This window comes from Sciurus carolinensis, chromosome 2 (assembly GCF_902686445.1).
Source record: "Sciurus carolinensis chromosome 2, mSciCar1.2, whole genome shotgun sequence".
NCBI classification, from domain to species: Eukaryota; Metazoa; Chordata; class Mammalia; order Rodentia; family Sciuridae; genus Sciurus; species Sciurus carolinensis.
The window spans coordinates 17,124,926-17,368,718 of record NC_062214.1 but is presented as its reverse complement, the minus strand read 5'-3'; the positions used below and the strand labels follow the sequence as shown (position 1 = coordinate 17,368,718).

Sequence of the window (243,793 nt, the reverse complement as noted above, 5' to 3'; positions counted from 1 at the left end):
GTGAGGACATGCCCCCTATAAATTTAAAGCTATTTTCTGTTCCTACAGTGTGGAGGGCAGCCTGTCCCCACCCTGACTTCCGTTGGTCAGTTAATGACTCTGGAATCAGTCCCAAGTGCTCAAAACCCAGCTCTCTCACCGACCAGGTAGATGACTGGGCAAGTTGTTTAGCCTCTCCGAGCCTCAGCTCTCCCATACATATGGCAGTAACATCAAAGAGTCATTGTGGGGGGTGGATGGGGAAGACAGCCATAAAGTCCTTTGAACAAAACCCATGCACAGAAAGTGCTTAGTCAATATGCACAGTCACCATAGAGAATATAAAATACCTGGTTTTCATTTGAGTTCCAGAAAGCCTTGATTTCTCTCTTTCCATCCAGTGGGGCCGGTATTCCTCCCTCATTGGCTATTCAACAGCAGTAAAAAGACTTGAAATAGAACAGGCGGTGTTAAGCATTTGACATTAATCATTTCAATCAACACCACCAACAACCCATTAGGTGCCAATTATAAAGATCCCCATTTAGGAAACAAGCTTGGAAGGAGGTAGGGGTATTGTTCCCTCTTCTCCTGGGCAGCTGTCTCTGCACAGCCTCTGCTCCCCCTTCCTTCTCCTCATCCTAGCTTCTCTTTGCCCTCCTGGGCTTGGGGTAGGGCTGAGCCAGAACTTAACCCGTCGAGGCTGTTTGAGCAGCACCAACCTGTCAAGCCATCCTGATTCCATTTCCATACTGACATCATGGAATATCTTGGTAGGACCCAGTGCCCAACTGACCCTTCCCTCATTTCCCATCTCATCCCACAGGTACCTTGTGAACATGGCGGCCACTGCAGCATGAGTTCCTTGAGCTTAGGGATTGGGTTACAGGAGCAGTGAAGACAGAGCGAGAACCATAATCCTATCACTGGGCTGGGTGAGTTCCAGTCTGACCTAAGAAGTAAATCTGTGGTTTCCAGACCAGGCAGATGAACAATGATTTTTGCAAGAAACCATTTTAATGTGTAACTGAATCAAGCATAAAGTTTTCCAGAGGGCGTTAACACTTTTTTAAGTGATCTGTTTTTCCCAGTGCCAGATTTTCTAACTGCAATTTCTTCACTCGATTCTGGTCTCTGAGGTAGAGAAGTCCAACTGGTGTCAAAAAGCTGGAACTGGGTGCTGTCTCCTTCACTTAATGTGACCATGGGGTCTAGCTCCTGCGCTCTGTGGCAGACGAGAGCCTTGGCAGCCTCCGTTAGCTCTTGCTAGGCAGATTAGATGCAGTCTTCCTCTACCCAGCTCTCAGGATGCCATGAAGACAAAATGAGGCCACTTATGGCAAACACACAAAACCCTCGACCAGTGTACTAGCCCAACTGCCGCTATTCTGCCCTCACACAAGTAGGCAGGATGTACTGTGACAGGGCTTAAGGTAAAGAACAAAACCAAGATTCTTCACTGCTTTGTCTAGGAAGGCTCCCTAAGTCTTAGAGATCTGCTGCCTGTACTAATACTTTACCTGGTAAGTGGTAGCAGAGGACCGTAAGGCTTTACTGCAACAATGCCCCATCCATCTTTCAGGTCATTTGTGTACCCATCTGTTGGTACCTGGTAGGGACCCAAAACGGTGAGGCCTGGGTAAGCATCTTGCTCAGTCTTAACAAGGCTTCAGCGCTTTCCAGCACTGCCTCCCACAACACTTCTGGGGCCGAGGAGCCATGCTTCCCAAAGCTAAGGACCACAAATTCTCAAAGTCCTGAGAATTTCAGTTACTGAGGTGTTCCTGTGTCATAGGGACCTGCTCCAACCCACGGAAGTGTAGTTCCCTCAGAAGTCCCAGGTGTGGGCTGAAGGGTTACTTCTGGTATGGGGTTTAAGGAAGTACCATTGGCAGGGTATCAGCTGGGCGCTTCCAGACCTGGGTCTGGAGCAGGAAGCTGTGCTGCCAACTTCCTTCCATGGCATGTTCTAACCTGGTGCTTGGGTAGTCCAAAAGAGGTCAGGCCAGCCCCCAAGAATGGACAGTCAGCAAGCCCTCAATAGGGTAGCCAGCATGAACTAGGCACCCAGGAAAGATTGTTCAAGTGCATATGATTCATCCATAAAATGCCCAGGCAGCAAGAGACACCCGAGTGTCATTGAACTTCTCAAATACAAATTTGACTTTTAAACTTTTTTTTTTTTAAATCCAGGATCAAGACCACAGATAATTTATTGTGTAAGACATGGGGTGAAGAATGATCAAGGAAAGTTATGGCTGCGAGTGACATGGAATTAGATGAAAAGGCTCAAGTTTGCTGAAGAGTTTAAATTTGGCTTTTGCTCTTTGAAACGTCAAAGTAATCATAAGAAGCACTTACGCCTTACAGAGCAAATAATCCACAGAGTGTCAGTTTCATTTTGCAAACAGGGTCACAACAGCAGTCAAACAGAAGCCTAAACACCCGAGAGTTAACATACAGGTTTGATAAGCTACAAGAAGGGATAGCGCATGCCGTGGTGAGTTCTTACTTCAGATCCACGTGGACCCTGGGACCTACTGGAGGTTTAAGTGGAACCTGGGGAAAGCAGCTTTCCATACAAAACAACAACAACACGAGGACAACAAAGAGAACCAGACTCTGCTGGGTGTCTATAATACTCATTTGCAGTAAGGCTTTCAAGATACAGGAATTTTTATAGCATTTGTATTTTAAGGATTTAGGGCAAATACATTTTTTTTCTACTTGATAAAAAGAAAATTAGTACTTAAAAGGTTCAAAAATATATTGATTGAGTGATTTCTTTTTACATAAATAAATTATATTGATTTTTAGGATTTAACAGCTGAAAAAACCCTTTCTGCTTCCACTGGAGGCAAAACTGAACAAAATGTTAGTTAAATAGAGCAGCATTTCTAAGAAATCTGTTGTCAGCATTATAGACCATCTACACTACAAGAATGCCATTAAATAGGATTTATTCAATTATCAGATTCTTTCTTCTTATAGGATCAGTTATAGTACTTCTAGTTTATATCTCTGATTCATAAAACTGGGACTCCACTTTTTGAAAATACATCTGATTCATTTTTTTCAGTCACGATTTAACAGACTTCTTTGAGATGCTCATTTTAACATTTACATAATTTATAATCCAAATGTATAAAAGACAATGACAAAAGCATCATAAATAAATAATGCGAACTGAAATAGTTATGCCAAACTTTTGGACCTTCTGATAAATTAGCAAAACTGTAAGAGCAACAGTAAAAAAATACAGTAAATTGTGACAACAAAAAGTGAAACTGGTACTAGTAACACTTGCAGTATTTTCGTGACCCTGTGCCCCCAGAGTGCTGAGCGGCGAGCTGTCCATGGAGAGGAGCCCATGGGGGGACGTGGCATGAGTGGGAAGGTGAACAAAAGCTGGAAGTGCTGCTGGGCGGGCTCTTCCCTGCTCAGTTCCTAGACACGGGGCAGCTGCGGAAGGAGCAGCAGTCCTGGCTGACTGATCATTTGGAATCTGGGTCCAACTGTCAGATATAAACAGAGTAGAGAAACAATGGAGAGGGGGAAAACCTTTTCACAGTTGTAGCGTAACAGGTGGTACATGTGTTCTGACAACCTTAAATAACCCTGACAGACCCTAACAAGTGTTGAGCAACCACCTTCCTGCAGGCCCTGGAAAGCCTTGTTCTTGGTGAAGGAAACAAAACTCCACTAGGATTCTTTAAACACAGGCAAATTAGTGGCTCCAGACGTTCTTGGGAGCCTGAGGGGAGAGCAGGGTGCGAATCGTGTGCTGTGCAGCAGCGAGTGGCATGTGGAGTGAGCACCCTGCCCTGCCCTGCTGCTGCTGGCAGTGACTCAGGTATCTGAAGCTTTCTCAGATTCATCTTTCAACTGCAGAGAGCAGGGCAGTATGTATATGTAAAATCACGCCTGATCAGCCAGTATTTCTTCTTGCTGCAGGTATCCGAGAAATAATGAAGGGGGAAATTATTACTAGTAAGGTTTTTGTTTTTTTAATAAAGAAATCAATGTGTGCAATTTTAGCCATTAGTTATACAGTTTGGACTATACTACTCAGTAATCATGATAAAACAGGGACACATTTTAACTAAAAAATATGCACTGGCACTTCCTTTTTCTGTGCTTTTTGGTTTCCTTGTTACATTCTTCCTATTTGACCTACCTCATGGACAAGAGAGCTCCTCTGTTCTTCAGCCCTTCAATGGTAAATCCCTAGACAGCTTTCTTTTTCATTTTCTTCCTAAGTGGGAAACTTGGACAAGAAGGGGATAGGGCGTGTCACCAGTACTGTATTAACTATGCTTGCTGGAATGAACAACTGGATAACAGAATGAGAATCGTGCCTCCTAGACTAGGTAGACAACACTTATCTAACGAAGTGGCAAGACCCTGCAACTATTAACATCTGTTACCATAGTTTTCATACAGGAAATTAGGTAGGTCATATTACTTATGGAAACACAGGTTCTTATGAAGGTGAAGTGAGGGAAGTAACAAACCTTTATGGGATAAGAAACTTACAAGTCACAATAATTTCTTAAATGAAAAAGTTCTAATTGGTGTCGTTGCTGGAGTCTTTCAGTCCCCCTTCCCCAGCCTGTGCCATGTGTTCTCTCTCTGGGGGCAAAGGGGCACTGGACTCAGTGTAGTTCTGATCACTGCCTGGCTCCCTTTCGCACCCAGGAGCAGGCTCTGGGTTAGGGTTCGGGGTGTCCCCTTTTGTTTTCTTCTTCTTTCTCTTCTGGTTCTCTAGACCGACCATTTCAGAGTGTCTGGCCTGCTGCATGGCTGGCAAAGCCATGCCCATGCCAGGGGAGAGAAACATGGATGGGTAAACAAGTCCAGGAGACACTCCTGGGATGAGAAATGGGTTAAAAGCCACAGGACTACTAGCAGTTATTGTGGGTTCAGACTGATCAGAAAACGGACTAGGACCAGGCTTGTCTTCAGCTACCATGTCAGTTTTTACATCATGGCTGCTTGGCTTGTCCTCTGCAGTCTTTTCAGTGGCTGATGTGCCACTTTTCGTTGTGCTTGAGAGAGACGCTGGAGCAGGGGACGTGCAGGCAGTCGCCATAGGTGAGTTGAGGAGTCCTCCAACACCAAACATCTGGGGCACTGCGGCCATTCCCGGCAGCATCATGGGCAGCATGCTCAGGGTGCTCTTGACCTCTTCACCTGTAGGCATGGTGGCAAAGCCAGCTGGGAAGCCCACCAGCCCTGTGAGGGGGATGCCTGGCATATTCCTCACATTCTGCAATCCCACCAGGTCCATCCCGGCAATAAGCCCGTTCATGAACAGTGGCCCCATTCCAGAGGGAGAGTCTGCCACAATGGCGGGAGCTTTCAGGAGTTCACTCCGAGGCCGTCTCCCCCTCCTGCGGGGGCCTGCATCCCGGAGAACAGGCTCAGCCAGGGTGTGGTTGAATTTGTTTTCTGGAAGAAACCCCTGTAAAAGAAAAAAGAAACATCAGGTGCTGATGGTCACTAGATGGCAGGTAAGTGGCTGGAGGTGATGACTGGGCTCTGCAGTGGCCTAGCTTGTCCCCCTATCCATGAAAGGCTCCCGGTGAGAGGAGTGTCTCTTGCCCGTGCTGATAGCACGTGGTGGTTTGGGGACAACCAGGGTGCCTGCCACTGCCAGCATTTCCAACACTCACTGTGAGAAGCTGGCAGAGGTGGGAGCCGCAGACCAGCACTGAAGACAACCTGAGTCTCACGGAGAGACCCTCATGGCTGGGACCCCTTCACCAGATGCAACATTCCCCTTCCTCATGACACAGGAAGGTTTATATTGAGCAACAAAGCAGAGTACGTAAGACAGGGTTTAGAAGCCAGCAGACCTGAGGTTAAGTGCTGACTGCAACCCATTGGCTGTGGGGTTCAAGACAGGTCAGTTAACCTGACAGTTTTAATGAAAAAGGACATTGATCCCTATCTGGGTTTAACACATCACCTGGCCTACAGGAAGCAGCGTTTGCTTGGGACATTATTTACTAATTTTGTGTGTGCTCCACTCTCCTCTGGATCCTGAGCTTCTGGAAGGCATGAGTGTAGGCAACAAGGAGGCGTACACATGGGTTGAAGAAATGAAGGAACTCTGAAACACTGGGAGGGAATGCCATCCAACTTAGTGATGTTCTGGTTTCCCTAAGAGAGAACACTTATTTTTCGTTGTCTTTGAAGGTTTATTCCTTGACTTTATTAATAAGCAAGGAGCTCTGGGGTCTGCATTTCTGCTCATAAGGGCTGGCAATGTTGTGTGGCATTGCACACCTGGACCCTTCCCATCAGGAGGATCATGCCATACAGAATCACAGGGAAGCAGACTGCCTTAACAGTGGCAGTGAGCAGGAGGCAGCATGGTGACGGGAGAGCTTGAGCTGCAGCCCCACACCACCTTCACCTGAGAAGGTGGCTCAGGAGCTCTGTGGGGCAGCTGGGAACCTGCTCCCTGGAGCACACAGTTTGGCTGGGGAGAGGTAATTAGATAAACCATTGCAATTACGATGAGTCTATCTCTGAACTTAACAGATGCTGTGACGACACACCTTTCTCTACTGCCCTCCATCTCTCACTGCGCTCAGATTTACCATGCTATGTGTGCTCACAGGACTAAAAACGGTGACTTACAGTTGTGTTTTTGAGAAGTCTTGGTCTTTGCTCATACAGTGGAGCATAAAGAGACAGTGCCTCGTAAGGCAGCCACCCCTTCCCAGCCAGACTGAAGTGCAGTGACACAGCCAGGTGTCTCCCTCCTCAGGTCTCATCATGAAGCCAGTGTTACTTTACCACCTTCCTCGATTCCAGCAATGGTGGGTGAGGTTGTTCAGAGTGGCCGTGATGGGTTTTGACACCGGATCTGTACTGGGGACATGGGTCACCCTCAGGCTAGAATGCAGACTTTGAAGAGCCTTGCAAGGTAAGACAGACTTACTTGGCCACAGTGCCACAGTGCCAACCTCCTCCTCTCTCCTTTATTTTTTGGTACCAGGGATTGAACCCAGGGGAACTTAACCACTGTGTCACATCCCAGTCCGTTTTATTTTTTATTTTGAGACAGGGCCTCACTAAGCTGCTTAGGTCCTCGCTAAGTTGCTGAGGCTGGTTTGAACTTGTGATCCTCCTGCCTCAGCCTCCTGAGCAGCTGGGATTCCAGGTGTGTGCCACTATGCCCAGCTGAGCTCACCTATCTCTATGAACTGCATCTGGTGCCTTCTTAGAACTCTCCTGTGTGCAAGTGACTTCCCTTTTCAAAAGTCTGAAGTGAGTATGGATCTGGCCAGCCCACCAACCTCATATTGCTGAGAATCAGGCAGGGACCTGGCCCACACACTTGGGGCAAGATAGGAGGTGCAGGTCCTCCGAAGAGACACCAGAAAGATGAGAAAAAAATCCCATTTTTAGGGTCTGGAGTCCTAGAACACATGGAGACAGAAGTCAGGAAAGATGAGGTAGCCAAGGGCTGAGATCAAGAGAAGTTAAAAAATCTATTTACTATGTTCCTAAGGACTGACTTAATGTACTTCAGTTCAGCTCGGCACTTCATTAGTTTCATTGACTCTCTTCTTCCAAAACTATTAGAGAGGTAAAATTCTCGGAAAACTTAGCAGAGGTTAAGTGAAGTCAGTCAACTGTAGAAAGTTAAGGGTCATATGTTTTCTCTAATAGAGAGGAAAAAGGAAAAACAAAGGTGGGGTGGATCTCCTAAAAATCAAAGGGAGATCAGTGGAGGAAAGGGACTAAGAGGTGGGAGGCCGGGAGGAGAGGGGAGTGCTGGAGAGTGAATACTGGCCAAACTGTATTGTTACACTGTGTGCATGTACAAGTGGGTGAGGACAGATTCCATCAGTATGTTCAACTGTAATGCAACAATAAAAAATGTGTCGGGGGGAAGAAGGCAGTGTTTTGCTTTAGGGCAGTTGAAGGATTTGCTGGTGACACTGGTTTTGGGTCTCAGAGACCTATGAGGACAAGTGGTGGAGAGCTCTGAAAGGAGGGGACACATCCATTGCCCCAGCAGTGAGTGGTCAGTGCAGGGAATCTGGCATGGGGTGGCTCAGGAGGGGGTGGTGGTAAGAGGAAGAGCAGCAGGAGGAATGCCAGCTGCCACAAAAGAAGTATCTGCCGTGTGTCAGGCACTCGTCCAAGGCTCCACATCACCTCAACGAACCACCACATAGGCTAGAGTCAGTCCTATTAGCATGGTGGCTTCTCAGAGGGCTTAGACTCGTGCGTGAAAATGTGTATATCTGAATATTTCCAAGTCCCCAGTTATTTTTGAAGTCCTACATATGTCCTTCAATTTGCTACAGAATATTCAGAAAAAACCAGTTCATCACAGACAAAAGTTTCATGATGGCAATTTTGAGGGGAAAACTTTTCTCAAAAAGGCTTGGGCAAGGTGTGGTGGCACACACCTTTTTAATCCAAGCGACTTGAGAGGCTGAGGCAAGAGGGTCGCTATGTTCGAGGTCAGCCTTAGCAACTTAGCAAGGCCCTAAGCAACTTTGTGAGACCTTGTCTGAAAATAAAAAATAAAAAGGGCTGCAGATGTATTCAGTGGTAAAGCACCTCTGGTTTCAATCCCCAGTAGTGAAAAAAAAAGAGCCTTGGTATGGCAGAGCTGGAACAAACCGCTCAGTCCTGTCTGTTTTTCCTTTCCTTTCACAGAGGGGCAAGGACTGGTCTGGGCACAGCTGGTTAGGGACAGAGGAGGCCAGTGCCCACTATGCCATGCCACATCCCTTGTATTCCCAACATGACCAGTTGCCTGCAATGTCCTATGCTGGACAAGTGCCTGCTTTGGCTCTGGGGACAATCACTAGGAAGAAAGTCCTGGCTGGTTCTTGTTTCTAAAGAGACAGAGTTCCTAAGAGCCAGGCATGGTGGTACACAGCTCCCAGTGACTTGGGAGGCTGGGCAGAAGGATCGTAAGTTGAGGCCAGCTTTAGCAATTTAGGGAGGCCCAAAGCAACTTAGCAGGACCCTGTCTCAAAATAAAAAAAAGGGCTGGGGATGTGGCTCAGTGGTCAAGTACCCCTGGGTTCAATTCCCAATACAAAAACTAACAAACCAAAAAGGAGACAGTAATCTGTTGGATGGGGCCAGGTTAAAAGGATGATTTCCCACCAGTCTGTCTTGCACTCAACGATGCAAACCACCTTGTTCTGACCCAGCCACTCTATGTACATCACAGAATCTTGGGCCTTGCTGGCACATGACCTCTGCCAGGGACGCTGGTCAGGGTAAGCACAACCCATCTCTACCCTTCTCTGAGGCTCTTTCCTGTGGCCCACCAACACCTGAGAGCTGGGGAATATCTTTTCCCTTCTCCCCGACACATGTTCCCATTCTCTGCTCATAACTCTCCACTGGGAAGGACATGGTCAATCTCGGAAATCTTTGTTAGGGAGGAAATTAAGCCCAGGGACTTGAGGAATAACACTCCACCTTATTTTCAAACAATTGCTGTAATAGGATCTTTACAATGACAGGGTACCTAGGATGATTCATCTCATTTAAAACCAGCCAATGCCCCGCAGGACCTCTGGCCTCCCAGGTTCTGTCCCTTAGTGCATGGAGCACTCCTCATGAAACATCCTTTCCCTTCTCAGAAATGAGAGCTTGCTATGAAGTCACAGCACTGGTCTTCTTTTCCTGTTAGGCCTGGAGAGCAGTAGCAGAGGCTCAGGGTCAGAGAACTCTTCAGTCACAGCACAGCAAGAGCTGTGCTGGCAGAGGAAGGTGGTGCTCACCACTTCCGGTGCAGGGAGCGTCACTCTAGCCAGCCAGCTGCTGCCCACCCTAGGTAGGTGCTCCTCCCAGCAGCTTGGCGACCACACACAGCGGGCAAATCGGGCTTTGGCAGTTCTCCCTACGGGTAATTACACCTCCTTCCTCTTCCAGGGGAAGCCTGGAGAGGGCAGACAGAGCAAAGAGGAGGAGAGTGTAGGGTTCAAGCTACACTGAAGGCAGAGTGGCTTTCCCAGGTGATGGCACAAGCATTCCGGCCCCCAGACATGCTCTTTAATATCTGGCAGCATCTATTCCAGCTCTAAAACTCTGGGGTAGATATAAGAGAAGGGTGGTGACCAAAGCTTCCTTGTTTTTCCCAGGAAGGTGGGTAGGTTCATCCAACAAATACTGAGTTAAGAGAGACCTAACAACCAAACGCAATGTGTGGCTCCTCCTTAAAAATCCTACAACCAAACCAAACCAAACCAGAACAGAAAAACTGGCTCTAAAATACATTTTTTGAATAACTGGAAAAATCTGAGTATAGATATCAGATCTATATTAATATTCACATTTGATAACGGCAATAATTATGTAGGAAAATGTTCTCAGGCAATGCATACCAAATTATTTGGGAGTGTCAGATGTCTCAAAAACCCCAAAAAACTATATATACATGAAATACATATATATGTACAATTGACATAAGAACTATATAAAGCATGAGTGTATATACACATAGTTAATGAGCATCCACTAGGTACTGGGCACTGGCCTTCCATGCAGTGTGTGTAATGCCAAGTCTGAGAACTTCATCCAGCCACACAGCAGGAAAGGGTATTATGAGCTCAAAGGAAGTAAGGCAATTCCTTATGGAATTCTAATGTAATCCTAGAAAAAGTAGTAGAGTTTCCTTATGGCCTCACCATTTGCATCCTCCCCAAATTCAAATGTTGAAATTCTACCCTCAAAGGTGAGGAGAGGAGAGGTGAGGACTCTGGGATAACTCACAGGGGCCAAGCCATGTTCATGGGATTAGTGTTCTCCTAAGAAACCTCACAAGTGCTCCATGTGAGAACATAGCAAGATGTCTACATGTGAGAACTGAGCCCTCACCAGACACTGAATCTGCAGGCATCTTGACTTTGGACTTCCCAGCCTTCAGAACTTTGAGAAATTTCTGTTGTTTATAAGTCTTTTGTTACAGCAGCCTGAATAGACTGAGTTTCATGCCCTGGACAGTTTGGATCCCAGGAGGAGCTGTGGGAGACACATGACCCACCTGGAGTCAAGATGAGCATGTGGCCCTGCTCCTGCTGGGAAGGCTGAGCAGAACAGAGATCAGGAGGACAAGTGCTTCCTATTCCTGCCTTAGTGCACAGAAACGGCCTCTGAGCAAGGAATGTGCATATTTATTAATAAAGAAGCGAAAGGCCATCTCTGGAAAGAGGCTGGCTTGCAAGAACAGTTTAGAAATGGGTTTTCTGAGCTGAAGATGGTGGTACACTCCTGTAATCCCAGTGGCTCAGGAGGCTGAGGGAGGAGGATCACAAATTCAAAGTCAGTATTAGCAACTTAGCAATTTAGTTAGACTCTGTCTCAAAATAAAAAACAAAAAGGGTTAGGGATGTGGTTCAGTGGTTAAGTTCCCCTGGGTTCAATCCCTGGTACCACAAAACAAAACAAAACAAAAAACAAAAAGAAACGGGGCTTCCTGGCAATAGTGCCTACAGAGGAGGAATGAACACTAATTTCCAGGGAATATGAGTTAAACCACTAGATATGCAGAGAGTAATGAGAAAGCCAAAAGGGAAACCACATGGCTTTTATGACACGTGTGTAAACCAAAAGCTGAGGAACCACAAGAAGACAAGGACTGGAGGTTTTCACCTGATGACTTCACTGAGACACTTGCTGTTTGCTGAAACACAAAAGGAAGGGTGAGGAAAGATGGATGGGAAAGAATGGATCAACTTTAGACAAGAGTAGCCTAAGAAAAGGCTGGTGAAGACATTTTTTAAGAATAAAGAGGGGAAAGGATGGCTTTTCCAATGTGTCAAATTTAGGGGACTGAGTCCAGGTCTCCCTCCAAGTGTCTGTGGTAGAGGATGCAGATGAGTGAGAACAATTGTCTGTGGAGCTGCTGGGAGAGTGACAAAATGAGTGACAAATTTCCTTGGAACATTAAGTAACAACTCCTCTACACAAGGAGGAAATGACTAGGATGGGTGGTCTTTTTGCGGCCTAAAATAAGAAATTGCACTTAGGAATCCCACCAAGAAGGGAACCATCCTCAGGGAAGTTGCAGCTGGCAGGAGTGCTGGAGAGAGTGTTCAGGAGAACTTGAGTTCAAGGAACAGCACATCCCCCAGGGGACTGAAGCTCCTGTTTGGGCAGGATGCACTTTGAGGAGGTTAAAAGCTCAATGATGTGCAATTTGTCCACGCTCAACATGTTTTCAATTGAAGTATTACTACTGCCCCCTAGAGGTTATGACTTTTCTTTTCTAAATCTGTACTCATCTGTAAATTGAAACAAACTCAGATTCCTTGTACACCAAGTACTCTGCAGATGGCCCTGAAGTCCCTTCCAGTCTCATGACTGTAGTAGGAAAGGGCAGGGCTTGGAACCAGTTGTTTTTCCCTGTCAGTGGGGGTGCTCTAGGAGGAAGTATCTTAAATGGTAGTCAAAAATGTACATGAAAAATTAAAATTTCCATCATGACATTTGTTAAAACACTGGAAAAAGACTGCTGTGGGGCGGGCATTAAGGTTTCTTTTCTCTTATAACTCAAAAAATAGAAAAAAAAAATGAAGCTTTGGAATTATTTAACAGTTGTTTAAGAGGTAAAGGTTAAAAACAAATGACTATGGGGAGTCACACTGCTACTCAAAAATGCCCTAGGGACCACTTAGCACTGGTCATCAGTTTTCTGTGCTGGCCTCTTGTCCTCTGGAAAAATGTTGCCCAACTATCCACTTCCAGCTGGGGTTTTGCCTCAAGTATGCAAAGCAGGGCTCGACCAGGGCATTCTCCCCACACCCACCCCATGACCTCTTCCTACCCTCAGTCCTGGCTCCTTAGGGACAGCAGGAACCCTCTCTTCTCCACTCAGAGAGCTGATGTCTAATTTTCCAGGTTCTTTACAGCGTGGCCTCCTCTGCTTCGGTTTGTCTGAAAAATTCTAAGAGGCAATTGAGACCAGTATTACAAAACACTGTGCAAGTCTGACGAGGGCAGTGCTTTTCAGTTGGTTCTGCTATTTTCCCACTGATGGCCCTCTGCATAGGACCCCACCACAGCCCTCACTGAGGCTTTCTTTTCTTGAAGGACCAGCAGTCCTGTAGCCAGCTGGAAACAGGCTGTGCAGGCCCTGGGCCCTCCAGAGTAGAGTGCCTGAGCTGACCACTAGCTTCCCAGGGCACTGGTGAATCCCTAGCCTTGGGATCTGTCCCTGCCCACTGCTACCTGCCTGCTGCCTTTGTCTGTCTCTGGCGATTGTACACCTGTGAATTGTTTTCTTTTCCTGTGTGCTCTCTACTATTCATCTTATTAGTCTTCCAGATGTACCCAGGACAAAGACAGTGTGTGTGTGTGTGGGGGGGGGTAAATGAGCAAGTAAGAAAAGAGAAATCAAGACAAAAAATATCAGTGCTCAGGAGCCCTCCTAAAGATTCCTAACCAGGACTTGGAATATAAGCAGCAAAGTGATCTGAAGGAAAGCTCCCAAAGCAGCAAATGTAAACTCAGGACAGACCCCCCCACAAAAAGGGAAAAAGTTATAATGTATTAACTTGGAAAATTTTCATCAAGTGGTAGTTTATGCAACCTCAAGACTTCTCTGTGAGCATGTGATATTATGTGGTTGATTTTGGGGTTGAACTTTGAACTTTGAACTTTGACAAGTTCTATCCTGTTAATTTTGCACGTTGACTTCTTGGCATAGTATTCTGACATGGACCCCAATTTCTGTTACTGAAGGATTTTACCAAATTTAAACATAAAAAACCCCAAAATGAACTGTAATATGATGTTTCTGAGTCAACACAGATTTCTCCCCAATAGCATGTATTGATCAAAATTGGCCCCAAGTCATCAGGAAGTTAACAACAGTCTTGGGCAGCACCAGCAAACACTTACTGCCCCAAAGCCAGGCATGTCTAAGGAGTAGTCAGCCTGCTGCCGCAGCCAGTCAAGCAGACTCTTGCTGGGAACAGCTTTCTCAGTCTGGTTGTTGGTGGTAGCTGCTGGCTCGGGGGCTGAGGTGACAGGTCCGGGCCCTTCAGGGTGTGTGGTGCTCAGGGTGGCCTGCCCTGGGTCTTCATGGACTTCCTGAAGGAAAACACAAGCATGTGTAGTTGATTATGACAGAATCAACTGAAATTTAAACACACAAGGTGTTCTTTGAACCTTACTATTTCTACCCCCTACTTTCATGGCTGGGAGCTTGCATTAGAATCCCACACACCCTACTGACCATTGCTCTGACACAAGCAGGTGCTCCTTCCACCTGAATGTCCTTCTTCCCCTCTGTCTATTTGGCAAATTTTAACTCCATCCTGACGGCTCTGATTTAGTCTACTCCTCTGTCACCTTCACTGACTATCCCAAGCAATGCTGGCTGTGCTATTTTTATAGCACTTTCTCCATGTAACAGAAAATGCCACACTGAAATTTGCTCACATATTTTCCTTTATAGTCTGAGGGTCTGTCTTCTTCATGTCTGTATACCAATGCCTATAATAGGGTCTACTAAAAAATACAGTATCAGTGCTAAATAGGAGGCTGCATTAACAAGTTTAAAAATAAATACTCTGAGGCTTAAGAAAACATGTTAAAAATTATTTTTATTAGTTATTCCACCGGAATTCTATGAGTATTATAGAGAAATCATGACTTTGTACTTGTAAAAAAGGTAACCTCTTGCCAGGCAAGGTGATGCATGCTTGTAATCCCTGCTACTCAGGAGGCTGAGGCAGGAGAATCACAAATTTGAGGACAGCCTTAGCAACTCAGTGAGACCTTGTCTCAAAATAAAAATAAAAAGGGCTGGGAATGTAGCTCAATGGCAGAGAACCTCTGGGTTTGATCTCCAGAACAAATGTAACCTCTTAAAATTAGTTTGTAGAACTGGGTAGAGAAAGGGTTTGCCACTTTAGCTTCCCAAATTATATAGGAAGTCTAAGGGGAAGACATACTCTAAATAGCTTAGCCTGGACGTAAAGCTCTCAGAATCTAAAAAACAAGGCCTTTGGTTTGTTTTCCTGCTCTGCCACTTGGCAGTTGGATAATTTTGGGCAAATTATTTAATGCTTTTAAGATTTAGTTTCTTCATCTATAAAACACCTATCTCCACAGTACTGTAAGCATCAAACAGGACCCTGAAAAACTCTGAACACAATACCTGGCATACTCAATAAATACTGGCCATTATTTTTTCTTTCAAAATTAGAATGAATGTGATTCTAATATGTTTACATGAAATGTGTTTTAGGGCTCAAAATTCAATAAATGAGAAAACTCAAAATACAACTTTGAGAATTAAGCAAAGTCCAAAGGAGATTTCTCTTGGCCAGGACAATTTCTTACTTCTCCTTGTTTACAACGATCTCCTTTGAGTTTAGAATGTATTATCTTTATCCTCACAGCAAACTCTTCTAAGTAGTTTTATAGAGGAGCAAAACGAGGCTGAGCAGTGTGCCTGTTGTCTCCTGATGTCACGTAGTAGAGCCTGGCCTAACATTCAGCCAGTCTTGACTCCTGTTCCTGCTCCACACCTCGGTTCCCAGGGGGCCCTCACTCCCGGAGGAAATGCTGCAAGCTCATCCCTGTTGTCTCGCTTTGCTCACTCAACTGCCAGAAGCTCTTCTGAAATACTGGAGGAATGGGTTTCTTCTGTTTGAAATGACAAGACTTCCTGGCTCAGTTTTCCCGGTTACACATGGATTAGCACATTAATGGATTAGCATTTATTTCTACAAGAGGTAGAGTGAATCTTATAACAAGAGTGATTAAGAAGGACAACTGAAGTGGGAATGAGAGATCCATAAACCAAAACACTTGGTTTCTGAGAAAGGGTTTGTTTCCTTGTCCAGAAAGGTCAACATTTTACTCAATCGACCTACCAAGATTTCCTGCCTGAAGTGTTTGCTCCTTCAAAAAGATGAGGTCCATCCCACCTTCTGCATGTTTCCGTCTCCCTCTCCGCCTCCGTGTGGCAGCATCGTCTCTTCTAAGCTTCCATTGATGATCTGTCCAGTCACTGGGTGGATCAGGCCAGCTTGTAGAATCCCAGACAAGTCCATGCCAAGGGCTCCTTGAAGTGAACCGATAGCCCCAATCTTAGGGGTGCTGGCACTCACTGGAAAGGGGGATGTGGCTCCTGGGACCCCTCTGATGAGCAGGAGAGATCTATAGCTGACTCCCCATGCCAGCATTGAGGACGATGGGGGGGTGGCCCGTGGGTTGCAGAGAACTGTTCTAGGCTCCGAGCCTTAGCATCCCTCTCCAACTCAAACTCATAGGGACGTCTGTGCTTTTGTTCCTCTTTTGTGAATACTGGAGCTAAGAAGCTCTCCTGTGAACACACACATGGCAAAGAGGTTTGAATGCCACTTTTGAGGCCAAGTGTCAGCTCCTCTTCCAGATCTGATTTCTAGGCTTATTTCCAGACATCTTCTTTAAAGTTCTCTGAACGTAAGCCTCCTCACCACTTCAGTACCAAAGCACCTAGATCGCTTGCTAAAATGCAGATTCTATTTCACTGGGCTGAGCCTGAGAGTCTGCATTTTTGAAACAGGTTTCCAGATGCTGCCAAAGCTGGTCCATGCACTACACTTAACAGCTGCAAGATTATAATGGAGGGATTCGCAGCCTTAGCTCAACATCAAAATCATTTGGGAAGTTAAAAAACAAACAAACAAACAAAAACGCCCCAAACCAAAAATTAAAACAACAACAAAAACCAAACAATTCCACCCTAATACCCAGGTCATGTCTCAGACCAATGACATCAGAATCAGTGGCTTTCAAGGTCCGCAGCAAATTCCAATGTGTAGTAAAGAGTGAGAATCAGTGTGCTAACAATTCCCTCAAACCCCCATCAGCATCTACAGAAACGTGCACTCCTGCTTTGATTCCTAACTTCTGTCAGTTCCTATTGGTCTCAGTTTTCCAAGGGTTGAACCACCCATCTCTTCATGCTTCCTTCTCCTTACGTACTTACAAGTTACCAAATCATCCTTGCCAAGTTTGTTCCTTTCTTTGTACCCATTCTGCGTGTAACCTACAGTCTAGAACCTTCTCATTGCATCAGTTCCCCTCCAAGGCCCCCAGCTGAGGCACTCCTCTTTCCTACCAGCACCCACCCTGCCAACCAAACTGAGCTGCAAAACCCTGCTTTCAGTATATTCCTTTGCTCCAAAACTTTTAATAGCTCTCCACAGCCTCTGGGTTAAAGTTCAATACATTCATTTCTAATGGCTTGACAAAACCCACCAACCATTCAGTAAATATTTGTTGAATGAAAGACTCAACTGAGAAATGGAATGGTGCCACCATTCTTTGTTTTATGGTCAAAGTTTTCCTTATAGCCTCACCTTCTGGATCTGGGCTGCCAACGCTGCCCCATTGCTGAAACTGTGTTCTGCCACCTCTGGCTCTGAGAGGCCATTTCGAGAACCAGCACTGCTAGTTAAGACAGGGGTGGGCAGTGTACCCGAGGGCTCGTACTGCTGGCTGGAGGGCCATTTCCCCTTTAACACCACATGGCAGATGTTATCCAGGCGGTTAATTATCACACGATCCTGGGAAAAAAGATAACAGCTTTGAAGAATAAGCACAAAGTCTCTTGAGATCAGGGGTCAAGTTTTCTTGCAGAAGGAGCTGGTTAGAAAAGAGCACTCAAATGTACTCACTTTATAAGCCTTACATTTCATAGTCCAGACAATGAAGATTAAATATACAGTGCTATAAACATGAGGACAATTTGGCACTTTTAGCTTTTAGTTTAGTCAAGGGCATACATCTTCAACATTTAAGTGTTAAGTGGTACATATATTTTAAAGATACTGAACATTTATCTTGATTTTTTTTTCATGGAAATATTTTACAGGAATTAAAGCTGAGAATGCCTTTGACGTGAGTAATGCAGCTCTGGCAGATACCTTTGGCCACTCTGAGAAGGAATAAAGGGTTTTTTCCTGCAGTAGCTGAGCAATGGTAGGAGCTCGGGTCTCCTGGGGGTCTTCCCCAAGGTCCCTGTGATGCCTGATGCCGAGCTCTTGCTTTCCTCTTCAGAGTACTTTCCTGGGTAGTCTGGACAGGGAGATTTAAAAAAAAAAAAAACCTAATTAGGTGCTTGGGAGATAACAATGATCTGAGTGATCAGGACATCCAGGTTTGTCTTTCATTTTTTTAAATTAGCTCATTCTGTGCTTATTATTATTTTTTAATGTATATATTTTTTAGTTGTAGATGGACACATAACTTTATTTTCTTATTTTTATGTGGTGCTGAGTATCGAACCTAGTGCCCCACACTGCTAGGTGAGCGGTCTACCACTGAGCCACAACCCCAGGCTTGTGCTAACTTATTTTAAATTAAGCATTAATTACCACATCTTCTATTTCCAAGAGAACCCCAAGCTAGTGAAACTATAAAGGCAAATCCTGCTTTAGGACGAGTGCAAGCTGTATATCAAGGATGCACTGAAACTGACAACGGAAGAGAGAAGGGAGATTTCTCTGTATTCCTAACAGGAGATGATTGGCTGCACTTCTCACTGTACAGTGGACAAGAGGAACATTTTAATACACATTTGAAGGGACAGTCTATGAAGTATAAAATGTAACATAGCAAGAGTGTAATATCAAAGAGAAAGAATGAAGAATCATGAAACTTACAACAAAGGTAAAGGAGACCTGATTCATGTCAAAAATGATGCAAAGAAACCTGGAATGTTTCAATTACTCATTGAGGGGGAAATAAAAAGAAATGCAGCTAATTCCTTTCAAGCTTAAGAAAACTGTTTAAAGTTAATCAGCAATGTGAAATGGATTTTCAAAGATCCACTTACCAGTAATGACAGGGATATGAACAGATGGCAGTGAAATGCCCAGGGCAGAAAAAGCTGTGGTCTCTTTTCTTGGTGAAATGACAAGGGATGTCTACCCTTAAAAATGGTGAGACTTCAATTGTGGCTACAGGTCTCCTAGGTAGCCACAGAGATCTTACATCAACAGCCTTGCCAGGCCTGGTGGACTTCAGGGTAAGCAAGCCATACTGGTCGGGGCCCTCAGGGTTCTTAAAGAGTCTCATGAGAAAGCAGAGTAACAATAAAGGAACAGCTGAATTACAAACTGTGATTAAGTGAACAAGGTGCTTGACCGACTAAGAGGGAAGGACTCCCAAATAGGATGGTACAGAGGAAACACCAGAGAGGCAAGGAGGCAATGAGGGAAGGTTACTCTGGACATGACAAGGAACTAAAAGACAACGAATGCTTGTGGGGATGAAAATCATCTAGGCTGTCCTGAGTTCCATAAGTCTTGAGAGAAAAACTGGATTTTATTATGGACTCAATGAAAGCACAACTGAGGTTTTAAGCAGAGGAGCCATGAAAACTGGGGGTGCCTTGAAGGTGCACCAGCCAGAGTTACTGCTTCTTCACAATGGCAGATTTCTGGTCTCCAGAGAGGGCTAATCTTTTGCACAATGTATCCCACACCTCCTGTGTGTAGAGATCCCCTCCAAAGGTCTGCAAAAGACTTGCAGCAGCATTGGGTGAAGGGGACCAATAGGGCACCCACACTTGTGTGCGATGATTATCCAGTATCAGAGTGTGTACAAGGTCATGGCTCCTCTACCCTGACTTAGGTGACACCAAAGAAGAAGGAAAGAACTTTTCTCCTCTAAATCACATTTACCCTGTGCTCATATGATGATCTGAGTTTGCAAAACTGATTATTTGGTGATATTTTTCCCACCATGTGGATTTTATAACTGGACACATGGTAGTGATACTTGGAGGCCTAGGGCAAGGGGAAAGCCTCGGTATGGTCCTCACTGGCTCCTGGCATGGTGGGGTCATGATACTATCAGTCTGTTTCCTCAGTTCAGTTCAGTCCACATTCTAACTAGTGTGACTTTTTTTTTTTTTTTTTTTTTTGTGTGGTGCTGGGGATTGAACCCAGGGCCTTATGCATGTGAGGGAAGCAATCTACCAACCTGAGTCATGTTCCCAGCCCATGTGTGTGACTTTTGATGTGGGTTCTCTCCCAACATAGACACGGATCACAGTGAACAAAACCAAAAGAGGGAGTTTAAAGCTCCCTACCATTATATTTATATTCACGTGAAACATAAGGAATCTCAGTCACCTAGATTTTCTTAACATTTTGAATTCCTTCTAACTTGAACCTTATCTAAGATTTCCCTATTGAAGAAGGTCAAATTTATTTATTTATTTGGTTACTTGTAACTGCTATTTTGTTGTTACAAAAGGAATCTTAAGAAAAATGCACTGACATTACACCAAGTTCTGGCAATGACATGAATAAATGCTACTTTCTATGCTCACTTTAATAAAGATCAACTTTATTTGTATTTTTGGAGTTCCTGCAAATTAGTTGCAGGCCTCTGAGGTCCCAAAGCTGTTCTACTTTAACCAGCTTGAAGTGCCTGATCTAGTGCAGGAACAAACAACTTCTCCTTAGCAGTGGACTTTGCATCTATGCATAAAAAGCACACGAGACCCTGCCCAGATCACACGGTGGCTATGATGACCTATGATCATCCTGTATTCTGGGATGACCACAGTTGCTACTCTGTAATTTTCAGACCAAGGCCTATGATCTTTGGTTTCAAGCATGTGGTGAGGAGAGGTAAGTCCATTTCAGAAGTTGTAAAACGAGTGACCCTATCCTGCACTCCCTTCCTGTCACGTAAGGACTGGTTTATTCAATACACTAAAAAAATCTTACATACTATACCTTGACTATGGCAGGTCCCATCTCGATCATAATCATCTTTATTCTCAAAATCCATGTCTTCGGACTTGGGCTCACTCCCTTCAGGAGTATACGTGGAGAACTTTTTTTCCCCTCTGCCCTTTCTTTCCAAGGTTCTTTTAAAAGTTCATGTCTCACTTTAAATGGCTCTGATGGAACAGTAGTGGGCTCACCTTCCACTGCAGTGATACGGCTTTGCTTCTGTATAGGTCTGGGTTATAAACCCTGGGTTTCTCCACTTCCAAATTCATCACTCCCAAGGCCATGTGCCACCTCTCCATGTGTTTGCAGTGGCACTGACAAGCTGCTGGAGGAAAGGCCCTCTGTGGTCCAGGAGTCTGGCTTATTGCCTCCAGGCTTCCTTTCTTGGCTTCATCCAGATGGAAGTCTTGGCTCTTTTCCCTTGAGATATTTGCAGCAGGCTCAGTGAGCTGCGAAACCTCTGATCTGTCTCTTGTGCCTGCTGCCACTGCTAAGGTTTCTTCCTCATTTTCCTCCTCTTCCTCCTCTTCATCACTCTGGTTCTGATTCAGAATTAATTTACTTTCTAACTTTTGTTTTCAATAAATCAATCAATTGTTGATCAGATGAGAGGTTTCTTTGGAGTCACAGACACTAAGACTGCACATATCTACCAAACCCACTTTCATTTCCTGCATCTAGGACAGGGGAAGCTAAGCATTGGCTTCTAGCTGCCCTAGCTTTCAGGTCTCTGCCCTGTCTCATTTACGGCAGGGCTCTCCTTCCTTTGAAATAGATACTACAAATGTTTTTTCATTTTAATGTTCATCTGAGCTACTCCTTCTTCTAAGCTACTCCTAAGACAGGAGCCTGAAGTTATTGCTGTCTCATGGCCACCAGGCTGGCAGCTCCCATCTCTGCTTGCCGAGATAACAATGGCATCTTTTCTAGATTCTGTATTGGTACTTTGACTCTCTTGAAAAGAGCCTGGCTCGGATGAGCACCTTCTTACCATACATCATATTATCCAAGGACTCAGGCAGCAGACTTTCTTCATGGTTGATGGAAATGACATCTTGAATTTTAGAAATAAGTTTTCACAAGTCATGTCAGGTAAGCTGCCCCCAGGCAGAACAAGATGATCATCTCTGTTTCTACTTTTACCAGATCTCAGGTTCACTTTCAAGGGACTCTGAAGTCCTACTCATTTGAGTATAGGTAAGAGATTCATATAGTTTGGAGTTGGCCTGGTAAAGGCAACAGAGACTTCCTGGTGCCTGGGTGTCAGTTCTTTTATGCTGGGCATAGTTTCTATAGGCATCTAGGAAGGACAGCTGGGGGTCATTCATGATGTAATAGTCAGTGCGGTTTGAGCCCGTGTTTGGCAGTGCGATGAGCAGGTTCTCGATCATGCTTTCCACACTCCCACCAGACTGGAAGGTAGAGGCTGGGCCTACAGAGCGAAGGCGCTCGTGCAGCTGAGGACATCTGAGCACCTGCTCACGAACTTTCCGTAACAGTTCAATGCGGTACAGAGTTCTAGCAGCCCGCTCCTCTGTGATGGGTTCAACATAGATGGTGGCATCAGGGGACCTGAAGAGGAAGGGAAATGCAGAGCCTATCACTTAAGTGTGGTTTTAGATACTCACCTTCCCCCTGAGCCTCTGCATCTTGGCCTTATATTGCCTGACTCCTCAGCATTGCAGTTTTAGGTATGTGGGACCCTGCTAAAGTGGGTAGCTAAAAAGGGAATGGACAAGAACAGACCGAGTGAGGGTGAAAGAAAGAAAACATCAGTTCTATAAATATCAGCTGCCCTTTAATTAACATACACATCTACCCTCGATATAAGGTCCTTCATCTGTGTATCTAATTCGCACAAAAATCCTACAATATGTCATTATCATCCTGTTTTAAGGGTGATGAAATAAGCTACCACTGCTCAAGGTGGCAGAATCAGAATTCAAATCCAGGTCTTGTCAGTATGACTCCATGGTCTTTCCAAAACACCTAGTTCCTAGGTCTGAATGAAACACTTTAACCATGCCACATGTTAGGCGAAGGCAGGATGTCTGTGCACGCCTGTCAGCAGCCGTAACCCAAGTTGGATAGGCTCAAAATGACAGCCACTTACTTTCTGCGAGTCAATACATGAGAAAACATTTAAAATTATTAAGATTTAATTTAAGGATGGTCTAAAGTTCAGAATAGGATAAATCTTGATGTGACTTAAAAAAAACCTATACTTTAGAAAAAGTAGTTAATGGTAATCTCAATATTTCTGTGAGGTTTTAATCTGAGTTTCAAACTTTCACTGGAGTTACTTCATTTGGGGAGAGTTATTTACTGAGGGTGTATGCAACTGAAAAATAGGAATTTCTAAGAACTTACTTGTCTTTACCTGAATTCCTCAGGTAGACTACTTCCACAGTTACATCTAAAGTGACCATGCAACACCATTTGACCCAGCTATCCCACTCCTTGGCCTATACCCAAAGGACTTTAAAAGCAGCATACTACAGAGATCAGCCACCATCAATGTTCATTGCTGCTCCAATTCCACCATAGCCAGATTGTGGAACCAACCTAGATGTCCTTCGGTTGATGAATGGATAAAGAAACTGTGGCATATTTATACAATGGAATAGTACTCCGCAATGAAGAATGATAAAATTATGGCATGTGTAGGCAAATGGTCGAAATTGGAGAATATCATGCTAAGTGAGATAAGCCAATCTCAAAAACTAAAGGACGAATGATCTCGCTGATAAGCGGATGAGGACATATAATGGGGGGTGGGACGGGCTAGCATTAGGTTTAGGGTTAGGTTTAGAGTTAGGCTAAGGAGAGCAGTAAGAATGAAGGAAAGAAGGACTGTGTAGAGGGAAAAGAGGGGTGGGAGGGGTGGGGAGGGTGGGGGGGAGGGGAAAATATAATAAACATCATTACCCTATGTAAACGTAACAAAAAAAAAAAAAAAAAAAAAAAAAAAGATGATGAAAAAATAAATAAATAAATAAATAAAGTGACCATAGCAGTTTGACACCAGCATGTTCTTTCCCCATCTCATCTGACAACATTATGACAAAACGTTTTCCTCACCACCATCTTTCCACGTGGGCAGACGACAGACATTCCGGCACATGGCCACAAAACTATAAAAATAGTGTTCCAGGTTCTCATCTGACTTCTTGTCCAAACGGGAAATGATGCGGAACTGGGTCCAATCGAAGGTTTTCTTTTCTTGATCATAAACAACGCCAAAGGAAGATACTGTTCTATAGAAATCTGCTTGCTCTCTCCTAGTCCACCTTGAGATTTAATCAGAGGGGGAGATTGAACTGTTTTCCCCGCTCAAAAAAGCCAACACACTACTTATTGAGCACATACTATAAAAGCTCATGAATCAAGGAAGCAGGTGGACTGGTTTGTCCATTTTTATTTAAGTTAAATTGAGAAGTTTTGTAACAACAGACTCCCAAAGAAGGAACTACTTTCAAATCTTCAGCTCTTTCTTCTGGTATTTACATCCTATTTCAAAGTCATGTGTGTAGACTTTGTTATCTCAAGTCATTAATTTTAGGAATTAACTCTATTTGTAAGAAATTAAATTTAAAAAATATTTTATATGCTTAGATATCTTGTCTTTCCTTCTCCCTATGATCACACAGAATCAGAGAATTCTTAGGGCTCCTTCGGACCAATTAAGGTTGACCTCTCCATCTTACAACTGACAGCTAGGGTGGAAAAGGGAAGTGCTACCTCAGTGCAGCACTGCTCCCCATAGCTTTCCTGGTGTGTAGGTGGATTGTCCATGTCAATCATCTTCTCTGGGGCACAAGGATCCTCATCCTATAGAATGATACTACTGACTTAGGGAACAGGTAATTACATGCTACCACATCATCATGAGGAGGCATGGTGCTCAGCCAGGAGCAGGGTGGGGAGTGTGGGGCAGTGGAAGAGTGAGGAACAGGGAAGGTGCTCTGGTTCTTTTCTCTGCAGCTATGGTAGGTGGGAGAAATATTTTGCCTGAAGTTTCATAAAGTCAGGAGCACAAGAGAATAATTGGATTTGCTATGTGGTGTCCCTTTACTTCACTGGATGCTTCCTCAAGGGGACAGAGATATAAAGACTCAAAGAACTACAGTTCTGACTTGTTCACTCTTAGCCTGTGCTGGCCTAGCCTCCTGTAGCCTTTTCTTGTGTGTGTGTGGTATTTGGGGATTGAATGCAGGGGTGCTCTACCACAGCCCTTTTTATTTTATTTTTATTTTGAGACAGGGTCTGGCAAAGTTTTCCAGGGCTGGCCTTGAACTTTGGATCGTCCCACTTCAGCCTCCCAAGTTGCTGGATTACAGTATGTGCCACCATGTCCAGTGTTACTGCAACAACTTTTTTTAGCTTAATTCTCAGATGAGCAAGTAATTACTGGCAATTTATACTTTCCTGTTGGGCTTGCATTTTAAGACATTTATGCTCTCTAAGTTTGATAAAGACTTGAAGCTATACTAGACACCTTCAATACACACTTTTCCTTTAGTTGCTAAAACTACTAAAGGATTTGAAATGTTTGATTAAAACCACATCCCCAGGGAATGGGGAAGAGTGTCAAGCTGGAAAGTCACAAAAGTCTGGGAATTGTAACAAAGGGTGTCCCAATCTCCTCAGACTCCTCAGTCACCATGACAATACCATCACTGTTAAAGTTGTATTTAATGAATTCTGGAGACAATCTGATGTTACAAGAGAACACAAAAACACTTGCCCTCCAGCTATTAGCTTCACCTTTTGCTACCCTTACCCAGTGAACAGTTCTGTATGCCTTTACCTCTTCTGGGCTTCCTTGTTGATGAGGTCCATTTCTGAGGTTCTCCTGAACATTTCCTCCTGAACCCAGTATCCTTGGTTACCTGGTCCCAGGATTTCAGGTCGGCAGAGTTCCTTGCGGTTGCAGCGCTGGTACACAGTGACCAGACGCCGGAGACGAGCTGTGAGAGCAGATGGAACTGGCCAGGGCGATTTGTCTGGGTCGGAGCCATCCTGGGCTTCAAACATCAGTGAGGACATTAGTATTTACAAACAGAGCTAAAACAAGTGGGACTGTTTAGTTTAGATAAAAATAAAGCTGACTCAGCAATTTAATCAAAGTAATTGCTGTTTTAATAATCAGCCTAGGAGCTTGGTATAGTGGGAAGGGCTGCAATTTTGCTTCAGACACAGCTTTAGTTTGTGGTTGGTTGTTATCTCTCAAACACGCATGTTCCTTTCTGTGGGGGGCAGAATTTGAGGACCTGGTTCTACAGCACAGGAATGAGCCCTGTCCCCTTCTCCATATAGAACTATTGGTTTCTGTGTAGTTGGTCCTTCCAACTACCAAAGCCTCTGGTCAGTCTGAATTCAGAAAACATAAAAATAAACAACTACAAAACCAAACCTCTATCCTTTAAGAAAAATAGTCAATGAATTCCTTTTACCCCAGACTCCATCCTAACTTAAGACATCATTCATCTTACTTCAGCAGTTCAATGCTATGTAAAGGAAGCCAGAGCTATGTGTAATTCCAGTTAAGTTTAAAAGGGGTCAGTATATGTGGTTTTTTAGTGTTTTCTTAAAAATTAGTGTTTTCATTACATATAAACTTCAGGATAACTATCAAACTGGGACCTTACTTTTCTTTGCCTTTAGAAGGACAGAGTCTCACCTGCCCGGCTGTCATCCTTCTTTTCGCCAAATATGCCATCGCCTCCATCACTGGAACTTTCCTAGGGATAAATGAAGACATTCCATCAGCAACACTGCAGATCAGAGAAACCACCTCAGAGAGGCCCTGTATGACAGGAACAAGCATGCACAAGAGATATGCCTGCCTGTGAACATCTCAAAGACCAAGATGGTAATTGATCAGTACAGCTTGCATATGCACAGTTTAAAAAGAGTCAGCAGTTTATTTGAAATAAGTTTTTTCTTCCCCTTGGAATGATTCTTGTCATAGAGACTCAGCTTAAGGAATGATGAACTGGCATAATTTTAAAAGCATTATTTTAGCTGTGAATATAAATATTTGCTTTACTTAAAATTTAATACTATAATTTCACAGAGGATGTGCTTGCATTTTTGTTTTTTGCTGTGAAAAAGTGTCATGCTCATGTTCATTATGGTTAGCTCACTTCACAGTAACAGATACTATTTTCATAAAACATGACTGTTCCAGACATGAGACCTGATGGCGCAAAACCCTAGGAATTTAAATTAAAATCACAATTTGAAGCTCCAAGTGAATTTGGAGTAAGATCACAGGCACAGAGCTTGTCCAAGTTGGTGCATTTGTCAAGTTGGCACTAATGGGTTCCTTCCTGAGCTCTGTCTTGGTTTTAGGCATGGAACTTGAAAAACTCCTTATATATGGTACATGTGGGAGCTTGGGGATGGGAAGAAAGATCACACTGTTTTTAACTGAACTCTATTTATAACACTGAAAACGTTTTCTGACTACCATCTTTTGACCTGAATAAAGGCATAGAGTGACATGAGAAGTCAAGAATCTGCACAGGGTCAGAGAGGATAAGAGTAACAAACTGCAGCCTTCATTAATTTTGTGTGGCCCTCAAGTTAAGAATGGTTCTTACATTTTTAAAAGGGTACGGAAAGGGAATAATATGTGACAGAGATAATTTGTGGCTCCCTAGCCCAAGATATTTAGTATCTAGTCCTTCAATGAAAGGGTCTGATGCCCCTGGAATGGGAGACCAGTATTTGATGAAATAGGAAAGGACAGATATGTAACTGTCAATAGTTAAAATTCAAAACACCCTCTCTCTTGGGATCCTAATAGCATGGAAGGATCCAAGAAAGAAAACTCTGAGAAGATAAAAAGGAATGAGCCCATTTCCTTTTCCTTTTTTTTTTTTTTTTTTCTTTTTCTTTTTTTATGTTACTGAGACTTGAACCTAGGGGCATTTTACTACTAAGTCATAAACCCAGCCCTTTTTTATTTGGAGACAGGTTCTCAGCTAAATTGCTGAGGTTGGCCTTGAACTTGCCATTCTCCTTGCTGTCTCAGCCTCCTGAGAATGGCAACAGCTACTGATACTAATAAAAACTGTTAAGCATTGTGTAAAAACCTTAAGACAACTTATTTCATTTAGTTATCTGAACTGTCTCATGAGGTAGGAACTATTACTGTCCTAATTTTACAGATACAAAAGACAAACTCTAGAAAAGTTCAGTAACTTGCCTAAAGGTCATATGGCTAACAAGTGGCAGAGCTGAGATTTAAATACAGGCAGTCTAATTTTGACAGTCAACACTTTCAACCTCCAAATTATCTAAAAAAAGGGCAATAAGAGAGGAAAATGTATTCTGGAGAGTAAAAACACAGAACCAGGGAGCACTAGTTAATCTTCTTTCTCTAGGCCAGAATTGTCTCCTGCCATCTAAAGTCAACGAAGAGTAGAAACCTCAGGATGATCTACTGTACCATCTTTATTTTATTTTATTTTTAAAATATTTTTGTAGTTGTCAATGAACCTTTATTTTACTTATTTATACATGGTGCTGAGAATTGAACCCAGTGCCTCACACATGCTAGGCAAGTGCTCTACCACTGAGCCACAACCCCAGCCCTACTGTAACATCTTGAAGGGGTACTTAAATGTACCATCTCATCCTGTCCCACTATTTAGATAGTTAAACAAAAACAAAACTAACTTACTATGCCTTATAAATATTCCTATCAGGGAGAACCTTTCTGGATATCCCCAGAGTATTTGTGATGATCCTTTCAATGCTGAAATTTACAAGTATAGATGCTTCCAACTGAGAAGTGTTTTACAACCTACAAAACAGAAGTAGTGGGCCTGGGAATGAGCATGCTTCTTATCACACCATACTGGTGGTTGATGTGGGCATCATCATATCCCAACCCACGGCTGCAGGCTCCCAGGCTTGTGAGAGGCAGTTATACAGGGCATGCAAGTTTTCCTCCCAGTCAATCCATTTTCTATTGGTGCATAGTTAGTAGACATGAATAGCTTTAGGCAAAACTCTCAGGTAGAGAAAGCTTCTGGCACTAGCAAGTGCCCTTTTCTGTATCCCATTCTCTCTTGGAGGTATTTCCTCTTTTGAAAAAATAACAGAATGAAGAAGCCTTAGCTTATCAATAGCTCAAATGAAAAATGTAAGAATTTTAGTTAGAACGAGTATATGACCCACTAGACTAGCAACAGTCCTGGGTCACAGGAAGCCAATAGGCTCTTGGCACACAGAAGGCCCTTGTATCTCAACTACAAGTGTACATTTAGAACCTCAATTTCTGCTTACTGACTCACTCAGGAAGAAATGTTCATCTCAGAAGTATGAGCCAATCATTTCAGACTGAGGGGCCCCAGAGAGTGCCAACAACAAAGGACACTAATTGGTTATGACATGCAATTTCTCCATCCTGGGAACACATGTGGTTTGGAATCCAATAGCCCACTGCTCTCTGGTCTTGGGCAAATGGCTTTGATCTTTCTCAAGCTCATTTTTTCTTTTGCAAAATGGAGACAACAATGTTACCTTCTAGGGTGATTATAGGTCACAAATGAGTACAAATATGTCAAGGATTTAACCAAATGCTGACACAAAGCAAATGCCCATCAAATGGGAGCTGGGACTGAGGAAATATTGATAAACTGTCCAGCTACCAGACCATCACTTAGTAGTTCTCTTAACTTGAGTATGTGCTCTAAGGAAAGCTTCATAATATGGTAAAATTGCAGCAATAACAACAAAGGCCTACCGAGCCCAGGTAAGTGGTTAGATCCTGTACTGAGTTTTTTTTTATTTCTTCATTGTAATAATCCATTTTAGACAGGAGGAAAGTTGTGGGAATGATTTAACACCCAAAAAACAAACAAACGAACAAACAAACACACCCAATCAATAAATGGGCTAAGGAACTGAACAGACACTTCACAGGAGAAGATATACAATCGATCCAACAAATATATGAAAAAATGTTCAATGTCTCCAGCAACTAGAGAAATGCAAATCAAAACTGCACTAAGATTTCATCTGACTCCAATGAGAATGGCAATTATCAAGAGTACAAGCAACAACGCTGGCGAGGATGTGGGGAAAAAGGTACACTCATACATTGCTAGTTGGACTGCAAATTGGTACAACCACTCTGGAAAGCAGTACTGAGATTCCTCAGAAAACTTGGAATGGAATTATCATTTGTCCCAGTTATTCCACTCCTGGGTATACCCCCAAAGGACTTAAATCAGCATACTACAGTGATGAGGTCACATCAATGTTTATAGTACTCAATTCACAATAGCTGAGCTATGGCACTAACCTAGGTGTCCTTGAACAGATGAATGGATAAAGAAAATGTGGGGTGTGTGTGTGTGTGTATCCCCCCAAAAACTCACATATATATATATATGACAGAAGATTATTCAAGCTTCAAAAAAGAATGAAATGATGGCATTTGCTGGTAAATGGATGGAGCTGGAGAATATCATGCTAAGCGAAGTAAGCCAAACCCCCAAAACCAAAGGCTGAATGTTTTCTCTGATATGTGTATGCTAATTCATAATAAGGTAGGGGCGTGGACAGGGAAGAATAGAGTTACTTTATATTAGGTAGAGAGGAGTGAAGGGAGGGGAAGGGGTACAGGGATAGGAAGGATAGTGGAGTGAAAGACATTATTACCTCATGTACAAATATGATTGCATGACCGATGTGATCCTACAGTATGTACAATCAGAAAAATGAGAAATTACACTCCATTTATGTATGATCTATCAAAATGTATAAATGCATTCTACTGTCATGTGCAACTAATTAGAACAAATTAAAAAAAAAAAGATTTTGTCTACAATTCTGGACTCCAGACCATTCCAAAACCAAATAAACTTAAGACTAATTGGTTCACTGAATCCAGGTGAACCTGTAATCTTGCAGCTAGTAACTGCTTACTGATCAAAAGTGCTACTGGCATTAAAAGAGAAAGGGTAGGAAAAGGAGTAGACTCGATCAACTCAGAAGTCCCTCCCAAGCCTGAAAACACTATTTTTCTAAATGCCACATTTTAAGAGGATAACTACAGTGTGCTCTGGAAGATACCAGAGTAGCAAGGGGTCTGGAAATGATATGAAGAAATACAGAGGAACTGGGGATATTCCATCTGAAAAGAAATTTAGAGACTAACAATAGTAGCTGATCTCAAGAATGTAAAAACCTATCAGAGAGTAAAGAAGAATTTTGTTCCTTTTAGTACCAGAAAGATAGAACCCATGGAACCAAATGGGAAGCAGACTCCTGGTTCAGTATAAGGCAGTGTTATCCACCAATGCAAGGGGCCTCCTTAGAAGGTGGCATGTTCCTTTTTTATTCCAGCACTGACTTGGAACGACCCTGACAGTGATGTTATAGTGGGAATGGCATGTGAGAGACCACTCAGGCATGTGTTGGGGTTCCTTTAAATGCTAAGACACCACCATACTAATGAATGGTCCCTTTCTATGCCCAGGTCTGTTGACCCAGTTGAGAGACCGTTGTGGTTTGGATATGAGGTATCCCCCCAAAAGCTCACATATGAGACAATGCAAGAAGGCTCAGAGAATAATCAGTGAATTAATTCCCTGATAGGGATTAACTGAGTGGTAACTGAAGCAGTAGGGAGAGGCTGAAGGAGGTGGAAATTAGGCTTGGCTATATATTTTGTATTGGAGAGCACAATCTCTCTTTCTCTGCTTCCTGATCAAAATGTGAGCTGCTTCCATCTGCCACACTCTTCCACCATGATGTTCTGGCTCACCCCAAGACCCATGGAATGGAACCAGGCCTTCTATGGACTAAGTCCTCTGAAACCAAGTACTCTTAAATAAACTTTTCTCCCCTAAAATTCTTCTGGTTGGGTTCTTTAGTCACAGCAGCAAAACAGCTAACTAAAACAGGTTCTTTACACATTACTTTGTGTACTGAGGAGAAAACAACTAACCAGGGTCTGCAGTGCAGACTGGTATAGGGCGAGAGGGTGGAGCAGCAGACCTGGTTCAGACATAGGCCATTCCTCTACATGTGCTGTTTTAGCACATACACTGGAAATCAAACTGAACCTGTTTATGATCTGTCCACCTTAAAAACTGGGAGAAGCCACTCCCAATTCCAACTGCTTTTGCTCAGGTTTTAAGGATTTGAGGAGTAAAAGAATTAATATGTGCATTGGCAGAGCTTGGAATTTAACTGTCAAGACCGAACCCAACTTCCTTCAGGTCTACAGTCTGAGACACCATGCTGATTCACTTCAACCTACTGTTCTCAAATCTTGGGGATAGAGGGAAACATGTCCTTGGAAGACAATTATTTTCCATTTATGCCTAGCCCCTTATTATTACTGTTATAGGAACCAAAACTGATAGAAGTCAAAGTAAATATTATACATTCTGCGAGCTAGAATCAATAGAATGGAGTAGAATAGAATAGAAAGACTTGATAGCGCTAGGGTAATAATCAGAAATCACCTGGGTACAGTGCTATACTAACCTAGGGGACCCAGAATTCCATGGAATTCTAACTGATACATTTATTCTACACCACTTCTCTATAATACTGCTTAAAGTCAGAGAAGATTTGGTTAAGTGATGCTGGGACCCAGGTGAGGTTTCAAACTGCTTATACAAAGTTCCAGAAACTCATTTCAAAAATGCAATGAAGACATCCTCTGGGATATGCACATTTTCCTATTCCCTAACTACAACTAAACACCCCAGACGCTATACATAAAACAAATAAAAGTAAGTGCTAGTGGGAAAGAAGTGAATCATATGAAACAGAGACTATATGTTAACCTGTGAAATAGTTGATAACAATTGTATATGCTAGGTGGGCTTGAAATATTTAAGTTGAGAAACTAGTTAATGGGATAGTAAACAGCTTTTTGTTTGTTTGTTTGTTTTTTGTGGTACTGGGGATTGAACCCAGGGCCTTGTGCATGCGAGGCAGGCACTCTACCAACTGAGCCATATCCCCAGCCCAGTAAACAGCTTTTTAAAAAATCGTATCTAATAAAACCCAGGAAAAGATACATTTCTTCAAAATATTGTTAACTGTAAAACAATTCAAAGAATTTTTGTTGTTTTCTTGATTTTTTATATCTTTTTGTAACATTATGCAGACTGCTTAATCACCGTTAATTTTTCAGTGTGCTCTATAAAGAAACACAATTTTTAACCAATAACAACAAACAAATAAAGAAAACTGAAGAGCGAAGACAAGGAAGCAAGGCAAACTAGGAACCTTAGGACTCAAGGAACAATATGGGTGAATTCCCTGGGTTTTTTCCTCTTTTGCCTCATCTATCTCAGCTTTGGAGGTGGAGAAACTAGCTATGAGGAAATGCCAGAAGTCCCTATAAAAGCTTGTTTTCTCTAGCAAAGGATCAGGAAAAGAGGAGGTTAGAGACAAAAACAAAAACAAACAAACAAAAAAAAAAACCCCAAACCAAAACAAACAAACAAACATGCTAGGACAAAAATGGCTTTATTCCAGCTCAACAACACAGAAAAAACTGGCTCACCCCACCTAGCCAGCAAAGGCTGAGCAGGGAGCCTAGACATCTACCTTCTCCAGGTGTCAACAGGGTACCCGATTCCCCTGCGGGGTGGTGCTAGAAAAAGTGAAGTAGAGAGCCAGGACCTTCATTCCTGACAGGTAATAAGTGATATTCCTGTCACTTCCACGGTGTCAGCAAAGATTAATATGGGTATTAACAGGTATTAAAGGGAATGAGCCTGGAATCTGAAGGCCTACCCAACCTCCCAGAAACAAGGTGGCCCTTGTTCTTGTGCTGGAGTTGTCACAGGAAGTCCACTAAAATAAGAGTTCAAATAATATCTAGAGTCTTATAAAATAATACCCGAAAACGTCCAGGTTTTAGGAAAAATCACATCAAGAACCAGAAAGATCTCGAATTGAAGGAAAAAAAGATAATCAATAGATCCCAACACAGAAAGAACAGAATGTTAATTATCCAACTTAAGAATTTAAGGGCTGGGGAGATAGCTCAGCTGGTAGAGTGCTTGCCTTGCAAGCACAAGGCCCTGAGTTTGATCCCCAGTACTGCAAAAAACAAAAAAAAAAAAGAATTTAAAAGTCATTAATAAACAATTCTGAACATATTTCTTGTTAAACAAGTTTTTGTAAAGAAACAAAAATCCAAAACCAAAGGGAAATTTTAGGTCTGAAAACTATAGTGGAAGAAAAATGACACATACATAAAAAAAATTCTCAGCACACAGGTTCAACAGCAGAATGGAAGGGAATGAAGTAATCAATAAATTTGAAGATATAATAATAGAAAGTACTCAATGTGCACAACAGAAAGATAAAGAGCCCTAATCAAACAAGCAAAAATAACCCTACAGCTAGTATTATATTTAATGATGTAAGATTGACTATCTTCTTTTTAATACCAGGAAGGAGGCAAAGATGTCTGTTCCACCACTCTCACCAAACACTCAACTACAAATTTTAGCCAGTGCAGCAAGGTAAGAAAAGGGAATATAAAATACACAGATCAGAAAGGAAGAAAAACTGTTCTTATTTGCAGATGACATGGTGTTGATAAAGAAAATACCAAGAAACCTAAGGAAAAAGTTCCTAGAACTGGTAATTGGGTCCAACATGGTTGTAGGATACAAGATAAACATACAGTAACAATTGCATTTCTGTATACTAGCAATGAGCGTATGGACACTGAAATTAAAAACACAATGGCATTTACAATTATTCCAAAGAAAATGAAATACTGGGATATAATCTAAAACATGTACAGGACTTGCAAGTTGAAAACTACAAAATGTTAATGAAAGAAAAAAAAATGAACCTTGATCTAATTCTTACATGAGAATTAACTTAAAACAGATCATTGATATAAGTAAATAACTTTTAGGAAAAAACAATAAAATCTTCAAGATGTACAGGTAGGCAGGAGTTCTTGATCCATAAAACAAAAATTGATAAGCTGCTTTCATAAAATTAAAAACTTTGCTTTGTGAAAGACAATGTAAACAGGCTAAAATGGCAACCAAAGGGTGAGAGAAAACATCTCTAAGTCATCTACCTGAAAAAAGACTAGTATCTGAAAGCTATAAAGGACTCACTCAAATATTAACTTAAAACATACAATGAAATTAGAATATGGGCAAAGGCTATCAAGAAACATTTTACTGTAGAGGACAAAGATGTCAATTAAGCACATTAAATAATAGTCAACATCTTAGCCACAGGGTAATACAAATTAAAACCACAAGATATCACTATTCACCAATCAGAATGGCTCAAGTAAAAAATAGTCACAACACCAAATGCTGATGAGGACAGAGAATGTGGAGTAAGCAAATCACTTATCCATTGTCAGTAGGAATATAAAATGGTATAGCAACTCTAAGAAAACAGTTTGGCAGTTTCTTAAAAAAAATTTAAACATACCAATTATACTCTTTGGCATTTATCACAGAGAAATGAAAATGTATAAAGGTCTTATTCTGAATAGTCAAAAACTGGAAATCACTCAAATGGCCTTAAATGGATGAGTGATAAAACAAACTGTCCTTCATCCACATCATGGAATGGTACTCCAAAATGAAGAAATGACCATATAGTTGATATAGATAACATCCCGGGTAAATCTTCAGGGAATTATATTGAGTGAAAAAAGTCAATTTCCAAAGTTTACATACTGTATGATCCCATTTACAGAACATTCTTAAAATGCCAAAATTATAGAAATGGAGAACAGATTACGATTGCCAGGGACTATAAAGAGGTGAAAGTGGCAAAGAAGCAGATGCAGTTATAAGATAGCAAACATGATGATCTTTGGGGTCATGAAATGTCCTGTACCTTGATTCTATCAAGGTTAATATTCTGTTTGTGGTAATCATACTATGATTTGTAAAATGCTACTATGCTGCGGGGAGGACTGCATAAAGGAATACAGAATCTTTTTATATTTTACAACTGCATCTAAAAGCTACAGCTACCTGAAAATAAAAAGTTAAATTAGAATAAAAATTCAATGCAACCTGTATGTTTGAAGTTTCCATAATAAAATCAGGGGGGAAATATAATGCAGCAGTAGCACCAATGCCACTGAGTCCCCAGACAAGGGTTCTCTTTGGTATGAAAGTGTGTGAATGAACAACACAGCACATCTGACTCACCGTTTGTTTCTGAAGGCCATCTAATTTGTCCTCGGCATTGTCTTCTTTATCCGTGCTGCCTCTAAATAAAAGCAGAGGAGTTATTTTGCTGCTAGGATGCTTGCAAAAGAACCCCCTACTCCAAATCACTGACTAGAGGGAATATTAGTAGATTCCCTTCCTTCACAGGCACTTAAAATCTTATGTTTCCCCCTTCTTCTTAAAACAATTCAAGAGACACTGGGAATAAAAGAAACTCATTAAATTGTGTCATCACTTCTACAAGCATGGACTTCCATTCAGCTGAGAATGTGGCCTGAGGTTCTGGCCTCATGATCTACTCAGGCAAGTTCGCAGGCAGGCCATTCGATGACACTATCAGAATAAAGGTAAGAACTGCCCATCAAGAGCTGCCTGCATATATGGCTTTGGTAAAAGAGCAGGTTCTAGACAGAAAGCTGTGCTAAAAGACTGAGGCCTGATGCACCAAGCCCAGATCACAGTGGGCTGTATCTGCCCACAGATGACTCACATCTGGCAGCTTCTTGGGCAGCTTTTCTCTACCACTGAAAAGGAAGGGCATTTTGCCTTCTGTCCTTAGATGCATTTGGCCAGATTAGCTGCCTAATGTCTTTTCTCTTGTGAACATAAATATTGTTGATGCCTGTTTTTCATCATTCTTTTCAAAACTGACTTTGAAATATTCGTGTCCCAAATATGCTTATCCTTGCTGCTCAGGTCCTAGAGGCAGGAGAATCTCCTACTTTCAATGCTTAACTACAGAGAGAGTAGACATCCCACAAAAAGGTAAGCTTTATGTCACATTCAGGTACCTCACCCAGGTGGTGTTTTCCCTGAATTGGTGAATCTAACATCAAGATCACTAGTCTTGGGCCTTTGTTAACATCTCCCAGTATGCATCTTTAGTATTTGTCCACAGGAAATGAATGCCTTTGGGAAAAGAACATCATGACAGCTAATGTGGTCCCCAAGCATTACGTTAAAGACAGAAAATTCATGTTACTCTTTTCTTGCTTGAAGCTGGTTAGGGGCTCTGGGCAGTGTAATTTTCTCATGGTCAGGCCTGACCATAGTCCTTGGCAATGTGGTATGTGCTACTTTGGGGGAGAAGTTTGGGCCAAAGGCTTACCAAACACAAGCTAAGAGATAAGCTACATTTCCTAAACATTTGTGTATTTTGGAGAACTGTTGATTTTAGCTATTATGTTAGCTTTCCCAAGAACTTATGGCTGTTGGTGTTATGCCTTCAGTAGATAAAACTCAAGCAAAGTAGATTTTTGCACATAACCCAGGACAGGCTGAAATGCCACAGCCATCAAGCAGTGGGTCTTAAATCTACCTTACTTATGGACCATGCAATTCTTAAATAATACTAGAATTTCAAGGTCAGGAAGCCTTTACTTGCTTGCCTCTTCTTAGTTTTATGTCAGTTATGAGATGTCTAAATTCCTCATTGAGAATCCTCTGACTAGATAAGAAGTAAGCCTGGTTAACGAGTTGGGACAGGATGGCAGGCAGCTTGAGGAACCCATGAAGGACAGGAATTGGTAATTGGTTACAAAATGTTTGGAAGTTAAAGAACAGGTCTGAGGCATAGTAGGGTGGATCCACAGCAGTGATTTGGGAAGGTAATGGCATTGTAGCAAGGTTTACAGGAGATGCTAGACACTGAGGAAAAGATAGGAAGGGTACTGGATTATGTGGAAGAGGTTACAGGTTGGTGGCATGGCATCTCACACCAGGGTCAGTCTACGTGCCTTCTTACCTTTCAGGAATGTCTGAGTTAACATCTGTAACGCCCTGTTCTGCAGAAAGGGACTTCTCATCTGGCATTCCAACTTTCTCCAGAAAGCAAAGCGCTGGGTCTGCTCTCATGGCATTGTATCTCTCATAACCTATTTAAGTAATGAAAAACGTCAGAAGTCATGTTGGAACACACCAAATCTGCCATGGGCCCTAGACAGTCACTTTGTTTCCCTTATTAAGTAACAAAACAAAACAAAACAAAACAAAACAAAACAACAAACAACAAAAAAATACTGCTTTAGGATTAATGGGCTCCTATGAGACTTCCTAATAGGGAAAGATTCTGGAGCCAAAGCTGACACCCCTAAGCAGGGCCTCACCAAATCCAAGAGCTTATGGAAACACTGTGTGTCTATGAACAGATGCAGGATCCAGATACAATTCTCACCTGTCTGCTGCTTTCAAACAGCAGAGGGAATCAGACAAATTGGCTTTACAACCTCTTCCTCATATCCCTCAGCTCTGGATACCTTGTTATGTCTTAAATGGGCCTTGTGCTCTTACAGTCCAATTCTATTCCATGTGTTAGAAAGGTAAGTTGAACAAAATGGCAGACACAAGGGCTGAAATATAAAGAGGACTACTATGATTGCTTATTGGGTTAAAAGAAATCTATTACCTTGGTATTCACAGACTCAGTATGGAATTCTAATTCCCATTGGCTAGGGCTTTGGAATCTCTCCTCACCAAAACCCCAAAGTCATAGATGGAGTACTTGGACCCAGAAGAGAGACCTCAAAAGGGATGTGAAACAATGAAAACACACACACACACACACACTTTCAAGTTCATAAAATCCAAGCATGAGAAGGTATTGTTGTTGTATTGAATCTAATGTAATCTTAAAATGAGATAGAATTTGGCTATGTAAAATACCCAAATCTACTGTCATACCAAACTATCTTGGAGGAAATTCCTTAAGATCTTAAAATCCTTGTGATGATTCTCCTTGCAAACAAAGTCAATCTTTAGTTCTATACCATGCATATTGCACGTAATGGAAGAGCTGAATGTAAATAAGAATCAGCCTGGTTGTTAAGGATAGACCTGATTTTACTTAGTTGAGTATTTCATTTTTATCTTGGTTTTGCTGTCATAGCACTGTTGATGCAGTTGTAGCCTACATCAGTAGGCAGCACCTGGTACTTTATCTCCAAGAAGATGCAGGTACTTGACCTTTTAATCCAACCTGACTTTCCCACCATTTCCCTGACAGGTACTGCCCACTGAGGCATATGGCATGAGAAACTACAGTGCTCTTCTTTATTCACTTACTCCTTAGGGCCCTTATTTGATCACTGTAAATCTGCCTCCTGAGATCATGGGCCTCACAGGCACAGAATCTCTGTTTTGCTTATTATATATATCCAGTATCCAGCACAGGGCCAAACACTGCACATACTCAACAAATACCTGACTGGATGAGTCAGTTCTGCTCAGATTCCTTCTGTTCTAATCATCATGGTAAGAAGAACCATTCTCACCCCATCTCTGTGTTCTGCTTCAGCTGACATCAAAACAAAAATTTCCCCAGTTCTCTTGCTGTCTTAAGAAGTTTCCTGCCACTGCCTCGACTTGACTCTCCTCCATGAAAAGAGGAGTGAAGATGAGATGGTGAAGGTTGTTCTCTACTGTCCTTATCACTGAGGGAGGTTAGCTGTCCTTGAGTGTCCCACCTCCATGCACTTGTGCTTGATATGGCAAGAAGTGGGCTGGGACCCTCCGTGTGCCCCTGGGTAAGTTCCGACTTCGTAGACTTTCTCTTGTCATGTGTGGGTCTGACATCTAGAGACATAGTCTGTACTTCTATTTCTTAATTAGCTGTGAAGCTACAGGTTCCCTACAAAGCCCTAATGACAGTCCTGAAAAAGAGATTAGCAGTGGCTATAATGGCAAAACAAAGATAAGCAACAAAATGACACGTCTTTGAGGGGGTGGAGGCTGTTATCTCTTTTTCCTTAGTAGATAAGTTCTTCTCTCAGAATGTGGACAGAAATACTAAATTTGTATCTTGAGGAACTTTTTCATAAATCCAGGTTGTCAGAGAAGGTACAGCAGTCAATTGATGAAAGAGAGAGCTGGCAGGAGCATCCATTCAGCCTAGGTTTGCTACAGGGCCTTCTTGCTGCAGGCTAAGGCCTTGACCAAAGATTTGGCCAGTTCTCCTGGGGCTGGCCTGCAGGAGGAACCAAGGTTATATCCTCAATTAAGCATGGTTGTTGGAGCTGGCTCTCTGGGGTGGACTAAAAGATTCCCCAAACCCCAGTCTATAAACAGCTGTTTCTTATTAAAGAAAATGGCTGCAACACTACAGCACACACTTAACCAAGGAATGGAGTTGAGGCAGAAGAGGTTTCCTGATACATGATCCCTGAAAAGTGAACTGTCTTTAACAGGTGGCTGAACTGAAGAGCAAATTCTTAAAATGCTGCCAGAGTGAAGAGAGGGTTACTAACTCCAGTTTCTGTCAGCTGTCCAGAAACTTTGCTCACTCCTCTTTAAACTCTAGGTTAACTTAAAAAAAAAGATTCTCCACGCCATCTTCTAAGCTTAGATTTTTAAATTAATAGGGCAAAAGATACTAAAAACATGTAAGTTATGTTTAATGATCTTAGAATTTTGCATATACATGAAAAGATAAAACCTTTAATTTTCCCCTCATTTGTTTATTTCTTCACTCAAGAATCATTTGGAATCAGAGCTGAGAGTGGTGGCACACACCCGAAACTCAGGAGGCTGAGGCAGGAGGATCACAAGTTCAAGGCAGCCTCAGCAAATAAGCAAGACCCTCTCCCAAAATGAAAAAAATACAAAAGGCTGAAGATGTTGTTCACTCCCCAGTGCCAAAAAAAAAAAAAAAGTGAATGAGGGGGGGCAGTCCTATCCTCACCCCAAATGCAAACAGGCAGGTGAGGAAGATAAACTCCAAACGAGTACTTTTTGGCCACAGTAACCCTTCTGTAGTTTCTCAATAACATAATGTTCACAGTACTGACACGCATCACACATTTATTAAGACTCCAGGAGGGTAAGGCTCTACTTTCTTTTTTTTGGCATGTGGGGGAGGAGGGGTAGTGGGGATTGAACCCAGGGGTGCCGCTTTACCACTGAGCCACATCCCCAGTCCTTTCTACTGTTTATTTTGAGACAGGGTCCAAGTTGCTAAGGCTTGTCTTGAATGTGTGATCTTTCTGTCTCAGCTTCCCAAGTCACTGGGATTATAGCTATGTGACACCATACCATGGTAGGTTCAACTTTTCAGAAGGGATAAGTAACAGGACTATGGAGTTTTGCAGGAATATGGGAAGCTTGGTCAAAGACTGCCTGAATCATCTTTCCTGGGGAGTGATCCAGAAGGAAACATATTCACTAAAATACACACCATGCTTGAATACGCCAATGAGAAGGGACTTATCAGCCTCAGCATCCCACCAATCCACTGGGATCTCCATGTAGTCGATGTCGGGCAGAGGCACATCGAGCTCCCTGTGGAAGAAGGAGCATAGGCTCAAAGTTCCTTCAACACAGATGAAAACAACACAAAAGTTACCGGTCCAACCCTGGTATGAAGCCACACTCCTAGCTGTATGCTGAGATGCTGCAATAGTAACAAAGAGGAAGATTCAGAGGTGGTGGGTCAATGTTTCTTAACCAGATTCTTGGCATCAGATTCACCAGTGGAGTTATTTAAGTATTTGTGCTTCAATTCCAGGCTCCACCTTAGACTACGGACATAGAGTCCTGAAGCACTGCCTAGAGAACCCACCTTCAGCTGGCCCTGGGATCTGTATGTTTAAGGAAGTTCTGATGTGCCTCTGAGAACCACAGTAAACGTCAGTGATACACTGGACATCTGAAGGCAAAATTCCTCCAAATGGCTGAATTCATACATGACTGAATACTTAAGAGTGCCTAAACTGTCTTGGTTCAACATGTTGCTTCAACACATAAGGATCTCAGGTACTACTTGAGAACAAGATAATCTGCACTGATACAATAAGGGAATAAGGGCCGTTCAGAGGATTAGTGCCATGATAGGTGGCACTTTCTAGGAAAGGTCTGTTAACTGTTGTGTCAAAACTGATCATAGATTGAACTACTCCTTGCCAAAAGAATCAAAGTAACTTGCCCCAGGGTGCAGACATGCAGAGAGTCAGCAGGCCTGTTCCATCAGTCCCTCTGGGAGCTTCTATGTTCTTAATGTGCACATGGATCCTTAGCTCACTGTCTTCATTCATCTGAGTTCTTGCTCTCTGAAGGTTTTGGGATTTGTGAGGGGGAATATTTACCTGAATGACTCCTCCTGCCTGTAGCATCTGAAAATTGTTCTTCCATCAGGCTCTTACTGTGACACAAGCCCAACAGCCCCTGCCAAGTTCAATTCTCTCTGTGAGGCTAAGTGTTCCCTGGCTTTCAGTTTTCCAGAAACCCTATGCTCTGCCTGCATAGTGCATGAGCTGAACTTTCTGGGATAACTGTTGTTCATGTGTTAGGGCAACGGCTCCATGCCAAGGCATTAAACCTGGACAGGGCAAGTGACGGAATGAGAAAGCAGAGGAAAGGAAAGCAAAGAATGGGCAACAGACTCACCCTATCCATCTTCTACTGAGCTAACACCCATTACTTCTTACATGTCTAAGAAAGCATGACAGGTGATGAGTAAATTCAGATTACTTCTGCCAGGTAACACTTAATATAAACTCTCAGGTTGAATTTGTCTGCATTTATATGACTTAACTTGAACCTCTTTACTAAAACATACAACCTCCCTATCCCCTGCTGGAAATTATTTTGATGACCCAGAAGGCACATCAAGTAATAGCAGTCACTGTGAGGACTGGTTCTGATTATAAGTTGCCTGCTGGGTAGAGCTGACTATGCTCCTCTCTCCTTTAGTGCTCTAATGACTTAAAGCCATTGGCACTGCCCAATGGAAAGAAAGAGAAAGAAAGCATGGCCCCATGTTATCATAAAGTCCAAATGACAGCACTTTCGGTGTTTTCTCTGGGTATGACCAGTGTGTATAGGTCTAGGGCAAACTGCTGCTCTGGGGAAGATGAAGGAGGCTGTCTGGTGATTCCCACCTATACATTATAATTTTTTGATAGTTTTATCAAGTGGCAGCTGAGAGTTTTCTGGTCTCATTCCCTGAAATCTTGGGAGATTTCCAAAGGATTGTATAGTTTTGAAAAATATTAATTTACAAAACTAAAATGCAGAAATCAAACAGGTCACAAAATGTAATAATATGATTAGTAAATAAAGGAGAAATATTCAAATGCCTAAGAGTACTAAGGTCAAAATAGGATTCTGAGTAGAAGTTCTAGTTTATACCTGGAAGATCAAGCCTTTTTAAGTAACACTCATTTTTGCAAAAATTACTTAAGGTAGAGAAATTATCCCCCACCCCCACCCCATACTGGGGATTGAACCCAGGGATGCTCTACCACTGAGTGACATCCCCATCCCCTTTGATTTATTTTGAGACAGAGTCTCACTAAATTATCAAGGTTGGCCTTGAACTTCTGATCCTCCTGTCTCAGCCTCCTTAGTTGCTGGGGTTACAGGTGTGAGCTACTACGTCTGGTAAGAAATGACCCCCCCCCCCTTTTTTTTTTTTTGGTCGTGCTGGGAATTGAACTCCAAGTGAGTTATATCTCCACCCCCAAGAAATGACTGTTTTAAAGGCAATTTTACAGTACTATTTGGGAGGAGAAACAGGGACTAAAACCCCACCAAAAGCTGTGTTTCTAAAAGCCCACTTTCTCCCTTTTTGTATTTGTAGATAACTTGACCAAGTTGTCCTTCTCTACCTGCCTGTTTACCTACCACCTGGGCAACTGATCTTGGGTAGGTTGGGAACATGGGCCTCCTGAAGCACAGGTCAGTCCATGAACAGGCACTTTACCTTGGTTCTTCAACACTGAGAGCTAAGGTTGATTTTGTTTACCTGGCAGAAGTTCCCTCAAATGCTTTATCAGCTGCTTCTCCCAGTATTTCAGCTTTTAGGTAGTACAGCATCCGTACTCGCAAAAGGACCCTAGGAAAGATGAGAACAGCAATGTAAACACATTAGAATCATGACTGACTGTGAACCATACCCTACATCCCAAATTAACAGTGAAATATGGGCATTCCCACGTAGTCAGTGAGTATGAAGTGATATACCAGGAAGCACCAGAAAAATAAGGTACCATGTGCCAATGGCAGATATCAATAAGAGCATCCTCACCCTACCCAAGAAAGCAACCACCCCCTCAGTCATCTGTTGGAATGCCCCGAGAGCCACAGAGGTGACCAGAGACAGACAGCACTCCCCTTGATCTTTCAGAGTACTCAGCCCTTCCACATGGCCACAGTGACTTTGGGGCAGAGTTGGCTTCTGAGGCTAGTTACCAGTTTACCACTTACTGAAGCTGAGTAATGTGAGCCCTGCTGAAGAGCAGTGCTTTCAAACAGTTTTAGTTGCATATAGCGAAATGAATAAAGGGCAGGCATCTCTTTTTCACAGCAATACATCTTCTCTCCTGATTCTGCAGAGGCAGCAACTGGGCTCCACAGTCGTCCACCAGACAAAGCAATTAAACAAGTATCTGCTAGGCAATTACTCTGTGTCCTGTATCGTGCTGGGTGCTCTGAGGTATATACCAAAGTAAACAATTCGACCTCATTCTTAGGGAGCCTACAGTAGTCTAGTTGTGAAATGAGACCAACCATGAAGAATTAGAGCACAGAAGATGACAGTGGGGGCCCAGGCTAAATATGCGTGTGTGATCCAGGTTGAGAGTGTGGATGCAGGCGAGGCCACCACTGAAGAGCTGCTTGTGATCAAGGCTAAGCAGCAAAGAGGTCTGGAAGGGTACTTAGGTCAGTTTTCTCACTACCAGTCAGAGGGAAGGCTGGCCACTGGAAATAAAAGCCTGAGTACATTTATAGTACTTACACAGGAACTGGCCGCCACATAACGTGTCTAAAAGAAGGAATCACAAGCAGCATGTACAATACAATATCATTTTAAGGAAGACGAAAGGAGGCTGCATATCTGTATATGCTGGTATGGGCACAGAATGTCTGTGGAAAAACCTCTGGAGAGGGCAACTGGAAAACTGGAGGTGGGAGGAAAACTCACTTTTGACAGAATTTAAAAAGTCTATTCGAAACATGTTAATAATGAGGGGTTGAGTCCTCTAAAAAAGTATAATTTCTGTTAGTACTGGGGGAAAGTGCCACTGTGAACTTGAGTTATGGGTGGAGACATACCGAGTTAGAACTTTTAGAATGGAAAGAACCCTCATGTCTCTGTTATATTAATTTTAACTCAGCTGCCAGTCAACTAAATAATTTTGATATTTTTCCCCCACCTAAAGCTCAGAGAATAAGAACTCTCTAATTCAGAACCACAACTGATTCTTACACCTCACCAGTAGGAACAATTTCTTATTTGGAACTGGAGCAGAATGTCAGTTTTGTGGTTTAGTGCCCTAGTGCCCCAAGACTAAACTACACAAGAACAGAGTTTTACTATGCCCCACTGTTTGTTGCTGTGGGTACCCCGCCCCAGCTGTAAGCCTATGGATACAAAGGACACTATCTCAAGTGCATGCCTATCAAGTAACTGGAGGCCATGAGAGCAACACCAAATTGGAAGAAGCAACCCAGTATAGGGTGCTGAGAGCATTGACCAGTGAGGCCAGTGTTCTGTTCCTGCTAATGACAAGCTCAGTCCCTGAGGTCACTTTACTGGCTTTGAGAGTCAGATCAGAAAAATCCTCCAGGGTTCACAATGCCTTGGGCCAGAGAAGAGATTTGGTTAAAGAAGTTAGGAAGTTATAAAATGAAATGAATTCTGACTCAGCTTGGACCACAGCTCCCCTATTAGGTCTTTCCAAACCTTGTGTAAATAAAGTAAATAGCACAGGAGCATGAAGTGGTATCCCCATGAGGTTCCAAGGAGCCTAGACCATCTGGACAAGGCTTCCTTAAGGGATGGAAAGGGGCACACTCACTTATTGCAGTGCTGTTTGAGGTGTTTCTTGTAGCCATCATCATGCAAGACCACCTCAGGGTTGCAGGTGGCTAGCCAGTCTGCATTCTTTAGTTCGGGGAGCAGTAACTGGTTCTTTGTCTTCTTCCCTTTCCTCCCTCTGGGGACAGGGGCTGACAACCCTGAAATAGACAGACAGTGTAGAGCATGTGGATGAGCCGAGGGAGCTTCAACATAGGAATTAAATCAGAGATGGGTGGGGGCTGCAAAGAGACAACCAGATCATGCATGGTGGGCCCTGGATGATAGGTCCACTTCTTAGTCCATAGGAATGTGAGGTGCTGCACCTGTTTCCTTACTCAGTCAACTCCAGGACCCTTTAGTAGGTCAGTAAGATTTACTGAGTACCCTGTGAGAACCGAGGAAGTAGAATGTAACCTGTGTCCTGTGGGCCCTTACAATTTAGCAGAGGGAAAGGAAGATTTGATTTGAAACCTAAAGGAGAACTTTGGTTAAGCACTGGAAAGAAGCTCCACACAGGAAAGGCAAGACAAGGTGGAAGACAGAGAATGGTGAAATTCAAAAGGTGAGCTACAGAACACAATGTGTGAGTCCCCACTCAGGGAAGGAACCCTAGGAGACTCAGGTTAGTGGGCAGGACTGCATGTGGGAAATTGCAAGAGGTCCCAGTTGTTCTCAAACAGAATAACAGGTGACATTAGATGATCCCAAGGGATAAATGAGAGCATCACCATCCTTTCCCATACATAACATTCCAAAATGTATCCAAGATGGAAAAGCGCCCCCAAGCACAGCAACATGGACCACACAGGAGAGGGAACAAAAGTGTGCAGGAGCTTGTGCTTCTTGGGCACGGCTCTTCCACCTCTCACCTGAGTGGTTCTGGAGGGTCTGGGCCTGCCCATCTTTGGTAGGGGTGATTAGTTCCCAAATGAAACTCTTGATCTTCTCATCCCCTTTATAATGCTTGACACAGTATACCAGCAGGGCCCGGCAAATCATCTCCATGTCCTTCTCATTCAGGTGCCACTTGAATCGTCCGTGAGTTAGGATGTCCTTCCACCGGCCCCAGCTGATGGTGGAAATACAGAAGGGCGTTGGACAGGGAAGGACCACCCATGCACAATTCACCTAGCAGTACAAACAAGAACCACAAGGGCTTCTCCTCCTCTTTCGGGTCTACTAATCACTTGGAGGGCCTTGTCCTGAAAGGCCTTTGAGGACTGCATGACTGCAGTACACCAAATGTCACTAAGGTGACATGGGCATTGGACAAGGAGAGTTCCATATGTCTACTAGACAACAATTTCGGGAGCAGGGAGTAAGTTTGGAATTTAAACTGTGTCCAGCTGCAGTATTCAAAAGCAATAGTGAGCTCACAGAAACTGAACCTCCTACTTCTACTAAAACCAGAGCCCTGCAGAAATCATGTCTTGACTGTAACATCTGTTGTATGGACTCGTTATATATCCTTGAGGGAAAAAAGCAGGAAATCAGTACAAGGCAGAAAATTAGTACCAGAGATTTGTTGTGACAAGCATGAGAAAACGATGGCACCTCTACACTATGGCTGCAGAGCACACGGAGACTGAGGGGGATTCTGAGCAGTTAAGACTAACTCTTGTTCCAGTAGACCCCATTAATCATATAACAAGAGGGGACTGGAGAGACACATTGGACAAATCCCAGGGACTAAAACAGGGGAAAAAACACCAGCACCACCCCAACAAGCAGAGCCAATACCTACCCAAAGATAAGCAGGTTCTTCTCTACTCGGAAGCATTCAGCTCGTAGGTAGCGCCTGGTTTTGTCATTGAGGCGCCTGGATCGCGTGGGCCTTTCGTCTGAGTCGCTGTCTAACTCTGAAAACTCCATGAGCTCATCTTCCTCAAATGAGTTGTAGTGTTTGGTCTGCTTTCTCACACGAGGTCGGTCAATCACTAAGCTTTCCTGAAAATGGAGAGGACTGTTGGGGAGCCGGCTCTCTTCTCTGCTTCTATCACAATGCCTAAACATAGCCGCTGTCCTGCTGCCATTACTCAGGGCACAGGTGAAAACGAACCCCCTCATCCTGTATCATCTTCTAGCAAGAAATGCTCTTCACAGCACACCTGCTGTGAACACAGGATAAGCAGAGGCAATTCTCTGGGACTTGCTCAAGTTGGCATGTTCCCTGGGGGGCCCCAGTGCTGTCGGTCACCATCTGCTGTTTCTGCCATCATTTTAATGGGGGTATAGGCAGGTGTGGCTTCCCAGTGCCCAGAGGGGCAGTCTGATCTTGCCAACAAAGACTGGAGTGGTGAGGCCCAGCTGTTCTGCCCAGCGTGCAGAGTGCAGTCTGTGCTCTAGAGACAGGACAGGTCAGAGAATTCCATCTGCTCAGCAACTTTCTGAAGACAAACACATCCTGCTGCTTCATTATCTGCCTCCTCTCTACTATCTATTAACCGTTTGTCCTCTGCCAAAAGATAAAATTCTTAGCTCAGAAATCTCACTCATTCTGGTGGCTCCCATTGCTTCTTTAATTTCATCGTTTCAGGCTCCTTATCCCTCTTCCCCCTGTGCCTCTTTCTAAGGCTGTAGCCCAGACAGCCAGTTTCCAAGCCTCTTTGCTTCAGCGCCCTTGTGTGCCCCCTTGGAAGGCTCCCACTGCTTTCTGCTGCCTACAGGGCAGGAGTTCTTCCTTTCCCTCTCTTTCCCACCACCTGCAGAGTGGCTTCTGGGTTGCGACACTGGGAAAACACTTAAGCAGATTACTAAAGGGGACTCAGAATTTTCTTCTTAAATGAGGAAAAACATTTTTATTTGGAGAAAAGAGGTTGGATTATGTAAATTTTGGTGGTCCTATAGAAAAACAGTTATTACTGGGTGTTAGTTATTGACTTAGCGGGACATAAGCAGGGATTGTTCTCTGGGTTTGTGGGTCCATGTGAGTTTAACACTCACCTGAGGAGACAGGTGGAAATGATGCATACTCATCCTGAAATGAGGTGATAGGGTCAGAGATGGAAGAAAGGAGACTAACACTGTATGGAGACCTCAGTTGGCCAGGCACTGGTACCAGTTATGTTCACAAATGTGACCTTGCATCCACCGTGTGGGCTTTACCACCTCCTTTTCTCACTTGTTGTAGTGAGGGCAAGTACCTCACCCAAAGGCACATGCTGGGTCCATTCCAAAGCCCATCTCTTTTCCGTCTCACATATAGAGACTGAGGTTGAACTTGACCTGTTTGGTCAGTGCCTGCTCTGTCTATCTTTGTCTAACTTCCTGGATGCTCAGCAGATTTTATGTACCATTAGATCACTGTAAAGTTATATAACAGTTAACATTTACCAAGTGCAGTCCATGTGCCAGGCACATTTCAAATGTGTGACAAATAACATCTCATTTAAGAACCAAGACTCCAGAGCAAATAATGACTTGAGTTGTGTAGGAATTTACTGTCATGAGATAGTAGTGAAATGTTCATTGGAATAAAAAAAAAAAAAAAAAAAAAATTCTGTACCTTTTCATTCTTTGCTTCAGTGTCTAGTTCAGCTATTTTAGCCCATTTCTGCCAAAAGTTAGGATCATCTAAGGAAATGTCTGTTCTGTTTCCTGAAGCCACAAAGCTAGCCTGTGAAGGAGACAAAGAGTCAATAAACTGCTTGAACACACAACTAACTAATAAAACAGTTATATTATTTCAAATGCACCAGAAATTTAAATATATTACTTATCTGCATCAAGACCAAAACCCCTAACATTGCTTCTAAAATGAATGTGAAATTCTCAAGGATATTTCTTTTTCTTTTATTTCAAAGACTGTATGAGGAAACTATAATTTTAACCTAGAAGGTCATTTTTTTGAAGCTTAACCATGGAAGCAGGAGGATAAACCCTAGAAGGCAATAGCAATATTCTTCTTGGTGTCTAGTTCCCTACAAAAAGGTTAATTACCTAAGCATTTTCTAGATTTAGCTTTTCTTTCAGTCCAATAGTTACCACATATCTGCTTTAGAAAAGGCACTAGGCTAGAGTATGAGGTATAGAGATGAGCAATAGGTTAGCCATATTTTCCCTACTGTACACAAAACTTCCTACTGAAAAAGTCCTACATGAGTCATCAAACAGGAGATCAAATCAACAGATTCTGTGGTCAGGGCATTGCAAGTGATCTGCCAAGTTCTAAACCTAGTGACCTCAATTACATTGGAAGGAGGTCTAAGACTAGAAACCAGGAAATGTAAGTAAAATCTCTTTCTCATGAAATGAACAAAACATTTTCAGAATGGATTGTTCAATGGCAGTCTACTCTTTCACAATGACTGAGTGATCTACAAGGGAATAAAGGTGACCACAGGTTCTAGAGCAATCCTTGTGAAGAAAGGAAAGAATAAAGTGCAGGCTAGTGTCTACCTGCCTTTTATCAGCTCTCAAAGGCTCAGAGCATCTTCCTTCTGCAGCACAGCCTTTCCCTATTCAGATTTCCTATATGTACCGACATTTTCAGGGAGTCACACAGACTAGCTCCATATAGTCAAGAAAATTTCAAGGGTTTGCATTTAAAGAAAGAGAAGACTTGCTAATGAGGGGTGAAGAATAAACAACTTTCTTTCTCCCCCATCCCCAACAACGACTGTGGAGAGAAGGTCCTGTACCTTGGCAAAAGTGGACCCTTTCCCCTCAGACTGGATGGTGATCGTATGGGTTCTCCTCTGAAGAATCTGGTCTATGTCTTCTTCACAAAATTTGGAGCCTTCATCTTCCTCATCCATCAAAGCTCCATAAGCACCTTTCCGGAGCAAGTCCTCCACCTCCATTTTTGAGAGCTGCTGCACCTGAACAGGTCACCAAAGGCTACTCACAAAGTGGAAAATGCATAGGAAAAATAGCCTCACATCTGGCCTTTGTGAGTCAGTGTGCAGTTCCTCCACTAATAGCACAATAAGAAGAACAAAGGACAGGGACAACAAACTTCACAAAATGAAAATCCAGATAAAGGTACTCTGGATTTTCTCTGGGGAGGGCAGGCAGACCTCTGGAATAAAATCCAGCAGATGATCCAAGGGCCCTAACATTCTTCAGGATGTTGGTTACCATCAAATGTCACAGGCCATTAAAACTATCCACCACTGAAGGGGATATATTTGACATCTTTTTTCAATATTTTAGTTTGAGTTCTATCTTTAAAAACCTCCAGATGTACCAAACAAACTGGAGAATAATGATTTATTCATTATTAAATAAATACATCAGTATTGGAAATGATGTCATTTCTTAAAAAAAAAAAAAAAAAAAAAAAAAAAAAAGGGATCCCAAGCCAAGTGTGATCTTCTTAACTGCTTGTTAAAAATAGGAAATGGGGTTCAAAACACCCTTCCCTGGTTCTAATTAAGAATCTGGTTCTCTTTATATAAATCACAAGAGGGAATTCCGTGGCTCCCAAGATGGGTTACTTGAAGTATTACACTTAGCAACATATGTATAGCTAAGAGGATACAGAACATCTGGACTATAGACAACTTATTTAGATGGTTTTAATTCCCAATCTTTGATGCCCTAAGCCTACTGATTAAGGAGATATTCTGCTTTCTTTGCCTATATTTGAAAACAATTTAAGAATCTTAGCTGTAATCTTTATCCCCTCCATCAAGGGAGAAAAAACAGATTTTAACAGCCATATTTCAAGCTGCTAGTTTATTCAGTCATTATTCACTGATTATCATGCACTGAACATCTTTAATATGCCATGCACTGTTAGGGGCCATAGGGGCTACAGACAACACTCTTCCCATTAGACCATCAAGAAGCTCAGTCTAGGGTATGAGATAAAACATGGTAATGAATACATACTTACACAGTAAAGAATGTTAAGCTCCACCAGCTCCTAATGGGCACGACAAAAACTCCTTACTGAAACATTATTGTATGCTGGGCAACTACTACGTAACTGTGCCTACAGATTTCTCTAAACCATTCAGAAAATGCAGAGACCTGACTAGAAAAACCCAGAGAGGCTAGGGCTGCATGATAAGTGCTCAACACTCCAGAGCATGTCCATTGTACTCACTCCATTGGTGCTGCCCTTTCTGTTGATATCCTGAAGTACAGCCTTGTCTAGGCCCAGCTTTAGGCTGGCCTTATCAAACATTTCCCGCTCATAGGAGTTCCGAGTGATGAGGCGATACACCTTGACGGCTTTGCTTTGGCCTATGCGGTGACATCGGGCCTGAGCCTGAGGAGGAGAAGGGTCATACATATCACATCACCCTGTGTGTGTGGAATAGCCGCAGTCAGGGAATAGGAAGTGCTTACATCCCACGTGAGTGGGGGGGGCTCCTGCAGATATATGTCATGGGAAATCACCCAAATGTCAGCTGCCACCTTTGTGGTCACTCATTTCTTCACCAATTGCTTACTGACTACTATGTGCCAGGGATAAAGCAGTGCAGGAAGCCCTGGTGTCCCACCCTCCTCAGTTTGTGCAGGCACCTTGTGAGATGGCACTCATTCCCAGGATGCTGTCCTGCCCTCTGGGAGATACCTCAGAGCTGGTAGCACTACTTCTCTACTTTTAAATTTTATTATACAAAACTTCAAATATAAACAAAAATATAAGAAGTCTAATGACCTCTTATGGCAATCTTGCTTCATCTACCACACTCCTATCCTCCAACATTGTTAGGAGGTGAGTCATAGGCATCATTGTGTTTCATTCTTACATATTTCAATATGTGTCTCTAAAGATAAAGACTCTTGTAAAACTCATTATATTACTATTGTTACATTAAAAAAATTAGTATCAACTATCTAGTCAGTGTTCCAACTTCCCCGCTTATTTCATAATTTTTCAGTTTGTTTGCTTATTTGGATGAGGAACCAAATAAGACACATACCTTCCAGTCAGTTGATGTTTTCAGTCTTTCTATCTTAGATATGCTCTGCCTTCAATCACTCTTTTTTTCAAATCTAATTTTCTGTTAAATGAACTAGGTATCTGCCCTATGTTGTTCCATGCCTGACATCTTGCCAACTGCGTTCTTGCTCTGCCCCCATCTATGTCCTCTAAACTGGGATGTATACCTTGAGACATGATCCAAGATAAGATATGTTTGGCAAGGTATTTCACATATAGGTTTTCAATTTCCATCTATAGAGGCCCTGTTATCTGCTTGTCTGCTTTTGAATTGAAGATCACTGCCTAGATCCATTCCTTTATTTGGGGTAACAATTCCCCTTATCAATTTCTTATGAACAGTAGGACCAGAGCAGACGTCCTACAACAGCTTATTCTTCCTCTCTCTGGCCAGGCTTCAGGGAAAGTGGCTAAGAAACAACCTAGCCATAGTCAAGAAAATGAAAATGGTACTTAGAGACAACAATCTGAATGCTCTAGGGATACACAGTGCACAGGTTTGACAACTGTTTCTAGGCCTATTCAGCAGGCAAATAAAGAAAGCTCTAGTGTGTATGTGCAGTATATACAGATCTGTGCATATGTAAGAAATATACTATGAGGTCATGATATTTTTAGTTTAAAAACTTCATTAAGGGCTGAAGAGGCAGCTCAGTAACAGAACACTTGCCCAGCATGTGGAGGCCCTGCGTTTGATCTCTAGTACTACAAAAGCAACAAAATGAAAAAAAAAAATTCATCAACCTTACACTGGTATTTCTTCTCCATCATAATGAAAAGTTCAACCACACCAGTATCATCATCCATTTCATTTCTCTCTTATCTATTTACCCATCTATCATAGTCTCAGGAAAACAATACCATTATAACCAACCAAAAATATAATTACTGAGAACAATGTAATATTTTTGTCTCCTCAGCCACTTAAGGTTATAAACTGTACTGAGTATGTACAGTCAGATCAAAACGTTTTCAACATGCACTTGAAAATAGTTTGTTTATTTATTTTTTTAGGGGTAGTGTCAGTAGTCCTGAAACTACTTTCTGGGTAATCTAGGATTCTGAAAATGAGTAAATAATCTAGGGATAACAGAAATAAGGGTTTTCATTGTTGAAGAGAAAAGTTACAATTATGGAAAGAGAGAAAGCTAGAATAAACTCTATAGTTAGAATGGATGGGAGGAATCAAGTATTAACACACAGTAAGGTGTGTGTGCATACATGCACAGATACAGAAACAGATGTGGATATATGTACACATGTGCATTTATATAATATACAAATGAATGTGTGTTGCAAATATGCATATTTATATTCTGTTTGTGGGTGTATCCTAGTAATATCCACTGTATCCACTGAGAATGTGTAGAAGCAATGTTATCCCAAAAACAATGAATATATTTAACTCCCATATCTTGTTTTTTAAATATCATTCTTAAGACAGAGCCAAGGCATGTTAGAGAAAATCTATAGGTAAGAGTGAAGTGGAAAAACATTGAGCCTCAAACACATCACTGTGCCTGATAGAAGGAAGTACTCAAGGCATGATAAACACCTTCAAAGTAACATTTGAAACTTGAAGACTTCGACTGGCTGAGTCTTGGACTATATGAACATCAAAATAAAGACAGTAGTAGACTGTAACCCACTGAATAAAAAAGAACCTATGAGATTACCCTGACATAAATAAATGGGAGGAAAGAGGAAAATTCTTCCTTATTCAAGAATGTCAAGTAACAGATACACTAATAAATGATAGAAAACTGCTACTTTGTAACCATCATAGAGATGACTGATTCAGGCAGAGATAATCAATGGAAGATAAAACCATTAGGTGAACTATAATGAAAAACAGGTATAGTCTTAATGTATTCCCCTAAAACTACTTCTAAATTTCAAAGAGAAAAATAGAAACTTTATAGTGGACAAATCTAAGGGATCAAAGTCAACATCATAAGACAAATGAACTATGATATATATTGAGAAGGATGTATCAATTTGGTGGTTGTAACAAACCTGAATTCAACCTTGAGGAAATAAGACAACCCAAATTAGGGGCAAAATAACCTGCTATCACTCTACAAAAACTTGAAAGCAAAAAGAAAGATCAAGGAACTGATCTAGCTTTAAAAGACACTGAACAGATGACAACTAAAGGTAATGGGTGATCCTGGCTGGATCCTGGTCTGGGAGAATGATAGCTACAAAATAAATGAAATGAAATAATAAATTTGAATATGAACTACAGAGTAGAGAACAGTATTCTTATTTTTTAATTTTGAGAACTGAACTGTGATTATACAAGAGAAGGCCCTTGCACCTTGGAAACATACACTATGTAGCAGATAGAAGGATTCAATGCCACTTACTCTCAAACAGTTCAGGGAAAAAAATGTTGTGTGTTCACCTACATGCTCAGAGAGAGGGAGAAAGGGTGATAAACACACACACAAGCAAAGGAGTGAAAAAGTGTGTTTGGTTTGAATATGAGGTGTCCCCAAAAGCTCAAATGTTCAGAAGCGAAACGATCAGGAGAGCTGTAATCTAATCAGTAGATTGGTTCATTTGATAGAATAATAATTTGAAAGGAGTACCTGGGTGCTAACTTAGGCAGATGGGGTGTAAGTGGAGGAAACGGTCACTGGGGGCTCGCCCTTGGGGATTCTCTCTCATTCCCCTGGCTCCTCCTCCTCCTCTCTTTCTGCTTCCTGGTTGCCATGGACTGAGCACCTTTCCTCCATCACTCCCTTCTGCCATGACGTTCTGCCTCACCTCCAGCGCAGAGCAGTGGGGCCCACGTCAATGGGTTGAACCTCTGAAACTGTGAGCCAAGATAAACTTTCCTCCTCTAAGCTGTTCTTGGTTCTTATCAGGTATTCTGGTCATGGCAATGAAAAGCTAACACAGAGGGTAAAAATATTAAAGTAATTTGGGACAAAATGCGAATACAGTTGGGTCAATCTGGATAAAGCATATCAGAGTTATAATAGGCATGGTGGTGCACGCCTATAATCCCAGCAACCTATAAGGCTGAGGCATGAGTGTGGCAAGTTTGAGGTCAGCCTCAGCAACTCAGCAAGACTCTGTTTAAGTAAAAAAATTAAAAAGCTGGGGAAGTAACTCAGTGGTAAAGTGCTCCTGAGTTCAATCCCCAGTACTGCCAAAAGAAAAAAAAAAAGAAAAAAGAAAAAGAATATCAGTGATAAAACAATTACATAAAAATGAAAACATAGAAAAAAAATTACATATATGGCATAATTCCAAAATGGTGTTTGACTAATGGTAATTTTCTATTTCCATCATTCCTTTTGCATTTATTATTGGGAATTCTACTGAAAAAAAGTTATCTTTTGTCTCCCATTTATTCACCTCAGTATTTTATTTGTTATGTTGCATTGTAGTTGATCTGGAATGTCCCCCAAAGTTTCGTGTGATGAAGTCTTGGTTCCCAGTTGGTGTGCTTTTAGGAGGTGGGGCCTAGTTGGGGGAATAGGTTTTGGGGGGTGTGCCTGTGGAGGGTACATAGGGGTCTTGGTCAACCATACCTCTCCCTTTTTGTTTCCCAGACACCACAAACTGAGCTTGATTGTTTGACCATATTCTCTGTCACATGCTTGGCCTCACCACAGGTCCAAAGCAATGGGGTGACGCAATCATGGACTGAAACCTTTGAAACCATGAGTAAAAATAAATCTTTCCTAATTTTAAGTTGGTTATCTCAGGTACTTTATCACAGTGATGGAAAGTTGACTAAGACATGATGTCTACTTGATACACAGATTCGATCGTTTCATTTTGTTTAAAAAAAAAATTTTTTTTTTTTTTTTTTTTGCAGTACTATGGATTAAATCTAATTGCACTCTACCAGTGAGCTATATCCTAGCCCTTTTGATTTTGAGATAGGGTCTTGCTAAATCATGCAGACTGACCTTGAACTGCAATCCTCCTGCCTCAGCCTCCCAAGTCTCTGGGATTACTGGTGCTACCTTGCTTTTGAATTTTCAGGAATTCACTTTCCAAATCAGGAGTGGTGGTGCATGCCTGTAATTCTATTAACTCAGAAGGCTAAGGCAGAAGATTGGCAATTTTGAGGATTGCCTCAGCAATTTAGCAATACCCTGCCTCAAAATAAAACTGAAAACAAACAAATAAATAAATAAATGGGCTGGGAATGTAGCTCAATGATAAAATGCCCCTGGGTTAATCTCCAGACCAAAAAAGACTTTCCCACCATTAATTTAGCCACAAAGAAGGGGGTAGGGAAGAAAATTACTAAACTAAGCAACTTTGGAAGATGATATTTTGATTATATACTGTGATACTAAAGACCAAAAAACCTACTATTGATTGATACTATACTCTAGTAAATTTATTTTCCATAAAATATTAACAATTCTGAGACTATTAAACAGTAGTCTGTGTATATACTAGAATTAAGAGAATAAATACACTGTTAAGATAATGAGATTCAGGCTTCTCTCTGCCAGAGAAAAGTTACAATAAGGAAGAGAAGGCTATAATGAACCCTGATGACGAAAATCAGAAATTTCACTGTGGATGGATAACTTCGGTATGAATGAGGAGGTACGCTATGTGTGCCAGTGTTGATACACATACTTTCTAGTTCCATTTATACAAAGGGTCACTATCTCCAGTACAGGTATCTCATAGTCAGATCTTGATTTCTAAATGCCATTCTCAGATAAAAAAAAGGAGGTATCCTTGAAGGAATGGTCAATTTCAAAGATATGTCTGGAAAAATGCAACATGAATCTGAGTATCTTATGTGTTGAAAGTAAGGAGGTGCTCAAAAAAATTATAGCACGTCCAATAGACAAAGAGTCAAACTGAAGGGGTACCCAAAGGCTAAATCTAAACATCTTGAAAACAAAACCAAAAATGAGAGTAATGGACTATACAATAAAATAGCTGGGTGTGGTGGGGCACAGTGGCAGAAACTCAGGAGGCTCACACTTGGAGGATCCCAAGTTCCAGACCAGATCCCTAAGCAACTGGTAAGACCCTGTCTCAAAAGAAAACAATTAAAAGGGGTAGTCTGATGGTAAAGCACCCCAGGGTTCAATTCCCAGTACCAATAAAAAAGCTGGGTGCGGTGGTGTATACCTATAGTCCTGATTACTAAGGACACTGAGGCAAGAGGAAAACTTGAGACCAAAAGTTCAAGGCCAGTCTGGACAAATACCATAGTAATAATTACTGAAGGCAAGCACCTGGAAAGCCATATATAGTAGAATGAAATTAGACCCTTATTTCTCACCCTGCAGGAAAGTCAACTCAAAGTGGATCAAAAACCTAGGCATTTATTAGATCAGAGACCCTGTACCTACTAGAAGAAAATATAGGCCCAACTCTTCATCACGTTGGCTTAGAAACCATCTCAACAGGACTCCTAAAGCACAAGAAATAAAATCAAGCATCAAAAAATAGGATGGTGTCAAATGAAAAAGTTTCTTCACAACAAAGGAAACAATCAAGAATGAGAAGAGAGAGCCTAGAGAATGGGAGAAAAGTTCTGCCTAGAACATTAATCTCTACGATATATAAAGAACTCAAAAAACTTAATGCCAAAAAACCAAATAACCCAATTGATAAATGGGCAAAGGAACAGAACAGGCACTTGGCAAAAGAAATACAAATGATCAACCAATATATGAAAAAATGTTCAACATTTCTAGCAATTAGAGAAATGCAAATAAAAGCTACCCTGAGATTCCATATCACTCTAATCAGAATGGCAATTATCAAGAATACAGGCAATAATAAATGTTGGCAAGGATGTGAGGATAAAGGTACACTCACACATTGCTGGTGGGACTGCAAATTGGTGCAACCACTCTGGAAAGCTGAATGGAGATTCCTCAGAAAACTTGGAATGGAACCACCATTTGACCCAGTTATTCTACTCCTCAGTATACACCCAAAGGACTTAAGATCAGCATACTACAGTGATGCAGCCACATCAGTGTTTATAGCAGTTCACTTCATAATAGCTAAGCTATGGAACTAACCTAAGTGTTCTTCAACAGATGAATGGATAAAGAAAACGTGGTGTATATATACACAATGGAATATTGCTCAGTCATAAAGAATGATAAATTTTGGCAGTTGCTGGAAAATGGATGGAACTGGATTCTATCATGCTAAGTGAAATAAGCCCATTCCCCAAAACAAAGGTCAAATGTTCTCTTTGAATATGCAGAAGCTACATACAACAAGGCAGGAAGAAGGAAGAATAGACATTCAACAGATTAGACAAAGGAAAATGAAGGGAATGGGATGATGGGAATAGAAAAAACAGTAGAATGAATCGGACATAACTTTCCTATGCTCATATATGTATAAGTGACCAGTGAAACGTCATATTATGTACAACCACAAGAATGGGATCCTAATTAGAGTAAGTTATACTTCAAATATGTATAATACGTCAAAATACACTCTACTGTCATGTGCATCTAAAAGAACAAATTTTAAAAATATTTCCTGGGCTGGGGTTTTGGCTTAGTGGAGGACTTGCCTAGCATGTGTGAGGCACTGGGTTCAATCCTCAGCACCACATAAAAATAAATAAAATATGAGAGATTATACTCCATTTATGTACGATCTATCAAAATGTATAAATGCATTCTACTGTCATGTACAACTGATAAGAACAAAAAAATAAAAAATATTTAAATTAACAAAATATTTTAACGGGGTATTTATAGCATTTATGAAGTTTTATCATTTGCACAACCAGAGTCTATGGGATTATGTTATGGGTATTAGCGTACTTCCTAGGAAACTGAAAATACATAATTATGAAATTCCAAAAATAAATAAATAAATAAAAATAAAGGTATGTACATCTACAATGAAAAAAAATTTTTTAATTTCCTGATTCCAATAATTACACTATGGTTGTATAACATTAAAAGAAGCTGAATTATTGAAAAAAAGGGTATAGTGGAACTCTGCAATGTTTTTGCAACTTATAAAAATGTTTAAAAATTTTTGCATTATAATGATGTGAAATATTTAAAATGGTTACAAAGTCAAATACACAAAAAGGCATGGTTAGAAAACTGGCTTCTACCTCTGTCACTTCCACCTGGTTCCTGGCTCCCTCTATATGTAACCACTTAAAAAATTTTTTTTATAATGGAGCACTTGTGCATAGACCTGCAAGTTCTTAACTTTCTTTTACCAAACAAAAAGTAAACTCCACAGGTATAATTCTCCAAGATCAGGTATAAATATACTATCAAGAAACAGGTGGTGCTAGCAATTAAGATCCCAGCATAGGAAGTGACAAAGGGGACAAGTCCCTCTCTTTCCTTGGAGCAGTGTGACAGGTTCCTAGAGTCCTGTTCCTGGTGACTGATCATGGAATGGGCTCTTTTCTTCAGGCTGGACTCCGTTCTCCCTTCTTAAATCTGTGCCTGCAGTAGCTGCATTATAGTAGGACAACTGCAGCCATGCTTTCTGAGTTCTGCCTTCAGGGACCTTAGCCACAGGTAGGTCATGGAACCCCACCACTGTTACCTTAGCTTGCCAGAGAACAAGGAAACAGAAGTATCATGAATCAATCGAAGAGGAAGGTACTTGTGGTCTGTGAAGGGGGCATGATCCCTGCTACTCTCAAGAGGCCTGTCTCTGCCTTCAGGATTAACAGCAGGACTGGCTTCCTCCCAAGAAGAAAGCCTGTCACTGGCAGGCTTGCTAAGGCTGCCAACAGATCTGTGGGTAAGTTTAACCTAGGGATGAAGGGGTGTGTGAGCAGGAGTTTTAAGAAGGTTAATTCTGGCTGTGGGTCAAGCAGCCTTCAGAACTTACTGAAGCTGATGCTATGATCCTCCACTGCATTCTTGTGTGTATTTCTTAACTGGTTCAGATCTAGGCATGGGAGAGGGATATGATATGTTGAATTCCTCAGACTCTAGCAAGACAAAGGAAATATTACATGATATTTGATGTCCTTGTTATAGGAAGACACAGATTAAAAAAAAAAAAAAAATCTCTAGCAAGCTTAAAACTCCAATTCTACCCAGCAAAAGGATCAAAGACTACATGTACGTTTGCTAACAATAAGGAAAAAGCATCAGAGAAAGTAAGGTTGTTTTCTGACTCAACTGATTTTTCAGAATGGACCTCTGCTCTCCAGCCATGAAGCTAGTCTGTCTGTAGGCCTGCCTCAGGGGCTCCTATAATTTGGATTTGGAATGCGCCCCAAAGGAACGTATGTTAAAGGCTTGGCCCTCAGCTTGGTGCTACTACAATGTGGTGGAACTTTTAAGAGGAAGGGCCTTTTGGGAGAGGTAGGTCTTGACAGCATACTCTTGAAGGGAATATTAGAACTCTAGTCCCTTTCTGTTTCTCCCTTTGCTTCTCAGCTACTAGAAGGTGAGCAGGTTGCTCCACCATGTGCTTCCATCATGATGTGTTGCGTTGGTCACAGGCCCAAAACAACAAGGTCAAATGATCATGGATTGGGACCTATGAAACAAGCCAAAATAAATCTTTCCTCTTTTCAAGTCAATTATCTCAGATATTTTGTTGCAGCAACCAGAAAACTGACTAACATAAGGACTTAGGTCCACTTTGGCTGAGCCCACCCTCCTTAATCAGGCTGGCGTTTTACTTTCAAGTTCTGCGGCGGTTCTCCTGCAGTCAGTCAGGAAACATGGGTTGTCCTCACACTGATCCTGCTCCCTTATGTGTCCTGACTGGGGACAAACATGGACTGCCCCCAGTCTTGCCAGGCTATGTGAGACCACAATGAGAACTCACATTTCAATTTTTCCTTATTCAATTATACATTTTTATTTAAAAAAATATTTTTAGCTATAGATGGACACAATATACTTTATTTTTTATGTGGCACTGAGAATTGAACCCAGTATCTCACACATGCTAGGTAGGCAAGGGCTCTACCACTGTGCTACAACCCAAGTCCTTCATTTAGACATTTTTAACTGGTACTTTGTTTTTTAAAAAGTATTTTTAGTGTAGATGTACATGATATCTATTTTTTTTAATGTGGTGCTGAGAATCAAAACCAGCGCCTCATAGTGCTAGACAAGCCCTCTACAACTGAGACACAACCCCAGTCCATAATTGGTACTTTATAGATATACATAAAGGTGGAATTCAATGTGATATATTTATACATGCACATAGCATAAATTCATTCTGCATTTCCTCCCCTTTCGAGTCTCTTCTCCCTCTCCCTCAATCTCCTCCTACTTCTACTCCACTGATCTTTCCTCTGTCTTTAAATCCGCCCCCTACATCTTTCCCCCCTTACTTTGCTGTAACTTTTGCATGAGAAAAAACATTTGACTCTGGATTTTCTGCATCTGGCTTATTTCATTTAGCATGATGTTCTCCAGTTCCATACATTTACCAGCAAATGCCATTAATTTTATTCTTTACGGCTAAGTAAAACTCCATTGTGTTTATGTGTGTACAACATTTTCCTAACCCATTCATCTATTAATGGCACCTGGGCTGGTTCCATAACTTGGTTATTTTGAGTTGTGCTGCTCACAAACATTGATGTGGCTGTATGACTATAGTATGCCAATTTTAGATCTATTGGATAAATACTGAGGAATGGGATAGCTGGGTCTTATGGTGGTTCTATTCCTAGTTTTTGAGGAATCTCCATAGTGCTTTCCAGAGTGGTTAAACTAATTTGATGTCCCACAATGTCTGAAGGAGAATTCATATTTTCTATCATCTGAACTAAGACCTGTGCTGCAATTCCACTAGGATAGAGGTAAGACCCTGAAACAGTGGAATTCTCTTTTCCATTGTCTTGATGTTTGTATCAGGTGGTATGACCTTAACTCATTCCCAGATAAATATCTTATAACTAAATTCACTTTCTAAGGGCAACAATCTTAAAGAACTATAGATGATGAAAGCTTTCAATCATTTATTAAAAAATTAGAGTGTGTGAATATGTATAAATGATTAATATGACCTACCTAGCAAGAACAGTAGGAAGGGGAAGGGTCCAGTTAAGTTTTCAGTTAGAGTTAGGATCTCATTTCACAAGAAAAAATATTCCCTCTGAGTTTTTAACCTTAATGGAATAACCAAGAAAACGGAAACCAGTGAATCAGTAACAGAGAAGTCAGTCGAGAAGACCAAGAGTCAAAAATTCTAACTCTAATTCTGATCTGGGCTGCCTTTATCATTGACTCACTCATTAAGCTTTTGCTATGCTCTGGGGTACAAGCTAACACCCTGGATCATCTGCAATGCTGGTCTTTGTTTCCTCATTCAAACTGAGCGTTAGGGGAAGTTCAGAAACTGACTCAGCACAACTAAAAAACCCCACACTATCCAATTTCAATTTGGATTTCATTGCTATCCCTTAATTCATCTCTTGCCAGTTCCCCAGCAGTGCATATTAGAAAGCTATTTCAAAGCTTCTCCCTTCTCCCTAAACCCCCATTTTGGGGAACTGGGTCACATACTCTTCTGGTTGCTACACATACAAATCGATCAATCAATCAATCAATCACCTCAGATGACTTCCTATTCTCCATCATTTTGGGACATTCTCTCTTTTTCTGTTTCTTGGCATAACATCTATTCAAGTAGTAATGTTTACACTGCATGGCAATTCTAAAATGTTTTGTATCTGGCCTTATGCCTCCAATTTCCTTCTTTAATATCCCTTCAGGCATGTCCAGCAAACATGGCTTTGAATTCATACCATCATTCTCCTTGTACTGTGCCTCATAGTCAGAGAGGCTTGCAAAAGAACACAGTTTTATTGCTGTCAGGGACTTAAAATAATTTGTTTGGGAGTTGGTGAATATCTGCAAAATGCCTGATAGTAAATACTTCAGGTCGGTGAGCTATGAGGTCTCTGTTGCAAGTATTCAATTCCACCATTATAACAGGAAACCAACCATAGATAACACATACAGGAATGGTTGTGGTTGTATTTCAATAAAACCATTTTAAAAATCGGTGGTAGACAAAAAGGCGATACTTTTTCACCCCCTAATCTATATCACTATCCTATATAGTTTCTTGAAAGTGAGTTGATCAAATAGTATCCTTTGCTTATTATTTGAGTATATGAAACTCCTTTAAAAACTGGTTATTCATTACATTTAGTACTTCATCTTTAATCCAAACATCCCTTTACCAGAAGAATGAACTGATGGTTAGCTATTCATAACCACTGATTTTCTCTGAAGATGAATCCTAAACATAGCACCACACATTTTGCTTTATGATTTACTTGATATTTTCCCTGAGTTTTAGCCAGCTGTCACCAATTTAATAATTTAAAAAACTGTTTTTCAATTAGTAGACTACCTTCTTAAAACAATTATTTGGGAACTCACTAAAAGAAAAGGCAAAGCAGAATGACTCTGTGGATGTGAGCAGCTAGGGAAGATGCCCAGTGATGTCTTTCCTGCATCCCATTCTTTGCAGTATCCCTCAGAGTACCTCTTGAATCAATGTGAAGCAGCAGCCTCCAAATTTCTTTGGATAACTCACCCAGTCTATGAAAAAGGCTTTGAGCCACCCTCACAAATCCAAGTATTAGTAAACACTCCAAGATATAACATATATTTAGGATGAAGTTCATCATTAACAATGATGGATATAAATCTATATTTATACTTTAAATAGTCTTCTTGACAAGTTAGAATCATTTTGGGTTGACTCACTGCCCAATCTGGTTAGAATGCCATTGTATTTAATTCAAAACAGGTTTGATGAAGAATTCCAGACTTCATCATTTTCTTGTTTCTTTATGCTTACTTTTCAAACAGTAGTTTACTTTTCTATCAAAGACACATATCATTTAGTTTGGTTAAAAACAGTGAATAGAATCTGCAAAGCCTTTTAACTGGGTTATGCTGCAATATATGGAGAGCAAGTGAACTAATGAGGGTGTCTGTCATGCCTGCCACACCGTGGAACTTTCCCACCTCTTTGGGTTAACTTGTTTACTGTATATGACCATCTAACAAGCAAACTGAGAGAAAATGTCAGATATCTTTATGTCAGAAAATAAAAATAGCATCTCTGTTCTACATTTGGAGACTACCATGAAACATTTGATTTAAAGTAAAAGGACATATCACTCTAATTAGCGGGAAGAGTCATTTACTTTTCATAGGGTTTCATGCCCTGACCAAGGCTCGGGCCAGCACCTCAGCCTGGAGCATGGCAGACAATCTATAGCTGAGCCAGATTCTCTCATGATGTTGAGATTCGGGGCAGCTAAGGTAAAGAGCATTCATCCTAATGTTACCTGCAAGTCATTTTGTGGGTTCCAGTCAGAATCAAATATGATGCAAGTATCAGCAGCTGTGAGATTGATCCCCAGGCCTCCCGCTCTGGTGCACAGAAGAAAGACAAAGCGGTCTGAGTCTGGCTTACAGAACCGGTCGATGGCTGCCTGGCGTAGATTTCCCCGTACTCGCCCATCAATTCGCTCATACGTGTATCTGAAGGGACCCAAACGAATGAAAAGCCCAGGTGTTAATCATAACTTCAATGCAGAACAGCAAACAATGCAGGAAGCTACTGCCTGGCAGCCTTAAGTCTTCTAAATTTGGACCAAATGACAGCAGTCTAGAAGGAATCCCACCCCCCCATATGAAGCAGGGCAGACACATAAACTGCATTGGAAAATGTGCCCCCCGCCCAATAAAGAAAATCTGAAACAAAACAAAAATCCAGCCATACACTAAGGAGTACTTGAAGAATTATAAACCTAAAATATTGATCCCCAACAAGTTGCCCATGCAACTTATTTTCCAGTTTATATCTGTAGTAAAGTTAATCATGAGACCAGAAAAAACAAAAGCCCCAACTATCAACTCTCAGTAGTGCTCCTAACAAGGACCCAGAGTTCACATCAGTTTCCAGGCGCTTAGGATAAGTGAAAACGCTAAGACTCTACTTCCAGGCCATCCTTTCGTGCATGGGTTGGTCAATTCTTTCAAAGACACATATCATTTAGTTTGGTTAAAAACAGGGAATAGAATCTGCAAAGCCTTTTAACTGGGTTATGCTGCAATATATGGAGAGCAAGTGAACTAATGAGGGTGTCTGTCATGCCTGTCACACTGTGGAACTTTCCCACCTCTTTGGGTTAACTTGTTTACTGTATATGACCATCTAACAAGCAAACTGAGAGAAAATGTCAGATATCTTTATGTCAGAAAATAAACTGGTCTACCAGTTTCTCAAAGCTTTAGAAGAACCTGCAAAGCCTCCAAATTTACAACTAAAATCAACGTCTTCTAGGCAATATATTTAGGCAAGTAAGATAAATCACAGGAAAGATTTCTGAGGGTGTGCTGGGGACAGGGAGGCTGGAGAATATTTAGTGGAAAATAAAGTGAGAGTAAAACTGAATAGCAGGAAAAAGGCATTTACCTGTGTGGATAGTTAAGGAATGAGGTGGATAGTATGGTGGGGTTAAGGGTAAGAGGAAGGAGAACAGGAAATGAAACTGTTATGGGGAGAGAGTGCTACTGTCCATACAGAGAGAAAACACAGAAGAAACATTTATGGGGAAGACTGAAATTAACACAGAAGTAAGATTCAGCAGCAATCTTACTCTTTCCTACCGTATTCTTCTTAAAATTATTTTCTTATTTACTCTACTGACAACAAATGAATTAAAAAGGGGTGTTACTCAGGGCCCAATTTTGATCTATAAACAAAAACTCACCAGTCAAGTAGAACCAATAGGAACCTTGTGAGAAGAAGACCAAGTCATCCTAAATCCAACAACAGCCAAGACCAGAAATCTTGACAAAATCTAATCTGTAGCCCAGAATTTGTAAAAACAGATCTCTAGAACTTAGCTAAGCAACTGGTAAGAGGAAAAGAACAAGACATTCTATGGGAAGATGATTGTGTGAGGGTGGTTTTAGAAAATTTTATCTGGTAAAATAAGCCTGACATCCTTGAAAGAAAGAAAAGCCCTGGAAAGAAAGCAGCCAAGGAAATACACATAAAAAACCTGACCACAGCAACCCTACTGGGTCACTTCTTGCTCTGCAGGAGTTCTCTTTCTTTTCTTCTCACTTAAATCTTACTTTTTTATGCTCAAAACGAAAACAAAAACAAAACAAAAAAAAAAGGGCAAAAACAAAACCCAAAAACCAAAAAACAAACCTGACCAACCCAGATATTAATGACAGACACATATGAAGCAAAGAAACAAGTCTGAAAACTGCCAGAAATCTACAAAGCTGCAGACATCTGTCGAAGTATGACCATGAATGTTTTTCTTTATTTCTTCTTTTAAAATTAACATATACTCAAGAGCAATATTATAAGGGACCTATAATAGCAAATGAAAGGACTATCATGAAGGCGAACCAAAAAGATTTTTGTGTCATAAGATGAAAGCCAAGGGCCAGATTTCTGCATTGTACAGATGTCATCTGTAGCAACCACAATAATAGCAGCAGCAAGTTCTTTAGCATCTGCTCTGCTGCACACCTGCACATCCTTGATATGTACCATCACACTTAATCTCACTATAATCCTATGAGGAGGCTTCTGTTATCATCTCCATTTTATACTTGAGGAAACTTAAAAACAACACAAAATGAAAAAACATAAAAAAAAAATAAAAGCAAAGTGCCTCCCTCAGTCACCTCACTGACAACTGAGTCAAAGCCAGATGCATTTGACTGATGGCTTTCAAATGGTACCCTAAATTTCACTGCCGTAGGACAGAAATGTTTTCTTAAAAACTTAGAAGAGAAATTAAAGACAAATAGGGGACACTACTAGAGTTTGGAAACTTGTAACTCTAACACAAGGTGGAGGCAGAAACTATACCTAGGTATCAAAATGTCTTTGATAAATCAATGATCTGAGGATCTATAATAGTTCACCCACAGAAATTTGGCCAGGTAATTATATAGCAGAAGTAGCAAAGGATTCAGAGAGAGAAGACAGGGTTGAGATTCAATTAAATGACAGCCACCACCCCTGCACCTACACACGTGAATGACGCTGCAGGAACAGAGGACTCAGTTCTCCATGACCAAGACACCCTGGTCATCAGGGAGTAGCTATTGGACCAATGAATCAAAGTGAGGCTGGGAAATGGCACAGCCTTTGGGGAAGGAGAAATCAATAAATAGTGATGATGTAGTTCAGCCATCACCAAGGGAAAAAAAATTCCCATAAAATTAGATAAGTGTTTTGCCAGCTATGATATAACAAGAATTTAAAGAAATGAAGCTTGTACAGGATGACTGGAATAATAATTTTCATTTCCATCAGTTGTTGTGTTTTGAGGGAGTGCTCTCAAAGAACATAAAACTAAAAATGGAATTATTTGAGTTCTTTTAAATCTCTCCTCACTTCTAAGTCAGATCCTCTGGCTGTGCCCTCATTTCTGTGTTAGAGTCTGGCATGAAATTAAACGGGAACAAAACCAAACTGTCAGCTGGAGATGCAAAGAGGCCCAAGAACAAAGAAAACCTTGAGGGCTAATAAGTCTGAAAGAAAAATCAGACACCATAAAATTTTCCACATCAAATTTCAGCATAGCAATTAATCCTCTGCAACAACTGTATTTTGAATGAGATCCCTAGGAGTTGAAGTGGCTCATCAAATTCTGAGTCATTGTCAAACCTCAACAAGAAGCAGGTGGCACTTGAAAAACCTGTGTAACTGGCCAGGGGGTAGGGATTGGGAGATGGGAGTGACACATTTTTGGCATAAGAAATGTTGACCTCAGAAGGACTAAGGGGAAATGAACAATTCTCTTGTTTCCTAGTAATAACCAGATGGAAAACAGAGGGAAGGAAGGGATAGGGATGGAAAGGGAGGGGAGAAAAGGGGAGGGGAAGAGAAGAGGCGGGTAGGGGAAGAATTGCATTCACCACAAACATACAATATGCTTAGGATTAAATTCAGTAAGAAATATATAGAATTTGTAACAAAACACTAGAAGCTATGGTGTTTTGTTCACCACTATGTAATCAACAAATGTTCTAGCACAAGGAACACACATAATATTTATTAAATCAACTGTGTATATGAAAGATTTAAGTGACTAGCATGTTCAAGTTTTTTTTTTGTTTGTTTTTTTGGTACCGGGGACTGAACTCGGGCACTCAACCACTGAGTCACATCCCCAGCCCTATTTTGTATGTTAGAGACAGGGTCTCACCAAGTTGCTTAGTGCCTTGCTGTTGCTGAGGCTAGCTTTGAACTCATGATCCTTCTGCCTCAACCTCCCAAGTCACTGGGATTATAGGCATGAGCCACCAGGTCCAGTGACAAGTTCCACAATTTTACAAAGATGTCAATCCTATCCTGCTTAATAAAAGTTAATAACAATTCTATCATATGTCTCTAGAGATATGTAAATGTGTATATATGTATACATACATATTTTTCTGGAGTTAGGGGTGGAAACAGATATAGGTTTAAAGAATAATTCTGAAGTTCATCTGGAATAATATAGGAGCAAAATGATAAAAGTATTGATCAAAAGAACAGAAAGGTTAGACACAAAGCCAGTGTATACATGTCTCAGTATATTTTATGAATAGATAGCATTTTATATGAATGGAGGAAAATGATGAACTTTTTTAGTAAATAAAAAATCAGAGGGCTGGGGATATAGCTCAGTTGGTAGAGTGCCTGCCTCGCAAGCACAATCCCCAGTACTGAAAAAAAAAAAAAAAAAAAAAAAAAAAAAATCAGAAATCAGACTTATCAGAAAGAAACTTCAATTAATGTTATTTACCAAAACAAAGAAAAAAGAAGACTAAAATGAAAAAAGAAAATCAAAGAAAGCATCATGAATCAACATGAACATTTAATTTGTTTATCTTGTTTAGTAAAAGGCATAACACTCTCCCCCAAATGATCTACAAACAGAACAGAAATGGTAACATTCTGGAAGCTGGAAACATGCCAAGCGGTATCTGATCTGAAGGAAGCAGAATCCCAGGCAAGACCTAGTCTAATGTAAAGCTGCATAATGTCCAAAGGTATGAGACATTGGTAGCACTGGGTGTAACTAAAGTGAGGATGCATAGAGTCTAACAACAGGGACACTGGTGGAGTATGTGGAGTAAGTCTCTGGTTGACTTCAGATTCATGCTAGCTCAGGCTGAACTGAGGTAGGAGCTGCAACCTACCAGAGTTGTTGAAAAAGTTTGCATTTTGAACATAACCTAGTTAACTCTCTCCAAATAAAAACCATCAATATCTTCAGAGTAATATAACAGAATCCTAAATCTGTAAAACATAGTATTTACAATGCTAGGGGAAAAAAAACCCCTCAAAATTATGTAACACATGAAAGAAAAGGTAAATGTGACCCAGTCTTCAGAAAAAAGTTAATAGATGCCAAACCTTCAATGCTGTAATTCAGACAAGAACTTATAATTATGCTCAACAAAAGAATGTAAGTAATGAATGAAAATAGGAAACCCGAGCAAAAAAACAAAACACTAGTAAACAAATAATCAAACACAAATCTTAGAACTAAAAAACAAACAAATCAAAAAACAAAACAAAACAACCAAAAAAACTCTAAAATTAAGCAATGGGTTGGTTTAATTAAGCATGACGGAGATGACAGAGAAGTCAATGAACCTGAAGACAGGTAAGTCACAACAAAAGACAGATATAAAAGATTAAAATACTAAAAGAAGAGAACTTAGGGACCTTTGTACAATATCTAAGGTCAAATACCCAGGTATTTGGGAGTCTCACAAAGAAATAAGAGAATGGGGCAAAAAGAAATTGAAGAAATAATGAACAAAAGTACCCCAAACGCGATGAAAAATATTCATTTAGCAACCAGGAAGCTTAGTGAACCCTAAGCAGTATGCATTCCAGATATCACAAACTGCTGAAAACCAAAAATTAAGAGAAAATCTTGGAAGTAGCCGGGGTAAATCAACACATCATAAACAGGAACAAAGACTTGAATGACTGCAGAACTCAGAAACCATCATGAGTTCATTAAAACCCAAGGAAATGGGTCTGGGGATATAGCTCAGTTGGTAGAGTGCTTGCCTCAAGTGCACAAGGCCATGGGTTCAATCCCCACAACAACAACAACAAAAACAAACCCAAGGAACTTAGGTAGAAAAGATAAGTACCCAGAATGATGAGGTGCATCATTGTAAAATGTCACAGGACAGAGGTCAAAAGGAATACATAAAAGCTTCTAAAACAAACAAACAAACAAAACAACTTTACATACATAGACCAGGAATATGAAAGGCCTCAGAATTTGTCAACAGCAACTCTGGAGTGAGTGTAGAAACACCTTCAAAATCCTGTGGGAAAAGAATTTCTAACCTATAATCTTAAATCCAGTCAAAGTACTATTTAAGAATGAGGGTAGACTAAAAACATTTTCAGACAACGTCTTAAAATTCACCTATCATTTACCCTTCCTCAGAAGTTCCTAGAAGAGGTGCTCCAACAAGGAATCCACCAAAGGAGATCTGAGTCAAAAGGGGAGGAAAGAAACTCATCAGCAGGATCCCAGAAGACATATTAGTTGACTGTTGTGCACTTAATGGGAAAAGTAACACGCCAGGGTGGAGGAGGTCAGGAGGACCTAGAAGTTAAGGCACTGAGAAGACTGGCGAGTCAGAACATAAAAAAAGGAGATTTAGCCAACCAGATCAGTTTGCAACTGAATTATAATCATATGAAAAGAAGTAATCAAGTAAAAAGATAATTTTGAACTTCAAAGAATAAAAACTGTACAAGCGAAAAAAGTAAACATATACTACTACATAGTTATATTTTAACCTAAGTGCCAATAAACCCAGAATACAAACCTAACCCCAAACATTACATGGCATACTAAGAAGATAGGGCAGAAGCTGCATACACCATGGTTATGAAGGGCAATGAAAGTCTAAATATTCATCTTCCATTATGAGAACAGGTAATTCCTAAAACTGGAAAATTATCAAGGAATTACAACTAATAATATTATTTAAATTAAGCTATATGCTAGGGAAACAACATAAGGAAGAAAGTAATTGTTTATGGAGTGTGGAAAACTGGGGGAAATGGAGAGTAAATTAGAACATTCACTTTTTCATAACTAATAAAATGATCTGGCTCTTCAAATCATGTGCGTATATAACTTTGATGAGAATAAAAACTAAGCTAAAAAGGAAAAGTAAAGATAATGATGAAAGCCAGAAGAACCCTTGCTGGATGAAGCTGGGGTGAGGACACCATAAAAGAACAAAAAGAAAATGGCTGAAAGGTAGGGGGAACTTTAAAAATAAACAAAACCCCACACTCGTAAACAAAATCGAAAGGCAAAAATAAAACTGGGAGGGTGTTTGTATATTGGTACTGGGGACTGAACATGGGAACCTTCCACTTCTGAGCTACATTCCCAATCCTCCTTTTTTTGAGACAGCGTTGCTAAGTTGCCCAGGCTGGCCCTGAACTTGAGATCCTCCTGCCTCAGTCTTCCCAACATATTCTTAATAATTCTCATGGATTAATAAATTTTAAAAAATCAAAGAGCAATAGGAAATAACAGAATGAATCAAACAACATTACCCTATGTAAATTTATGATTACACAAATGGTATGCCTTTACGCCATGTACAAACAGAGAAACAACATGTATCCCATTTGTTTACAATAAAAAAAAAAAATTGACAAAAAAAAAAAAGAGCAATAGGAAGTAATGGAACAACATGAATAAGCAATCCATAAAAAAGAAATATAAATAGGTAATATGAACAATATTCATTTTCATTAAGTAATCAGAAATACAAATTAGAGATCATAATTCTGACTTACTGAATTAGTACAGATTAAGGGTATTGATCAGAATATAGGAAAAAAGGGTTCTTGGACTTGAAAGCATATGAATAAAACACTCTCACTACAGGATGCTCTGGAAATATATATATCAATCATTTAAAAAAATGTACATCAGAATTTACCTTAGGGACTTAACTGGAAATAATTATGATAATAAAGGGATATTCATTCACAAAACCCCTTAAAATGCTGAAAAATTGGAAATGGTGGGAACAGAGTATCATGTTGATCATCAAAATTTTGTTGCAGAAAAAATTCTTAATATATTAAATAAAAAACGTGAGTTATAGCTGGATATGGTGGTATATACTTGTAATTCCAGTGATTTGGGAGGCAGGAGAATTGCAAAGTTCAAGGCCAACCTGGAAAACTAAGTGAGAACTTATCTCTAAATAAAAAAATAAAAAGGGCTGGGGTACAGCTCCATGGTACATTGGCCCTGGGTTCAATGCCTAGAAAAACAAAAAAAAGTAGAATATGAAGTAGGATATAGAGTAGTATCCCAGTTCAAACAAATAAACATACATGTGAACAACAACAACAAAAAGATGAATAGGATAAACTCCCAAGCATAAACAGGGACTTCTCTAAGTGGTGGTATTACATGTCACCATATTTTCAAGAGAATCTATTTAATACTGAATCTGAACAATAAATTGCAATAAATGGTAAGGGGAAAAACAGCATAAAAGAGAGCCAAATGAAGACTTCCATACTTACCAAAAGTCTGTTAATTACACTATTATTTTTGGGATTCTTAAAAAACCTAAAAACTAACAGCTGTACATATTTTGAAGAGTAAGATATTTATAACAAGCAAGTGCTTTGGCAATGGGCTCCTAATCTATGGTGAATTTATAAATTACAAAACTGCTTTGTCCATTTAATTTATTCAAAGTAGCCTCATCTAAGGAAAAAAAAAAATCTCAGTAATTCTTTAAAATATGTCTCTACGTTGGAGCTCTGAGAAATTCTTTTATAGGCTTAACAGACTTTAAAGAATTTTGTACATAATATTAAGTGTTAACATGCTCATAAAAATTGTCATTTTCTTTAATACTTTTCCTATAAAGTACATGTAATCCATGAGCGCAAACAGAATCTTAAAGGGTAAGAACACTGGTTAAGGCACCTGAGATTTGCTTTGATTTTATTATTTGAAAACAAATATTTCTTTTAAACTTAGCAATGCCTAAGCTACTAGTTTCTATAATCTTGAAAAGTGTTTTATCATTAAAAGTACATTTGTGGGCTGGGGATATAGCTCAGTTGGTAGAGTGTTTGCCTCGCAAGCATGAGGCCCTGGGTTCAATCTCCAGTACCACAAAAAAAAAAAAGTACATTTGTAAAAACCCATTTGTCATCTTCAGATGACTGATGTATCACAGTGACTGAAAATCTAAGGTATCATATGTGATTTAACAAATGTGTTTCCCACACAGACCTCAAATCATCAGGATAATAACATGGGCATTTCACCTGCATGAGTAATGAAATTCAGGTTCACAAAATTACAAACAAAAAATGAAGTGGGAGGCCACATCCAGTGTATTATAAAACCTTAGAGAGCTTGCTAAGAAAGGACATAAAAGTCTTTCTGAGTTGTCAGGTTATGCATTTTCAGAAACGTGATGCAGTGATACCTTATGGGATGCATTTCATTATTAGCAGCAAGAAAAATGTAAATACATTATTTTCTTAATCTCTTCTAATGCTATTTCAATTGTTTATTCCAATTAATGTGAACATAATCATATAGGATTTTTCTTAAGCAAAACAAGGATTCCATTTTATAGGCTATGAAATTTACTCCAGTTAAACTTGAATATACTTGGTCATAAGATTAACTTTGAATTTTGATCAGTCTTTAAGAGGAGATTCCTTTTCTCCAATTTTGAATGCCTGAATGGATCAGAAAGAAACCAAGGAAAAGGAGCTGCCCACAGTACTGGATGCAGAGCTTTGATGCAGGCTCACCTCCTTTGGATGAGATAATCTTCCAGGATATCCAGGCAGCGTACCATCTGAGAGAAGATGAGGACTTTGTGGCCACCAGCAATTAGCTTAGGGAGCAGTTTATCAATCAGTACCAGCTTCCCTGCTGCCTGAATCATGGCCTGTAGCTGAAAATCAGGGGCATCAGGGCTGTGGGTTTTTCGGAAATCTTCTAGAATTTTTTCCTCTGCCCCTGAAAATGAATGGAACAAAATAATTCTTTGAACAAAATGTAAGGGTAAAAGCTGCTCTCTGTTTTACAAATCCTGGAAAAAGTGAAATGGATTCTTAATAGATCCTGGACCAACAGTTCAGTGAGGAGATGCTGGGTGTGTTCCTGGAGTATACCTCTGGCAGAAAGCTCACTGTTGGTAGGAGGGTCAATGAGGGAACTTTGCTTTCCAGGGAATTTTTACGAAGTAGACAGAACTGAGATGTTAAGTCCTAAACTGATCCACATAGGTAAAGAAATTGTCCCAGAATTTTGACAAGAAAAAGCCTTCATGCCTCTTGTCATCATAAGAATTGCTATAAGAGAATCCAAGTCACACTTTGATTTAAAAATTTCTAAAAAAGTTTCATTATAAAAATACCTCTCCAAATCTTATCTAACTAGTAAAATGTTAAATTTATCTGCACAGTTTAAATCTCATTGCAGCATTATCTATTCAGCAAAGTTACAATTTCCCATCCCCAAGTGGAAAACGTGGGCTAGCTTGTGAGTAAATAAGGGCAACAAACAGCTGAGTGATGTGCACCTTCTGCAAGGCAGAGCATGAATGGCAGAGGTAGAGAGCTCGTAAGAAGGAAGTTTCAAACTTGGTTCTGTGTATTTATTAGCAAGTCTCCTTAGGCAAATCCATCAACTTCTCTTAACTTCAGTTTTATACTGTGTAAAAAGGTGAGAGTATGTGTGTAGCAGTATATAATGAGAATGCAATACATAAGATCTTTGATTATCATTGGTTTCTGGCAGAGGTTTCTGCCTGTTCTGAGTTATTACCTACTGGTTCAACTTACCATTGATCAGGTAGGGATGGTTACAGCACTTTCTCAGCTCCATCATAGTGTTGATAAGATTGGGCATGTTGTGCTGATTTGCTCCCTTGGTCAAGAAGGAAAAGTTTTTCTCCAGGATGGCACGGTAGTACTTTTTCTGGATATTGGTAAGTTCTACTTCAATGATTGTCTCTTGTTTGGGAGCAAGGTTCTTTTCCACATCATCTTTCAGGCGCCGAAGCATCATTGGCTTTAGGATAGACTGCAGTTTCTTTACCTGTTTAGGGAAATAAGTTCTATTTACCTGCTCCAATCCTGACTGATTACTGGGGGTATTCCAACCTTTACTATCATCTCTTGAATATCTAAATCACAGAACTGTGGTAACAGACTAAAAGAAAGATCATGATTCCAAAAGGGGGAGTTTATAATAGTACTAGAAGGAAAAAAGGAATCTAGCTTTAATTCACAAATTACCAAGAACCTATGACAATCTCAAAAGATAAAAAGGGAAAAAGAAGACGGTACCTATTTGCTAGGATGGAGAAAACAAACCTATCTCTCACTTTCTAACACACACACGTACAGCAATTAACTAAAGAATATTTTAAATCTTGTTAGGAGGAACAAATGATATATCTCAAAGTGAAGACTTAGATGTTAAAAGAACATAGTAAGTTGAGGCAATCTGGAAATGGAGTCCGTCTAGGTCTTTTAAACAACACCATCAGCATATGTGTTTGGGGGTACCAGTATAAGGAATTAATGTTGTATAGTGACAGCTCCCATTCCCTCTGGCAGTTGTTACATTAGTGACATTTCAAGCTTGATATGTTCTTTGCTATGATCTATTTTAATCCTGACAGTCTAGGACTGGACAAAGATCTCCACTCACATGAATGCACCAGCAAGGTGACTTGTTCCCTTTCCCAGGAAGACAACTGGGGTGGGGAGTAAGGGATTCAAAGTACCTGAGTTACCCTGGGGCTAAAATGTGGTACCTGAAAGATTAAGCCTAATGGGAAAATAAAGGAAAATGAAAATGTAAAAGATCAAGTTTCAAGTCAGAAAAGGCTGTTCAAATATTATAAAAGGGGTGGAATCTGTTGTGGCAATGCTTCTTGAAGTCACTAGGAGAGTTACTGGAGCAGGTTTTAGACAACAATGAATATGCTTTACTTTGGAAACAGATGCTTTCTACAAATTTCATTCACTGTCTTTTAAAATAGAGATATCTCATAGAAGCAAAGGGTAGAATGCTGATTACTAGAGACTGGGGTGGGGCATGGGGCCCGGGCAGATGTTGATCAAAAGACAGAAAACTTCAGTTACGTGGAAGAAATGAGCTCAAGACATCTACTGTACAACATGGCAACTAGAGTTAATAACAATGTTTTCTTGAAGACTGCTATAAGAGCAGATTTTGAGTATTCTTACCACAAAAAATAAGGAGGTGAAGCAATGCATATACCAGCTCTGTTTAGCCATCTATCACATATACATATCTCAAAACACAATATATAATTCTTTTTATCAATTAAATATAAATAAATTGTAAATTTAAAAAAAAATTTGATGCCATTTTTATGGTTTTCTTCTAACTAACCCCAATCTTAAACCTGGCTCTCTTATGAGACCTTGATTTTAATAACCAAGGGTACTTAGGAGTCTAATCCCCCAAAATGGATAAGGAATTACTTTGTAAAAAAGTCCAAAGAGAAAAGACAGAGCTAGCTAACTGTTAAAGAAAGGAACAAATGTCAATCTGTCACATGCTGGGTTCAGCTTTTGCCTTTCACTTGGTTCATACCTTGAATCATTTAGAGTATACTATATGCCAGACACTGTGCTGGTCAATACAACAAACACAACTTTGGAGAAGATGTGGGCCTTGTCCTCAAGGAGATCATTGTCTAGGAAGAAGAAAAAATGCATACCACAAATTAAGTGCAATGGGAGAAGAGGATGCATTTCTAATGGTCCAAAAATGGAGAGAGGGTTTCTGAAGGATCAACAGACAGTGAAAATGTAGAGGAGGGGAATTATGTTTGATTATTCACTGTTCTCAAACTCTGACTTGCATCACAAATAGAAAGAAACAGTTGGAACTACAGAGAGTATTCTTGACATCTATTAGTGAAATTTCCAAACCTTTTCAGTTCCCCAATTCTTTGCCCCAACCCACTTTCACATCATTGCTAGATTAATTTAGCAGAGTTAATTATGTCATTCCTACAATAAAAGACTTGCATGCTTCTCTATTATTTACAGACTCTTCAATCTGTCTTTCAAGATCTTCCCACAATAAAACTGTACACCCCTTCCCAATTCACCTCCCCTGTTTTCAGTTCAACCAGGTAATTCTTCACTACTTAGACTATGTTGGGCTTTTTTTCCTATGCAAAGTAGTCACCACCTTTTCTCTCTCCACCTGTACAAAACCTACCTATCCCTCAAAATGCATTCATAAAAAGTTCTCAACTCTATTATTTGTTCCTCTTATGGCACTTAAGCTTGTCTGATTTATTTCTAAAATCCCTAACAGAGATTTCTACTCATAGTAGGTAGATGTTTATTAATGTTGGTTTTTTGGAATTAGTTTTAAGTACAATAAACTGGATTTAGGACTAGACCTTCGAAAATAGGAAACTCAGTTGATCCAGATAAAAGTGGACTACTCTAACTATGCGACTGTCTTCTTTCCCTCACTACATGCGTATTGGGTTGTAATCAAGAAGGCAGGCCTGGGAACATGCTGTTGATTATGTAGGAAGGATGAAAGGACAAGGCAAGCAGAAGAAAAGCATCACACTCCTGAAGTCAGACTATGAGCAAAACCACTGAATGCACAAGGGAGCTCAAGGAAGCAGAAGGCCTGATATGCTACTGTAAGATACTTTGGATGCTGACTCATTTATCCTTTGTAATAAGAATTGCTAATAATCAGGTAGTCTTCCCCAATATAAACAAATACAGAAAATAAAGGAGGCAATGCTCATTTTACCAGAGATGCAAGAACATGCTACATCCTGTCCCCATAATGACTTGCTCTTTCCTTGATATGAAGGTAACTCTCACATTATCTCCTCAATCCTTTCACCCCCTCTTACCTGTTCCTCTGTCTTCAGATCTCCAAACTCCTCCAAGAAAGCAGTCTCTGAAGGAAACTGTGATGGCTCCAAAAAATTTAGCAAACTGAAGAGCTCTTCCACAGAGTTCTGCAAAGGTGTTCCAGTGAGCAGTACTTTATGTTCCTACACAAATTAAAAGCACATGATAAAAAGTGTTTGAGTTATCCAAAAAGTACATTTAATGGGGAAAACTAAGCCAGGGCATTGTGTGCTCAAATATGGGGTAATTCTATTCAGTCTTGATGAAAAGACAGACTGTCAACACTTCACAGGGGCAGTCATAACTACCTTTCCTTTCACATCACTGATTCTAGGAGCAATTTCATTTTAACTTAAGCAGACATTCATTCATTCATTCATTCATTCATTCACTTACTGAGTGCCTAACCCATCACATACTGACACTGTTCTAATACATTAATGCTAAGAGGTCATCATGTTTAGTACCAGTTTATTCAGGACCCAGAAACAAATCAAAACAGCTTACATTTTCAGGTCCCAAATTTTGTGCTACTTAAAATCCCTCTTGGATTCAATTTGTGGGCAAAGAACAATGTACATACAAGTAAGCAACGTGGCTGAGGAAAGCTTCCTTCACCTCAAATAGAAGAAATCTGTACTTGTTTATATAAAAAGCTGGTTAACTCTCACCAGAGCCATGAGCTTTAGCCCCTCCAGAAGTTTGCAGTTCCTATTCTTCAATCTGTGGGCCTCATCAATTATCACACAGCTCCAGTGAATCTTCTTCAGCTCTGGGCAATCTGCCAGGATCATCTCAAATGTTGTGATGACAACGTGGAACTTGAAGACTCCTGAGAGGGGGTTTCCCTGAGGAAGACACAACCGAAGGCAGAGCTTTATACCATGGCTACAGAACTGTGCTAATGGGTTGCTGGCTGAATTAGAGAAAGGAGCACTATTACATGCTAAGGCCTAGGTGGGAAGTCAACACACAAGGCTTTCCTCTTGTGAGAAAACTGAAGACTGCAATAGAAAATGTAAGAATGAATCCACTATTTAGGAAAGAGAGACTTCACATCAATGAAACAAGGGGAGGCAGCAAGTATTGTCACAAAGGTGGCAAGGATGAGCTATGCAGAAGGCACCAGGGAGCCTATCATTTACTAATTGCCATGATAAGGAAAGCAGATGGGGTTGATTCACACATCTCCAGGCAGAACTTGGTCTACACCATGTACAGCTTGAATTCAACGAAACCCTCTGCCACTTCTCAGATTTAAGTAGTTTCATCCTATAACTCAGGTTCTAGCATAGATTCAAATCATAATTCTGATTCAGTCAGGGCAAGTGCTATTGGATTAGGACACACCTTGGTCTTTCAGCCTTTCTTGGTGTTGGCATCACATTTCAAAAGCAGAGCTGCATGATGTTAAGAGCACATGAGAAATTTCTCCCAAGTGTCTCTTTTTATCTATGGAACCCCTGGGGAGGACAAATGGCTTTCTTGATTGGAGTCATTTACTTTTTACTTTGCTTAACTATAAAAATCAGTGCTGAAGACATACATATAACCATGCTCAACAAACTCATTATATGTAACAAACCTTTTTTTTTTTTTTAATTTTATTGTAAACAAATGGGATACATGTTGTTTCTCTGTTTGTACATGGCGTAAAGGCATACCATTTGTGTACTCATAAATTTACAGAGTAATGCTGTTTGATTCATTTTGTTATTTTTTCCCTTCCCCCCACCCCTCCCACCCCTCTTTTCCCTCTATACAGTCCTTCCTTCCTCCATTCTTGCCCCCCTCCCTAACCCTAACTCTAACCCTAACACTAACCCCTCCCACCCCCCATTATGTGTCATCATCCACTTATTAGCGATATCATTCGTCCTTTGGTTTTTTGAGATTGGCTTATCTCACTTAGCATGATATTCTCCAATTTCATCCATTTGCCTGCAAATGCCATAATTTTATCATTCTTTATGGCTGAGTAATATTCCATTGTATATATATACCACAGTTTCTTTATCCATTCATCAATTGAAGGACATCTAGGTTGGTTCCACAATCTGGCTATTGTGAACTGAGCAGCTATGAACATTGATGTGGCTGTATCTCTGTAATATGCTGATTTTAAGTCCTTTGGGTATAGGCCAAGGAGTGGGATAGCTGGGTCAAATGGTGGATCCATTCCAAGTTTTCTAAGGAGTCTCCACACTGCTTTCCAGAGTGGCTGCACTAATTTGCAGCCCCACCAGCAATGTATGAGTGTACCTTTCTCCCCACATCCTCGCCAACACCTGTTGTTGCTTGTATTCTTGATAATAGCCATTCTAATTGGGGTGAGATGGAATCTTAGGGTGGTTTTGATTTGCATTTCTCTTATTATTAGAGATGTTAAACATTTTTCCATGTTTGTTGATTGCTTGTAGATCTTCTTCTGTGAAGTGTCTATTCATTTCCTTAGCCCATTTGTCGATTGGATTATTTGCATTCTTGGTGTAGAGTTTTTTGAGTTCTTTATAGATTCTGGAGATTACTGCTCTATCTGAAGTATGATTGGCAAAGATTTTCTCCCACTCTGTAGGCTCTTTCTTTGCATTGCTGATAGTTTCCTTTGCTGAGAGAAAGCTTTTTAGTTTGAATCTATCCCAGTTATTGATTCTTGCTTTTATTTCTTGTGCTATGGGAGTCCTGTTGAGGAAGTCTGGTCCTAAGCCGACATGTTGAAGCTCTGGACCTACTTTTTCTTCTATAAGATGCACGGTCTCTGGTCTGATTCCGAGGTCCTTAATTCATTTTGAGTTTAGTTTCGTGCATGGTGAGAGATATGGGTTTAGTTTCATTCTGTTGCATATGGATTTCCAATTCTTCCAGCACCATTTGTTGAAGAGGCTATCTTTTCTCCATTGCATATTTTTGGCCCCTTTGTCTAGTATGAGAAAATTGTATTTATTTGGGTTTAACAAATCTTTTTTTTTAAAGTTGTCAATGGATCTTTTATTTTACTTATTTATATGTGGTGCTAAGTATCAAACCCAGGGCTTCACACAAGCCAGGCAAGCACTCTACCACTGAGCCACAACTCCAGTCCCACCAAAACTTTTAAAAAGTTCTGTTGTGCATTTAACAATACGAAATCTGTTTTCTCTTTTTCTTTGTCCAGTGTGCTCACCTCCTCTCCAAACTACCTGGCTGGAAATCTATCCACTGTATGCTAATTCTTCTCATTTCCTTCACTGAGCATATAACAATACAGATAAAATCTACATATAAAAGCAACTTCATAAGCCAACACTGAAAGCCTAAAAAAGATCTTTGAGGTACCTCAGAGGAACAAGAAAGCATGCCCTCTAATTCTATGGTCCGCCCCCCCCCCCCCACCTCCGCCAGTGCTGGGGATTGAACCTAGGGCTTTGTGTTTGCAAGGCAAACCTCTATCATAAGTTTTATCATAAATTAAACTATAAGGGAGGAGCAAGAAATCAGCTTCAAATCAGCTTACTCTATAGAGTAAGTCAAGAGTTATCCCAAGTTCAGGACCCTGAAACTCCTGAAGACAAGTGGTAGAAAGGATGTTCTGAACCCAGGCAGTACCTGGGGCTCGGTGATTTGTGTGAGACTCACCTGTGCATCTCTGTACACCATTTCATACTGCTGGATCATCTGCCTGCTGATCTGGCTGCCATGGTACACAATGGCATTCATCTCTGTCCACGTCCGGAACTCTCGCTCCCAGTTAGTGATGGTGGAGAGAGGGGCAATGATGAGAAAAGGGCCGTGGATTCCTCTAAGAAATATTTCTGAAAGGAATGTGATGGACTGGATGGTTTTCCCTAGGCCCATCTCATCAGCCAAAATACAGTTTTTTCTGCAGAGGGGAAGAAATAAAGGTAATGCATTATCAATACAGGAGCGTTGTTAGAGGTTGGTAATAACAAAAACAAACAAACAAAAATGCTTGATAAGTACACCTTGACCTGTATGGTCATTAGTGAAGGCCTTGTTTTCATTTTACAGAGATGAAACTTAGGCTGATTTTTATTATTCTTCATACCCTCCCTATTCCAAAATGGAACTATGCCAACTTGGGAAAAAATACTGAAGTATGTCTATTAAAATACAAACTAAAATTACTAAAAATTAAAAGAATATTAAGACAAGGAGAAACAAATGCTTTAAACCTAAGCCAGTTTTTGTAACTAAAAAACTTCCTAAAAGTCAAAATAAAAATAAAAATATGATGTTATGTGGTTCTCATCATCTATCACTTGTATGTTGTCAAAGGACAAAATTTTAAACCATGTGATAAATGTCTTAGAATAAAAATGTTGGTTTCTTCTAGTGATCCAGAATCACAGACCAGAGCTATGTGGCCCTGGAAGGGGTCTGGCCATCATCTGGTCTCACTCCTTCACTGTTCAGATGGGCAACCCAAGACCTGGTTGGGTAAATTATGCTCTGGTTTTCACACCTTAAGTAAGTGGCAGAGACTATGCTACACACAGGTGTCCAGAATCCTATCAAGGTGGGTTTTGCATTACAATACAATCTTAAAAATCACTACTATGTGGTATAATCTAGAATGTTTAGAAAATCTCAATCCACCTTTCTGAAATTTCATCTGGTTAACCAGATAATGACAAGAACTAGAACACCAAAAATTCAAAATGAACTGCTATAGCACAAGTCTAGTACATCTGTGGCGCACAAGTAAGTTCCAGAGTGTGGGCTAGAATTCAGATCCATTCTCTTTCAGAGCCTTTTATTGGGGGTAAGGGAGACTAAAGAGTTAAAGATAGAAAACAGTTTTATAAAATATTTTGTATTTTATTTCACCTAGGTTGTTCCCCCCCAATAAGGCACAAAGTTAGTGATATCTAAACATTATTTCTCTCTTTTTTTGGTGCTGGGGATTCAATCCAGTGCTGCTTAAACACTGAGCCACATCCCCAGTCCTTTTTTATATTTTATTTAGAGACAGGATCTCACTGACTTGCTTAAGGTCTTGCTAAATTGCTGAGGCTGGCTTTAAACTCATGATCCTCCTGCCTCAGTCTCCCTAGCTGCTAGGATTATAGTTGTATGCCTTCACGCTCAGTCTCATTTCTCCTTTTGATTGGAGAAACACCTAAAATAAAAGCAAAGTCAGCCTTGAACAATCCTAAATGGAGGCTGTACTGCTCTCTCACCATTCTGCTACTGCCAGTTTTCCAGGCTAAGGCAACAGTATACCTCCACGACAAACATCTGGGCTGGTTCTACCCCTCACCTGTTATACCAATTAAAAAGAAGCCAGTTCATTCCCTCAAGCTGGTATTCCCGAAGTTGGTTACTGTTCTTATATTCGCGAGACTTCTCAAGTTTCTGCCAGGAGTCTGAAGCAGGCCGTTCCTAGGGAGGAAGCAAGAAGTACAGTTAGAGGAAGATGGTAAGAGCATAATAAAATTACTGGCAAGGTGTAAATCTCAAATACTGTCCTAAGGCTGGTTTCAAACTATAGTTGTTATTTTTTGAGTAATAAGAAGCTCCTATATATTCTAGATTTTATCAGATTAAGAACACTTCTATAAATTTGCAAGTAATTAAGAAGAGAAATGGACCCTCCTAAAATCTTGGTAAGTGCCATACTACTATACTTAGACTCCTGGATATCATTTCCATCTGTACTTTAATTTCCCTGCAAGCTAACATTAGTCAGGTTTTTCAGTTTCTATAAAAAGTAACTGTTTTTGTAATTCTTTGCGCCAGGATTGGTACTTTGTGTATCAGCTTAGGAAAGTACAGTGGGTCAAATACTGTGTTGGTTAGTTTCTAAAGCCAACACATTAGGCAAAAAAATCAAAATAGCAAATTCCTTAAATTCCCCTTAAACAAAATAGAGACAGTCATACTATTTTATTTTTCCAAATGAAACAATGGTTTCTAAAAATAATCTATCTTTTCTATATCAATATGAGATTATACATTAAGTTCCAAGAGTGTCATGGCGTTGTATCAGAATTCTTCATTTCTGTTGGTTTGTGTATTACATTCTTTAATTACTCTAGTTATATATCTGATGGGGAATTATTTTTCAAAAAATCTTTGCTCTTCTTATTTACTATTTTGTGTAATTTTAGAATCAATTTATTAAACTTTTTCAACTTTTGTTGGAATTTCATTTAGATTACAATGAACTTATTAATTTGGGGAAAATTTAAATCTTTATGATTCAGCTTTTCTAGCCACAAATTTTGTTTGTTTTTGCTTAGTCATGGTTTGCTTATAGACAAATTGAGTTCCCAAACTGAAACTTTAAGATCTTAAACCAAGCCACTTACACATGAGATTTAAAAAAAAAAAAAAATCCTCAATTATTTAACTCATGTTTGGATTTAAGAGTACGCTATTCATGGCCTTTCAGAAAAATACGTATTACAACTTAATTTTATTACTTCAGGTGTGGTTAGACAAGCACCTTGTAATGGAACTCTGTTGAATATTATCAACACACAGTTACAGGTGTTTTTAGAAACAAAGGAGGAAAAGACACATTATGCCAATCTAAAAAAACAAATATTTTTTAAAGCAAAAGCTTCTGAGTAAAGATATTCCTATAAGTTCTTATGCTCTGTTCCCTTAAATTACCTTCTTCTTAGCCTATGAGAACTGTTCAGCCTTCAGCCTGGATCTCTGAAGTCGAAGCAACCCAGTTCACTGGAAGCTTTTTTGACCTTAGAGACTCAAGTACCTGGCTGGCTCTCAGTCCTGTAGCTACCAAGACAGAGTTTCACTGTGGATTTCTACTTCACTGCCTTGGAAGTACTCTCATGTAAAGGAATTACTTTCTGATCTAGCCACTGCTCTGGGTTTTTCCTCTTTCAGGTTTTTAAAATACTGAATCAAGACTGGAAAGGTTATCTATAAACTTCAAAATCCAGAATAAGATCCCTAAAGTAAAAGTCATTCAGGTATAGTACCAATCAGAACTCATCCTTTTCCTAACATATAAAAAGATAGCTTTGATTATATCTTTTGCTACAATTTCAGTTTGGAATTTTTCAGATAAAATTTCAAAATATACATTTTCAATGAAAACAAATAAATTGGAAAAAAAAAAAAGGCAAGTATAAAGGATACTATGGCTCATTAAGAGATGGGGAGGACAGAAGTCTCACAACTGCAAAGTAAAACAAAGAAAATGTGAAATCACCCCAAAATACCCTAGTATTCTTTTTCCTGCCAAATGCACACAGGCTGAGAAACCAAGTGGAAGTGAAGCTGGGAGGACAGGTAAGAATTCTAATTCCTTCCAGATGATAACATATTATGGTTAGAATGAACTTCTCTTTCTCTCAGCTCCCACCCTGGTTGGCTTCTGCATTGTGCTGCACATCCCAATCATCCTGGTGTTGTCCATGTACAAACCTATGGTTCTTTCATCAGACTGAGCTGCTGGTGGGCGGGGCCCATACCTTGTTTCTTAGATCTCATAGAAGATACATTTATGAAGGTACTTAATTAATGACTGACAAATTAAATTTAAAATGGACAACAGTATATTTAGGAGAGAGTTAAAAGAGAAATTTAATAATCATGTGGACAAACACCATAAAACTATGTAAGTTTCTAATCACAATTCTGCACCTTAACAAGTCTCTTTACACCTTTCATATACCAAAAAACCTAAAACAAAACACTGCTCCTGAATGGATTCTAATAGAGATCTAAGTTCAATGCTGAGGTCTATTCTTGAATCCCAATGCCAGTAATGTACAAGCAACAAATAACACTAATAAGGAACCGTATGAGATTTTCATGTGAAAATGGTGATGTTTTTAAACAGAAATTGATCATTTCAGTCTACAGTACCTTTAACAACTGATTCTCTTTCCTAATTATCTTAACAAGGCTTTGATTCCGATTCTTCCCCCTTTTAATGATTGATACTCTCTATATACAAATAATCCAGAATCAGAAAAACAAACCAATTGAATAAACCTATATCAAAACTCTATGTTCTCTCTGTGAGGCCCCAGGGATCTACAGATAAAGGACTATTCTTCCTCTTAAGAATTATTCCAGTTGAGTAAAGGAAAAGGATGAAAACAAAGAAAAGAGACCAATGATGAAGTAAGAGATAACTGGACTCAGGAAAGACACTATCTGCTGAGCTGCTTCTGCATGCCGGGTACTTCTTATACATTCCATCTTCCTGACTACATATGACCAGCTATGCACCAAGAAATCTAAACCATGTTCAAGCTTTTTAAATGTCACACACAACAAAACAGAGCCCAGACCTAAAGTTGACCAGGGTGCAGGCTGATTTAGGCAGGAAAATACCCTAAGGACTGCAGATCATTGGGGGGGGGATGACAAAAGTGAGATGGCACAGAAATGGCTTAAGAGCATAGCCAAATGGGTCTCACAACCAGATAAAATTACATGTTATAAGAGGTGCCGCACAGAGATATAGATACATTACCACGTGCTTAATTTCAGGGAGAATTTGAAGAGACTCAAATTCTTTAACTTTTGCAGGATCCACGTCTTCCTCCAGTTCCCAAGTGCTTTCTTCGTATGGCAGGGAGCACCACTTCACCAGGTAATGTGTCACCTCCTGATGGGAAGTGGGAGAAAAACAGGGTTCTTCCTATTAAAGGAGTCAATCACACTTTGCCACCCTACAGGATGACACATGAATAAAATTAAAACAAAAGCTAAACGTTAACAAGCGACATACATAGAAGGATGGGATATGCTTTAGAAGAGGCAAATGGCAACACACCCACCTCCCCTGTCTCTGCATCCTTGGTGTGGGCCACTTCCAAGATGCGATCCACTTCTACATAGTCTGGGTTGAACAAGTCTTCATCAGGCTAACAAACAGAGAGCAGTTAAGAAATGCACTTCCCTTCTTTCACATCTAACATCCAGGCTTTTAAGTGGTCCCTATCATAGGTTCTATCATAATCCTAGACAGAAAGGGATTTGTCTCTTTGGATGGAAGACAATTTAGGGGCTAACTACTTTTCTTGTATAATCAATGCAGGGATACTTTCTACAGCATCCCTGGCAAATCCACCCTCAAATGCAATTGTTCCTGTAAGAAATTTACTACCCTTTAAGACCTAATCCATTGCCAAAACAGCTTTATTTCTACCTATTTTTTAAATTATAACCTAACTTCCTTTCTCCTACTGCCACTCATTGGTATGAACTACTTCCTCTATAGCAGTGGTAAGTAACCTGATTCTATCCTGAGTTGGCTCTTCAACAATCTCCTCTCTATCTGGGTTAAACAAACAAACAAAAACCAGTTTGTTTAACTGTTCTTCATATGTTATGTTTCTGGACCTCTGATATAAGTACTTCTATAAACACTGCCTTTTATTATCTACAAGAGCTGAGACATGGAAACACTCTTAGTGTTTGTATCCACAGAATGGATAAAGAAAGTGTGATTTATATATACTATTCAGACTTAAAAAGAAGATCATGTCATTTACAACAACATGGTTAAATATGGAGGATATTATGCTACATGAAATAAGTCAGAATCAGGAAGACAAATACTGCATAATCTCATCATATGTGGAATATAAAATAATTGAACTCATAGAAGCAGAGAACAGAATGGTGGTTGCTAGTGGTAGAAGGAAGGAGCAGGTGGGGAGATGTTGGTCAAAGGGTACAAATTTCTGTTATGTAAAGGAATATCTTGGAGATCCAATATACAACACTGTGGCAACAGTTAAAAATACTACACTGTGTACTTAAAATTTGCCAGGAGGGTAGATTTTAAGTGTTGTCACCTAAAAAATAAAAACATAAACAAAAACAGAAAGGAATAAGAAAAGGCTAGTGGGCAGACAGGCAATGAGGTAAGGTGACAAGATATGGTAAGCAGCTTGACTATGGTGATTATCTCACAATGTATATGTTTATCAAAACACCAAATTGTATACCTTAAATATACAAAAAATTTTGTCAATAATACCTCAATAAAGTTGAAAAACAATAGCACTGTGTCACTTAATTGTAGGTATTCTATAAAGCTGATACTATTAGGAGTCACGTTTCACACATGAGGATACTAAGTTTGAAGGTGATTGTGCACATGGCCTAAGGCCACCCAGCTTGTGAGAGAGAGAGAGAGAGAGAGAGAGAGAGAGAGAGAGAGAGAGAGAGAGGGGTGGGGAAGGGGCGGGAGGCGCCCCAGCAGTCCCACTCCATCAGGCAGTCCACTTCTCACCTTTTTGCTCACTCAGCTATGCTCCTATCCCCCAACCACCACTAGAGTCTTCCTGCAGCTGCCCTTGGGTTTTGCCAAGTCCCTCACTGAAGTCCTGGTATCCGAATGATCCAAGGACTGAAAAAAAGGTGCTGGGATTTTGAATCAGAAGGCTCCTACCTCTATGGCATGTGAGAGCTCACAGTGTCTTGAGCTGGGTCTCCCTCACATCTGCCTTGGCTACTTCATAAAGCAGTGAAAAATTATGGGCATGAAGACACTCTTTAAAACTGTTATTATTTATATCACAAGAATATTATTTATTGAAGTTACTAATAAAAATGTGCACTAGGTCAAGATCAAAAACAGTGTTACAATAACAAGAGGAGGGGAAGAAAGCAAAAAGGTACTGGGGATGAGATTGATCAAATTATATCATACTCACGTAAGATTATGACATAATGAATCCTACTATTATGTATAATTATAATGTACCAATAAAATAAAGTAAATGATAAAAAAACAGTGTTATAGGAACTACTCCCCACTATTACCTTCCTTATTTGCATAATATACTCCAATCTTCTCGAAAGCTCTTCCTTCCCACCAGAATATGAAATCCTGTTATTTCTACAGAACTTTACAGTTCCCTCTCTGTCTTAACCTAGGGAAGATCACTCCCTTTGGAATATATCAGAAAATAGACATCCAAGGCTGTGTAGGCTGTATTAAGGAGTTTGGTCTTTATATCAAGAAAATGGGGAGTGCTGAAGAGTCTGAAACAGGGGAATGGTGTAAGGCAAACTTTCCTCCCTTACCTGGGTCAGTCAAGTAACTACTGAGCACCGACTCCATGTCCAGTACCAGTGACAGAAATAAGATCTGTCTGTCTCTCAGAGCTTAAAATGGAAGAACTGGAAATGTAAACAAACTACTACAATACAAATATTTGCTGAAATACAGATGTGATTAAAATGTTCCGAGAAATATGGAGAATATCTAATGGGGTTTCAAGAATGGTTCTTCTACGACATGGAAGGTGTCTTCATATTGGTAAAGGGGTCTATTCAATAAGATGTAACGATTATAAATATTTATGCTCCAAATGTCAGTACACTCACCTAAATTAAACAAATAAACAACAAACAAAAAAAATACTACTCAAGGGTTGGGGATATAGCTGTTAGTAACGAGCTTGCCTCACATGCACAAGGTTCTCGGTTCAAACCCCAGCACTACAAACAAACAAACAAAAAAAACCCCACAAAAACAAACAAACAAAAAACCAAAACACTACTACTCATCATAAAGTCCCAGATAGACTCCAAAATAATACTAGTGATTTCAATATACCTCTTTCACCAAAGGACAGGTCATTCAAACATAAACTAGTAAAAACTCTTCAGACCTGAAAAAAACACTATCAATAAAATGGACCTAAGAGACATAAATAAAATACTTCAACCACTGACAATGGAATTCCTTTTCTTTTCAACTGCACACAGAACCCTCTCCAAAGTAGACAACATTTTAGGACACAAAGTAGCAAATATAGAAAAAAAAATTGAGACCGCTCCTTGCATCTTATCAGATCATAATGGAATGAAATTGGAAATCAATAACATTGATTTTTAACATCCATTTTAACACATGCAAATAATATACTTTTGAATGAGGAATAAGTCATAGAAGAAATCGGGGGGGGGGGGGGGGTACGACATTCTTAGAAACAAACAAGAACCGAGCTGACCGTACAGCTGGCAGTGCATGCCTGCAATCTCGGAGACCTGAGAGGCTGAGGTAGGAGGAACCCAAAGTTCTAGGCTAGTCTTGGCAATTTAGTGAGGCCCAAAGCAACAGTTAAGACCCTGTCTCAAAATTAAAAACAAAAAGGACTAGGGATGTGGCTCAGTGGTTCAATTCCTGGTACAAAATTTAAAAAATTAAAAATTAAAAAGGGCTGAGGATATAGCTTAGTGGTAAAGCATCCCTGGGTTCAGCCCTGACTCAAAAAAAAAAAAAAAAAAAAAGAAAAAACAAGAAAAAAAAAAAAAAAAGCCCACAAAAACAAAAAAATAAACAAAAATAAACAAGAATGGAGATACTACATATCAAAATTGTTAGCACACTATGAAGGCAGTTCTAAGGAGAAAGTTTAAATGTAGTGCCCACATTTAAAAGAAAAAAACAAGAAAACGGATCCCACGTAAGTCATCTAATGTTATATCTCAAGACCCTTGAAAAGCAAGAACAAACTAAAAACCAGTAGGTAGAAAATAATTAAAATTAGAGATGAAATTAAGAATTAAAAAATACAAAGGATAAATGGAACAAAGAGCTGGTTCTTTGAAAAGATAAACAAGATTGATAAACCCTTAGCCACACTAACCAAAGAGTAAGAAGAGTCAAATCGACAAAATTAGAGATGAAAAAGGAGATATGACCACGTACATTGCTGAAATCCAGAGTTCATTAAGAACTCTTGAAAATTTACATTACTATATAAAGGAAAATCTAGAAGACACTGATAGATCTATGACTTACCCAAATTGAACCAAGAGGATTCGGAAAACCGAAACAGATCAATATTAAGCGTCAAGATTGAAACAGTAAAACAAAGCCTCCCAACAAAGAAAAGCCTGGGACCAGATGGATTTGCAGTCAAGTGCTTCTAGATACCTAAAGAATTATATTATTCCATGAAAAAGAATGGGAGGGAACACACCCAAAATTCATTCTACAAAGCCAGTACCTCCCTGATACCAAAATAAGGTAAGGACATACCAAGGGAAAAAAAACTACAGACCAATATCCCAGATGAACACGGATGCAATATTTTTTTCTTTTTTGGTATTAGGGACTGAATCCTGGGGACACTTAACCACTAAGCCACATACTGAGCCTTTTTATTTTTTATTTTGAGACAGGGTCTCACTAAGTTGCTTAAGGTCCTGGCTAAGTTGCTGGGATTACACGTGTGTGCCGCCAGGTCCAGTAGAAATTCTTAATAAAACATTAGCAGTCACATTCAGAAGCACATTAAGATTTAAGAAAAGGAAATTAAAAAGATTAAAAATAGAAAAATAAATCAAATTTCTTCTGTTGAAGACAAGTTGCTATACTTAGAAGATCCAAAATACTCCATAAGATTTCTAGAGCTAAAATTCGGCAAAGTTGCAGGACACAAGATCAACATTTCAAAAAATCACCAGCTTTCTTATACTCTAATAATGAATCTGCCAAGAACGAAATCAGGAAAACAATTCCATTCATGATAGCCTCAAAAAAAAAAAAATCACAATACTTGGGAATAAATCTAACCAGAAGTAAAAAATCTCCATAGTGAAAACTATAGAACACTGAAAACAGAAATTGAAGACGACCTTAGAAGATGGAAAGACCTACCAGATTGTTAGGTAGAATTAGTATCATCAAAATGGCCATATACCAAAATGATGTACAGATTCAATGCAATCCCCATCAAAACATGAATGCCATTCTTCATGGAACTAGAAAAATCCAGTCCTAAAATTCATATGGAAGAATAAAAGATTGAGAATAGCCAAAGCAACAATGACTAATAAGAGTGATGCTGTTGGCATCAAAATACCTGATCTTATATTATACTACAGAGCTGTAGTAACAAAACCAGCAAGGTACTCTTATGAAGACCAATGGAATAGAACAGAAAGACACAGAGACAAATCCACAAAGATACAATCATCTGAACCTTGACAAAGGTACCAAAACCAAACATTGCGGAAAAGATAGATTTTTTTGTTTTTTTTAAACAAACGGTGCTTGGAAAACAGGATATCCATATGCAGAAGAATGAAATTAGATCACTATCTTTCACCCTGCACAAAAATCAACTCAAAGTGGATCAAAGACCTAGGAATTAGACCAAAAACACTGCAACTGGTAAAGAAAATATGGGATCAACACTCCACCATATTAACACAGGCACTGACTTCCTTAATAAGACTCCTACAGCTCAAGGGAATAAAAAAAAAAAAAAACAAGAATCAGTAAGTGGGATGGCTTCAAATTAAGTTTCTCCACAACAATTAACAGCATGAAGAGTAAACATACAGAATGGGAGAAAATCTTTGCAAGCTACTCTTCTGACAAGAGATTAATATCCAAATTATATATACAACTCAAAAAATTTAACATCAAAAACCAAATAAACCAATCAATAAATGGACAAACCAAACATTTCTCAAAAGATGAAACACAAATGAACAACAAATTTAAAAAAAATTTTCAATATCCTTAGCAATTACAGAAAGGCAAATCAAAACTACAATGAGCTTTTATCTCACTCTAGTTAGAATGGCAACCATCAAGAACACAAACAACAAAGCAGGCAAGGATGTTGGGAAAAGGGTACACTTATACATTGTTGGTGGGACTGCAGTATGGAGAGTTCTCAAAAAACTAGGAATGGAACCATCATAAGACCCAGTTACACCACTCCTCATTATTTATCCAATAGAACTAAAATTAACATACCACAGTGATACAGCCACATCAATGTTTATAGCAGTGTAACTCAAAATAGTCAAGTTATGGACTCAAACCAGGTGCTGTCAATAGATGAACAGATTAAGAAGTTTTACTCAGCTGGTAAATGGATGGAAGTGGCAAATGTTCAACTAAGTAAAATAAGATTCAGATAAGAAATTTTAAAAGAAGGGAAGAGATCTCAAGAAAATAGAAGGGAGAATAGTGGAGTAGAACAAGCAGATCAGGAGGAAGGAGGAGAGGAGGGAAAGGGAATGAGACTGACCAAATAATGTAATGTGCACGTAGTACGAATATGGCATAACGAATCCCACTATTACATATAATTACAATGTACCAATAATAATAAAGGCAAACATGGAGAAGGCTGGGGCCAAATTTTAAGGTTAAATAGGAAGGATCCCAAATTGGGATAAGGAGAATGATTACTGACATTACCCTAAAGTAATTGAGCACTTGAGGAAAGTGTGAATAATGAGTTAGGCAAGAGTGAGGAGCAACCTATTGTAACTTGACAGCATCTGAGTGTACTTAGGGTTTAGTACTGTGATTTTACATGTTAAGAATGATTTTTACTACTTCTTTTCTTCAAAAGTTATCTATATGAAAGTGAAAATTACATACTAAAAAAAGGAGAAGAAAATTACCAAGATCCCATCAACCAGAGAAAATGCCAATTTTCATGTATATATAGTCAACACATTTTCTATTTCCTATGCATTATTATGGTGCTTCTATTCTCCTGCACATCTGAAATGGCACTATGTCATTTACTATAGGGACCTGATATTTCCCACTCACAACAGTTTATAACAGTTAAGTATATTTCCACATCACTAGTATTTTTCCTTCAATATTACTTTTAACTGACATACAGTATTCCATTCTATAGGGTGCATAAATTAACAAATGCCTATTGTCTAACATTGTTTGTTTTCAAATTTTCACAGCAACCCTTTACCATAGCTAAAACTTTGTGCAAAGACTTGATAATTTCCTTAAAATAAATGACAGAATTACAATTTCTGGGACAAAGGATATGCCAAAGGACAAGCAGATTTTGGGATAACTGAGGGCTCTCGTCACACTGCTCTTCTGATAGCGCATATATATATGTGTTTACATACACATATACACCCCACACACACACACGCATACATGTGCATGTATATGTACGTATGCTCCCATACAGGGTTGAACCATAGTGTCCCTTACAACCTTAAATGTCTCTTAAAACCTTCAAATGTTTGATAAGCAAAAACTAGAAGATCTCCATTTTAATCTGCCTTTCTTTGATAACTGGTGAAATCTGTTACATCTTTGTGTAGTAACCAATTTTTCCTTCTTTCTGAATTCCATGCTAATGTGTGCACTTTTCCTACTTGGAGTTTTGTATTATTCTTATTGAGTTATAAGAGAATTCCTTTCATTAAAGCTATCTGCCACATGTACATATGTATATAATGTGTGTGTGTGTGTGTGTGTGTGTGTGAATATAAATAGAAAAGATCTTCCACTGGATAAGAAGAATGTATGCCATGTAAGTATGTGCATTTATATAATTAGGAAAAACATATGCACATAATGTAAATCCATATTTCCTAATTATTAACTTAGGATATCATTAGCGCATTAATAGGTATAAGTTTAATTTTAATTAATAGGTTTGTTTCATCTTCAAATCCATCAGTCTTTTCTCTTGTTAAGAATAATATTTAGAAACTCCCAAATTTATATAAATATAGTCATTTATTTTCTACAAATTTTGGCTTTGTTTTTGTTTTTACATTCAAACTTTAAGTCTTTTTGGAATGTCCTTTTTATAGAGATGGGACAGGGATGAAAAATTTTTGTGGGCATATCCCTCTCACTCTATTTATTGGTATTCAGAGCAAGATGCATGTTCTTATGAGTTGTCAGTTTATAAAGTCTGATCCTCATACCTTGGTAGGTAATTTGTTTCCTTTGGCTTAAATCTAGACTAGTTTGCTACAAACCAGCACACACTCATCAATTTGACCTTAGCAACAGACTGCAACTTGGACTTAGAAACTTAAACCTAGTATTTAATGTTAATAAAAGCGAAGTCAAATGAGTCAGTAAATATTGCTTCACCTCTGTGAAAATGTGCTTCATCTGGGCTTGCTTATTCCTAAATCGCTTGATCTTCTGTGCGATGCGAGGATCCTTTTCCAGCTCTTCCATTGTGGCCCATTTACAATGTAAGTAGGAACTATCCAAAGACATACAAATTATGAGACAAGCACTCAGCTAGCAAAAGACAAGCTTTAAGGTTTCAATAATCAGAGTGACCGTCTCTCACAAAAGCAGCAGGGCGGTCTGTTGCAAAACTGCTGGAGACTATGTTTAGAAAAGTCTTGCCCTGAAGGGCAACAACAGAAAATCATACAAAATGGTGTAATTCCAAATAAGAGAGCTCTCTGTGGCTTCTAAAGAAACTGGCTCAGAGCAGGAGGGGTAGATATGGTCAAGCTATCAAATACACATTAGTGGAAGTGGATAGGTAGCTGAGGGGGGAAAATTGCAAGAAGGAAAAAGAATATATGCTGTAGGACAGTGGTTTCCCACCCTGGGTGCCCATCAGAATTTTCCCAAGAACCTTGTAAAAATTACCAATCTCTGGGGCCCACTCAGATTCAATCAACTGGTCCTGGGTGGAACAAGGGCTTTAGTAATATTAAAAAGTTCTCCAAGTGATTCTACTGCAGTCAAAGTTGAGCATTTCTCAACTCAAAGTGAACTTGAGTGAGCCAAGATCTATGGATCATGCCTTCAGGGTCAATTTCTAATAATGTAAGATAATAAAGTGTCAAGAAAAGGGAAGTTTTATTTATATTAAATCCAAATACACATAACATACTAAATAGACGTACAAATTTCTATACTTAACGTAGAACAGCTCTAGGTCGAATGGAGGTTCTCCTGGGTGAACCTGTAATCAACAGCAGGCAGTTAGCCCAGATCCCAGGCAGATTGTGTGAGAAAAAAAAAAAAAAAACAAACCATACATCAACACCTCTGCCCAGTTTTAGTAAAGATTTCTTGAGGATATTTTCATTTTTCCCAGGTCCTTCCTGACAAGCTAATATTCTGGTTTTCCAAAGACTGAACAAAAACAAAACAAAAGGAAACAAAAAAACAAAACAAACAAAAAACCAAAACCAAAAACACCTTCCTGGGTGCCCTTCCAGGTTACAGGTCTGACAGCATTTAGCTAATAAACCCAAGCTGGCCCAGGACTCTGAAAAACGTTGAAACAGTGGTAAGGAAGTTTACTTTCTTTCTTTTGTTAGTTTTAGATGGACATAATACTTTTATTTTATTTATTTATTTTTATGTGGCATTGAGGATCAAACCCAGTGCCTCACACACGCCAGGTGTACGCTCTAACACTGAGCCACAACCCCAGCTCAGGAAGTTTCCTTTCTTAAATACTGTAAGTAAAGATCAATCTATGCTCTCACTGGCACCAATGTACTCTCTCACTCAGATTTTCTCAGGGGGATTCCTACAATGGCGCTGAGATGCTTAAGGAAAAACACTCATCATATTTCCATTAGGAATATTTTTCTCTCTCTTCTTTTTGGTCCCTGGTGGCTTAATGGGCTATAAAAACTAAGGATAAATAATACCTTTTGCTAGGTTTATAACAGAGAAAATTATCAGTTTGAGTCATTCTAGATACTTAAGAATTTTATGTACTAAAATCCTCCGTGGGGGTAAAAATAAGTGTTGACCAGCCAGACAACACTCTTGCCAAGCTCTCACTCCAGCTAAGAATAATCATTTTAGGTTCTCTAGTCGAGTATCTCTTCACAAAGGGTATAATCTATTCCAGTGATATGAAAACTAGAAACATGAGTCACCAACCTCCTGGACAGTCTTAGATGCCAGGATCTTCTCAATGATGTTTGCATCATCTTCTGGAGGCTCCTGGAGACAGAGATTAAAAAGGAAGTAAGTTACGGGAACTAAAGTCCAAGAGAATAAGTCTCTAAGATGCATGGGTTGAGTGCCCTTTATCTGAAACTCTTGGGGCCAGAAGTGCTTCAGATTTCATAGTTTGTCAGATTTTGGAGTATTTTCATTGATTACCAGTTGAGTATTGCTAATACAAAAATCTGAAATTCAAAACTTCTTGAGCATCATGTTGGTGCTCCAAATTTTTCAATTTCAGACTATTTTGGACTAAGGTTGCTCAATTTGTACTAAAACAGGGACTACTTCATTCAAAAATCCTCCTTTGAGTACTGAAGCCTCCCTCCCATCAGTCCACAGAGTGACTGAAAGATGGCACACATTTAGATAAGCTAGAATTTAATGACGTAGGTTATAACCTCTGGGAACCACCCCATCAAATGACCAGAGAAGTCACTCTAATTTTCAGACTCAATTGCAGATCCGCCTTTAGCATCACTAAAATTGGTCCTGGGATATCCCTTCTCTGCAAAGCTTTTTAGATGCTGCTGCATAAAACTTTCAGAGATCTAAAGCAGAAAACAATCTGGAGGCTTTAGATCGGAAGGTCTGGACTCTAACACCTACCAGCTATTGACTTTGGGCAAGTCAACAGATATCACTTAAGTTTCCAAATAGTAGTAGAAAAAATACCTCACTGGGTTACAGGGAGGATAAAATGGTATATGAGAACATATTTTGAACAGTAGCACTATGCAAAAAGAAAGCATAATAATGCTCTATTACACTGTACTATCTTCCCTCTCTGTACCTCGAAATGGTTTGTTGTTTTACTGACCCTCTTGACTGCAAATCCCAAATGAAAACAAACTCCTTCCTCCTTCCTTCCTTCCCTGGAAACACATCAAACTTTCTAGGCTACTAATCTCTTTCTACAGAGTATGTATACATGTATGTATATATGTATAAATATATGTATTTATTTGCAGTACTGTAGATTGCACCCAGGGGCTCTCTCCCACTGAGCTACATTACATGTCCTTTTAAACAATTTTTGACACAGGGTCTCCAAGTTGCTGAGGTTGTCCTTGAACTTGTGCTTCTCTTGCCTCAGTCATGAGTTGCTGAAATTATAGGTGTGTGCCACCACACCTGTACAGATTATTTATGATAAAAAAAAAAAAAACTGCAGCAAAAATGACAAACTTAAAAGGATGCACTGAGTCAGATATTCTTATGTTTAACCCTCTTTCTATGATTTTGAGTAGATTTCTATGTACTATGACCTTTCCCACTATCACAATATGAGACTTTAAACAGTGCATGGAAAGAACACTCACCACAACCACCCCAACTGCTAAATTCACTATTCTAGGTTCCTGGTTGGAACATTCTTCCAGAAGGATAATTTGTGCTGAGTACCACCTGCAGCTACTCATTCCAAGGTTCAACCAACCTAAAGCCATACCACTATCAGAAAATATTTTAGCTCTTAAGATCCCAAATTAAGTTTTCCACAGAAAAGTGACAGTAGTTAAAGGAGGGAAGAGGGAGAAGGAAGGGGATATGGCAGCAAAGATTAATAGAAATCAGTAAGCACACACTAGCAGATGCTTTCAAAGGTTACAAATATTTACTACACTCCTTCAGACACATGCCATTGTGCTAGGGGCCATAACAAAGTTAATCCAAAACGACAAAAGTTGTTTCTTGCTGCTCGTCAAGAAGGCAACTGATGGGTTGGGGTTGTGGCTCAGTGGTAGAGCACTTGCCTAGAAAGTGTGAGACACTGGGTTTGATCCTCACCACCACATAAAAACAAAAATAAATAAAGGTATTGTGTCCATCTACAACTAAAAAAATAGAAAGACCATAAAAATTAAGAAAAAAAAAAAGCAGCAAATGAACTATACTTACAACAGCAGAGACTGGAATATAGACTAAGCTTCTGTTTTTCTGATTAAATTTCTATTCTGTTTGACCCTAAGCACAGGTGAGGAAAGGAGGGGGGCTGTTTATTGCTCATTGCCTATTTTGACCCTTTACAATATAAATCTTCTGAGGGTGGGATCCTTATTTGTTGAATGCTAAATAAGAAAAAGAAATGAGAGATAGAAGGAAATACAATGAGGAAATACAGCTCTGTATCAAACTCTCCGGGGCCACAGATGATGACTATTATTCTTGATCTACACCACTTAATTAAAAAGTAATCTTCTCTGTAAGCACAGAATACCATGTTTGATGGTAATTTGCACAGGGCCAAAGTTAGGTGTACTTTCATGAGTGGCAAGGACCACCATCACAGCCCTTACAGGCAAAAAATTCTGACTATACTAAGTGAACAGTCAGCAAAGGAACAAGTGCTAAGTTAAGAGATTAGCTAATTCCTTCCCAGCTTCTTAATTCATTTCCTTTCTAAATTTCCACTCTGCATTATTTATTAAGCACATTTTATGGCTGTGCACCAGTCTTAGAAAAACAAAAGACTATACACACACATGAACATAGTCTTCATCATCAAAGAATTATTAGAGATACTAACATAATGGTTAGTTACTGAGGTTTTACCACAAATAAATCTCAAGTATCTATTTTTGATGAATTTCAACATACATACACACTAATATAACTTGCACCCAGACCAAGTTATATAACCTTTCCAACATTCTGGAAGATGCTGTGACCTACTGGAAGCAACTATGAGACTTCTACCATTAACAGATTCATTTTGCCTATTATTAGACTTCATGTAGATGAAATCATATAGAATGCTATTCATTCTTTCTTAATACTGTGCAAGTGTTGTTACATAAATACACCACTATCTATTTTACTACTGAAGAATATTTGTGTTGCTTCCAATTTTTATATTATGCATAAAGTTCACAGAAATTGTATGTCTCTTGGAAGAAAAATATGCTCACTTATCTTGGTTACAGACCTAAGAGCAGAAATACCGGGTTATGTAGTAGGTATATATTTAGTTTTAACAGATGTTGCTGTATTTTCCCCCAAAGTGAATTTAACAATTTTTATATCCACAAGCGACATTTGAGAGTTCCTGGGGATATCAATCTTTCACATGTTAGCCATTCTAGTGGATATGAAGTATTTTCTCTTTAACTCACATTTCCCTGTAAATGAGGATCCTCGCTGAGTACCTTGTCATAAGATTATTAGCCACTGGACATCCTCTTCTGTGAACCTCCTATCCAAGCTATTTGCCTACTTTGTAGATTGTCCTTTTTTTATTTATATATAGTTTTAAAATATATGTTATATAAGAGTCCTCTGTTAGATATATAGATTACAAACATATTCTACCAGTTTATGGTTTATCTTTTCAATCTCAAGTTTGTCTTGATAAAAACAAGTTTTACATAATCCACTTTATCAATCTTTTGTCTCATGAGTAATATTTTTTGTGTCCAGTTTGATAAATCTTTGTTGGTACTATGGCCATTATGCCACATATCTAATCTTTTAAATCTTCTAGTAGTTACATTATAAAAGTAGAAACAAACAGATGCAACTGATTTTAACAGTATATTTAAACCAACAAACCCAAAATATCATTTCAACATGTAATCAAAATAAAAATTAAGGAAAAATTTTAAATTCTTTTTCTCATACTACACCTTCAAGATATAGCATATACTTTACGTGTGCAGCACACCTCAATTTGATTAGCCACATTTCAGGTAGTCAATGGCCACACATGACTGGTAGTGTCCACACTGTATAATATAGCTCTACTTTGTTTCATTAGTAAATTTGTCTTTTCTCACAACAATGCTACACTGTCTTTAAGTCTATTTTTCCTTCTTTTTCTCTTTTAATTGTGGATTTAACCAGGCGCATTTTACCACTGAGCCACATCGCCATCGTCCTCCCCCCCACCCCCTCTCTCTCTTTTTGAGACAGTGTCTCACTAAGTGGCTGAGGGCCTTGCTAAGTTGCTAAGGCTGGCCTCAAACTTGTAATCCTCCTGTCTTAGCCTCCTGAGTTGTTTATTTATTTTTTTTGTATCTTCATTTGCATTTATTTAACACAGTTCTTAAAACATTTGAGTGAAACTGTACCTCCTTTGGTAAGCAAAGGACCTGAAAATAATATTTAAAAAATGAACAGGCAGTCTTCAGTTTATCCATGACACAGGTGTAGTGTTCCCTTCTCTTATCCCACACTCTGAAGCACCCAGTTTTTTCATAGTCTAAAAACCAGAACAAGAGTACATTTGTTGTGGAATGTATTGTCACTTGCTGATAACTAGTTCAAATACCATTATCCCCTTATAACAGCTTTAAGAAACAGCCTTAAGGAATACAATGTGTAACTCTTTCTTATTCTCTGCTATGATACAGATTACATAAAGGCTGACAAATCCACATTGATAAGCATTAAGCATTTGCTGTCTTGAAAGATTATTAGTTCTAACACTAGCAGTACAGAGTTACAGAGCATATTTTTTAACATTTAGTTGCAGGTATATTAAATATGGTTTATGTTTCATGGATTGAAGGAAAATGGGCAGTGTTGTCTTCAAATTTACTACTGACAAATTCAAATAGTTCTAAGCATTGATATGTTAGAAAGAAAAGTAAAAATCAAATTGTTTATTGTTGCTTTTTGCCATTTGGTAGCATTTTACACACAGGCTTCGATCTTCAGAATACCCTGGATTCAGTAGAAAACCTTTTAAATTAAGTTCTGTACAACAGAAACTTCTCAGCAGTCAAAATTTAGACTGTAAAAAAATACATGTAAAACACACTTTTCTGAAAACACTTAACTTTGAACAAAGCATGGAACTACACAAATGTGGAATGAAAACAGCATTTCGACTCCACCAAAAGCAGTCATCATAAAAGGTATAAAAGTCACCTAACTTCACTAGGCACTGTTCACTTTTTAAACATAAGACAATAAAAAATATTGTCCACAAACAATATCCCAGCTCTATGGCAGGTTTCAGAAAGTCTTCAACTTCATGCTTTAATGGCGACAAGGTGAGTAGGATGGAGATCTGGATCGTGACCTGTATCCTACAAAACTGTAGGGAGAAGGTGACCACCTTCTGTAACCTGATCCCTGTCTTGAGCAGCTCTCCATTCACCACCTCCTCCGCCTCCTCCTCTGTATGATCTGCTGTAGTAGTCCTGATCATCACAGCCTCGATCACATCCTCTGTCATAATAATCCCCACAGCGTGAGCTGCCATAGGTTAGTCTCCCCATGTAAATGTAAACTCCTGGTGGTGGAGTATGTGGTCTTTTTGTTACAGAGAAATCAACTCTAATTCTACATCCATCAAGCTCCATTCCACTGGCACATTCTTTAGCTTCCTTGGTATCATCTACATTTTCAAAATATACAAAGGCAAATCCTCTTGAACGCCTAGACTGCTGGTCACATACAATAGACACATCAGCAATGGGGCCATATTTAGAGAACACTTCTCTCAGATCTCTTTCTGTGGTATATAAGCTCAACTCAAACACTCCAAGACAACAACTGGGGTCAGGATTTGCCCGACTGCCAGCATGGTGCCTTCGAGGAGACATGGGAGCATGACTGTGGCTGTGACATCTGTGACAATCTCGACTGTAAGACCTGCTACCGGAATGGGAACGGGACCTTGTATAATGCCTCCTAGAACTTCTTCTGGATCTAGACCTAGATTCAGATCTGGACCTGGACTTTGATCTGGAACACCTGGAATCTTCCTTGGAGCAAGACCTTGCAGGGATATGCCTTGCAGATTTCCCCAATCCGTGAGCACTTCCACTTCTGGAAGCAGAACCGGATTTCCGTAGTTCTGCTCGCCCCTGTCGCTCATGACTCCTGGCTGACATCGCTGCTCACTGTTGCTGCTTCAATCGAAGCTTCCAATCTCTTGCACCTTCTCTCTAGAGGCTTCACCACAGCCTCGCAGGATGCATGGGTTGCTGAGCCGCTCAGAGCGGAAACACCCGCACCACCTCCGCATAGGCTCCCTGAGTTGTTTTATTACAGGCATATGCCACTGTGCCTGGCTGTCTTTATTCTTATAGATGGATTACAAAGTCTTGTTTAGAGTATGTCTTCCAACTTTGTTGTTTTTTCAAGATCGCCTTAGGGAATTCTAGGTCGTCAGCATTTCTACATACATCTTCACCCACAAAACTGCCCTGCTTGGACTCTGACTGGGATTGAATTATACATATCTTAACACTATTGAAAAATAATATATATGTATGTATGTATTCTCCCTTGTTTAGATCTTTAATTTCTCTCAGTACTGTGTTCCAGTATAGAGGGCTTGCAAGTCTTTTGAGTTATTCCAGGATATGTGATACTTTGATACCATTACACATGGAATTTTTTAACTATTCTTTCCTCATTTCATATTGCTAGTTCATAGAAAAAGATTTTTTTGTGTATGATTTTTATATATAGCAACTTAGCTAAATCCACATTAATTCTAGTGGTTTATAGATTTTGTTGAAATTTTCATAAACACAGTCATGTTATTTATAAATGACAATTTTATACCTTCCTTTCTAATCTTTAAACTCCTTATTTCTTTTTTTTTCTTATTGTCATGGTCATATCATCCAGTATACTTCTGAATATAAATGATGATGGTGGAATCTTTTCTTATTCCCAAATTCAAATTCCCAATTTTCCTCCAATGGCTTTTAAGATTTTTTTTCAGCCTCTGATTTATACGGTGCAAGATATGCCTAAGTAAATGAACAGACACTTCACAGAATAAGACCTACAAGCAATCAACAAACATATGGAAAAATGTTCACCATCTTTAGTAATAAGAGAATGCAAATCAAAACTACACTAAGATTCCATCTCACCCCAATTAGAATGGCGATTATCAAGAATACAAGCAACAATAGGTGTTGGCGAGGATATGGGGAAAAAGGTACACTCATACATTGCTGGTGGGGTTGCAAATTAGTGCAGCCACTCTGGAAAGCAGTGTGGAGATTCCTTAGAAAACTTGAAGGAAACTACCATTTGACCAGCTATCCCACTCCTTGGCCTATACCCAAAGGACTTACAATCAGCATACTGCAGAGATACAGCCACATCAATGTTCACTGCTGCTCAATTCACCATAGCCAGATTTGTGGAACCAACCTAGATGCCCTTCAGTTGATGAATGGATAAAGAAACTGTGGCATATATATACAATGGAATATTACTCAGCCATAAAGAATGATAAAATTAGGGCATTTGCAGGCAAATGGATGAAATTGGAGAATATCATGCTAAGTGAGATAAGCCAATCTCAAAAAACCAAAGGAAGAATGATCTCGCTGATAAGTGGATGATGATACATAATGAGGCGTGGGAGGGGTTAGTTTTAGGGTTAGAGTTAGGGTTAGGGAGGGGGGCAAGAATGGGGGAAGGAAGGACTGTATAGAGGGAAAAGAGGGATGGGAGGGGTGGGGGGAAGGGAAAAAATAACAGATGAATCAACCAACATTACCCTATGTAAATTTATGATTATACAAATGGTATGCCTTTACTCTATGTACAAACAGAGAAACAACATGTATCCCATTTGTTTACAATAAAAAAAAAAAAAAAAAAAAAAAGATATGCCTAAGGGCAGTTTTCTTTTTTTTTTTCTTGGTGTTTTTCCTACACAGGGGTTGCCTTATTTAAGTGTATTGGTTGACATCTTCTATAGGATTGCCCAATGTTGGTCATCAATTCTATCTTCAAATGATGCTCTGCTCCCATCTCCTCTATGCCTAGGACTTCAGTCAGAAATATATTAGACCTTTCTACTGCATCCCACTCGTCTCATGTTTTGCTCTTTTCTGCCCTTCTTTTTCTCTATGTGCTTCGGTTTAGAAATTTTGCATAATTTGTCTTCATATTCACCAATCTTATTTCTCCTCTATCTAATCTGGTTTTAAACTTATCCACTGGGTTCTGAATATTATAACTGCATTTTTCAGTTCTTGGCAGTTGATTTGGTTCTCTTTACAGATTCAATTCTCTACTGGAAGTCTGCATTTGAAAATGTATCATCTTCATCTTTTCCTTATTTTAACATATTATTTTATTTATCATTTTATCACAGTTTTTAAGTTCTTTTCTGCTAACATCAACACTGGGCTCATCTGGGATCTGCTTATACTACATGCTTATTCTCTAGATTTTTAGTCACATTTTTCAGGCTCTTGTCTAGCAACATTTTAATGCAAGTTGGACACCGAGGATAAAAAGTTCCAAGTAACAGTTCCTATCACAAATGTTTTTTATTTTCTCGTAGAAAAGCAGGGGAAGGGGTAGTTTCCTAGTAGGTTGATTGGGTCAGGGCTGGGTTATTGTGTTAAATTTCCAGCTCCGGAACACAAATGTCTGAGGTTACTGAATTGAAAGGCTGGCAGATCTTAATTCTCTTGAGCCCCTGAAACATAACCTATGGAGGTTTTTTTTTTGGTTTTGGGTATTGGGGATTGAACACAGGGATGCTTTACTACTAGGCCACATCCTTAGCCCTTTTATTGAGATAGGGTTTCTAAGCTGCTGAGGGCCTCACTTAGTTGCTGAGGCTGGCCTCGAACTTGGGAACTTCCTGCCTCAGTTTCCTGAGTTGCTGGGATTACAGGCACCGCCACTATGCTGGGTACCCTATTGAGATTTTGAATAGCACTTTATTCTCTAACCCCAAGGAGGTTAAAAGTATGACAACCATTGAAAGGGAGAGTGGATTTTGGTGGTAGGCTGTCCCTCTAGTGGAGTTTTTTTCACCTGAGTATTGTGGACTATGAGATTTCAATTTGTTTTTTGCTGAGCTCCCAGTTTCCTGGGCTATCCTAAATTCAGCAAAAGTCCCTGGAGAGAAATCCCTTTGCTTTGGGGATTTCTTAGTTTCCAATCATTTCACCAACTTTTGTTGGGGCCAGTGGGTTTCTTTTCAAACTGGAACAGTCTCTCTGCCTGGGCCCAGCCTGATTCTCAGTCTGTTCCCAGAACTGGGAAATGTCTTCACAGAAAACAACAGCCAGCTATTGTCAGCTCCCCTGGGAATGGTACCTTGCTGTCTGGAATTACAATTCACTGAATTCTTGATACTTTCACAGCTATTAGATGTCTTTTTTTTTTTTTTTAATTCATTTTTATTGTAAACAAATGGGATACATGTTGTTTCTGTTTGTACAAGGAGTAACAGCATACCATTTGCATAATCATATATTTACATAGGGTATGATGTTTGATTCATTTGTTATTGCTTCCCTCCCACCACTCTTTTCCCTTATACAGTCCCTCCTTCCTCGATTTCCTTGTCCCCTCTTGCCCCGCATTTATGGTCATCATCCGCTTATCAGTGGGATCATTCTTCCTTTGGTTTTTGAGATTGGATTATCTCACTTAGGATATACTCCAATTTCATCCATTTGCCTGCAAATGCCATAATTTTAGTATTCTTTATAGCTGAGTAATATTCCATTCTATATATATACCACAGTTTCTTTATCCATTCATCAATTGAAGGACATCTAGGTTGGTTCCACAGTCTGGCTATTGTGAATTGAGCAGCTATGAACATTGATGTGGCTGCATCTCTGTAGTATGCTGATTTTAAGTCCTTTGGGTATAGGCTGAGGAGTGGGATAGCTGGTTCAAATGGTAGGTCCATTCCAAGTTTTCTAAGGAATCTCCACACTGCTTTCCAGAGTGGCTGCACTAATTTGCAACCCCACCAGCAATGTATGAGTGTACCTTTTTCCCCACATACTCTCCAACACCTATTGTTGCTTGTATTCTTGATAATCACCATTCTAATTGGGGTGAGATGGAATCTTAGTGTAGTTTTGATTTGCATTTCTCTTATTACTAAAGATGGTGAACATTTTTTCATGTTTCTTGATTGCTTGTAGATCTTCTTCTGTGAAGCATCTGTTCATATCCTTAGTCCATTTGTTGATTGGATTATTTGTATTCTTTGTGTAGAGTTTTTTGAGTTCTTTATATATTCTGGAAATTAGTGCTCTATCTGAAGTATGAGTGGCAAACATATTCTCCCACTCTGGAGGCTCTCTCTTCACATTGCTGATAGTTTCCTTTGCTGAGAGAAAGCTATTTAGTTTGAATCTATCCCAGTTATTGATTCTTGTTTTTATTTCTTGTGCTATGGGAGTCCTGTTAAGGAAGTCTGATCCTAAGCCAACAAGCTGAAGATTTGGACCTACTTTTTCTTCCATAAGATGCAGGGTCTCTGTCTGATTTCAAGATCCTTGATCCACTGTGAGTTGATTTTTGTGCAGGGTGAGAGATAGGGGTTTAGTTTTATTCTGTTGCATATGGATTTCCAGTTTTCCAAGCACCATTTGTGAAGAGGGTATCTTTTCTCCATTGCATATTTTTGGCACCTTTGTCTAGTATTAGAAATTGCATTTCTTGGCTTTTGTGTCATGTCCTCTATTCTGTACCACTGATCTTCCTGTCTATTTTGGTGCCAATACCATGCCGTTTCTGTTACTATTGCTTTGTAGTATAGTTGAAGTTCTGGTATAGCGATACCCCCTGTTTCATTCTTCCTGCTAAGGACTGCTTTAGCTATTCTGGGTTTCTTATTCTTCCAGATGAATTTCATGATTGCTTGCTCTATTTCTGTAAGTACATCATTGGGATTTTAATTGGAATTGCATTGAATCTGTATAGCACTGTATGGCCATTTTTGACAATATTATTTTCTGCCCTATCCAGGAACATGGGAGATCTTTCCATCTTCTAAGGTCTTCCTCAATTTCTTCCTTCAATGTTTTGTAGTTTTCATTGTAGAGGATCTTTTACCTCTTTGGTAGATTGATTCCAAGTATTTTATTTTTTTTGAGGATATTGCAAAAGGAGTTGTTTTTCTCATTTCCCTTTCAGCTGTTTCGTCACTTGCATATAAAAATGCTTTAGATTAATGCGTGTTGATTTTATAGCCTGCTATTTTGCTGAATTCACTGATGAGGTCGAGAGTTTTCTGGAGGAGTTTTGTGGATCCTCTAAATATAGAATCATTTCATCAGCAAATAGTGACAACCTTAAGTTTCTCTTTCCTATTCGTATCCCTTTAATTTCTTTAGTCTGCTTAATTGCTCTGGCTCGAGTTTCAAGGACAATGTTGAATAGCAGTATGTGAAAGAGGACATCCCTGTCTTGTTCCTGTTTTTAAAGGGAATGGTATCTACTTTTTCTCCATAAGAATGATGTTGGCCATGGGCTTAGCATAAATAGCCTTTACAATGTTCAGGTATGTTCCTACTATGCCTATTTTTTCTAGTGTTTTGAGCATGAAGGGTGTTTGTATTTTGTCGAACACTTTTTCTGCATCAATTGAAATAACCATATGATTCTTATCCTTAAGTCTATTGGACATGATGGATTACGTTTATTGATTTACGGATGTTAAACCATCCTTGCGTTCCAGGGATGAACCCCACTTGATCGTGGTGCACGATTTTCTTAATATGTTTTTGAACGGTTTGCCAATATTTTGTTAAGGATATTTGCATCTATACTCATCAAGGATATTGGTCTAAAATTTTCTCTCCTTGATGAGTCCTTGCCTGGTTTGGGTATGAGGGTGATATTAGCTTCATAGAATGAGTTTGGTAGGGTACCCTCCTTTTCTATTTCCTGGAATACTTTGAGAAGTATTGGAATGAGTTCTTCTGTTGAAGGTCTTGTAGAAATTGCTGAGGATCCATCTGGTCCTGGGCTTTTCTTGGATGGGAGTTTTTTTTTTTTTTTTTTGTAGTGCTGGGGATTAAACCCAGGCTAAGCACCTCTACCAACTGAGCTTCTATCCCCAGCCCCGGATGGTAGGTTTTTTTAATGGCTTCTTCTATTTCATTGCTTGATATTGACCTGTTTAAATTGTGTATGTCCTCCTGGTTCAGTTTGGGAAGAGCATACGTCTCTAGAAATTTGTCAATGTCTTCGGTAGCTTCTATTTTTTTGGAATACAGATTTCAAAGTAGCTTCTCATTATGTTCTGTATCTCAGTGGTGTCTGTCATGATATTTCTGTTTTCATCACGAATTTTAGTAATTTGAATTTTCTCTCTCCTTCTCTTTGTTAGTGTGGCTAAGGGTTTGTCTATTTTGTTTACTTTTTCAAAGAACCAACTTTTTGTTTTGTCAATTTTTTGAATTGTTTCTTTTGTTTCAATTTCATTGATTTCAGCTCTGATTTTAATTACTTCCTGTCTTCTACTACTTTTGCTATTATTCTCTTCTTCTTTTTCTAGGGATTTGAGCTGTAATGTTAGGTCATTTAGTTGTTGACTTTTCATTCTTTTCTGGAATGCGCTCCATGCAATAAATGTTCCTCTTAGTACTGCTTTCTTAGTGTCCCAGAGATTTTGATATGCTGTATCGTTGTTCTCATTGACCTCTGAGAATTTTCTTATCTCCTCCCTGATGTTTTCTGTTATCCATGTTTCATTCAATAGCATATTATTTAGTCTCCGGGTGTTGGAGTAATTTCTGTTTTTTATTTTGTCATTGATTTCTACTCTCCGTCCATTATGATCTGATAGAACACAAGGCAGTATCTCTATTTTTTTGCATTTCCTAAGGGCTGCTTTGTGGCATAACATATGGTCTGTTTTTGAGAAGGTTCCATGTGCTGCTGAGAAGAAAGTGAATCCACTTGTTGATGGAGGAATATTCTATGTATGTCTATTAAGTCTAGGTTATTGATTGTGTTATTGAGTTCTATGTTTCCTTGGTTGTTTTTTTTTGGGGAAGAACTATCTAGTGGTGACAGCAGTATGTTAAAGTCACCCAGAATTATTGTGTTGTGGTCTATGTGATTCCTGAAATTGAGAAGGATTTGTTTGATGTACAGGAATGCACCATTGTTTGGGGCATAAATATTTACTATCGTTATGTCTTCCTGATTTATGGTTCCCTTAAGCAGTATGAAATGTCCTTCTTTATCCCTTGACTAACTTTGGCTTGAAGTCTACTTTATCCGATATAAGGAGGGAACCCCCTCGTTTTTACTGAGTCCATGTGCATGGTAGGTTTTTTCCCATCCTTTCACCTTAGTGTGTGGATGTCTTCTTCTATGAGATGAGTCTCTTGCAGGCAGCATAGTGTTGGGTCTTTCTTTTTTAAAACATTCTGCCAGTCTATGTCTTTTGATTGATGAGCTTAGGCCATTAACGTTCAGGGTTATTATTGAGATATGATGTATATTCCCAGTCATTTAGCTTATTTTTGACTTTTAAGTTGGCTTGTTTTCTCCTTTGAGTGGTTTTTCTCTAAGGTAGTTCCTCCCTTTGCTGACCTCCATTGTTGTTTTTCATTTCCTCCTCATGGAATATTTTTGTTGAGAACATTCTGTAGCACAGGCTTTCTATTTGTAAATTCTTTTAACTTTTGTTTATCATGGAAGGATTTTATTTCATCTTCAAATCTGAAGGTTAGTTTTTGCTGGGTATAGGATTCTTGGTTGGTAACCCATGTTCTTTCAGAGCTTGAAATATGTTGTTCCAGGCCTTTCTAGCTTTTAAGAGTCTGGGTTGAGAAGTCGGCTGCTATCGTATGGTCTCCCCCTCTATGTAATTTGATGCTTTTCTCTCGCGGCCTTCAAAATCCTATCTTTATTTTGAATGTTAGGCATTTTTCATTATAATGTGCCTTGGTGTGGATCTGTTGTGATTTTGTGCATTGGTGTTCTGTAAGCCTCTGTATTTGATTTTCCATTTCATTCTTCAGGTTTGGGAAATTTTCTGATATTATTTCCTTGAATAGGTTGTTTTATTCCTTTGGTTTGTATCTCTGTGCCTTCCTCAATCCCAATAATTCTTAAATTTGGTCTTTTCATGACATCCCATAGTTCTTGGAGATTCTGTTCATGATTTCTTACCATCTTCTGTTTGGGCAACTTTATTTTCAAGATTAAATATTTTGTCTTCATTGTCTGAGGTTCTGTCTTCTAAGGGGTATAGTTTTTTGGTGATGCTTTCCATTGAGTTTTTAATTTGGTTTACTGTTTCCTTCATTTCAAGAATTTCCGTTTGGTTTTTTTTTTGAGAATCTCTATCTCTTTGTTGAAATGATCTTTTGCTTCCTGCAGGTGCTCTTTCAGCTTATTGGTATTATCATTCATTGCCTGCATTTGCTCTCTTATCTCATCCTTTGCTTCATGAATCATCTTAATCATGTATAATCTGAAGTGCTTTTATGACATTTCTTCTAAGGTACTGTCATTGGATTCTATTAATATAGAATCTAGATTTGTTTGGATCATTTTTCTTCCCTTGTTTTTTCATGTTGTTCATGTATCTTCCCCTCTTGCAGTGCAGATCTGGGGTATTGCAGATTTCCCCTATAGTCTTATAGTGGCCCTATAGGTTTCCAAAACCTTTCTTTAAGGGGAGATCAATATTAGCAGTGCCCAATTCACACACTATGCAATCCTAGACCAAATAGCCCTATGAGGACAGTAAACAAAATCGTCATACTAAACAGAATGAGTTCAAATATTATCTTCAGTAAAACAAAACAGATTTGCAATAAGGTCTGCAATTTCAAATGGAGGACAAAGAGGATGCAGAGGGATGTAGAATGTGGCTGTTAATGGGATAAGAAAAGAATATACAGAAGTTCTAAATAATAGAAAGGGTGAGAGTGTAATCAAAAGAATTGGATGTTAGCATGCAAAAAAGGGAGAAAGGACTCTGAGGGAACAGGTAAACAAAGGAAAAGAGAGCAAGAAAAGTAAAGAAATAAAACTTAAATTTTTTTCAATAAGGAGAAAAAAGAAATCTATAGTATAACAGTCATATAGTAACCTCCCAGTCTTTAGTAGCCTGCTGAAGGAGAGGTGCCTGACAATGATCTTCTAGCCTCCAGCAGGCGTCTCAGGATGGGATTTGCCCACCTAAAGATCAGAGCTACCTTTTCCAGGATTATCCAAGATGGCCGCATCTGGCTTCAAAATGTGTTGGCAAATGGGCAGCTGCAGCTCAAGGTGTGGCCGTGGTTAGCAGGAGGTCCTGGAGGCAGGATGCTGTTGGTCAGTCAGGTGTCCTGGGGGTCGGGTGTGTTTGGTGTGGTTGTGGGATCCTGGAGACCGGGTACAATCAGTCGGTCTGGGGTCCCGGTGATAGGGCGCAGTCAGTTGGTCTGGGGGTCCTGGCGGCAGGGAGCAGTCAGCCAATGTGAGGGCCCCAGAGGCAGGAGTGGTCGGTCAGGCTGAGGGATCCGGAGATGGGGCTCAGTCAGTCTGGCCAGGGGTCCTATGGGGCCTGGCTGTTGTCTCAAAATGGCAGCAGCCACATGTAATCAACCTGCAGGTACTGTCACAGTGAACTTCCAGGCAACAGCAGGCAGCTGGTACTCCACTGGCGGTCGGCGATCAGTTTGCTGACTGTTGTTGGACGATGGGGAGGTGAACCTCATGCGTTGGGTGATGGACAGATGTAAGGCAGGCGATGGACAGGTGAGAGGCAGGGAAATGGTGGATGATAGACACCTGACAGTGAGCAATCTGCACTCAAATAGGCGTCGATATGCTGGCAGACTGCAGGTGATCACAGCAGACAAATGGGGTAAACAGGAGGGGATCGATAAGCAGCAAAAACTGCCTCACCAAGAAACACATATCCTCTGCTTGAAACCGGAGTTTCGGAGCTACAAGGAACGCAGCCTCCCTCTAGTCCGCCATCTTGGATCTAGATGTCTTTAAAAATAAATTTTTGCAACCTAACCCCCTCAACATTGTAGGTGAGTGTTGGCCTATCTCAACCTTATAGGTAGGAGAAATCTTATAGTAACTTATCACTGGAGTTGCTTGGAGCCTAGTTTTTGGGGTTCTTCTCTTTTTCTGTCTATACTCATTCTCTTGCTGATCTCATCTAGTCTCATGGCTCCATTGCGATGTCTGACAAATTTAAACATCTAGCTCAGAACCTCCCCCTCTGACAATAGATTCTTAATTGTAATCTAATTGTCACTTGCTATCTCCACCTGATTAAATTTAAAATATCCCCAAACTAAACTCCTAGCCTGGTCTTCTAGCCAACACTCCTGCTCCCCATCCCTGACCCCACATAGTCCTCTCTCACCTGAGTTAAGCAAACTCTATCTTTTAGGTACTCAAACCAAAAATCCCGATGTAACCCATTTCTCTTTTTTCTCCATACACCACATGTGATTGGTCAAGAAATTTTTTTTTGTTTGTTTCCACCTTTAAAATATGTCCAGAAACCAGTCCATTTCTCATCCTCTCCACTGCTTCTACCCTGGCCAATACCACCTTCATGTCTCACCCAGATTATTCCCAAGAGCCTACTAACTGGCCTCCCTGCTTTTATTCTCATCCCACAAGACGTTTCAAAAAAACATCCAGAATTACATCCAGTATTTCACTCCTCTACTTTTACTGCTTAAAAGGCTTCTCTTTAACTCAGAGTAAAACCAAAGACTTTCCAATGGTCTTTAAAACCTGCAGGATCTACATCACCCTCCCACCTCATCTGCCACCTCGCAAGGCTCCTTGTCTGTTCTTCATACATAGTAAACATGCTTTTCTCTCAGGGACTTGGCATAGGTTGTTCCCTCTGTCTCCCAAATTGCTGGAACTACAGATATGTGATACCACCTGGACAAATATTCTATTCTTACCTACCACAAAGAACAGATAAGAGATGGCTTCTCGTAGTAGGATTTTGATTGCTCCTTGGTGTGTTTACTAGAACCAAATCTAAGAAAATATTAATGCATGGATAAGAAAGAACAGATCTTTATTCTGAGTATTAAAAGGATATAAGACTTAAAACATTCTTCACTACAGAAAATTTTCAAGTAAAAATTAAGGAGTCTGAAATAAAATTTAAATTTATCTTTTAGCACATTTTAAGAATGGGGGGTTCAGCACTAGAGTTAAAGAACTGGTGTGTCTTTTTAAAACAACAGCTTAACAAACAGTGATAAAGCAAACACTCAGGCTGTAACCCCTGCCCAGGTCAAGAAACAAGAGAAGTACCCTAGGTGTGCTCTCGCCCTCAAGCCCCCTTTCCCACTTCGCTTCCACCTCAACTTGCAGAGTTCTCATTTACCTGGTCTCCTTTATAGTTTTGCTATGCATATAGGCATCTCTGAAAAATATACTTTTGTCTCTCTTCTGTTGCTAGTTTTATATGAATGGAAAATTTTAAGAATTAAAAATTAGCTGTGATCATCAAAACACTGAAAACAGGTTTCTATTCCATCTTAATAAAAGGAAAAGGGAATAGCGCTTCCCAAATACACACCAAAGTAGGCAGGAAACTGGAAAATCAAGATTTATTTTTCCTAGACAGCAATTGTGCATAAGCATGATCATATGTGTATAAACACTCAGTGTACACAGATACACACAGATATAAACTAAATCTTCCTGCCAAACACTCTTCCATCACCACCATCTGTTCTTAACTGCTTGGAATTTTCTCAAATTATCCTTCAAGGAAGACCATTTTAATTCATTTACTTGTATGTCAGAGATTCATATAATTGAAAAATTTTATTCTTAGTGTGCGGGGGGGAAATCACAAAAACTTAACCCTATTCATCCCAAACCTCAACTAACCACTCATTTACTTTTATTTAGCAAACTATTAGGAGGGGTCCAGTAAGCAAACCACTTTTTAGATCAACAAACATTACAGCTTGCCATGGAAGGTTCAAAAGTGGCCTTGAGCTTGGTGCACTATATCAAAGATTTCACACTCACCTAGGGAAAACACAATAAACATTTGTCTTAGAAATGCCCCAGGGTAGCAGGGAAGTGGCCAACTCTTGTAATCCCAGAAGCTCCCAGCAGCTCAAAAGGTTGAGGCAGGAGGATCGAAAGTTCAAAGCCAACCTGGTTGCATCCATTTGCATTCCCACCCGCAATGTATGAGTGTACCTTTTCCCCTACAACCTCGCCAACATTCATTATTGTTCGTATTCTTGATCATTGCCATTCTGACTGGAGTGAGATGAAATCTTAGAGTAGTTTTGATTTTCATTGCTGTAACTGCTAAAGATGTTGAACATTTTTCCTTATATTTGTTGATTGTATTTCTTCTTCTGTGAAGTGTCTATTCAGTTCCTAAGTCCATTTATTGACTGGGTTGTTTGATTTTTTGGTGTTGTTTTTGGAGTTCTTTATATATCCTGGAGATTAATGCTGTATCTGAGGTGCATGTGGTAAAGATTTTCTTCCATTTTGCAGGCTCTCTCTTCACATTATTGATTGTTTCCTTTGCTAAGAAGAAGCTTTTTAGTTTGAATCTGTCCCATTTACTGAGTCTTGATTTGACTTCTTGCACTTTAGGAGTCTTATTAAGGAAGTCAGATCCTAAGCTGACATGTGGAGATTTGGGCCTCCATTTTCTTCTATTGGTGGAACCATTATGGAAAGCAGTATGAAGATTCCTCAGTAAACTTGGAATGGAACCACCATTTGCCCCAACTATCCCACTCCTTGGTTTAATACCCAAAGGACTTAAAAAATCAGCCTATTACAGCGATGCAGCTACACATCAATGTAGCAGCTCAAGTCACAATAACTAAATTATGAAACCAACCTAGGTGCCCTTCAACAGATGAATGGATTTTTAAAATATGGTGTGTGTATATATATATATATATATATATATATATATATATATACACAATAGAATATTACTCAGCCTTAAAGAAGAACAAAATTATGGCATTTGCCATTAAATGAACGAAGCTGGAAAATATTATGCTAAGCAAAATAAGCCAATCCCAAAAAACCAAAAGCCCAATGTTTTCTCTGATATGGGGATGCTAATTCACAACGGAGGGTTAGGGGTTGGGGTAGAGAAGAACAGAGTTACTTTAGATTAGGTAGAGGGGATTTCTAAGAGAGGGGAGTAAGTATGGGGATAGGAAGTATAGTAGAATAAATCAAACGTTATTACCCTATATACATATATAACTATAGGACTGGTGGGATTCTACATCAGGTATAACCAGAAGAATGAGAAATTATACTCCATTTTATATATATATATATATATATATATATGTGTGTGTGTGTGTGTGTGTGTGTATGTGTATCAAAGTGTATTCTATTGTCATGTAAAACTAATTAAAACAAATTTTAAAAATTTAAAAAAATTTCCATCTTCTTAAAAATTTCAAAATATTTTGATTAATGCACAACTGAGTTTATTTATGGGGTACAGTGTGATATTACAATACATGTATATAATAGTTACTGGTAAAACTGGGTGATTAAAATTTCCATCTCCTTATCATCAAAAGGAAAAAAAAAAAAAAAAAAAGGAAAGGAAAGGAAAAGGAAAAAAAGAGAAATGCCCCAAGGTAAATGCTAAATGGTGTGACAGTAACTACCAGTCCAATGAGAGTTCAAAAAGAGAGAACAGCCTGGACTTCACAGAACAGGTGAGGGTCTAAAAGTTGAACCCTAAAGAAGGATGGCTCATAAAAGAGGACAGCAAAGATAAGGCAAGATTAAAGGAGGATCCTATAAGCAGCACACCTGCAATTCCAGTGACTTGGAAGGTTGAAGCAGGAGGATCTCAAGTTAGAGATTAGACTCAGTAACTTAGCAGGACTCCATCTCAAAATAAAAAAATAGAACTGGGGATGTAGCATAGTGGTAATGTGCCCCCCTAAGTAAAATCCTCAGTTTAAAAAAAAAAAAAAAAAAAAAAAAAGAACTATGTGGAACTATGTGAAACATAACCTTTTTTTTTTTTTTTTTTTTTTGGTGGTGCTGGGGTTGAACCCAGGGACACTTCACCAGGGAGCCCCAGTCCTTTTATCTTTTATCTTATCACTAAGTTGCTGAGACTGGCCTCAAATTTGCAATCCTCCCAAACTGCTGGAGAGTAACTCATCTTCTTAAGAGTAAAAGCATTATGTTGAAAGGGATGGAGGATAAATGAGGGTAAATGGGTAAAATGAGTTTTGCTCTTATACTGCATTTAAGAAGTAACCAACTCAGATTCTTGATCAAGAGATAAAAAATAACAGCAATACCCCTGGTATTTTGGGAAAATTAGTCTGATATCAGATTAGGAAGGAGAGAGAGACTTGCGGAAGGGAACCACAAAACTGTGCTGAAGTCATCAGAACAGGCCTCAGCACAGGGTTACAGCAGAAACCTGGTTTCCTTTATTGGGTTACAGCTGTTCCTTGCTACAGGGGAAGCAGGAAGTGTCCTCAGAAGGGAAACTGCGCTCAGCCTTTCGGGCACAGGAAAAGACCAAAGAGGGTACCGTAGGCAAAGACCCAAGAAGAGTGCACAGGAGGGCACTGTGAGCTGAAGACTCATTCAAACTGAAGTACTTTTGCTCCAAAAGGCAGAATCATACTAACTGTCCAAATTGTAGGAGGTAAAAACCAAAACAGCCTTGAAGTCTACACATTGTTAAGTGCACCACAGAACTGTGACAGTTCGTTCCAGGCACCATCATCAGCTGGACAAAGAATGAGAAAGCCGAGTCAGTCAGGAATGGAAACTTATTTCCAGCCTCTGAAAATCCATACCCCAGTTGGGGACCATCTTCTGAATCCCAAAGTGGGGCTGCAACAACAGGCCAATCTTGATCTAGAAAAAGTTTTTAGAAGATGTTTTTAACAACCCATCAATAGGTAACCAATGCTGAGGGTACAATCTGGGGCTGGGACAGGGGCCAACAGTCACAGAATGGGACTGAGTATGCAGACAAGACGCAGCACAGACCTTCAGAGAAGTGACAACAGGGACTTTCTAGGGAGGACTCCACCCCTTCTCTGCCCCATACTAAAGTGGGCAGACAGGCAGACATTAGCCAGAGGGCCTTGAGGGAAGGATATAAGGAAAAAAACCTCATCTTCCTCAATGATTTTCTGTGCCACTGAATGCCAAGGATTGTCCCGAATCCTAGATAGATCCATAACCTTCAAGTTTTTCATTAAGCCTAGGAAATCTGTTCAAATCTCACCAAGAAGCCTTGTATGATAAACAGATACAAGTGGAGCTATTTTGATTCTGTAGCAGTGAGGGCTGATTTTGAAAACCTCTTGACAAACTGATCTCCCCAGTATTCTCCTCAAGGTGGTCCTGCTGATCTTACATGGGAGGCCAACCTCAGGCTCGGAGGCCAGATCCCTCTCTGAACATCAACGTCCAAAATCATGTATTGGGCCTCACTCTTGTTTAAACTTGGTAAAAAAATTTTAGGCATAATTAATGCAAACTTAGATTCAAGATAGAATGTTTCTCCATATATAAATCCTTTTTGCTATACCTTTAAAGGAAAAAGGAGCCTTAATAAGAAACATAAAATTTCCTGAATTGTTTCTATCACATCAGTTTCTGCTGCCCTTCAGGTACCAGGGGGAGAAGTCATAACAACATCTAAAATATGTTTAATGGCTTAGGCTAAATGGCTACTTGAAGAAAATAAAAACCCTTACAGTGTTTTAACTACCAAATCAACCATAAAATCCCCAAGGAAGGAAATCCCATTATAAAAGGACACAATCCCATCACTCCATGTCAGCTTTGCAAGAGCTATTTTTAACTATTGTTTGAAAAGTACTATAATAATAACATATCAAATTATTATTCCTATTATGTATTATATTCATGAGTTGGATAATCCTTAGCAGAGACATGAAATCAACTCTTATAGGCTAGTAATCGATTAAGTGCAGATATGTAACTCTTAACCTGGATCACCCTGTTCCTTAAGATAAGAACAAGAACCCCTTGCTCCTTACTACTTCCCATGCAAAGACAGAATGGAAGGATATGTGAAAAAACATGGAAAATGTTTTAAGTTGGTGGCAAGAAGGCTGAAGAAGATAAAACATTATCAGCTTCTGTGAGGCACTCTGGAGTCCAGGAGGGGCAGCCAGCTATGCTATTGCCACTTGGCATGCAGAGTGAATTCTGCCAAGTCAGCAACAGTGACTCCAGAACAAGACAACCTATGTCCCACAACACTGCTGGCAATGAGCCCCTCCTACACACTCAGCCTGCTGCTTCTCCTCCTTTTCATTTTTTCTCTACAAGCTCCTCAGCACAGATCTCCTTTTCAATATTTAACCCTTTTCCTTTCTCTGTCTTTGTCTGTATCAAGTCCTAATGCTGTCATCCTCTCCTTGGCACTGCAGGGGGAACTGATAAAACGTGGGCATTCTGCTTGTCTGCTTGGACCTACTGATGCCTCCCATCTCTTGTTCAACTTACAGTATGAAGGCCACACATCATAGCTGATATCACTGTGAAGTGTGACTCTTCCTCCTTCTCAGCCCTCACACCCCACCACTCCAGAATCCAGCGCACTCATCACTGGTCATACCAGGCTGTGGCCTATGGTGTCCTTCAGGTTGCCCTTCAGGTTCTGGGGCTTTTGTTCATGGTGGAAATGGTCCTCCAGCATCCTTGTTCTCCTGAACCCCTGTCAACTCCTCTTCTGTGTGGTCACTGCATCTAGCACATACTTCTAGGTCTGCACTTATCACCATATTAATACAGCCATGTGTTGTTTCTCCAAGACAAAGCTCTGTGGATGCAGGGGTCATAAGCTGACACTCATCCCTATACCCCAGGACCTCATCTTCCAGCAGACTTTGAATACACCTTTGTTGAATTAAAGCTCCAACTGTAATTATTAGTTCGTTTGATTACATTCTCTGAGCAAGTATTTACATGTATAAGACTTTTTATACTCTAATGACAGAGACAAAAACAAAACCAGAGATCAGACATATTCAAATACAATTACAAATTGTGGTAAGTGCTATGAAGGAAATAAACAAGGAGCTAAAACAGAGAATCACCAAGACTATACACACAGGAATCTACTTCAGATAAGAGACAGGAAAGACCTTCTAAGGAGATGCCTTTTTAGGTGAAACTTAACTGACAGTAAACCAGTCATGTGAAGCATGTGGCAGAGAGCATTCCGAGCAGAAGGAACAGCACTGGCAAAGGCCGGGAGGTGAGAAAAGAACTGCTGTTTATTAAAAGATGGCCAGCCTTGCCAAGTGTGGTGGCACAAGCCTATAATCTTAGCAACTCAGGAAGCTGAGGCAGGAGGATCACAAGTTTGAGGCCAGCCTCGGCAACTTAGCAAGACCCTGTTTCAAAATTAAATATATGAAGGACTGGGGATGTTACTCAGTGGTAAAGTGCCCTAATCCCCAGCACTTAAAAAAAAAAAAAAAAAAAAGATGGCTAGCCCTTTGGTTGTAGAAAAACAAGAAGAAAAAGTTGCTTATCTAAAATAGAAATTTGGTGAAACAGGGAGAGTGTGATTATAAAGGGTCCTGCTAGGCAGAGTAAGGAGTCCTAACTTTATTCTCAGAATAACAGGAAGCCATTCAAAGGTTACTAGCAATACTTAGATGATGTAACTTATGCTTTAGCAAAGAGTCCTGCTAGCTCCATCAACTAGGCCATGATGACTGCTCAGCCATGGTCAGTACCCTCACGCAAGGCCATACCTCTGCCTGCCAAGCCAGTGTAGAAGCTGAGAGTGCAGATGTTCGGCCAGCTCCAAGAACAGCAATTGTTTCCCCATCATCATCCACTACTTTGAAGTCCAGGTCCTCGTTATATTTTCTGCGTTTTACTTGTCGTCCTGAGCGTCGTTTCTACAGGACAAACATAACATCAGAGCAGCTCTGAGAGTCAAAGGCAAAAGCTTGCGCAAGAACATCCTCATCTACACTTGCTAACGCTCCAAGTGGGGTTTTCCCTCCTTAGAAAAGGAATCTTCTGTAAACACAACTCTCTTTATGGACTAGCTGAGTGAGGGGGAGAATAAAGTCCATTTCCAAAATGCCATGATCCACTAAGAAGAAGGTGTAATCTCACAATCTAGAAAGACATGTTTTATTCATCAACAGCAGTGATGTTTTTCCTCCTTCCTGTTCCCACATAACAGGGAAGAGAGGTAAACTCCACCATCTTTGAGGTCCACTCCAGTATGAGTGGGAAGTCCAGGTTCATGACAATAATGACAGTTCATGTATTTATTTATTTTGCTCAAGTTCAATGTACTCACCACAAACTCCTAAAAATGTAGTTTGAAAAACTAATCAACACCATGTCGAAATGTTGGGGGACATCTGAAGTGTGACAAAATGGCAAGTCATCACCTAAAAACTCACCTCTAATCAAGCAGCTTGTATCTTTTAGAGAGAGAACAAGCAACAACAACAAAGAAGGGGAGTGACTTTCCTCAAGTAGCAGGATCACTTCAGGAAACCAGCTAGCACAGTCTCAGATATTCAGAGCTTAAACAAAAGCAAAACCTCATCTCCTATTTCTTCTAAAGGAAATTTCCTGAGTGTCTCTCTAGGTTCCCATCATTCCTTCACTGTGTTACCTCGATGGCATTTAACTCTGTGAGAGAGTCCAGAAAAAAACTTCTCCCCATTCCCATGCACAGTTCACCATCCTGCAAACACTGAACTCCCTGCCAAATCCCATCGACTCAATGTGATTGCTCCTTTGCCACTCTGGATACTTAACAGCCACCAGCCCCAGCTTACAGGCAGGGAAGGGGCTTCTGCTCTGACACCAAGACACTACAACTTATGAGTACTATGATGTTACAAGCTGACACCTTCCTATAGTGGAGATCACCAAGAAACTAAAGAGGGTCCAGATGATCCTGGAAAGTACAGTAAGTTGGTTTTATTCTCAATGGTCTCCTTGTAGCAGATAAATTGCTGTAGATATCAAAGGAAACAGCACTTTCAAATATTAGAATTCATGTCCAAGAGACACCGCCTCAACTCAGGCATACTATGGCATAATTTTAGGACCCCAATTAGATGGTATCTCCTTGTTCACACTTTTGGCCAAATCTCCATTTTGGCATAATGAATACATCCCTGCCTTTTGTAGCATTTGGGACTATAAAGGTGCCCTTGTTCAGACTAGCTTACCACTGAGCACTAAATGCATTACACTCGTGTCAAACCAGCCCCCTGAGCCTTACCTAGCCTGGCTTACAACTTCACTTTCCACATCAACTTCCTCTGCAGCCTAATATCATGCTACTTTCTAAGAAGAAAGCAAACACCATTAAAAAACTGGGCAATCATTAGTATAAGGATTGGGCTAGGGAGAAAGCCTGTTGTCTACCTGCTTATCCAAGAAAAAGCCCAGCCCAGTCTGTGCGTAAGGGAAGTAGGCTAAAGACAGGCACAGAGGAGCACCAATGTCAGCAAGACCCCGTCCAGCAGCCGTAACCTCCAGTAGGCTCCGGGTCACAGCTATACCTGGCTGTCTGCAGACTCAGTGGACTCCTGAGGACTCCGCAGGGATGTGTTCGGCAGGCCCTGATCCAGCTCTAAACTCTCCACTGTGGTTTCACTTTTCCTTTTTCCTTTCTTCTTTCTCTCCACTGGGGTTGGTCCTTGCTCCTTGCTACAAGGAGAAATTCAGAATTAAAACTGTTGGGCAGTTTTGAAAACTAAGATTTCTCATAATCAGTCATTAAATCATACTCTGAAATCCTAGGACCAGGGTACTTTAATGGAGAATCTACAGAAGTTTCTTCCCAGAAATATACAGAAATATGGGAAGAATATGTACATGAATTGATACAGAATCCAACACTCCTATAATAACTACTGTAGCTACAATTTGGTAAGAAAAATATGAACCTCTCTAAAAAATCCCACTTTTGGCTTAAACAAATGTCTTCACGGGGAAGTTTGTTTCACAATATTTAGACTCACCAAATTAAAATGTTCCTTTAAGTCACCCAGGAAGAAGCACCTCCCCAATCTGTCACCCTCTCTATTGAGAATGAACACCCTCCTCCTAGACCCAAAGTGAGCACTAGGAACTCAAAAATGAAGATAACACTGTCCTTGCCCTTGAAGAGCTTACAGTTATAAAAACCTTATAGTCTAATTGTAGCCACAGCCCAAAGCAGTACATGAGTGCTTTCTCAGAGCTGCTAAGAGGGGCAAAGTCCATCTCTTCTTCAAGGACCTACTAAGATGGCAACATTTTCTCTAAAAAGCCTTCCTTCTTCTTGTAGATGATAAAATCTCTTTTCCATACTTCCCAAACAACTTGAACTGTGCTTTGGGTTAAGGTACTCTAAGTCTGATCTTTCACCAAAGTTAGTCATTAACCATGGACACCAGACTTAGAACTCACGTTAACTACATACAGTGCCTGGATCCTCTGCAGTTGCTCAATAAATGTTTGTTGAATGAATGGATATTTTATATTTCTCTGATCACTAATACCAGAGTCAAAGTTTCTATAGAGTATTACTTAAGTGTTGTATTCCTGAGTGAGCAGTCTTAAGCATTATACACAATAAGTGTACAATTAATATTTAAGCAAGTATTTTAAAAAAAATTTTAAGCAAAGGATAAGTAGATGCATTAATTAATCTTATAAGATTACTTGTGTTGGAGAGACTTGGGAAAACTTATTTGAGCAGAGATATACATAGAATTTTGACTGACAAAAACAACAGTAATTAATAATAATGATTGCAGCTAATGCTTATTTACATAAGCATTGCATGCAGGCACAGTTTGAAGTTCTTTAACATGGATTATCTCCTTTGTGCTTCAAGATGACACTATAAAACAGATAGTATCTTTATTCTCATTTTACCAAGAGAACTCTGAGGCACAGTGAGGTCAAGTTAGATTGCTAGGGTAACGAGACTAGGAAACAGTGGAGAGAGGATCTGAATCCAGGTAGAGTTTGTGTGTTTAATCGCCATGGCATTCTTGAGGAATGGAACAGTCACAGACACATTGAGCAGCTATGTGGCTGGAAAACAGGGAGAATGCACAGAAGCACTATGACAGAGCTGGAAAGAAAATTAAGGGTACACGAAGCCAGAGTATAGACTTCAGCCTGTGGGAAAAGGGCCATGATGCCAAGTCCAGGTAACAGGCACTGAAAACCTGCAATAGATGCAATCGATGAAGGCTCAAGGGTGAGAATGCTTTGAAAGGCCCAGCAGGAGTGGGAGCAGTAAGTCTTGGCAAGTGACAAAACGTGGAGGAAAAAGAAAGTCAACATTATTGGTACCTCCTATCAGGAGACTTAGTGTGAGGGCACAGGGAAACCGGGTGGCCTTGTTTAGTATCAACACGCATCCCAACCACTGCTGACCAGGCTGCTCCTCGCTAATACCCTAGACTCCCAGTCAGGTAGTCTAACCCTCACCCATCTTTTATGCCACAGGCCTGTCTACCTACTGGGAAAATTCATGATGAAGACAATTCTGGTTCAACTGAAGAAAAATAAGGGGTCTTGCCATTTTAGAGGACTACAGATTTTAACAAGGGACTTGTACCCTCAACTGGGGACAAAAGCAAAAGTTTTTATCAGTGTAGAGAAGAGACTTAGGTGAAACAGCTTAAACAAAAGATGCTAAATTTTCACAAGAATATTTGAATATTTATCTCATGTTAATGGTGTCTTATTTAGAAAACCATATGGTAATTATATTTTACCAAGTATTTAGGCATTGTGTGTCTCAGTGAACAGTCCCAGTAGGGAGTCATGGCAAATAATCCTCATATTCCAAATAAGGAAGCCAGCAAAGGTCCCAGAGTCCACAGCAGCAGAGCAGAGACTCCAGTCATCTGACTCACAGGGAAAATCCTTCAGAAGGACGAGGCAGGAGGATTCCAAGTCTGAGGCCAGTATCAGCAACTCAGTGAGACCCTAACCAACTTAGTGATACCCTGTCTCAAAATAAAAAAGGCTAGGGATGTGCCTTAGTGGTTAAGTACCCTGGGTTCAATCTTTAGTACCCAAACCAAAACAAACCAACAAAAAAATCCCAGCTTTTCCCTTTTAATAAATGTAATAAATTAAAATTTCCTTTAATGTTATTTGAGTCTTAAAACAATAACCAGAAGAATGAACAACAAAATCATTTCAATGAACCAAACAGAAAAAGATTCATAAATCAATAGTTGTTGATTTTTTACAGTTCTCATAGCAAATGAAAGTTTGTATTTAAATGTTTTGACATAAATTAAATCTGAAAACATCCTAAAAGTCATCATCAAAAAATCACATACTCAAGAGGCCTATTGATTCTGATATAAAAATCTTAAATCTTTCTTTCCAACATTTGAAATTAACTTCATCTATCTACTAAAGTACAACTTCACTGTGTTAGAAGACTTTGTGATGTTTAATTTTCATTTTAAATATGCAGAAACATGAGCTTTAGTATGCAATATCATACTCAAAGCTAAATCAACTCAAACTATAATTAAGGAATAGAACCTCTCTGAGATAAGCCAATTTACTATGATTCGTGTGTGCATTTTCAGAAATACATTAAATGATGAAGATAAGGAGGAGCCACCGTAAGGCACTTCCAAAGTCAAGCCTGGGCACTACTTCTGGCTATTCTTAGTCAAACACTGGGGGCAGGTGGATTGCAGAGAACACCTTCTCAAATAAAGGTCAGTAAAACTGGAAAGTGCCTGCTGAAACCTGTTCACTTACTTGGGGATAAATAAGAATATACTCTACCTGGGCAATCTTCAAAGTGATTTTCTGGAGGTTACCTTTGGCAACAGACTGAATTTTAAGTTCCAAAAATTCTTCCTGGAGCTTTTCTGATAAAGACAAATATCAGGAAGAAAAGATTCCTTGTAAGCTTACGAATGGGATTTTCAATAGGATATCAAGAAAATATCACCTGGATTCATCCTCCAGGATGATTCTAGATAAAATGTATTCTTCCACTCTCTGGAACAAGTTTTTAAAACCTTAAGCTTGGAAGTTTTGTCAAATGAAAACATTTTAATCTCTAAATTGCTATATCTATAGGTGGGTTTGGTCCATGAATACTTGTTTGCTCCCTGAAGTTCCAGGTTCCTCAAAAAGAGTGGCTAAATATTGTCTAACGAAACTACATGCATGTATTTATACCTTTTGGCTTGGCCATTTTACTTAAAAGAAATTTACTCAAAGATAATACCTACAACAATATGGAAACACATACATATGAGGTTATTCACTGTAGCATTATTTGACAACTGCAAAGTAATGAAAACTGCCTAAATGTCTAAATGTAAGTGATTGAATAGGTTAGTGTACACTCAATGGAATATTATGCAGGTGTAAAAAATGATTAGAAAGAATTCTATAAGCTGATAAGCAAAATACAAAGAATATCTTTCTGCATACAAATAAAGGGAAAATAAGAAAACACATCCATGTCTATTTATCGTTACAAAAAGAAACACAAGAAAATAAATCAAAACACACACACACACACATACACACATACACACACACACACACACACACACACACCACCCAGTAATTAATCTATAGAGAATGGGGAAGGGATGGGACAGGAAGAATACAGGAGGAAGTTACACTTCCCTGGGCATACCTTTTTACATAGATTTGACTTTTGAAGATATGTTAAAGTTGTACAGATTAAAGAATAAAAATCAAGATGAAAACCAACTCAAGCAAATGAATTCAAGTGTTTCAATTGAATTGCATAATCACAATGCATAGAGAAAACAACTTTAATCCCACAGATTTATGAACACATTGACTCAGTTTTTAAAACGGGGCAGAAGAGGAAACAAATTCCTAAACTCTTTCCTCTTGGTAATTGTTTGGGGAAAGCAAACCTGAAATCAAACTATTTTATGTGTGGCACAGGATTAAACAAATAAGCAAATGTGTTGATGTCAGGAACTGAGGTTTTCATGAAGGAAGAGGGTAGATGCAAATACTTGTAAGAAAAATAGGTATTAACACATATATATGGTGTATATGCTTTCGTATGTATGTCTATACATATAGCTCCATGTGCATGTCTGTGTGTGGGCCTCCCAGTTTTGACAACCCAAAGGACCTAAAAGCAAAGATGCTCCATTAACAATGTGTACACCTCACACTCAGATCTTGGTCTCTCCTCAGAGAAATGGATGACTTCAAAGGCTAAAGCAGGGAAGACAAAAACAGCCAGAAAAACGTTGCTATGTCAGAAGGTAAGGGGCAGACACTAAATATGTAAGAATATTACAGTCTTACTTTTAGCAAAGACACACTGGAATATTTAGGAACAAAAAGACATCATGTTTATAACTTATTCTCACATCATTCAGGAAACACACACATATATGCATATTTATAATACCTATTATAATACAGGTACATAAATAGGTATTTATCAAAATGTTACTTTACATAGATATATAAACACATACATATAAATTTTGTTAAAAACTTACTTTGATATAAACCTATTCCACTGCTGAGGTGGATGCTGTGTTTGTTTCCCATCTTTTTTCTTTATAACCCATACTGATTCCCACAAGAATCAATACAAGAACAGACTGGTCTAATGGTATTCTATTCTTTTTACCACAGTGATCGGTCCAGGTCAGACCAACTTGGGAGTCCTTCCTTTAAAAACAAAAACTAACTTGTGGCAGGAGCAGTTAGGAAAATGAATGAATGTCTTTCCTCTTAAATCATGAAGTTGTGGAGCCATGAGGCCACAGCTGCAGGTAGCCATGATTCCAGCCTTAAGAAGGAAAGGTTTGCAAAGGATGCAGCTGACACCCAGAGAAGGGCTGAAGACAAGCAAAAAACTAAGCCTCCTGATTCTGATTCTTTCAGCCCACGGACCCCTGATTATTATTAGCTTTAACTTAAGCTAATTAAAGATGGGTTTTTGTTGCTTGTAACCAAGAAGAGTTCTGAGCAATCCAAAGGTCTACGGCCCTCACCACTGAATGGCACTTGAGGCTGTTTTCCAGCTTTCAGAGTTAGAACAAACTATCTGGCAGAACAGGAGGAAAAAACCCAAGAAGACACAAAGTATCTATTTTTAGTAAAAATAAAATCAAAATTTTACTCTGTACCTGTGGATTCTAGGTATTGAAAAATCTCACATACCAAAATACATTATATCAAAATGATTTATCTTCCCATTTAAAATAAAAAAAATTTTAAATGTGCATCAGAGACTTAGCAGGAAAGAATGAGTTACTACCACAACCACTGAAAATAGCTTCCGATCCCAATCACTGCCTCCATGGAAAAATAGAGGCCAAGGAGTACAGCCCAAAGACCACTACTCCACTCAAGGAACAACTCTTCAGAGTACCTTCCAGCCCAGCTCTCCCTCAGGATTTGATACTTCTTCCAGGAGTACAGGACTGAAAAATAGATATTGCCCTGAAAAAGCTCATTTACACACTTAAGTCAACATTTAAATAACTCCTGTATTAGTTCAGTCTGTATAAAAAGAACAAAGTTGGCACAGATTTTTAAAAACACTGGTTAAAAAAAAAAAAAAAACACAAAAAGTGAATTGTTTTGAAGCAGATAAAGTCCACTGTTGACAAAATGAAACCATATCTACCCTTGTTCTCAGGATCTTTAACTATATCATCAGCACACCATCAAAAAAGGGTCAGAGAGGTTGTTCACATTATCCTAGTTAAAAAAAGAAAACAAAAAAACAACACACACACACACATATGCCTATGACCAAGCAAATGAGAATAAAATTCAGACAGTGTAGAAGGGTTTCAAAAGAAAAGTACAAACAGGCCCTAAGCAACAAATTCCACTTCCCAGGGAGAACAGCTTTTGACTCACACTTCCTCCTAACTCCAAATATGTTCATGCCTCTAGTTTGTTATTTTCCAACATTAAGCAAAGATTTCTGACATCCAGACAGTAAAGCTGATGAATTTGGATTTTACATACCTCCAAAACTCCTGCCACATTCAAATATATTTTTAAAAATTCTGTTAGCTAAGGCAACCATGTTTTAATTTTTATTAGTTCTTTGTTTTGTGATTGCTCTTTTTTTCATAACCCATTTTTGTTTTTCAGACAAATTATCATCTTGAATCTGAGGATGCTAACTTAAAATCTGCACAAGGCTGATGATACAGGTGGGTGTTGAGGCTCTCCTTTGCTGTGGACAAAGGTTCTTTCTTCACAAGCCTTGCCCCTGAATGGAAGCCTGGTCTGGGATCCACAAATGGGCAGGACTTCTTAAGTGGTTGTTTCTTTCCCCACTCTTAGGGTATGGGCAGGGAAAAGCAGAGAATTTAGGTCCCCGTGCTCCTTCTGATAGATGTGAGTTTCTAACTGGAGCCCTTGTCCTTTCCCCAAGTCAAACTACTCAATATCTTTAGAGTAACCACCCGACCCCATTAGCCTGGAGCTACAAACCAAGCAGTCCCTCTGCAGACATGGCTTAATCAGTCCCTCCATTTCTGGTCTGCCTCCAGCCACTCAGAGATACCAGCTCCACTGTTAGGAGGAAGTATTTCCACCTCTGCTACAAACACAGTTCCTATATGTGCTCAGGCTAGGACTCCCTCAATAGCATCTACCCACCAATATCATAGCACTGGCCTTTCTTGTTCAGAAATGTAGTGACCTCTCTCATTTTTGAAGAATTTACTCCTCTCTGTTCTTCCTATCATTTCAATAAGAGAAGGGAACTCAAAAGTATGCTTTGTCTACCACTGTAACAGTGGAATGCCCCAAAGAACATCTGCTGAAATGTCTTCGGGTCTTTTTCCACCAGGTCTCATCTACTAATTCCTTTATACTGGGCTTAATCCTCACCTCTTCCAAGAGACTCCCTAAATCCTCTTGGCTGTTATGGATGCAGTCATACCAGGTTCTTTTATTTGTTTATATTTTTGCTTACTTCTTGAATACTTTCAAGACTCTCTAATTCAAGAAAGCTGAAGCTGTTATCATGTGCATGTACTAATATAAATAATACGAATCCCACCATTATGTTCAATTATAATTAACCAATAAAAAAAATAAGGAAAAACTCTGAACAATTAAAAAACAAAACAACAAAAAGCTCTGCAATGATGGGGCTCAGATGATACTTCTGTGACACCTTCCTTCACTAATAAATTCTCGATAAAAATAGTCGTAAACAAAGTAAGACACATAGAAGACATTAAAGATATAGTAAGTGATGAGCAGATATTTATCAAGCATTATTATTTAATAACGGTTTCCTTACAGATTTTGTAAAGGTCCCTATGTAACAAACTCTGAGAAGGATGAAGTAAGCACTTCAGTTATTCTCTTTTTTTTTTTTAAATACATTCTTAGTTGTCAATGGACCTTTACTTATTTATATATGGTGCTGAAAATTGAACCTAGTGCCTCACCCGTGCTAGGCAAGTGCTCTACTACTGAGGGACAATCCCAGTCCCTTTGGTTATTCTTAAAAAAGAGGAATGGAGACTTTTTGTGTACAGTTTCAGAGAGGACAGTCTTTGCCATTATCATGTAGATTTCTGTCCTACTTATCACACAGTGCTGTGGGTCCCAAGCACAGGGATTCTACTCAGAATATTTGTCTTCTTTGTTCTAATAAATGATCAGAATGTAAGAACAAGTCTCTCAAAAGAAAGCAGCTCATCAATGGAATCTCTTGAGCTTAAAATCTGTCTCAATTAAAGATCTCCACTCTAAGTAAAGACAGATGATTGGCCTTTGAACAGCAAGGCAGCTGCCTGCTCATCAGGAGAGCTAGCTGCCTTTTCTGCCCTCCCCTGCAGTGCAGTATCAGCTTAGGCAGAAGCAACCACACAGCTTCCAAGGACTGTATAATCAGAAGACCTGGGGTTGATGCTTTCCAGAAGCAATCACACAAAGGAAAAGAGAAAGGCAAAACCTTTCTTCCAGAATGTCACTAAGCGTATTGGATTGGACGAAAAGTTTGTTCTGGTTGACAAACCAAAACAAATGGAAGCGAAAGGCTGAAGTAGAGACTGGGGATCATCACACATCCATTCCATTTCTCGTTTTTAGCTTTCTCCTAGCAGATGTTGAATATAAAAGCTTTAATATGCTCCATTTACTCTGTGGTCTTTCGTTTGGGACCCATATTTCTCAAAGGATGGTCAAAGAATCAGTTATGCTCTAGTTACCTGGGAGACTTTTGGATTGCAGATTGTTGGGGACAACAAAGGGCTGAACATCAACTTACCCCTCAGGTACCTGCTTCCCGGGCATCCAGTCAGAACACAGGGAAGCCACAGATATAATCAGAATGGGTTTCCTGCTGGCCAAGCTGTGCTTTACCACCCAGAACTCACTTAAAACTAAAGGTTTCTAAGAAATATGAAACTCACAGGCATGTAGACGCATGAGCAGCAAAAACTGCTACTGAGGACACTATCCAATACAACACGTAATATTACCTAGTGAGAAATCTTTCTCAATTAGTAAATATTTGGGTTTTCCTGAGGAACTAGCATGTTCCTTTTCTAAGATCATATCATTTCCCCAAACCGTCTATCAATATTTCATGGTACCACATGATCTGACACCTGCTTTATGGGTCCCCTGGTTCCAGCTTTACAGTCATGCGTCCATGTATGTATAGACATGTAAATGTGCTTACACGTGTCACACACACACCCCTATGTATGTCTTCTTATGCAAGAGAACTCAATCCCCTTTGGAAAAAAAAAGTACTGTAATTAAAAAACAATACAAGCAAATAAGTTATAATAAGTGAAATCTTAATGTTAGAATCAGGGTACTGACAAAGCCTAACTTGGTTGGAGGAATTTTCTTGCTTAAGTGGTGAACGAAACTTACACTCAAAAGTAATCTGGAGGGAAAGGATCAGAGGATAGTTTAAAATTAAAAAAGTGTCTTTTACTTAGACATTTGGACTTTTATTCCCTAAGCTCCAATATTCATCACTATTCAGATGATCCTTGAAAAGAAAAATTTGCTAGATTCTGCCTATCACCATTTAGGAGAAACATGTTCAGCTGTTTGCTGACTCAAAGCAAAGGGAAACAGTAAAAGTTTCCCTTTTACCTAGTAATGGCTAGAGCATTTAGCTCTTAGAAGGATACCAGGGAGCTTGCAAACTAAAACTCTGTACAAGAGGGTCCATTTCCTTACCAAGAAAATCCAATTTCTTTGATCTCATATCTACCATTTCCATTCCTTACCTTCTTTTGCAGGGTATAAAGACATACAAAACTGTGGGGGAATTGGGTTTCATAGTCAAGTGATCCTGGAGTCAAATCTGACAATGCTGCTCATTAGTCTGGGCCTTTGACAAGTTACTTAACTTTCAAATTTTCCATTTCTTTAATTATAAAATAGAGATACCACCTAATGTTATTTAACCAGGGAAATTATTCTAAGATATTTCATATGTCTTATTTTCAAGGAGAAGAGTTCTATCCACTGGTTCTTAGACTATAATTAGATTACATGTATAAAATACTATATGTCAATCTGACAAACATCTCTGGTGATCAATACCCAGGACTATAAAAGATATGGTGGTCCTAACCTCAGACACCTAACTTTGTTCACGAAGCAGGTCATACCTACATAAAAACCATGGTAAGGATCAAGATGTGGCCTACTGCAGAAGTAAATATGCAAGTCTGGGAATCAGGAGGCCTGGGTTTATAACACACCCTGGCAATGACCTGAAGTCATTTCTCTATATAGGTGTCCATTTCCCTGGCTACAGTTCAACAGGATTGAACTAGATCTTTTTATCCTTCTCAAGTCTAAAGTCTGATTTATAATGAATAGTGAGGCTCCAAGTGGCTATTAAGTTCAGAAGGAACACACAGGAACACTCATTTGAGGAAGCTCTGTGGAGGAACTGGGACTTGTACTCAGACCCAAAGAATGAAAAGGACTTGGTATTCCAGAAGAAGGACAAAGGATGTAATAAATGGGAGAAACAGAAAGAGTAACTCAAAGGAGAAATGAGTCCAGTCCTTTTAAGGGCTAATGAGATCAATCTAGTGGGCAAGCTCTGGTGTCAGAGGTGGAAAAGCAGAGAGAACTCAGATCCCAAAGGATTTGAATAACAGAAAAAAGAATTTAGATTTTTGTCCTGGAAAAAACTGAAATCACCAAAAGCTTCTAAACAGGTATACATTGTTAGAGGGAATCTCATTTTCCTATCCCCATGTTTCATAAGGAAAAGCATATTTATTCCCATTGACATAATACTAGAAACACATTTTCTGTCCTTCTTCAAATTCATCTCACTTGATTAGGGACATACCAACTGGCAAGACTGGCAAAAGAAAGGAATATACCTGGCTCAGTGGCCCTTGCTCTGCTTCAACATTTTCTTGCAGTTTGGTACATAAACTCAGTCAAGGGAATAACAAGAAGCCTGATTCTGGCCACAAGGTAATGGAAGATCATCAACTCAGTCTACCAGTAACAAAGCTGATAAATGGATCTCATCTCTGTTGACTATTTTTCAAATGATTTAGAATCAAGAGGTGGGGAAAAGGCATGATTTACCACCATTACCAACTGCCAACATAAATACAATAATAGCAGTGCTCCAGAAAGACTAGCCAGGTGGCAGCTGGATGGAAGGAGAAAAAGTTGACATCTGCAAATCAGTGGCTGAGTTCCTATAGTAATTTGAGCATTCGGTGACTCATTTAGAGTCATCAAGTATTATGTGGACTCTAAGTCAGTAACCATTCAAACCAAAACATGCACTTGAGCCAATCTGCAAGAGTTAATCAAGAAGAACAAAGACCTAATTACTAAGACCTAATTACTAACATATTTTTATCAATTAATGTCCTTTCATAAACAAACTGGTTCTGCTGACCAGTGGGATTATTAATTAAAGGAACCAAAACAATTTTATAAAGGAAGTCAAAGCTTAACCAGTCCAGAACCATATCTGGTACACAGAAGAATTCTATTATATTACAGACTGATATCATACCCAAATGATAGATCAGCCCCAAAATAAAGAGAAAAGCTTGCAAAACTTGTCCACATTTCTAAGAGATGATCATCCCTATTTGTCAAGCTTCTTCTCAAAGGAGGTCTCCTGAACTTTAAAATCTTAAGAGATTCTGCTGTCTTCTAAGTTAACAGACCTCAAAAATACTATGAGTGCTTCTCCAACTAATTTTTTATTCAGCCTTGATTAGATCATGTTCCTTTAATTAATGCTACATGCATATATATATATGTGTGTGTGTGCATATATATTATATATATATGTGTGTGTGGCATATATATATATCAAAATAAGTCTTTCATTAATCAGAAATCCTTGCTTTGTTTATACATTTGATACCCAATCTTGTTCTGTGAAACAACTCCATTCCTTCAAAATGGAATTTATGACAATGTCTATACACAATCACCTTGTTTCATATCCCATATAACATAAAGGCAAATTTCTTTAAGAAGATAACACTGTGAGCATCAAAGGTCCTGTGGCCTAGGTGAGCTCGGAGATCTATGGCTTTTTACTGCCTTCCAAACCAAAGCCAGACCCTACTAGGACTATGACACCTCCTCTGACTACTGTAATTCTCAAACACTGTCCTGATTCCTTACTATTCTCTGTAAAACCAAAACAAGCAATTCCACAAGTTCGAGTCTGATTCTCTTTCTTCAAACATGTTATATTACTCTAAAGAACCACTGCAGCTTCTTCAAAGTAACCTGGAAGTGAAAATTATTGCAGAAGTCAAAAAATCAAAGTATGCTCCCTAGATTAATTAATAACAAAACCTATAATTTTTTGTTAGAATATTTATTTTACCTACTCCTCTTGGCATTCTACAGTATAAGATATTTGATGGCCATTTTCTGCAAACTACATTCTTAGGACCACCCCTCCCAACCCACTCCTGCCCCAGTTGACACTTTGATAGAATAAAAGATGAAATCTCCTATGGGGAAGAAGGGAGTGACCATCATAAGGCAAAAATTTTACTTAGATTAGGAATTACCCATATGGTCCCAATAAACTATCCTTCTAAAAAAAAGAAATGAGCCATCCAATAAACTCCAAGTTGTAGCACACTACGCTTAAAATGTTTTGTGACTGACCCAACACAGGTACGATGCTCTCATTATGTTATTTTCTCTTAGCATTTCACATTAAATCTCATCATATTTTATGGATACTTCTGGTCTGACATAATAGAGATACCCTGCCTCTATTTTAGATTCGGAAACTGAAATTCCTTGAGATTCAATTTTTTTTTTTTAACATATCCTCAAAAAGTTTAAATATAATGTAATGTATAGAGGATTTAGAAAGATGATTTTGTACAAAGATGACAAAACTGAATTCCCTGTGTAAGGGGTGCCATTTGCTATTTTGACAGGTTCTCCCATATCACTCACTTGGCAGTGACTCTATATTCAGGCCTCTGATCTCTACAAGTCACTGTTTTCCTCTGGCCTCATTTACTCAACATTTCCTGAGCAGTTGTGGAAGGATCAGGCACTGTGCCAGATCCTGAACTACAGAAGTGGATCAGGAATGGTTCTACACTCAAGAGTTGGGATCTTGGGGAGTGCTCTTACACTGGGAACTCCACACATACCTCCAGCTCTGCCAGGCACTGCACCCCTGATTCCTATCCCTGTGCACCCTCCACCTCTACCCTGTTGCTGTTCCAAAACTCCCTGCCCTTCCTGTACCAATACCTGAGAGGTCCCTTTCCTTACAACTTGTGCACATTAACATTTAATTCTTCTTAATCCAAAGGTAATAGCAAAAAATCTTGTGACCAGTATTAATTAAGGTTATCTCTCTCACCAGGAGGTGAGAGAAGATATTCATTTTTGGCTGGAAGCTAATATGGAAACAGCAAGTGCATGGCACACCTACACATGAGGTAAGACCAAATAAAGAATGTTACATACTAAGTACAAGACCAAAAAGGATGGGTGCTATCCAAAGAAGGTAGAGAATTCTTGGGAGTGTCCTAAAAAACATAAATGTCATTTTTAAAGCACAGTAACTCCAGGAATGCAACTGGAAAACAGCAACGTCCAGGGACAGCCCTGTGCACTGCTGCTAAGTGATCTCCCCACCCCCCATTTTTTCCAGTGAGGTATGAAGCTTAGGACGGCAGGAGTGTGATGAAGGTATGTCTGGGGGCTTGAGCTAACGCCAAAGGCAAATGCCCCACAGAGGCAGAAGCAAGGATTGAGGCAAGGAGATAGGCACGTACCTGGCCTTCTTGGACTTAGTCCTGGCTGTAGAATCTGCACAGCTCCGCTTCTCTTTGGCCTCCTTAGTGCCTGAGGCCTCCCGGGGCTTCCGTGCCTTCTTTGCACCATCCTTCTGCTTGGGCTCCTTGGGCTCCTTGGCCTTCTTCGGCTCCTTGGCCTTCCTGGGTTCCTTTGGCTCTTTAGGTTCTCGCTTCCTCTTTGGCTTGGGCTCCTTGTCCTTGCTTCCCTTTGCTGCACCCTCTTGCTCTCCTGGCTCCTTTTTTTTCCGTTTCTTTTTTACTCCAGTACCTCCACCTCCACTGTCCTCCATCCCATTATGGGACATCATTTTCCTAGGAAAAAGGGTATTAGCTTCCTCTTCAGCAGCATACAGGTCCTTCTGGGGCAGACGGTGACTGGCAACATCTTCAATTTTCTCTTCCTGATCAGTACTGCAGTCAAATGGGGATGGGGATTTATAGTCAAAATTGACAGAGGCATCAGACATTGGGGAGTGATTCAAAACCTTTAAATTTGACAACTGTAAAAGAAAGATAAACAAGTATGTTACCTGTCTATTGCATGCTTTGTACAAAGAGTACTATTAAATCTGAATGCATGGACTTATTCAACAAGTATTTATTGACTCTGACTCCCTACTATGTGTTAGTTCCTACTGTATTAGGCCTTGGGGATACGGTAGCAAGTGGGACACAGTGCTGTTGCTCATATGGAGTTGTAGTGAGGTGCTGACAGAATGTTATGCAAAAAAGTTGGTAAATAAGTTGGGCACAGTGACACATGCCTATAATCCCAGCTACTCAGGAGGCTGAGATAGGAAGATAGAAAGTTCAAGGCCAGTCCTGGCAACTTAATGAGACCCTGTCACAAAATGAAAAATAAAAAGGACAGGGGATGTAGCTCAGAAGTAAAGTGTGTGCTCCTAGTACTGCAAAAATAAATAAATACACAAATTAATTAATTAAATTAATTAGTATATAAAAACTGGAAGGATTTCTACATTGTATGAAGAAATTTGAAAGGCCTTTTAAGTTTTATGTCCAAATAGGCAACTAAGCAACAGCTTTTCACAGAATACCTTTAGAGGTCACTAGGAGGCACAAAACCTTGGGCACATCGTTCTGACCCAGAATAGGTCATACATAAAAACTTCTATTCAAGGGCTGGGGATATAGCTCAGTTGGTAGAGTGCTTGCCTCGCATGCACAAGGCCCTGGGTTCAATCCCCAGCATCGCAAAAAAAAAAAAAAAAAAAAACTTCCATTCAAATGCACTCTGAGACCTTGGTTGGGAATAACTGGTATCACTGGGTAAAAGAACATAGTGTCAAATTGAAATGTTGCTTTATTTCCCCAAATGTTGTTCTTACCTATCATTCAAGGAGCACTGATATTCAGATAGGCTGATTTTTGAAGAAAATCAGGATCATTCAAATTTTGCTTTTGATTTTAACTAAAAATGGTGGTGTTCCATATGATTATCTAACTCAGTAACCAGATTCAGCCCCAAATAACTTTTGGCCATTTGCAAAAACCAAACTATTCATATAGGAGAGAGCTTTACTGTGATAGATGTTATTAGAAAGAATGCATCACAGGTGCTGAAGGCAGCCCTACAAAGGAAATTTCAAAGCTGTTTTTGAGCACTATTTCAAAAGATTACACTCTCCCAAGGCGACCACTTTTAAGGGAACATCACTTGGAAGTAGAAGTTTCACCTCATACTTTCCGGTCTGCTGTTCCAATAACTATTTGCCATTTCATAACCAAGCTTAGGTTGGCAATAATCAAGTAATAATGTAGGTGCTAGTTCCAGGGAACAGCACTCTCTCCTTGGACTAGAACAAAGAAACGACTGAAGGAAAGTCCAAGAGGGAACAAGCAGGCTTTCCAGGAAGATGGTTACAACTGTCTTCAGAGGGATGGCTTCGAACAGTACCATTTGTGAGAAGCTTGCTCTCCTAACAAGAGGACTGTGATAAAGGCACACAAATACTTGCCCAGTGTGGTTGCCCTCCACTGTACAGGTTACCCAGTCTGTGTTCACACTTCCTGACCCACCCTGTAGTGACAGGGACTGCAAATTCAGCTCATGTTTCCCCTTCTGTTTTTTTTCCAGTACCTTCCCCAGCCTGATGCCCTCAAACATAACACTGAGAATCCAGAAGAAAAAGATGAAGAAAAAAAAAAAATGTATCTTTATAAAAAATAAAAGATCAGCCTCATAAACAAGTCTAAATTCAGAGGGAATTGGTTGTTCTGGCAGGACTCACTACTTATTTAAGAGGAAGGGAAGGGTAGAGGGAGAAGAAGTGAGTGAAGGGAAAATAATTCAGTCCCATTACCTCATTGCTAATTTAGCACTTAAGATGAGTTTTAGGAAAAAGAGGAGCTAAGAAGACATAAAATGAAGTTAAAATCAAATACCAGAAAATGGTTAAATGTATTTTATGTCATGTGTTTCTTAGTACAATTTTTTTTAAAAAGATTTTTAAATAAAATTCAAGGCAAGAAGGAAATCATCAGTAATGGACAGGTATCCAATGAAGCCTCGGTCCTGTACATGGCCATCCTGAGGATATTACTGAATTCTGCGACACTTGGTCCTGAGGGGATCAAGTTTCATAGCATACAAGGGTGGAGAGACCGAAAAAATTGAGACATAGGTTTGATTATTAAAGAGGCTTTCAAGTTAACCCATAAAAATACCTAATTCTACCAAAGTAGCTTGCTGTAGGTCACTCAAGACTTTCTTCAACTCATACCTAATGTCAAGGCCTTTTCTGTGAGGAGAGAATTATCCAGAGAAGCTAGAGGCAGGTGGTAGCAGGGGGATTCAATCAGAGGCAATAAAACAAGAGCAACAGCTAATACTCATTGCACACATGTCATATGGCTAAACTAGGACTGTATGATGCATACTGAATGATCTCTAATCTGTACAATGATCCTATGAGGTCAGTATAAAGATGCCCATTCTGTACAGAGAGAAAAGGAAGATTAGAGGAGCTCTCATTTCAACTCTTTATCTGACAAAAGTTAAAGCTCATTTCACTGAGCATTTTGTATCTCTCATGGAACCGTAACACATTGCCAGATGACCAAACCAGCAAGATAGGACTTAATTAAACATGTTAATATAAGGCATATACCCCTGCTTTAAGAAAAGGTCAGGTAGTTCTTTCTAAAACTAAACGTATAACTACCTGATGTCTCAGCAATTTCATTCCCAGGAACCACAGATGATTTGTCTTCTCTATCCCCCTCACCTTATAGATAATATAACTCAGAGAAATGAAGTAACTTGCCAATGTTATATTCCTAGAGAGTGGCAGAGCTGGGCATCCTAGAGGGAGAAGAGAAACCCAAGAAATGCAGCACACACAATGTTGAAAAGGGTAAAGTAGCCCACACAGCCAGCTTCTCGGAGCAGGCCCCCCAGTGAAAGCCTTTCTACACAGAGCCAGCCACAAGTCCCCGAGCTAGCGGAGAGCTCCGACCCACAGGCAGCCTCTGGGACCATGGCAGGGCAGCCAGAGACTTCTCCAGGCGGCCCTGCTCCCTCCAGCCACAGGCTCTTTCCACAGGGCGATCCAAGATGGCGAACTAGAGGGTGACTGCATCTCCAGTCGCTCCAGAACCCAGGATTCAAGAAGGGGAGGCATTGAGAGATTCGGACTAAAATAGAGTCACGGGGTGAGTCTCCCCCACCGGGTGAAGCTCGGCCTGGGTGGCAGGCCCAGATAGGGGCGGCTTCTCAGAGCAAGGCAGGGCAGCTAGAGTCTTCCCCAGGTAGCCCTGCTCACTCCGGCGGTGGGCTCCTCCCACATGGCCAGCTTCTCCAGCTTCTTGGAGCAGGCCCCCCAGTGAGAGCCTGTCTGCACAGAACCAGCAGCCAGCTCTGGCCCGCAGGCAGCTTCAGGGACCAGGATAGGGCAGCCAGGGACTTCCCCAAGCAGTCCTGCTCCCTCCAGTGGCAGGCTCCTTTCACGGCCAGCTTCTCGGAGCAGACCGCCCAGTGAGAGCCTTTCCGCACAGAGCCAGCTCCAAGCCCTGGAACCAGTAGTGGGCTAGGGGCAGCTTTCTTCGGAAGCACTGCATTATCAAGTTCCTCTAAGACTTCAGGCTACTGAAGGCTGGGAGGTGATATACTGGAAATCTACTGGGACACTATAAGCCAACAGAGGAAATCTGCAATATCTCAGAGTCCCACTGACATCTACCAATATGAGAAAACAAGGGAAGAAAATGTCCCAAACAAACCTAGATATTATATCAATAAAACCCAATGACAGCACAGCAGAAGAAATGTCAGAAAGGGAGTTCAGAATGTACATAATTCAAACAATCAGGGAAGCAAACGAGGAGATGAAAGAGCAAATGCAGGCATTAAATGATCACACCAATCAACTGTTAAAAGAGCAAATACGGGAAGCTAGAGATCATTTCAATAAAGAGTTAGAGATACTGAAAAAAAAAAAAAAAAAAAAAAACAGAAATCCTTGAAATGAAGGAAATAATAAACCAAGTTTAAAACTCCATAGAAAGCATAACCAATAGGATAGAACACCTGGAGGACAGAACCTCAGACATTGAAGACAAAATATTTAATCTTGAAAACAAAGTTGACCAAACAGAATCTTGTTCAAAAGAAATCATGAACAGAATCTACAAGAATTATGGGATATCATGAAAAGGCCAAATTTAAGAATTATTGGGATTGAGGAAGACTTAGAGAAACAAACCAAAGGAATGAACAATCTATTCAAGAAATAATATCAGAAAATTTCCCAATCTGAAGAAAGAAATGGAAAACCAAGTACAAGAGGCTTATAGGACTCCAAATATACAAAATTACAACAGACCCACACCAAGGCACATTATTATGAAAATACCTTACAAAATAAAGACAAAATTTTAAAGGCCGCGAGAGAAAAGAATCAAATTACATTCAGAGTGAAACCAATAAGAATATCAGCAGATTTTTCAATCCAGACCCTAAAAGCTAGAAGGGCCTGGATCAACATTTACCAAACCCTGAAAGAAAACAGATGCCAACCAAGAATCTTACACCCAGCAAAACTTACTTTCAGATTTGACGACGAAATAAGATCCTTCCATGATAAACAAAAGCTAAAGGAATTTACAAAAAGAAAGCCGGCATTACAGAACATTCTCAGCAAAATATTCCATGAGAAAGAGATGGAAATCAACGATGCAAATCAGCAACGGGAGGAACTAGCCTAAAGGAATAGCCAAATAAAGGAGAAACCAAAACATGTCAAAAAACAAAAATGAGTCAAATGACTGGGAATACAAATCATATCACAATAATAACCCTGAATGATAATGGCCTAAACTCATCAATCAAAAGACAAAGACTGGCAGATTGGATTAAAAAGAAAAATCCAACAATATGCTGCCTGCAAGAGACTCATCTCATAGAAAGAGATACCCATAGACTAAAGGTGAAAGGATGGGAAAAAACATACCATGCACATGGACACAGCAAAAAAGCTGGAGTTTCCATCCTCATTTCAGATAATGTGGACTTCAAGCCAATGTTAGTCAGAAGGGATAAAGAAGGACATTACATACTGCTTAAGGGAAGCATAAATCAGCAAGACATAACAATCATAAATATCTATGCCCCGAACATTGGCTCATCTATGTACGTCAAACAAATCCTTCTCAATTCCAGAAATCAATAAACCACAACACAATAATACTAGGCGATTTTAACACACCTCTCTCACCACTGGATAGATCTTCCAAACAAAAATTGATAAAGAAACCATAGATCTCAATAACACAATCAAAAATTTAGACTTAATGGACATATATAGAATATACCATCCAACAAAGAATGAATACACTTTCTTCTCAGCAGCACATGGATCCTTCTCTAAAACAGACCATATTTTATGCCACAAAGCTACTGTTAGCAAATACAAGAAGATAGAGACACTACCTTGTACTCTATCAGATCATAATGAATTGAAATTAGAAATAAATGACAGAATAAAAAACAGAAACTTCTCTAATACCTGGAGATTAAATAATACATTATTATATGATGAATGGATAACAGAAGACATCAGGAGGGAAATTTAAAAATTCTTAGAAATAAACGAGAACAAAGATACATCATATCAAAATCTCTGGGACACTATGAAAGCAATACTTAGAGGAAGATTTATTTCATGGGGAGCATTCAACAAAAGAAGTAGAAATCAACAAATAAACGACTTAACACTACAGCTCAAAGCCCTAGAAAAAGAAGAGCAGACCAACACCAAAAGTAGTAGAAGACAGGAAATAGTTAAAATCAGAACTGAAATCAACAAAATTGAAACAAAAGAAACAATCAGAAAAATTAACAAAATAAATAGTTGGTTCTTTGAAAAAATAAACAAAATTGATAAAACCTTAGCCACACTAACAAAGAGAAAGAGGGAGAAAACTCAAATTGCTAAAATTTAGAATGAACAAAGAAATATCACAACAGACACGAGTGAAATACAAAACATAATTAGAAGCTATTTTGAAAATCTATATTCCAACAAAACAGAAAACCTCAAAGACATCAACAAGTTTCTAGAGACATATGAATTACCTAAACTGAATGAAGAGGATATACACAACTTAAAAAAATCAATTTCAAGCAATGAAATAGAAGAGGTCATCAAAAGCCTACCAACAAAGAAAAGTCCGGGACCAGATGGTTTCTCAGCTGAGTTCTACAAAAACTTTAAAGAAGAGCTCATTCCAATACTCCTCAAAGTATTCCATGAAATAGAAGAGGAAGGAACCCTCCCAAACTCATTCTATGAAGCCAATATCACCCTGATACCTAAACCAGACAGAGACACATCGAGGAAAGAAAATTTCAGACCAATATCCTTAATGAACATTGACGCAAAATTTCTCAACAAAATTTTAGCAAATCGCATACAAAAATATATTAAAAAGATAGTGCACCACGATCAAGTGGGTTTTATCCCAGGGATGCAAGGTTGGTTCAACATCTGGAAATCAATAAATGTCATTCACCATATCAACAGACTTAAAGTTAAGAATCACATGATTATTTCAATAGATGCAGAAAAAGCATTCGATAAAATATAGCATCCCTTCATGCTCAAAACACTAGAAAAAATTGGGGTAGTGGGAACATTCCTTAACATTGTAAAGGCCATCTACGCTAAGACCATGGCCAATATCATTCTAAATGGTGAAAAACTGAAAGCATTCCCCCTAAAAACTGGAACAAGGCAGGGATGCCCTCTTTTACCACTTCTATTCAACATCGTCCTTGAAACTCTAGCCAGAGCAATTAGACAAACCAAAGAAATTAAAGGGATACAAATCGGAAAAGAAGAACTCAAACTATCCCTGTTCGCTGATGACATGATTATATATTTAGAGGAACCTGGGAATTCCACCAGAAAACTTTTAGAACTCATAAGCAAATTCAGTAAATTAGCAGGTTACAAGATCAATGCTCATAAATCCAATGCATTTTTATTATAAGTGATGAATCTTCAGAAAGAGAAATTAGGAGAACTATCCCATTCACAATAGCATTGAAAAAAATAAAATACTTGGGAATCAATCTCACAAAAGAGGTGAAAGACATCTACAATGAGAACTACAGAACACTAAAGAAAGAAATTAAAGAAAACCTTAGAAGATGGAAAGATCTCTCATGTTCTTGGATAGGCAGAATTAATATTGTCAAAATGGCCATACTACCAAAAGTGCTATACAGATTCGATGCAATTCCAATTAAAATCTCAATGATGTACCTTACAGAAATAGAGCAAGCAATTATGAAATTCATCAGGAAGAATAAGAAACCCAGAATAGCTAAAGCAATCCTCAGTAGAAAGAGCGAAGCAGGGGGTATCGCAATACCAGATCTTCAACTCTATTACAAAGCAATAGTAACAAAAACGGCATGGTATTGGTACCAAAATAGAAAGGTAGATCAATGGTACAGAATAGAGGACATGGACACAAACCCAAATAATACAATTTTATCATACTAGACAAAGGGGCCAAAAATATGCAATGGAGAAAAGATACCCTCTTCAACAAATGGTGCTGGGAAAACTGGAAAACCATATGCAACAGAATGAAATTAAACCCCTATCTCTCACCCTGCACAAAACTCAACTCAACAATGGATCAAGGACCTTGGAATCAGACCAGAGACCCTGCATCTTATAAAAGAAAAAGTAGGTCCAAATCTTCAACTTGTTGGCTTAGGATCAGACTTCCTTAACAGGACTCCCATAGCATAAGAAATAAAAGCAAGAATCAATAACTGGGATAGATTCAAACTAAATAGCTTTCTCTCAGCAAAGGAAACTATCAGTAATGTGAAGAGAGAGCCTACAGAGTGGGAGAATATCTTTGCCACTCATACTTCTGATAGAGTGCTAATTTCCAGAATATATAAAGAACTCAAAAAACTCTACACCAAGAATGCAAATAATCCAATCGACAAATGGGCTAAGGAAATGAATAGACACTTCACAGAAGAAGATCTATAAGCAATCAAGAAACATATGGAAAAATGTTCACCATCTCTAGTAATAAGAGAAATGCAAATCAAAACCACCCTAAGATTCCATCTCACCCCAATTAGAAAGGCGATTGTCAAGAATACAAGCAACAACAGGTGTTGGCGAGGATGTGGGGAGAAAGGTACACTCATACATTGCTGGTGGGGTTGCAAATTAGTGCAGCCACTCTGGAAAGCAGTGTGGAGACTCCTTAGAAAACTTGGAATGGAACCACCATTTGACCCAGCTATCCCACTCCTTGGCCTATACCCAAAGGACTTAAAATCAGCATACTACAGAGATACAGCCACATCCATGTTCATAGCTGCTCAATTCACCATAGCCAGATTGTGGAACCAACCTAGATGCCCTTCAATTGATGAATGGATAAAGAAACTGTGGCATATATATACAATGGAATATTACTCTGCCATAAAGAATGATAAAATTATGGCATTTGCAGGCAAATGGATTAAATTGGAGAATATCATGCTAAGTGAGATAAGCGAATCTCAAAAAACTAAAGGACGAATGATCTCACTGATAAGCGGATGAGGACATATAATGGGAGGTCGGAGGGGTTAGCGTTAGGGTTAGGATTAGGTTTAGGGTTAGGATTAAGGAGGGTGGTAAGAATGGAGGAAGGAAGGACTGTACAGAGGGAAAAGAGGGGTGGGAGGGGTGGGGGGAAGGGAAAAAAATAAAAGAATCAATCAAACAACATTGTCCTATGTAAATTTATGATTACACAAATGGTATGCCCTGACTCCATGTGCAAATAGAGAAACAACACGTATATTTGTTTACAAGAAAAAAAAAGGGTAAAGTATCCCAAATATTGGATTTAGTAATAAAAATAAATTCTGAATTTTGAAGTCAGTAATCCACTGGAAATATTGTTTTTATTTTTAAAGCACCTTGTTAGGAAACTGGAAAAGATATTTGTTGAGAATTCAAAACCATTAAACAAAAAATAATTTCTTTCTTATGTCTCAAGTTAAGCTGTTTCAGTCCTACCAAACAGAACATTAAACCACCATTCTAAAAATGGCTTTAAAAGGAACAGATCAGAGATGGACCACAAGGTGCCAACAATATGTTGCTTTACATCAACAACTAAATTGAGACAAGAATCTAGGCACAGAACACAATGGAATGGAAAGAGACTGACTGATAAAGCATACAACGATGCTAGTACATAACTGCACTGCTAGTAATAAAATCTGTCCCTTTGATTCAAAATTATTAATCCAGGGAGGGAGGAGGGACAAGAAAGGAAAAGCACTGGGCACTGAAATGGAGTAAATTATGTTATATGCATTTATGAACATGTCAAAATGAACCCCAATATTATGTATCACTATAATACACTAATAAAAATGTTAAAGAATTATCCATTGTTGGGTGTGGCAGCACACACCTGTCATCTTAGTGACTCAGGAGGCTGAGACAGGAGGTTGGCAAATTTGAGGCCAACTTTAATCACTTAGCAAGACCCTTAGAAACTTAGTGAGACTCTGTCTTGAAATAAAAAACAAAAAGGGCTGGGGATGTAGATCAGTGGTAAAGTGCCCCTGGGTTAGATTCCCAGTGTCTCCGCCCCAAACACCCCTCCCCTCAAATCAATCAATATTCCTGGAAAAACACTTAAAGATTTTAAAGACTGAAATCTTAATAAACAGAACTAACAGCAGAAATGGAAAGATTTTTAGAAAAGAGAAAAACCCACTCTGGCCCACATCGCAGAAACAGACAAACCCAGGAAAAACCTTGGCCTGGAACAAGTAGATAAAGAATGGTTCTTTGTATGTATGTCAACCTTTTAGTCTTAAACACTGTGGGTATCCAGAATTGTTTTGATATTTAAGATAAAATGGAAGTCAATAATGATGATAATAATTGCTGACTGTACTAAGCTGTATACTAAGTTTCTTAAAGGTTATTATGCTACCAAAACAACCAAAAGAAATTGTTCCAATGACTCCATTTTACAAAACAGAAGCAGCTCAGAGAAAAGGTGAAAGAACTCACAGCTGGTAAGTGGTGAAGCTAAGATTTGAATCAAAGTTTGACTCCTGTTTCAATTGCCACTCCTTTCAGTAACTTCATACTGATGCATATTGTAGACATACAGATCTTAAAAATGACAATTGGTAAAAATTTCTAACCACCTCTCCTTTGTGTCCCAACGCCTATTTCACAACATTATATCTCTCTAGCTCTTACTACAGCATTCAACTCAATAACTTTTCCTCTTCTATCCATTTTCTCATAAATACACTTGTTTCCCAGATCAGATGAGAAATATATGAAGAATAAGCAGAATATATATTAAGTAAGTGACTTAAAACTTTTCAATTTCACCCCGAAGGGTCCCAAGATGAGGAGGGGTAATGAATATGACATGACTTGGCAGAGACCAGAAGACTTAAAATCACCATCCATAAGAACACATGTGCTTGCTTCCTCTTTCACTATATTTCTTATTTCTTGTATCCTCACAGAATGAGAATTTTTTTTTTTTTTAAACAAAATGGAACTTTTGATCACTGATATCCACTATGGTTTGGAAGGTATCTCTCAAAGTTTTAACTGAAGGCCCACGTATTAAAGGCTTAGTTGCCAGCCTGTAGCACTATAGGGAGAAAGGGGAACCTATAAGAGATGGACCTAATGGGAGGAAGCAGATCACTGGGAGTATGCCAAAGAAAGGTTATTGGGACCCCAGCCCTGACCTCTCTTCTTTTCTCACTTCCTGGTTGCCATGAATTGAACAGTCTTTGCTCTGCCATGTTCTCCTGCCATGATGTACTGCTTTGCCACATGCCCAAAGGCACAGGGCCAAGTGACCATGGACTTAAACCTCTAAAACTGTGAGCCAAAATAAACCTCTTCTCCTTTTAAACTGATTCTTTCAAGTATTTTTTCACAGTGATGGAAAGCTGACTAACACAGTGTAAATATAATAAAGAGTTCATGAAAAATTGCCAATTTATTCTAAAGCATATTATTAGGAAAAGGATCAGCTGAGGGACCAGTTGGGGAGTTACTAAGCAGGTTAAAAGCCACATAAAAATGGAAAGAAGTTGCTATGCATTTCTTTCTTTCTTTCTTTTTTAAATAATACTCATCCATTTGGGGATTGTTTTCCCAAGGGTAAAAGAAAGTTAGATAGAGGAAGACAGTAATCCACAACTGCATCGATACTTGTATGTGAGCTAAAAATGCCCCAGATCTAAACCTTTCATCAGCACCTGCAAGATGCTACAAAGGCCTGACTACCAGACCTTTCCAGACTCCTCTGGTCTGAAGTGGGGATAAGTCATATTAGCTTTTAAGTTGTTTTCTTTTTTTTTTCCCCCCCCAATGTTTTCTATATATAAACCGACTTAAAGCCTCTTTATTCATAGAATTTTAAAACTAGCAGCTTATTCCCATTAAAAATATTGTTTTGTATCTGTCTCATAATTTTGTCTTATAAACATAAATATTCAGGGAAACCCTAAGATTCTGGACAAGATGAACCTTCGAGGTCACCAAAACCCAAACTCCCATCTCTATACAGTAAGCACGGCCGGCACATGCCACCGCTGGGCAGCTCAGCTTCTCAGCATACGCTTCTTCAGCCTATCTTCCTGTAACTATCCACATGGGCAAGACCACCAACAGATGCTTTTAACCTCTGTTCCATGTGATGCCCTTACATCTTCACTTCTTCAGGTTATAGGTTCCTAGCTTCATTCATCATACCTCATATGAAATGAGTCAGCCTTCTTTCACTACCAAGGTCACTTCATTATAACCTCAAGTATACATTTCAGAATACAAAATCAGTTAGAATGATAAAAACAAATCTGTTAAGGTATGTTAAAAGATAGGGGAAAATATTTTATCATTTAATGCTCAAATTTCTTTTTTCTTTTCTTTTTTGGAAGAAGAAATGAGTTGGGTAAGGTCCTTTTGAAATATGATTCCAGGGTAAGGATGTTTTGAATCTTGGTTCAACTGGGCAATTTACTAATTATCCCTCTTTGTAATGCTGAAAAGGCCTTCCAATGACTACCAAACTAAAGATCTGACTAGTACTAGCCATGAGCATCAGATTCTCTGTAGGATGAGGTAGAAAAGTCTTAAATGTAAATTATTTGCTCATCCATATTCAATTTTGCTATTCTTCCTCTTTTACTACTCTGAATTATGGACCATGAATTGGTGATCCATATTCATGGAAAACATCTTCCTAGAGAACTGAGTCCTTACCTCCCCCACTATTTTGGAAACCGACGGTTTTGGAAACTTTGTGATGGCTAAATCTTTATTCTAGTACACCTTTGGTCACCACCCAAACTTGAGCACCCAATTTCAGGCCTTTCCTTTCTTCCTTATTGCCATGTGCTTCATCTTTCCAAACCTAACACTGTATTTTCCTTCCCTAAAACCTGGCTGAAACCTGGCCCTCCCCAAGAGATACCACCTTTTCTAAAATACTCTCAGATTCCTTGGTGAGGCTGACATCGTTATGCCCTCCCATTCTTCAATTCCAGAGCATTACTCTCCCACCTACAATGTAAAATTCTGGCTCCTCCAAGGCATATGCCACCCTCAACTTTAACTACCTGTTTGTGAACAGACTATACATTTCTTTTTTTTTTTTTTTTCTTTAATAATTTTTTAGATGTTGGCAGACTTTTATTTTATTCATATATTTATATGTGGTGCTGAGTATCAAACACAGTGCCTCACACATTCTAGGCAAGCGCCCTACCACTGAGCCACAACCCCAGACCCCGACTATACATTTCTTAAGAGAAACAATTTTTTTGTCACTGCTTAAGCTGGCCTCAGGTAAAACTCAAATGTTTCTTAGATGAATAAATGCTGAAAAGCTTAATAAATGTTTGTTTAGTGAGCAATTTATGCTAATATTTACCCCAGGGAAGGAAATACGGTCTAAAAATCTAAACGTTTTTGAGATTCCTACAGCACAGGTTAGGGAAATCTTCCTGCTTATCTCCTTTGTATTCTCTAAAGGGCATTAAGAAGGCTCTGCTAAATCAACTCTTGGTCATGGAAGCAGGGTTCTCCCATAGTTATCCAAGTCTGGATTGCCTCCTGGTTACAGTTTCAATTTTTAATTCTACTTATAACACTACATTTTCTTGTGTTCACTGCTCTATATAGGACACATACACCAAAATTATTCTTACCTCTTCAGATTACAAGTGCCTATAGACCATACTATATTTTATGTATCTCATAATGTTTGTCATATTTATACTTCCTTTAGTACCAAGTAAGGAGCTAAGATAAATAAAAAAATCAATATTCCTGTTATTATTAATAATGTGAGATTATCCCCTTATGAAGAAGTATTTTCAGCTGTACTATGTATCGATAGTGCTACACAGGTTTTCAGCAACTGGAATTCACATTTTATGTCTCTAGCTAAATTTTTTCCTGCCTAATACTGCTTAGTCATCTTAGGAATTAAAATATATACATTTCTTAGAGGAAGTTTATTTTTTAAGACAGATGAAAGACTGTTAAGTGATTCATTTTTAAATGTCTTATTGAAGTATTTTACCTACATTTCCTTAGGCAATACAAAGCAATCTCTAAATGCTTTGTTCTTGGCATACTATTCCCATTATACCCTTTCTGGTTAATAATAAGCATGATCATTTACGACTGAATTCTGATTAACTTGTAAAATTTATTATCTCAGTTTAATTTACCTTGATAAGATTCTGAAAAGGAAATGAGGAATTTTTATGATCAGAATGTATTTACACATCATTTTTCTCTAGAGGAAAAATGAACAGGAATGAGGGTTTTTTAAAAAATGGATTTTTTAAACTGCTACTTCTAATGCCTTAGAATCATGATAAAATAAAGTCTGATGTTTGCTTTATCCATATACTGAAGACTTTTTTTGTCACTGATATTCTGCATACTAAGGAAATGACAAATTACTCCTTTACTCTATTTCTACATGTGAAGAGGCATGCATGACTATTCCCATTGTAGAAAAATAAGGCTGAACTTGACCAAAATTACCAAGTGCTAGAGTGGGAATTTCAAACCTGTTCCATGGGAATCAAAGCTCAAGTTTATTCCAGAACAGTGATTCTTTCCTACAGGAACGAAACTCTCTAGTACATGCTCAATCCTGGAGCCTACATACTGCTTTAGCTTCAATAATATTTTCTACTTTCATGCCCTGCATCTTCTTCCAGTTCATCTCTCAGTGTGACCTAACCTCAACATTGGTAAAATCTTCCTGAAAGTAGCTTCACTTATTTAACATGCTCGTCTACCATAGTTATCATTAACTTTAAAATAAAAACCTCATTCTGTTCACCGACACTACTGTGAGGTCTGAAATGAAAACTCATCTATATGAAGCTACATAACAGCTGGCTGACACCGAGAGTCTTAATACAAACTAATCCATGAAAGAAAGATATAGGAATTCATTTTGGGGTAAGTGCTAGAGAATGCTTTTATTTAAATAAAAGCTTACCTTAAAGAATGTTTAAAAAGTTAAATATGTAAGTTTTTTAAGAACTTCAAAACTACCCATATATCATAAATGGCAATAGTTCTGAGGGTCTGGGATGTCTTCAGTAGTGCATTCTTTTTTTTAACAGTGGCATAATATTGTATTAGATGGATGTGCTGATTTAAACAGTTCCCTTTATGATGGCTATGTGGGTTCTTTTCCATTTTTGCTAAAGCCTTGTACACACAATTTTGCATACCTGCATATATCCAGAGGATATATTCCTGGCAGATAAAACTCTCTGTAGTGTTCACTTACCAGCTAACAACTCAACAGGACACACAGAAACCCAGTGTGCAAGATATTGTTTAGTCAGAGTTTTTTCTGTTAAGAACTGGCAGCATGTGAATCAGCTACTTCCTCAAATCAAAGGGACAGTCCAAAGGCAAACTTTGTAACCATATCTCTATTTCACCCTACATTTGACTAGGGTTCCCTAGGGAAAGACTGGAGAGGAAAATGGCTGGTCCCGTTGAGCCACTTTGCACAACAAGGTCCTAGTGAAAGGCAGAGGGGTACAGAACCCTCAGTTACTGGGTTATTATCCAATTCTGCTACAAGAAAACCAGACTATCAGAGATAGACTGTTTACAAGAGACAGAGGTAGATCTCTATATCTCACTTCCCTGAGTCACTCAGACTGGGGTCTCTGGGTTCCAACCTTCAATATAAAACCACCAGGGGGGGGCTGGGGAGATAGCTCAGTTGGTAGAGTATTTGCCTGTCAAGCACGAGGCCCTGGGTTCGATCCCTAGCACCGCAAAAAAAAAAAAACACCAGGGGAACAGAAGTAGCAACTAAGGAAAGGGACCCTGGAGGAGTCACATGGTCTGAAATTATTATGAACTTCCCTCCCCTTCAAGAAATCTAATACCAAATAGTTGATAGCTACTTCCTTCCAACCAGTTCATTATTTCCTCTGAGAGAAACCCTCCACATATCATTATAAACAAGAATTTTATAAATAAAAGAACGCTAGTAAACTAAATATCCCAAGTGAATGATATGTAAATTGTAAAGAATTAAGAGAGTTATTCCAAGAGAGCAAACATTTCTACACAGCTAATTTGGAATAAGGTTGATTTGCAATCTTCATTACATTACTCCTCTATTAAGAAGACCTGAGCAAAAGGAAGAATCCATGTATTGTCATTCAGAATAGAATCTGTTAACACACGGAGAATGGAAGACAGAGGCGACAGGGAACTACCAGTGGTTGATGTGAGCCAGCATTGCCCATGTCCTCTCATTAACAGCATGAAGCACACTAGATGTGTTCCCTTGAAAGAAATGGGCCCACTCACCTGCTTCTCTTTCTTCTGTATTTTCATTTTCATCTATTAAGGTATTTATTTCTGTAAAACATAAAAAGGCAAAGGTTATGATAAAACCCAAAACTGAACATTTTAGATTAGTTCCATAACAACTGTGACACACAAGGAAAACATAAAATAGGGGATTAATTCCACAGAACATGATGTTTTCAACAACCCCCAGATCCCTAAGTGTAGACCTAACTACCTTATCACACCCTAATTTACTGTTCCAGATGGGATGAAATCAAGAAGATATTGTCCTTGTAGATCAGATAAGTTATAAAGGATGCTGGCTATTAAAGCCAGGAAGTAACTAAAAGAGGACCCAAAAGTAACAGCATGAATTTACTGAAAGGGGTGGGGAAAGAGGGTGGAAATAAGGTCAGTCCTCATTCCTTTTAGAAAAAAAATAGTAAATAATGGCTACAATGGACAAATCAATGTAAAATCATAGAAATATAGGCACTAAGAAAGAAATTTAGGGCTGGGGTTGTGACTCAGTGGTAGAGTGATTGCCTAGCATGTGTGAGGCACTGGGTTCGATTCTCAGCACCACATATAAATAAATGAATAAAATAAAGGTCTACCAATATCTAAAAAAAATTCTGGGGCTGGGGAGATAGCTCAGCTGGTAGAGTGCTTGCCTTGCAAGCACAAGGCCCTGAGTTCGATCCCCAGTACCGCAAAAAAAAATAAATAAATAAAATAAATAAATAAATAAAAAAAATTCTGAAAAAAAAAAAAAAAAAGAGAGCTTAAAGGGGTTCAAAGTAATTCTAAGGAGTGAGATGTGAAGAGTTGGGTGTCAGATGGAGCAGGCATGCAATTTCACTGTAAGCACTCATTATTTGATTTTTAAATCACTGACATTCTTACATGATGAAATAAGATTTCACTAAAATACTTAATATGATTTTTTTAAATGATAAATTTTATTCTATTCAGGACTTAAGCCTCCATCCCCACTCCTACCACAATGTCCTTCACAATACTGAACTTGCTGACACCATAAGAGCCTGGCAATTGACTTTACAAGTGCAATGGAGAGTCCTAGAGAGAGGAAAGAACTCAGAATTTGTGACTGCCTGCATCAATAACTACAAGGACTGATTCAGCTCTGAAGCTCTCACTTCCCTCAAGCCCAAACAATGGGGGGAGCAATAATGAATCTCAGCTTCTGACTTGAGGTCAGATGTCAACACCTATCTTATACTTTTTGTTTACTTTGATTTCCTGGATATCCAAAACAGAAACAGAACATTGAGGGACTAGAAAAATCATTCCAGAAGCACACAATTATTCTTATGTTTCATAATTATTTCCCATATCCAAATGAATGTGGTGAGTGGGCATTAAATAGTTTTATTTAAAGTAAGATAAGCATTTGAGTTGGTAGACATGTAATCTAGTTTGATTTAATTATTCCATATTATATTTGTAAATCCTAACAACATATTGTACCCCTATAATATATACAATCATAATTTGTCAATTTCCAAAAAAAAAATTTTTTTAATTTAAAGAGGAGTCAGTTCTAGATAAATTATATTAGTATAAGCTTATTTCCTTTATCTCTCAACTTCAAATTATCAGACACAGAAAAATGGCATTCTCAACAATCACAAACTACCACAAATACTGAAATGAAGAAAGGAGTTGGGGGGCAGGGATTCCAGCTAATTAAAAAGGGTACCATCAGGGTTGGGGTTGTAGCTCAGTGGTGGAGCACTGCCTCATGTGTGAGGCCCTTGGTTCAATCCTCAGTACCACATAAAAATAAATAAATAAAATAAAGGTATTGTATCCATCTGTAACAAAAAAAAAATTTTTTTTAAAAAGGGTACTATAGGTAATAAGCCAAATGTACTCAAAATTCTGCTCAAAAAAATACAAAAAATTTTCACCAGATTCTTTGGCTCATGAGCGTGATGACCAGGTGCTCACACTATTGTGTGAGATGTGCTTCCCCATTAAACCTTGTTACATTACCTGTCTGGCATGAAAAAAAAATTCACTAATGCCAATAAAAGACTTACTAATATATGAAGAACTGGATGCAATCACAAAGCAGTAAAGACAAAATTTCCGATTCAGTATCATGCAAATAAACAGGTTCCCAACACTGTCAGGAATGAGGGAAAATAGGTCCTATTTATCATTGCTGACAGCACCTTTAACTGTTTCAAGCTTCCTGAAGATTACTCGGGCAACGTGCCACAAGATCTATAAACCATTATAATCCTTTTGTATGGCAGTTCCACTTTAAGGAAGAGAACACAAGGAAACGAACCAGGAGGAAATACACCTGAGCCCTTAGAAGAAGCTGAGGGATGAGGTGAGTGTAATGGGCAGGTGCTATCACAGTGGGGGCTAATGTGAGGGACCACCACTTGTTGGGTTTGCCTCTGGATACCCCTAAGAAGGTCAGAGGAGGCAGATGAGTTCAGGTTAAAAGACTGAGTAAGGCTCAAAGGAAGAGATGGTGAAAATTCTAAACCAAATCTTTTCCACTCATCTGGTGTGTATGTGTGTGTGTGAAACCCAAGAAAACAGGAGTTATGTGACTGTATGAATAACTGCTCTAGTTCACTAAAAGCAATCTCAGGCAAACCTCAAGTTATTACTGTCAAATCATTTTTAGCACCCCTATGGATCAACACATGTCAGCTTGTTACCACCCCACAAAATAACAGCCGTTATCAACATCAATAGATGTTCAAAAAGCATTCATTACCTTTTGCTTCTCTGAATAGCACCCCACATCCTACATTCTCCCTTAAATTACTTCTAGTTTTTAAACCTTTTTTAAAAAACACACAACTATCTAATCCTTGTGTAAACCTAAATTTTATGTACCAGGAATAGATTAATAGATACACCCTAGGCTTGTCCTTCTGCACAACACTAGAAATGGTTTAATGACTTTTGTTGATGTGTTGCCATCACTCAGAAGTTGTGATCAGATCCTTTTGACTTAATAAAGAATAAATCAAGTAGTAATTTCAAGGTCTCAACACAATTAGAAACACATGATTCCAAAGCCCCTGTGTGGGCAAACCAGGAAATCTGTCAACAGGGGGAAAAAAATCACATGTGTAACTTCTGAATTACATGAAATCTGGTAAGACTCTGGTTCTCCTCACTGCATTTCAATGTCTGTGTATGAATGTAGCATTTAATTACCTTTCTGAAAAGACATGCAGTCAATAATATAAAAAACAAACAATATAAAATGCCCATTCCCTCCTTTCACCCACCTAACAATGCTTCTATTAAGAAAATAAGTGGTGTCAGGTTACAATAGGACATTTTGAAAGGTGGTATTATCATTATCATTATCATTATTATCCTCTTTAGTTAAGAAATTATGCTCAACAGTACCTGTGCCATTTCCAAGTTCCTCAAAGCTGTGATATGGACACTTAAAAATATCAAACATTTGAATTCACCATATCTTGAGAACTCTGCCATCCTACCAATCCCTAATCAGCACAAGGATCTATCAAGACTGGTTGTTGTCACAAAGATATATGTACACAGACCCCTATTATAGCATATATGTTCACAAAGACAACAGTAGATGTAACTGACCAGGTGTTTAAGGATAAAGAGTATGTGGGAAGCAACCCCTCAAATTTTCTGCAATGAACATATTTTCATGATCTATTTATGCCCATCTTCAAGCTTGAGGCAGGTTCCCCAAGAGCCAGTTTAATGACAGCAGGTATAAATAAGGTAATCCCACAGGACACAGGAGTGACTCATTTGAGAAAAGTTGATCAAAAACACAGAGCCTTCCAGGGGAATGACACTTCCTTAAAACCCCTATTAAGCACCTCTTATCAAACCTGAGACATTCTTGACCACAAAGAGTCTAGTAGGTGATAAAGTCCTCAGTTTCCCACTTACTAAGCTTCCCCTGCTTTATTAAGCTTTGTGATACAAATTGGATAAAGGTATTTATGTCCTTTGCTAGGTTAAAGTACTTTATAAGGAGATACTTTTAAAGCATGGGTTTGAAGTGCTAAAAATTTGAATCCAGGTTCCAATGGGATTAGATACGCAAAACCTCTTCCAGATATTGCTTCCTCACCTGTCAAATGGTGATAATACCTGCCTCACAGGATCTTAGGAGAATTAAAAAGGGTGACTATTTATATGGTGTCTGATACACTGAGAACAAAAACTATATGGCAGCCTCTGGGTTTGTAGCTCAATGAATATTTGCTGAGGGCAGAGATCATTTTTCCTCCTAAAATTATTCCTAAACCTCTCTCTTTCTCTAGCCCTCCTCTCAATGAACAAGTTCAACCCAAAATAGTAACAACACTAACAAATCCTCCACATACCTGAAAATTTAAATTACTTCCATATACTTTACTAAAGCTGTTTTTAGAAATGATTCCCTAATTATTCTAACTTACTACAGCATTAAAAAATATGAACCATTTTTTCTTCTTAAAAGTCTCACCCATTGTTTCTTCAAGGCCACTCTCTCCTGATGTCCCTCCAATAGCAGGCTTCAAGGTTCTGCTTCCTCCTAGACTCCTCCTACTACAAAGTCCAATTCTTCAGTGTTACTGTTCCCAGGATTCAATGCTCTCAACAGCACATGGGCTCCCTAAGTTTTCTACTCAATCTCCAAACTTCTCTCTCTACACAGTGACCACTGTACATTCCCAAACTCAAGTTCTCTTCCTGACCTTGACGTGGATGCATCCAACCCACCCTGTCCAGTTCTAATGAGGTATGCCACAGGCACCACCAAAACCCCCTACACTTCTTCAAAACCCTTTACTTTTACTCACACACACACACCTCTGCTCCTGTGTCCCATATTGGAGGTTAATGTTCCACAATCTGCCACTCAACCCCAAATTGAGTCTTTCTTTATTCCTTTCCTTTCCCTTAACTCCTTTAAAATTCCTCAATATCTTGGTTCTTCTACTCTACTCTGGTTTGTTTTCACATTTTTTAAAAATCATTTTTGCCTAAAATAGCCTCCTAAGTCCCTCTCTGTACTCTCTATTCTCTTAGACACACACATACTCTCCTCCCAAAACCCTCAGAGTGCAGAGCTCTGTGTGAGTTGGCCTCTGATCCTTGTCTATTGTTCTGACATCATTTTCTATCCTAAAATCCAAAGATACTGAACACTTGCAGGTCCTAGCACCTGCCCTGCTCACTTAGGTCCTGTTAATCTGACTTTGCCTGAAAATTCTTCCATCACCCTGCCATATCTGGCTCTGGCTTCTTAGGCTTAAAAACTTGGGTCCAGTGTCATATTGTCCACAAGCATCTCATGATAAACTATAAAAGTGATACCACCAAGTTGTCATCTTTTACCTGTCTGTGTATGCCGTTAGCTATTGAGTGTCTAAGCCCCTCTGGGAAGGAACTCTATCTATGCAATAGAGCTCAGTGACTGCACCCTTACATGATTATTTGTGGGATGAGTTACTGAACAAATGAGAATGCTCTGTTGACAGAAAAGAATTTCAGTTCCCATTTTATTCATCATAACTAGTGGTCTCTATTTTTTTCTTTCCTGTTGATTTTGTCCTAATCCAAATTTCTCAACAGCCTTCATTCATACTTTTTTACTTGGCTTAAGAATTTAACAATAATACAAAGAATAAAACAAAATAATCATTCCCTGACTACTCCTCCCCTCTCCTGATTCACTCTCCCCAGAGGTGAGATATTCATTTGATCAATCATTTGATCTTCAGCTGTTCCCCTCACGTTCCTTCCATCATATTCTAAGTCAGGTTTTTTCCTTCAATTTTTAAAACATTATTTTATTGGCTTCTTCCTATAGAATGGAAGTCAGAAATATTTTTTATAAAAGGCCAGGTGCTAAATGGTTTCACAAGTCATACTGTCTCAATTACAACTACAGTCACCCACCTCACTTACTGATGAGGAATGCCTGAAACTATAGAGAGTACCCCACATGTACTATGTTTTTTCCTATACATACATATCTTTTTTTTTTTTTTTTTTTGGTTATTGGGGATTGAACTCAGGGACACAATCACTGAACCACACCCCCAGTCCTATTTTGTGTGTGCCTCAGCACCTGGTCTTACACATACATATCTCTGATAAAACTTAATTTATTCTGTAACAGAAGTTGTGTGAATGTGCTCTTTTTTCCTCAAAAAATAGCTTACTGTACTTTCACCTTTTCACTTAAAGGAAGAACTTAATGGCTTCTCTTTGGCATAGTGCCAGCATCACTACTCTTGAGCTTTGGGGCCGCTATTAGGTAAAATAAAGGTTACTTGACCACAAGCACTGTGATACCTCCACAGTCACTCTGATAACCAAACAGCTACTATGTGACAGATGGACAGGTGTATACAGTGTACACAGCACAGATACACTGGAAAAGGAGATAATTTACTTCTCATGGCAGGAAGGAAGAGGACAGCACAAGATTTGATCATGCTACTTAGAATCATGGCATACAAATGAAAATTCATGGGAGGGATGTTTTGGATTTTTCGTTTTGGGGATGTTGAGGATTGAACATAGGGCCTCAGACATGCTAGACAAGAGCTCTACCACTGAGCTACATCTCAACCTCTATGAATAATTTATTTCTAAAATTTTCCATTTTATATTTTTGGCACAATTAACTGTGATCCAAAATGACTCAAACTATGCCAACTGAAACCATGGACTAGGAGGATTACTGTACTTGGTTCTGCAGCAGTGTGAAAGCAGTCGAACAAGTGGATATAGTTGTGTTTCAACAGAACTTCATAAAAATAGGAAGTTTTCCTCCTGTGAAAGATGAAGTGTTATTTTTCTAATAGTACTATTGTTTATTAATTCAATATTTAATTCACAGTTAAGCTATAAACTACAGTGCTAAAACTTTTTTGTGATTTTCCCCCTAAAGATAATTGTTACCTCATTTTAAGATTAAATTTGCTTTCTATGAATCACAAACTTATACCAAAATGCTAGTCTAAAACCTTAAAATGAAAAAAAAAAAAAAAAAAAAAAAAACTTAAAATGCCTCTCAATCTAAGTTTGATTTTCTCTTGTGGGTCACTATATCTGGGGTCCTCCATCAGACATCATTTTCTCCAACCTACTTCAAAATAACTTTCCTGAGCTCCTCCTCTCCATCCTCCTGGGAACTCACCCACCCATCTCTCCCAGGGGTGGGCTTATAAGTTTCTGTTCTCTAGGTTTACCCTTTTTTTTTTTTCTTTTGTGAAGCCTAATGTTCAATAACTCTCTCGGAAAAACCTGAATGAGAGGTAAGTTGTTGGGACCTTCGTCACTGAAAATGTTTCTATTCTACCTTGATGGTAGCAAATCACAGGCTGGAAGTCAATTGCTCCTTGGAATTTTCAGAGTACAGCAACCCCACTGTCCTGTTTCTTTTACCACCTCTGTTGAAGAATCTGAGTCATTGATTCCTGATCATTTACAGATGACATCTTCTCTCTCAGAAAGTCTCTGGGATCACCCTTTCACAATGATGTGCCTTGGAGCTATTTTCATCCATGATACTGGACAACTAGTAATGCTTTCACAATCTGGAAATGAAGACCTTTCAGCTCTCAAAGATTTGCTTGTATTATTTCTTCATAATTCCTTCTCTATTTTTTTTCTTTTAATGGAACTCCTGTCACTATATTTGAATGATGGACCTTTCAGGCTGGATTCTAATCCCTCTTTCCTCACCCCCATCTCTTCATATTTTACTTTCTGGGAAGTTTCCTCCACTTATCTTCCAACCTTTCTCTTTTCTCTGGGGCTGGCCTCAAACTTGTGATCCTCCTGCCTTAGCCTCATGAGTCACTGGGATTACAGGTATGTACCATAATGCCCAGTCTGATGTTTTATTTTTATGGTCTCCTAAGCTCAAGTCAACTAACCAACGACAGAAGAGCATTCAAATGACAAATGATCACTCTTTCCTTTCAAAGACAACACTATGATTTAGTGGAAACATTTCTGTACAACTGGAATATTCAAAGTGATATGAGAAAAGGCTTCTGTTTTAAGAATCTCCTAGATACTCAAGCTCTGGACAGGAGATCATATTTTTCATTAAAGGATTTTTTAAAAATCTATGGATTCTTTTAGACACCTGAAAGTTTTCTTTAGAACACATGACAATGTTCAAATCAGATTTCTAAAAAATTATGGATATAACTTGTATAGACAAAGTCTATACAGGTGAATCTTTGATTTTCTCCACTACAGGTTGGAAATAACATATTGTAAACTCATGATTACCGATCAAGTATTCAAGTCTATAAAACTGAAAAGGAGCATGAAGGTAGGGACCACATCTATTTTGACTGCTCTTGTACATCTAATACTAGTATTGGTGAATTAATAAATATATTAACACTACACATGGATTTATCAAAAGTAGGTCAAAAGAAAAGGATCATACCAGTGCAAAGGGAAGCATATGAGGCTGGGACTAAAGTCTACCTTCCCAAGATTAGCAATGTGGAGAAAAGGGACAAGGGGGGGAAGAGAAAGAAAGGGAAAGGGGAAACACTAGGGAATCATATTGGCCAAATTATATTTTTATAATTATTAAATTGTGTGCACGTACGAATATGTAACAACAAATTATAATGCACCAATAAAAATATGGAAAATAAAATAAAACCCACTTTCCCCAAAATTTAGGTGCCTAACTTAAAATGTATGCCAAGTATTATAATGAGAAGGCACTAGTGCTATCATCACTTTTCTTTGCTGGTTAGGAAGAAAGCATTACCACTACTGACATGAACTCAGGACTATTCTTTAAAAAAAAAAAAAAAAAGTATTCTAAATATTCAATGTATTAGAATAAAACCTGTTACCTGGCATGAGGGTAATGTGAGACAAATCAAGAGTAGTGAATCAATCCCTGCCTGTGAGAAGAAATAACCAGCAATAAGGATAATAGCAACCTTCTAGTAAGGGTATTTATAAACTCTTGTTACTGGACCAAGAATATTAGAAAGTCCACTTTGAGTTTTTCCAGCATGGCCACTGTCTGCTGAATCACAAGGCTTTTACTAACTGGATGAATCTCCTCTGATTATTTAATTACTATCAACTTTAACTAATATCCTTTGTTGCTATAATTCCCTACAAGTTGATGTACCTCAGATGGTACAAAGGTGTAAAACTAAGGAAGCACTTCATAGTCTAGAAACATTTCAAAAATGTTGTATTCACAAAATCAGAAGCAAATGGGATCTTTGAGGTCACAGAGTAAAATGCTTTAATCACTTTAATTTTAATGATATACACTTTTGCAATACAGAGGATAAATTTCAATTTCAAATCCTAGTTCATTTCTTCAGTCAGAGAAAAAAACATTTCTTTCTTCTAATCTGGTGATAAAAATCACCTTGCTTGATTAGAATCACTACTAAGGGAAGAATCAAGTGGTCAGACACTCCAGAACTATCACAGATCACATTGTAAGGTAAAACCTGACTGTGCTTTTTTGTTGTTCTTAGACGCTCTGCCATAATCTCAACTGATGAAGATCAGGAATGAACAGATTTGTGGACACAGGACTGAAGAACCAATCTCCTGACACCCAAACATTCAAATTCCTGTTTCTGGGAAGACAAAAGGTTTTACAGTTGACACTCTATATTCAGTCCCAGGAGGCCTCACCAGCAACACAACACCTTTTGGCTCATTACACTTTACTGCCTTCCATAGCAGAACAGTAACACCTATAGACTTAGGAGTGAAGACAGCACTGTTCTGAACACAAGAGCTACGTGATCTGGGCAATGTATTCAATGTCCTTAGGTCTTAGTTTCTTTGACTATAGAGTGAGTACCAAAAAAAAAAAAAAAAATCATATCAGGCTGCTACATGGGTTTAAAAATGTTATTCTGTTAACATCAAAATGAGAAGTCATCATACTAGAGCACCAAAAATGACTTTGAAGATCTTCTCTTCGTGTTTGCAAAAAAAAAAAGCACAAAAAGATACAAAGATATAAAACACTGTAAAAAGTTTTGGAGATATTTTAAAAACACAGTTATAAAAAGGAACAAACTACTGATATATGAAACACAGATGAATCTCAAATGCATTATGCTAAGAGAAAGAAGCCAAACTGAAAAGACTACATACTGAGTGGTTTCGTTTATATGACGTTCTGGAGACAAAAACTGAATAATGACTATTAAGAACAGAAATCCAAAATATTTTGAGAAAATTGGTACACAGGGAAAAAAAGTAAAGACCACATGGTACATAAAGGAAGGCTGTGGGAGAGGATGGTTTTAATCCATGGATAGACTGAATAGGAAGCGTTTAAAACAGCTTAATAAAACCATCATCCAAGAGGACCTTAAAAGCACATTTTAGACAAGATGGATGGAACTTTCAGATAATAGTACATAAAGAGAACACAGTATTTTACACAAATAATTCATATGATAAATACAAATATTTACCAGATATAACTAAGTATTCCTGTTCACTAATAGTCATAAAGCTTTCCATTTTTACTCTGAATTGTTAAAACTTATTTTGGAGCAATTTATGCTAAAGAATAAAATCCATCTGATAGCTATCCAAGATAGCAGGAAACAAAGTAAACATGTTAACAGAATCCTAACATAGACAATAATCAGCAGAGACAAGTTCTTACTGGAAATAACAAGAAAATAAAAATCACAGGTGTGGCTGCTCAAGCCCCACACTCTTCATTCTACAGGAAAAGAAGAGCTACCCCAAGTGGCAAGCCAATCCACAACCTGAAAATGTCTTCTCAACTAAATCTGTGGAATTCCTAGTACTATTTTTTTTTTGCAGTACTGGGGATCGAACCCAGGGCTTGCACTCTACCGACTGAGTCATCTCCCCAGCCCCCTAGTACTATTAAGATAAACTTGCCCCCTATTTCAAAAACTCTGCTGTATAAATAAGTCAAATTTTAAAAAAATAAGATTTTCCCAGTTGTGCTTTTTGTTTAAAGACAACAGATTCTAAATCTAACACAAATTTCCTTCATTTATGTTTTGTGGATGAAATCCTAAAACTTGCTTCCACATTCTATATTAAATTGACTCTGCAAAGCCAGGAGGATGCTGCACCCTGATGGATTCAACAATCCTTTCAGCCTCCCATAAACTGAATTCTGGCACCTTCTGCACTTTCTTTAGGTCTAAGAAATTTTGTTTAATAGAAATTGAAAAGGGTTAACTTTGGATTATTAAAAGATGAGAAACAGCTCTTAATTCTCTCTCACCACCAACTCCTCCTTTCTTGAAAATTAAAAGAACAGTACTGAGGTCATAACACAAGATGCTACAAGATCATATGTTAAAAGTTCTTGCAAAAGCAGACAGCTCTGGAAGAATGGTGAGGTGTGTGGCTGGCAACAGGAACCTCCTGCCAAACAGACAATAAAATGCTCTGGTTCTCCAAGTTTGGTTGCTTTACATTAAAAGCAGAAACCATAAACAATACACAAAACACTTGAGGCCACGCCATGGTCTTTTTTTTCTTTTTTTGGTTGGGGATTGAAACCAGAGGTGCTTATTAATCACTGAGCCACACCCCCAGCCTTTTAAAAAAAAAAAAATTTATTTAGAGATAGGGTCTCAACTGAGTTGTTTAGGACCTCACTAAGCTAATAAGGCAGGCTTTTAATTCGTGATTCTCCTGCCTCAGTCTCCCAAGCCCCTAGGGAGGCCACCTCCTTAGGCAACTCCCCAACCCCATCCTTATCCACTGTGCTGGGGATCTAACCTAGGGCCTCACCACTGAACCACATTCCCCAGCCCTAGGCAAATTCAAGTCAATCCACTAATTTCTGTTAACACCATCTACAATATGTATAATCCATTTAATGTGCCTACAAATTGGAATAGACTGATGGTCTATTTTAAATTCACATTATATTAGCAGAAATTGTACTTAAAACTACTGATTTCAAACACCCAATTACTTGCCTAGATGTAACACTTAGCAAGTTTTCAGATGCACACAGAGCACTATTTTAGGGGAACTGGTCTGAGATATGACAGAATTCATGCCCAGAATGAGGAAGAGAACCATAGAGAAGAGCCTAACTCACAGATCAAAAGACAACCATTCTAAAATAGAAACTCAATACATATCACCTCCTGCTCATATTACATTATATTTATACTACCTGTTCCAATGTTTCCTTTCATCATCAGACCAAGTACTGAGAACCAGTTGAAGTGGCATGATTTAAGATGTTTCTAGACAGAGATGACCAGTTTGGCAAGAAAGCTAATTTCCAAATGACCACTCTGGAATACACGTGTAGAATCAGATTCCTATCTTCGAGCACTGAAGACAGCATCTTCCTCAAGATGCTAAATTTGAAAAATAACTCTTTATGGTAGTATAAGCCCAGGCTAGTAATAAAATGAAGAAAATAAAGGTCAGGAAACTCTCATCAAGTTGGATACATAAAAGCGCCACAGAATTCTCAAGGAGTTGGTGGCAAAAGTGGGTGTCACAAACAAATGATAAAGGCTGCTTCAAAGAATATGAAATAAAAACTAAAGAACTAAAGGGCTGTATCAGATTCACCTCTGAGGCCCCAATACCCAGGATAGGTCAAAGATACACTAAGTACACCAATATGGTGGGGTATGTGCATGGATAGAACTTAAAATGGAAGGTCCACTGGTTATTTCACCACTCATACTCTCTCCTTTTCTCTACACCCAAATAACTTATAGACCAAAAAATTACAGGAAAACAATTATTGTACAGAAATCATTCTAGGGTCTCTGTCTTCTGTGTTATATGTAGAGGGTAATCTTTGCGCTGGCCAAATGGTCTCTAACCATACCATCAGACATTTCAACCTCAAAAACGACCTCATACCCTTTATATTTGGATATATCGTTTTATATATAAAAGAAGGTAATTCCAACTCTACTACTATTATTCCCACTAATTTGATGTAACAACTGAGTTTTTAGTTTTTTGTTTTTTTGTTTTTTGTACTGGGGATTGAACCCAGGGGCACTTAACCACTGAGCCACATTCCCAGTCCTTTTTTATATTTTTATTTTGAGGGGCTGGGGAGATAGCTCAGTCGGTAGAGTGCTTGTCTTGTAAGCACAAGGCCCTGGGTTTGATCCCCAGCACCCAAAAAAAAAAAAAAAAAAAAAAAAAAAATTGAATATATTTTTATTTTGAGACAGAGTCTTCCTCCTACCTCAGCCTCCTGAACTGCTGGGACTGCAAGTATGAACAACAACTGAGAATTAAATAGCTGGCTCCACTTTAAAATTCATTTTAGAGCTAGGAGCAGTCAGTCACGTGAACCAAGTCTAAATTACTCAGGAGGCTGAGGCAGGAGGACTGGTAGAGAGGAGTAGTCTGAGGCCAGAATGGGCAACACAGTAAGACTTCATCTCAATAATTAATTAATTCACCCTGAATTCTATTCACAGTGCAATGCCAGAGTTTCTTAGCAAACTTTGCAATGTGATTTCTCTCTAGATTCTATATCCATATCTTGAAACTAGGAGCAACCAACTTCATGGATTCCTAAGATTCTACCCCCAGAGTTAAATACTCCTGAACTCGTAGCTTTTAAAAGTCACACATGGAGTCTCTCTTATCCTTACCTTATCTCTCTTATCCTTAACTAAAGCTTACAGTTTCCATTATCATTAACTCTTCTATGGGGAGGTACTCGGGCTTCCAAATCTCTTAGGAAAACAGGGAACTCTGGTGATCTGTCAGCTGCTACATGAAGAAGGGTATATCATGACAAGGATAATGTTTACAGTGGAAATAAGTGATGCTTCATTTAGACTAAGAACAAGGAGTAATCTGGGAGGCCATAAAAAAGTTTTGAGGGGCTGGGGATATAGCACAGTTGGTAGAGTGTTTGGCTAGCATGCACAAGGCCCTGGGTTCAATTCCTAGCACCACCAAAAAAAAAAAAAAAAAAAAGTTTTGAAATTGCTATTCAATAATTCAGTAAGAAGAATGATGGCAAAAACAAGTACAAACTGCTATAGAGAAGACCTTAGCAATTTGATCCCCAAATAAAAGTAATCTGGCAATTAATATTTTTGTTGAACAAATTAGATCTCTTTTTGGACATATGTTAGACAACTCGCAAATAATTTTAAAATAAAACTGGGTGCAGTGGTGCACACTTGTGATCCCAAAGACTCAGGAGGCCAAAGCAGGAGGATTCTAAGTTCAAAGTCAACCTGGGCAATTTAGCAAGACTATCTCAACATTAAAATAAAATAAAATGAGCTGGGGATGTAGTTTAGGAGTACATTTGTCCAACTGCCATAAAAAAATAAGTAATAAATAAAGGGTGAAATATTTGTATTTTTCTCTGTTTAGATTTGGGCTTGTTTTTAAGCTTTTTCAATAAATTGTGCCACATTTTAACTTTTATTAAAGTGTAATAAACATTTAAAAGTACAGGCCTTCATATACTGCACACAGCTGTATAAACAGCATCCAGATCTAGAAACAGAAAATCTATTCTCCTTTCTAGTCACACTATTTTTCCCAAGTAATCACTAGAATGACACTACCAGTATTAATTAATTTTGCCCATTCCTGTACCTCGTAAAAGTGGAATTAGATAGTAATTCTCTTGCATCCAGCTTCTGTGCCAGTTATCAATTTATTTCCTCTCAACTTCAAACACTCTTCAGCACCAGCTCTGTGACAACAGACTGGACTCTAGTATTTCTCCTTAACAGAGTATGATGCTAAGTGTGGTCAGTAGAGGGAGCCGGAGGGATACTGCAAAGGAAGGGAGCTTCTCTTTCTGGTTCAAGTGCTATGCTTTTGTTTGTCCTCGCTCTTGTTCCATGGTCACTAGTGAAATATCTGCATATCTCTGCTGGTGCTCTGCCCCACTCACATACTTCAAGGCTCACAGTTCTTCAGCAACCACAAGCTTTAGTCGGGGCCTGGTGACCATCTTCCTGTGGTCTTCCAGACAGAGACACTGGGGACTCCAGGTCTGTCTTACAATAGCATCCTGGCTGCTTCTGCTTGACATTCCAGAACTGTTTTCCTGCAGCCCTCTCTACATGGACACCATGTACTCCAGGCACTGGGACTTCAGTGGCATACCAACTCCTGCTGCATGCTGGCCCACCAATTTGGTTCATTTGGACCCTGAGAGGTTATTGCTCATGGCCTTGTTCTCCCTCCGTATACCTACCCACAAGCCTCAGTCTGCCTTACCCAGAAGATTGTTTCCTGCTTGCCCAGCAACTGTGGACTATATATGACCTAGGTGACCTAGAGAACTCTGACACCCAGTGGGTAATAACCACAATTTCTCCAATGAAATTTCAACACTGGGAAGGTACCTCCTATCCCATTTAGAGTATAAATAATTTTCTGAAGTTATCTAACCTTAAATGGCAAAGCTTAGATGTGAAGCAGGACAGTGATTCTAAAGTGAAAGATCTTTCACTACCAATATGGATGAGATTAAACATACTTCACCAGACTCTATAAATTCTAGAGAAACTGAGACATGTCATACTTGCTACTGTATCCTATTGCCTAGAATTATGTCTGCCATTAGAAGGTGCTCTCTGTAAATGAGTTGAACGAATGAAGATCCTATCATTGGAACAATCCTTATATACAACCTAATTTCTCAAGTTCAGTGATTCTTAACCAATACTATGCATGTTACATAACCCCAAGTGGGAAATTATGATATTGTAGATTTCTTTATTAAAGCATTTTAAAACCCAGACCAAGTGAAAAGGAAGAGCTAAATTCTAAGTTTCAAATTAGGAAAAAAAAAAAAATCAAAGTGACACAATTATCTGTGACTCAAGAAAGGGAATGAAGACATATAATCTGGTAAGAAAGAAGAGACCAAAAAGCAAAACAGCTGGAGAACAACACAAAAAGAAACAAAACAAAAACACCAAGACCTAAGCCTAAAAAAAAAAAAAAAACCAAAGAGGCATACAAGTTAAAAGACTTTATGGATGAAAGCTTGAATAAATTTATTCCCAAAGCATACTAGACAAGCAACAACAAGTGAAGACATGGAAAGCCTGGGGAGCTCACTATATTGTTCACCATTTAGCGGGGGTTTTCTGACTGTAAGCCAGCTACAGAAATCAACTCAGGTGAGGGTTAGGGCAGCAGGCAGTTCCATCAACAGCTCCCAGGCTCAGGCCTTGTAGACCACAAAGAAAAGGGGCAAGAATGGGTTCCACATCAATATAAGCACATGGGTAAAAGAAAGGGCCCCATCACTCAGTGTTGAGATAAATGAAAGTCTGCAATGCCCTCAAGCAAGCAAATGTTCTTTTAACTACTGCTACAATGGGAGGGAGAGAAAGCAGAGAAAAGGGAGAAAAGGAGAGAGGGAGGATAGGAAGAGAGAAACCACCTAAAATTTAAATTTTATGTACCTTTGTTATTGTTTAATAAAAAGTTTAGCAAAGGAAATAAAAATGAGATTTTTTTCTCATTTTCAAAGATGTTTTGGAAGCTATTCACCTATTTCCCACTCTCCCCTGAACCTTCTACATTCTGTATCCTCCTTAACTTGCAAAGTCTAAGCTGAACTAAGATACTTTTATCAGGTATCAACCCTTATAATACAGTATCAGGTAATATCAACTCTTAGAAAAATCCACTGGAAACCAAGTCAGATCTCATGGTGAAATGCTAAAGGCACTCACACAGTAGTCAGAAACAAGAGGCTGGGTTGTGAATCAGTGATAGAGTGCTTGCCTAGAGTGTGAGGCAGAGGGTTCCATCCTCAGCACCACATAAAAAAGTAAACAAAATAAAGGGTACTGTGTCCATCCATAACTAAAAATAATTTTAAAAAAAAGAAGAAGAAGTTAGGAACAAAACAAAGATTGCTTGGACACTCTGGAGATGATGGAAAAGATTATGAGATATGCAAACTAGAAAGAAAATATGTAATTATTATTCATATGACATAACTGCTTATTTTGTAAGAAACTAAACTTAAGAAATTACTTGAAAAACCAAGAGAATCAAAATATAAATTTTAAAAGATGATCCATAAAAAATGTTTATACAAATATGGGTAATTTATGAAAAGAAATCTCAAGTTTTCTTCATGTATGTTCCTACTGTGGTGTGCACATCACGCAGAGCCAGTGAAACCAACTCCACTCCTCTCACTGTGACTGCCCCCTCAAGGGGTCTGGTCCCATTATACAGGCCAGACTTGAGAGTCAACCTGCAGTAGTTTGGCACTACACTGGGATTAACCCCATCAGGCAAAACAAATCTTGTTTAGCTTATCTTAGTTTACACACCTAGAACTGTGCTAATATAAGCCAGCATAACATCCACCTTGAATTTCTATTACATCAAGTTCAACCATTCCACAAGTCTCTCTCATTTTATGACTTACCTGAGATCTGAGGAGCTAGTCATCTTTTTCAGCAATCAACATGAGAAGATAGTCACCAATAAACAAAAGAACTATTTCTTCACTGATTTTTTTTAAAAAGGCTTTTAAAAATTTTAATAACACATTTTATTTAACTTAATGTACCCAAAATATTGCCAGTTCAAATCACAATCTGTATAAAAAGCTATTAATGAGGTATTTTGTATGCTTTTTTTTTTGGTATGAAGTCTAAAATTTGATTCTTATTTTATCTTCCATCATTTTCAACCCAGAAGAGCCTCATTTCCAAAGCTCAACAGCCACATGTGACTGGTGGCTACTACTATATTGGGACAGCACAGTGCTAGGTGACAGCATAACTGTTAAGCTGATGTACATGCGAGCCAAATTGAAATCTGATTGATTTTAGAATCATGAAAAATAAGACATCTGAGATGAAGGGTGAAGAGAACAAACTCAGGCTCAGGCTCATGACGTACCAGCTGGGAGATCTCAGACAAGCTATTTCACCTCTCTTGGTACTGGTTCCCATAGTGAAAACATGAGAATATTAGTGCCTTCCTTATAATGACTGTTTTGAGGATTGGAAATGTTTATCTATGTAAGGTACTTCGGAAAGTAGCATCTAGTATTTAAGTTTTACTACTATTATTATTTCTAGTACAACCAACCAAGGTAGCCATGGGATGGTGGCAAAACCTCTAGGTTTATCTGTTAGAAGATCTGTGTTTGAGACCTTCTTCTGCCATTGACCACTTTGTTTTAACATTTTAAATGTTTTAACATTTAAAACATTTAAATGTTTTAACATTTCTGAGACTCAGCTCCCCCTTGAGTTGAACACCTGCCATCTCCTAGGACACTGTTCTGAATAGACAGGTAAGAACACGTATATCATAGCTACCATTTTGGGGAATCTTCATTATGGTGGCATAATACATGTAAGTACTATCTTGTTTCATCTTCACAACACTATGTGAGGTGTTTTTATTCCATTTTATATTTGAGGAAGGAAAACCTTGGCTGGCTACAGGTTACAGTGCTGGAATTTGAACATAGGAATCTGACTCCGAAATGCCTGTATAGTACTATGTGCTAAAAAGCAAACTTTAATTAAAAAAAAAAATCTTCACGGTTGCTTTCTCCAAAGTGCCTGAATAGTGCTATGTGCTAAAACACAGACTTTAAAAAAAAAAAAAAAAAAAAAAATTTAAAGTTCTTTCCTGGGCTGGGGATATAGCTCAGTTGGTAGAGTACTTGCCTTGTAAGCACAAGGCCCTGGGTTCAATCCCCAGCACTGTGAAAAAAAAAAAATAATAATAATAATAATAAAGTTCTTTCCTAAAGATTTTGCTCTAAATCTAATTCTATGATCCCAGTACCTAAAATTATATGCCAAGGGAAAAAATAATCTGGGAAATTATTCATTCCACAAAAACAGTAATACGTTCCCTGTTTTGTTGAGCTCTTTTGCTAAATGAACAAGTTTTTTAATATACAAGGAAAATAAATTCATTTGTCTTCAAGCAAAACTTACTTGAAAGGAAAGCTCCACAGAAATCAGGAAGATGATTCAGAAAATCTGCTTCTATCAGAAGGCACAAATATCGTTACTAAAACATGTTAGGTACTTGAAGAAATTCTACGTGGAGAAAATTTAACCCTACAATAATGATTACCAAAACTATATACAGCATCAATATTTGAATCTATAAATGTAATATAAAGAAATATGCTGTCTTTAGGCCAATCCCTACCATCACACTACAAGAATCAACCACTTGAAGCTTTTCTTGTTAAACACACTAGCACACACAGTGGTAGTTCCAACAGACTCCAAAACATTAGAAATTTCCATCTCTCTTCCAGCATCAGACCTGAGGAGGCTTCCTCACCTTCTTCTATAAGGCTTATCCCTATTAATGACATCCATCTGCTCAAACCATCAGACTTAATAGGTAGATTCTTAAAATCTACTCATTTCCTAATCCACACAGATTAACTTTTTATCAGATCAACAGAAAATAAGCACAATTCAAACATAAAAACAGAGACAGGCATAACTTCTGTGTGAAAGAACACTCCCACTCAAATTATTCACTATCCCCACCTGCATTAACATTACACAGAAACAAATTCATTTGCTAACGTTAAAACAGAATGAGGAATGACAAAAGAGGGGAGAAGGATCGTTTAACAGTTTGTGAGACAGCAGAGATAAAGACAGGAACAAGATAGTCTCTATAGGATCTTCTGACTCTTGGATCTAGAACCACAGATTTGTGACTGACATTTATTATATAATTTGGAGAATTTGAAAAATTGCGTTTATGGTACTAAAATACTAGCTATAGGCTTTCTGCTTCAAAAATTGTGTAACTAAGTTCTATGTAGGTCGCTACTTGGGAGAGAAAACAGTTTTAACTTTAAGGCAAATGGTGTTCAAAGTCCAGAGGGCATCCTAAGTAAAAGTGACTGTAACCCAAGCCGTCTGCCAGGTTCCTCTGGACCCTTCCACCTATACTGATGAACTACTAGGTTCTCCCCACCCAGATGAGAATGCCAGATTCCTGGAGTTGTTATTGCTCTATCTAAGGTCAAGTTAGATAATTCAAAGAAGGTTGGGGGATGGGGGTTGTGTGTGTATCTATGTATATATACTATCAAACAATATGTATTCATGTACATTATTTATGTACTTGTTAATATAACTAAGTTTATTCTCCAAGGCCAGTAGGATAGTATAGATACTACATAACCTACTCTCTCCCTCTGTTAGAGCACATTTTCTACACAACTGGATCCAAATCCTAGCCCTTGCTATTCATCAGTTCTATGATCAAGACAAATCAGTTAATCTAACTACCTCAGTTTCCTCATCTAAATTAAGGATGATAAACATGTGAGGATTAAATAAACTAGCACATACAAATTTCAAAGTACAGTATATAGTATAGTATAGGAAATACTACATAAGGTTAAATATTACCACGAATAGTCACTAGAAAACCACCTAAGATCACAAGGAAAATGTATAACAATAATAGAATAAAATGAACTATACAGATTCAAATTAAGTCTTTACCATGATCCATAATCCTCAAATGAAGGAACTTCAGAATTTTATTTTCCTTTCTTAAATAAAAACATTTAACCAATGCACAATAATCCAGAAACATGACTCTAATTCCAATTCTGTTCCCATGAAACCTTTTAAACACAACTCATTGAAAACAAATAGAGGCATTTAATTTAGCTAAACACAACTTTCAAATAGTCTTTTTATTTTTCACAATGACACCACCTCTTTACTAAGCATAATCAAGAGAAAAAAGTACTTTGCATAAATAAATTTTCCAGACACCTTAGACTTTCCTCATAGCTAAAAAAAAAAGTGGTTTGTTTTGTTTTGTTTTTGCAGTGCAGGGGATTGAACCCAGGGCCTTGTGCTTGCAAGGTAAGCACTCTACCAAATGAGTTATATCCCCAGCCCCTAAAAAAAGTTTTTTTTTCACATATTTTCATTTCATTTTAAACAAGTTTCTCAGACTTCACAGAATGTAGTAATAGTGAAATAAATTATTTGGGCAACAATCAACAATAAATGTTCAATTCAACCATCAGGTGAAAGACAGGACAAACATGGAGCTCTGCAGATTGTCAAAATGTCACCCATGAATTGTGCTGGTCAATGGGTGTGCAATGTACAACCTATGAAATTTAAAAAGTGAATGACTATAAAAATTGTCATGCCTCAAAATTTACCTGTTTACAGGTAACATGGGGAAAGAATAATGTGTTATATGACACAAGGATACAACCAACATAATCCAGAAAGTGGGGAAAGGAAATGATCTAGTTTCCTCAACAAATAATAATAGCATGATGTCCAAAAAAAGGAAGGGGAGTCGATTATTATTGATTAAAAGAGACTGAAGAGTGATTATCAATCAAATGCATTATGTGGACCTTATCTGGACCTAATTTGGATAGGCACAGTAATATTGTATTATTCTCTGTACTTTTGCGTTATCTTAAATTTTCTAAAACACAAATGTTTTCATCACAGTCATTATATATGAATGGTAAAATGAGATTATTCTCTACAGAATAAAGGTTGCCTACACAGTCATTTAAAAAATTATAATAGTTAAAAACTCAAAGTTAACTGTCTTCTTTGCTGTTATATCACCTACCAGGTTCTCTCTGACAGCACTGTACTGAGAATAAAACAGACTGAAAGAGATTGTAACCTAAAAGCAGTGTAGAAGTGCACTTGTGAAAAAACAAAGTTTGAAGAAAGGAAATCATGAGAAATTGTGTGAAGAGAGCAGTAAAAGTTTCCTTTTTAAGACTATGCTTTTTTAAAAATGCAGAAATATTAAAATTTGAGGTACTTTGTGTACATTTATTGTGCAAATTATAATACATTATATATTATGTGCATAGATATATATTACTATAATACTATGTAATATAAGGTAGCATATATGTAATGGTATGCATGTGTGTGTAGTTGTCTACTAGTAATTTTGGAAATATCTAAGAAAATGATAATGAAAAAGAAATACTTAAATTACTACCTGGAAATAATTAAAAATGTATAATAGATAAAAATGTTGTTAAAAAAAAAAAAAAGGTTAAGAGGAAAAAAGGGGACAAGAATTTATAACCAATCCTAAGTTTGGCCACCATCCAAGAGGCAAGGAAAGCCGCAGAAAGCCCACATATGTAAATCAACATGGAAACAGAGGCTTGGGCAGGCTTCCTTTGTCAGCAAAAATCCTCTCTATCACATTCCTATGGAGGAGTGCTTTCCATTAAGCCATGTTCTCTTACCAAGGTGTAAGCAAGATGTTTTGACAAGAATTGAAGTCTTCCAGCCTCTACCCAGAGAAATGTTATTCAAGGAATTAAAACACGAAAGCATGTATTTTTAAATGGAGTGTATATATTTCTGAGTCTTCAGCAATTTGTCTTTGTACTTTTCAAGTGTCTCCAATTTTCATATAAATACATAAATTGAAGAAATAATCTTTTTTTTTTTTTTTTTTAATTATTGTGGTTTTATCTTTTTTTTGTACCAGGGATTGAATCCAGGGTTGCTTAATCACTGAGCCACAATCCAGCCCTTTTTGAATTTTATTTAGAGACAGGGTCTCACTGAGTTGCTTAGGGCCTTGCTAAATTGCTGAGGCTGGCTTTGAACTTTCCATCCTCCTGCCTCAGCCTCCCAAACTGCTGGGATTACAGGCGTGCATGCACCATGTGTCCAGCAAAATCACTATGGTTTAAAAAGTATGTTTAAATCAATCTCTTCCATTTCCATTACTTCCCAAAATTTAGTTGAGGCTAATATCATCTCCTTCTAAGTATCCATGGAGTTAAAACATTAATTGATTATATCACAGATTTGCAAATATATTGCCTATTTTCTTTAAAAACTTCACATAATAATAGTCTATTGCATTTGCAGAAGAAGGTACTGTTCAAATGTCATAACCACTAATCTAATAAAGGGGATCAATAATATAGGCACCAAACAATATCTCCTTTTTAATCTGTAAATGTTTTGTATCTTTCCTTGTTAGGTATAGAAATAATGAATCCAAAATACAGTACCTTGTTGGCCCTTCACAATATTTTCCCAGCAGCTGTTCGCCAAATAAGTTGAGTAACTTTCACCATGCTATCCTTACCTTTCTGTGACTCCCTACTCTGCTGTAATATATTTTGAAAATGATTTGGTCAATAGTGGAAGTAAAAAGAAGGAGACAAACAACAATAAATGATGCCCGAAGGCAAGGTTGCATATAGTTTTAACATATAATTAAAAATAAACTGTAAGATAAAGTACATTGGGCTGCACGAAGAGCTAATCTGGGAAACCCATTTCTCTATTGATCTTATTCTCCAGGGAACAGGGTAGACTGTTCCTAGCACAAGAGAGAAAAAAACATTATTGCTAGCAAGGTAGAAATTAATTAGCTCAGTCCCCTCTCTGCTGTTAATATCCCAAGCAAATGTGTTACTTCCTTATATACAGAAGAAGTTATATTTATCCACACTAAGATAGATTGTGTTCAGATATTAGAAGTCCTCCTACTCAAAGAACTTAGCTTCTAAAAAATTAATACTGAATGTGACTTTCTAACATTCACTGTTAATTATAATTAAGAAGCTAAAATGCGAAAATGCTATCACATTTTTCCTTAATCATCATTATAATTCCACAAGATAGATACTATTATTGCTCCATTGCATACATGACTAAATTGAAGGACAAGAAGGTAATGAAACTGCTTAAAGAAAACAGCTGCTTAAGCAGCCTGAGTCAGGATTCAAATCCATGCAGTCTGGTTGCAGAGTCTGCCCCACAACGTATGCTTTCCATAATGGAATAATACCACCATCATCACCATTCAAAAGTTTTTTAAGGAGAAAACAGAAATGTAAAGCTATTAGTTACTTATTCTAAAAATTTATTAGCATCATTAATCTGGTGAAGAAATATTTGATGAAGCAGCTACTATGTGTTCAGCATTATGCTAAAGGACACTTGAGATATGACAGCTGTCCTCTCTCAAAACTTCTGTCAAAGTAGGGAGACAAACATACATATAAAAGTGGGAGCGAGGACATGTCTTCTCTGTAAGCAACTTCCTCATAAGTTTACCCATGGGCAGCTCTTACTTCTCACCCCAGTGCCTCATGCATGCCAGGCAAGTACTCCACCACTAAGCAGCATTCCTAGGCCCCCTCCCAGGTTATTTTTTGGATACATCAAGATTGACTGAGGGTTGGGGAGACAATCAATTTCTCACATACCATTGGGGTGAGGGGCAGTGTGGACCTCTAAGTAAGGAGAATTGTTAAATAAAACCTCCAATTCAATTCTAATAATAATAAAATCATACTTAAAAGATCATTTAAAAGACCTAGATATCCAAATATGAATAAGATACTATACCTACTTTTAAGCAATCACAGTGCAGTGGTGGCCCATGCCTATAATCCCAGCAACTCAGGAGGTGAGGCAGGAGGATTCGCCAGGTTTGAGGCCAGCCTGGGCAACTTAGTGGGTAAAGTACCCTGGATTCAATTCCCAGTACTGCCAATAAAGAAAAGAAAGAAACCACAGTATAGTAAGAAAGATAAACTTATTCAAACTCCATTTGATATCAGAGATGATGAAATGAATTTAAGGAAGAGTTTCAGATGTAGTGGGAGTCGTTAAAAAGGGAAGTTCTTCATAAGGTAACTCTTAAGGATGTTAGAAAAGCAAAATACAGAAATGTGAGATTTTATAACAGTATAGTAAATTTATGTTCCAAAGTCCTATTAACAGTCCTGAGGGAGGTACTGAGAAATGAACTTAACCGAAATGTACTGTTAACATTTGATGTACACACAAATATGTAAAAATGAATCCGACTGTTAGGTAGAACCATAATGCACCAATAAAAAGAAAAACAAGTCCTGAGTACTCTATACGCATAAATCTGACCCACTTCCCCCGGGGAAGGGGAAAAAAAAAAAAAAAAAACTCCATCACTAAGCCAAATCCCAGTTCCTTCGTAGCTGAGGCACGAGGATTTTAAATCATATCCAGCCTGCCTGGGCAACTTAGCAAGACCCTGTCTCAAATAAAAAATTTTAAAAGGGCTAGCTAGGCATATACTTCGGTAGAGTATACTCAACCTGGGTGAGGCCATGATTCCAATCCCCTGTACTTAAAAACCAAATCAAACAAAAAACAACGAAAACCTCACCACTAACTTAATACAGCAGAATCAACATCAATATTAATATCCATTGCAGTCCCAAATGTCCAGCAGTTGATCAAATATTGTAAGACATATTAAAAGCAAAAAGAGGGAAGATGAGAGATGACCCGATGTTGTAAATATCAGACAGGAATTTTAAATAACTATATTAATATGTTACAAATTTAGTAAACAATACGCAAGAACAGATGGAAAGCTTCAACAGAAAAGACAAAATATGTAAAAGAATCAAATGAAAATGATATAATTTTTTCTGTCATCAAAGATGAAAATTTCTTTGATATCATAAGACATACCAACAAGGGGAAAAAAATTCAGTCAACTTGACGATAGGTCCTCAGAACCCCAAAATGAAACACAAAGAGAAAAAAAGGAGTGGGGTTGGGAGGCACACAGAACACTGAAGAGCTGTAGGATGATCCAATGATATGGACATATAATTGTAGTCCTGAAGGGAGAAGGAAGAGAGAGATCACCAAAATCAGAAACAAGATGGGGCGGGGCGATGAGTACTCTCCAAAAATCATCAAACTACAGATCAAAGAGTCTCAGAGACCCTACAGAATAAATAAATAAACCAACAGTATACAAATACATATAATATAGAACATACACCTAAACCCTACTACTTGGGAGGCCAAGGCAGGAAGAGCACCATTTCAAAGCCAGCCTCCACAACCTAAGTGAGACTCTGTCATAAAATAAAAAATAAAAAGGGCTGGGATATAGCTCAGTGGTATGAAGTTTGCCTACCATGCATGAATCCCTGGGTTAGATCCCAGTACCCACGACCCCCCCCCGCCACCCCACACACACGCACACTCCCAGGTGCTTCATTGTTAACTGCTAAAAATAAAATGAAAAAGGAAATCTCAAAAGCAGTCAGAGGGGCTGGGGAAATAGCTCAGCTGGTAGAGTGCTTGCCTTGCAAGCACAAGGACCTGGGTTCGATCCCCAGCACCAAAAAAAAAAAGCAGTCAGAGGGGAAATATTATCCTGTGAGGAAGAAAATAAAAATTTAGCAAACTACTCGCTAAGTTTTCTGTATCCAAGAGACAATGGAGAGACATTTAGAAAGTATACAAGTAAAAAAATGAAAAGAAAAAAAAAAGAAACACCTAATAATCCAGAATTCTACAATTGGCAGTAATAATATTTTAAAAAATGAAGGCAAAATGATTTATCAAACCAAAACTGCTAAGGAAATTCAGTATCAGCACATCTGCACGCCATAATATAGTAAAGAGAGTTCTTCAAATAGAATGGTATCAAACGAAGATGAGGATGAATGAAGTGAACAGCTCTAGAAATGGCAAAAATGGAAGTAATGTAAAAGATCTCTTTTCATGAACATTTTAAAGAGATAACTACCCTACACAATACCAGTGGTATTGGGTTTATAGAAGTTAAAATGTATGACACCAATATCATACAGGATGGAAAGGAAAAATCAAAAGTTAATTATGTTGGTAGGATCTTACACTGCATAGGAATCAGAATAATATATGAACTCAGGTTGTGGTACATGTTGTAACCCAAAGACAACCACTGAGTTTCTTTTTAAAAAGAGGTATGACTAATATACCATAATAGAGATAAAATGGAAATTTTTTAAAATTCTACCTAAAAGCAGGATAAAGTGGAAAGGGGGAATGGGGTTAGATTAAATGTAAATGGTCTAAACAGTCTGATAAAAAAGGCAGAGATCATCACGGACACCCAGTTACATGTTTTCTACAAGAAATCCACTTTGAACACTTTAATAATAGATGACATTTAAGATAATGGAAAAAGATACACCATGGCAATACTTATCAAAGAAGCTAGAGAAGCTACATTAATATGAGACAAAGTAGACTTGATAAGATGAAATATTAAAAACAATAGAAAGCCATCATATAGTGATAAAGGAATCAGTCAATCAAGAAGATACAACAGGGGCTGAGGCTGTAGCTCAGTGGCAGAGCACTTGCCTAGCCATGTATGAGGCACTGGGGTCGGGTCCTTAGCACCACATAAAAATAAACAAATAAAATAAAGCCATGCTGTCCACATACAACTACAAAAATAAAGAAAAAAAATAGAAGATACACACCCCTTAATATGTATGCAATTGACAACACAGATCTTCAATTGCAAATGAAGCAAAAACTGATCAAACCAAAAGAAACATACATATTCGAACTATTGTTGTAGACGCAAAATTCCTCTTTAAGGTAATCTATAAAGCAAGCAGGAGGGATCTGTAAGAATATAAAACACATAAATAACACTACTAATCTACTTGACCTAATTAACATTTATAGAAAATTCCACTCTACAAGAGCAGAATATCCATCTTTCAAGTGGACGTGGAACAATGACCAATATAGCCTAACGTTCTTGTCCATAAAACAGATTTCAACAAATGTAAAAGAACTGAAACTATAATAAAGAATATTCTCTTACTACAAAGGAATTAAATTTGAAATCAAAAACAAAAATAGATGGAAAATCCATAAATATGTGAAAAGCTTCTAACACAGATCAAAATGGGAAGTAACAAGGGAAATTAGAAAATAATTTTAAAAGAATGATAATCATAACATGACATATGAACATTTAAGGAATGCAACTTAAGCAGTATTTAGAGAAGTTTACAGCATTATAGTCTTATATCAGAAAGTCACAAATGATATTAGCTTCCATCAAAAAAACTACACCACGGAGGCCAAATAAACCCAAAACAAGTTGACAAAATCATAAAGAACAAAAAAATCAACAAATTGAGAAGAGAAAAATGGTAGAGAAAAAATTATTAATTCTTATTTGGGGGGAAAAAAATCATAAAACAGATAAACTTTTAGGCAAATGATGGAGGGGAAAAAATGAGAAAAGATATAAATTATCAAACTGAGATTAAAAGGTTAACAGAGAATTAACAGGGGCTGGGGAGATAGCTCAGTCGTAGAGTGCTTGCCTTGTAAACACAAGCCCTGGGTTCGATCCCCAGAGCCAAAAAAAAAAAAAAAAAAGAATTAACAACTAGAGGAATAAGATAAATTCTGAACAAGTTACTAACTAACTCAAAAAGAAATAAAGAAACTGAACAGTCTTGTAACTATTTGAAAAGGATGAATTTGTAGCTAAAAGATTCATACAAGGAAGAACCAGGCCCAGATAGCTTAACTGGAGAATTTTACCAAATATTTAAGGAAGAAATAACGCAGTTTTATAAAAACGCTTCTTAAAGACAGAAAAGGAAAGAACACTTCTTACCTCATGTTATAAAGCCAGCACTACTCTGACACCAAACCTAATAAAGGTGGTATAAGAAACCACAAATCAAAGAAGATTAAAATAAGACCCTAAACTCTAACTTAACAAAACACTAGCAAACTGAATACAGTAATATATAAAAACAAATAACACATCAGATCAAGTGAGAAGTATATCCTGGGAATACAGAATCTTCAAAAATTTATCCATGTAATTTATCATATCAACAGACTATAGGGTAAAAAAACCCATATGATCATTTCAAAAGATAAAAATAACTGACAAAATTCAACATTTATTTGTGATAAAAATTCTCAGCAAACTAGGAACAAAAGAGAACTTCCTCAACCTGATTAAAAGGCATTGACAAGAACACCTACAGAGAATTGGTTGGAATTGTTCTCCCCCATATTCAGGAACAAAGTAGGATGTTTAACCTTGACATCATACTGAGGGTCTTGACCAGTGCAATAAGCCAAGAAAAGAAATTGAAGGCATAAAGATTAAACAAGAAGCATTTTATAAAAGGGTTTACTTACACTTGACATTAACTATCAACATAGAAATTACAAAGAATCTACAAAAACTGAATTCTAGAACTAATCATTAGCTTAATAAGATCTCAGGACAAAATCAATATACAAAAAATCAAATTTATTTCTATGTACTAAGAAGACAACAATCACAACATTTACATTTTAAAAATCCTTACTTACATAATATCCAAAATATACTCAGAAATATATTTAAAGACAATTCTAATTAAATACAGTCTTGCAACTTATAAATCAATTTTAAATTGGACAGCCTCTGGTCTTATACAAAAATGCTATGGAATAGCTTTAGTACCTAAATCGTTAGAATAAGCTGACTTATACAATAAGCTGACTTATTTTCTTCTAGACTCTTTGGTAGGTTTTTGTTTTGGGAACAACTAGAGAGCTTTAAAGATGAGTCAGCTTTCCTTTCTACAGAAGGTCTCTTCTCTCACATTTTCCCTTGAAAAAGGTTTGTTCTGGAATTATGTCATAAGGTAGTATTTTAGAACTAGAGAACAGAAAACAGAATGTAGCCAGAAAAGCAAAAGCTTGCAACAAAAGCAAAGTTTAAAGTGTCCCCACTGATAAGGAAGGAAATGATCAGCCTAGAAGGGGACAAGCTTTAATACTCTACTCCATGGAACATATATGATGACATTTAACATGTGTCAAAGACTGTCAGTCACTTAAGTTTCCACATATTCTGGTCTCTCTTAATAAGGCAGTACCAGGCACTCAAGACACCACCCTGCTCTCAACACACCCTTAGCTACATCTAACTGAAGAAGATGGGCACGTTTAAGCAGTCAATGCCTAAACAGGTCAACACCAAGGTATCTATTTCTGGAGTTCAGAAAATCAAAAAACCATTGTTGTTTTCTCAACTTTGAATGAGCCATGCGGGGCCGTGGACATGGAAAAGCTAGAGGGAGAATGGTAGTAAGCAGAAGACAAAAAGTATGAGGAGAGCAAAAGGTAGATGAGGAAGTCAGTGGGTGGGAAAAAAAGGGGGGGGGCTAAGACACAGGGAGTTTTGTAAATGGCAAAATGCTAAAGAAACCATCAGAGAAAACCTGTTTACTGAAGCCCTTGGAGCTGCATTGGATACAACAGATGATTGTATCAATCATCTACTGTCCCAATAATGCTGAAAAACACAGCACAAAATCTCAGTGGCATTCAAAAAAGAATTTACTTCCCTTAGGCATCTGCATTGGGTTGGTGCTAGCTTAAGGTCTGCGTGAGCAGCTCTGTTCTGTGACCTCAAGCTGAGAACCCAGGCTGAAGGGGCTTAGAGCTACTTTCTTCTCATGGTATTGGCAAATACTAGAGAAAAGGCTATTGGCACACGCACACCACGAACCTCTGTTCTCATCTTATCTACTAACAACCCCCATGGGTCACAGCAAGTCAAAATCAGGAGGCAGGGACATAATCCTATCCACCATGAAGTTATGGCAGGAGGGTGAAGAAATGGGACCAATGGTTCAATTTACTACATCACTTTTTAAGTGCCACTAAAAGAATCTAACCAAACACAGGGATTAAAACATGCTACACTAGCCCTCACTCCCTAATGCAATGTTTCTATGGACTCCCCATTTCTCCTTCTCCCCTGAAGAGGTATGATATGTCTGAATTATTTTGTTGAAATACACCAAAGTGAAAGGGGAAGAGGGAAGGATTCTTGCGGTTAGGAGACATGTTAGAAAGTATGGCAGCAACCACTCAAGGATTTCCACAGAGAGAAGGTATCATAAGACATGCAGACCACTCTGCGAGGCACAAAGAAATTTCAAAATAAGTTCCTATGGGTCCAAGAGTCACAGTTTCCCTATACCCAAAAGCTTGTGAACATTCTCAGCACCTTTATGGTAAAAACAAAACCACACTTTCCTAGAGTGAAATTCTTTGCCTAGTTAAAAAAAAAAAAATTGTGAACTATGTTGGTGGGCAGAATAAAGTTGAATATAAGTGTTGAAAAGAGCAAAATGGGGAAAACAGAATAATTTAAGAAGTTTAGATAATTTGCTGGGCAGATGGAGACATCTACTGTCTTAAATGAACTGTTGAGAAAGAGACTTTGTTTCTTCAGAAAGTACAATTCAGATTATGACTCGTTTCAAACCAATGAACTTACTCCTTTCTAAAGAATTAACAATGATTCGGTAGTATCTGTTAAAGAATCTCATTCCTCAATGAATTGGTCAACCAAGCTAAAGACAGGACAAGTATGTGTATTAATATAAAGATAAATCAGAGCTACCCTTGGCTGCTGCTCAAAGATTGTAAAAATGCTTACTTCCATCCCAGATTATCCTAGCAAAATCTAATTATGGTCGACCAGGCAACAACTAAGGAAAGGAACACAAAAGCAATGGACAGCATTGGCAGTGACAGAGATGTAAGCATGAAAACACCTTGGCATGCTGTGGCTTCCTAGGACCTCCCTATTTTACATTAGGCTGGGCCCACTGTATGGGTGTGAGCTAACACATCTTATTAAACTCTGCATGAGTTGCTCCCAGCCTAGAAGTTTTAAGGTTCTAATTCTGGAACTGAATTTCGTAACAGCAACTTTAGGACAAACACCATTACACAGAAGAAACAAGATCTGTAGTTTCAGATACCTAAAAACAAAGCAATACCTGCTACCAGAGAATTCTGGGCAGATAAAAACAATAGCAATCCCTCAAAAATCACCTTAACAAATTTCCCTGTATCTCCATTAAACAGTTTAAAAAGTGAACTGTATAATAAGCATTTTTGTAAAGAAGAAAGAAAAAAAACCCACCTGCCACCCTCTTTGTGACAACTACAACAGAAAATTAAAATACTATAAAACCTTCCACTGAAAACAATTTCTTGCTCCCAATGAGGAAGATTGAGTGGTTTGATTTAAAAACCATATTCTGGTATTCAAATGTTTCGATAAAGAGAATGTCAAGGCTGTTTAATGCTGCCTAAAGAAAAGGGTTTCAATGGCAAAAGAGAAGAATGTGGTTTGTTTGGCACTGAAATTAATTACTAATTAAAACAAATTTAAAAAGTTATGAGATACAGTTTTCAAGACGGTGGAAAGAGGAGGTTGCTTTCCCAGCTGCTTCATGGTATGAAACCCAGAAAGCAGACAGGCAACTTCTCTGCAAGGTGGGTGAACAATAAAGGTGGGGATACTTTACTGGAAGTTAAAGCTGGACATTCAAAGCAGATTGGGACTCAGGAGTTGGATATAATAAAATAAGGAAGAAATCCCGGGAGGGACAGCCGCTGCTATGGTCAGGCCAAAAGCACCACCCGAGCGGTCCATCTTCAAGCAAAGTGGAGGAATACAGGAATTAAAGGAACTTGCATTTGTAGGAGGATCAAGGTGTGTCTGGGTATGGAGCATTAAGAGATCATCGTTACCTGACAAACCTGAAAGGGGCACTGCACAATGTCCATCTCTTCGGGTGACGTGGACGACAAAGGAAGGAACCATCGTGCAGCCTTGGAGCAGGAGGCCAGCAGCTGAGGGAGTCCATTCCTGGCAAACCCAAGTTAGCTCAAAATACAGGCCCAGTAACACACATTGCACAACATAGAGTGTGCTTACGTGAGCAGGAGAAAAAATCAAACGTGGACAGAGGTTACATGGGGGAAAAATGGTTGTGGAAGCCCACCAGGCTCTACAATCCAGTGCTTGCAGAACCAGTTGGGAAAGATACATCTTGCTGGGAATTTGGAAGGGCGGGGGCAGGAGAGATTGTTTGGAACTGAACCCAAGACCAGGAAACCTGGGGTCCACAGGTGACAATAGGGGGCTAAGAACCAGTGACCCCCACACAAGTGGAACCCAGGGGGGATTCTTGGGGTGTGGACCAAAAAATTAGTAGGGCACTGGAGGTGCGATGATTTAAATCTTCAAACCAACTGGCATTCATCGAAGAGCCTGGGGCCCACCTAGGCCTACACCAAGTCTCCAGGAATTCTGCCTAGGGATCACCTCTCACTCCAGCAATCCAGGAAGGTGGAGCACCAGGCTCCAGACAACCCCACCTAAACCTGCTGAGAAGAGAAGCTGAGAATCTTCTGAACTCCAATGGAAAGAATTGGTTAACTTTTCATCAAGATGTTTTGTTTTTTTAATCCCTTTTTCTGTTTATCTGTGACCTTAATTGTACATAAACATTTATACATATTCATATTTGTTTCTTCCTAAATGCTAGAAATTTTTGAAGCCAGTTATTTTTCAAGGATTAGTTTTTTGAGGAGTACAATGTTTGGTACATTTTAGCTTTGTTTTGTATTATTTTTATTTTTTAACTTTTAAAAAAGTTTTACTATATTTACTTTTTCTTCTTACCTGTTTCCCTTGATTCTCTTCTTTTTTCTTCTACTAACAGCCAATCCGTGTTATTCTCTTTCACTCTTCCTTTAATTTTTTACTTCTATCTTCTCTTCTCCTCTTTCATAATCATCACATCCTATATCACTTCTGTTCTCTCCCTGTCCACCATTTGAAATTTTAAACCCTTTTGCAAATTTGCTGTTTTTATTGTAGGCAATTACAGATCATATCATTTGTTTACAGTGATTAATTAACATTGTAGATGTCATACTAAGAAATGTTGGTTTAATGCTGTATATTGTTTGCAGTGGATATTGTTATTACTTGTTGCCCCCTAAACGGTGAGATACTGGAGACCTTCAGGGACACTGTAAGTTCACAGGGTAGAAACTCAACTGCCTTGGATCCACACTGTTAGATGTGTAGACACACAAACACCATGAAAAAGCAAGGGAACAAATTGCCTAAATAAACCAATACAGACTCCATCAATACCACAGTGGAAGAAATATCAGGAAGGAGTTTAGAATGTACTATTAGCTAAACTGATCAGTGACATAAAGGACAATATAAGAGTGCAATCAGAGAGAAAATACAGAAAGTGCAAAGATCACTTCAATAAAGAGACAGATTTGGAAAAAGAACCAAGCAGAAATCCTCAAAATAAAGGAATTCAATAAAACCAAATTAAAAAAATCAGGGCTGGGGGAGATAGCTGTCGGTAGAGTGCTTGCCTTGTAAGCACAATGGCCCTGGTTCGATCCCCAGCACCAAAAAAAAAAAAAAAAAAAAATTCAATTAAAAGCATCACCAACAGACTAGGTCACTTAGAAAACAGAATTTCAGGCAATGAAAACAAATATGTAATCTTGAAAACAAAGCTGACCATGGAGAAAAGATGTTAAGGGACCATGAACAGAAACTTGTAAAAAAATATGAGAGTAACCTGAAAAGAACAAATTTAAGATTTACTGGGATGGACAAAAGGTTTGGAGATACAAACGAAAGGAATGCACAATCTTTTCAATACAGGAGGGTTTATAGGACCCCAAATATACAAAGTTACAACAGACCCACACCCAAGGCACATTATTATTGAAAATGCCTAAAATTCGAGATAAGGATGAGAATTTTAAAGGCTGCCAAAAAAAAAAAAAAAAAAAAAGGTAACATTTAGAGGGCACCAATCTGGATTCCAGCAGATCTCTCAACCCAGACCCTCAAGGATAAGAGGTCTTGCAGTAATATATACCAAGCTCTGAAAGAAACCGGATGCCAGCCAAGAATACTACGTGCAGCAAAATAAGCTTCAGAACTGATGATGAAATAAAAACCTTCTATGATAAAAGTTAAAAGAATTCACAACTAGAAAGTCTGCACTCACAAAACATACTCAGAGATTTCATGAAGAAGAAATAAAAAATAAACGTAAAAACCAATAAAGGAAGGAACTACACTAAAAGAACAGTGAATCATGAAGAAACTAATTCAGATTAAAAAACCAGAAAAAAATCAAAATGACAAGGAATAAAATCATATCTCAATAATAACACTGAATATAAATGGCCTAAAGTCACCAATCAAAAGACATGGAACTCAAACTATCCCTGTTTGCTAACTACCTGATTCTATATTTAGAAGACCCAAAAACTCCACCAGAAATCTTCCTGGACTCATAACGAATTCAGCAAAGTAGTTTGCATATAAATTAACAACCAAAAGTCAACTGTGGGGCTGGGGAGATAGCTCAGTTGGTAGAGCACTTGCCTCCCAAGCTCAAGGCCCCGGGTTCAATCCCAGTACCGCCAAAAAAAAAGAAAAAAAAAAAAAACAAAAAAACTGTGTTTCTATACAACAATAATGAGTCAACTGGGAGAGATATTAGAAAAACTATCCCATTCATAATAGCCTCAAAGAAAATAAAATATTTGGGAATCAGTTTAACACGAGATGGACGACCTTACAATGAAAAACTACAGAACACTAAATAAAGAAAACTAAAGAAGACCTTAGAAGATGAAAAGATCTCCCAAGTTTCTGGATAGGCAGATATTATATTGTCAAAATAGCCGTACTACCAAATACCAAAAGCACTACACAGATGTAATGCAATTCCTATTAAGTTTCTGATGAAGTTTCTCATAGAAATAAAAAAAAGCAGTCATGAAATTCCTTGGAAAAATAAGAGGTCCAGAATTGCCAAGGCCATCCTTAGCAAGAAAAGTGAAGTTGGAGGCATCATAATCTCAGACTTTAAATTATACTTCAAAGCTACAGTAACAAAACTAGCATGGTATTATCGCCAAAACAGACATGAAGACCAATGGAACAGAATAGAAGACACAGACAAACACATATAAATACAGTTACCTCATACTAGACAAAGGTACCAAAAACCATACATTGGAGAAAAGATAGCCTCTTCAACAAATGGTGCTGAGAAAACTGGAAATCCGGGCTGGGATTGTGGCTCAGTGGTAGAGTGCTTGCCTAGCATGTGTGAGGCACTGGGTTCAATTTTCCACACCACATATAAATAAATAAAGGTCACCAACAACTAATAAAAATATTTTTTAAAAAACTAGAAGTCCATAGGTTTTACATAGTTAGCATAATGTAATCAGACCCCTATCTTTTACCCTGTACAAAAGTCAACTCAAAGTGGATCAAAACCTAGGCATAGACCAAAACACCAAACAATCCAATCAATAAATGGCCAAAGGAACTGAATGGGCACTTCACAGAGGAAGAAATACACAATGGTTAACAAGTATATGAAAAAAGTTCAACATCTCTAGCAATTAGAGAAATGCAAATTAAACCTAGACTGAGATTTCATCTCACTCCCAGTCAGAATGGCAATCATCAAGAATACAAGTAACATAAATGTTGGCGAGGATGTGGGGGAAAAGGTACACTCCTATATTGCTGGTGGGGATGCAACTGAGGCAACCACTCTGGAAAGCTGTATGGAGATTCCTTAGAAAACTTGGAATGGAACCCCATTTGACCCCAGTTAATCCCACTCCTCAGCATATACCCAAATAACTTAAATCAGCATACTACAGTGATGCAGCCACATCAAGTTCATAGCAGCTCAATCACAATAATCTGAGCTATGGCACCAACCTAGGTGTCCTTCAGCAGATGAATGGATAAAGAAAATGTGGGTATATGTATACAATGGAATATTACTCGGCCATAGAGAAGAATGAAATTATGGCATTTACGGGTAATGGATGGAACTGAATACTAGCAATCCCCAAAAACTAAAGGCTCGATGTTCTAATATGTGGATGCCTCCCAATAGGCAGTAGGGGAAGGGGACAGGGGTGTGTAGTGGGTATAGTTGGGGAGTGGGGAGTGCAGATTCACCAGATTGAACAGTGGGAATGGGGGGAAGGGAAGAGAATGAGAAAGACAGTAGAACAAATTGAACATAACTTTCCTATGTTCATACATGAATATATGACCAGTGTAATTCACATCACATACAATTACAAGAATGTGAAATTATACACCATACAAGAATGATATTTCAAAATATATTCTGTCATGTACAACTAAGAGGAGAAAATTTTTAAAAAGAGAATTCACAAAAATAAAGTTATGAAGATGGAATAACTTCCTTGCAATGTGCACCTGGCCTTTACACTTGAGGTTCTTTCTTCTTAGTCTCTATTGTTAATTTTTATTAGTTCTTTGAAGAACCAGAGTGTTAAGATGTATTATCAAAACTCAAGGGTTTGTGTATACACAGACCTAAGCCACCATGGACTCAGAGATGATACTTTAGGAGCATGCCCAGCACCCACAAGGGTCACACAGACTTTGACCCACACACTGCTACCTACTTATCTTGCTGCTCTTTTAAAGCCTCTACTACTCAGGTGACAACCACCAACGTGTAAGGTACGCTCTGAAACATAGGTGTTATGGGGCTGCGGGTTCCGAAATTTAGGTATCCTTCTCCAATTCCCAGATTCAAGACCCTAATCTTCTGTATCTCAGAATGTGGACTGCATTTGGAGACAGGATTCAAAGAAGTGATAAGTTAAAATGAGGTTATTAGGGGCCAGTCCTAATCTAATGTTACAAGAGGAAGATGCGACACAGAAAAACAGGAAAGATCATGTGAGGACATAGCAAGAGGCAACTATCTATAAGCTGAGAGATCACATGAAGATACCAACCCTGCTGACAGGCATGTTCTGTTGTTTAAGCCATCCCATCTGTTGGTATTTTGTTATGGTAGCCCTAGTAAAACTAATAATGGAGAACACATTTCACTACAAATCCCATGACCTGGCTGGGGAGATAGCTCAGTCGGTAGAGTACTTGCCTTGCAAGCACAAGGCCTTGGGTTCGAACCCCAGCACTGCAAAAAAAAAAAAAAAAAAAAAAAAAAAAAAAAAAATCCCAGGACAAGAAGAGATACTACAACATATATCCAGCCTTAGGGAATTTTTGATGGCTTCATGGTATATCTCAAGTCATCTCAATCTCAGTTACTGAGAAAAAATACATTCGTAGTAAGTGTCTCTACACTTAATCAATATATTTGTAATAAGCATCTCTACATTTAACAGTCTTCTACAACACCAATAGTACTGTACTATTGGACCCTGTTTCCTTTGCTAGAGCAACACCAAGATTTGTGCCATTCTCTGCCATCTCCATTAAATATTTTTAGTACCTTACGCTAGAGTGATCATACCCCAGGGCTCCAGTATAGATGAAAGTCAAACTTAAATACCAATGCTTTCCTCAAAATTTCTTCCCAAAGTGATATTTTGGCATTCTGATAATTATAATCAATCTAAAATCAAAGTATCACTACTGTAGGTCTCTGAAGGACACCATGCAGCTTCCTATCTCCATACCCATGCATGAGCTACCATCCTCTGAACATATGGAAAACTCCTAATAATACTTGAGGATCAGAAGAAACTTTCCCTCCTCCTTAAAGTCTTTTGAACACCATTTTCACCCCTAAAAGTTGACTGACTCCTCATTGCTGTAATTATTTATTAAATGATGTCTCCTTCACTAGACTGTAAGGTTTGATAACAGGATTTGTACTCATATTTGACTTGCAAATGCCCTTGCAGAGCCCCCAGTATATGGTACTTGTAAATGTTTACTGAATAACAATGCTATCAGTAAATCCATACCAACTCCTACCAGTGTGGCAAAAATCAGGTTATCACACTCATCTAATCAAATCTTCCACAATACCAACAGTAATGCACTGTTGGACCCTTTTAACCTTTGCTAGAGCAATCACCAAGATTTGTTGCCATTCTCTCCCTAGAATTATAACTAAATAATCAGTGCTCCCCAACAACTTGATCCAACAGTTGAATGGATCTCACAGACATACATTTGCATGTACACATATGTAAAAACAAATCTCACTATTGTGTAAAACTATAATGTACCATAAAAACTACAGGAGAAAAGAACATTTTGCATAATTCCATTTGAAGTTCAACAATAGGCAAAAACTAATCTTTGGTGACAGAAGTCCAGAATAATACTAAGGCAAGTGGAATAGGGGTGATGTCTTATCAGGAAGGAACCACAAGAGAACTTATGGGGTGCTGGGATGTTTTTCTGTTGATCTGAGGGTGGTGTTACACAGGTATGTACACATGTTAAGAGTTCATCGAGCAGCATACTTGAGATTAGCACAATTTTACTGGAATGAATGCTATACTTGAAAAACGTACATTCTATCTATGGTCCTCACCTACACTACTCCCCACCCAGAGCCAGTACTCAATGAGCTCTATAAGACTGCCTAACCATTTCAAAAAAGAGAAGCAAAATCTAGCCAAGCAAATACAATCAAAGACTTGGTTGGAGCTGCATTACAGTAAATACAATCATCTTCTCACACAAGCAAGAAACTTGCTTCAGCCCACAGTTGCATTGTTGCCTGCAGATTCTGGATAGGTAGCACTTCCCTTTCCTACAACTGGCCTGGTGGGAAACATAATCCCTAGATACTCTGTCCTACTGCTAAGGCATATGATTCCAATGCATTTCAGATGGGAGGGGAGGATATGGAATTTTACAACTAGAAGCTCTTCCTACTACATTAAAAAATCTAGACACACTGGGCGTTAATATCAGAAGAAAGTCTCTTTTGGAAATTTTCATTTAAATTTCCTGTGACTATTTACCTGCCTGGCAAACTCCTATTATCCTTCAAAACCACAATTCAGATGTCAACTCTTCTATGAAGTTCCTCCTAAACTCCCCACTTGCCTCTATGTTCCTTTTACTATTCTACTTACTTTGTTTCACTACAATTTTAATTATTAGTCGTGTCTATTTCCTGGTGATCACATTTGTCATCCCAACTTCAAGTGCATGGCAAAGCTCTTATGAAGTATGCAAGTGTCTGCTGAACTGACTTGCAACATGACTACCACTGGACATGCCTTACCATTCAAAGGCCAACTCCAGATTCCCAAAATAAGTGGTATTTCCCAGATAAGGCACAGTCTGTACTCAAGAAGAGGGAGTGAAAAAAACTATAAATATTCTCTAAGACAATATTATTTTTAGTGTTGTGGTCACTCAGTCTCTCAGAATGAACTTCAGGGTAGTAAACCGGAGGACTGAATGACTTAAGTGAAGATGATGGGATCTTTCATGTTAGTTAAAATTCCAAAGAGGTATGATGCCATAGACCTGGTCCCAGAAAGCAGTGGGTCCACTTACTTCATTGCAGGTGTTCCTGAACAACAAAGTCCTAGGTGTGTAAGGATCAGCCCAAAGGTGTTGTGAGATTAAAGAAAAGAATCAGATAGATCTAGGATACACAAAGTACAATTTATTGGGGGACTTACTGACAGAAGCATGGTCCTAGTGGTAGTCAGCAAGAACAGCTGGTTGGGCTGGGGGTGTAGCTCAGTGTAGAGCGCTTGCAGAGCACTGTGAGGCCGAGTTGATCCTCAGTACCAACATAAAAATAATAAATGAAATAAAGGTATCATTACTCATCTATAATGGAAAAAAAAAGTTGGGTTGCAATTTGGGTTAGAAAGAGGGATCTATTTTATGGATTAGGATCAAAAATGATTCATTTGGCTGGAATAAAACCTGGTTTATTTTAAGATACTATCAAAAAGAATCAGGGGTATCCCTGGAGTGAGGGTCTGATTATAAAGCCCCACATATGACTCTAATGGTTTATCTATTTATGGCTTTTCTGGGAAACTATGCAGGAAAATGGGCTAATTAAATGGCGATCATAATGATTATGACTCAAGATAGCTATAGTTGTGTTCAAGCTGAATCCACCTAGGGGGTCTCAATGGACCTGCACTTGTACACCTGTAAGAACAAGTAACAGTTGTACACACTGACACATGCCTATAACCCCAGCAACTTGGGAGGCTGAGGCAGGATGATTGTAAGATCAGTTTGGGTAACTTAGCAAGGCCCTAAGCAACTTAGCAAGACCCTGTCTCAAATAAAAAGGGTGGGGATGTGGCCTCCGTGGTTAAGCACTGGTAGGTTCAATTCCTGGTACCAAAAAGAAAAAAAAAAAAAAAAAAAAAAAAAATCATAAGAGAATGGAACAAATTATTTTACCTCCTATGCCTCGGTCCCTCATCCATACAATGGAGTTAATACAGAACCTACAACTCACATGTTAAAGGATTGAATGAAACACTAAATATAAAGTGCTTAGAGCCTGGCATACCATAAGTACTCAATAAACATTTGCACTAATTATTTTGCACCTCTGGAATAGAACAAATATGTTTTGGTTTTACTTGGTCCTATCACACTCCTGCCCTTCCTGGCACTGGGCCACATCTATTCCACAGGGCTCTCCCCCACCGGCTGCCCTGTTTGCACAGCTGATTCCTCCTCCATGCGGGGCTTCCTCAGGCAATTGGAACACCCACCCAGCAGTGTTCCCCTCCTCTTCCATTCTCCTAAGAAAAACTTCGTAACTTCCTGTTTCATTTCCTTGGTGCTCCCCCCTATGATTAATGACAGCAAACTGATCAAATACACAGGTCCCTACAGTCACTCTAATACTCTTACAGGTAAATCTAGTTAAATAATGAAAACTTCAAGATTTCAGGCTTTGGTATCTAACATGAGATCAATCCCTCCTTCCATTCATCCCCTTTGCTATCTCTCTTGTGTTCTTGCAGGGAGAAGGGGGTTTGCTTGCAACTACAAGTAATAAAATATAGATGCTCATCTCACCTTCCTGTGAGGCAAGACCTTCAGTAAAGTTCCCTACAGTACTGCCCTCCTACTAGCTTCATTCAACACAAATAAAACTACCAGTCTAGTCAAGTTTAAGGGCATTTACAGAAACACAGCTCCATGACTATAGGAAGTAGAGTGCTCAAGTTAGGACTCTGCTTTCCACGCTCTCTGGTAGACTGCCTCTGGACCAGCTATGCCTCCACACTGCTCTCCCACAAAGCTGTCATGCTCCTCTAGTTGCTGGGTCACAACTAGCATTTCTCTTCAATTAAAAAACACACAGAATAAAAACGATGAGTTTCTGGGGTATGGAAACTATACTTAAATAAACTATTTTTTAAAGACTACAGAATAGAAAACACAATTATCACAAATAATAAGAATAAATACCCAGCTTTGAAATCTCTCAATCAAGCTTGTAACAACAAATGCATAGGCATGTGTAATGGAACAACATAGTGCTTTTATTACTGTGTGCATGGTCACAGCTTCCTTGTGGACGGAGGCAGAGCAGACTCTCTGGCCCTGCTCTGTTCCCAGACCTTCAAGGCCTCTAGCTGAGGTTAAAACTGGCCTTCTTCACTGGGGCAGTATGGACCCACCAAAGGAAATAGCTGTTCTTGGGGGAGATGAAAATATCTTTGTTTAAGTATAAGCAGACAATATACAGCATATAAACAGATACACAGTATATACAGTGTAAATCATGTTTTCATGGTTAGGAAAGCACTAATGTTAAAAAAAAATCCTTAAGAAGCAACAGGAAGAGAAAAACTGGGTTAAAATAATTTATCTTCATGTAGCCAACTTTGAAGATTTCATACCTAGGTGGAAACGCATCTCATTTACCCATTTCCCTTTGTGTGTGCACATGTGTGTGCATGTGTGTGCGCACATGTATGCATACATATATGCTTAGGGGGATGTCAGGCGGAGCAGGGACTAATGTAAAGGACATAATCCTAATGTTTCCTATTCCCCTGGCCAAATACCATCTCATTCTCACCACGTTCTTATAACATGCTCAGGTTTACAAGAAAGATGTTTGAGTTCACTTTTGCATATGGGACAGGTGAGTGAAGCTGCCTACTGTGTGGCTGGAACTGAAGGTGTAAGTCACAGGAGAGGGTGCAGTCATCCAGATTTGAAACAACAGGAAGAAGTCAGCTTTAGAAGAGGTTTAAAACTAAGGCAAACAAACAAAAGGACAGGCTCAGGAACAATAAAGGGGTACACAGAGAGGTTTTAATAGTGGGGAAAAAATTAAAATCCCAAACTATATAATAATCAGTGGTCCTCAAGAAACAGCAGAAAGCTGCCGGGTGAGGTGGCGCATGCCTGTTATCACAGAGGCTCAAGGGTTAGGCTGAGGCAGGAGGAGGATCACAAGTTCAAACCAGCCTCAGAGATGGCAAGGCCCTAAGCAACTCAGTAAGACCCTTGTCTCTAATAAAATACAAAAAGGGCTGGGGATATGGCTCAATGGTTAAGTGACCCTGAGTTCAATCCCTGGTACCAAAAAAAAAAAAAAATAGAAAAGGAAAGAAAGAAATAACAGAAAATTCCTAACTCCTAATGTTCAGATGAATTAAGAGCTCTGAAAATTTGCTCCCAAAGTCTCATTAACTCTATAACATTGTCTTAACTAAAGCACTGGAGTGATCTAATAGTTTTAATTCTAGGATGGAAAGTAACTGTCAGAACAAAACCTCTCTTAGCCTAAGCAAGGCATGAAAAAAAGGTGTGTACTGGATGTTCTACTTGAAAACTGCATGCATATATAAGGCTGATCCCAGGCCTATGGTGGGGAGCATGGAAGAAGGGAAGCAGAGGAGGACCAGGAAGCTGAGCCACACTCATTCTCAGTGTTTCCATTTCAATTCCTGAAATCCTGTGACTAACAGATCAAATTAATCAATGCTGAAAGGTAAGGACACATGGTAACTTGATTTAATGCAAACTACTTGACTGAATTCTAATGGGTGAATAGAAAATGGGTTATAAAAAGCATCTGTATGAGAAAAATTTAACATTATGAGTGATACACTGTATTTATGTAGAATGACCTTAGGACAAATACATAAAATCTTTAGGAATCGAAGTATCTCAAATGGTATATAGCAAAAAAAAAGATTGAGAGAGTGTTAAAAAGCAAAGTTGACTAAATGTTAATAACTACTGAATTGAGGTAAAGAGGGGGCTGGGTATTTACAGTACTATATGTATGATATTTTTCAAATTACAAAAATAGGGAAATATATTTACCTGGATTCTTTATTTTGAAAGGTTATACTAGTACTAATGGGTTGAGACAAATGTCAAGAGTTAAAGGTAACTTACCTATTTGTACCAGTACAGATAGTATGGTATAAACCAAATCCATATAAGACTTACTGTTTTAATTCATGCATTTTAACTTTATCTCATAGTCTGATTAAAAATGGCCAAAAAGTTTCATTCCATCCACTCTCATCCCCAAGGGAGATTTTTACTTAATAATAAAGAGAAAAGTAAAGAAAATAGAATGTCCTAAGTACTCAATATGAGTACATGAATAAAGGAAAACTGACTTTACGGAAGGCAAGAATTTATTGAGAATCTCCTATGTACAAATCTCTATCAGGAATTCAAGTATAAAGAATGAACCTTGCACCTGCAGGGGCTTTAATTTTGTTGGAGAAATAACCATACAAAAAATTCAAATAATAATAATGGCTGGTTGTCTTTCCTTAATTTTGGCTCTTAGCCAGGCCATCACAATAGCCTCTAATTCATGTACTCTATGGTAGGACCCTCTACACCAGTAGTTCTCAACTTGGGCCCAAAGGAATTCCCTGGAAGTTACAACTAATAACTGAGTACCTCCTCCAGAGAATCTGATTGATTGTGTGGAAACAGGGCACTTACATTTTTATTTATTTTTAAATTTTTATTTATTTATTTTTTCATACTGGAGATTAACCTGGGTTGCTTTAATACTGAGGTACATCCCCCCAGTCTTTTTTTTTTTTTTTTTTTTTTTTTTTTTTTGAGACAGGGCCTTGCTAAGTTGCTTAGGGCCTTGTAAGTTGCTGAACCTGGCTTTGAATCTGTGATCCTCCTGCCTCAACCCTCCCAAACTGCTGGGATTACAGGCATGCGACACCATACCCAGTGATTCCCTATTTTTAAAAATTGTAACACTTTGCTTACAACACCAGGTACTGTTCCAAGGTTTGACATAAATTAACTCATTTGTTCAAAATGATCATGACACATTATTCCCACTTTAGATGAGGAAACTGAGGCACCAGGAGGATCACATAGCCAGTAAGTGGCAGACTAGGATTTGAATCCAGGTAGTATGTCTACAGAATCCATGCCCTTCTACACTATGCTATAATGATTGCTTACCGACTGTTGGGCTGCCATCCTATGAATAAAGTTAATCATGGTCTTCTGAGAAATTTACTTCCAAATTATTAGAAATGTGAAGGATAGCTAATTAAGGCAAAAAACCATCCTTATGTCAAAAAAGGTGGAATTTCAGAAACAGTAGAAGTAGATAACTGATTGCAAAAAAAGAAATAGAGGTTTTTATAGTATGACACCAAGAAAGATAAATTCGGTAGAAGCACCCCTGGAACTTTAGAAGAACTCTAAGAAGGGGCAGAACAGAAGGGTAAATGTAAGCTTTCACATGGAGGTGCCATGGACAGAGCCCATATTGTATATGTAATAGTGGGTAGTGAGACAGTAGCATACAAGAAAAGGCAGCACACTGTGGTGCTTAAGAATGCAAGATCCAAGAGTCAAACCACCTGGTGACCAGTTCTGTGTCTGTAAACAAGTATCTCCATCTCTGTCCCTCAGTTTCCTCATCGGAAAAAAACAATGGGCTAATGGGCATTATTCATGAAGATCCATGATAATAATTCATGTGTATTAATCAGGATGAGGTTGGTTATGCTGCATTAACAAAAAAAAAAAAAAAAAAAAACTCTCGTTTAAAAACTTAGTGGCTTTAAAGTAAATGCCTTTTTGCTATGAAACCACTGCATATTTCCTTCAAAAGTACCTGCTTAGAAGTGACACATATCACTTCCATTCAAAGTTCAATATCCAAAGCATGTCACATAGCTATGTCCAACTTCAAGGTAATAGAAGTGCAATTCCACCATGTGTCAGAAAAAGAGAAACAGAACACTGGTGAAAAGTCCAAAACAACCACCCATACCATGCAAGAACCTAAACCCACAATCTAACACAGAGTAAGCCACTCAGTAATTGATAGTTATTATTATCACCATGATTACTGAGGGTCTGGAACCTATTCTAATAACCCCAAGTCATAAAAGTAAATAGTTGAATAAGCAGATGAGAAAAAATCTTATCATGCACATACTTGCAACAAAGCAAAGGTGAACGTGTGTATCTATCATGATATAAGGGAGATGCCCAAAGTTTCTAGTAAGCAAAACACAGTAAACCAGAATTATCAAATAGTATAACAAGATTTGACCAAAATGTTCCAGTAAACGATAGTTAAAAGTTACCAAAATAAATCCACTCATTCTTACTCATTTAAGACAAGTAAAATTTTGTTGATAATATTTGCACTTGTTTAAAGAACATTTTAAAATTATGCAGCTTTTCAAAGATTCACTCCTAATTTCAGAGCACTTCTTCCCCATGCTTTCCCCCATAAAACCTTAAGGGAAATTCTTCTATGTGACTTTCAAGACCCCTAACACTTGAAGGTTAGCGAAGAAATCCTAAACAACAAAACAAGAATTGATTTAATCATGAGTTGGCCATAGATCAGCTCTGTAGCTTCACAAAATATTTACATGACAAGGCCTGATTCCATCATTCATCAAATGATGAGAATGGACTAGATGTCCCTCAGAAGTAACTTCTACTCTACCACATTCAAGAAAAGGAAGCTTTACTTAAGGAGAATCTAATTGTGATGTCAACATTTGTAAGATCTGGTAACTCATAAATCTTAAACTAGAATAACCTGCCTCAACCACACCAATAACAGTAGCAACAAAACTTAGCTCAAAAATAAACATGCAACCTGTAATCCCAATGGCTCAGGAAGTTGAGGCAGGAGGATTGCAAGTTCAAAGCCAGCCTCAGCAACTCAGCAAGGCCCGAAGCAACTCAGCAAGACTCGTTTCTACATTATAAAAATATAAAAAAAAGGGCTGGGGTTGTGATTCAATGGCATAAGCACCCTTGGGTTCAATCCCCAGTAACGGGGCCAGGGGATCGCTGAACATGCAGGGCCACGGCACACATGTAATCCCCAGCTGCTCAGGAGGTTGAGGTAGAAAGATCATGAGACCAAGGCCAGAACGTACGGCACACTAAGCAAGATCCTGTCTCAAAATAATAAATAAACAAAACAAATAAAAAAAAGCAACATGTAACCGAAGTCAAGAATACCCAGAGAAAAGGCCAGCTAGTCTAAAACCCTGCAATAGAGAAGATAAGAGTGGACAGAAAATGACTCTTATGGGCAAATATGGAGATTGGTATTTGTGTATGGCTTATAAAATCACTGTTTTTCACTAAGATCTCAACCATTCCAGTAACCAGCAGCGATGGGAACAAACACCAAGCAAGGAACCTCCAAACTTAAGTTGGGATCTGTCAAACTATCAGAACTCAATTCCAACAGATGGGTTTTTAATTTTTAAAAGACCCCATATCAAGGGTTCAAATCACATGCCCAAAGATCTAGAACTTGAAACCCTTTGGAGAGAAAGTTAAACAAAGAAGCCCAAAACAGAGGTTACAAAATGTCAAGCCTCCAATCAGTGATATTCATGCCATTTTCAGCTAAACAGAAGCCCCTGCCCAGACAACCTACCACATCTTCACTCACTGAACCCTGAGAGTGAGGAAAGAGTTGATTTATAATAAATCCCAAGAAAGACAATACGGCATTAACTCATGTCATAGCCAAAACAATACTGCAGCATTATAAATTTTGCTAAGTTGGCAACTCCAGTCATAATCTTTAAAGAACCTTCTGATTCTAACATTCTAGCCTGTAAATTGCCACCCAAACACCACTTACTATCTCTCATTCTTTTAAGAGTCACTGCCTAAATGACCATAAGTTCCTTCTGTGAAGCCTCAAATCCAGCAAATATGTTTAATAATACTGCTATCTGATTAGGTTCATTTTATTGTGACTGAACAGCGTTTAAAAAGGTATAATTCTACATGTGGACCTTCACTTAACTTCTACAGCCAAATTCCATCCACTTGTCAATGACAACATAATTTCTAATTCTGCAATGAATATTGATGAATACACTAGAACGATGCTATCCTTGTTTTGGGGGTACCTTAAAATTGACGTACAAGTCAGGCACAGAGTGGCCCACACCTGTAATCTCAGCGGGTGGGAAGGTTGTGGAGGAGGATCCTGAGTTCAAAGCCTGTCTCAGCAAAAGTTTGAGGTGCTAAGCAACTCAGTGAGACCCTGTCTCTAAATAAAATACAAAATAGGGCTGGGGATGTGCTCAGTGGTCAAGTACCCTGAGTTTAATCCCTGGTACCAAAAAAAAAAAAAAAAAAAAAAAAAAAAAATTTGACATTCAAGCAGATGGAGAAAGGAGAAGAACCATATGTAACTTTGAATGAGCAAAGAAATCCCACTTTTTATCAATTAATTCTTAATTATATAGAAAGGGGACAGAAGAAAAGACTCAGTCTCTCAGGAGAGCATTAGAGAAATGTCATAAAAAAAGGAATTCCCTTTAAACACTGCAAAATCATCCTGTAAGTCCACTAACAGATTCACCTGAAATATTTTACAGTAAAAATCTCCACGACCTAAGTAATAAGAATCCTTATAACCAGCACTATTCTAATGAAAACTGGAGAACTATAGTACTGCATCTGAATCTTTACAAGAAAGTTTCTGAAGCCACACTGGAAGATACCATGCATGTTAGCCATAGATGTGAAGGGTCATAAGTACTCACTGGCTTTGAGACACAGCCAAACTTATTTTCTGATCCTACTATTTTCTGAACATTCAAGTCAACTTCCAGATAAAAATAAATAGATAATATAAAAAGGGTAAATAGTGTCAAGTTTAATTATATGACTTGCTAGTCTCATTTCAGGCTGAAGGGCAGTCTTGTTCCATATTATATTTTCCTTCACAGATGAAGGAAAAAAAAAAAAAAATCAACTACTGCTCCAAAGGAAGTTCAAACTAAGGGTCTAGAGCTGCTGTCCATACCAGTGCCACCAAGCCATGTGTGACCATTTGAGTTTAAATTGACTAATATCAAATGCAATTTAAAATTCTTTCCTTCAGTCATACTAACCACATTTTAAGGGCTCAAAAGTTGTATGTGACTAGTAGCTACCCTTGCAGATACAGGACATTCCATCACAGCAGAAAGTTTACTTGACAGTGCTGGTCTAGAACAATGTTTCTTCAAACTTCAACATGCTTTCACTCAAACTTAACAGCTTATTAAAACACAGATTCCTGGGACTTCAACCCAGGTAGTCCATTTCAGTAGGACTTGCATCAAAGTTCCAAGGTAATGCTTATATTGCCCATCATTCTAGGTAATGCTCTCTCTATAGTAAAAGACTAGTTTTTGTTTTTGTTCTTTTCCAACCCATCATGTATAAAACAGCATAAAATAGATTACTATGAAAAAACAAAAGACAAAATAAACTAATGTTTTTTATTATTAGTTTCAATTCCCAAGTCATTTTTCTAGCAAACTGCTATAAAAGCATCCACATGCTCCTATAAAGTCTGCAGAGACCCAACAGTTCACAGACCTGCATGAATCTATGAACTATTTGGAATAGCCTGATCTAGAAAGTCTTATTTTACATTTTTACAATCATCTTTCTGAAGTTTGTCATTAACAATCTCTTTTATGTCCTCTATCACTTCAACATATTTTTACAATTCAAGGCAAAACTGTTAATTCCATTAAGCAGTATATCCCCCTAAGTCCCATAAAGAAAACACTCTACCAGGTTTGCTTAAAGAAGCAATCTATCTGATGGTGTCATCATTTATAATGTGATCTGATTCTGTCCCACAATCAACAATAATGACAGCTTAACCTTTTCATGTGAACCCTAATTGAATTTAGACTAACACTGCAAAAATGGTTAAGCCAAAATATACAATGAGAAATAATAAAGTCTCTGTGTTATTGTAAAATTTCTTTCAATAAATAAAACCTATGATCTGAATCTAGCCTGCCAACATAAGCCTTCAAAGAATTTCTGAGAATACTGATGATTTTTCTTGAACCCAAAGCAAACAGCCCAGGTACATTTCTTTACTCATGTACACTCAAGGAAAGAACAAACCAGAGTCAGTGCCCTGCACCAAACTGCCTAAAGCTAAGGTATTTTCCCTAATCTACAATCAAACCAAATAAACTGATTCGTCTATTCAACTTCTGGCTAGTCCAACAATGTACTTCTGTAAGAAAATCACCAGGATAACTTGAAGTTCAGTCACCCTCCTACAGCTGCAATATTAGGATGTTCTTGTTGCTATAGAAATTTATCAATTTTTTTTAATTTCAGTAAATCATAAAATAAGGCCCTGAGAACTTCAATGAGATACTATCTCTACGGTAATACCTGATTTAATGGAACTTGATATATATGCATGTTCTTTGTAAAATAATGTTCAACTAGACATTATTTTAAGAAAAACTCCTCTCAATAACAAAAGTTGCAAGGTATCTCATAAAAGTCTGAGAAATAGGAATTCTTGTAATTATCCACTCCAATATAAGAAAGAAGATCTTTTCCCTCCTAATGTATTGAACGAAGCAGTAACAGAATGAGTAAGTACTAGTATTCAAAGCAAGAAAATGTCACAAGATTTTGTCACAGCCACCCCTCCAATCCTATCTGCAGAAGCAGATGACTGAAACACCCAGAGGCCCAGGACTCTCTAAACTGCCTTGTGATTGTCCCATACTTCCCACTCCAACCTTTAACTCTTATGAGGTGGCAAGGATGTGCAACAGCTTCCATAAAACCATAGGGAGGAAGAATTCTGGGGATGCTCCCAGGAATACCTGGATGCTGCCCAGAAGGATGCAGGCATGCTTCACCAAGCCCAAGTCAACTGCTGGAGGCTAAGACTGCAGGATGGGCACTAAAGGGCAAAAGGCCCAAAGAAGTTAGCCTCCAGAAGAATATTTTGCTCCTGCGAAACAACTGTTTTGGAATGGCCTAAACCAATGATCCTTAATTCCCATCCCACCCCCACCACCCCACAAATGGGTGGAAAAGAACAGGAGTAGAAGAATGGTTGAGAATCACAAAGGCAATGCATTCTCTTCCTATGAAAACATAATAAAAACCTACTTTGCATACTATTTTGCTGCATTCAGTGGCCAACTAAAGACTCCCTAGGGGTCTTGAGCCCCAGAATAAAAAGTCTCAATCTATCTGGGTAGAAAACTAACAGTAAGTGTACCACAGTAGTTAGACCTTCTTTTCACCTGAAGCCTGGCCTTCTGAATAAAAACAATTGTGGAATTCAAAAAAATTCCCAGACCAAGATACTCAGTCACAGAGTGTACAAGAAAATGCAAATTAGACCTTAAGTTTTAACAACTGATTAAAAATCAATAATGGATCCATAAAATTAGAACAATGAACACCCCTTCAAGAATCTTAAGGATCAAAAAAAAGGAAATCTCCTTTCACTTATTTAGAAAATTCAAAATATTCATCACTTTCTATGTGTGTTGCATTCACATCCTCAGGTTACCTTAAGTTCTACTTTCCAGTTATCCTCAAATTTTCAAATACTGTCTTAGTATATTAAGTTCTTCTGAAATAATTAGCAAATAAAAGTACCATGAGAACTGTTAAAAATCAGGTTTTTCTTACTAAAAGTTTTACTGTCCTTTCTTATGACTATAAAGAAAAAAGGTTCCTTAATTAAAAAATAAAATCCTGATTCCACAAAATAGAAACTACTTAAGTTATGTCATATACAGCATCAAAGATTAAGGTCCCAGAACAGAACAATGATGGCATACCACCTAAAGAATAAAAGTAAGTGGATATACAGAATCACTATAATAGACTACAAAATCCAACAAATACAGGTACTTCAGGCAAAAGTAAACATTTTTCTCTGGATGTTATGCAAATGATTTCGTTCAGAAATGGGAACAGGGATGGATATTTTAAAATAACTTCATTTTACTACCTTCAGGACTTTTATGGAAGTAACAATTTCTCATGAGGGTATCAACGCCCTCCACAACAGGAACGAAAGAAAAGACATTTTGGCAAGGAAAGTGACTGCATTCTCTCTCTGCACTTCATGATTATTATGCACCAGCTAAGCCTAAACTCCTAAGTGCACTATATTGAGAAAAGGGGGGAAGGGTGCCCTCACTGCATTTCAATGCCCCTCTCAGTGACAAATTCCTGAAGTGGAAAACTAAAAAAACGGATATGTGTACAGGAGAATATAGGAAATGGTGTGTTAGTTTAGCAGCACCACTCTACTAAAACATGACAGCACACTCAAACTTTTAAAGGAATCTTTGGAGAGTGAGTTCTGGTGAAATAAATGTGCCTTGGAACCAGATGGTGAGTTCAAACTCTGGCTCTATCACTTACTAGCTTTTATGGCCTTGAATAAGTTAATCATTTCTCTGAGCTGCAGTCCAGCTCCATGAAGTGGCTATCAAAGCAGGGAAACTTTCATCTCTGTAGCCCCAGTATATGGTTGAATGCTGGATATACACCAGGTATTCAATCAATGCTAGTTCTTTTGCTCCTCTCACAAGTATGTCACATTCCGTTGCAAACAAAAATGTCTCTAGGGAACAGATACCTAAGCCCTAGCTATTATGTATTTCAAAGAGTTTTCAATATAATAACCTGGAACAGGTGAATGCAGGCAGTCCCATGAAATTCTCTGCAGCTTTTTCACTGGATTAAACTAAAACTTTAAAAAGTGATATCTGTTTAAAAAAAAAAAAAAAACTTTTAAGATTTGTGATACTTCAGGAAAGGAAGGAGTAAGAGCACAATTTCCTCAGTTTATTGGATATTGTCATTGTCCTACCAAAGGTATTTTTGCATATAGAAACTTCAAATCCTAAAACCTATTCAAAAATAATCTATGTGTGACTCAAAGTCTTCCCATGAAAGTTGAAAAACAGGCACTCACAGAAAGAATGAAGCCTGTACTGCAGAACCTCACAGTTTTAACACAGGAAGACACAACCACAAGCCTTGCTTGGGACTAGTCTGTACTTCCAAGAAAACCAAAAATTCTTTGAAACTTCTACAAACCAAAGAGATCTCCAAGACACAGTAGCCCCAGGGCTTATTATTTCTGAATAGCTTCCTGCAATACTAAATTGGCAAATTTACAACAAGATGTGGTTTCCTAAAGCAATAATTCTGCCTCAGATTTTCTTTAGTATTTGAAATCATCATATGAAAAGGACATCCATAAATACAAAAACTAACTGCCAAAGGATCTTCTAGGAAATTGCAGCAAGGTTAGTTCTGATTCTCCCACTTCACTTCTAACTGGTCCTTCAACTCTGTGTGGTTCTGCCTGAAGTAATATACTGACAAGCATAGAGAACCTCCAACTATACTAATAATAAATTACAAAAATATTCATGAAGATAGGAATATTTAAAAGTTGTGGCAAAGTGATCATATTGAAAGATATTGTGCACTATAACAGAAGAGCTAAATGTGAAAAGCAAAGAAGTAACTACAGATTAAAAGTGTGACTCCAGGGAAACTGTAACTCCACACTTAGACACAACTCTAATTTCACAAGAGATCTACTCTGCCCATGGACAGACTACACCAAGAACAGCATCACAGTTATGTTACTATGTGGGAGATTTCAAAGCTAATAAAAACAGAATGGGGGGGGGATGTGTACAGGTTAGCTTTCAACAGTCCATTAATCAAGAAAAAAATTTAAATACAAAAAAGAATCTTAATCCACCTATGAAATCTGCCTGGACAGACAGAACTCCAAAATTAGTAATCTCACTACACATTTTCCCAGGTCTTAGGTTAAAGTGATGTATTGCTTACATGAACCACCTGCTTTGGTTGGCACAAACCATGTTACTTTACAATTCATGTCTAATCATTTTTATCATACACAAATCTCAAGCTTGCTTTCTGCTGCCAGAAAGCCACAAGTTCACAAACCCTCTCTCTGAGGTTGCCAATCCGATCTTCCAATCTGGCTTCCAGTCAAACTACAATGCCATACACAATGATGAGACAGACCCCCCCAGAAGTCAAAATGCTCACAATTAGCCTTGGGAACACAGCAGAGTAATCTCTGTTCAGACTTTTCCAAAGGCTACATGCAGGTCCCATGAAATATGCTGAAACTGGGGGCCTAGTGGGATGGTATTCTTACATACCATTTACGAAACAATAATCAAACACAAGGCAAGATAATTCCAGACGCCTGAAAATTGCAAATCTTTAAAATTTTTCTCTGTTCATGGGTCTATTACACCAGAAATGAACAGTTTTCAAGGGATGGAGAATAAGGCACACAGCCCCAGAGAAAGATGCTCAGAGAAGCCAAGGATTCACTAGAAACCCTGGCCAGATTACTAATGGTCCATAAACCCTAATTTGGAGAACACGGGCCTACAAGCTCAAAATTGAATTATACTGCCTTATTAGATCCCACAGTAGTGAAACCACAGTCATATTAGTCATAACTAAACTAGGACTACTCTATGTACACAAATATAAAGTGACTGCTTATGCATTTTTAATTGGATCAAATAAAACTGAAGCTGCAAACAAACTCAAATTTCAATTATCTCACTAGTGCGGGGATTTCCTAATAACATCTTTTAAAAAAGCAAGAAGCTGCCAACCCTCTGCACATCTGACAGGCATGTCCCTGGAAATTTGCAAACAGCGGACTCCGTTACTTCTCAAGAGCCAAGAAAATAAATACCCTGAAGGGAACAAATTTTTCTTTTTATTTTCAAGCTCAAACATGTAATCTAACAGTGCACAAAACTTGGCAGCGGGGTTTCTGGACCCCTCTAGGTCTCCAATTTTCGGGGCGAGTGCGCGTTAGTGCGTAAGAAGGGGGCGGGAAGGGGTGCGCGATCGGAGGACACGCAGGGGCCCCCGCCCCCTCCCGGAGCAGCAGCCTGGCACCAGCCCACCCTCCTCCACCCCTGCAAACAGGACGCAGGACGGCGAACGGAGCAACTTCTCCGCGGGGGTGGCGGCGGGAACAGCGGTCACCCCGGCCCTCCCAGGCGTCGGGGGGTCCCTCGGTGCCCGCCCCGGGGGGGCCTCCCTACGCCCCGCCCCGAGGCCCGCGGCCAGGGTCTCCCGGACCCCCGCCCCTGCGCGTGGCCCAAGGCGGGCGCACTCCCAAGGACGGCCGCCCGGCCCGAGCGCGGCCCGAGTGCCAGCGGGAGCCGGGAGCGAGCGGAGGCCGGCCCTTCGCCTCAGGCCTCGGGCCGCAGCCTGCCCTCCGCCAGGCCGCTCGCCCGCCGGCCCCGCTCGGACCCCCGCCCGACCGGGCCTCGGCGCCGCCGCAGCCCCTCATCCCGGCTCCATTCATAGGGGCACCCCAGCCCGGCTAGCGGGGCGGGGTCGGGGGCCCGCGAACAAGGCCAGTCCGCCGAGGCCGGAGAAGAAAATAAAAAGTTAAGAGAAGAACTTACCTAAAATGGCTCCTGCAGCAGCCAAAATACAAACAGCTATTATTTGGTGAAGTTTAGCTCAGACACCCTGCAAGGACACCCTAACCCAGCTTGGGCCCGCCTTCTCTGCCGCACCATTGGACTTCGCCAGCCCAAAACACAGAGTTATTGGTCAGATCCGCTGCCGCTCAGACGAAGCCCATTTCAGCTTGCTTGCAGAGGCGAGTGATGGGCTCGCTCCATTGTGCTCGTATTTGCATGGATGTGATCGCGGCGCTGATGGCCCACGCCGGGGCCGCCCCCGCCCCCCGCCTCGAGCCCCCAGCCTTGGAGACGCCGCTGCGCGCGGCCCCGCCCCCCGGGACGGAGCGGCGGGGCCACGGGGGCGGGGCGGGGCGGGGTCCCGCGGGCGGAGGGGGCGGGGCGGGGTCCTGCACGCCGCAGACCGCAGGCAGGGGGCGGGGACCTGGGGCACGCGCGGGAGCTGGAGCTGGCGGGGGCGGGGGTTGAGCCTCGCAGGTGGAGGTCTCGCAGGTAGCGGGCGAGCAATCTGGAAGATCCGGGGCTGGCTTCTTCGGGGATGGGAGAGGATGTGGCTGGAAACCGCGACAGAGGTGTTCTGCGGGGGCCCAGGTAGCGCAGATAGAAGCTAAGAAGAGGCTCGGAACCCGCGGGTCAGAAAAAAAGATGCTGAGAGGCCAAGCAAAGAGAGGAGCCGGGTCGATCATCTCCAGCCCGCATCTCCTGTCGTTCCGCTTGGCTCCCTGTCACACAGCGTGCTTCTTCCCGGGGTCCTGCACACTCCGGGAGTTTTCCAGCCCGGGGGAACCTGCAGCGCTTTGGCTATACCTCCGTAAAATCTGATGTCGAGCCATGGTATATTATTTTCGGGCCTATCTCTGCTATCATCCCTATAGCATCCTCAAGGACAGGCCCAGCATATGGCACAGATTCAAGTAATTGTTATATTCCTTAATTCGTTCGTTAGCAGCTAATTTTTAAGTGCCCACTAACTACCAGACACTGATCTAAGAGGATACGACGGTCGATAGGACAAGCCCTTGCTCTCACAGAATAGGCGAAAGAAAGACAATAAATAAATATAAGAGTCAGGTAGAGATAAATGCATAAAGAAAATACATGGAGGAAGGAAGGAAATTCGACCAGAGCTGGGGAGGAGCAATTAGTCAAGGAAGGATGGGGAGCCTGCCCTGCCAGAGAACTCTGTGTGGCATCTCATTACTGCCTTCTCCCATCCTGGACCTAGCAGATGCCTGCCTGTCCTCCTCACCCCCCTGCATGCCTCATCTTGAGTGTTTCTTCAGAACCCACTGAAAAACTGGTTGGATTCTGACTTCAGATGCTCATTTTGCCTTAATTAAAGCAGGAAGAACTGAGTCTGATGAATCCAAGAGCAGTTTGTCGGATACATTTAAGATGTACATGATTTGAGTGTGTCAAGGGTAACTGTAATGAGTAGAGCCTTACTGCAGCCCCAGAGCAACTATTTTTAGTCTTTGAAATCCCAGTTTTCCTATGACTTTCAGCCTGGGCCCTAACTCTCTTCTGAGTAATGCTTCTTCATTTCTTGGCAGTCGCCAGAGATTTATCCAGTTAGAAATACACAGGTAGCAGCTCCATTCCACCCATCTACCTCACCAGACACCTTTCTTTTCATTTGACTCAAGGTGTGTTCATGGCCCTTCCTTCCTCCTCTTTCTCCCTTCCTTAACAAATATGTATTAATCATCAACTACATTCCAGATATTGTTTTAGACACAAGGATAGGGTATCAAACAAGGCAGACAATACCCCTGCCTGGCATGGTGACCCTCGCCTGTAATCCCAGCGGCTCTGGAGGCTGAGACGGGGAGATCCCAAGTTCAAACCAGCCTCAGCAATGGCAAGGAGTTAAACAACTAAGTGAGACCCTGTCTCTAAATAAAATACAAAATAGGGTTGGGAATGTGGCTCGGTGGTTAAGTGCCCCTGAGCTCAATCCCCAGTATCCCCCCCGCCACCACCAAAAAAATACTCCTATCCTCAAAGAACTTATAGTCTGGTTGTGGGCAAGGTGCCCACATAGATCCTGAGGATCTCTCATCCTGCCAAACTAGTGAGTTCACTGAGAGCTGCTTTCCCCTCCCTGCTGCAGCTTCACAGGGACTGCTTATTTGACTTCCTAAGCCAGTTGCTGCTACAGCTAAAGTAGAACCTGCAGCAGGACAAGGCAACTGGTAATTCCAGCCTCCTCAACCCAACACCAGAATCAAGGGTTCTAGAACTCTCAACAGTGCTCCAGGGGCTCAGGTCTATGTACTTTCTAGAAAGTGTGGGGAGCAGCATTAATCTGTGAGGTGGAGGAGAAATGGGATTCCAGCCAGGGAGCAGCATGTATGTACCAAGGCAGAGTCTGGGGAGGCATGGGAACAGGGGGAGAAGATCAACTTGTCAGTTATTGCTGTTCTCAACATCGAGAAAAGTCAGCAGCACAAGAGCAGTTAAACATACAGAGACATGATGTTAGGTCACCAAACAAGGAGTACAAATGGATTCACAATGGAGTAGGACAGGCACAAGCCAAAGAAGGTCTGAGGCCATGTTGGGGAGAGGATGCAGGATTGACCTTGAAAGTGTAAATATGCAGAACTCAGTAGTTAGTGGAATCTGACTCTTCAAGCACTTCAGTAATAGCTAGGGACCTCAGGAGAGGCCCCTGGAGGGGAAACAGAGCAGCGAATTTGCTTTTTGCTGCGTTCTGGGTTGTCCAGAAACAGAGCCAGATTTTGTAGTGCAGGAGTGAAGCAAAAGTGTAAGGCAGGGAAGAAAAGCCAATACCGGATGGTTATTAAGTGTGGCTGATTGCTTCTGCTCTAGTGATTATCCTCTGAGAAGTCATATAAAATGAGTCTCAGAATTTGCCTTGGGAGAGGAAAGGAGACCTATCTACCAGCTCATCTCTCATTGGATAAGAGTCATCCCAGTTGTTCGTGCCTAGATCCAAGTGGTCTTCTCTGGTGTCCCAAAACTCAACAAGAGACCCTGGCAAGAGTCACACAACAGGGTCATGAGGCAAAGTGCTACCAGGGTGCAGCTGTGTGAAGTCAGATGGAGCAGAGCTGAACGCCACAGCAGCTGCTGGAACAGAAATGTTTGACACTGTGAAGCTCTGAAGGTTGGCTACAGGGGTGATGCCAGAGGTGCATGAATTTCTGTACCATATAGTATGTCCCCATTTCCAAAGAGCCCCAGAACAGTCACCCCAGGAGCTGTGAGCTGCTCTGAAGGGAACCATAGAAGGGCTTCCAAAAGTTCTAAAACTTGCTGGTAGTAAGTCCACAAACACAAGATGAACTGCACCTGACATGTTCCCTTGCTTCCTTGCTTCCATTCACTTGTCTGTTTCTTCCTTTAGACTATAAGCTTCTTTATTGTTCTTGTTTATATACCTGTGACAGGAAAAAAAGGTTATTTTTACCAATCATTTCATTTCCCTCATAGGATTGTAGCAAAATTACACTTCTCAGTAATCAGGTAGACCCACGTGACTGAGCCCTGGATAATGAAATCTGGGCAGAGTGATAATAGATCCTGTTTCTGGGCATCCCCTAAAAACCTCCATGTGATCCTCCAAGCTTTCCTAATCTGCTGACCAGATGCAAAATTGCCCAAATGGAAGCCCAGGAAATGCAATAGCATGAGCTTGGGTCCCTGTCTGACTGCAAAGAGCAGATCCCTGTGCTTGCCTACACTCAACCATGATACAACCAATAATAAACTGTCACAGTGTCAAGTCACTGAAATGTGAAAGTGCTTTGTTGCAGCCATTTGCATATCCTGATTAATACAGTACATGTCATTTGATTCCATGTACCTCCAAGGCAGAGATTGTGTTTGTAATGCAAGCTGTGGTGCAATACCTGGCACATAGTAGGCATTACTCAAGGTGTGAATGTGTGAATTAGCTGACAACTGAACCTAGTCTTAAAGGATCAGAGGTAGAGTGCCAGGGAAGGTGCAGGTAGAAAGTGTTCCACAAAGAGGGCATAGCATGTACAGAGGCAGAGGGACTAGAAAGAATATGGTCAGTTCTCAGCATTGCCAAAAGCTTGTGATGCGAGCAGGCAAGGGCTTAAGTGATGTTAGAGAGATGCCAAAGGCCAGATCATAAAAGGTCTTCTATGTATGCTACATGAAGAAGTTAAATATTTATCCTATAGGAAGCATTCAAGAATTATAAATAAGGATGTGATCATCTAGTTTATATTTAAGAAAGATCTTTCTAGCTTCCCAAAAAAAGTGTGGATTAGAAAGGAAGAGCCAGCCAATCACGGTAGCAAGTGCCTGTAGTTCTATTTACTTGGGAGGCTGAGACAGGAAGATCTCTTGAGCCCAGGAGTACAGGGCCAGTCTGGACAACATAGCAAGACCCCGCCTCTTTAAAAAATAGAAAAAAGGAAGAGCCAAAAATACAGATTTTTAAAAAACAATATTTCCATTTTTTCACAAGTCATTCATCCCATGAAATGTCCCACTAAAAAGATATTTTGGGATCAAGCTTGTTTGGGTAGTTTTTGCATACCATAGCTCCTTTTGGAGTTTTTTTAGAGATTATTTATTTATTAGCATGTTGAAAAATGCAGTCCTGCATTAATGAGATCTATCAAACTGAATGTAATAGTACTCAAATTATTTGACCATAGAATCCTCTTTTCATTTAACTATTAAAATTGATATTGCTTAAGATTAAATTTGGCTTTCTGCAATAGAAAAAAAAAAGAGAGAGAATAATGATATTGAAATTTATTTTTGTCTTGCATAAAAAAATAAAAAGCAGGCAGTCCAAGAGTGGTCTAGCAACTCTATGGTACTTTAGGAATTTAGTTCCCAGTAGTTTTGCTTCGCCTTTGTTAGCTTTCACTGCCAAAGTCACTTGTAGTCCAAGATGGCTACTAGATCTCTGGTCCAGATGTTTTGGAAGGAAAAAGGGAAGGCAAAGTAGAAACAGTGGGTCTGAGTCCCTTAAATAGGCTTCCTGGAAATACTACACATCACCTTTTCTTACCTCTCATCGGCTAGAACTTAGTCACATGGCCACCCCAAGCCACAAAAGGAGACTGGGAAATACGGTATTTTGTTTTACTTTCTATTTGTCAAATTAAAAATTGGGTCTATCACTAAGACTGGATAAACCCAATTAGAATTCTCTAGCATATTGTCCTGCAGAAATAATGTTCCACCAAAAGTTAGTTGGGAAAAATGACTAAATGAGGTTGATTTTTAAAACATTTTTAGCCACTGTATTGTGGTATGAGATTCATGTACCATATAATTACCTCCTGCAAATGCACAGTTTGATGATGTTTAGTGAATTATGTAGTCGTGCAACCATACCACAATCCAGTTTTAGAGCATTTCCAACACCTCCCAAAATTACCTAGTTTTCATTTGCCGTCAATCCTCACTCCAACCCCCAGGACCGGGCAACTATCAATCTCCTTTCTTCTCTATAGTTTTCCCTTTTCTAAAAATTTCATATAGACAGAAGATGCAATATGTAGTCTTTTGTGTCTAGCTTATTTCACATAATATTTTTTGTGGTTCATTTGTGTTTTAGAATTTTTTTTTAATTCATTCTTTTTTATTTTTGAATGGTATTCCATTGTATGGATATGCCAATTGTTATTTATCCACTCACCAAATAATGGACATTTGAATTGTTTCCACTTTGGAGTTATTATGAATAATACTGCTATGAACTGTCACATGCAAGTTTTGTGTGGACATATGCTTTCATTTCTCTTAGGTATAGATACCTAAGGAGATTGATGTTTAAAATTGAATGCACTTCAACTATAATGCACCATTAAAAAAAGTGGAAAAAAATTGAATATACTCATTGAAAGCACTCATTAACAACACTGAGATACATTGGTGAATAAAATTTGGCACAATTTATTCATCCCTTGTGGAGCTTGCAGTCGATGGAGAATACAGGCATTAGTCCAAAATTGATGCAAACAAATATTATATCTCAGCAGTGGTAGATGCCATAAAGCAGTGGTATCTGGTGCTGTGATGTTGCACTCAGTGTTGGTCAATGAAGTCAGTAAAACTGTCCTTGAGCCAAGATCTGAAGTATGTCAGAACTTAGTCACCCCATTGAATTCTGTCCTTCAAAGTAATATCTTATGAGGCCTGTTATGGTTTAGATGTAAGGTGTCCCCAAAAAACTCATGTGTGAGACATTGCAAAGTTTAGAGGAAAAATGATTGGGTTATGAAAGCCTTAACCCAGTTAGTGAATTAATCCCCTGACGGGATTAACTGAGTGGTGACCAAAGACAGATAAGGTGTAGTTGGAGGAGGTGGGCATTGGGGCATGCCTTTGGGGTATATATTTTGTATCTGGCCAGTGGAGTCTCTGCTTCTTAATCATCAAGTGAGCTGCTTTCCTCCTCCACACTCTTCTGCCATGATGTTCAGCCTCACTACCAACCCCGAGGAATGAAGCTGGCCTTCAATGGACTGAGACCTCTGAAACTGTGAGCCCCCAAATAAACTCTTTCTCATCTACAATTGTTCCAGTCAGGTCTTTTAGTCACAGCAGTGAAAAATCTGAACAAACAAAGACATACTTATTTCCAAAACTGCTGCCCTCATAAACAACTCTGAGGCATTTTATAGGTTTTCTGGTCTTAGACTTGTTTGTCCTTACATAAAGTCTCTGTTCATTCACCCTCTCTAGAAGTTTTAGAAAGCTCTGAAGCTGACACAACCAAATGTCAACGAAGGTTAGTTTGGGAGTAATCTCTTATATTTTCCAGATGTTCAAAATAAAAAAATAAGTGTGTGTGTGTACATACATTTTTTTCAGTTCCCTTGAGAATTGTACCTGCCGAATAGCCCCGCCTGTCTTGTCAAATGCTGACCTTGTTTTCTCTCTGCAGGAAGAGGATCAGCATTGGAAAGTGACTTCTGGAACCTGGAACCAGGAGGAGGATGCTAATGGTCAGTATGCACTGTGGAGCTGCAGCAGTCCAATTCCTGTATCTTCTTCTACAGGGGCAAATCTGCAACAGGGGTCCTCCTGCCAGAAGTACCATTACCCTGGACAAAACTGGAGAAGAATAGACTTTGGAGCCCTACTGATTTTGTTGAAATTCTAGATCTACTACTGATTACCTTAAGATAGTCACTTACAGCTTATCGATTCTAATAATAGAGTTGTGATGTGAATTAAAGATTCATGCACAGTACTCTGCACTTGGTAACTGCTCGACAAGTTATTACATTACCATTACATTTTTCCTCTGGCCTCTATTTTCCCATGTTTCCTCTACATTGACTTGCTGCTTTTGAAACATGTTAATTCCATTGATGCAACTCAAGTCAATTGCTGCCTGCTTTTTGGCCTGGGAGACCTTGTTTTGCAGAGTGTCTTCTGGTGATATATGGACTCTATCCCTTATATATTAATCTGATTGATTTAACTCTTAAAATGCTACAGAACTCTAACTCTCAACCATGTATAGCACTACTACTCTTTTAATTTTTTAGAACTTGAGTTTATACATAGAAGTGATTATGGTCCCTTTCAGGAACTATGATTTATGGAAAGTCACATTTCAAATGTTCTTGGGCAGGATTTTTTTTCAAAAAACACTGGTCACTCTACCCTGAAATAGCTCCATAAATCCTTCATCCTTGCTCAGCAGTGTACTTTCCCAACTATGGTTAGAGAGTTTCAGCCATAAAAACTTGCTTAAGCTGAGGGTTTTTACTAAGCCTCAAGTTGCTGTGGAATTCTTTTCCTTAAGTATGCAGATCTACCATCAGCATTACTCACCAATCCAGAGAGAATGCCATCTATAAATTGGTAATAAAAGAAGTAACACTGTTTTGCATTCTAGGAATAAAACATTGCAGTTTTTAAAATTAATTCATCAGTTAGTTTCCATTTTTCTGCTGAGGTAGAGCTAGGGTAGCCATTCTCCAAGATGGCCCTCAAAGATCTCCATACAGTAGGATTCAAAATTCTTATATTGTCCCATCCTGTACTGAATGGAGCAGATTTGAGTATCAGTAGGATGCTACTGAAATGGCGAAGTGTGACTTCCAAGACTAGGTCGTTTATGACATTACATCTGCCTCGTTCCTTTGTATCATTGGCAATGAGAGAAGTCATGAGGATATCAGTCTACCTTATGGAGAGGTCCATGTGTCAAATACCTGAGGTTTCTTGACAATACCTATATGCATGAACCATTTTGGAAGTGGATCCTTCATGCCTAGCCAAGCCTTCAGAAAAGACTATATATCCCCAGCCAATATCTTCACTGTAACATCACAAGAGACCCCCTTAGCCACCCAACTAAGCCACTCTCAAATATCTGGCCTTCAGAAACTATGTGAGATAATAAATGTTTATTGTTGTAAGCTTTGGGGACAATTTTTTTTAATGCAGTGATAGATAACTAATATTCAGTGTTGGATGACATGAGTGACATTCACCATTAGCGTACTACAAATTATACGTGGTTCTTAAGTAAACTTGACTCAAATTTTGAGTATTTTTTCAACGTATGGTATGTATTTAGCTATTTTAAGTCATTCCGTAGCTTATTTCAGTCCCTTTCAGCAAACATTTGTTGACTACATGTTTCATGTTAGTGACAGAAAATCCAGATTGACCATCAGCAATTTGAACAAGACTGATGGCAGAAAGCTGCATTTCTTCATCCAATTCCATTTATTGTGAATGAATCTTATGTTTTCATTGCTGTACATAAAACTCCGAATTCTGGGAAGCCTAACTCTTATCATTTCTTTTGCTTCTTCCTGAAATATATCCTAGAAGAGAATAAAGTTGAAGGGAAGGATGTTCCCATGGTCATATATCAGTGACCAAGAAGTTCCACTATCTACTATCTGCAAGCTTGAGAAATAGGAAAGCCAGTGGTGTAATTCAATATTAGTCCAAAGGACTGAGAAGCAAGGGAGCTACCATCTCCTAGTTCAAGTCCAAAAGCCCCAGGACAGAGGGTGGGGATGTGGAAGGGTGCAGGTGTGAGTCCCAGAGACCGAAGGTCTGACAACCAGGAGTGACCAATTTCTGAGAGCAGGAGAATATGGATATTCCATGTCAAGAAGATAGAGATGGAAATTATCCAACACACCTTGAAAATGTGCATTAAATTTCTACTATAGTGGATGAAAGCCATGTTGAAAGGAGGGGAAAAGAAGCCAGGTCACTTTCGAGCAAGATTAGGTAGTATAACATTCTAACTGCTATAACAAATATATTCACAAATGAATAATGGATTCAACAACAACAACAAAAAAAATTTGTTTCTTGCTCACATGGCATTTTAAGAAAAGCATTTCACCAGGTAGAAATCATAATCTTCTACCTGGTGATTCAGGGGTCCAACTTCTTTCTATTCCACAAATACATTGTTCCATAGGGATTTTATCATCATCTACAACCAACTAGCAGGGAGAGAAATTGTGATGAGAGCTCATTCCCTTCCTAAAAACACTGGCCTAGAAATGACACAAATTCACCTCTACTCACATGCAATTGACTAGAACTCAATCACACAGTCACATGAAACCACAAAGGAAGTTGAATAATGTAGTCTACCTGTATATCCAGGAAGAAGAAGAAAATAATTTTTATGAAGAGAGCAAATCTTTTATCAGGGACAGAGTGGGATGATGGAAATGACTGGACTGTGAGATCCTATAAGATGAACAGCTACATTTTTTTATTCTTCTTTGGCATTTTCTGCTCCTACAAAGTACCTTACAGTGCTTAGTGAATTTTGGTCGAATGAAGGAAAATGCAGAAAAAAGTAATGTAGTATGTGCGATATATTCATTTGTAGTTATCCCTCCCACATCCGTGGAGAAGTGCTAGCTAATTCACCACATTCTTTCTTGATAATCCTGTATTTAGTGCTAGAATCCTTGTTAGCATTCAGTGCACCAGGCAGACATTAACCATCTACTAATGTGAATCCTATCTGCCAATCTTTGGACATGAACTTTTGAGCTATAATCATTCCATCTGTAAAATGGGTATAAACCTTGCCTAGCATTTGCAGGCAAATGGATGAAATTGGAGAATATCATGCTAAGTGAGATAAGCCAATCTCAAAAAACTAAAGGACAAATGATCTCGCTGATAAGCAGATGATGACACATAATGGGGGGTGGGAGAGGGTCAAGAATGGAGGAAGGAGGGACTGTATAGAGGGATAAGAGGGGTGGGAGGGGTGGGGGGGAAATAACAGAATGAATCAAAAAACTATTACCCTAGGTAAATGTATGATTACAAAAACAGTATGCCTCTACTTCATGTACAGAGAAACAAGATGTATCCCATTTATTTACAATAAAAATGAATTAAAAAAAAAAAAAAGAAATATCCAGAAGGTAAGATTAAACTATAGGGATCAATATAGGGATCAAGAAAGATTAAAAAAAAAAAAAAAAAACCTTGCCTAGACAATTTCTCAGCGTTGTTAGAAGGATCAAATGAGTTGTAGCATTGTGAAGAGCCTTGGTCCAATCCTAAGAATTATTGTGGATGATTTCAAATGTAGCGTTTTATAGGTGAAACATCAAAGTGTAAACCCTTAATGTATAATTTGCATGTTTTAGTGCTAACTGGAACCCATATTTATAAACTGTGATCTTACCTTGTTGAAATGTCAGTGCCTTCATGATCTTTTAACTTGGGGCCTGGGAATCTTTACTGAGGAGTGACATCTTCCCAGACCCAGATTGCTGCTCAGTCACAGGGAATTGACACTTTTCATTCATTTCTGAAATATTTTTTTGTCAAGACTCTGTTATCATCCTAGTTCTCATTCAGTCATTTTTTTAAAGTTTTAAAGAAGTGTAGACTCTGCCCTCATGGTCAGTTTTGAGCTCTGTGAGAAAGCCTCAACATGTCTACCCTTGAAGAGTTGCTGGGTTACCCAAATTTGTCTAAATAATTTCACTCCTGTGTAAACTTGTGCCCATGATGAACGTTTGGTCTTAAAACGATACAGGAATTTAGTAATCATTTAGCCACAGTTCTTAGTGGTTATGTCCTGATATGGTCACTCAAAAGGTATATAGCCAGTAATTTGTTACTAATCATAGATAAAGTTCCACAGTCTGAGTGATTTACTTTTCTTTTTTTTTTTAATTCATTTTTATTGTACACAAATGGGATACATCTTGTTTCTCTGTACATGAAGTAGAGGTATACCATTTGTGTAATCCTACATTTACGTAGGGTAATAGTGTTTGATTCATTCTGTTATTTTTTCCTTCCCCCCATACTTTTCTTAAAAATAATATAAGTGGGAGCAGTAATCCTTATAATAATGTCACCCCTTTTCATTTGCATTCTGATATGTTCTCCTGAATGACAGAGGGTAGCATTTTAGCTGAAACCTGGGAATTTCACACGGTTCACAGTCCACCTTATCGCAGTCTGTGGTAAGACCATTAGCCATTCTGACAGCTATAAATTATGGTTGTTTGTGAGTGGTGATTTTATAGTTACTGCTACTGCTCATGCTTTCGCTTCAGTAGTATATGCTTTCTTGCTTTATTAATAGCACCTGTAGGGGGAAGGTCTTGGGTGGGAGCAAACAAAAGTTGTTATTAAAAATAAAGTGAGCCACATTTATTTGGTTTTTCCTTATAGTGACAATTTTTTAGCTCTTTAAATGGCTTTTTTCATTATCCAAGTGGTTGCAAAATGTTTTTATGACCATTCACACCACAAATATTTTATATTACTATTTGTCTTACTTCTTTGGAATAAAAAAACAACATAAATTGTGAAGAGGATGAATTTTTTCCAAACCTCTTCATGGAACCGGCAAGAGGGGAAGGTAGTAGAAAAAAACATTGAGAGGTGCAGCTCTAATTCTGTACCTCCCTATAAAACAAACTCACATATTTCAGGGCCTCATATTGTCCTGGCTCCTGCAAGGCATGATCAGAAGGGCAGACCAGGATCGGCACAAAGTCAACACTGTCAGGGCTCCATACACTAACTAAGATTCCAGGAAGACCATTGGCATACAGTCAATACAAAGTACTACAAGCAAAACCCAATCAGGGTTAGGAACCAGGAACTCCAAGTCATTTGGGGCTAGGATCAGAGAAAGGGGTCGTTGAGAATAAACAACAAAAATCCAGTACAATTACTTGTTTGAGTAAATAGGTCCAAATTGTGGGGACTGCACATGCTTGGGAGATTGAAAGGTACAGTCTGGTTAATCAAAGGGTTAGAGGAAAGGCAGATAAGGGTGTCTCATAAAAGATTAGATACGAAGTTGAACAACTGGATACATTGATGCAAGAATGATTGGTAGATAAATGGATTTTTTAATGAAAATGAAAAGTAGGATGGAGAGCTGATATGACTTGTGAATTAAAAGTAGGCAAGTAAATGATTGGTTGGATGAATGGCTAATAAATGGACAATTAGATGGGTAGATAAAGAGATAACTGCATACATTCATGCATATATACATAAGCAAATGAATGACCAAACTGATGGATTGGTAGATGAACACAAGATGGATTAATGGATGAATAGATGAATGAATGCATAAATGGATGGATGGTGTTGGAGGCAGATAATGACCTAAAGATGTTCACATCTTAATTCGTATAACTTGTGACTATGTTAGATTGCATGACAAAAGGGAATTAAGGTTGTTAATCAGCTCACCTTGAAATGGGGAGATTATCCTGGATTGTCTGGGTGGGCCGAAAATAATCACAAGGATCCTTATAAGTGCAAGAGAGAGGCACAAAGTACAGAGTCAAATAGAGACTTGAAGATATTTTATGGCTTTTAAGTTGGAGAAAATTGACTATGAGACCAGGAATACAGGCAAGATCAAGCTGGAAAAGTCTAAGAAACAGCTTCTCCTAAGTCCTCCAAAAGAGTTGAACCTCTGCTGACACATATTTTAGCCCCATGACCCATTTTAGACTTCTGAATTGTAAGGTAATAAATCTGTATTCAATAGAAAAAAATAGATTCATCAATGAATGTAAATAAATGGATAGAAGATAAATGAATACTTGAATGCTTAAATGAATGGATGACAAATGGATAAATACACAGATAGATGTGTGAGTATGTGGGCAGATGGATGGATAGAGAACATGTTTGGTTGTTTGACTGGAGGGATAAATGAATACATGAACATATGAATGGTTAATTACATGGGTAAATGAATGGATGAATGGGTAGGTGGAAGGATAAACACATAAACACATAGAGGGATAAAATGTGGGTGATGTATAAATGAATTTCTGGTGGATGGGTAGACAGACACATGAATTGATGATTTGATGGGTGATTGTTGATGAAATTGCTATATGAATGGTAATCAATGAATAGATAAATGAGTTGATACTTGGTTGGAAATCTGATTGGATACATGGGTACTTACATGTGTATTTGTAAATGCATGAATGAAAACTATCTCATGCTTAAGACAAAAATGTTATTTTTAAAAATTTTTTAAGTTGTAGACACAATACCTTTATTTTATTTTTATGTGATGCTGAGGATCAAACCCAGGGCCTCATGTTTGCTAGGTGAGCGCTATACCATTGAGCCACCACCCCAGCCCCCAAAACATTATTTTTGATGTGAATATGGACTTGCTAGGGAAGGTTTGTTTTTGGTACCTGGGATTGAACTGAGGACACTTAACCACTGAGTCACATCTCCAGCTTGTTAGGTAAGTTTTTTAATTTAGAAAGGAGACATCTAGGTAGACTGTAGAATGTGAGTAAAGCCCTGATTTTTGACTAAGCCTCCATCCTCCAGGATAAACTATTTAAAACAAGGGACCTGTGCAATTGATGGTTTCTCTCTCTGAACTATAATACCCTTCCTTCAAATAATTAACTTATATTATTTCCCTGCATTATATAGCATAAGCATTGCTTTCTCAAGGATGCCTTGCTTAATGTGCTCTTATAGTGTTGTATACTCTTCTTTTGGAGCACTAAAATTCCCATTTATATTTATTTGTATGATCACATGACTCATCCTTATCCTCTACTAGACTATGAACTCCACAAGGACTGAGATCAAAGGACTTTTGCATACTGTCTTATCCTTATCACTTAAGTCATGCCTGATGCACAGAAAGTGCCCAGTAAGTACTTTTTTTAATGACTGGCATTCTCACTCAAATCACTTGGAACAATCTTGATGGGCTGCTAGGGTATTGTTGATACCATGGCAACTAAGTCAGTCTTTACTGATGGAAGACTTTAACAAGGCTCTTCCTCCAAAAGGGAAGAGCCAACCAGTAAGCTCAGAACTCTTGCCTGGAGTGCTCTCTGCCCTGGAGTAGGCAAGAGCCCTTGTTTCTGGACAAGCCAAGCATCTCTTTGCCTTCACTCAGATCCTCCTTACTCACCTGTCCTTGAACCAGCATCCTGTTTGACTTGATGAGCCCCTTTAGCCATCTCCTACCCTGATCTCCATCTGCACCAGCTCTAGTCCCTGCCTGAGAATGGCAGAAGTCATACACCTCTCATTGACAGCATGTCCTCTTCTGACACTCTGATTATCCTTCTCCTTTCTCGTGGTTATTTAGTTTCATTTTGATGTTTTCAGTTATGTGCTAGATTTTAGTTTGTGTTTTGTGATCTATTCTTCCTTATTTTTGGGGGGGGGGTGCTGGGGATTGAACCCAGGGCTTTGTGCTTGCGAGGCAAGCACTCTACCACCTGAGTTGTATCCCCAGCCCTATTCGTCCTTTTTGTACCTTATACATGAAAGGTCTTAAGAGAACTGCACTCAAATCTCAGGAGTGTGTGAACTAGCTATGTGATGTGCCCTTGAGCAAGTTACTTAAACTTTCTGAGCCTTGTTTTTCTAATCCATGAAATGGATGCGATAAATCTATGTCCCAGGATGGTTGTGAGGATTAAACAACATAACATAGATGAAGCATCTAGCATAGTGGCTGGTGAAAGTAAGTGATAACCAATTATTAATTTGCATTTTTCTTCCAGGTTTCTCTCTCTCTCTCTTCCCTATAGAACAATGCAATGTCCCTTTCTATTTTCCACTTTTCTGTCTATAGAATGTTTTCTAGCCCTCATAAAAATAGCAACACATAAAATGAAATTGTGCAGTATTCTTATATCCTCCAAATAACTCAATTCAATGATAGACTGGTCAATTTTAGTTATTCGAGCATTACCAAAGCATCTGAAACTGGTAAATAAAGTTCTATATTCACAGTCAGAAAATAAAAAGCTAAATCAATACTTTGGAAAATGGTACAGGAAAGACATTTTCTTTGAGGCCTGGGACCTTATATGGAAGTGTCAGCATGTAATCAATTCAGTTGGCTAGAAGACATTGCACAAGAAACCCTTTCTATTTTAAATTTGACACAGCATCTGTGACGCTAGCAAAGAATGGAAGCCCACAATTTTGGGAGAACACAGATTTGGCAGGAGATTCCTGTGTGTTACCTACAGCGGGTTCATGCAAATGATTTAGTGCAAGAGATTTAAAAATTCATAATTAAATGAAGAAGTTAGTGTGGAAGTGGTCATGAACTTATTATCAGAATAGTTAGTGGAATAATTAGGTAGGGAAGCTCCCTAAACCAAAGCGTGATTTCAACAGAAAATCATAAACAACTCTTACAAACACTATCACAAAGGAAAGCAGATTGATCCAGGATTCAAACACTTGCAATACCACTTTCTTGACTTTGTGAGTTGGTCAAATTATTCTGTTTTGGGACCTTTATTTCTTCATCTGTAAATTAGAAACCGATATTGTTTACGTCATAGAACGTGGTGGTTATTAGATCGTCCAATCAAATGCACCAAAAACAGTGCTGGGCACCTGGAAAGTATTTGTAATGCTGGATGCAGAAGTGAGCACTGGATTTCTAATCCTGGGGAGGGTAAGGCAGAGGGCTCACTTGAGCCCAGGAGCTTGAGGCCAGCATGGCAATAGGAAGACCCCATTCTAAAAAAATAAATAAATAAATAGGAGGGGTTGGGGATGTAGTTAAGTGGTGGGGCCCTGGGTTTGTTCCCTAGCACCGAAAACAAATAAGTAGAATATGTGTAATAATGGAGTAGTTAAGATTATGAAGCATTATTAGTTACAGGGTTTCTGGCATATTTCCCTTCACTGTTCATTACTGATACAGGTACTTGCATAGCCATAGAAATGTTGGGGATTATCTCCAAGAGAAAGACTCAAGACGGACATTTCTCAAGAAGATATGAAGGAATAAACACACCCCTGAATCTGATTCCCAGACTTATAGCGCAGAAATCTGATTTTTGTTCACACCGAGAAGAAATCCATTTGTAGGGCAAATTCGCACTAACTGGATTCATAGACCAATGAATCAATTAATTTTCAATGAGAACTATAACTTTTGAAAGTATCAGAACATTCAAATCTATGTGATCAGCAAACATTCTTCCTAGGCTTGTACCTACATGAGAAGCCAAATCCTCAAAGGAACAATGTAAAGTGGGTTCAGTCTGAACTAACCCCAACCAGTAATCTCTTAAGAGATCAGATAGTCTTTCCCACACTGTGTGTTGTGAAACTTAATTCTCTTTGCCAAGGCAAAAGGGAAAGCATTTGGTATGGACTGGATGTGTCCCCGCTAAAGTTCACGTATTGGAAACTTAATTCTCAACTTCATATGTTAATGTTATTTAATCCTCAAATTCCTATGTTAATGGTATTTGGAGGTAGGGTCTTGGGAGGTAACTAGGATTAGATGAGGTTGAGAATAGGTCCCCATGATGGCATTAGTAGCTTTATAAGAGAAGGAAAGACAAACCTGAGCCCCTCCTTGCTCTTTCTTACCATGTGGTCCCCATCACGTTTGATGCAGTGAGAAGACCCTCCCTGGATGCTGAGCAGATGCCAGGACCACACGCTAGGATTTCCCACCCTCCAGAACCATACACCAACCAGATTATAATTTTTATAAATTATTCAGTCTCACATATTTTTATAGCAACAGAAAATTGACTAAGACATTTATTGATGATTTTGATCACCTGAAATATGTTAAACTTCTGTTCAACCAAAATACCACAAAATCAAAAGACAAATGACAAACTGGGAAAATATTTCTAACACAAATGACCATCAAGAGGTTAAAATCATACCAACCAAGATGCCCTTCAATTGATGAATGGATAAAGAAACTGTGTTATATGAAATATTACTCAGTCATAAAGAAGAAGAAAATTATGGCATTTGCTGGTAAATGGATGAAGTTGGAAAATATCATGCTAAGTGAAATAGGCCAAGCCCAACAAACCAAAGGCCAAATGTTTTCTTTGATAAGTGGATGATGATACATAATGAGAGGGGGTGGCGGGGAGTGGGGAGGAAGAGAAGAATGAAGGAACTTTGGATGGTGTAGAGGAAAATAGGATGGGAAGGGGTGGGGGAAGGAAAGATAGTAGAATGAAACACAGTATGTATACATATGATTACATGAATGGTGTGAATTACATTGTGTACAATCATAGAAATGAAAAGTGGTACCCCATCTGTGTACAATGAATCAAAATGCAGTCTGTAAAAATAAAAAAAAGGTTAAAATCAAATACATAGAGTTCTTCTATAACATAAGGAAAACACCAACACTCCATCAGAAAAATAGGCAAAAGGTATGAGTAGGTAGTTCACAAAAAAAGAATACAAATGATTTATAAATTGTGAAAGAAATCACACTGATCTCACTGATAAGTGGATGATGACACATAATGGGGGGTGGGAGGGGTTAGTGTTAGGGTTAGAGTTAGGGTTAGGGAGGGGGGCAAGAATGGAGGAAGGAAGGACTGTATAGAGGGAAAAGAGGGTGGGAGGGGTGGGGGGGAAGGGAAAAAATAACAGAATGAATCAAACAACATTACCCTATGTAAATTTATGATTACACAAATGGTACGCCTTTACTCCATGTACAAACAGAGAAACAACATGTATCCCATTTGTTTACAATAAAAAAAAAGAAAAAGAAAAAAAAAAAAGAAATCACACTACAGTTACATGCTTTTTAAATTCATCAAACTAAGTGGAAATGATATTTTATTGTTATAATTCATCTTTTTTGCTAATGAAGTATATATGTATATGGCTATATATTTGTATACATATGGCATTTATATTTATATATAATTAATAGCTATTAAAATGCATTCTTCTATCCTTTGTCTATTTTTCTGATGATATATTCTCTTGTTGGTTTATTTTATTTTTAAAAAATATTTTTAGTTGTAAATGGACACAATATCTTTTTATGTATTTATTTTTTTATGTGGTGCTCAGGATCAAACCCAGTGCCTCACGCAAGTAAGACAAGCATGCTACCACTGAGCTACAGCCCCAGCCCTCTCTTATTGTTTAAAAGAACTCTTTATATATTCAGGCATTCCCTTTTTTGAATATATTTTTTAGTTGTCAGTGGACCTTTATTTTATTTATTTATATGCGGTACTGAGAATCAAATCCAGTGCCTCATACATGCTAGGCAAGCTCTCTACCACTAAGCCACAATCCCAGCCCCAGGCATAAACTCTTTATTGTGTTTTGTTTTATTTTTTTGTGACAGGGTCTCAAACTTGTGATTCTTCCTCTTCAGTCTCCTAAGTAGCTGAGACTACAGACAGGCAAGTGTGCCACTGTACCAAGCCAAACCTTTATACCAGTTAAATAAAGTTTCTCCCTGTCCCTTCCCTGGGCTTCTTCAGACAGGATCATGAGGGAGAAGCAGAAGCAAATTTTCTTTAACTGAATATCCAGTGTGTACTAGATTATCTTATTCACCTTCACAGCAATCCTAGGCAGAGCTACTGTGATCCCTGTTTTATAGCTGAGGACTTGGTAGCGCAGAGACTAAGTAACTTACTCAAGGACATACAGCGAGTCATTTGTATTTTGAACTCTGAATCTAAAACTGTGCTTTTTTTTTTTTTTTTTTTTTTTAAATGGGTGAGGCGGGAGAATCTCACTAAGTTGCCCAGATTGACCTGCAACTCTGCATCCTCTTGCTTTATCCTCCCATGTAGCTGGGATACCACCCTGCCTGGCAAAAGCTGTGCTCTTTCTTCTCGGTCATGCAAGAGCTTTCCAAAAGTTCACAAATATCAGCTATCTTCTACTCCGCTGCAACATCTGGGGACTCAGCTGTAGGGTTAATCCTCACTCATTTCTGAACCAACACCAACTGGTCAGGGTTACAGCTGGAGCAGTGGGTGGGCTAAAATTCATCATACTGCCCTTGGTTCTAGAACCTTGGGGTTGAGTCCTGGAAACCTGAGTACCCACTGAGTTGCAATTTCCCTTTAGTTCTTGCTTCAGCTTCCATCTCCTGAGGTCAGGCCCAGTCAGTCTCCCACATTTAAAAGGAGAAAAGAACTCCTATTAAACAGAAGCTGGTTTATCAATCATCTCCCCTCCTTAAGAGGCAGAGTTGTCATTTGATTGGGCCAGACCCTGGGGCTATGAGGCGACAGTCCATATGTACTACTACAGAGGATCACCAAAATCACACCCAGGAGTGCGCCCCTTCTTCTGCTTCCCATTGATTCTTGCAGCATTGGCCCTTACATGCTCAGATGCCCTCAGGGCACTGGCCTCACCCAAGTACGCGCAGCGCCCCAGACAGGTTTTGCCGTAGCCTACCTCCATGCCCATGCTTCTCTTCCACCTAGCAAATGCTGTTACATCGTCCAACTTGTCTCTACGAGGAAGGACCCTAGACCTACTCCAAGAGAGTCAGAGCCAGGCATGGTAGTGCACACCTATAAATAATCTCAGCAACTTGGGAACCGGAGGCAGGAGGATTTCAAGTTTAAGGCCATCTTGGGCAACTTAGAGACCCTGTCTCAAAATAAAAATGTAGCTCAAGGTGGAGCCCCTGGGATTCAATCTCTCATACTGAAAAGAAGAAAAGGAAGAAGAGGAGGAGAAGGAAGAGGAGGGGTTAGGTCCTCACCCCTGCACTCCTCTGTGCTCAGCTTGCCATAGCCTTGACCATATTTTATTGGGATTTCTGTTTATATGACTGGGCTCCCCACCAAACTCAAACATGGATTTCCTCTAGGGCAGGAACCATGCTCTGTGTATCTGTGGTGCCCAGCACAGATGATGGATGCATGAGGGTGTTTCTGATCTGTAATAACTCCTTTCCACCCATCCTATGCTCAAACTCACAGGGCTGGTTCTTACATTGTCTATCACTCTGATTTGTTTGATAATTTGCTTTTTTTTCCAACTTTCTATGAATATCAGTTCTTGCCTCAGACTTGCTACCAGTACCTAATATGCTTCTTGGTTTGTGTCACCTCCAGCTGGATTCTTCAGCTCTAATTCTGGCTGCCTGGTGGGAGAATCTTGAAGTTTAGGCTCCTGTAAGAACACTGCAGTCTCTTAAAGCCTTTCTGAGCTGGCAGAGTTCCCACCATCCCTTCCACACTCCCTGGCTAAGTCCAGGCCCAGATCCTAACCTTTGTGGACTTCTCTATGGCTTTATGGGCATGAGGCCAGGTTCATAAAGGATTGGTTCCAAATTGATCCCCTACCATTCTGCTCCCCTTCTGCACCACTTCAGGCATGTCAGAAGGCAAATCAGCTGAGTCACTCCCGGGCCAGGAGTTCTGCAGCATTGAAAGAGAAATCAACCGAGCAAGAAGAAATGAGCTCATTCCACAGAAAGGCAGTACAAGCAGCCAGGCAGCCCAAAGCCCATGGGAGACCAGGCAAAGCACCACCTAGGTCACAACTGGGTCCTTCCAACTGTTTCCACTCTTTGGAGAGCAGTTCTCTCATGACCTGATCATGTAGACCCATTCACACCTAAGCAGCCCCCATCACAAGGGAGACAGAGTGAGACCCCACCAGGGCCATTTTTGCATATTTCCCAGAGTGGGTTGCTGGACCCAGGGATGAGGGACTAACAAGAGATGGTGTGTCTCAAGTTCTAGGGGTAGGACCTGTGAGGGTCATTGCTGAACTGGTCTTTAGATAGTTACTGACCATCCTCCTGGCTAGCCCCAAAGATGACTGACATCATTCCTGCCCCAGAGGGCTCATGGTCTAGCAGATGAGGCTGTTAAAACATTCCAGGCTGGGTTCTTACAGAGAAAACAAAATACAAATAGAGACGGAGAAGTGCAAACAAAGTTCCCTTGTGTGAGGGTGGTTGAAGGGAGAATGCATTGGCCAGAGGGTTGGGAGAGCTAATTTTATTTTTTAGATTGTGTGTGAAGAGCTTCAGAGGGTTGTAGTACAGTGGGAATGGAAGAAGATGAAGCTAGAGAGATGGGTTGCAAGACCAAATCTCTGCAGTGGAACAGCAGAACATTCTCTGAATAAGGAGAACAGGACAAAGAGCAGGCCAGAGTAAAGATGGCATGCTTAGCTTTGTAAAATTTTTGTCTCAAGTATTGGATGAAGGCAGAACTCATTAGCTCTGTGTGTTTGCTCCATCTTTAGTCTCTCTGAACAAAATGACCATAGACAATAGACCTTGTACAGGACTCTGTATGAATAGTGATTACAGATAAAATCACATCACTCTTTGAGAGGTTTGGAGGTTTGAATCTAAGAGATAAATTTAAACAGCAGAGTGGCCTGGAAGTTGAGAAAAGGCAGCAAGGAGAAGCAGTGAGGCAGCAAAACCATCAGTCAGAAGCAGCCGTGGGGTAGACAGAAGGAACCTGGCAAGAAGCTATGACCCAGAGACAGTAAATGGTTTGTAGGGGTAAGAGAAATCAATACAATTGCCAGAGGGAGAAGCCACCGAGATAGAAATGGAGATAGAAAAGTGCTAAATCATGAGCATGGTGAAGTGACAAAGGCAAGGAGCAGTGGTGCCCATTTTGCAAAGAACCACATGGTGCCTAGAAAAACATTTCCTATTTGCATACAATGGCTGGACTCTAGGGAGGCCCAGTGCCTGGCTCCTTGGCTCTGCATCCAAGTAATTGACATGCCAAAATGGATGGGTCAAGGGCCAGGATACTAACCAGGGCAAAGGGTAAACCTCTTGTAAGATTAAATCAGTCTTCAAATTGTCTCTTTTCCCCAAGATCAATGGTTTTGGTCATTGAGTTGTCAAACGTTCAAGAAAAGTCAGAGGTGGATGGATAAGTCAAGATCTGGTCTGGAATGTAGACTCTATCCTGCTGCGTGTATTCTTTCATGGGCTTGCCATTTTGCATGACTAGAGAGGGATCGGGAATGGGTCTCATGGCAGGGGTTAAAGAGGAGAAAGGATATTGTACTATTAAGGATTTCTGGGGAATAGCAAAGACCATCTCCAGTGATCCTAAAGAGAAAGAGACTCACTGGAAGAATCTTAAGTAACTCACAGAACTGAAAGAAGGCTGGAAAGCTGGCCTCAGAAAAGCCAGATGAGGTGCTACAACAGGAATAGTCCAGTAGGTCATGTCTACCAGCACCATTGCCACTGGACACTTCACTCCAATGTGCTGGTTCCCTCCAAACTGTACACAGAGGCTTAGGAACCCAAAATGGTAAATGTCCTCTTTTGAGATCAGCTAGGTCTTCTTCCAGCCCACATCAAAGAAGTCCTCCACATTTTTCAGTTTAGCACAACGAGAGACTAGAGTGCAGAGAAAGAACTATGTGTTTTTCAGGACTGGTTCTCTGGGCACATATTCCTTTCCAAGAATCTGGGAGAAGGAATGGGTAGTAGTGATTGTGGCACACAAGTTTCAGGTCTCAGGAATCCTACTTATCCTCCAAATCCCTCTCTCCCCAATATGCCTTAACTCATCTCGGTTGGCAACCCTGGCCAAGAGAGCCCTAAACTGAGACCTGAAGGGCACATCATTGTTAGGCAAAGAAGTAGGGTAGGTAGAATGTTCTAGGGTTTGCAAAAAGTTGGCCCATTTGAATCACTGATGTGGATTCCATATGGCCTGGAAGGTAAGCAAAGGAGACAATGGAGTGAAATGAGGTAGAGGGACAGGCACGGTAGAGAGTTTGGATTTTATATTGAAGGTGACGGGTTGCCATTGATGTACTTTAAGCTGAGAACAGACACGGCAGTATTTGTGCTTTAGGAAAGATTACTGGCTTCTCTTTTGCTTACTACTGCCTCACTAGTACCTAACACACCGGAGGTCTCAGTAAACCTTGTGAAATGAATGGATGAATGACCACTGTATGAAAAATGTACCCAGTTAGGAGGCGATGGTGGGGTTCAAATACTAAATAACAGATGTCCTGGGTTGTGGTGATGGCTATGGGGACGGAGAGAAATGACCAGATTCACTGAATGTTTGGGATGTAAAATAAAGTAGATGCTGGTAGTGGGCAGTTCAGTATCAAAGATGAGATTCTGGTTTCTAATTTAGGCGAATGACTGGAGGTACCATTACATGAGATAAGAGAGACAGGAAGAGTAGGTGGCAGGGGTGGGGTGGGGGGAGAGTTGAACAAATTCATGCATTAAGACATGAAGTTTTAGGTGTCTATGGGACAGATAGGTGGAGACTTTAGCTGTTATCATTCTTTGATGAGAAGTTTATTACAAGAAGATCCCGGGAGAGGCAGACCTAAACTCAGGTGGACTGCAGGTAGAGATTTAGCAACTCCCCTGGAGAGCAGAGCCGAAGCCTGTGCCAGTGGATCATGCACCTGAGCCCAGCTTGCTGGCCCCTGACCCAGTCTCTGCCATTGAATCTCCATGCAGTCAGCATTATGAAGGGCCTGCCTACTCTGTGTCCAGTCCTAAAGTCCTCCCCTTCCCTCCCTTCCCCAGGCTCACCATTTCCTTATGCCTGCAGGGAGGTCGGCAGCACCGCTTTTATGGGAACTGAGAGCTGCACCAGAATTGCTTCCTCAGAATTACGTAAGCTAGAGCAGAATGCTGGAGCCTCTGCGTAAGACAGCAGGGCAGATGCAGCAGAGAGCTCCAGTCACATATCTGTATTGCTTGTATACTGAACATAGCAAAACTAAGCTAAATAGCTTGACAAAATGTTTATTTAGACACAACTTATGTAAGAAAGAGAACAACTTACATAAGAAAAAGCATCCTGTTTGCTCACTGTTGTCACATTGCTGTGCCACTCTCACTTCTCTGGGCTCTGATGTTAGGCCAGCCTCTCTTGTAGTCATCAGTGGGGAAATAACCAAGAGGAGGCAAGGGCTGGGAAGGAACTCAGTGATTTGTGCTCCGAAGTGGATAAATGGTAACTGCTCTGTGTGTTTTCTCCCTTCTCCAGGGCCTGGAGGTGGGGGGACACCAGGTACTGCTTCTGCCAGTGAAGGTGCTCTTAGGGGTTATTGCTGTTTCCTTGTCCCTACAAATTATGAGTCCAAGAAATGTTGTCGACATGAAGAAAGGAAAAGGTTTTGTTTTTGTACAGGGATTGAACCCAGGGGCACTTAACCACTGAGCCGCATCCCCAGATCTCTTTTTGTATTTTCTTTAGAGACAGGATTTCATTGAGTTGCAAAGGTCCTCCTAAGTTGCTCAGGCTGGCTTTGAACTCATGATCCTCCTGCCTTAGCCTCCCAAGCAGCTGGGACTACAGGCATGTGCCACCCCACCTGTAGTGGTTCACTTGTTATGCAGAGCTTTCTCTAATAGGAAAGACTTTCCTATTGTGTTTTGTGTAACACCACCTGTATTTATTAAAGCATTTAAAAAGTGTGTACAAGTAGAACACGCGTGTGTGTGTGTGTGTGTGTGTGTATGTATCTGTGTAGTGCTGAATTCATTGTTCTAAGAATTAAATAACATTCTAACAAATGCAATTTAAATAATGGAGCATGTGCTGTCTAAAGTCTGGGCACTCAGACCCATTCCTTGTCCTTGTCCTGCTTTGCTCTGTGTCATAGTGGTGCTGACCCTGCATACTCCTTTCTCAGGCTTCTCTCTCAACTAGGTTATAAGTGAGGTGGAGCATGGAGTACTGGCAGCTGATGAAAGGGCAGAGGAAAGGAGAACCTGGCATGGTCTTTCCCTCTCTGTCATGGGTGACATCTTTGGCGGTAGCTGCATCTGCTCTGTGACTCCAGCTCTCTTCAGCTATGCTTGCCATGGTCCCAGCTTTCCCCAGTGAAGCCTAAGCCTGAGCTTCAGTAACACCTCTCCCTTCGTCCTTCCAGCCTAGGGGCGGTGGTGGCTTCCTGCTGCTGCTAACCTGAGTTGCTTCACTGTCCTGTTTGGCTAATCAACTTGTCTATCACTCGTAGAACCACTTCTCTGCATTAGATTCCCTTCCTTTCAAATGCTTAGAATGGTTCTGTTTTCCTGGTAGGACTCTGCTTGATAGACACAGTACTAATGGAAACGATGGAGGATGGAAAATTTTTTTTAATCTCTGAGGATAACCTCCAGCTCATAAACACATGTGACACATCCCTGGGCCCCAGAATGATCTGATATGAGGCTGTCACGTGGAAGCAGGAGTTTTGTGTTTGAAGCTGGGGATAAGAGCAATGAAAACAGGGTATCGGAGGAAGAACATTTCGAGCAGAGGGAATGGTAGATTGTGGATATGTTAATGACCTGAGTAATTGCATCTTCCAAGATAAGCCCAGTTGCTATCTTTTTCCAAACTGTCTAGCCATTTTCAGCCTGGTAGTGAATCTGCAATGGAAATGCTTTGGCTACACCTGCATTCATGTTAAACAAGTCCTGTTTCTTAAAGGCTGAGTACACAGGTCAGTCTGAGGCTGGCTGGCCTCTCTCCTTCCCTCCATGAGATTTTCTTCCTCCTTGTCTCTGACTCTTTCTTTCCCTCTTCAATTTTTTTTTTCCATTTGCAATTTAGATACCAATTCCTCGCAGCAGCTTCTTTCACAAGAGCTGATGGCTTATGCCAGAAGAAAAAGTTCACCAACTGCAAGAGGGTTTTTTTTTTTTTTTTTTGGTTTTGTTTTGTTTTAAAGCTGATCAGTGGGATCTGGATCGCAGAACCTGCAGGTTTGCTGCCTGCTCAGCAGGACAAAGAGAGCAGAGCCAGGAAGATGAAAGCCAAGCAGACCAGAAGAAAGGGAAACACAAGGAAGCTCATTTAAAGGGGAGGAGACTTTGCTTTAAGTACTAGGGGTGGGGAGGGGAGTGGGGGTGAGCCACTTCCTAAAGCATGTGCTGCTTCCACTCTCCAGATGGTGTCATTTGCCCTGCAAAACAAGTAACAGACAGCATGATTTTGATGCTCAGAAATAAATGTGTGGGCAAGTCATTTGGGAAATGATGCCTATGGCCATTATGCTTAAGAGATCCAACCATATTTGAAAACAACTGGCCTGCCTTTCTGGCCTCCGGTTCATTTGAATACTCTATTTACATTGTTACCAGCTATATTTGCACAACTAGAACTTCCACCTGTTTGATAATTTACTTAGGGTACATACTGTATTTACATGGTATAGATCTCAGTGAGAAAACTGGTCATACCAGTTTGAGGCTGGAAAGAGTGGAAACCAACCTAGAATATTCCTCTTTGTTTCCCCAGGCCCACTGCCCTTGCCACATGCATTGACACAGAGAAAATACTAAAAAATAACAATCATTGACTCTGATAGAATGGTTTATTATGGGCGAGGCACTGGTTTAAGAGCTCAGCACAGTCATGTAAAATGTGAACTAGTATTATCCCCATTTTACAGTAAGTGGGACATAGAGTTTCTGTGACTTACCCAAGTGCTATGGTTTGGATATAGTTTGCCTCCTCTGAAATTTATGTTGAAATTCAATCTCCATTTTGAGATATTAAGAGGTGGGACTTTTAAAGGTGTTTAGGAGGTCTGCAGTTGTGGCTCAGTGGTAGGGCGCTTGCCTGGCATGTGTGAGGCCCTGGGTTCTGTTGTCAGCATCACATATAAATAAAATAAAAAAGACTCATTGACAACTAAAGAAAAATATTTTTTAAAAAAGAGATGATTAGAGCCTGCTCTTCTGAATGAATTAATGGTTTAATAGATGATTGGGTCATCTCAAGAATGGCTTTGCTGTAAAAGCCAGTTAGGCCAGGTCTCTCATGAGTTCCCTGTCTCTCAGGTGATGCGATGCCTGCATTACCTCTGGTCTCTGACAGTGAGAAGGTCATTATTGGATACAACCCTTTGATCCTAAACCAAAACCATTAGCCAACCATTTTCTTTATGACTTATTCAGTTTGTGACATTGTTAGTAGCAACAAAAAATGATTAAATAGTTAGTACATGCTAGAGCTAGTATTTGAACCCAGGCAGTCTGGATCCAGATGTTCTAGTACTGGTTGGTTTTCAACATAAAGACCTCCAGTTTGAGTTAGCAAAATGAACAAGTGCAACTAATTACTCACTGTCTCCAAACCCAGCTAAGATCAGTGTGGGTATTTTTTTTTTTTTTTAAATGAAGGTTTGAGTCTACAAAAACCAAGAGAGGGAAGAGAAGACAATATTCCCAAGCAGCAATACAATTATAGAAGCTGGAAAGCAGATGAATGAATGGTAGCTGACTTAGCAGCCTTGGAAAGCTGAATCCTACACAGGAAATAGCCAAAAAAAAAAAAAAAAAAAAAAAAAAAAAAAAACAACAACAAAAAAAAACAAGGAACAGCAACTCTTTAGGTCACAGCAGAAATCCCCGAAGTCTTAGGGATTGGTAGCACTGGATGGGGTTAAAAAAGAATTATAGTTCAAAGTCTAAGACACAGACTCCCAAGTCCCTCCTTAACCCCAGCAGAAGATTGCAGGTTTATATTCTGGAGTAGGTTGAAGAGGGCTCTGAATTATGGAATGCTGGTAAATTGAGGGCAGGGGTGTTATTTACCAACAATAGGAGAATTAGGTGTAAGTTTGCATATGGAACATGAGAGTCTCACCTTTTTCTTCTCTTACAACTGCTAGAATCCTGGTAGCCAGGATTTTATCTTCCAAGCGGGAGAGTGGGAGACCCCTCTCTCTCTGGAGAATCTAACCAGCCTAAGAAGGACTATGTCAATGAGTCCAGGAGGATCACCTTACTTACTGTGAAGCCACAGACCACATGCCCTAGTCTAAGGGCAAAGAGCTTCTGATCAGTTTTACTTTCCTCTTAAGTCTGATCATGCAACCTAAGATATAAACCTAATCCTAACCCAAACATTGAAATATCCAAACAACTACTAAACATTTCCAGATATTGGAGAAAAAAATCTCCAATGGGAAAGATGGAGACTTAAACCAACAGGTACGATTTTGAGCATTCAAGACCATGTAAGGAGAAGATAATAACAGATACTGCATACATTAAGAATGGAGGGTCATGGGGTTACAAAAGCAGGTCAATTCTATTAAAAAAAAAAAAAAACTTGGAAATAAAAACAGATGTCATGGACAGGATGAAGTCAGTTTCCTTGGATATTTAGAGGCTGTTGCTCCATGGTCTTCTATCTGCCCCTTGAGGAGTCTGTTGCCATTATGATTTTTGACATTTTATATGAAAGCTGTTTTTCATTCTCAGGAAGCTTTTTGGATCTTCTCTTGGTCATCAGTGGCCTGATACTTTCCAGAGGCATGATTTGGGTGGAGATATTTCCAGTGTTTGCGTTGGCTACTCTTTGGAATATCTGAATCTGGAAATTCCTGTCTTTTTTTTTTTTTTTTTTTTTCTGGTATTCCCATTGTTTTCAGTATGTTTCGATTATTTCTTTGACAAATTCCTTCTATCTGTTCTATATTTTTGGAATTCCTATTTTTCACTTATGGCACCTCCTTGTTGATGCTCAAATTCTCTTGTATTTCCTCTCCTACTCTCCACCCCTTTATCTTTTTGTCCCTCAGAGAGATTTCCTCATTTCCACCTCATTTCTAGGCCAATCCTGGGTAGATAGCTCTGGGAAATCTGGATTGGAAGATTCAGGGAAGCGATTCCTCCAGGGAGGCTGTGGCACCCTCTGTGGGTGCTGGGGCTGTGGGCGTGGGAGGTGTTACTGGGGGAAATCTCTATCTGGCATCCATGTTGCTTGTAGTCCTGGGCCCTGGTACGCCTCTCTTGTCCACAGCCTCTCCTCAGCTTTCTTATCCTGCAAATCCTTTTGTGTTTTACCTTTACAACAAATGGATAAAGAGTGAGGAAGTCAGGGATATAAGATTGTTTTCTAAATGTGGCCTATTAACATATCCCTGTAAAGTCACTCTTTAGTATCAATTACCCCCAAAGAACTGAATTCCACAAGCACCCAGCAAATGGCCAAGATACCAGTTGAGGTATTCCCTTTTAGGAGCCAGTACCTGGGTGAGAGGCAAAGATCAACCTCATAGTCACCTAGAGTCGTCTGGGGAATCATAATTCATTGGGAACATGGGACAGCAGAATTTTTGTTAGATCTCAGGTACCACACTGCTGCCTAGGACTTGCTGTGTCCTGGGATGCCAGAGGACTTGTTTCCTTAGCAACGATAATCATGTGACAGGAACACACAGAGATCCTGAGATGTTGCTTAGCAACTATGCTGCACCTGCTGGGGCTCTGGGCTGGCAGCTTGGACCAGGGAGCCTGACTTTGAACTTGGAAACTCCCATCATGGCTGGTAAAAGGAGGAAGCCCTAATTTGGGGAATCCCAGTTTGGACTCCAAGCGTTTGCAGGAAGCCAGAGGTACACAGGGGGACGCTGAGGCAGTGGAGATTGGCTCTCTCATTGTAATGGAGAAGGATGAAAGGTATGGGAAGAGCAGGGCTGCTGAGGAGAGGCAGACTATTGGGCTGATGTGGGTAGCATTCTCTGCCTGACCCATCTTAGCGAAAACCCTAACATCTGAGAGGATGGGTATCCACAACTCCGAGGAGGGATGTGCCTGACTCAGGACTCAACTCTACAGGACTTCTGAATTAAGCCAGAGTATCTGGTTCCTAAGAGTTAGTCCCAGGAGCTTTCCTCTGCAAGGTAGTCATTAGGAGGTGCATTGAACCAGCCTCAGGAAACTAGCTATTCAGTCACATGGCCATGCGGGAGCTGTCCAAGACTTGGGACTGCTTCCTCTCCAGCTGCTCTCTTTCTCTCCCTCTGCCAGGGCCCAGTTGACTTAGAGGTAGACTGTGGGGACAAAGTGCTTAGTTTTGTGTGTTTGCATGCGTGTGTGTGTGTTTGTGTGTGTGTGTGTGTGTTACTAGGGATTGAACCCAGGGTGCTGTACTACTGACCTACATCCCAGTTCTTTTTCTTTTTTATTTTGAGACATGGTCTCTCTGAGTTGCCCAGGTTGGTCTCAAACTTGTGATATCCTGCCTCAACCTTCCTAGTCACTGGGATTATAGTTTCAAACAACCTAGATTTGAATTCAGCTTCTTCACCCAATGACAATGGGCTACATTTTGTTTCAGTTTATCTGTACTGTAGAATGGACCATTGCAAGGATTAAATGAATGAATCCAGGTCAAAGTGATTATCATACTTCTTGGTATATACTAAGTGCACAGTAAATCTGTTTTCACCATCAACCCCACCCTGACACTCCCTGGGAAATAACCCAAGAGACTCCCTGGAGCAGATGGAACTAGATAGTGGCTAACACTGTAGAAACCTCTGCATTTGCAGATGGATGGAGTATTACGCTGTCCCTGAGGAGCTTTGCTGAGGGTTTGAATATCCTTGACCACTTGACCTTGTTTCAGTGAACCAAGAACCCTTCCCACTGTGGCTACCCAAATTACCCACATATCTGCACCTGGTATTGTTCAGAAAATTGCACATACACCGTGTTACTTTAGGAGGCAGTGAGATCATGGGCTCAGGAGTTGAGCTCAGATCCTAGCTTCTGCTATATCTTAACTCTAAGGTCTTGAACAATTTTTATCTCCTCTCTGAGTCTCAGTTTTCCCATCTATAGTACAGGAAAGTGGCAGTACCCAACCTACTTGGTATAAGATATGCCTGGCTCTTGATAAATGTTAGTAATGTCAACATGTATTGATAGACAGAGACTCAAAAGTTCTGTGTGTGTGTGTGTGTGTGTGTGTGTGTGTGTGTGTGTGTGTTTTCACACGTTTATAAACAGGCTTCAAGTAAGAATATGAAACTGATCAACAGCATGACAGATTCCCACTGGTCCCTTAAAGGAAGAAAGGAGACAAAGAAGGTGATGGTTGACCTGCTCCCCGCCCCCGTCCCTGCACCCCCCCCCCCCCCCCCAGTGGTACTGGCATCTGCAGTAGCAGCTCTGTACTCTTGTGTTAGGACACTGGCTGCTGCTCTCTGCCGAGGGAATCCCAGTCAGCCTGACTTCAGCCTGATTCTACCAGGGCTCTACTCCAGCCAGCCTGAGGTCCCTCAACAGTCCCCCTCCCTCTGAGCCATGGCAGAAGCTGGCGTCTGCTCTTCCTCCTTTCTCAGCTGAGTTTGTTCCCCAGATGACCCTACAGCTGCATGTTTCTAAAATTAGCTAGATCCTGCATTTGACTCTGATAATTAATTACCCAAATGGAGAAAATTGAATAGTTAACTGGTTCACAGGAAGATAATTAGCTTTTCTGAGCCCCTGTTACAGGCAAATAAAGAGGAGGATTGTTTCTCAATTGCCTTCATTAAAGGGAGTTCCTCTCACTCAGGGGCCCTGCCCCAGAGGCCCTTGGGGCCCTGTAGGGTTCCTTAGAGCTCCTGGTACTTCATCTCAAAATAGAGAAGCATCTGGTACAGGGCAGACAGCGCAGGCTTTGGCCTCTAACAGGCTTCTTCAAGCCCCACCTCCAACCATGTATTAGCTGACCTTGGACACGTGGTACAACCTCTCTCAGCCTCAATATTCTTGTCTGGAAATGGGAATGATGCAGTGTAACTCACAGTGATGTCATAGTCTTTGAATGATAATACTTGGTTTTTCACTCATGGATAGATTTTCATTGATGAAGTTCACAGGTTTCATTGATTGGTAGCACCGTCATATTAATACTAAACTAGTGCTATTGGAGTCCTGACTCTGGGGATCTAACAGATGAGGTCCAGCCATTTGTCCCAAAAAGCAAATAGAAAAGGTAATGATGAAAAGCATGAAAGTAACTTTAATCAGTTGTAGTTATGATACCACCGTTTACCGGTGACGAGTCCTGCTTCCTCAGGTGTTGAAGTATATATAACGCCAGAGAAGCACGCCAAGGCAAGTGTAGAGTAGAAAGTACGAAGCTTTATTAAAGAAAAGTAAAAGCAGACTTCTCCTGGGTGGAAGAAGGAGACCCAAAGGTGGAATCCATTGGATTGAGCAAATCTTGTCCTTTTTATAGGTTATATTCTCCTGTTCTTTCCCCTTATCTCTTTCCTTCCTGTCTAAGTGATCAGACCCGGTTTTGCGTAATGTGAGAAGCAATGGGCAGGGGGAGGGCCAAGGTGATTCAGGCAGGTAAGGGCCCAGGGGGCATTAATTAGCATCTCCTTGTCTGTAGTCCCTGACAAGGGCAGGTAAATTTGGTTATCAATGGGCTCTGCAGGTCCTTGACATTCCATTCTCCCAGGTCAGTCTCCAACTTCCAGAGGCAGATGGTTTTCAAGGCCTCCATTTCCTCGTTCTGACCTGATCCCCTATTCTACACTAACTGTCTGTCCTCAATTCTGGCTTCATTTACACCAGGCAGACAAGGGCCCCCATGTCCTTAGCCCTGTCTTCAGGGATGACAATTGTAAGGAATCCCATGGAAACCACGCGGGACACGGGAAATCACGTAAGGGAGTTTATTAAGCAAACAGAGTGTCTCCCTGCAGGGTAAGAGAGAAAATGAGAGGAAAAGAAAGAGAATGAGAAAGGGCGCACGCTAGAGAGAGTGTGAAAGCCAGGAGGATAGAGAAAGTGAGGAGGAGAGACAGAAGGATTAGAAAAGATGGCAGGGTAGCTACAGTAAAGCAGTTGAATTCCGCCGGGCTAACAGGGGACCAATATGGGAGAAGGACACTTGCAAGCTGACTGATGAACCAATAGCTAGCTAGGATGTTCACAGATTGACAAGTTGCGAGGGGGGGGAAATGGCTGCAACAGAAAGGGTGGGGAGAGCAGCTTTGTACATTACAACAATGACTTTGGGGAACAAGAACAAGGATTGGGGGATTGCATAACTGGAGGGTTTTCACAGCTGCCAAAGCAGGCAATCTTTTTTTTTTTTTTTAATTTATTTTTATTGTAAACAAATGGGATACATGTTGTTTCTGGTTGTACGTGGAGTAACAGCATACCATTTGTGGAATCATACATTTACATAGGGTAATGGTGTTTGATTCATTCTGTTTTTTCCTTCCCCCCACCCCTCCCACCCCTCTTTTCCCTCTATACAGTCCCTCCTTCCTCCATTCTTGCCCCCCTCCCACCCCCCATTATTTGTCATCATCCGCTTATCAGCGAGATCATTTATCCTTTGGTTTTTTGGGACTGGCTTATCTCACTGTAAGGGAAATCCCACAGAACCACGTGGGACACGGGAAATCACGTAAGGGAGTTTATTAAGCAAACAGAGTGTCTCCCTGCAGGGTAAGAGAGAAAATGAGAGGAAAAGAGAAAGGAAAGAGAAAGGGCGCGCGCTAGAGAGTGGAAAGCCAGGAGGATAGAGAAAAGTGAGGAGGATGGGAAAAGATGGCGGGGAAGTTATAGTAAACAGTTGAATTCCGCCGGGCTAACAGGGGACCAATATGGGAGAAGGATACTTGCAAGCTGACTGATGAACCAATAGCTAGCTAGGATGTTCACAGATTGACAAGTGGTTGGGAGGTGGGGAAAATGACTGCAATGGAATGGGCGGGGGAGCAGCTTTATACATTACACTCACTTAGCATGATATTCTCCAATTTCATCCATTTGCCAGCAAATGCCATAATTTTATTATTCTTTATAGCTGGGTAATATTCCATCATATATATATATACCACAGTTTCTTTATCCATTCATCAATTGAGGGGTCTAGGTTGGTTCCACAATCTGGCTATTGTGAATTGAGCAGCTATGAACATTGATGTGGCTGTATCTCTGTAGTATGCTGATTTTAAGTCCTTTGGGTATAGGCCGAGGAGTGGGATAGCTGGGTCAAATGGTGGGTCCATTCCAAGTTTTCTAAGGAATCTCCACACTGCAAAGCAGGTAATCTTGCTCAGGTTTGATCTGTTCCGTCATTATCTCAGGACTGATCAAGTTGGGACTTATCCAGGATATGAAAGTTGCTGTTGTCTGGGTGGTAGTTTCTGCTTATCACAAGATGTTTTTGGAATCATGCCTTGTTCCTGAAATCCAAGGTAACATTGTACAAAGGAGATGAATGTAACATGGAGGCAGAGATACCATCTTTACTCCTGCTTTTTTGAACACTTGCAGGCAACAGTGAAGAGTCTAAATCCTTGTTTACTAGCACCATGTCCTCCCTCTATGATGGAAACAAGTTAGACACAGAAGGAAACCAAAGTATATTAAATCAAGTTTAAATCAACAGCTAGCTCAGTTGGAGAGTGTTTGTCTACCATGTGAAGGGACCTAGATTCAATCTCCAGTACCCCCAAGGGGGAAAAAGAATAAATAAAGTATTATATGCTGATTGCTGCAAAGTCTTAGCAGGAGAGGAAAGACTCATAAATGTCTTCCCCAGCCTACTTACCTTGCCCTGTACCCATGATATTGGCTCTGCTCTTTGGTCCTAGGCTCTCTGAGGCCACCATCAAGTCCTTATCAAACTTCTCCCAAGCACAGAATCTCATCTCCATTTACCTGGCCAAACACCTGTTGAGATTTTATCTACTTCTGCTAAGCCCAACTCCTTCTAGGGTTTATCACTCTCTGACACTTCTTTTTTTAAAATTTATTTATTTTGGGCTGGGGAGATAGCTTAGTTGGTAGAGTGCTTGCCTCGCAAGTACAAGGCCCTGGATTCAATCCCTAGCACCGCAAAAAATAAACAAATAAATAAAATTTAATTATTTTAAATATTTTTAGTAGTTGTTGATGGAACTTTATTTTATTTGCTTATTTATATGTGGTGCTGAGAATTGAACCCAGTGTCCCACACATGCTAGATAAGCACTGTACCGCTGAGTCACAATCCCAGCCCCACTCTCTGATACTTCTAACAGGTATAGATTTATTGAAGTCCCTCATATCTGTGGGAAATTGATTCCAGGATTTCCGGTAGATATTTAGATCTGTGAAGGTTCAAGTCCTATATATATATATATATATATATATATATATGTATGTAGTATTTACATATAACCTAAGCACATCCTCCTGTATACTTTAAATCATCTCTGACTACTTATTATATTTTAAACAATGTAAATATTATGTCAACATATTTATATAGCATAAATACTGCATATTCTGGGAATAAACAAGAAAAAATATCTGTATATGGCAGTATCTGTGCAGGTTTTTTCCTGAATATTTTTGATCCACAGTCAGTAGAATCCATGGATACAGAATTCTTGGATATGGAGGGCCAACTGTGCATATAGAGGGTGAAAGCACTCAGAAACCACTCTGGACGTGGGAACTCACGCAAGAGACTTTATTAAGCAGACAGGCAGAGTGTCTGTCCACAGGGTGAAAGAGAGAGAGAGAGAGTGAGAGAGTCAGAGAAAGAGAGCGAGAGCGCACGCGCAAGAGCGAGAACAGGGGAGACAGACAAAATGGCGGTGGAGCCATTCTTAAGTAGTGGAATTTCGCTGGCTAATAACAACAGAACAATGACTGACTAGGAAGTTCATGGGGGTTAACAATCTGGATCAGTGACTGACTAGGAGTTTCAAGGCCTA

At 39.4% G+C, this 243,793-nt stretch overlaps 1 protein-coding gene and 2 pseudogenes across 1 annotated transcript; 1 reads left to right on the top strand and 2 right to left on the bottom strand.

The window, feature by feature from the left end:
- Positions 1 to 1,601: 1,601 nt before the first annotated feature.
- On the bottom strand, positions 1,602 to 208,109 carry Chd6 (chromodomain helicase DNA binding protein 6). The gene is given in 52 exon segments (XM_047538643.1): positions 1,602 to 5,443; positions 12,797 to 12,916; positions 13,873 to 14,060; positions 14,374 to 14,376; positions 15,858 to 15,971; positions 15,974 to 16,120; positions 16,123 to 16,309; positions 17,331 to 17,537; positions 17,898 to 17,992; positions 17,995 to 18,048; positions 20,724 to 20,825; positions 20,828 to 20,935; positions 20,938 to 21,293; positions 21,295 to 21,343; positions 21,346 to 21,376; positions 21,378 to 21,432; positions 21,434 to 21,703; positions 21,705 to 21,795; positions 21,798 to 21,871; positions 21,873 to 22,072; positions 22,074 to 22,165; positions 22,168 to 22,295; positions 23,789 to 24,013; positions 25,534 to 25,750; positions 26,407 to 26,467; positions 35,921 to 35,981; positions 37,686 to 37,815; positions 41,109 to 41,212; positions 43,677 to 43,766; positions 45,733 to 45,892; positions 46,604 to 46,803; positions 47,479 to 47,681; positions 49,240 to 49,350; positions 50,375 to 50,554; positions 51,787 to 51,951; positions 64,925 to 65,120; positions 74,461 to 74,671; positions 75,499 to 75,754; positions 78,588 to 78,731; positions 79,260 to 79,436; positions 82,204 to 82,447; positions 83,849 to 83,970; positions 87,047 to 87,181; positions 87,354 to 87,440; positions 95,438 to 95,555; positions 96,217 to 96,275; positions 97,214 to 97,276; positions 120,754 to 120,903; positions 122,542 to 122,689; positions 136,300 to 136,820; positions 152,736 to 152,786; positions 208,037 to 208,109. Coding segments are annotated over 51 exon segments (8,139 nt in total). The 5' UTR covers positions 152,769 to 152,786; positions 208,037 to 208,109; the 3' UTR covers positions 1,602 to 4,546.
- On the bottom strand, positions 102,145 to 103,103 carry LOC124976041 (transformer-2 protein homolog beta-like; annotated as a pseudogene).
- LOC124978555 (uncharacterized) lies at positions 154,655 to 154,746 on the top strand (annotated as a pseudogene).
- Positions 208,110 to 243,793: the final 35,684 nt, after the last annotated feature.